Genomic DNA, 286,400 nt, shown 5'->3' with positions numbered 1-286,400 from the left:
AGGCTGGTTTCTTGTCTTGCTGTGGATAGCCATCTCTTGCCCCCCTTGAGTGTGTATCCCAGATAAGTTACCTCAGTCTGGCAGAGCTGAGCTTCCGTCATGGACACACGATACTCTAGGGTCTCCCAAGTTCTGAGCAGCTCCTCGGTGGTAACTTGGCAGGTATCAGGAAATCGTCCACATACTGTGATAGGCTGGAACTATGACGGGTCTGTCGGTACTCACCCGAGTCCTTACGGAGGGCTTCATCAAAGATGGTGGGAGCATTTTCGAACCCCTGGGGAGTAGTCCAAGTCAGCTGCCCCTTGAATCTTCTGGGTCCGTCCATTAGAAGGTGACCAAAGAAGGGCTGACTGACTGGAGCCAGTGATGGGCTGAAGAAGGCATCCTTGAGATCTAACACAGTAGGTACTAAGAAGTGTAAGGGGTAGCACTGTGGGTGAAGGCACCATGGATTATTGACACTGGAGATCTGTATCCTCCTTGACAATTGTTTTCAACATGGTCTTCGGAGTGATTTTTTTTTTTTTGGATTTTTGAGACAGGGTTTCTCTGTAGTTTTTTTTTTTTTTTTTGGTTCCTGTCCTGGAACTAGCTCTTGTAGACCAGGCTGTCCTCAAACTCACAGAGATCCGCCTGCCTCTGCCTCCCGAGTGCTGGGATTAAAGGCGTGCGCCACCACCGCCCGGCTTCGGAGTGATTTTTGGTGGGCGTGAGGGTGCACATGCACACACACATGAAGACCAGAGCACACTTTTGGGGGAGGTTTTTCTCTTTACCCTGTGGGTCCCAGGGAAGGAACTCTGGGTGTGTAGGTCTGGCAGCAAGTACCTTTACCCAGTGAGCCATCTCGCCACCCGATCACCTCAACCATGGGGTTTCCTAAGTTGTGCCTCAACGTTTATGTCCTCTGATAAACATACATTAATAAATATACATTCTCTCCACCCCCCCCCCCCAAGATGAATGATTGTCTTAGTGAATTATGTGTTCAACAAATGGAGTCCATGGAGGGAGGGCACTGTGGAGGTTGGAGGCAGGGGGTGGGGGGATGTTGGAGGTTAGAGGACTTAACACTTCCGTGGAGCCTCCCCTTTAATCCCAGCACTTGGGAGGCAGAGGCGGGCAGATCTCTGAGTTCGAGGCCAGACTAGACTACAAAGGGAGTTCCATCCAGGATAGCCAGGACTTACACAGAGAAACTCTGTCTCAGGAAAATGAAAAACAACAAACACACACCACCTGGGATATTTAGCTATCTAGGAGAGCAAAGGAGGGGGCTCAGTCCACCTGGGCACTAAGGACTGTTTAGCCTGGGAAAAGCTGATACAAAACATTATCTACCTACACAAATTCCAGCAGAAGAAGCCAGGTCAATGTACCCATGTGGTAGAATTTAGCAAACCAGCCAAATACTATGCTGAGCATAGTAAGACATAGGTGACCCCAGGCTCTTTCCAGATGCCGAGAAGATAGGCAAGGAGACACATTCAATATGCTGGTAACTTGGGAGTGCGGCTCAAACCAAGTCTGGTCTTGTTTCCAGTGTGTCCACATTTGGCTCTTCTGTGTCAGGGTCAGCTCAGAAGGAGAGGGGGACTTATGGCAGAGAGTAACCAAAGCCTATACAGTGTTTCTCTGGCTCCCGAGCTTGTAAAAGCCTGGGTTTGTCAGCACCTGTTTGAGTTTCTTTCTCTACACTTGAACCCTCTGACTCACCTCGAGTCTCAGAAGCTGATTTCACTCCCGGGAGCTCTGCAGTTTAAAACAGTCGCCTGGAGGAAATCCTTCCTCCATATTCTCTGAGGTCTGCTGTGGTCAAGGACAGCTTCAATGGTCCCTCTCATGCCCCAGGCTTGCATGGGCATGCTCTCCTCCAGAAGCATGAGTCCTCTGCTTCAGGCAGGCTCCGTGTGCTGCTCTGCGCCTGCTCTGGAGCATCCTTCGAACACTGCTTAGCTGGAGGTCTTTCTTTCTATCAAGGATTCCTTACCCCACACCTAAGCCCTAGGAGGGTCCTCTCAATTCTGCATTTCATAAGATGTACCTTGTCCTAGACGCGACGTCCTGACAGTAAGTGATACCAGTGTATGATTGAGAGGCAGAGGCAGGTGTATCTTAGTAAGCTCGAGGCCAGCCAGCCAAAGCGAGTTCTATGATAGCCAGAATTCTTACACAGAGAAACCCTGTCTTGAAAAACCAAAAAAGAGGAGGAGAAGGAGGAGGAGAAGTTGGGTTTAAGTGTGAAGAGTTCATAAAATAACTTTTTCTCAAAGGGCTTCTGTAAAAGGGCAGTCAATGTAAACAGTGAATAGCCTTAGCAAAGTATGAAAAATAACAAGAACAAATAACATCAAAATCACAAAACCAAAGAAAAATTAAGATAAGCAGCATTCTCTCACTGCAAATTGAACAGCCTGTGGTTGGCCTTGGAGGCACGGTAGGAAGGCAGGCACCAATTGTAACAGTATTTTAAAATGAGTACAACTATCCCTCTTTGGGGCTTTATATGTCATGTTCTCCCCAAGGCTGAGGTATTTCCCTTTGAAAGACCCTACAGACCCCCTCCTCAAAACCCTCAGCTAGCATGCTCCCGGGGTAACATCCTGTTTGCTTTAAAAAAAAAAAATTCTCCGGATCAGCAGCCAGCCTGCTCCCGTAAGAACATCCCATGTGCCTGAGAGAGCAGGAGATAGAGATAGGAAGACTGCAAGGCAAGATGTCAATAAGATAGGATGTCAACAAAGCAGGTTAGCTATAAGATAGGAACAGGATGATTGTTGCCAGGCATCCATGCTGAGAGAGGAAACCATTCGTGCCCCCCCCCCCCCCCCCCCCCCGCTGCATTCCGATAACCACGCTTTTGCTTCTGTAAACTTGCTTTTTGCTCTTCCCTATAAAAAGCCCGCCCTCCAGTTGGCAGGTGCGCAAATCTTCCGAGAGATCTTGCTGCCCACAGGTACCTGTGTCTACTCAATAAACCTCTTGCAATTTGCATCCGTGCGGTCTCGGCCTGTTCCTTGGCGTTGGGGAGGTCTCCTCCCGAAAAGAGGTCCTCGTCGAGGGTCTTTCACCTTCTTGGGAATTCACAGCTTCAAAGGGGTGTATCTTTCTGAGCAGGCCTACATCCTAGGGCAAAGAATGCATGCTTTCAAGTTGTCTGTGGCTTCCTTAGGCTTCCTCAGTTCTCACAAAAGGTGCTGTCAAGAAGGAAAGGGAGTCCTTCAAAAGTGACTCACATCACTAGGAAACCTCAGGTTTCTATGTCCTTTGCTTTTAAGGCAGTGAAAGTCAAATAGTCAGTGCCTAGCCAGGGACTGTCCATGCAACCCTGGGCCTCACATCCTAGGTGCTTTTTTATGAATGCCTTGAAGCTAGTTTAGTTGGTTCTACAGCTACCGGTTTCAACAGAAAATAACAACAAACACTGTGTATGTCTGAGACAGAACATTAAATAACCATAATGTATTTCCATGACTACATCAGTGGAAAATCCAGCCTAACTGAGGAGTGGGAACCAGGACTGTGTCCTGGCCTCTGTGGGCCTAGACCTGGCTCACAGGCAGGAGTGGGGTCACCTTGGGGTCCTCTGCAGGGACAAGGTGAGGTAGAACCTGCATGTAGCAGGCTGAGCAGTCATCCTGAGCCCCCACAAGTTAGGTTACACGCAGACTCCCAGTTTTCCTTCCGAGGAGCTCCTGCAGAGGCCATGATCTCTGACCCTCTGCAGCATTTGGGCTCATGCAGGCGTCTATCCAAGGGATACAAACTTCTTCCATTCAGAAGACAGGACAAGGAGCCAAGGTCAGGAACGGTGACCTCCTGACATAAACTATGTGACCAGAGGGATGTGGAATTCACGTCCAAGTTCGGGCCTCCTAGGTTTTGGGTCCCTGTTGGCCTTGTGCAGCCCCTTGAAGAGCCCAGTTCTGACCTTCACTGGGATTCCCCTGATGTGCTCAGACACACCTGGAACCAATCAGAACCAGCTCGGGGAGATGGATTCACAGAGTGGGAGGAACATAAGGTACTCAGGATTGCAGATAGAATCTGAGGTCCAGATCTACCGCATCTCACCAGGCTAACCATGGCTCATCGCTTTCCTTCCTATGCACAGTAGGGGATATCCAAGAAGCACTGTCTCTGCAATGGCAGTGCTTTGCCTCAGGCCAACAGGTGACCTGAAGCCTGAGCAGCTCAGCCAGTTCTCCTCAACAGGAGCCAAAGCAGGAGACCAGGCTCTGAGAAACTGCCTAGAAGCAGGAACCTTGCCCGGGATCAGGAAACGGTGAGGTTGCCACCTGCAGTGTGGTGGGCTCATTTACAGCAGCCGCTGGACCACCTTACAACGGCTCCATTTGTGCCTGGCTGTAGTAATTTTCATCTCTATTACAAGTTTGGGAGCTACCATTGCATGGGAGGCACAGTTAGGCAAAACATTATGCGGTATAAGACTACTTTCAGAAAAAAAAAGCAGGTTCTATGGCTTGGATCTAGAACGTTCCCTCAACAGTCCCTGAGGTAAAAGTTTGGTTGTGGTCGAGGCAAGACTTTGGAGAAGTGGGATCTTGTGTGACCTTAGGTCAGTGTGGTTACTACCGTCCAAAGGGCGGTACGGGGATTTGAACCCCTTTCTCTTCCTGTCTTTCACCTCCAGACTGTGAGCGGAGTGGTTTTATTCCTGCACAACAGCTGTTCCCCACCATGGCCCAAAGAAACCTTTAAAGGAGTGAGCAAAAGCAAACCTTTCTCTTTTTCAGTTGGTTACCTGAGATGGTTCCTTCTGAGGAAAAGCTAACCGACAGGACCGGTTCCTCCGTGGAAGGCATTCTCTCCCGCTCTGTGCTCTCCTGAAGGCAGTCACTGGGCATAGCACAGTGGGGACTGCACCACGTCCTCCTGGTGGAGGAGCTACCGAAACTATTTGGAATTTTTCTGCACGGAGGATTTGCCTCTTCTCCCCATTTTGTTTATTTTTTTTTCCAGTCATTTGTTTAGATCAGAATGGATTCCAAATGTTAGCACAGTTCGTTTTTTAAAAGAGCAATTTGTGATTCCCTCCTCATGGGTAAAACTGGAAAGGATGCTAAAATAAACATCTTGAACAAAATGACATCAGCCCCATTTCAAAGTTCCTCTCCGGAGTGTGCTAAATCCTGTGTGGCTAGGAACGTGGTATAGGAATTACATCATGCGATCTGAAATGGTTGACTAACTAGACAAAAATTCCCTTGCAAAAACTTCCCAAGGATTTGTTTAATATAATCTAACCTAAACTTCCGTTTCAATAGGGAAGCAGGACTTAAATGCATTCTTTGTTTCTGCTTGCTATTTAAATTACAGCGGATGACAACACCTGCTCTAGACGATAAAAAACAAAGCAAACAGCCGTCTGGGTGCAGGAGGCTGCCTGTGTGGCCCAGACTGACACACTGACTGCACACACAGGCTTCCTGGCCTCACAATCCTACTGCCCCAGAACCAGCTCAGACTAGCAAGAAGCCCCTGGTGGTCAAGGCCATGGCTGCAGGCAACATCTGGTCTTCAGTCACAATTAGAGGCCATGGTCTCAGGGCACAGAGTCCATGCATTTCTGGACTTTTGAAGGTCTCCAACCGCTGCAGAAAGGGAACAGTCACAAACAAACACGAGACCACCCAGCTCCATTTTTAGGCACCACTTGTGATATGGTAGGATTGCTATTCTCACTCCTCTGAAAGCTGCACTGTGCTTTGGACCAGTGTTCTCCCTCACCAAGCCTCCCTTCTTTATCAGTTTTCGGAGGTGAGGTGGTATAGGGTCAAACTCTAGTGATGTCATGGATTAGCTGTTGAGCCCCTGGACCGGTTGCTTGGCCTCTCTAAGCCTTAGAGTGTAAATTGACTAGTTCAAGTGACTCCAAACGCCTTCTTCCATCTGTGAAATTTCACGACCCCATTAAGCACATAAAGGCTCCTAATTCTGCAGTTGGGCACTGGCGCTCTTCTACAGGCCCTGTGGTGTCTGCTGCTGTCTCACACCCCGCCTATGGAGAGAGGACACTCTTCTATCTGCCCTGCGGTGTCGGCTGCTGTCTCACACCCCACCTATGGAGAGAGGACACTCTTCTATCTGCCCTGCGGTGTCGGCTGCTGTCTCACACCCCACCTATGGAGAGAGGACACTTCTACAGGCCCTGTGGTGTCGGCTGCTGTCTCACACCCCACCTATGGAGAGAGGACACTCTTCTATCTGCCCTGCGGTGTTGGCTGCTGTCTCACACCCCACCTATGGAGAGAGGACACTCTTCTACAGGCCCTGTGGTGCCTGCTGCTGTCTCACACCCCACCTATGGAGAGAAGATGCTCTTATATAGGCCCTGTGGTGTTTTTCACAGGTTTTCAGCTATGGTATAAACCCTCAAACCATGCTCCTCTGGTGTCCCATTGGCCCTGCTTTTCCTCAAACTGTCCCTGACACTGCTGCTGACAAGATTGGCAGCTGTTTTCAATTCCAGCCTTTGTTCCCTGCTGCGGCTTCAGGGCAGATCACATCTCTAGGTCTCTCATTATTTTGCTTAAAACCTCTGCAGCTCAAAAATTGTAGCTTTTCCATACAACATGTAACTGCTGCCATTTTAACTGAGAGCCAGGTCAGGTGACCGTGTCCTGCCGTCTTTACTGAGGTATTTCCTGCCAGAAATACTCATCCTCTTATATCTGCATATTTCTTTCAGCATAATGCTTTCCGGGTTCATTCACACCGTAGTATGAATTTTATGTTCTTGTTGTGGCTACTATTATGGGATGAATAACTGAGCCAAGCTACTCTAACCTTTAAACAAAGTTGCTTTGGCCTCAGGCATTAGCTCAGCACAAGGCCTTACTGCCTCGAACAGAACCAGAAAGAGTTCTGTTCATAATCAAGACCAGCTGTAATCTATGTTAGGTCATCCTGACACCACCATAGAGAACTACATTCTTGAATCAGCAGACTCAGACAGAGTGACCCGTGGTGACCCATGCCTGCTTAACACAGATTGCCAGTCTCTAGAAGAGACAATCCACACAGCAAACTCAGAGCTACTGAGATGTCTGTCTCACCATCCAGAGAGGATTATTGCAGGGGTGTCTACATGACAAAACCCAGGAACTAATCAATCTTTCTTTCTTTCTTTCTTTCTTCTCTCTCTCTCTCTCTCTCTCTCTCTTTCCTCTCTCACTTTCTTTTTTGTTTGTTTTTGTTTCTTCAAGACAGCGTTTCCCACTCTGAAGACCACGCTGACCTTGAATTTACGGAGATCCACCTGCCTATGCTCAAATTTAAGGCCTGCACCACCACCTCCCACCACCTTACAACAACTTTCCTTTCCAACTGCAATAAAACAGCTGTCTTTCTCTCCCTGAACCTTGACCTCTTCTCTGGGAACTCCCTCCGCATGCTGGGATGTATGTGGGTGTGCATGCCTTCTGTAGAGCAAGCTAGGGGAATAAGCCGGTCCCCTTGGCTTCTGAGGGGCTGGGAATTTTAAATAATTCTCTACATTCAAGAACGAAGCAGTTGTCATTATCCCCCAATATTATGCATGGGAGGAACTAGTCTGATCTTGGGTGTAGTCACATTGCTAACTCCTAAACTGAGAGCCTGATAAGAAAAGCAGTTGGTGGGTTGGAGAGATGGCCCAGAGATTAGGAGCCCTGGCTGCTCTTCCAGAGGTCCTGAGTTCAATTCCCACCAGCCACATAGTGGTGTACAACCACCACAACCATCTATAATGGGATCCTAAACCCTCCTCTGGCATGCAGGTGCAATGTTCATTAAAAGAGAAAATCATCTTTAAAAAAGACAGTCGGATCAGGGTCTTAGCCGACTGTAAAAGGGAGCTGGGAATTTTCAGTGTGTCAGGTATCAAGTCCCTGTGTTACATTCTCTGTCTGAAATACCTAGAAGGGTTTCTGTTTTCCTGACTGGGCTCTGACCAGTACAACTATAGCTGATCGCAATCCAAATCTTTGGACACTGATGGATTGTACAGAGTGCATATTAACATCACTATTAATCAGGATCTGTTGGTTTATTGCTAGTCACATGACCTGCCACTAATGACTGCATCTGCCCATCTTCATATCTCTCGTTATTTTTCCCCTCGGAGGCAGGGATTGCATCTCCTGCACTTTGTCTCTCAGCCTCCAATACAGTGCTGACCAAACCCCCAATATGTGCTTTAATGACTCTGTGATTAATCACGAGGCCTCTGAGGGTACATCAATTTGATGCGTTCATGTTGGCTGCAGCTCAGTCTGGAGTGCCTCACAGTCCTGACCCTGACTGGGGCAAAATCACATTCTAATGGTGTTCCATCTCCCCCAGCCCCCCAACACACACCCCAGACAGGTTTTTCTGTGTAGCCCTGGTTGTCCTATAACTCACTCTGTAGACTGTGGGGCCCAGCTATGATAAGCTAAGTATGGACAGGTCACCCAAAGGAAGTTCTTTATTTCCAACCATTATCACCTGCCAGAGGTGGTAATATTAAAATTTAATAAGAGGCCTGAGTCTAAATAGTTTACCCCGAGGCAATACCTGGTTATAGGATCCGACCACTGCCCAAGAAGAGACCATCCAAAGGAAATGCCTAACATTGCAACCTGTAGATAGGATCACCTGCCAGCACACATTCACCAAGACAACCCTAGACAAATGTCAGCCAATCAGGGGTCCTGAACCTCAGAAACTCCTCACCCCCACCTTTACTACTATAAAAACCCAATTCTAATTAAGCTCAGGGCTCTTCGGATATTTCAATATGTTGGACATGTGGAGAGATCGAGTTTGCAAACTTGATTAAAATAAAGACTTTTTGCTTTTACATACGGGACTCTTGGTTTCCTTGTTGGCTTTTGCTGGGCATTGTGGATTTGGGCATAACAGGTTGGCTGTGAACTGCCTGCCTCTGCCTCCTGAGTGCTGGGATTAAAGGCGTGTGCCACCACCGCTTGTCTTAAAGTTTGAGAGTTAACACTGGCTGCTAAGTCCCATGGACTGGAGATTGTTATTCTGCTGGCCATGGTGGTTGCCAACCACCTTGCAACATCCTTCTCCTCTCTGGACTTTGCGCCCTCTGCCTTTGGACCCCAAATTTTGAGTTAAGTGTTTCTACAGCCATAGGCTTGCCAGCTGTGGCCCTGGCATCTCCATCTCCCATCCTGGTTCTTTAGTCTCTTCCTCAGGACAATTGCAACTTAACCTACAGGTCACTGTCGCTGTCCTGGCAGGAATTAGTGCATTCTAAAGAGACGCTTGTGTCTCTTGGCTTATCAGACTATAAAACAATGGTCCCTTTCAAACTGGAATTTCCCCAGGAATCTCGTGCTGGGGGGAAGGAAGAGGCTTGAAACTGGTGCCAGTCGGAGGAGGAACTTGTCTTCTAGAGAAAGAGCTCATACAACTTGTCAGGCCACTTTGCAGGAGACAGAGCAGAGACCATGATGGGTAAGGTGCCAGCTTGCCTGCTTATTCACACTGCACTGGCCTTCTGCTTAAACCTAACCTTCATTCAGGCTCCCAAAGGTGGATTTGGGGGTGCCACTGGACCTCTTTGTCCCTCTTCCCAATGCCACATTGAATAAATCTCCTTTTTATGTTTCTCATTAGTATTTGCCAATGTAATTGTCCTATTGCAGACTGGTGGTCAGACCTTGCTTGTCAGGGCTGCTAGAGACCAGGTTCTGACCCTAACAACTGCTGTGACTTCAGCACCTCTGGGAAGCCCTCCATGATCTCCCCAAGGCTTTGATGTGGATTTCCAAGATATGCAGTGTTCAACACACACAAGTGCCTAGCCTGCTTTATGTCCTTTCGTGTTTATTTCTCTGTGTTCCTCCTCAGCTAAACTGTGAGCTCTTTGCTATTAGTGGCTATTTCTTGCTGTGAAATGGCAGCTGCCCTGGGCTCCAAGGATGGTTACTCCCAGATACAAGGAGAAAGACACTTCCACAAGTGACCTATCATAACAAGCTGTATATTTTAAGGTGCTCAGGCACTGGCCAGTCTGCTGTCTCACCCTAGACTGGGATTGAGAGAACACGGTCGGGATAGCTTTTTAAGGTCCTTTTATGGGGGGAAAACCCACAAGGTTAATAAAGCAAACAAACAAACAGCAACAAAACCAAACACAACACAAGTAGCTGCTGGTGTGTTTACAGGGGTGAGATCATGGGCGGTTAGAAAAATTATAATGAAAAAGCAAGAATTTCGGCCAGGTAGTGGTGGCAGTATTGAGGCACACGCCTTTAATTCCAGCACTCGGGAAGCAGAGCAGGTGGATCTCTGTGAGTTCGAGGCCATCCTGGTCTACAAAGTGAGTTCCTGGACAGCCAGTGCTCTTACACAGAGAAACCCCTTCTAAAAAAACAAACAAACAAACAAACACAAAAGAATTCTATAGAATGAACATGCTAGAATATACATCACATAGGTGGGGAGTCATATGTCATGGGGTTGGCAATCATAATTCAGTGTAGATTCAAAAACATATTTTGCAAGACACATCAGGTACTTCTTTTATTTTTTTTTCTTCCGTTTTTTGAGACAGGGTTTCTCTGTGTATCCCTGGCCAGAAAGTTATTCTTAACTAGAACTGGAAACTAATCCTATAGGGTGTGGTAACTTCACAACGTGACCCCTGTTCTGAACTGAAGCCAACATGGTCCCTCAGAAAGTCCCAGACAAAAACAAAAAGGGAGTAACCCGGCTGTCTCCAAGTTTCTGGGGAAGCCTCAGTCCTTTTTGTTGTTGTTTGTTTTTTGCTACCCTGGAACTTACCATGAAGACCAGGCTGGCCTCAAACTCGCAGAGATGTACCTGCCTCTGCCTCCCGCCTCCGAAGTGCTGGGATAAAAGGTGTACGCCACCATGTCTCTCTCAGTTCTATTGTATGCCAGTAAGATCATCCCAAAGACACTGTAGAGGTTTGCTTTACTAAGCTTCCCCTGTGCACATCTTTCTCCAGCTAGCTTCTACTCTATATTTTAAAATCTATAGCAATTTGGCAAACGTGACTTCATATCCTGAATAGTAAATTTTCTGAAATATAAAGTTTGTTTGAATTGATGTGTCATTTGCTTAACAAATCTGAAATTCTGGCGGGAAGAGAGCGGTAACTATGACAGTTTACCAAGGCTGTGAACAGTCAGCATCTTTCAATGCACTATTCCCCATCTTATATTTCCGTTCCCTTTTTGAGCACTAATGCTTTTCCAGCTTTTCCAGTTACAAGTGGCTGCGGACACAATTATATACTTTTTTTTTTTTTTGCAACCTTGAGGCCGAAGCTCATAACTTCTTGCAAGCTAAGATAACACTCTGCCAGGAGAGGAAATCCTTAGCTCGTAAAGATCCCAAAGAGAAAATTATCTCTAATGTAGTAAAGAAAAGTAACAAATACTGAGCTTTTCCAAGTCCTCCCACAGTAATAGCTCCGCTCAGGGACCTGCATTTGGTAACCCTGGGGATAGAACCTACGTTTAAACTATAAACCAAGAGCGTGGTAGGTGCATGTCTTTGTGAAACTAACCAATCTTATTTGACATGTACTTAAATTTAAATCGAACCCGTTTTATTTCTTGTTCCAAGTCTGAAATAAAACTTTCACACGGACTTTTAATCTCATTTATCCGAGATTCTTAGCTATCACTGTGGTCAGAGGCTAAACCTTGGATGCGAGCCTTCAAGACAAAACACGAGCTGGAAGGAAGTAACCCCCACCCCCATCCTCTGGGCTCTTCAACGCAGTGTGTTGGGTCTTGCAAAGATCTCCCGGCAGTAATTGTTTCTTTAGAGCTTCAGTCATTATTAAAAATGCTACCGAAGCACAGTGAGGATGCCCTTGACACACATCCTATTTTCTGGGAAAAGATTGCTACCGGAGTAATTGAGCTGGGAAGCTGAGACAAATTGCTCTCAGCGGGTTCCGCAGTGGTTCAAAGTACCGCAGTTGACTGGAATCATACATGCCACGCGTTTCCCTTCCTCCAGTTTGCAAGATAACTACGGTCCCAGCACGGCATTCACCGATTATCTGCAAGCTAGATTCGAGGCAAACACAGTCGGAACGAATCCGAATCCCAAGCAAAGTTGCACCCATGGCCGACGAAAATCCCTGGAGCCTCCCTGAGGGTCCAGCAACCCCGCAACTACTTGCGCAGCGTGCCCGGCGCCCGCAGCTGGCTGGAGCCCGCGGTGACATCACGAGCCCAGGCAGGCCACGTGACCCAGGCCTCGCCTCCCCCGCCCCCTCGCGTCGCCGCGGTCTTGGAGCTCAGTGTCCCGCCGCAGCCGCCACTCGGAGCTCTCGGGACAGCGCGGAGCCAAGGGCCGGGGCGAGCGGGCCGGGGCGTCGGAGCGTGCGGGGGAAGAGGTCCAGGAGCGGGCGACCGGGCTAGCGGAGCCGGGACCGACGCGGACGACGCTCTCGCAAACTTGCGCGCGCGTCGGAGCGATGAATATGGTCGCGCCTTGGACGCGGTTCTACTCGCACAGCTGCTGCCTGTGCTGCCATGTCCGCACCGGCACCATCCTGCTGGGCGTCTGGTACCTGGTGAGCGCGGCCGGGCGACGAGGGGGCACCCATCCCGCGCGCTGCGCAGCCGGCGCCGCGAAGTCGCTTCCAGATCGGCCTCGGCCTGGGGTGCCGCCCGCGATCATCCGCCTAAAGTTGTATTATTAGAAAGTTAATTCTCGGGGAGAGCCGAGCTGCAGTGGCGGGGGTGTGGGGAGGGGCGCGGGGGCATGGGGAGGGAGCGCGGGGTCCTGGGGGTGCGCGGCGGGCGGGTCCACCCCGGTGCGGCTCTGCCGTGAGTTCGCGCCCCAGCAGAAACGGTTGGGAAGTTCTCGCCCCTCTTGAGTGGGTTTTCCCGCACATACTTGTTTTAAAGCCTTTACACCAGGAAGGCGCCGTCGTGTGACTGCGTCCCAGTCGGCCTGGAGAAGCCATTTTACACCCACTCAGGTTCCTGCCCGTGGACAGGTGATCCCTCTAAGCCGGCACGGCGGGCAAATGCAGTTTTTAAAATGGCTTTTCAGGTTGGCGCTATTAAGGTCTCATTTGTATAGAAAACAAGCGGCGATTCTCGTGGGCAGCCTGATGGATTCTTGCGCTGTGGCGCTACCCTTAACTGATAGTTGGCAGCCCTGGACTGCACCAGCCTTGAGTCGATTACTCTGCATTTGGGGTTTTGTGACATCATTTTTGGGAGTTAGATCCGAGCTCCTTTGCAGTGAATAACGCTGCAAGACGAAGAAGTGCCTTAAAAAGTGATAGTTATGTGGCACATATAACTTTTTTATGAGAATGCATTCTTATCTCCCTCAGCACGAATCGTCTTTTTTCTTTTGGTGGCTCGTATTTAATATTTGATAGCTTAAGAAATATGTAGCATATCGAATTATAAACTGCCTTGTGCCATTTTAAGCAAAGCACTCATTCCCCTCCTGGTGATGCTATTGTGCTATTTATAGTCTCAGATTTCCTTTAGTTGGACTCATTATGGCCACATAATAGAAATTTTTAGCCTTAAAAGCTTTCCAAAGATCGTTGATATGTATGGGTTCTGACTGTGTAGTGTGAATGCAGATTGAACATTAGTGCATTGGCTCAACCCCGAGTTTTCTGAAAGCCAAGGAATTCGCAGAAATTTAAAATCAGATTTTGAGTAAGCAGTCTCAAGCAGTGCTTTTGCGGATGGCCAGGGCAGACAGTCGTCTGCAGATGTCTGGGTCTTCCTTGGAAGAGTTCAAATCTGCAGGCTTGCAAGTGCATCATCGGTGGATGCAATTTGTAAAATCTAGGGCATTGCATTAGGCAAATGTACTACATGATCTCCAGGAGAGATAAATCTACTTGAGCCCTGCAGTTGGCAGTCGTCCAGCCAGGCGGCATTGGTGATAAAAGCCGAGATCTCCTCAGGCTTCCTCTCCCGTAGGAACCTGCCCTTTGTGGGGTATGTGCGCTTGGAAATGAGGCCTTTTGCAAGATAGCGTCCAAGTAGACAGGAAACCAGGGTGAAGTACTCACCATGTTTCTGCAAACATCTTTATTTCACAAGACTATTGAAAATTTCTTCAGTAGTTGAGTTCCTGTATAGCTTTAAATATAATTTGGTTTCCTAAAACCTTGATTTCCATTTTAAAAGGCTGAGGTGGGTGGGGGTGTAAGGCCTAAGGAAAAACCGGCCCTCCCCCTCCTTCCACAACACCCATTTCTCTCGGCGTGAGAAAGGAGAGTTTTCTGGGAAAGACTAAGAGTGGAGGGGTTCAGATGAGAGCCTGCGGTAGACCGTGCCAGATGAAATTATCGTTTTCTGCGTGTTTTCTAATTGCTGTTTCTTATCCTGCTGTTTACTAACTAGGTCCTGCATACTACGTAGTGTGCTCCCTAAGCTAAACTTAAACATTCCTGGTGAAAACGGAGGTTAAGAGCTTTCGGCTTATACACGGTCCTTGGTTTCAGCTCAAGAGCTAGCTGGCCCTCCCCCTGCCCCGTTAAACCTTTAAGAAGTCGTGGTTTTGCCTTGACTATCAAAGGTTTCCAGAAATAAAACTTTGATTCAGCTATTAGGGGTTTTTCTTTGTTTTTTATGAAATGGCCATCCGCGTACAGTGAGATCAGGTTGTTCTTTGTATGGTTCAGTAGCAAATGTATGTTCCTGTCTGACTAAAGAAGGTTTTAAGGTTTTCTTTTCCTCTTTTCTACCTGGTCCCAGCTCAGCCTGTCACCGACGGGGAGCCGGTCACTTTGCACAGATTTTACTGTATGCACTTGTATTCTGTTCCTTTCCCTTAGCGTAACTCGGCACCTCCTCCTGTTGGAATGTATGAATGGTCTATGTTTGTTGCTTCATGATGTTCTACTAACACACCTTATTTGTCTGTTCACTGGATTGAACAGTTTCTAGTTTGGGGGATGCTGTGTGTGTGTATATGAGTATACATTTGTACTATATATATTATTTTTTCTTCAGCTGCTCTGAGCATCCTTAAGCCATAAACCAGGTTTTGTTTTTAGATATGTGTTTGTATTTGCAATGGGTAGATACTATTGACTGGAACCGTTGCTCACTGGGTGAAGTTTGACTTGCCCAGTGCTAGCCAGTTTTCCAAAGAGGTCAGTTCAGGTCCAGTTTGCTCTGTTAACTACAGATGGGTGACGGACTGGTGCTCTGGTAACTACAGATGGGTGACGGACTGGTTGTCTCATAGTTCACCAGGGTTTGGCGCTGTCACTCTCTTAGATTTTAGCATTCTAGGGGTATGCAGTGGTGTGCTAGTATAATTTGCACTTCCCTTGTGAAGGGTTTGACTTTGGTTATGAACCAGTTGCATGTCTTTTTATTGGGCTCTGTCCCATTAATTTGTAGAAACTTTACATACTTGGATACTAGTTCTTTAATATGTACGTGTGATTGTAATCTTCCAGACTGGTTTGCATACTCTTGCATGCTTGGTCTCAACCTCCTCCATCTTTCCTCCCTTCTTCTGTTTACTTACTTACCTACTTAATTATTTTTACTTAGTTATTTTTTTGTTTTTCAAGACAGGGTCTCTCTGTAGCTTTGGAGCCTGTCCTGGAACCAGCTCTGTAGACCAGGAGACTGGCCTCAAACTCAGAGAGATCCACCTGCCTCTGCCTCCCGAGTGCTGGGATTAAAGGTGTGCATCCCCACTGACTGACATCATTTTGATGATCAGAAATCACTCAAAAGTTTAACACTAAGTTCACTTTTCAAAGTTAATACTTCCTGTATCCTCTGAGGTCGAAGGCTATAATGCTTTCTTTCCAGAAGCTGTGATCTTAGCTTTCCTGTGAGGTAGGGGCTGGCATCCATAGCTTACTCAAAAAAGCAGTTTAAAGCTAAGCATGCTCATGCCTGTAATCTCAGCAGTCGGGAGGCTGAACCAAGAGAACCGCCATAAATTTAGAACAGCCTGGGTCTCACGAAAGAAAGAAGTGAACAGTAGTAGAGTGATGCTGTGTGTTCTGGAATGTTCTCTCTCCAACAGGTCCCCCCCCACCTCGTATTCAGGGTTTCAATGTTGTCGGTCTCAGTGTTTGGGGCTGTATCTATAATGAATATATGCAGTCCTCCATCATCCGTTAAATAATACAGTATAGTTATTTATGTCATATTTACATAGTATTGGTTTTAAGTAAGCTAAACACGCGCTCTAAGGAGACATGCAAAGCCGTTTTATGTAAGACGTGAGAGCTGGAGGAGTTTGGTGTCCTCCTGCTGCCCAAGTTTTCCCATACTTGTCTCTTACCACAGATTTAGACTCCCCAGCTCAATGCCTGTATTTTTACTTTACACAATTATGTGTATGAACATCTACCGGCATGTCTGTATGTACCTGCTTCACGTGTATGCAGTTCTCGCGGAGGTCAAAAGAGGGTTACAGGCCCTCTGGCAGATGACAGTGAGCTGACATATGGCTGCTGGGAACTGAATCCCAGTTGTCTGCAAGAGCCATCTGTCCTGTTGTAAGGAGACTGCTTGTTGGTTCCCGGCTGCTCAGCCCTGAAATAATCACATAGAAACTATATTAATTAATTAATCTCTTGGCCCATTAGCTTTAGCTTCCTATTGGCTAACCCTTATATCTTAATTTAGCCCAATTCTAGTCATCTCTGTATCGCCATGAGGCTGTGGCTTACCGGGTAAAGTTTTGGTGTCTGTGTCAGGCGGGGCTATATGGCTTCTCGTTGACTCCACCTTCTTCCTCCCAGCATTCAGTTTAGTCCCGTGTCAGTCTCCCCATCCCTCAGTGTAGGTCGTTTTCGTTCCCAGTACAGTATTTCTGGTAGGGATCCCCATACACCGGGCCCCAGTTAAAATTAGACCAGGCCGGACAGCGCCTTCTCAACAGAGGCCCTCAGCTTTTCTGGTCATAGTGTCTTATCTGTCCCTTGACATGGAATGCCAGATTTCACCTGTGGTGAGCTCCTGGAATGTGAAACCAGCACACCACTACGTCAGTGAATTGGTGAAACTGTCGCCGAGATGAGATGAATTCCGCTGTCCGTGGCGTGCGGTGCGTCCTCCTTCAGAGGAGACTAACGATGGTGGGCCGGTTTCACTTCCACTCTTCGTCAGGGCAGCCTGGTGAATCTAATTTACAAATGACATTACAAATTTCCAGTACTAAAGGAACAGTTCTCCATCCCAGGAGAGTAAGAGATGGGCTCGCCGCTCATATGGTCCTGTGTTAAGGTCTCCTTTGTTTCCCTCGCCCTTTTGTGCGGTCTGTCTTATTTCTACACTTGGTCAAATGGTCAAGAGCCGCCTGTTTCAGCCTCTGTGTCTGGTATAGGTAAAGCTGCTGCTGTCTGGTTCTTCTGCTCCCAGAGGCTAGAGGAACAGGGTAGTGGGACAGGACCACATCCTACCTGACCCGTGTCCTTTCCTGTATCATCTTTGTGTGTGGTTGGGACTTTTCACCACTGTGTTTGTGGGGGACCTCTCACCATCATGTTTGGTCCTGGCCTGTGAAAGATGGAAAATGAAGGCAGGGGAAATTTGGGGGCCATGAGAAGGAAAAGTAAAGCCCTTTACCTTGGATTCCAGTTGAAGCCTCTTGTCCATAGAGAAGCAGGGCTTGACGAGGCCGAACACCTTTCTCTCTTCCTGTCCGTAAACCTGCAGTTTCCTGGGAATGTCGCAGAAACCCACTGTATAAGAAAAGATTGTGGTTGGGCAGTAGTGGAGCACACCTTTAATCTCAGCACTCCAGAGGCAGAGGTCTGCAGATTTCTGTGAGTTCGAGGCCAGCCTGGTCTACAGGGTGAGTTCCAGGACAGCCACGGCAACACAGAGAGACCCTGTCTTGAAAAGGAGCTGGAGTGCTTGCTCCTCGGTGCTGACTGCTATTGGAAATGATTTGAGCTCACTTCTCAGCACCCATGTCGAGCAGTTTACATATTCAGGGAACTCCAGTTCCTGGAATTGGACACCTTCTGGCATCTTCAGGTATCTTTGTACTCAGGTGCACTTACCTAGATGGACACACACACACATCATTAAAGATAATTGCAGGAAATAAGTTGGAGAGAAGTGAGGAAGATCCTCTACTCCAGCCTTTGATCTGCACACATAGTAATAGAAAAGAAAAAAATCATTTTAAGCTTTGAGATAAATATAGCAGGATCCTGATGACAGCTGCCAGGAGGAAGAAAATGGAGAGAAACCTTGCCTTTAAGTTAGGCATGGAGTTCAGAGAAAGTCTGGAGTGTCAGGGGAAGCATGCTAGGCTTTTGGCTAATATCCAGAAAGGAGAAGGGAAAGAAAAAGCACATTGCAGGCTTCAGGTCTGAGTTCAGAGGGCGCCTGCTCCCAGATTCTGGTGCCGAGACAGAGGGTTGCACCAAGGACAAGTGGTTAGCATTAGAGATAGTTTATTAGCAAGAGGGAAAGCAGGCTAGATGTGACCACGGAAGCCTTTAATCCCAGCTCCCTGACTTTGAGGCCAGCCTGGTTGACTTACTAAGTTCCATGCCAACCAGGGGCAACATAGGGAGACTGTCTCAAAATACTTAATACAGGAAAAGCACTGATGGGAATAGGAGTGGGCTGGGGAGGCCAGGGGGAAAGCCCAAAAGCTAAAAGGAAAAACTAGAGAGAGATTCCAGGAATAAGGTAAGGGTTTCCTTACGGGAGCATGGACACCCTACCAGCTGCTGTGCTATCAGCTTCCCGCCAATCAGCAGCTTTCCATAAATTTTCAGGAAGGGATAGAGTCTCATGAACTGTTCCCTTTTCATGATAGGGTGTTGACAGGCCCAGGCTTGTAATAGCTGTCTGGAGAGTGACTGTGGTACTGCCTTTGCAGAGGACCCTAATTCAGTTCCCAACACCAGTGTTGGTGACTAACAATGACCTGTAGCTCTAGACCCAGGAGATCCACCTCCATAGCACCAGGCCCACACACACATTTAATAATAATAATAATAATGTTAAAGGAGTGCAGTTGCCATCTCTCTCCTGGACCATACCTCTCCCATCTTCCTCTGGCTTTTCTGTTCTTTCCTCCTTTGGAGGCTTGAGAGGCGCTACAGAGGACCACAGCTGACGGCCACACTGCTCTTTGGGCTGAAACAGTTGTTTGGAATGTAAGGTGATTGGCACATCGTGTCCATTTGATAAAACAACTTCAGTAGCGTCCGTGTGAGAGTCTATGACCTTCCAGACATGAGCTTCTGATTGACTGGTACAATACCGGATTTAAAGGTCCTTCTGTGGAACAGGCATTGGGTCCAGGCAGGAGGGTGGCTACTCCTGGAACAGACTTGCCTCTTCTGCATGAGGATCCACACCCAAGTAAGACAGCTGGTGATGTTCTATCCCAGGAGCCTTCCTGGCTCCTTCTAGTCCAGGTTCTGTTTGATTTCCCTGTGTCCCATGACCAAGGCAGGTGGCGTTTCTAGTCTTAGCATCCAGTTCTATGAGCAACCGGCAGAGGTGGCCATTTTATGTATTATTTTAGGAACCTCAGGAGCCTCTCTTTCTGGTAGATAACCTGTAGCAGGAAGCCTGTACCTGCCACTGGATTATTCCCTTAATAGCCCGTGGTTTCTGGAAATTGTTTCTTTTGACTCTCGTGTATTCCAGGCTGTTTCAGAGTTGCTCTAAAGTCTGTGATGGCCTTGGTTTCCTAATCTTCCTGCCCCCACGTCCCAAGTGCTGGGATGGCAGGCATGTACCATCTGACTTGAAACTTCTTTTCCTTCCTTCTCTCTTACTTTTTTTAATGACTTATTTTTATTCTATGTGCACTGGTGTCTGTGAGGGTGTCAGTCCCCTGGACCTGAGTTACAGACAGTTGTAAGCTGCCACTTGGGTGTTGGGAGTTGAATCTGGGTCTTTTGGAAGAACAGCCGGTGACTGCTCTTAACCACTGAGCCATCTCTCCAGCCCCACATCTGTCCTCCCCACCCCATCTCACCCCCAGGTAAGATCTGGCTATATTGCCTTAACTTACTTGGAACTGGCTATGTAGATGAGACTTGCCTTGAACTCACAGAAATCTGTTTGCCTTTGCCTCTGCCCCTCAAATTCTGGGATTAAAGGATTGCACCACCACCACTGGCTCTTTGACTCTTCTCTTAATAAACACTGATTCTGCTTAATACTGGCTCACCATGGGATTCTTTTTTCCTGTTAAGTCAAGAATCCCAACTTCACGCAAGGAGTTTATGGAAAAACTCTGGCTACATGGAGATGTGTTCCAGCTCTGCTGTTAGGCTGACCTGCTCTCCACCAGAATTCTCATTTCTTAGTTCCCGAGGATAACCCTGTAGTGTAACGGTTATCTCCAAAACGAGCATTCCATCCAGCCTGCCTGGACGCCCTTTGAAGAGGAGACTAAACAACCGAAAATAGCTTCAGGAACTCCCTGAAACTGACTGGATTCATTAGGCCCCTCCCTCCTTTTGTAGGCAGGAAAGGCAGAGTCCCTCCCCCTCAGAGGAGTTAGCTGAGCAGCAAAGAAAGCTCTGAAACCAGACCTGGGAGAAGCAGAAACCAGCTGAGCTTCCTAGAACAAGTTTGGACCAGTCACTTGGGAAGTACCCTCTCTAGCCTGTTGGGTGCCTGCAGGCTCTGCAATGTTTTCAGGTTTCTTAGCTTCTGTGAGCTGTTCCCCATGTCGGAATGAGCTTTGGTGATACAGCTGTCTTTGAGACGTTTCTGCTCCTAGAAGTAACCCCAATAAAACTCTTGGTTCACCATGTCGGATGAACTTCGGTGGTATCTGTATTTTGGTCTGTTGTGAGCGCCCTATCTGGGGGAATACAACATGTTTCATTACACAACATAACTGACGGGCACCCCAAAGAACCGAATATGACCTGGGAAGGAGTGAGTGCGTGGTGGGGAACAAGGCATGAACCTGAGGCTGTGCAGCCTGAGTGGGAAGCATGGGCGGGGGAGATTCCAGTCCACCTGTTCTTTCCCTATGGTGTGTGTTCGTGTGCCTCTGTGCTAGGAGGAAGTGCATGGTTCACCCAAGGTTGAACCTACTCAGGATTAGGAGTATCTGTGGCAGGGATCCTAGGGTGTCAGTCTTCATCTGTGTGGTGTGGAGTATCATGCCTGATTGATGAGTGGGGTGATGTGAATACAGAGATGCCCTGAAAACAGTGAAAAGCTCAGAGAAAATTTTGCAGTCTTTGAGATCAGAGTCAACTCTCATCAAGCAGCTGTGGAGGTTGCTGGACCGCTGCTGTGCACAGTTAGAAATGTGTTGGATGGGGCTGGAGAGATGGCTCAGTGGTTAAGAGCACTGACTGCTCTTCCAAGAGGACCCGGGTTCAGTTCCCGCACCCATATGGCAGCTCACAACTGTCTGAAGATCCAGTTGTAGGGGATCTGATACCTTCACATCAGTGCACATAAAATGAAGTTAAATTAACCATAAAAAATATTTTTTTAAAAAAGAAATGTCGGGCCGGGCGGTGGTGGCACACGCCTTTAATCCCAGCACTCGGGAAGCAGAGGCAGGCGGATCTCTGGGAGTTCGAGGCCAACCTGGTCTACAAGAGCTACTTCCGGGTCGGCACCAAAGCCACAGAGAAACCCTGTCTCAAAAAACCAAAAATAAAATATAAAAAAGAAATGTGTTGGAGCTGAGATGGTGGCCGCCGCTGTGTGCAGTTAGAAATGCCTCTGAGCTGAGATGGTGGCCAAGCAGGAGCTTGCTTGTGTAGAGGATTAATTGCAACAAGAAAGGGAGATGCAGCTGCCTGGCGTCTTCCGTGTTAGCCTCTGTTTTGACAAGTAAATTAGATAAAAAGGAAGAGAGAGATGGTAACGTGATAAGATATCTCTTGAGTCTAGCCTTTAGTAGAGAAAAGGGAACCCTGTAATCCAGGATTCAGGAGATTTATTGGGAGGGAGGAATCCAGGAGAGCGGCTGCTGCTGCCAGGGTTGAAAAGCTGCAAACTGAACAGGCACCAAGCTTACACTGGGCTTCTTAGGGGTGGAGTTTTTCCAGGGAGAAGATTTCCAGGGTGGGGATTGGTCAGATTTCAGTCCCTTGAGCTCAGGTTGACTAGATTTTTATGCTCAGGGAGTGGTTGGTTGTCTGAGTAGTTGCTCAAGGGAAGATTTGGCTCTGCTTTCAGGACCAAAGTATGTTTCTTCCCCTGACTCTTTTTCTCCTTGCGACTCTAATTTCAGGGAAAGGGCATATCTCTTTCACTGACTCTGATTCTATGGTCAAAGTGTGTTTCTTTGGCACTGGTTTCAGGGTCAGGATTTTTTTTCTTTGGTTCTGGGTTCAAGGCTAAACTATTTCTTTCACTGGTTAGAGTCTTAGAGCCAGGATGTGTTTCTTTCACTGGCTCTGGTTTCAGGGCCAGGGCAGGTTTCTTTGGCTAGCCCTTTTATCCTATAGTAAGTTTCCATCCTTCCTTAAACCAAAGGCTGCATGACCTTAGACGTGAGACAATGAGAGCGAAATCAGCCCCTGATGGACTGGGTTATTACAAAACACTTGGTTTTCTGCTTCTTGGGTTCCCACAGATTGCAGGGGTTGGGAACCATAGAGGAGGGGCCGATGCTATTGAGGGAACTAGGAATAAGAGCTGTGTTTCAACCGCAGTTCTCTGGGCCAGATAGAGCTGTGTTCACAGAGGAGCTAAAGAAAAGGATGACCCATCAGGGCCCTCGAGGCTGGTGTTGACCCTTAGTGGCTTTGCTGAGTCCATCGTTGGGACATGATCTTTATAAATTAGAAAGGCTTTGGCAGAACTAAGTGACTTAGCATGCAAAGGAACTCTTAAGGCAAGAGAGCAACACAGAGGAAATAAAAGATATAGGGGAGGAAGAGGTTTGTCTGGGTTTCAGGAAGAGGGAGCGTTTGCTCAGGAACGGTCTGAAGGCTTCAAAGCCCGAGGGGCAGTTCACAGAAGATACAGCTGATAGAATAATACAGGGGAAGATGATCAAGCCGGTCCAGGAATGGGTCAGTATCCCCCAGACTACATGTCCCTCCAGATGGAGGTCATGTTAGGGGTGAAGATGATTTGCCCAGCCAAGGTGTGTTGTAAGGAGACCACTTGTCTCCCAGCCTCCAGGTAGCTCAGACATGAAATAATCACACAGAAACTATGTTATTTAAATCACTGCTTGGCCCATTAGCTCTAGCTTCTTTTTGGCTAACTCTTATATCTTAATTTAAATTATTTCTAGTAATCTGTGTATCGCCATGAGGCTGTGTTTTACCGGGTAAAGTTCCAGCGGGGCTACATTCTATTCTGCCTCCTTTCTCCCAGCATTGTTTAGTTCTACCCCATCAGGCCAAGCCAGTTTCTTTATTCACCAATGGTATTCAGAGCATACAGAGGGGACTCCCACATCAAGGGTGTACTCAGGGAGAGGCAACAGGGACAGCCACAGCCACAGTGCCAAGCCAGGGCACAGCAGGGGAGAGCAGAGTTATACCCACCCTTGTTGCTGAGTGGGTCTGAGCAGATTAAGCCAGACCCACCGAGCTCATCAGGGGTATAGAAGTGTAGGGAGGCTCTGTGGAAGAACTTCAGGATGTGGAAGTATAATGGCTCAGAGGGAATGCCTGAAGATGACAGAAAACCAGCTCAGTTAGTGCCTCCTGTCCAGGCTTCCACCCAACCTTGATCTGTGTGGAGGAAGCAATGGCTACAAATGACGGAACTTCCGTATATGCAGCATTAGACCATGCTTATGTTATACTTTAGTGCCTCAGTTGTGAGCTTCTGGGATCACCTGACACTTGCTGAGAACAAATGACAGCAGTCCTTCAGAGTGCTCCACCAAGGTCATCTTGTAGCCCCATTATTAGCTATGGGGCAGTGGTTCAGGGTGTTGCCTTGACCTGCTTGCTTTGGAGATGTTTTGTATAATGGCATATACCGCTGAGTGGAAAGCCATTGGAAAGACAACCAGGTACAATGGTGCTTCCTACTGCCTACAACCCTACTGGGGCTGGGTTAATTGAAAGTAAAAAAAATCCAAAGGGTACCCTATATGGGTGGAAAAGGGCATTCCCAGAAGCCATAAGGTTATTGAATGAAAACTCCATGCCGGAAGTGGACTCCCTCCTAGGAGTTGTTGGCTTTATTTGGTCTTCATTCTTGAAATGTGGGGTATCCACCCCAGAGGCTGCTCAGACATGGGTTTAAGCCAATAGAAAGCCCTCATCAGTTGGCCACTGACTATGCTGGGTGTTCAGGATCCCAGGGTATCACTGATCCTTTCTCAGGCTGAGCTTTTAAGTACAAAAACCATGTTCTGGGTTGACCTTTAGCTGAAGCAGAACCACAGAAGCCAAAAAGCAAGGTTAGTACATTTAGAGACTTTCCCAGAACTGGAGAGAACAAAGAGCCTTGTGTTCACAGATCAGCACTGCAAAATCCAGGAAAATTGAACACACAGCTCACCTCTTCAAAGGGATGAGGTGGAAGCTGCCCTTCCTGGACCACCGGAAAGACGTTGCTTCACAACCTGGTGGTCCTTTGTTGTCTGATGGGACAAGCCCTGTCTCATCTCCCAGCATTTATGTTTTTATTTCCTAAGACCTTTCCCCATAAATCTTGAACATTGCTTTTAGACCATAAACCCACTCTGCTTTGTAACAGCGTAGGTGACTTCTCTGTTATCTTAGGGCCAGGCCAATCCTGACACCCACAGGCCTTATGTTTACCTCAGTCAAGCTCCCTAGACCCTAAATCTTGGGCACCATCTCTGAGTAAGAAGCCCGATGTACTTTGTAAGGAATCTCAATGTGAACATGTCTTAATCTTTTGTACTCTTAGGACTGGGTTGTTATCATAATATTTTTTTTCAAAAATTGTGCCGTGAGGGCTGGAGAGATGCCTGCTCTTCCAAAGGTCCTGAGTTCAATTCCCAGCAACCACATGGTGGCTCACAGCCATCTGTAATGAGGTCTGGTGCCCTCTTCTGGCCTGCAGGCATACACACAGAGAGAATATTGTATACATAATAAATAAATAAATAAATAAATAATATTTTTAAAAAAATTGTGCCGTGAGTAAATATGGCTGAAATGAAAAGATCTGAGCCAGACTACAAGTCCTGGTCCAGCACCGGTACCAGTAAAATCGGGCTGAGCCTAGGTTCATTCTGTCTCCTCCTGGATCATTTTTTCCCTGCCTGCTGTAAAGCCCGCATGGAGTCACCGCACAGAACTATGTGTACTAAGATGGGTTCGGCCTTTGTTTTAGTTTTGGCAGGTGGTGCTGTCTTTGTGTTGGGTTTTACAGCCTGAACTGTCAATTTCTTCTTTGCCATGGAGTCACGGGCAGTACAGGCAATACATGTCATTAGAATATCAGCAGGCCCCCCTGGTGGCAGAGCCAGGCTGCAAAGGGCAGTGGGGCGCAGTAGCTGGCTTGGACCCAAATCATGGTTAAAGTAACCACTGTAGCTCCCATGTACCTGGTTTCGTCCTTCATCTCCTGACAGGAAGGGTGAGCACCTGCATCATTAAGCAAAGGGGTAGCTGTAACTCACGCCTGTTCTACGCTCTACGCGGTACGGTATGGTTCACGAGCCGGGCAAGGCGCAGGAGATCGAAACACACACACACACACACACACACACACACACACTCTCCAAGAATGCCCAGACTGCCTCCTTTATTGTGTTCAGGGACAGCTTATATAGTGCTCTGGCCACGCCTCAGCTCTCTGGATCTTTTAGCTGCAGGCCCACCAGAAACCAATTCCCCTGCCATCTGGGTCTTGTGCTCAGAGCCTCTGCAAGCATAGGAAAAACAAGCTGTTTACTCCGGCACAGGAAATTCAGGGTCTGGGGGTCAGCATTCCCCAACAAGTTGATGGTGGTAGGTTTCTCAAGCCAGACTTGAGGATGGACGGGAGTAGGGCCTGGTACTGGGCTACACATTCATTCGACAGCCAGTGGTCAGGTGCTCCTCGGGAGAACCTCAGCTGTGTCATGGGGTGTTCTGAGTATAAGATCTTGATCCAAAACTAAGTTGTTTGCTTTATTCCACTAAATTAGCAGTAGCCATCACAGATCTTAGATGGTGGGCCATTTTGTGGTCACAGGGTCCGATCGTCATAGGGTGTTTTCATGGCCCAGAATTTTGGGTTAAAACCCCTCTTGTGTCAGAGATGTTGATAAAGTCTCAGAAGCCTTTTGTTTAATTTCACTGTAGACTGGGAATTCAGTACCCACCCTTGCTGCTGGTGTGTAGAGGACTTGCTGTTTTCACAAACTCGGCAGCGATATCCAGCTGCACCTAGAATCTCTTGAACCTGTCTCTGAGTCTTTGGAGTTGGGGTCTGTAGGATGGCAGCAATCCCACTCTGGGACAGGCTCCTTTTGCCTTACCTAAGATAGGTAGCCTCTGATGTACAAAGTTGGGCTTTCTTTTTTTTTTTTTAATATTTATTTATTTATTATGGATACACTATTCTGTTTGCATATATGTCTGTAGGCCAGAAGAGGACACCAGACCTCATTACAGATGGTTGTGAGCCACCATGTGGTTGCTGGGAATCGAACTCGGGTCCTTTGGAAGAGCACGCAATGCTCTTAACCACTGAGCCATTCCTCCAGCCCAAAGTTGGGCTTTCTTAATTGGCGTTCTGTAGCCCGAGGTCTGTAACTCTTGCCCAGTCCCTCGGTGTTTTCCCAGAAACCTCTGAGAGAAGGTCAGGAAGTCTGCATTTAGTGTCTCCGCATCCTGGGGCAACCTGGTCCAGCTATGTCGCCCACTGAATCCTCTGCACTGGGCCTGTCCATTTAGAAGCAAAAGAGGGGTCAACTCTCCTCTGTCAACGGGACGTTGAAGAACAGGTCTTTTAGGTCCAAGACAGTGTACACCCATTTCTCTAGCTGAACCAGACTCAGGGGAATCAGTTCCCAGGTTTCTTCAAAGGCAGGAGAGGCGTGTTCCAGGGTAACTGGAAGGGCACCAGGATGCCTGTCTCTTCAAGACAGGCAATATTTACTGCAGTTTCCCCCTTTTGTGTCCAGGGTCACTGGGTGTTGTTTAATCTGGATGGAGGTCGCAGAACTGGTTAGTTGAACAATTGTAGGAGCTTGCTATTGGACCAGTCTTGGGGGAGTTGGTTTGGGAGTTGGCCCGTACCCCTGGAAATCTTTGTTGTCAAGCTGAGAGGTAGTCCAACTGTATTGATCGGAGGCAAGACTTTCAGCCAGGCAGGTTCTCCTGATAGAGGGTAAGACACTGGCATTTTGCTGGGTATCTGTGTTTGTCACTAGAGAAGTGATGGTGATTTTCTGTTTATCCAAAAGATCAGGTCCCAACCAGTTCTCTGATGTTAAACACCCTTTGAACTACCTCCAGCAATCGAGACCTATTTATATTTAAATTAAAAATTAATTTTTTAAATTTTATGTGCATTGATGTTTTGCCTGCATGTATGTCTGTGTGAAAGAGTCAGATCTTGGACTTACAGATAGCTCTTGGCTGCCATGTGGGTGCTAGGAATTGAACCTGGATCTTCTGGAAGAGCTGTCAGTGCTTGTGACTGATGAACCATCTCTCTAGTCCCCTATTTTTAATTTTTTAAAACTTTTATAACTTTTTAAAAAAATATCTGGGACCGACTGGGTGACAGAAAATCTCAGCAATTGTCTATAATTTTTCTAAAACCTAGTGAAAACTGCTTCAAGTCTCCTTGATCAGGGTCACACAGAAAGGAAAATCTGTTTGTTCAGGCTGTGTTGTCTGGCAGCAACCCCCTTGCCCAGTCCAAGTCAGGTTTTTTATTTATTCTTTAGCCTTCTTCAGAGAATGGTATGTTATGGGTCATTGGTTTAAAGGGCGTCATAAATCATAAAGGAGAAAGGAGTGGAACTTTTTTCTTTCCTTTGGTCTCAGCCCAGGGAACGTTTCCCTTTCCCCGGGGTTGCTTAGCACCTGTGCTGAGTGGAGCAGAGCAGGTGAGAGGAACCGTTTTTTTCTCCTCGTGTGCTCTCCACTTAGATGACTGAGGGCCTGGATGAGCGTCCGGCCTCTCCCCATCCCCACACCGGCACCAACCCCACCCCTGAGCAGTAGCCAAGCAACAGAGCAAACGTGAGAGCTAAAAGAATACGGGTCCCCAATTTTATTCTTAAAATGTTAGCGGAGCAGCTGCCAGCCCGGCAGAGACGGTTGTGGGTCCCTGCAAGATCCCCGGGTGGTTTACGAGCAGTGGCTCATCCCGGGCGGGCGGCCCCGCTATGTGGCCAGCGGGCCGCCCAGCAGGTCCTGGGAGAGCCAAGCGGCTGCAGCAGCAGGTGGGCGCCCACTCCGCAGGGAGAGCCTAGCGAGCAAGTGTAAACTACACTCGGTGGCTCGGGCTGGCGGAGCCGCGAGAGCCAAGCCGCTGCAGATTCCCAGCAGCAGGTGGGCGCCCACGCGGCCGGGAGAGCCGAGTGGCGGGTAAACGGCGGGTAAAGGCACATAGACACAGAAAATAGGCGTAAACGTTTATTAAAGGAGTGAGGGAGAGAGAGAGAGAGAGAGAGAGAGAGAGAGAGAGAGAGAGAGAGAGAGAGAGACACGAGAAAAGAGAGACAAAGATACGTGTGCACACCAGAAGAGAACAGGAAGAAGAGTCTTCAGGTGAGGCGAGTGGTCAGAGGTCGCTGGGAGTGGGCGTGGACCAAAGGAACAACACCCAATGGGATGGGGCACAGGTCTTGAGACAGGGGCTTCTCATACCAGAGAAAGCCACTGGCCAATACAGGGAAACAAAACTGACAAAAACACATAGAAAGACATAGTAAAGACTACAGAGGTGGTCACCACACATTCACACACCTGAACAGACAGAAAGATCGAGTGTCGTGCATGGAGCCCAGACACCAGATCAGTAACCATGTCTGACCTCGTCTATGTGTACATGAAGAAGGTGCCTGAACTGGGCAGACCAGGTGACTTTCTAATTTGTTTCCTTTTGGGGTGGAGGTGACAGACCCCTCTGCAGGACAGGCAGCAGTTCATCAAAGGGAACCCTGGGCACCTGGAGCATCTCAGGTTGCACATCCTTTAGTAGTTCTTGGACCATCATCGCACCCCTCCTCAGTCTAAGGGACTCTGAGACCCCTGGTGTCTCAGTGGAACCTCCACCAGAAAAGACTGCTCGAATATGGCTTTAAACCAATAGAAAGTCTTTGTCAGACAGCACTACACTGGGTGTTCAGAATTCCATGTCGTACCCAGCCTTTCTCAGGGTGAGCTTTTAAGTACAAAAACCATGTTCTGGGTTGACATTTAGCCAAGCAGAACTTACAGATGCCAAAAATCTAGGTTAGTGCATTTAGAAACTTTCCAATGGCTATTTGGAGGTTTTGTTTGTCTGTTTGTTTTAGTTTTGGCAGGTGGTGTTGTCTACACGCTTGAGTTTTACAGCCTGAATGGCAGGGACTTCCATGATGGAGTCAGTTGTGCTAAGGTCTGGGGACCTTACATGAAGACTTCCTGGATGTGCACAACTCTAGGGCGATAGTTAACTGCTAAGACACTGAAGCTGTCTGAGGCCTTTTCCACCTCTGCTTTGCTTCAGAGAGGTCATCTGCCAGATTAACAGGTTTCTGATTGGTCTGCCTATGTGTGTTGTAGGAATAGTATGTTGGTACGAAGCTCTTGGGCGTGCAGAAGCTGCCCGCCTGCAGGTCACACTTTGGTTAGCAATGGTTCAGTGGATTCAGTGGACATACTTTTTTTTTATGCAAACCTTCTTCCTTTGGCAGTGTCCAAGCAGTACTAAAATGACTGGTTTGCCCCCACCCCACTGCACAGAGCTTTCCTTATATTCTTGCCTGTGTCGGGAGCTTATTTTTCTTTTGCAGTAGTGGGGATTGAACTCAGGGCCTCCCAAATGCGAGTCAAGCATTCTGACACTGAGCTATGTCCCAGCCTTTCCTCCTTGTTATATTTTGTAGTTAAAAATTTGACTATTAGGGGGCTGGAGAGATGGCTCAGTGGTTAAGAGCATTGCCTGCTCTTCCAAAGGTCCTGAGTTCAATTCCCAGCAACCACATGGTGGCTCACAACCATCTGTAATGAGGTCTGGTGCTCTCTTCTGACCTGCAGACACACACACAGACAGAATATTGTATACTTAATAAATAAATAAATATTTTAAAAATATTTGACTATTAGGAGCCAGGCGTGGTGATGCTTGCCGTCAATCCCAGCACTAAGGAGGCAGAGGCAGGTGGATCTTTGTGAATTCAAGGCCAGCTGGATCTGCAGAGTGAATTTCAGGTCAGGACTACACAGAAAAAATCCTATCTCGGAAAACAAACAAACAAACAAAACAAAACAAAACAAAAAGATTGACTCTTAGGATCTGGGAATGGAGAATGGGGTAGAGTGCTTGCCTGGCCTATCAATTACTTTTTCTTTAGTATGGTAAAGTACTCTGACGGAAACAAAAAAGGAAAACTTGGTTTGGGCTTGAAGGTCAAGGGCTCAGATAATTGTTTGTGGTGGAAGTTAAGGAAGCTATTGAAATTACCCTAATCAGGCTCGTTCCTCACAGGCAGCCCCAGAGGCTAACCTGTAGGTAATCGCAGGTGTGTTTGTCTTCTAGGTGGTGCTAGATCCTGTCAAGATCACAGTCTTTGTTAACATCACACCCCAGTCCTGCCAAAACAAACCTTCCTACTTCCTTAGTTTTCAGTCCTGCAGCAGATCTTCCCAGTGGCAGACAGGCTTGTTCCCTGGGTTCAGATCCTTCAAGCTCTTGTGTGGCCAGCACTTTGCCCACCGAGCTATTTCCCTAGCCTACCAGATTTTGGTTTTGAATGTGCTGAATGTATTGCCAATTAGGAGATTTTAACTGCAGCACAATCTAACCACAGCATTTCCAAATGGGAGAAGGACTCTTAACTAATTGGTTAAGGTTGCCGTTTTCTCTTCTCCGAGCAAGGGGATTTTGCTTAAAGATTTCTCTTGGATCTTAAGCAAACAGCTACAGAATGATAGCATTCTTTTTATGTTAAAGAGCAAATACACAAATGGTTATAGTCTTTAAAGTGTATTATTATCATCCAAGTTTTGCAAAAAAGGCGTTAGGGACTCCCATATGCTGTGGGTACCGCAAACCAAAAGAGCATGCGTATGTGTGTTTGTGTGTTTTGAGACAGGGCCCTCTTATTCTGTGGCTGCCTTGGATTCACTATAGAGCTGAAATTAGTCCTTACCTGCAGAAATCCTTGGGCTTTAGCCTCCCGAGAGTGAGCCATTGTAGCCTACTCATTCTGCACTTTGTTCTCCCTGTTCCACATCCTAGCGCCAGGCTCCTAGTGCTGGTACTTTCATAATTGTGAACCTAGGTCCCCATCGTTCTCAGCCTTGGCTGGATTTGGGGCCAGGCTGCCTCATCCCATTCATAGAACCACATTACATGATGTAAATGTGACTGCTTTCTTCCTTCCAAAGCATCGATCTCGTAAGACTGAGAGAAATAAAAATAAAAAGGTCAGAGCAACCTGCTGCTTCTTGCTTAAGTTGGCCACCCTGCCTAAATGAAAAACACTTCAGGAAAAGCGGAGTCAGTGAGGGCCGTCTGGTGGAGGCTGATAAGAACGGGAATGCTGCTGTCTCAAGGATAGCCATAAACTGGCCAATCAGAAATCTGCTCATATTGTGCCTCATTTACATACCCCAAGGACAGCAAGGAACGGGCCAATCAAAGGAAGACATACTCATACCCATGCTTCATTTGCATAATGACATCATTATTTTTTAATCTCTTGCCCTTTTGTAACCTTGTAACCCGTTTGCAGTTCTCAGTTAGGTCCACGTACGCAAACTAAGTGAAAGTTGGTGGTCCTAGGGGTTGTGGCTATAAAAGTCCCTGCAACCCAAGGAGGGGAGCTCCTTGTCTGGCCCATATTGCGCTTTGGAATAAACCCTTGCTTTTGCATCCAAGTCTTGGATTCCGGTGGTCTCTCTGGGGGTTGAGGGTCTGGCCACAAGACAACCTCACACTTTGTTTTTGCCTTTCCTGGGGGTTCTGGGGGGGGCATCCTTTGCATTTGCCCTAGTACATACCTAGTACTACCTAGTACATACATACGTACATACATACCTATACATGTATACTTACATGTATATGTATACACACATATAGTTGTTCTTTTTTGTTTGTTTTTTTTTTTTTTGGAGAGGGTTTTTCTGTATAGTTCTGGTTGTCCTGGAACTCCCTTTGTAGACCAGGCTGGCCTCAAACTCAGAGATCCACCTGCCACTGCCTCCTGAGTGCTGGGATTAAAGGCATTTGCCAATACACCCAGCTAAGAATTTATTTATTTTTTTTTAAATATATATTTTTATTATGTGTATGGGTGATTTGTGTGTACGATTTCTGGTACCTGCAGAAGGCATCGGATCCCTTGGAACTGGAGTTACAGGTGGTGGTTTCTGGGAAATGAACCTTGGATCCTCTGGAGGAATAGCAGAGCCATCTCTCCAACTGTTGTCCAGAATTTTTCTCATTAATTACGGTCCTGCCACCTCCCACGTTTAAAGATATACACCACCACACCCAGTTGGTCCTGCATTTTTGAGTGTATATAAAGATGTCTCAGCCTAAGAATAACGCCCAGAATCCACCCAAGTCCATTCAAAGAAATTGGTTGGGATTGCTATTGCTGCCTTGGCAGCCTGGCACTAGCTTTGCTCCGAGTGACCGCCAGTGGCCGACTGGCACTTTCCCTAGGAAAGCTTTCTGAGCTTGCTGCCTCACACCAGCAGAACTGGGCGAGGTATGAAAACAGGGTGTGGAGCCTCTGTGTGATCAATAGGCCAAAGATTCTTATTGGAAACCATATGCAGCTTTGTGGATACAGAATGTACATATTGACTGTACCATATATCCAAGCTCATAATCACTTTGATAAAGGAAACCATGACGTCATCTGAAGTGGGTGTGGGGTGGGGGCGTGGTGAGCTAGTGACTGGGCTTATCACTCAGGAAGCTCTGCCTGTAGGGACTTTGAACGCCACCAGCGGCATCTTGAGAACCCAGATGACCTATTGAGGGGTCACAAAAAACTTTACATTCTAGACACTCCCCTGTTGACGTGGGGGTCTGGTAAGCACGTCTGCCACTTCATTCCTTAAGCTGTTTCATAATTTGAGGTGTTCCCCTGCGCCCCCCCCACACACAGTGTTTTTCTGTGTAGTCCTGGCTGTCCTTGAACTCAGAGATCTGCCTGCCTCTGTCTCCCAGGTGCTGGATGGAATTAAAGACGCACTACCACCCAGCTATAACTTCAGTTTTTTTTTTTTTTTTTTTTTTTTGTTTTTTTTTTTTTTTGATTTTTCGAGACAGGGTTTCTCCGTAGCTTTTGGTTCCTGTCCTGGAACTAGCTCTTGTAGACCAGGCTGCCCTCGAACTCACAGAGATCCACCTGCCTCTGCCTCCCGAGTGCTGGGATTAAAGGCGTGCGCCACCACCGCCCGGCTATAACTTCAGTTTTTGACTACAAGATTTTAGGGACAAATTCTTTAGTCTTGTCCAAAAATTTTTTTTTCTTTTTCCGTTTTTATCATGGAGAAGCTGTTGAGTGAGTGAGTGAGAGAGACAAGGTGGGGGCAGAGAAGAGAAGAGGAGAGAAGAAATATATAGGTAGGCATTCCTAGCTAGGTACGGAGATAACCTAGCCTGGGTGGAGCCAGGAGCTCCAGGTCCTCCTGGTATGTGAGTTCAAGGCCAGTTCACCTCCTCCTCCTCCTCCTCCTCCTCCTCCTCCTCCTCTTCTTCTTCCTCTTCCTCTTCTTCCTCCTCCTCCTCCCTCTTCTTCCTCTTCCTCCTACCTTGGAATATGTAATTCTGTTGTCTCTGACTGCTTTTGTTTCTGACACAGTCTGTTGAGGGGAGGATTTTCTCCTATCTAACCCGACTCGTGAATGTGCTCACAGCTGTCTAGCGGGTCAATTTAACTCATCACCAAACTGTCTTTTGAATCGTAGCCCCTGGAGCACAAGCTTCACCTGCACTTATTGTCCAATTCACAGGAATACCAGAGAGTCTCAATACTGTGTTTTTGCTCTCAGAGTTTTTCTTTTGGTTTTTTGAGACAGAGTTTCTCGGTAACAGCCTTAGTGGCTGTCCTGGAACTCACTCTGTAGACCAGGTTGGCCTCAAACTCAAGATCCCCCTGCCTCTGCCTCCTTAGTGCTAGGATTAAAGGTGTGCACCACCACTGCCCAGCTTGGAGTTTCTCTTACCTGTCAGTTCTTCACCAGGTAGTCTGATACTGTCAAGATTTCAAAGCACATTACCGTATGGTATTGGTATGCCAGCACCTTTCTGTGGAGCCTTTGGGCTGCATGCCTCCCTCAGCTGCTGTGGGTTTAATTCACTTTCGAAGAGTCCAAGAATAAGAATATAGAAATGTAGATTCCAGGGCTGGAGAGATGGCTCAGCGGTTAAGAGCATTGCCTGCTCTTCCAAAGGTCCTGAGTTCAATTCCCAGCAACCACATGGTGGCTCACAACCATCTGTAAAGAGGTTTGGCGCCCTCTTCTGGCCTGCAGGCATACACACAGAATATTGTATACATAATAAATAAATAAATATATATATAAAAAAAGAAATGTAGATTCCAGAAATAGGAATGTGGAAATAAAGAAGTACAAAGTTGTGAGCCTAGGAGAATGAGAGCAGGCTGTTGGCAGCTTTCTCAGCAGCTTAAGGATTAAGTTTTAACAGTGGGTTACTCAGCTTCACAACTGGCTGTTCTGTTTACAATACCAAAGCATTCCTCTGCAAACTGGGAGTTAGCCCTAAGATAACACCCCGGCCACCCGTGATCAACAAAGGATATGAGCTGAGTTAAGCTTTAGAGGGTGGGATGTACGTGACGTTTGGGTTTTGTATTGTCCCATACCCTTCCCTGCTATGCCAAACTAGCACTATCAGGGGAAGAGCAGAGCTTTGGTAATCACCATCAAGGAGCACCAGGGAAGCTTAAATACAGACACTAGGTAACCATTTTCCTATGACTATTCCACATATATAGTAAAGTACACAAAATGTAAATAGGTCAACTATCAAAGTAAATGTACATGTTACATTTATCAAAGTGAATACACATGGAATATGGCTTTCTTTTAAAAAAGACTTACTTTATGTGTATGTGTTTTGTCTGCATGTATATAACCCTTGTGTGTGTGTATGTGTGTGTGTGTGAGTGTGTGTGTATGTATGTGTGTGTGAGAGTGTGTGTGTGAGTGTGTGTGTATGTGTGTGAATGTGTGTGAGTGTGTGTATGTGAGTGTGTGTGTATGTGTGTGAGTGTGTGTGTGTGTGTGTATGTATGTATTGCACTGCATGTGTGCAGTATCCACTGCTGTTAGAAGAGGGCTTTGACTCCCCTGGAATGTTACAAGTGATTGTGAGCTGCCTTGTAGGTGCTGTGAACCAAATCCAGGGCCTCTGAAAGAGCAGCTGATGCTCTTTTTTTGTTTGTTTGTTTGTTTGTTTGTTTTGTTTTGTTTTTCGAGACAGGGTTTCTCTGCAGCTTTGGTGCCTGTCCCGGAACTAGCTCTGTAGACCAGGCTGGCCTCGAACTCCCAGAGATCCACCTGTCTCTGCCTCCCGAGTGCTGGGATTAAAGGCGTGTGCCACCACCACCCGGCTCAGCTGATGCTCTTAACTGCTGAGCCATCTCTCTCGTTCCTGGCTGTTTTCTTAATAGGTACCATAGAGGTCAATCTGATTCTATTTATATTTTGTACTCATTAAACTTTTTTAATTCACAGTTGACAACATGATTATAATAAATTCTTCATTACATTCATTTGTTATGTGTATGTATGTGGGCTCAGGGTGCACTGTGTGTGTATGTATGTGCACTCAGGGTGCATGTGTGTGTATGTATGTGGGCTCAGGGTGCATGTGTGTGTATGTATGTGGGCTCAGGGTGCATGTATGTATATGTATGTACGTTTAGGGTGCATGTGTGTGTATGTATGTGGGCTCAGGGTGCACGTGTGTGTATGTATGTGGGCTCAGGGTGCACGTGTGTTTATGTATGTGGGCTCAGGGTGCATGTGTGTGTATGTATGTGGGCTCAGGGTGCACGTGTGTGTATGTATGTGGGCTCAGGGTGCATGTGTGTTTATGTATGTGTGCTCAGGGTGCATGTGTGTGTATGTATGTGGGCTCAGGGTGCATGTGTGTGTATGTATGTGGGCTCAGGGTGCACGTGTGTGTATGTATGTGGGCTCAGGGTGCACATGCGGGGGTCAGAGCACAAGTTCTCTCCTTCCATCCTGTGGGTCTTGGGGGCCAAGCTCAGGTCGTCAAGCTTCATGACAGGTGCCCTTTCGTGCTGAGGTTCCTGGGTGAGGACCTGGCTCCTGAGTGTTGTACAGAGGGAGAGTTCATTGCTTCTGTGCTCTTGTTCAGGTTTCTTTGTGTCACGTCTTTGCTGTAGGTGTCAGGATTGGTTCTTGTTGGACTCAACTTTCTAAAGTTCACACGTTTTGGTTGTCGTCTTTTTAGGCTTGAATGTGTTTTTAAGGTTTCTTATTGAGGTTCTCTTCCCCCCAAGACTAGACAGAGTCTCACTATGTAGCTCTAGCTGACCTGGAGCTCACTGAGAATGTGTAGAGATCAGCCTTCCTCTACCTCCGGAGTGCTGGGGTCAAAGGCTGTGGCATCACCATGCCCTGCTCTGTTGAGGGTCTTGGGCAGTGCAGCTTGTGGTTGCTGGTGTGCTGTCTGAGATATGACATGCGACTTAAGGCTGGAAGAACTTTGGGTGTCTGGAGAGTGTACAAGGGTCTAACACACCACTTCAGTAATCAGACAGATGAAGTTAAGTTTATTTACATGTGGAAATATTCATTAAGAACAAGAAAAACAAAAGTGTGACAGCACAGGAATAATTGGTACCCACCTCACTGAAAGAGACACAGCCCAAATGCAAGGGAGCCAATTAAAAGAGCTAGGATGTCCCTGCTAGGTCGCTCACATTGAGATGAGCTGTGGTTAATCTGCTCCTGGCAAGTTTTAGCACTATTGAGTTCTCTCGTTTGTGCGGATAGTTCACTCTTGGTCAGAATTGGTGATCTAATTAATGGCGTCTGTCTTCTCTTGCAGGAAGTTCTTATCCACTTTTTTGGGGGCTTTAGCTTGTATCCGGCCTCTTCCATCTGACAGTGTTTAATAGTTGCCATGACAAGATGAACCCCCACTCTTTGTGTTAACCCAAGTTCTCATAGATACTCCTGTATTCATTCCCTCCTTGGTGCAAATTCCCGGCCAGCTGTTGAGGTTTTATGTAGTAAAACAGAAAAGACAAGTCAGACAGATTTTCTTAGGAAGATCTCACCCCTCGAAGAGAAGAGGCATGGGATGAGTCACTTGAAGGAGGGCTCCTGGGAAGAACCACGCCTCCCACGAACCTCCTACAGGCTGGTTATCTGCTTACAACCTCAGGGCTGTGGGGAGGCAAGAATGCTGTTAGTCCAGAGCCATCTTTAGCCTCCTTAATAGCTGTTTATTACCTGCCTCTGTAGTGACCCGACATCTCTGACGGTTAGGGAGTCCTTTGGGAAGTACAGACAAACCTCAGGCTCCCACCAACCCAAGGCGAAAGATGTTAGCCCCTGAGGCTTAGAGCTGAGATGTCCCTGTTTTCTCCGTCCACCTACCTGATGTTTCCACCAGGGTTTGTGAAAGTGGCGTCCTTTAGTTTTTGTTGTTGCTCTGTCGTTATAAAACTTAATTTGGAGTCATTCATATTTGGCTCCAGAATAAACTATCTCTTAGGCCTGTGAAGTGAGAGTTGTGTTTTGTTGTTGTTATTGTCAGTCATTTGGATGTGCAAGGAGCTTGCCACCCTATCCTTTTAATATAATTTAATAATTTAATTTATAATTTAAGCCAGCATGGTGCTGCTGCATGGCTTCAATCCCGGCCCTCAGGAGACAGGTGGATCTCCGTGAGTTCCAGCCAGGCCTGCATCATAAGGCCTTGTCTCTCAAAAACATTTAAAAAAATTATTTCTGTCTTTGTGGGTTGTGAGGTGTGTATCTGTGACACGGAAAAGGGTCAGGGGACGACTCAGGAGTCAGTTCTTTTCCTGCCAGCGATCAAATCGGGTCATCAAGTCATGATGCATGTGCGTCTCCACCTGCTGAGCCATCTCATCAACCTCAACCACTGATCCTTGATCTGAATTACTGCCCAAAGTACAGGGACATGGGGAGGAGGCTGCCAAGCTTGGGCGGTGCCTGCGATACAGAGAAGGGTTGGACGCCCTTGTCAAGCAGCAGGGCATTCTAGGGAGAGAGGAGGACACACCAAACCAGCAGAACTCTTGTGAAACCCCGAGGAGAGTCATGGACCAAGAGGGGACGTAGTAATAGGAGCGGTGGGGCTGCGTCCCCAGCACCCCGGCTGCCTGCACAGCTAGCTTTACCCGAAATAATTACACTGACACTGTATTCTTTTAAACACTGCTTGGCCCTTTAGCTCTAGCCCTTACTGGCTAATTCTGATATCCCGATCAACCCATCTCTAATAATCTGTGAGCACCGGTCTTACTGGGAAGATTCTAGCCTACGTCCATCCTGGGTTGGAGCTTCATCGCATGTGCCTCAGAGAGCAGAGCTATCCCCGTCTGCCCAGGAGAGGGGAGCATGGCGTCTCTGCTCCAGAGCACAGAGCTGTCGAGTCTGAGCTCACTTCCTCTTCCTCCCAGCCTTCTGTTCTGTTTACTCCACCCACCTATGTTCTAAGCTATGAGTCCAAGTAGTTTGTTTATTACTTAGCCAATGAAATCAACAGATTGATATATGACACTCCCACATCACTTCCCCTTTTTCTGTTTAAACAAAAAAAGGAAGGCTTTAACCTTAACATAGCAAAATTACATATAACAAAACAGTTATCAAGTAAAAGTTACAATAATCTTTATCATAACTAAGGAAAACTATAACTAACTATTCTTAACTCCATCAAAGACTCCAGAAAGATACAATATTACCTAAGCAAACAAGAAAAAAAAAGCAACTTTCAACTAGAAATGACAGAGACATCTCGCTGCCTGGACAGTCACCCAAAGTTCCTCTGTACCGTTGGGGCATCCATCTTCAGCTTACAGGCCCATAGTTTTCAGCAGACATTTCCACAAAGCAGGAAATTTTAAAGGCAGTCACTATCTGCTTGTCCTGAAGAATGTCTTGCAGACTCTTTCATGAATCAGGAACCCCGAAAGATCATCTCACCTTTAGGCAAGTTCAGTAGTCCTCTCTCTGTGGGTTCTCTGTGTCCAGTTTATGCAATAGTCCAGGCAAGAGCAGTTTCTTGCCCAAATGGCTATCAAACTCCATAAGGATCCTCTTCGATGCCCATCTTCTTCTTGAAGTAGATTGGTGCTGCCAGGAGCAGAGTGTCTCATTGTCATGAAAAACCCTAAATTATTAAAACATTAAATAGTATATTCCGTAGTCTTTGAAAGATATGAAAAATGCCAATCTGAAATATATCTCTATATATCTAGAAAATCTAACTAACATGACTACAAGCTTGACTATTACTTAATTACTATAATGATGATTATCCATTAACCTATATTTCTTAAATATACATTACATTTTTTAATGAACTACACAATCACAATATCTTAATCAATAGCAGAAATATGCATATACATATAACAAAATTGACCGTAAATCTCTATCAATAAAGCAAAATCTATACTAATACAAATTATTCATATCTATATCATATCCCCCTTTAAATGTTAAAGAATGTTTATAAACCATATTTGGGAATATGGGCGCAGTTTTTTCTCCCCAAACTGCTTCCTGCTGAATGGGGGCATCGTTAATTAGGTCTTTCATGGTATAACCTGTGTGCTAGTTTCATCTCAGTTGGCAGTTGAGCGAAGCAATTTTCTGAAGATGTTCACAGCAACACTTCAGGAGGGCATGGTCCATCATACCATATTGGAATAGAAGAAATAACAGGATCTCATCCTCTGTGAAAACAAAATAAGGAAGTCCTTTCCAAAGCATCATGTCCTTAGATCCAAATTTCAAATTCAAGGCATTTTCAAAATATCTATGTTGGATTAGTTCAGCAGCATTTATAAACAAATATCTTTTGGCATCTGTTGCTCCTTCCTCAGCATTCAAACAATTCAAAGAGAGCATAATAGCATACAGTATCAAAATTCTCTATTTTCCATCTTTGTACAGCTTTGTTTTAACCTCTATTTCGTTTATTTTTACTTTTAACTTTTTGCTTTTTGAGACAGGTTCTCTGTATCTTTGACCTAGAATAACTCTGTAGACCAGGCTGTTCTTGAACTCTCATGCTCCGCTCTCCCAGGCATTTGGGATTAAAGGCGTACGCTACTACACCTTGAACTCACAGAGATCTGTTTGTCTCTGCCTTCTAGGCACTGGGATTAAAGGCATGTGCTACCACACCTTGAAGTCACAGAGGTCAATCTCCCTCTGCCTCCCAAGTGTTGGGATTAAAGGTGTGTACTACCACACCCAACTACTCTCTTTCTTCCTTATTTTTGTTTTTTACTTTAAGAATTTTAACTTTTAGTCTGCATATATTTTAACACTGTAAATAATTTAAAATTTTTCTTTGTCTTTGACGCTCTCTTTACTGTATCTCTGTTTTTCTGACCACATGAGTCTTTAATGTACCGAGCAATATCAGTAGGACTAAAGCCGTGGCTTTGCCGGCTGGATCCAGCCCATTCCTTAGCTTTCCAGCCTCATGGCTGAGGTACTGGCTGTAGACATGTTTATAGCCACAACTCTATGGTGTTTCAAGGTCCCTGCCAGCATGCGATCTTCAGCAGCCTGTGCTTGCAAGCTGCACAAACCACCTGCGTAAAAGAGTCAGAGTTTGCCCTGGCAGAACAGCCCAGAAAGCCAGCATTTTTAAACGGCGCAGCTTTTTTCCTGCTATGGCTGAAAACCGAAAAGCATGCATTCAGCTTTTCGTGGCAGGACCTCTTAAGAGCTGCAAGCTTTGCAGCTAAAGCTGAGTCAGGAAGCCTCTCTTAGATGAAAGCGCTTGCTTGCCTCTGGCAAGCAGAGTAGACCCGAGAAATTGCAGCTACCAAGAAAACATGCTTTACTCTTTCCCAAGCTTTCTCAGGCTTTCAGTGGATTCAGTTGTCCACACGTCTGGGCGCCATCTGTAGTAATAAGCAATTTGCATACCCATTTAGGTAAAAGTATCTTTATTTCTTCAAACAGTCTGTTCAAGGTATCCATGTTTGAATCGGATAACAAAATGTCGTCCATGTAATGGTATACTATAGATTTGGGAAATTTCTTGCGTATTATTTGCAATGGTTGGTTCACAAAATATTGGCACAGGGAGGGGCTATTTAACATACCCTGGGGGAGGACGGCCCAGTGGTACCTCCTTGAAGGTTGAGAATTGTTATAAGTAGGCACTGTGAAGGCAAATTTTTCTCTATCTTCTTTTTGCAAAGGTATAGTGAAAAAACAATCCTTTAAATCAATAACTATGAGAGGCCATCCTTTTGGTAATAAAGAGGGCAAAGGAATTCCAGATTGCAGAGGGTCCATAGGTTGAATAACCTTGTTGATGGCCCTGAGATCTGTCACCATTCTCCATTTACCTGATTTTTTTCTTAACCACAAATACAGGAGAATTCCAAGGGCTGGTAGATTCTTCTATATGTCCAGCATCTAATTGTTCTTGTAACAGCTGTTCTAAAGCCTGTAACTTTTCCTCAGCTAAAGGCCATTGCTTTGTCCATATTGGTTTCTCAGTCAACACTTTTAGAGGCAAGGCTGTTGGTATCTCTGAAGGGACAGCAATTGCTTGTTCTTGTACAGCCCGAATGGCCGGTTTTCTCCATTTGTAATATCTTTTAATATTATTCTCAGAAATATAGGCTCTAGAAGTAGCAGGAATGTTAATTTGGGTATTCCATTGTTGTAATAGGTCATGACCCCATAAATTCATTGCAATATTTGCTATATGGCCTTAATTTTCCTATTTGTCCCTCTGGCCCTATTCATTCAACCCATCTCGTGCTCTGCCTTACTCGAGATAGGGTTCCAGTTCCCAGGAGCTTAACATTTACATTCTGAAGAGGCCAATACTGATGCCAAGATTCTGGGGTAGTGATACTTACATCAGCACCTGTGTCCAGCAGGCCAGTAATAAAAATGCCATTTACACACACTCTCAATTTAGGTCTTTGGTCATTTATAGAAGTTTGCCAAAACACACGTAACTTATCTTTCTGATCATTATTGCTTGTAACAGTAGGCATGTGGCTTCCTAATTGTCCTGACAAGGCACGTTCTCTGCAGAAACTGGAAATGACTGAACCATGTTTGCCATGGGGGCTTGTGGGCCCCCTCCTCACGTTTCCCGTCTTTATCAGGTTGCCTTGTCTATCTCTTGTAGACCTGCATTCATTCGTCCAATGTCTGCCTTTTCCACATCTTCTACATAAACCTGAAGGCTGAGTCCTCCTATTTCTGTTATTTCTAGAAGATGCATTATTATTGTTATTATTTCTGAAAGATGCATTATTATTATTATTATTATTTCTGAAAGTCCGTTGTCTACAATTCCTTTTCATTTGGCCCATTTTGCCACAGTTAAAACATTTGGTATTCTGGTGTCTCCTTTTACCATTGGAAATTGCTTCTTCTACCCATGCTTCAGTGCCATAATCAAATGTATCAACATTGAGTGTATGTAAGACCCATTCTTCCAAGGGTGCTGATCTGAGCTTTAAAGGGCCCAAAATCCTTTTGCATTCCACATTTGCATTTTCATAAGCCAAAGACTCAATCATTATACGTCTTGCTTCTGGGTCAGATATCCCTATTTGTACAGCCTTAGTTAATCTTTGTAAAAAGTCACTAAAGGGTTCTCTCTGACCCTGTTTAACTCTGACAAATGATTCCATTCTCTGTCCTGGGTCTTGTACCCTGTCCTAAGCCCTTAAGGCTGCTGTAGTACACATGGAGAGTGTGTTTTCATCCAAATTAGCTTGTTCCTGAGGGTCGGAAAAGAGCCCTTCACCTTGAATTTTATCTAGGGAAATGTCAACTCCCTTCGCTTTTTCCTGCTGTTCTAAGAGTCTAGCCTCTTGCCTGAATAAGCATTTCCATTTCAATTGCGGTCCACTCTCAAGTACCGCAGAGCTCAGCTGGAGCCAGTCCAAGGGGGTTGCTCTGCTTGTCATGCAAGATCTTAGCATCTCTTTAACAAAAGAGGCTTGCATCCCAAAAGTCATGACAACCTGTTTAATTTCCTTGAGGTCGTTCATACGGACAGGCTCCCATGTATCCTCCTTGATGACTTTAGGGTTTTTGGAACCAATCACCTTCTCTGTTGTTATTACTGGAAAGGCAGGTAGAGCTGTAGGTAGAGCTTTGTGGAATTTGTCCCGGAGAGATTTGCCCACAGATGTAGTTAAAATTTGCCTTTCTACCCTTTGCTCTTCTTCATCAGAATTTAGAAATTCCTCAATCTTTTCAATTCTATTCACCATTGCCTTCTGCAATGTCTGAATCTCCTGTCCAGAATTATGTTCCAAAGCCGTCATTGAGGATTCTAATGTATGAAATTTGTCCGTTAGAGATAACATCTCATCTTTGGACATAATTTTTATGGCATAAACAGTGCCTTCTTGTATTGACAATCTTTCCGCCAATCTGTCATAAGCTTTAGACAAAATCTGATTGTCACATTCAGCAGTTTTGATTCTCTCAGTTAATGTTTCATTTCCTACAGAAAGGGACTGAATCTTATGATCCAAATCAGCTGTTCCCTCTTCCATAGTAATGAATTTCTCCTTAATATCAGCCACTAATGTTTCAGTTCCTACAGAAAGGGACTGAAGCTTACGATCCAAATCAACTGTTCCCTCTTCCATAGTAATGAATTTCTCCTTAACATCAGCCTGGAGAACTTCAAACTGATTCTTGAGAAGATTGTTGTCATTCTCAATTGTTTTTAAGCGTTCAATCTCTTCCTTAAGAATCCTGGATTCGTCTCGTAAAGACTTTATCATATTTCTATTATCAAACCATTTAATGCCAATGAAAACTACGAATCCCAGAAGGATCCATAGATGTGGGGTCATAGACACCTCTTGTAAAATCTCCCACATGGTACAATTAAAAAAACTGTTAAATTCTTGAACAGTAACGTGTTCAGACATTTTATTTATAAAAGAAAAATTTTTTACCTGCAATGATCGGTTCCTGCCAGTGGTGGTCTCTATTTTTGGAGCCTGTCCTGGAACTAGCTCTTGTAGACTAGGCTGGCCTCGAACTCACAGAGATCCGCCTGCCTCTGCCTCCCAAGTGCTGGGATTAAAGGCGTGCGCCACCACCACCCAGCCAAGTCACTTTGTATCAGACCAAATCTGCAGCTGTGGCGGCTTTTGTTGCAAAACCGCAGGTACTTGAGTTTCTGCTAATTCAGGCAGTGGGGTTCCGCTGCAAACTTAGCCAAGGCAGGCAGGGATAAATTAATTGCTCTGGAGAGCAGGCAGGGCACAATGGGCCTGTTTGGTCGAGTGTGTCTCGGACTCGGCACTGGGGCCCGAGTCACAAACTAAAAAACAGCACCTGGGAGCGTGCTGTGTTAGTTAGCGGGCTATGCGCTTGAGTTGGGGGCAAAATAGCCCGAAGTTGGACGCCAAGGGGAATGTCAAGATTTTGGGAGGGAAGCTGGAAAGAGGGCAGGCATGGATGGTTAGAAGGGTTAGAAGCCGGGTGGAGCAGCCGGCACCATGGTTACCTGACGTGGCATCATGTGGAGCCGTATCGCCTTCCCAGCCATTGTTCCAGTAGTGACAGGATGCTGCCTCACCCAGGCTTGAAGTCAGGGTTGTTGCTTCTCTTGCCGTCATCCTTGCATCTGGTCACTGACTGTGTCTCTGAGGATTCTGGCTCCACGACACTTGCCTAGCACCCAAGACCACTCCACATCACATGGAGTGACAGTTCCTCAGAGATGTGACACTTAGAAAGTGGCCAAGACCTGATCCATGTCAGCAGAAGCTCAGAGCAGGGTCTCCTGAGTGAGAGGGCTCTGACCGGTCACCCCTTGTCTTGTGGATGAACTGTTTAGAAGGAAGCCCCACATTCCCGTCTTGGCCTTCAGGATTCTCCACCACCTGGCACAGTCCCTGCCTCAGGCCCTCATCCTCGTGTCAGCAATGACTGTGGTATCACTAAGGTAACTGCATCCATCTCCCCAGCCGGCATCTGCCTAGATGCTGCTCAGCCTTCCTCCCCAGCAGCCACATCCTCCTTAACACTGCTTTGGGGACTATGACCCTCACCATGGTTTAGACATATTAACCGAAATAATTAATGTTTGTGCAAACTAAAATGTAAAACTAAATTGGCTAGAGGAAGTGCAAATAAAAAATAATTGTTATCTGGAAAATACTGCTAAGCTATGCAAAAAGACAGATGTTGTAAGGGTACCCCCCCCCCAATCCCCTAACACCGATGTAAACTGTAGGTTTTGTCTTTAAACATACTGTATCCCTGAGCTTTGGCCCCAAGAGGTATTTTGGAGGCTTTAGCCTACTCACAGCCTGGCTTCTTAGCTTTTTGTTTCCATTTATTTATTTAGAGACAGGGTTTCTCTGATAGCCCTGGCTGTCCTGGAACTTGCTCTGTAATCCAGGCTGGCCTTGAACTCACAGAGACTTGTCTTCCTCTGCCTCCTGAGTGCTAGGATCAAAGGCATGCACCACTGCAGCTGTGAGAACCTGCTCCCGCCAAAGGGAGAGCTGGAGAGATGGCTCAGAGATTAGGAGCACTGACTGCTCTCCCCGAAGACCTGAGTTCAATTCCCAGCAGCCACATCTGTAGTGGGAAGTAATGCTCCCTTCTGGCGTGCAGGTGTACATGCAGATAGAGCATCACATATATAATACATAAATAAATCTTTAAAAAAATAGGGTTGGAATGAAGATCAGGTTGCCAAGTCTTGCCTCCTGTGGATTTGATCCCCAGCACTCTAGAGGGGTGGGGGCAGTAAATTCAAGACCAGCCAGGGCTATGTGAGACCCTTTTTCTACCTACCATGCCATTAAGCTCCTGCTTGTCGTATCTGTTTGATCATGTGTGTGTAATTTGTTCAGGAATTGCTTTTCTCATCAGACCGCATCTGACAATGTGGAAAATAGAAGAAGGAAAAAAAAATGAAAGTCGTACAACAAATCCTAAAATAATCTCTTGAGATTGTCGTATTAAACATTTCTGTAGTGTGTTTACCCACCAACTCGAATCTCTTGTGATAGATACGTCCACACAGTGGGATGTGCTTTAGTTAGGGCTAGGAAAAGGCTTTTTCTCTCCATTTTGAGAGGAGTAAACCAGAGCACACTCGTGTTTCCTAACTTGGGTGTGGGGCGTGGGGGATGAGGGAGATGGTGAGCCCAGGGATAATGAAGTCACACATGTTAGCGGAAGACATGAAGCTGTGTTTGGGATCAAGTTCCTGACAAATCCCCTCTACAGCCTGACTTTCTGATTTGAGCAGTGTTTTTAACCTTCGAGCCTCAGCTTTCTCCTCTGTACAACGGGGGTCGCTCTGCACTGCTCTGATTAACTTGAGAGGGTTTGTAGGGATTGAAAGGGTCAGTAGAGGGGTGGGGAGCATCAGTGAAGATCATTTCCACGTACGTAGGTTGGGTTTAAACCCTAGTGATTTTAAAGGCACTGTCCTCAGGGAGAGCCTGGGGCAGGGGGTGTTGTTGGTCTTGTACCATTTCCCTGGGCACGCGTGTGGAGGTGAGAAGTTAATATTTGAGTGTCTTTCCTTGATTGTTCTCCCCCTTCATTTTTTTTTTTTTTGAGATAAGGCCCTTCACTTGATTGGCTAGATTGGCTGGCCAATAAGTTCCAGGGACCTGACCATCCCGTCCTCCACTGCATCCTCCCCCAATTGTACTTATTTGCGTGTGTGTGTGTGTGTGTGTGTGTGTGTGTGTGTAGGTGCACATAACGGTGGTCAAAGTCCAACCTTCAAGATTTGGTTCTTCTTTCATGTGGATTTTGGGGATTGAGCTCATGCTGATATTATGAGGTTTGATGACAAGTGCCTCTCCCCACTGAGCCATTCTGCCCCACCTCCATTGTGCTTTTTAAGTGGATTCTGGAGGTCTCACCCACCGAGCCTCCTCCCAGCTTAGCTGCCTCCAAGTTGGCGGGTGTCCTGCACCTGGGGGCCTTTGCAAGCTTGCTCCGCTGCAGACATGAAGCCCCCCATAGGTAGTGGGTAGTCCGACCCTCTGGCCTGGGTGTCTTACCCCCTTCTTCTTCCCGCAGATCATCAATGCCGTGGTCCTGCTGATCCTGCTGAGCGCTCTGGCAGATCCTGATCAGTATCACTTTTCCAGCTCTGAACTCGGAGGGGAATTTGAGTTCATAGATGATGCCAGTAAGTACATCAGATGACAGCCGGTGATATTTTGGGATTTCTTGGGACAAGGAGTCTGGCTGTCTGTCTTTTCTGTTAAATTACAAATATTGATTCAAGAGCCTATTTGGGCTGCTATTTTAACCTTATTTTCTTTCCATCATTACAAATCAAATCAGCACGTACTTACGTGCTGCCCATGCTCGGGCTTTGTTCCTAATGACTATCAGGGCTTTAGTTTTTCACGTCTTGTGTGAGTATCCTTTTCCTTCATCTCTATGAAAGAGTTTCATGTATTATATACAGCTCAGGTTTGTCTCAAATTCACTACATCCCAAGGATGACCTTGAAGCCCCTGGTCTTCCTGCCTCTGCTCTCAAGTGCTAAGATAAAGCAGTTGCTACTATGCCAACTTGGAATTTATATATTTTAAAAACTATTACTTCCTCACTGACTTTTTGAGGCCGGATTTCATGTGGCTTAGGCTGACCGGGAACTTCATATTTAGCAAAAACTAACCTTGAGGTCCTCCTGACCCTTCTATCTCGTGATGCTGGGGGTATAGATGTGCACAACCACACCCAGCTTTGTCTAGACTTGGGCTTCTTGCAGACGAGGGTAAATAAATAGCGGGGAAGAAGGTGAAAAGAAGATACATCGCTGGATATTCTGATAGCTCCAGGAGTTGCCTTCTTCCGGGAGGTGGTTGTTGCTGGTTAGTTGATAAGCCTTTCCCCAGCAATGGAGTCGGGCGTGAGGCCAGCCCAGGGACACCTGTAGCCCAGACCTTGTCTGCTCAGTCCTGCTGCATCTTGGCTGAGTGACAGGCAGTGCTATGTGTGACTCCAGAGCCGGAGGTTGGGCAAATTGATTTATTAGCAGTTCTATAGAACTTGATGAGTTTAAGAAAGTGTATCTGGAAGGCAAAATAATGTGGGAAGGGAGACTCAAACTGCAAACTACAAGGATTGGAATGAGTGGAGAGTGTTGGAGGTTTTAAAAAATTTGTTTTTATGTGTGTAGTTGTTTTGCTTGCATGTATATCTGTCTACCACAAGTGCCAGGGGGTCAGAGGAGGGCGTCAGATCCCCTGGAGCTCGTGCCGTAGATGGTTGTGAGCTGCCATGTGAGTTCTGGGAATCAAGCCCAGAGCAGCCAGTGGTCCTAACCGCTGAGCCTTTTCTCCAGCCCCCAGGTGTTGTGGATTTTATTTTCAGAGTGAAACAAGTTAAGTGTGCGCTTAAGTAAATGTGTGAACTGGTGTATATGGTAAGGACGATCCCTTCTGCTGTTGTGTGGCTTGTGAGCATAGCCTAGGATTCTGGTCTCAGAGATGATTCTGTATACTGGAGACACCGGGGTTGGGAGAGTGGCTGGGCTTGGTGAGGGGATAATCAAAGATGGCATCTCTTCAACTTGACTAGGTGACTCAGGTGTCTGGCGAAGGGGGATGGACACACCTAGCACGAGCACTAGTTTTGACTTTAGTGTGTATGACAGCAGGGCTGTCTGGATCCCAGTTACGCCGAGGGACCTGTGTGTTCTTTCCGAGCTACTTACCAACCCTGGTTTACTTCAGAGCCTCCTCTGAAACGTAGAGGAGTTGTATCTAACACAGGTAGGGTTGTGAAAGGGCCTAAGATGGCATCTGCAATACTGTAATAAATGCTCAGAAAAATGCGCCCTTGCTGGGAATGTGCACAGACCTGCTGGGATTGAAGCGTGGGAGTTAGTGTAAACTGAGACAGAAATGCAGAGAGGTCTGGATTGAGAGACACCTTTGCCCTGGGTGGGAGAGGTGAGAAGGAGGAAGGAGTCCTGAAACAGAGTTCTGAAGGCGCCAACTCTCAGAGATCAGGAGGAGAAAGAGCCAAAGGCCAATCAAGCCACATCCATCTTCTGCCATCATTGTTTCTTCTCAGCGGTCATCTGTCCAGGGTGCCTGCTTATCTGTCCAGGGTGCCTGGTTTTCTGTCCAGGGTTCCTGTGACCCTAGAGGGCAGGAGGATCAGAAGTTCAGAGCTGCTCTTAGCCACATAAGAAGTTCAAGACAAGCTTTGCTCTGCAGAAGAAACTATCTCAAAAAACAAAACAAAACAAAAAACCCAAGCAAATACATTAATTAATAAGTAGTCAGGGCTTTGACATCTTCAAGGTTGGACCTTGTCAGACACAGATGGAATTTCTTTACATTTCTTTCTTTTCTGTTTTACTTTTTTTTTAAAGGGGGTGATGGGTTTATGTATGAGTCCTGTGTCTGTATGTGCACCTGCATGCCTGATCTCATTATAAGTGGTTGTAAGCCACCATGTGGTTGAATTGAACTCAGGATCCTGGAGGAGCAGCCAGTGCCGAGCCTTCTCACCAGCCCCATCATCTCTCCAGCCCCATCATCTCTCCAGCCCCATCATCTCTCCAGCCTTATCATCTCTCCAGCCCCATCATCTCTCCAGCCTTATCATCTCTCCAGCCCCATCATCTCTCCAGCCCCATCATCTCTCCAGCCCCATCATCTCTCCAGCTCCATCATCTCTCCAGCCCCATCATCTCTCCAGTCCCATCATCTCTCCAGTCCCATCATCTCTCCAGCTCCATCATCTCTCCAGTCCCATCGTCTTTCCAGCCCCATCATCTCTCCAGCCTTATCATCTCTCCAGCCCCATCATCTCACCAGCTCCATCATCACTCCAGCTCCATCATCTCTCCAGCCTTATCATCTCTCCAGCCCCATCATCTCTCCTGCCCATCTCTCCAGCCCCATCATGTCTCCAGCCCCATCATGGTCTAGAGCATTTGTTGCTTTTACAGAAGATCTGGATTTGGTGCTCAATGTACACATGGTAGCTTATAGCTGGCCATGTAACTCCAGTTCCAGTGAATTTGATGCCCTCTACTGGTGTCTGTGGGCCCTGCACACACGATACACATGTATACATGCAGGCAAAACACAGATAAACCTAAAACAAAACTTTTAAGACAGAATCTGCGTGTGTATGCATGTATGTATATGCACACATATATGGGGAGTGGCATGTTATGTGTCCAACAATTGTAAATGGAGAGTTTTCTCTGTCTCACCCGGTCCCACTGGACCAGTTTCTCTCAGCCCACCGGTCCCTGCAGCTGCTTATAAGATAACCACTCAAAGGCTGTGAAAGACTTTAATTCTAGAGGGAATTTGAAGCTGGGCATGGTGTGCAGGCCTGTAATCCCAGCACTTGGGGAGGCCGAGGCAGGAGAGGTGTGACTAGGCCAACTGTGAGTAAATAGTAAGACAGTGTTTCGAAAATACAAGTGAGCTGGGCTCCTGCCCACATATTCTGTAGTTTACATGTGTGGAATAGGACATCAGCAGGTCCAAAGAAATGCAAAATGGATTAGTAGATGCTGAGGGGAGGGGAGTGGGGAATGACTGTTAATAGTTATTAAACCATTAATAACCAATGGTTTTGGAAGGATGGAAGTATTTTGGTCCTCAGGGTCATGTAACTGTATGAATATATTAAAACCTTTTGCTTACACATGTTAATTTTCTAGCAATCCCCTCCTCTGTCTGGGTTGCCCACCATTTGTTCCCAGAACTCCTCCCTCTCTTTCCATCCATAATAGCTAGTTATTGACTTCAGAGCAAAGATAACATCCCGCTAGTCTTCGTAGCTCATCATAAACCAGGTTAAACCCACTAGTACTCAATAAGTAAATGTTGGGTTTAACCATAAAACGAGAAGTTAGCAAGTTACAAAGTCCCTCTTGGGACGAATTTTACATTTCGATGAGACTCTATCAACAATCAGCAAATCCGGAGTATTAAGACTCTTCTGTTTGGACGATGAAATTGGTATCCTGCTGCTTGTTCTCCCCCTGGCCTTTCACCCTCCATGCAGCCCCCGGAGCAGAAAGTAAACCTGGGCCTTTAGTCTTCACCATGAGGTTTGAGGGGTGTGCATTTTGTCCTGAGGATCTTCACACTGTGAGAACTCAAATGAAAACCGTTCTCTGCACCGTGTGATGATTTATACAGTTGGCTTTTGTGTGCAGTGGGGCCAGCAGTGTGGCCAGCAGTTAGAGAGGACCTAGATGCAAATGGAGTCTGATGACACCACACATGGGAACTTGAACCTTGGTAGCAAGCTCTTCTGAGGAGTAAACAGTCCACGAGGGGGCGGGAACGTTCGATGATTCAAACACAGACGTTTCGGGTAGCTTTTCTGTGCCTCTTCTGTCCCCGTGACTGAGTTCAGGAAACTTCTAATCGTGCCTCTCATACCTGTGGTGCGCTGTTCTTGGGATCCTTTTCAAACTCGAACTGCATAACAAAAGCAGGAGTTTAATTTGGGAACCAATTCCATAACAGTGTACTCTGATGTTGGGGTGGGGAGGCTACTGTGCAGAGAGTAGTCCTGGCATTGGCCAGATCTGTTGTTGTGCTAGGGATGGAACCCAGGCGCTCCACTGCTGAGCTGGCCTGGGAGTCCTAGGAGGGACCGCACTTTACAGTAACTCTATAGTTTGAAACTATGAGTCTACCAAAGTTAGTTTTGCAGTGTGCCCTCCCCCATAGGACACTGTTCTTTTTGTTTGTTTTGTTTTTTTCAAGACAGAGTTTCTCTGTAGCTTTGGAGCCTGTCCTGGAGCTAGCTCTGTAGACCAGGCTGGCCTAGAACTCACAGAGATCCTCCTGCCTCTGCCTCCCGAGTGCTGGGATTAAAGGTGTGCACCACCAGGCCAGGCTGAACACACTATTCTTATTAAGATTTCTATAGTGTATATTTTCATTTTCTGAATAAAACTTCTCAGTTTACTTACCTGTATGAATATTTATTTATCATCCTAAAGATCTTTGAAATAGTCAAAGAATATCCTATAATGGGCTGGTTTTCATAAAATTATCTTCTTGGGGCTGGGGAGATGTTGTTAAGAGAGTTGTTAAGAGCACTGGTGGTTCTTCCAGAGGTCCTGGGTTCAATTCCCAGCACCCACATGGCAGCTCACAACTGCCGGTAACTCTGCCTCCAGGGGATCTGACACCCTCACAAAATACCAATGCACATAAATAAAACTAAATAAATAAATATCTTATTATTGCTATTTTGGGATGTGGGGTTTTAAGACAGAGTTTCTCTGTATAACAGCCCTGCCTGTTCTTGAACTCTCTTTGTGACACAGGCTGGCCTCGAACTCTTACAGATCTGCCTGTCCTTGTCTCCCCAGTGCTGGGATTAAAGCATGCGCCACTGTGCCCTACCCAAAATTATTTTTGTTATTAAATATACAGAAAGTTTCCTCTCCCCCCCCCTTACAGTCCAGGGCATTTAATTCATCACGGCAGGGTAGCGAGGTGACAGTGGGCAGCTCAGAAGAAGTGGGGACCGATTGCATGCTCCAGGGGGCCTTTCTCCTATTTTTTGCATTGGGGAGCTCAGGATATGTGGGGGCCTTCCCTGTTATTTAGCATTCCAGAAATCCTGCCATGGACACCACAGAAATGTGCTTGACTAATCCAGGCCCTTCTCGATCCAGTCAAGTTGACAATCAAGATTCGCCACTGTGGCAGAATTAGTCACGGGCCAGTCTTTCAGTGCACACGCTCTCAGAATGTCCTGCGACCCCAAGTCCTTCTTTTATAGTCTGCTCGGTAAGAACGGCATCTGCCTCAGCGGGGAAGAACGAAGCAGTTGAAAACCGTCGAGTGCACAGAGTTCACTGCCCTCAGCATTAGGCTTGGCTGCATCATACGCTAAAGATACGTATGGCTGAAGATCATACGCTGGATAAAGAAGCGTCCAGCTAGTACCTTCAGCATCCTTCCAGATCAGTGTTGTGCAGTAAGAATGTGAGAACCTGTCATCTTCTGGTAGCCATGTTACAAAAAGCAACCAAAGACCAAGATTAACTGTCATTATTGTAATCAGTATAAATGCCATTGGTGAGGTGTCTTTCTCTCTCTGAACTGAGTCTGGAAGTCTGGAGCGTGTGTGCTCATCGCACAAAGCGGCTCACTGTAGGTGCCCAGTGCTCTCGGGCTGCTTCTAGAGGGGGCTTCCTCACCTAGGTGGTGATGGTAGCAAACAGTGTAGTCTTACCTGGAGGGAAACCAGCCATCACCGGAAACAGAATAAGATCAATAGTTCCCATCTGGGTCGGCACAGGGATGGGATCACGGCAGGGGCTCTACCGGCTGGAGTGCTCAGGGAAGCTTCCCAAAGAGGTGGTTTTCCTGGGACCTAAGTCACTGAAAAGGGAATTCTGATCATAGGAAAAATAAAACTGCAGGCGTAAGGCCCTGGTGGTTAACGATGTTTGAACACGGTTAGCTGAGATAGACAGGCCAGGTGATGAAGTCAGACGGGAAGTGGAATCATGAGAATAAACTGGGACATTGGTTTAAAAGAAACAAGTAAGGTATGGAAAAGTTTTATGCGCCTGAGTGTATAAAATACAGATAGATACCTGTGTGATACAGGATGCCCTAGTTAATGGGTGTTTCTGTAGCCAGGGGACTAGAAATCCGCTCTGGTATCTCTGTCCTTTTGCAATGGTTTAGGGAGACCACCTGGGCACTCATTAGCTCTGGTGGTCGAGGCAGCATAAAGCTTTTACCTGTAGTTGGTTTATAAACAAAACAACTCTGAAGAGGAATTCAGTGTCTTCAGTAGCGGGTTTAATTGTGTCTAACCTCCCCCCCCTTTGACCTTTCGCCAGATATGTTGATCGCTATTGCCATCTCTCTGCTCATGATCCTGATATGTGTGATGTCAACGTACGGCGCGTACAAGGTGAGTGGCCGCAGTTCAGGTCCTCCCCCCATCCCGTGCAGGGGTTCTTTGCCTTCCTAATGCTGCAGCAAGGTGCCCGGCCCCTCTTCAGGTCCTTCCCCAGTGTGGGGGTTCTCAGCCTTCCTAATGCTGAGTCCTTTAATACAGTCTCCCATGCTGTGGTGATCCAATAATAACATTTTCACTACAGGTTATAACTGTAATTTTGCTACTGTGATGAATAGTAATATAAATGTCTGTGTTTTCCAGGCTTAGGTGACCCCCTATGAAAGGTTCATTTCACCCCCAAAGGGGTCTTGACCCACAGATTGAGAACTGCTGCGTTAGGGTGATCTGTGGGATTGCCTACTCGCAGTATGCAATTCATAGTTTTCTGTAAGAATCTTCAGAAATCTCTAGTACCTCATGGTACTAGGAAACCTGGTAAACCCGTGTTATCGTGAACACTCACCGTTGTGTCTGAGTGCCCCAGCTTGGCATGCCAGTTGCCGTCATGACCCGACTTGATGACCGCCAGTTCCAGGTCCCTCTGGATTGGACTTAAAGTCTTGTTAGATTCACCGCATTAACATCCGTTTTCTCGTGTTTAGCAACACGCTGCCTGGATCATCCCGTTCTTTTGTTACCAGATCTTCGATTTCGCTCTGAATACCTTGGTTGCGATCACCGTGCTTGTCTATCCAAACTCCATTCAGGAGTACATACGACAGTTGGTAGGTGACCCTCCCCCACTGCCTCGTGTCCTCCTGAGGGGCCTAGCGGAATAAAGGACAGAGCCTTCTCGGGACATACGTCATTATTGGGACATATGTGGTCGTCTCTGAACTCCAGTAAGGAGCAGCCTTCTTCTAGGATGAGAGGCGAAGCTGCGAGATATGATGGGACGTTGGGAACTGGATGGTCAAGTGGAAAGGCCAGCAGACGGGGAGGGAGAGTTGAGAGCAGAGAAGTTTGCCGTCTTATGACAGTCATGCTCCGACCTGTCCCTTCCAGCACAGAAGGCCTCGAGGTTTTCTTCCTTAGAAACACGTCTGCACTGTCGTAATTTTTGTTATGAATCGGGACGGTGCTGTGATGTACGTGCTTTGTGTCTAAGAAGTTCCACGCACAGTTTTGAGATAGCCTCTTGTGACATGGAACCTTCTGAGGAGCTGATTTGTGGTGGGCAGGGGGAGAACTGGCCTCTGCCTGGGGGTTGGCATTAACTCTGGTTATCATCTGCCGGGCTCCTCGGATGGCGCTGGAAATGAGCCAGAACCTGGGCCCAGCAAGCTCACCATGTGTGGGCTGGACTGGGTGGGGATAAGGATGAGGGTGGGCCGACAGCAGCCCTGGCTATTGTGTGTCACGTTCCCTGAGCTGCAGATGCTGCCAGTCCTATAGAGCCCAACCTGCACGGCACAGAGGACATTCGGTGGCATCTTGTTTAGCCCCGCCTTATTCTGCTGCTCTTCATTCTCTTTGGAGCCACCATGTGGTACAGAGACAATATTTCTGGAGCTGAATGGAATGATAATACTGTGGAAAAAGAAAAGAAAAGAAAAAGTCAGGTGGTGGCAGCATACCTTTAATCCCATTAAGGTGGATCGCTGTGAGTTTGAGGCCAGCCTGGTCTTCAGAGCAAGTTCGAGGACAGCCAAGGCTACACAGAAAAACTCTGTCTTGAAAAACAGAGAGAGAGAGAGAGAGAGAGAGAGAGATTGAGATTGAGATTTCACTCTTATTTGTAATGACAAACCAATTAATAAAGTGAAATATTTCAGAAAACCAGGTGAGGTGCCAGGGGTTCAAGGTCATCTTTATCTACGTAGTGATTTTGAGACCAGCCTGGGCGTGACCCTATCTCAACTTCCCATTACCCCTCCAAAAAAAGAAAAAAGGTTCCATACTACTTAATGGTCATTCTGAGCTGGCCATGGTTGCCTATAATCCCAGCACCTAGAAGGTTGAGGGAAAAGGAAAAGTCCACAGTCAGCCTGGGCCACCTAGTGAGAACCTGTCTCCACAAAACCAAAACCCAGATCGCACACATTGTCACCAATGAAAGAGAATATTGACATTTCCCCTGACGGCTACTGCAGATAATTGGAATACAGTGAGTTAGAAAGGCATTTATTTATCTGAGAATGCTGCGGAGTCCTGTAAACCACAGTTAATATACACGCAGATGTCTTTCTGTAGATGTGCGCTTTTGATTTTTTTAACCTAGAAATTCATTGTCATTGTTTACAAAACAAAGAGAATCTGTTTAGAAAGATGTGCCGTTAGCAAAGATGCTTGTTTCACTAGGTTCTCCTCCTTGTTCTGCACACACCCTTTAGAATATTGAACTTGAAGAGCATCAGGAAAACACTACCCATTTGCACCAGGAGTGTACCAAGTACCACACATTGATGGTGGACTCCAGGGTGAACTGGGAGGACCCCTCCTCTGACTTTGGTTCTGTGTCCTGTGGGGAGAGTCCCTGCAGAATGTATGCAGCAGCAGGGAGCCCCCTTCAGATAAGCTGACTGCCTTGTGGCTTTACAAAAGCAACTTTCTCTCTTTCTCTCTCTCTCTCTCTCTCTCTCTCTCTCCCCCTTCCTTCCTTCCTTCCTTCCTTTCTTTCTTTTGTTTTTTGTTTGTTTGTTGTTGTTTTCTGATACAGGGTTTCTCTGTGTAGCCCTGCCTGTTCTGGAACTTAAATAGACCAGTATGGACTCAAAACTCACAGGAATTCTCCTCTCTGCCTCTGTGCAAAAGCCTCTTTTATTGTTACACAAAGACCACCTTTAGCAAACTAATACTGGTATATCAAAACCTCTTATCTAAGAGTTGTTTGAAGGACCCATTCCATTACCTAAGCAGTTCTTAGCCACAGGAGACCTCTTTGTTTGCCAGGTCCATTTTAAGACTAAGTTGTACAAAGATTCGGAAATTCCTTCAGGAAAAGCAACTCAGTAACAGTCCTTGAGTTAAGCAGAAGGTTCCTTTAAAATCTAGGTGCTATCACTGCAGAATTCCTGCCAGGTGCCATGGCTCCCCCTCTCTCTGCAGACTTTTCTTTGCTGGAGTGTCTGAGTTAGGAACACATTGCCTCCCTTGCTCACTGTTTGCTGCTCTCTGGTGGGTAGAGGTGGGAGAGAATTTTGTATCTGCCCTAAATAACAATATCTGCTCTCAAGGGAGCACCTGGGCTGCTGCTGGTGAAACAGACCTTTGAAAGGTGAATGAGATTTGCTAATGAGGCCTCTTTTCCTTTCAGCCTCCCAACTTTCCCTACAGAGACGATATAATGTCCGTGAACCCTACGTGTTTGGTTCTTATTATTCTTCTGTTTATCGGCATTATTTTGGCATTTAAGGTAAGCATGAATAGTCTCCTTATAGACTAAATATTAAATGTATTTCTGAACTTGAAGGAAATAAAATAATTTGTCCATTGCCTCTTGATTTCCTAACATTACAGTTTATTCTGTTTTCTGTGTGATAGAGAAATACTTCAGGCTTATCTCCAGCCCAGGCCGCAGGAGGGCAGGAGGTATTTTCTCAGATGACCTGGCTATGTCAGGCTGACAGCACTCACCAGGATAGTGGCAGTGTGCCCTGGTGTGTGACATGCCACGTGTCCGTCCTGCACATGACAGGCATACAGTTGCGTGAACAACGCTACCCTTCACATTCATGCGTAAAACATGGATGGATATGTTGTTTCCAGCCCTGTGGACATACATGTCCCTGGGGCGGGATTGCTGGGTATACTGTTTGGCATTTCTGTTTTCCTTCTCCGTTTAACCTTTTTTTTTTTTTTTAGTCAAAGAATTTTAAAATTAGGGAGGCATTTTGAAATAATTGAGTTCTAATCCAGTTAAAGATGATTGGAGCAGGAGCACAGAGAACGTCCCTGATCTAACGAACATCTCTTCACGCATCATTTCTGGCACATTGTTCTTGTGGTGTTAACCTTAAGTACCTGCAGATACTTCATTTTGAAAATGGTACAATAAAATGAGATAATCCTGTGGAATAAAAACAGTCAAGTAATATATGCCTATAATAACCAGAAGTCAGGTACCAGGCAGGGGCGGGGCGTGGTGAGGCTAGCCTGGGCTATACAGCAAGTTTGCGGGGGCGGAGGGAGGTGAGGCTAGCCTGGGCTATACAGCAGGTGTACTCACATCTTGTCAAAAAATAAGTCGTACAGTGGTAAGTGGTTTAATAAATCTGACCAGTGTCTGCCAGGGCGCCCCTTGCCAGAAAGCTTCTATACCCGACTTCTGCAAGTTTAAATGCATTAGGTTTAGTAACATTAGCCTGGGTATGCAAGTTAAAACTATGATGTTACTTTGTATTGTTTTAAGCCGTCTGCCCGTTGGGAAATTCAAAACGCAGTGATTATTACTTGCAGGGTTACTTGATAAGCTGCGTCTGGAGCTGCTACCGATATATCAATAGCAGGAATTCCTCTGACGTCCTGGTTTATGTTACCAGCAATGACACCACGGTAGGTGTGATGTCACCACAGGTGAGACCTCCCCCACTGTCTACTGTGTGATGGTACCTAGTGTTCCTAGTGTTTGCGGCTTCTTGTTGAGATGTGTGTGTATGTGTGTGTGTGTATGTTGTTGTGTTTGTCTTTTCAAGTCAGGGTTTCACTGTGTAGCCCTGGCTGACCTGGAACTCACTCTGTAGATCAGGCTTGCCTCAAACTCAACAGAGATCTGGCCTCTGTTTAATCCCCAAGTGCTGGGATTAAAGGCTTGCGCCACCGTACCTGGCTAAGACTTGTTTATCATCTGCTTAGTCTACCACATTGTAGGTTGTTGTCAGTGTAACAGATTCCTAAAGGAAATGACTTAGGAGGAGAGGGGTTCTTCTGGTTATACTTTAGACATTTCCGTCGTGTGATTGAACTTGTTCCACTACCCTGGGCTTGTGGATAGGAAGAACGTCATGGCAGCAGACCCTGTGGTGCTCGAAGCTGCTCAGTCCGGGGCAGCCAAGAAGCAGAGAGTGCTATGGAGGGTCCTCCTAGTGACTGCCTTCCCTCTAAGCAAGCCCTGCTTTCAAAAGTTTCCATCTGCTCCTAGTAGGTTACTGACAGGTTGTGAGTCTTTTCCATCCAAGCCATAAAATAGATAATAATTGGGCCTGGAAAACAGTAACAAAAACCAACCAACCAACCAAAACAACTCTGGTGAGATGGCTCAGCAGTTAGAACACGGGGGCCCAGGTTCCTTTCCCAGCACGACATGCCTCATAGCCCCTCTCTCTGTAGCTCCAGGTCCAGATCTGGCTCCGACTTCTGCACAAGCACCAGTCACGTATACGGTACACAGACATGCACACAGCCAAACACCAGCACACAGAAATATAAAATAAACAACAGAAGATAGTGAAGAACAGAGGCGATTCCACTGCAAACCGCATGTATTTTGATGAATTGTATAAATGATTCCTGTATCTTTAGAAAGGGAGAACACAGGCTTCCCTGGACACAAACACATCACACAGGTCATAGCACTGATGCTCGGGTCAGGCGTGGCCAGCTGGAGCCTCATCAGGATCCTCAGTGTTCCTGCTCCCCAATGTCACAGAGGCTTATGTATTTCCTGCGCCAGATCTGTGGTCTGCCATTTCTCCCAGGAACCGTTTCTCTTCAGTGGGAAATGCTATCTGGAGACCATTATGTGGGTTTTGAGATTCCGTAATTTTAAAGATTTCTTTTTTTGACAAGAACTAGGGACTTTAATTTTGACTTTCTAATTTAAAAACCAAAAGTGCCAATGCCTGCCCCGGAGACCTTCTAGAAGGTTGCAGTGATCCAGTTTTTCGTGGCACACAGGGATGTAAGCTTCTCCATTGCCCGAGTCAGCGCTGGGCATCCACATCGACATAATAATACATCCCGCATGGCTTTCACTTTGTATTAAGTATTGGGCCAGATGGCTCTTCTCCCAGGCGAAATAAATTCGTGTTGACCTTTGTGGGAAGACATTGGGGCTCTCGTTAGAAAGTAAACATACGTTGTCTCCTTTTCTAAGACAGTGTGCATGCTGTGGTCTGCTCAGGGGGAGGACAGAAGAGTTCTGGATAATGGGGATCATTCCCAGGCTTAGCCCTGCCTCCATCTGCAGCGAGACCGTGCGGGGAACACCCAGGGCAGAGGTCCCGAACTCAATGCCTTGAGGTCTGAGTGATTCGTTCAGGCCGTGGGATAAATACCCAGCTCTTCTGTGCGTTAAGCTGTTGCGTCTGCACGGCTTGTTTCCCTTGAGAGTTTAAAATATCCCAAGGTGCCCCTCTGCGTCACTGCAGCTGCCTGGCCCCAGCGCTGCTGGTGCCTTAGGGAGATGCATCCTCCCCTTTAGAGTCCCATGTTGGAGAGGCCATGTGGTGGATACGTTATGTAACAGCACGTTCTTCTGATGCCGTGAAGATGTTCTCCCTGGAGGGAAAAAACACATTAAAATGATGAGTATGTAAATTGTAGAAGAGTTTTTCACATTAAACATTAGCGAATTGAAGTTTTTAGGGACTTAATATGTGTAGCCTTGTTTCAATAATAATCCTACAACTCCGGTCATAGCAGCGTTTTCCCAAGTGTATGGGACCCAGTTCCTGTGGGACGGGGTCCTCTAAATCAGTGAGATTTAATGTTTAAGGTAAAACGATGTCTGAAATTCTGATTCCAGATAAAAACATTATAGCCTTGGGTACGAGAGGAAGGGTTTTGATAATTTAAAGGAGAAATGTAAACTTCTCGGGGTCGGTTATGCTCTGCCAGTGCGGGTGCTGGGTCAGACCGCCTTACGCAAGCTCCTGCTTCAGAAGTAGTTCACTGTGTGAGGCTTTCTCTTGAGTCTGCTTTAAAAATACAGCTAAAAGACGAAGGGCAAACCATCTCCCCGTAGCCACATCCCAACAGAGTCTCTGACACACTGAAGGTCGGTTAAGGTCAACCTTTGCCGCCCCCCCCCCCCAGCTCTGGGAGCTTAGCAGTGAGAGTGACGTCATGGTGGTCCCCAAGTCGAGACTTTCAGTAATTGGGCGTGGTTCCCGCTGGTTTTCCTTTCCTCTCCTCTCCCTCCCCCTCCCTTTCCCCTTTCCCCTTTTCTTTTCCTCTACCTACTTCTAGTCTGGGTTTTCTCAGTATAAGTTAGACATGGTTAGAGGCCGGTTCTTGACCAGGTTTTGTGCATTTTTTCTTAACCATAGAGAGAAGAGAGGAGAGGGCGATCAAATTGGCAACCAGAAAGATCTTTCGTTAGACTTTGAGGCTCATTCATCCCCAAGAACTAAACAGTCAGCAGCCTAAAATGTAAACAAGTCTTTTCTGCAGAAAAGTCATAACTAATGGGCTGGACAAGTTTGCGAGCTTCAGATATGTTTTAGCCAGATTTAAGAACATCTGTTTAAATGACCCAGAGGGCCTGGGAAGTAGCAAGAATCCTGCAGTGTGGGACTGAGGAGTGAAAACTCCTGGGTTTCGAGGTTTAGAACCATGTCCTATGATTTGTTGGTTTGGAACCTGCTGGCCTGTGAAATGATGTAAAAGGGAGGTCTTATTTCCAGGGGCATTTTTAAGGGGGTCTTATCTTAACTAAGTAGTTTGTGTGAACTCTTAGTCCTCGCCCCCACTCCTCACCCTTTTGGTTCTAAAAGGCCAAGACCATTGTGAGAAGTTGTTGTGGACCTGGTATCTGAGCTGAACTAAGGGCTCAGCTGGGAGGTTGGGTGTTGCTGGAGGTCCTCCCACTCCTCCAGCCTATCGACGCTGAGATACCAGCCCATTGGGGCGTGGTCTCTCTCCCTTTAAAAAAGCGGCCACTTCCCTCTCCCCTCTCTCTCTTCACTTCCTGCTCCGCTGGCGACTAGACTCCCTTCCTGGTTGCGCAGAGGGCTGTTGTCTGGGACGGTGATCTGTAAGTTTTTTCCCCTTTAAATAAATATCACCATATTAATCATAATTCCAAACTGGTGTGGCATTGTTTGTGACTTACGCCTACTGTTGGGGGAGGGGCAGATCTGCTCCAGGGAGAGGAACAGGGGTAGGAAGAGAGCCTTGGAGGGAAATGAGAGTTGGTGGTGATGGGAGAAAGTGACAGGATACTTAAAGGCCCTCTCCTGTATGTGACTGCAACTTTAAACCACTTACTGGACAGGTAGGACAATAACTTCAGGGTCATCTGGCCCGGCACCAAGTCTCTGCCACGTGCATATATGTGGTCAGCCGTGAGCTCTTCTCCTGTGTTACCCTCCTTGCTCTGGAGTGGCTTTATCAGACACGGAGGGGTTGCCATCTGCCAGGCACTGAGCCCTCTCTATATGGATTAACTCGGCCTTCCAGCTCTGTGGAAGGACATCCACATTAGTCTGTTTTCTGTTACTAAAATCTTCTTATTTACAAATGTTCAAAGTAATGAGTTTCATTGTGACGTTTCCATACGTCATTATGTTGCAGCTTGGCTTTTAATAACAAAAGCATTCCAGCCTCATCGTATAATAACCTGAGAATGGTTTGGTTGAGTATGGGTGTATCTACAAGGGCAAAATACATTTATTTTCATTAAAATTGTCACAGGCAGTATAATAGCAAAAGAAAGCTTTATGATACTTCAAAGTGCAGTACGGGAAGGAACGTGTGCTGTGGTCACGAAGAAGCAAGGCTGGTAGACACAGGTTAGGCTGTAACAGAAAATAACTACAGAGGGTCTGGGGGTGCTGTTACCGGAGGTATTTCTCCCTTTCCATTAGTGCAAAGCAGGGAACAGATAATGTGGAGACTTGGGGTGCAGGGCAGCTCTCTGTTTCCCACCGAGACTGTGGCTGCAGCTTGAGCCCAGGTGAGGCTGGAGCCCTAGAAGGCTGTAGGGCAGTAGGTGGTGTTGCACATTCTGACTGGGAAGGAAGTGGCTGAGCTGCCTCCCACGGGATTACTGTGGTGTTAGCTCACCGTGTCCGCCTCTTTCCTCAATGTGTAAGCACACAGAACCGCTTTTATTCTCAGTTCAGGTCGCTATGTCATGGTGGAGTTCCAGCCTTTGCATTGTACCTGTGGGAACTGTCAGGACCAATTTTGGTTTGAAGTATGAATTCTGTGTTGTGAATACACTCAACAAAAGGGTTCAGTTTTTCCGTGTAAGGGAAGTAAGATCTGGGGAAGATGGCTCCGTTGGTAAATGACCTGCTGTGTGAGAGTGTTGGCAATAACACTCCTTTGGGGGGCTTTGAGATACAGTCTCATGTATTCTTAGTTGTCTTCAGCTTCCTATGTAGCTGTGCTGAGAGACATGGGAATAAGTGAGAATGAGATTTGGGGATCCTTCCTTGTGGAAACCTGTTAACCTCAGAACTAGTAACATCAGAAAGCATATCACTTTCCAGTCGCTTTGCTTAGTGTCTAGGCTGCCCATGCTCAGTCCCACTGCCCAGCCTCATATCTAAAGTCCCTTCTCTGACAGGTGAGGCTTGTTCTTCAGTCAGCTGCAGAAACTCAAATACTCTGCTTACCTGGTGATTCTATCCAGGAAAAGAAATTAACACAAAACTTGGCGTGGAGCTGTATCAGTTAAGACAGTGCCCCTCAGAGATGCCTGTAGGCCAGGATGATCTGGCCAATCTCTCAACTGACCCTTAGGTAGTTTGGTTGCATCTGGTTGATATTCAGCCTATATTTTAACATTTTGTGATACTTTTTTGAGACTGTTGGAGATCATGTGTAGCTTATACACAATGCCCTGCAACCGCAGAATTACAGATAAACCTCTACTGGCTAAATTCAAATATTATGGTTCAAGCCCAGCCCTAACCCTGGTGCCTAAACATTTTCTAGTTTTACCATTAAATAGCTAGGTACTTGACAACAATGTTTCAGTCTACAACATGCATGTTACATGTATCCCCATAACTGAATTGCTTGGGTGATAATGTAGCCATTTTAGTTATATAAATACTCTGCAGGATGTTCACGTCTGATGGAATTGCCTAATGGTCTGTTTCTTGGCGTATAGCCCCACTGTTGCATGGGGCATGGCTGTAGTTCTTTCCCCTGGCATTTTATCATTTATTACCTGATGAAGTGGATTTTGTTTTCCAGACTTTATTTATTGTTTGTATGGTGTTGTGTTTGTGTGTGCACTTGTGTGCGCATACAGGCGAGAGGTGGCATTGGGTGTCTTCCTCGGCCTATCCACAGACAAGCACTTTACTGGCTGAGCCAGCTGCCCCCAGGGGAGGGTGTATGGAGAGAAAAAGGGTTTTTGCACGTGTGTAGAATTTGTGTTGGACTTCATATAAAGTGCCCCACAGTTGCGTGGCTTGCATGTTCTCACTCGGCCGTTAGCTTCTGATTGCTAGCAGCAAGTTTACATTGAAGTAGGATATGTTCTTGGCCCTTTGTTGGTGGTTCATTGTGAACAGTTAAAAGACCTCATTTAGCTAAGTACCAAGTGATAACAATATCAAGATAATCACATTTTCTTTATGTTATGGCATTCTAGTTGGCAAATTTTGTGTTACTCTTATTAAAGTCATTTCTCTTGATGTCCAAGTACTTCATCCGCCTTGGTTGTAGAAAAGGAGCATCCTCAGTGTTAGCAGACCATCGTAGGAACAGAGTGTTGGTCCTTACCATCCTGCTTTCCCGTCAGTAGCAGGCTCAGCATCTGTTGGGTAGGAGAACTTTCAGAAGTATTCTGATGGTCAGAGATGTCACGTCAAGAATATTTCACAGCCAGCATGGAACAGTGAAATGGTGTCTGTCACCAGCTTCGGTGGAGGGAGAAATTCTCCAGGCCGCTTGACTTCACATGACAAGCAGAAGTCAGCAGAGCGTTTCAGAGAAAAGATTATCAGCGTTGAGATGCTGATTCCCAGTGAAACTTCAGTTCAGGTTTGATGGTGAACATCGAGAATACCAAAGTGTGAGAGTTGTATTTTGACAGAACTTAATTGTGCCTCCCTGGAAAGAAAATGCTGCGTTCAATTTGTGAGCATTTTGGAGAAATTTGGCTTGAACGTTTCCTTTTGTGAGAAGGAAGGAAACAGAGTTGGATGTGCTGGCTTGCTCGCTGCTTTCGTTTCTCCAGCAGCCCCGCGGTGTAAGATTTCTCCGGAGACAGTGAGTGATAGTTACAGGCCAGTGAATTCCTCAGGGAGGCTGTGGAGGAAAATGCTCACCTACCATCATTCTACAGTAATGTCCCTAGTGCCGATCACGGCTTCCACCAGCCATAGGTTACCCTGGTAGATGGAAGCACACCTGTATGCTGGAGGCTCAGGCCACAGCCATATGTACAGAGCCTTGCGTGTCTTCCCAGCTGCATCTCCCCGTCTCCTTTCTCCCTACCCCAAGCGTACACACACCTTTTCATGTTCTCGGTACTGTCTGGTCACTTCCTTCTGCCCTCTGAGAGGCTTTCCTTGATGTCCAGTCTGCACGGGCACCCCTCCATTCTTTAGTTTGCCTGCTCTGCCTCCCAAATCATACGTTCCTCCACATACAGCACGGTGTCTTACTGGGTGTGTGCGGCAGGTGTGAGCGCCTTGAACATGCCAGCACTCGGCCTGCAGGTCTGCTGGCTAGAAGAGTGGCTGGTTCCTTTGTGGGGAGACCTGTAGGTACCTCCTTGCTGGAGAGGAATCGCCTGGACCCAGCATCTCAGGTGCTTCTGTCCTTTGCCTAGTTTGTGAAGTATTTAGGACCCAGGAACAACGTTAACTGGCCCCTGTGGAAACAAAGACCACCAAGCTGACAGAAACAGCTGCTTCTGGGATGTGGTGTTCGGAGCCTGGCTGCGCTGTAGAGCTGCCTGTTAGTCTGGTTGGAGCTAGATCTTGCCAGTTGTCTGTCGCTTGCTTGCCTGTGAGCCATGCCAGTCAAATGCACTGTAGGAAGGAGGCTGTTCTGGGTCTTGTGTGCCCTGCCTCGTATCTCTGAGCAGGAAGGAGGGAAAGCAGCAAGCAGTAGAAGCACCTGGCTGTGTCAGGGATTCCCCTGCACATAACTGCTTCCTATGGCTAGCCTGGAGAAATCTGAGCAGGATGCTCTTACACATCATAGCTTTGCCTTGCTGACAGTCGATAAGCTGTGCCCTGCTCCAGCAGGAAAGCTTGCTGTCCGCTCAGCAGTTAAAGCCACACCATCTGAATCCAGTCCCAGTTCCTCCAGGCCCTCGTCAATGACATCGCTGTGGCTTCTGACTTCTGGCTGCATCAAAACTATCCAGACAACTGTCTAGGTGGGCCAGCTTAACCTCCTCACGGGAAGCTTAAGAGACAGACTAAATGGGGTGAGCCGTTTATACCTCCTGAGTCCCACTGTCAGGTGGGTACCAGGTCCCCCTCTCGGGTGGCGTAATGACTGCAGCCTATGGGAGTTAGAAGTGGAAAAGAGGAAAATGGCGACCTATGTTAAGTTGGAGTGGAAGTGTGGTGTGTGTGAGGTAGGCAGAGTGGGGTGTGACAGGAACTAAGGGTTTTTAGTAGTGGTGTTCCTCCAGGAGCCTACGGGACAAGCACCTTTATGGCTTGTGTGACTGTTTACTACTTAAAGTCTAAATGGATCTAGAATAGAAAGTACACAGTATAATTTTCATGTTATTTCTCTTCCCACGCAGTGAATAACCTTGAGAAGTTCTGGTTTTGTGCTTGGAATGTGAGCACAGAGGTGTTCTCTGTCAGTCAGCACCGACTCCTTAGCTCCAGATTCTACAGGTTCTTACCAAGCATATAGACCTCTGGTCCTCGGGTCTTTGTTTTACAGACGTAAAACCCACGAGGACATAATGTGTTCAAGGAGTGTGAATTCGGTCCTCCCCCATCTCTCGAGGTCACAGCTGTGGGTTCTGCCGTCGACCTAGGGCCTGCCCCGTGTGCACACCCCTGGGAGAACCATTGTCACCCCCTTATTCTTTTGCACTACACCATCTAGCTATGCAAGCACAGGTAGGAAGTGGCAGGAAAAAAACAGAGGCCCCGGAAGTCCCTCCCAGGTGCTGCTCTAAGGATGCAGAGTATCATTAACTGTATCCACTTAGTGAGAAGCTGAATTGAGGGCAGGACGTAGGCAGGGTTTATCTGCGTGCGTGTCCGGGACTGTGTGCCTATACGCCTACTTTCAACACTGACTCTGGGCTCTCCTCTCCAGGTGCTTTTGCCTCCGTATGATGACGCCAATGCTGTGACCGGTACAACCAAGGAGCCACCACCACCTTATGTGTCTGCCTGAGCGGAGCAGAGGATTTGGGAGCAGCAGTTGAGTCTGCAGCTGCCTTCTGTGATGTCACTTCCTCCTGTGATGTCACTTCCCAGATGAGCTCTCTGAGCCTGTCTGTTGTTAAAATACCACATTTTACAATTTAGATGTTAAGTTGAAGCCTCTGTTGTTTGGAACATCTGCTGTAGCTAGAACACCAGAGTAGCTGTAGATTTTGGTGGGGGTATGGTGTAATGTTCTCCCTTAGTCTTTCCCAGAACTGTAGGTGGCCTTCCCAGAGGCCGGTTTGTAGCTGCCTGGCCCCACAGCTGGGCACTCAGTCACATCGTTTTTCTCCATTCCTTCTGACTCTCTTGAAAGTATAAAATAAAAATTAGATAGTACTTAAACCATTCCAATATATAGAACAAACCCTAATACAAATAATATTAATTTCTCTAATTAGGTAGTAAGGAGCTACATATATGATAGAAGAATTTCCCTACGATCCCCAAATTCTATTCTGAATTTGCTGGTCAAGGATTTACCTTGTGCTAAATAAAGGTCGAGAAGTAACACCAAACAGTGAGGGTGGGAACCTGCTGCCCAGGGTGTCTGTTCAGGGCTGGCCTGTTTGGCACCGAAGCACCCACTTCTCCTCAGTGTTTGCCCCAGCAAATCTCTTGCTATATCAAGTAGAAGTGCCCATGAGTGTTTGTCTAGAAGAATGGAAAAGGGTTTTTCATCCTCTCTCCTCGGAAGATACATTCTACTTTGGGTTTCTTTTTAAGTGTGTCTAATCACCTATTAAAATGTCAAGTGGTCTTCAGAAAGATGAGGAGGATCACTCCCTTGAGGATGCTCGAGACTGGATGGGAAAAGATGTTTCTGTCTCTGAAAGCGAGCAGCTGTCCTGCCTGTTCCGTCGCAGAATGTGCTGTACACAGGCTTTGCCATTAAAGTTTGTCTGCATCCAAGAAAACAGCCCTGGCTCTGATGATTGTGCGTAGCCCCTCTCCCCTTCCCTCGGCTACACAGATGCACACAGTTCAACCACTGCACAGATGTGTCTTTAATATTTAAATGCTGGTGAAATTGGATTGGTTGGACTAAGAAGAGCTAGGGGCCAACAACACCCAGCATCCGATGTCACTAGCCTGTCCTTTACACTCTGGGTATCTACCGGTGCTGTGTGATATCTTTGTGTCCATAGTACCCAAAACCCACCCACCCCCTTTTTTTGAGATGGGGTTTGCTTTCTAAAAGCTTGGCCGGGAGCTTGCTGTATAGTCTAGGTAGGTTGACCTCCAACTCAAGATCTTTTTGCCTTTACTTCCCTAAACCTGGGGTTACTGGCACATTACTGGCACACTTGGTCACCAAACACTCTCAATAAGCAAATGCGATATTACTGTGTTTCGAGATGTGGTGTTGGTGTTAATCGTCACCTTGACAGGATCTAGAATCACCCGGGAAATGGGCCTCTAGGCTGTCTTGATTATGTTCATGGACATGGTGAAGACCTGCTTACTGTGGGCGGGACCATTCTTTGGGCAGCGAATCCTGGACCCCATACAAGTGGAGAGATAGAGTTGAGCATCAGCATACATTGCTTTCTTGACTGGACGAACTTTGACCAGTTTCCTTCTGCCTCTCCCGCTGCGATGGGAGTGAACCCTGGACACGTGAGCCAGAATAAACCCTTCCTGGCCTTTCGTTAGAGTTTTATCACTTAAGATACAGGAAATGAACCGGAAAGACGGGAGGCAGGGAATGATGTGTTCTATTCCTGAGAATCAGCCTTATCTCAGGGATTTTTTTTTAAAAAAAATTAGAACTCTGAATGCATCCTGAGAAATTCTGCCCCTTGAAGCTTTGTGTCTTTAAGATTCACACAAGGTTAGACACGACGAACCTTCAGAGTAGAAAGGGCCTATAGCTGGTGGTTAATGATCCCCATGGAGGGTGCATGAGGAAACCACAGCTGTAAGCTTGTTCCCCTTTGCCTAATACTTTCTGCAAATGCCACTAGATCAAATAGAGAGGCATGCTTGCCTTTGGAGTGTGGGGGGGGGGCTGCTGGAAAGGAATATGGACTGATATGTACTGACTGATACCCCATCTTGATATCCAGTAATAGGAAGCGGCCATACCTAGGTGCTTCCTGTCCTGTGATCACTGCCTAGGATCCTTCAGGGTTTTCATCTTCACACTCAAGTCTTTAATTAAGGTCTCGACTTCAAACTCTCCCTCTCAAAGTTCACAAATGGGGCTGTGCTTGTAGCAGCCCCTGCAGGAGGGGATTTTAGGCCATGTGCTAGGCTACAGGGAAGGAGTAATTTTAACCCATTTGCTGAGTGGCAATTGGTCCACTTCAGAAACAGCTCTCATTAGAACCAGCTGCTCAGACTGCTGGGCAGTCAGGGAGAGGCTGAAGCCAATGGGTCCCCTACTCCTGTTTCTCCCTCCTTACACTTCAGCGCACACCCCCCAGTCTGTCCATGCCCATGCCCTTCCCTCGCCAACCGTCTTCAAGAAGACAAACACCAAGCCGGGCGGTGGTGGCGCACGCCTTTAATCCCAGCACTCGGGAGGCAGAGGCAGGCGGATCTCTGTGAGTTCGAGACCAGCCTGGTCTACAAGAGCTAAGAGCTAGTTCCAGGACAGGCTCCAAAACCACAGAGAAACCCTGTCTCGAAAAACCAAAAAAAAAAAAAAAAAAGAAGAAGACAAACACCAATACTCACACCTTTCTTGTCTCCTACTTTTTAAAGAAAAAGCTCTCATCTCCAACATTTGTTTAGTTTTACTTAACCTAAAAACGTCAGCCCAGGTCATTTGTCTCCCCACCCTTAAATAACCACAGTCCTTACTAATGATCTCAGTGGACAGTCTTCAAGGCTGTTGCCATTAAAGTAGCTTTATCCATAGAGAAATACTGCGTTTGAAATAGTCATCATTTGGGGTGGGGGACATTCAGGCCGAGTTTCAGGATAGAGGAAAACAAATGACACTGAAAACATTTTAAAGTGTTAAAGTGTGTGTCTGTCTGTTTGTGTTTGTGTGTTTTCAGCCAGTGTGTTTGTGTGTGTTCAGCCAGTGTGGAAGCTGACTTATACTGCTTTGTCATGCTGCAGGCCCATAAGCAGGCCTAGGTTCTGGAGGGGAGAAGGCAGATGTCTTTGCCAAGGTCCTGAAAGAGCAGCTCTCGCAGAAGAACTGACAGCATAGGCAAAGCCATTTCAGGGCTCCCTGCCTCCAGCCTTAACAACAACCAAAAATAGTGCCTGTGGCTGTGTGAAATGGGGCTTGGCAGCTCCTATACATGTGTTCTAAAAGGAAAGGAAAAAGGAGACATTACAGGGCTATCTCCACACCCATGGAATTCACTTCAAGTGTTCCTGCACAGTGGCCAAGTTCTCTGCTAAATGGCTCATGGTGTATGGAAACCAGCCATATCTACTCCCGTCTCCCAGCAGCCCATGCTTGCCTTCTGCAGACGAGAGCACCGAGATGGGGAGAGAGAAGCTGTCTCCTAGAATATGTTCCATCAAAGTGAAGCTTTGAGCCCTTTAGGCCCATGAGAGGACCCCAATTAGGAAGAGCAGCTGCTGCCTCGGGGTGAAGGGTTTGCCTTACAATAGCACAGTGGACTCGCTTGCTTTATCCTATCCCATACATCCACATGTTTTACAGCAAAGTCATTGGCTGCACAGTTTTTGTCTCAGCACAGGAATCTTTCAGTATAGCAGACCGAGATCGTTAACTGCTCCAAGGCCTGCTTTGGCTCTTTGTTTGGGGGTACATTATCCTTTGGTGCTGTGGCAGGGCAGCACACTTTGGCGTGACAGAACTCTTTCCTCCTTGTGAGGAGAAAGGTGGGCTAGAGTCCCACCATCCATCCCTTCCAAGGGCACACGGTGACCCGAAGACCTCCAGCCAGACTCCAGCTAGAGTTCATTTTCTTCCACGTTTATTTTTTAAAAATCAAATATCTTGGACATCGGGGAACATAGTATATTTGTGGATTTTGTTGCATTTGAAACTTTCTGTTTGCTTTGTTTTCGAGACAAGGTTTCTCTGTGTAGCCTGTATTTGAAAATGTTACTGTATGTGTAGCTGGAGAGATGGCCCAGAGGTTAAGAGCAGCCTGGACTGATCTTTCAAAGGATCTGAGTTCAAATCCTAGTACCCATGTCAGGCAACTTAAAATTGCCTGTGACTCCAGCTCCAGGGGATCCTGCACTTCTGACTTCCTTGTGCATCCAAAATAGTGTGCACCTACTTACACACATGCACACATGTGTACACAACCATAGTTAAAAATTAAATCTTTACAATGCATGGGTAGAGGTCAGAGGACAACTTTTGGGAATTCTTTTGACCATATGGATCTGGGGGTTGGACTTGGGTGATGATGGCAAGGACCTATACCTACTGAGCCATCTTGTTGGCGCTGGAATTTAATGACATTAAGTAGAAAAGCCAATAACTCATTTGCTGGGGCTCACATTTTGGGAGTCTTAGGAAGCACTGATCTGGAGGCATTCGTTCTGTGATGCCCATAACATGCCCAGCATCCCCCATCAAATCACATGATACATTCTGGTTACCGTTGATTTTCTTCTCTGTGATCCTCCAGTTGGGTATGTGTTGCTCATTTTTCTCTCAGTGCCCAGCACACATCTGGCAAATAGAAGGTTCTCAAAAAGTATTTACTAGGATGAAAATAAGCACATGAGAAAAATTAAAGCCAGCTGTAATCCCACTCCCAATAATCACCACAGATCCGTCATTCAGCTAAGCTTGAATCCCACAGAGAAAAGTTCTTACAGAGGAGCCCACTGCAGGGAAATGCTTTCCTATGGGGCATTCTAAGGGAAGGGTCCCTCAGGCAGACCCACCAAAGTCACAGCTGGAGGAATGTTTATGCCGTGTGTGTGTGTGTGTGTGTGTATGTGTGTGTGTTTTGACTTTTAGAAGAGAACCAAAGGTTACAGGGAAAGAACACCAACCCAGTCATTAAAGGATTGTTCTTTGAAGAAAGATCCAAGGACTGCTAAGGTAAGAGCCTAGCTAATGCTCTGCTTAAATTTGAGATCAGAAAAGCAAAAAACCCAGCTCTTACTATTCTTGTGATCATGTCCCTTCAGTGTGACCTTAATCTGTGCATCTCTGAATGGAAACCTTTTTCTCCAGGACTTTCTCCTTTTCCCTGTCTCTATATCATGAAAGCAGTAAGTGATCAAATCTAAACCCTGAGACTTTAGGTGTCCAGGGGGAATTCTGATCAGAATATGGGGCTCAGATACATGTCTACACACCTCCTGGCACTTCAGATTCAAAGTGAGTCTTGTGAGGCTGGGCTAAATAGTGTTTGTCCTTCATGTTTTATGAATACCTTGTAGGATTCCAGAAGGCAAGTGATGGAATTTCTTCCTGTCTTGTCCCTGTGTTCTTGTACAGAAATCTCCACCAGCAGATGATCTGGGGTAGAACGCTTGCCTAGTTCACAGTGCCCTGAGTTCAATACCTAGCTCTGTTTTGGATCACTGATCTTGTAGCCCCAAGCTTTGCCAAGCTGTCGTATTCATCCTAATGGTTCCGTAGTCTGTGCCTTAGCATGACTACGTATTAGGCTCTCTGCAAATGGATCCGGCTTTGTTTTTTTGTTTTGTTTTTTTCGTTCCATCCAGGTGCCTTTTGTTTTATAGAGGAATAGTGAGTGATGGTGGTGAGAGACTTGCTCCCAGTCCTGGAAAGCTTCCCGTCTCCCAGTGTCAAACACCAAGTTGGTCACTGCGTTTTGTGAATTCCCTTTATTAGGTTAACAAAGCTCCTTTCTGTTCCTCATTTGTGGGTGCTTTTCTTGGGGCTTTGTATTTTGTTAGGTATGTTTCTGCTTCTGTGGAGAAGACTGTGTGGGCTTTGTCCTTTAGCTTGTTGGTATGTTAATATATATATATATATATTTTTTTTTTTTGGTTTTTCGAGACAGTTAAACAAGCTTTCTGTCGCTGTGAAGCAGTGTTACTTGGTATCACCTCACTTAGCTTGATCAGGAAGACTGAGCTCTTGCAGAAGGTCTGCTCTCAGAAAAAAACAAAACAAAACAAAAAACAAGGGAACAAACAAATACAAAAACTCAACTGGGGCTGAAGAGAGAGTTCAGCAATTCTGAGCACTGGCTGTTCTTGCAGGAGAATCCTGTTGCGTACACATGGTGGCTTATAATGCCAGTTCCAGGAGACCGAACACACCCTCTTCTGGTCTCCGAAGGTACTGGTCATGCATGTGAGGTGTGTGTGTGTGTGTGTGTGTACATAAATGTAGTCAAAGCATTCATGCACATGAAATAAATCTTTCAAAAAAACCAAAAACCCTTTCGGCTCTCCCAGAATTTGGTTACTGCATCTTCTTCCACTGCTTGGAGACTTCGCTATCAATGAAGTTATTCATTTTATTGCACTGCAACTGTTTTCTCCATCTGGTGATGTACATGGCTCCCGGCGGGCTATCGCATTATTCTTCCCATTAACTGTTTGTAGTGTTTCTTTACTGTTGGACTCTGGTGCTAACCATGTCACAGCTGGCTTTCGTGGACAAAGGAGGATGTGGGAAGCCTTCACATCTGCTATGCTTTTACTCTTTTTTTTTTTTTTTTTTTTTTTTTTTTTAGTTTTTTCGAGACAGGGTTTCTCTGTAGCTTTGGAGCCTGTCCTGGCCCTAGCTCTTGTAGACCAGGCTGGCCTCGAACTCACAGAGATCCACCTGTCTCTGCCTCCCGAGTGCTGGGATTAAAGGCGTGCGCCACCACCGCCCGGCCTATACTTTTACTCTTGACTCTCCTTACTGCGCTCTGCCAGTGCTGCGGGGGGGGGGGGGGGGGGGGGGGGGGGGGGGCTGTCTGATAGGACAGGAGGGTATAGTCACTGCCCAAGAACCTCACAACCTGTTTTAACACCAGGCAGTCAGTGCCGAGACTCAGCAATGTCTTTGAGAGAAGACAGGTATGACCACTTCATGCCAGTTCTTTGTATGTTTTGGATGAAAAGACAGCGATGTGTTTCCAAGGATGCTTCTATACATCACTTGCTTAAAGACTCCTCTGCAGCCTCTTGTCTCATTTTATGGTCAGTTTCCACAAATACAACACACTCTCAACTCCAGGTTAAAGCCAAGAAGCCTCTAAGATGGCATTGGGCAAGTTTTATAAAGAAGTAAAAAGCTTGCCTTCATCCTCAGGACCTGGGTTAATGGAGTTCAGGACTCCATTAACCATCTGAATCCATGGGAGCTGAGAGATGGCTCAGAGCCTAAGATTTCATACTGCTTTGTAGAGGAGCAGCATTTGGTTTCCAGTACCCATGCTTCAGGGAACCAGTGCCCTCTTCTGGTCTCCTGACACTGCACTCATGCACAAACCCACACTCATACACACATATAGACATAAATAAAAATTAAATCTTAAAAAATACAAGCAAACAAAAACAAAACCCCAAACACATTGGAATCCATAGACTGGGGAGATAGTTCAGTTGGCCAAGTGTCTGCCTTGCATCTGTGAGGAACAGAATGAGGTCCTTAACCTACGTCATCAACAAGAGGCCCAGGCATGACATGTGCTTATATTCCCAGCACTGGGGAAGCAGGACACAGTGGATCCCTGGAGCTAGCAGCCTAAGCAGCGAGTTCCGGTCAATGGGAGACCCTGTCTCGGAAACTAAGGCAATCACCTAGGACTGTCCTCCTGCCTCCACAAGCATAACCACACACTAACACCTCCCACCACACACACACACGCCTGTGGGCACACACGCACATAGATACACACATTCACCTGTGAGCACGCACACAAGCACACATGTCCATATACTCTCCTGCATGCACACACACACGCCTGTGAGCACACACGCACATAGATACACACATTCACCTGTGAGTATGCACACAAGCACACATGTCCATATACTCTCTTGCAAGCACACACACACACAAATCTGAATCCTCTGGAATGTTTTGTTTTCTTCAACAAGGTTTTGACTATTACTTTTCCTTGTTCCTCTCATCTTGTCTTTCTAAGGTGGGTGGATGTGTTTATTCAGAAATCTTTCTTGCTGGGTGTGGTGGTGCAGGACTTTAATCCCAGCAGAGAAAGAGGAAGGCAGATACCTGTGAGTTTGAGGCTAGTGAGGTTTACATAGTGAGTTCCAGGCCAGCAATAGGGAGACAGTATCTTAAAAGAAAAAAAAAAGAGGGGTGGGTGGGTGGAGAGATGACTCAGCAATTAAGAACACTGGCTGCTCTTGCACAGAATCTGGGTTTGATTCCCTGAACCCACTTGGTGGCTCACAAACTTCATGATCTTCAAGGGCACTAGTCGTGCCTCCCAGAGGTGCCTCTTTAACATATCAAAGCAGACCTGGCTGCCAGCTTCTCCCTGCAGCTCTCAGTTCCTCCCTTTAAAAGGTGTGGCTCACAGCATACCCCGCCCTTTACCCTGAACTCTCCAGACCAGGGGGTGGGCTGCCCTTTCCCCAGAGGCTCTTCCCTATATAATCCAGACATTTTAGTTAACCCCCCTTCCCTTTTGTACTTTTAGCCTCCTGGCTGCTGTACCTGGTTCCCTTCTCTCTTCTCCCTTCTCCTTCCCCTCTCCCTACTTGGCCCAGTTCAGTCTGATAACTATCTGGCTCTGCTCTCCCACGTACCTATAATAAACTTTCTCCTCCACCATACCTAGGAGCAGTCATGTCCTTTCCTTTTTCTTTTTTTCATTCACTGGCAACACACACACACACACACACACACACATACACACACACACATACACACACACACAAATCTTGAAAGAAAAGTCTACATTTGAGGCCTTTCATAAGTTTGAGGCCTGTGTGAAATGACACACCCCTCCAATCCCAAATAGACCCTGTGCTAAATTTTGCTTTCTCTTTCTGGGATAAAACTCTAATCAAAAGCAACTTCAGGGGGGCTGGAGAGATGGCTCAGAGGTTAAGAGCATTGCCTGCTCTTCCAAAGGTCCTGAGTTCAATTCCCGGCAACCACATGGTGGCTCACAACCATCTGTAATGAGGTCTGGTGCCCTCTTCTGGCCTGCAGGCATGCACACAGACAGAATATTGTATACATAATAAATAAATAAATATTAAAAAAAACATTTATTTATTTATCTCTCCAGCCCCCATAAATAAATGTTTTAAAAAAATTAAAAAAAAAAAAAAGCAACTTCAGGAGGAAAGGGTTTGTTTGTTCTACATACCCTGGGTTCCAGTCCACTGAGGTAAGTCAAGACAGGAACCCAGAGGCAGGAACTGAAGCAGAGACTATGCAGGAATGCTAATGACTGGATTTCTCCATTACTTTCTTCTTTTGTTTATTTATTTTTATTTTTTATTTTTTGAGATAGGGACTCTCTGTGTATTCCTGACTGCCCTAGAACTCACTCTTTGTAGACCAGGCTCACCTTGAACTCAAAGACCCAACTGTCTATGCCCACTCAACTTGCTTTTTAAAATACAACCTAGGCAACACTCATAGTAGGCTGGACTCTCCCATATCAATCATTAATCAAGAAAAATTCCCCTGCAAATTTGCCTGCGGGCCAGTCTGATGGAGGCATTTTCTCAATTCCCTCTTCCCCGACGCTTCTCAAGTTGACAAAACACTAACCAGGGAAGACCCTCTGTGGAGACAGAGCAAGGCCAGTGGACCTGCAGCCTTGCTACCAACGTCTGACCAAATGGTTACCTCATGAACTCTGTTGGCTTCTGCTGCCTTCACTCTGGTTTGGTCATGTGACCTAGAAATTTCATCCCGTGCTTCTTTTAAATGAGGTTTTCTGCACATCTACAGCGGAGCCCCAGGCAGAAAGCAGATCTGGGCCTTTCCTCCAAGAGTCCTTCTCATCAATTTACATTTATTGCCTTGCCCTGTACAAGGCACCAGAGAGGTAAACCGTGCTCTGACTCTGTATTTCACTGAACTTGCGTTTGATTCACTATCTTTATTTATTTATTTATTTATTTATTTTTTTTTTTAAATATTTATTTATTATGTATACAATATTCTGTCCGTGTGTATGCCTGCAGGCCAGAAGAGGGCACCAGATCTCATTACAGATGGTTGTGAGCCACCATGTGGTTGCCGGGAATTGAACTCAGGACCTTTGGAAGAGCAGGCAATGCTCTTAACCACTGAGCCATCTCTCCAGCCCTATCTTTATTTATTTATATTTATTTATTTGCAGACCTGAAGAGCATCCCACCAAGCAGAACCACTCGCCTGACCCCTCTGCCTTGCCCTCAACCCTGCTCCACCCAAGATTTCCTATTCCGAAGAATTCCCACAGAACTCCCTGGAGGGCGGGGAACACCCGTTTTAACCGGCCCAAACCAGATAATGGGGATCATTATTAAGCCAGAGTCTCCTTAAAAATCCGAAGCATTTCCAGATTATAGTTTCCCTGGTAAATGACTGGATCCTACGGGTGTCTTGGACTAGAGATGCGTATTACAAATACGTTTCCATAATTTGTAGCTAGCTCAGCTTTTCCAACCCTTTGGGGGTTTTCACTGGCTCCAACTCAGGAAGAATTTTGTTCTGTGGGATCCAAGACCAAACATTTCCTGGAGATTTTGCTCTATTTTATGACCTCCACCTTCTTCCTCCCAAAGACCAAAGGAAAACATTTCTGATAGATGCAGGCTGCCAGCAGCAGCAGCAGCAGCAGCAGCCGCCGCCCGCCTGTGGGCCTAAGATTCAGGTGAGCCTCTGCTTATTTCTTGGCAGCAAGGCCTGAGTGTGCCGACCCTTTATTTTACGTTTTTGTTATTTTGTGTTTGACTGCCTCACTATGGCACCTCAGCAGGCCTGGAATCACCGTGTAGACTACACTGCCCTCATACGCACCGAGATCCACTTTATCTCCTGGGTGCCGGGGCTGAAGGTGTGCATGCACCCACCACAGCCCGTGGCTGAGATTTTAATTACCCACGCCTGGAGCTTTGGGGAGGAATAGGTCTTGTACAGGACACTTATTTGTGTTCCAAGGACCGCCTCTCATCGAATAGGAGTTGTAGGGGACTTACAAAACACAGGCAGCCAAAAGCATGGACACGTTGAATATATAGTTAGCTCTGATTTTCCCTGATGGTTTGGTAAAACCCGGATGGGGTGTATTGGTTTAGCAGCTGGACGATAGGATTCAGGGTTTTATTGGGAAATATCCCTGCCTACTGTATCCTGTCAGCCCAGATACGGTAGACTGGGGTAATCAGCTCACTTCCCTGCTACTGATCAGGCCTATTTTCTCTGTCCCTCCAAGGAAGGCCGCTGGCTCAGGTAAGGTTCCCCTCACCTAACAAAGTTACAGAAGTCTTGCCCATAATTTCTTTAAGTCTTGCCTGAACTAGACTCTGCCCCTTCAGGGGAGGAACCTTGGCATTCTAATCTCCTTTCCCACCCCAGGGACTGGTCCAAGGCCAGTGGATAGATACTGTTAATGTGAATTGGCACTGGAGGGGCCGCCCCAGACTGCCAAGACAGTTCCTGGCACTCGTCATCTTCAATCCTCACCACTTCTTTCTTCATCGTCGTGGTCGATGGATGCCTCTAGCCAAAAAAATAGTCTCCAGTTCAGGTTATAGTACTCCTGCTATGACTACTGTTACCAGGAATCCCACCCCCACCCCCGACCAACAAGCGCCTAAAGCCTCCAGTTGCTCCTGCCTCTGGAGACCCATCCATCCCACTCCGGCTGGGGACGCACAGGGAGAGTGGGATTGCCAGCAGGCAGGGAGCGCGACCACGGTCAGGGTTGGGGGCTGTCTGCAGGGTGGGGCAGCTCTGGCCGCCGCCTCTCCCCGCCTTCCCCATCCCCAAAGAGGACACCCCTCCTTCCGCCCTCCCGCCCGTCCGCTCCCCACCCTCGCGCGGTACCGCCTCCCCGCGCCGCCCTCGCCCAGAGTCTCTCCGGCAGCCAGCAAGCGCGGGGAGCGCTCTGGGATGGGACTTGCAGGCGGCGGCTCAGGACACGGCGTTGGCGCGGGTTTCTTCGTCGCGTCCCGGGAGCGGTGCTCCAGGAGCGCTGCGGTCGTCAGCGGGGCGAGGCGGCGAACGACCGAGACGGACCCACGCGGCTGCGCCCCTGCCTCGCTTTCCTGGTGCCGGCGGCGGTGGCTGCAGGTGAGCGCGGCGCGCTGCCCCGGGCGCGGACAGACTGAACCACTGACCAACAGACGCACGCACGTGGCGCAGTCGGGGAGCCGCTGTTCATTGGGGAGCGTGGGTGAGGGAGGTGGCACTGCTGGGTCCCCTTCAGCCGGGAGAAGTCCCGCCACGCCGGGCCAGGCGCAGGACGCACGGCGCAGCAGAGGTCTCCGAGTGCCCCGCGGGGGCGCTGTACCCCGCCGCAGGGACACACAGACCCTCACCACACCGACTAGGGAACTGGAGACTTGTTGAGCGGTTTTGTTGTGACAGTTCTAATTACCAGGTAGAAAATAACTCTGTTCCCCCTTGTAGACTGTTATCGCAAGGCCAGGGTCGTTTGGGTTTCCTTTGCGTTCTCTATAATTGCTCCGACTTCCTTGCATTGCAGGAGAGGGATAGGAAGAGGGCATTTTGTGGTAGTTGCTGGAAACCTGGAGAACAGTTTGGGGAGAGGACAGAAAAATATGGAGACAGCCCTTGGTAAGGGAGTAGGTGTCCTGGGAGATGTCCTGGGAGATGCTCAGCTCAGGGACATGCTTCCACTATCCTGAACAAACCCAATTACGAGTCAACAGTGAGAACTGTGGCACTCTCACAACGCATCCGCAGTGTGCACTTCCCATCAGCCTTTGAGGAACGGACAATGAGGCTGGAAAGCCCGAGTGAAGACCAGATGCTTGGGAACCAGTTCGGCCTCGTTCATACTCCAGCTGCCAAGCTTACAGGCTGGAGTGCTTGGAGATAACCATCAACAGTTGGCTTCAGTTTCCTCACCCATCGTGTGGGGATTCTAATGCCTACAGGATTAAATGAGATTCAACAGAAGTCCAGAGAGTAGTTCTACGGTTAGTGAGCTCTGCCGCCCACCTTTCTGGGAAAAGAATAACGTCCCGTGAACAGTGAATTCACGCCCAACCCACCCCCTTTCTAGGGAAATACCTCTTGAGGGATGCACTAAAAAAGCAGGTAGTCTATATTTGTTAATAGGGCTTTGTGCCAAAATCCATTCTAGCACCATTGCCCCTGCCTGCTTTCAAAGGGATAGTTTCACAAAGCCAATCAAGATACCAAGGTGGGTTTGCCCCCGGGAAGTTTTCCTCTACATCTCTGAAGGCTAATTAATGCCCGCAGGTTTTCATCTTCTGTTTTCCTTCTCTTCCTACTTTTATTCCAGTCTATAGGATTCAGCCTCAAGACCCTATACTACCAGCCAACTCTTTTCTATAAGCCAGGGTTCTGCAGGTCCTGGCTCTGGAGTCCAGACCCAGGCAGTCAGGAACCGTTAAGCCTGAGGTTCATTGCTGGAGGTACCATAGCATAATTGAAATCTGAGACACCCTTGACAATTGGCCAGCCCTCATCTCCTACCAGCTAAGACCATCCTTCTCTGACAGCACTTGAAATGTAGAGAGGTCAGGGGATTGGAAATTCAAGGTCATTTTAGTTATATAGTAAGTCCAAAGCTAACCTGAACTACATGAGACCCTTTCTCAAAAAAAAAAAAAAAAAAGAAGGAAAAAAGACAATTGAAATCATGCTTAAGATTTTAGAAAAAGCAAAGAGATAATGCTCTTTGAAAGACAGGGGAGGAATATAAACCACTGGAGAGTCTGGAAAAAAAATGCAGTTTGCCTAGGAGCATAGAGAGATGTGGGGGTGGGGAAGGAGAGAAGGCTTAGTAGTCTCCAGGAAAGCTGGCTGAGTGGGCAGTGGCTAAGGAGATGCTAGGACTCCATGCAGAGGTGAGAGCTGCCAGGGCAACCAGGGCCTCTCTAGGAGTCCCCTGGAATTTGCTTGCTGGTTCTATACCATGCGTAGCCTCCTGTCCTGGGAGTCCCAGTTCTCTGGGGGGAAGCTAAGCAGGACTCCCTTCCCTGTTTAATATGCACAAGACCGTGGGGAGGGCTGATACCCCAGAGAGTGGTGCTTGTAGTGTTGCTAGGAAACAGTGCTGGATGCTCTACCAAGAGTCTGGCCAGCCCTTGGAGCCCGTGAGGTCATCTCTGAATTCGGCAGGACAGTTAAGACAGTTCAGCAGTCACAGTCACCACACCCGGAAGGTGGCTTGGTGGCAGGACTGGGCTAAGCCCTCAGCCCCTGTCAGTGGTGAAATGACAGTGACCTGGACAGATGAGGGGTCTACAACTCAAAGCACTGTTCTTAATATCTGTCCCAGCTCCTCACGCCTGTAAAGACTTTAAAAGTGCTGCGGGCCCTGTGCCTCAGTTTCCTCATCTATAAACCAGGAGTAGGAATGCTGGGAAAACTGACCTAGCTTACACACAAGGAATGCTTCATGCAGTGGCTGGCTCTGAGCAAATGCTTGGTGCTTACCACCACCTTGGCTTTGGTTAGATCACTCCTCCAGCAGGTGAGAGACGGTCCTAGATAATGTCGTAGGTTCTGTAGATCAAATGTAGTTAATGTGAATCTGTCCAGGACTCTAGCTTGCAGAATGAGCTGGTTGAAAGTGACAGTTTCACGAAATAGCTGTGCATTAAAAGCAGTGACTAAGCAGGTTCTAAGAGCCCTGGTGGGGAAGCCACTGTTGGAATACTCATTGCCACTTAGGGTTGTTGTAAGAGCTCCCCATGGCCGCTGAAACAAGCCTCCACACGTGTAACGGCTTTCCACTAATTCATTGTCTGGCGGCCCCAGAGCTCAGAAGCTGAAATGGGTTCCCCAGGGGTTAAATGGAAGCATCAGCAGTGCACATTCTTTCTGTCAGCTCCAGGGAAAATGTGGCCCCTTGTGGTTTCTGACTTCTAGGACTTCCTGCCTCGTTGGCTCTGAGTCTCTCCTTCCATTTTCAAACGCAAGAAGAGCATCTTCCCATCTCTCTGTTCTGTCTCTCACTCAGTCTCTGCATCTCTGTCCTTCCCAGTTAGCCTGTCCCCCTGATACCTCTTTCCCTCTGCCCCTTCCTTCTAATTGCCCTTCTCCCATCACTGTCTCTCAGATTCTTGTGATGACATTGAGCCCATGAGGAAAATGAAGGCTCACTTCATCATCTCAAACATTGGGGCATCAATCCTAAAATCCTAAAATATCAGACAGGTTTTCTGTGAAGCAGGATTTTTGAAGGACTGTCCTACCTTGTGTTGGCAAAACTTGACAGTCACCTTTCTGGCCTTTGCAGTTTTGGTGTGGCTGCAGGTCAGATCTAGGGCTGTGACTATGGGGGATGGACAGGAAGACATAAGCATAGGAGACAAACTGCAGGCAGAGACCCAGACTCAGTGTGGGGAGATGTTACCATGTCTATCACAGTGTGGTGATGGGTTTTCCCAAAATGTGATTGCTTGCAAGAGAAGGAACTGACTTACATGTGAGTCCTCGAAGGGAGTTTTGTCAACTGTATTTTGAGCCAAGTATTGTTCAAGGAAGGCATGTTTGCCAAAATGACCCCAATTGTGGTTGTTTGGGGGTGCTTACAGAAATCAGTTGAGTTTAAAAGTGCCAGGAATTTCCACTTAAAATTCAGTAATTAGTCTTGAGTGTGCAACATCATTATGATAGGAGTTGAATAGTGCTTTATACTGTAAAAGTCATTTAGATAATGTGCGCGCTCGTGTGTGCATGGGAGCATGCGTGTGTGTGTATGTATGTGTGTGCGAGCCTGGAAGCATGCTTGTGTGTGTGTGTGTGTGTGTGTGTGTGCATGGGAGCATGCGTGTGTGTATATGTATGTGTGTGCGAGCCTGGAAGCATGCTTGTGTGTGTGTGTGTGTGTGTACATGGGAGCATGCGTGTGTGTATATGTATGTGTGTGCGAGCCTGGAAGCATGCTTGTGTGTGTGTGTGTGTGTGTGTGTGTACATGGGAGCATGCGTATGTATATATGTATGTGTGTGTGTGAGCCTGGAAGCATGCTCATGTGTGTGTGTGTGTGTGCATGGGAGCATGCGTGTGTGTATATGTATGTGTGTGCGAGCCTGGAAGCATGCTCATGTGTGTGTGTGTGCATGGGAGCATGCGTGTGTGTATATGTATGTGTGTGCGAGCCTGGAAGCATGCTCATGTGTGTGTGTACATGGGAGCATGCGTGTGTGTGTACATATGTGTGTGTGAGCCTGGAAGCATGCTCATGTGTGTGTGTGTGTGCATGGGAGCATGTGTGTGCGTATACATATGTTGTGTGAGCATGGAAGCATGCTCATGTGTGTGTGTGTGTGTGTGTGTGCATGGGAGCATGCTCGCATGTGTATGTGTATATTCATGGGCAACGTAGAAAAAGACATCAGATCCCCTAGATCTGAAATTATGGGAATTGCCAGAATAAGTTTGGGGAACTAAACTTCAGTTTTCTGGAAGAGCAGCGAGTGCTCTTAACTCCTGAGCTATCTCTTGGCCCCTTAAGGATGACTTTATAAGAGCGACAGGATGTGCAGCTAAGTTGTCTATAGTATGGACTCGGAACATACTGAAAATCTGACTGCCTTTATGGTTTATAAATTAGGACTGTTGGCCTGGGATAAGATTTCTAGTGACATATAATATATGGACTCAAAACTGGCTGTGTCCCAAACAGCCCAGAAGGGAAGCTGCTGAGAACCCCAGAAGGCATCTTTAGTGTTAATACGCCATCTGTGTTAGAGTAGCATTCAAAAACATCGTTTTACAAAACAGAGAACTTTGTTTCATAGAATATTTTCTGTCAGCTGGGCGGTGGTGGTGCACACCTTTAAACCCAGCACTCAGGAGGTAGAAGCAGGCAGATCTGAGTTTGAGGCCAACCTGGTCTACAGAGTGAGTTCCAAGCCAACCGGGACTACACTAAAAACAACAACAAAGAATAGTTTACATCAAAAAGCACTATTTTACAATTTAAAATGTTTTCAATATAGATCTATAACAGCTGACACATTATTATAAGAATTTTGATAGTTTATCTTTAGTCTTTAAAAAGGATGTGTCTGGGTTGTAAGACATTGCAAGTGAGCAAAGATGAGCAGACGGAGGGTGAACTGAGACTCACTGGGCCACACTACAGTTTCCAAGACAAGAGTCTTCTTCTTTTTTAAAAATTTTTCTGTCCATTTTTGGTTCGGTTTTCTTAGTTTGTTTTTGGTTTTTCTTTTAAATTTGGTTTTGATTTGGGGGGTTTTCTGGGGCAGAGGGCATAGTCGAGAAGACAGTGAGATAAGGAGGATCAGAATGCAGGATGTGAAATCCACAAAGGTAATCAATAAAAGAATCAATAAAAGTAAAAATAATTTTTAAAAGGAAAGATATTGCATATGAAGGGCTGAAGAGATGGCTCAGTGGTTAAGACAACTTGTTCCTGCAGAAGAGTGTGGTTCCCAGCACCCCTGTGGTGGCTCATAACCACTCATTACTCCAGTTCCAGGGGACCCTACACCCTCTACTGACTTGTTCCTGCAGAAGAGTGTGGTTCCCAGCACCCCTGTGGTGGCTCATAACCACTCGTCACTCCAGTTCCAGGGGACCCTACACCCTCTACTGACTTCTGAGGGCACTATATGAGCATGATGCATATATATACATGGGGGCAAAACATTCACACATAAATACAATAAATAAGTGTATGTTTTAATTTTTTATTTTAAAAGTGTTGCCTGAGATTTCCATCCCATCTGGTCCCGCAGCCATTCAGTCCCAAAGAAATACAATGAGGTCAGCCGGGCTATGGTGGCGCACGCCTTTAATCCCAGCACTCGGGAGGCAGAGGCAGGCGGATCTCTGTGAGTTCAAGACCAGCCTGGTCTACAGAGCTAGTTCCAGGACAGGCTCCAAAGCCACAGAGAAACCCTGTCTCGAAAAACCAAAAAAAAAAAAGAAATACAATGAGGTCTACATTAATCATAAACTGGTTGGCCTATTAGCGCAGGCTTCTTATTAACTCTTACATCTTAAATTAGCTCATAATCCTTGTTATATTAGCCACGTGACTTAGTACCTTTTATCAGTGTGGCAGTTTCATCTTGTTTTCTCTGTGTCTGGGTGATGACTGTAGACTGAGCCTTCTTTCTTCCCAGAATCCTCCTGTTTTGTTTGCCCCACCTATACTTCCTGTCTGGCTACTGGCCAATCAGCATTTTATTAAACCAGGACAAGTGACAAATCTTTACAGGGTATAAGACCATTGTCCCACAGCATAAAAGGAAATTGCAGGTGAGGATCCTGCTATTAGGAAAATGAGAACCTTCTATGAGGGTTGTCTGCATGTCTATATCTGACCAATGTAATAAGGAAAGACATGGACTTGGGCAACTAGTTTGTTTTGACATTTGTTGATCTTTTATTAAATAGTCACTTATCCAACACATTGCTTATCTACCAACCTATCTATAAAATTTGGAAGCCAGCAGGTGGGGGATATAGATGACAGGATATCGTCCAAAATGGTAGCTCATGTCTATGTAGGAAGAGATTCATGGTAGCAAGAAGAATAAATAATAAATAATAAAGTACTGACAGCCGACAAGCCCATCTGTGGTGTTTGGAGGTCAATCCTTGTAAAAACCTGAGGACATTTTACTGCCTGGTGACCCATGAGTCAAACATAGAGAGCTGAATACCATCTTGATTAATAAGAACGTAGGCCTTGGAGGTCAAAGGCACCCATTGCAAAGCAGTCTCAGTACTTCAGACTCCATTGTGAGCTTAGGGTAAATGTGAGGACATCCTTATTGGAGAGATGGCCAGTGGTCAGCGTGGAGGGGTGTGAATCTAGCATTTATTCAGTGAGGCCATCAACAGACCGCAAGCAGGCAAAGGAGCTGCACACAGGGCATTTGGCAGCACCTGGGCTGCAAAAGTGGCTGCAGCCATGGAAGCAGCGAGGAAGCAGAAAGGAAGCAGAGACAGGAAAAGGAATGCAGCCAGGATGCAGAGGGCGGGTGGAAACGGGTTTGCAGTTACTGGTCTTGGTGTGGAGGACTAGGGTGACTTTGGCCTTGGAAGGCTCAAGAGGGAGGTGCTGAGCTGGAGTCTGGACAAGCTGAGTTGGATAGGAGTCACAGACGGTCATGTCAGGTCATAATAAAGCAGGCTCTAAAATTTCTAGTTCCTCTGTGCCACGGGTGCCTTGTGTCCTGGCATACATTTGCTTCCTACCTGCTGGCCAAGCAGGAGATGGCAGTTCTGAAGATAGGAGGAAGGAAGACAGAAGGGGCCTGCCTCTGAGATTCATTCTCGGCTTTGCCTGGCTGTCTGTGAATGCAGAGTTATGTATTGGCGCATGCTGACCCACATCTGTGGGGGACAGAGCTGCTGACCTGATGTTTCTCTGCCTTGCTCTAGCTGCCTGAGAGGTGGCAGGAGTAGAGTCTTCTTGGTTTATACCAGTTAATTAGCTCTGAGTCTTTGGAGGGTCTCCTTCTGTAAACCTTAATGATCCCCCTCCCACAGATCTTACCTACTTTGCAGGATGGTGGTGGGGAACAAATGAGATGGCAATTTGCAAAATGTCGGGCTCCCTGCCTGGCCTGACATAGGCACGAAATCAACACTCCCCTTCCCACTTCTTTTCTTAATTACATTAGAAAATTTTATATATATATATATATATATATATATATGCCTGTATTTTTGTATATGTATATTTGTGTGTCTGTATGTATTTATGTGTGCATGTATTTGTATGTATGTATTAGTGTGTGCATGTATTAGTGTGTTTGTATGTATGTGTGTATGTATGTATTTGTATGTATTTAGGTAGTTGTGTGTGTATGTATGTATGTGTGTATATGCATGTATGTCTGATTGTGTGTGTGTATGTATGTGTGTGTATGTACGCACAGATGTGGGGGTGAGAGGACAACTTGTGGGAGTTGATTCCCTTCTACCACTTGGGTCTTGGGGTTAGAGCTCAGATTGTCAGGTTTGACAGTGAGTGCCTTTACCCACTGAGACATTTTCCCAGGTCCCCACTTCCTTTTTTTATGTGAATGGGGATTAACTTTGCCTGTAGATTTCTTCAGTATAGCAGGATTCTCTGGGTCTTGTTTAGATAGAGACACCACTTTCATGTCTTGCCTCTTATGGGTAATTAAAGCCCAGGGGGTTATAACACACAAGATCAGGAGGCAGATCTCTCAGCCCAAGGCCCCAGCAAGTGCTTGTGGCTCCAGAGAGATCCCTCTTGCCTGGTGAGCCGGAATGGTGAGATCAGAAGAACCTCAGCTCTCGGTGGCCTTTTTCCTCTGCCCCAGCTTCTTAGGAGAGCCACATGAAAGAACTCATTGTTTCATGGACAGGAGAAAAGGGCTAAAACAAAAGTCAAAGCGCTTGTATGATTTCAAAAACATTCTTTCTGTGCTCCCTGATGTCACTGAAGCGGCTCAGAGCGAATGGGCCTCTATTTCCCACACAGCCGTTCTCGTTTGCCCGGAGTTGAAAGGACTGTCCTCAGAAGCCACTTCATTTTCCATTCAGAGATGATGCATCGTCTTCAGAGGCCAACAGCTATAAATGCCAAACCAAGAACCATTGACCTGAGGACAGGAGTCAGCTTTTTGTATAAAAAACTGCATTGTCTGATACTAATAATACCATTATTGTGTATGTATGGAGTATTCTTTCTGTTTTATTAGCACATATTAATTATGGATGCTAATGAGTTCACTAAGACTTTTCATACACATATCCGATATTTTTGGACCACATTTGCCCCCATTGCTCTCTTGTTCCCTTCCTGCTTGTTCCCTTCCTCTTCCTACTAATTCCTCTTCTACTCTCAGGTCTTAAAGTCTTTAATGGGGTTCACACAGACATGGAGGGGAGCCTTGTAAAGTCGGTTCTTCCTGACCAGATCTCCAGGCTTGAGAGCAAGCACTTGTATTTTCTGATCCATCTCACTGGCCTTCATGGTTCTCCCTCTCCCCCTTCTTCTCTCTCTCTCTCTCTCTCTCTCTCTCTCTCTTTCTCTCTCTCTTTCTCTCTCGGCTGTATTGTGGGTTCTAATGGTGCATACAGGAATATGGGCAGCTTACCATGATTGCACCACTAGAAAAAAGTCTCCCCCTCTGCTAGTAACCATAGCTACCTAGAGATCCTCAGTGGGGACAAGGCCTGGAACCTGGTCTCCCCTCCACGGGGGAACATTAACAGGCCCACCAAACCTCGTGCAGGTCTTGTATAGGTAACCACAGCTTCTGACATTTCCCAAATGCCACAGCTGTGCCCTGCCCAGAAGACAGCGTTCCACAACTCCTTCCTTCAGCTCTTTGATGCCATTCCTTTATTTTTTTAATGGCTTTTTAAAGTTTAACTTACAGTACAATTCATTAATTTTAAAGGGTTTGACTTGATAAATTTCAGCAAATGCATCACTCCACCATAACCATGATGTAACCATAACCTCCTAGGTTCCCTTTGGCCCCTCCACAGCTGGTTCCTTCTTCTTTTTTTTTTTTCTTCTTTTAACCTCAATCTTCTAGAACCATTGATCTGCTTCCTGCCATGTAATTTTGCCTTTTGTTGAATTTCATATAATCAGAAGAATTCAGAACATAGTGTTTTTGTGTTTGGTTGCTTTCATTTGGTGTGATTCTGGGACTCATCTAGCAGATCCCTCCTCTGATAACTTAGTGGGAGTCCATTGTACGGATGTCCCATAATTTGTTCCCCATTCATCAGCTGCTAGTGGTTGGACTGTTTCCAGTGTTCAGTTTTTAAAAATGCAGCCTCCATAAGCATCCAAGAAATAGTTATTGTGTGGATGCACGCTCTTGTGTTTGCATATCCAGGATCTGGGCTGACAGACAATACACTGGATTTTCCTGGATTTTTCCAGGGGATGGGAGTTCCCTGAAAGCATGGGTAAATAGAGACAATGGGCCATCTTGTGCTGTGGTATGTTGGTGAGGTGTGACTTTATGAGAAGCTGCCAAATTATGTTCTAAAGGGACACACCTTGCATTTTTACCAACAAAATGAGGTTTCCAACGGGAATGGGGAGGCTCTTCCCTGAGGAAGGCCATTTCTCACTCTCAGCATTTCACAGTTGCTCGTTGGTCTTTGTGGTCTTGTTAGCATGCCCACTGTTGGTGGGGTTCAGGTTTTGTTTAGGAAGCTGTGACATGTCATGGGTGCTGTCTCTAGCAGCACTTTTAGCAGTCGCATGGCGACCTTCTTGTCTTTCTGACTTTTACCATCTTTTCACCCAGTCTTCCACAGTGACTCCTGAGCCTGCTGTGCAAACATACATTATACGTGTGCCGGCTGGGATTGGCCGCCACACAGCTCTTGATCTCTTAGTTGTGGTTTTCTGTAGTGGTCTCTGTTGCAAGACAAGTTTCTTTGGTACAGGGTGCGAACCATACTTATTTGTGAATATAAGAATAAAAATTTAGAGTATAGTTAGGAATTGTGCTGGTTTAGTAAAGTTGTGTTTAAACCATTTTAATCTTAGAGCTACACCAGGCGTGGAGGTACATTCCTTTCTTCCCAGCACTTGAGAGGCAGAGGCAGAAGGATACCTGTGAGTTAGAGGCCAGCTGGAATTATACAGTGAGACCCTGTCTCAAAAAGCAAATTCTAAAAACCATAGATCAACATGTATCTGTATTGCTTTGGCTCAAATGCAGAAGGGTAAGAATCACAACAGAACAGCTGGTGGGATGGCTCAGTGGGTAAAGAGGCTTGCCTGGTAACCTGAATTCACTTCGGATTTTATTTATTTATGGGACAAAATGGATTGAACTGGAGGACGTTCTATTACATGGAGCAAATCAGACACAGAAAGATAAAATAATAGTAAATCACTTATAGATGGTACCACACATTTAGAGTATCATATCAAATCGTGTGATTAATATCAAGAAATTATGAAAGTAAGTAGTAGGAAGGGGGAAGGCTGGAGAGAGGGCTCAGAAATCCAGAGCACTGCAGAGGACCAGGGTTCGGTTCCCTGCACCCCCATGGAGGCTCGCAGCTTGGCTCTGCAAGAAATCTCACTTGCCTCTCTTGTGTTGTGTTACAGCCACACCCCTGCTCCTCTTGAAGATGGAGAAGATGCTGCTGGGATGCTTGCTGATGCTTGGTCAGTTCTTCCTCCTTCCGGCTGGAGCCAGAGATCGCCCGCAAGCCAGATTTCCCTCCAGAGGCCGCCATGTCCGAACACATCCCCAGACGGCGCTGCTGGGTGAGTGGGGGGCGCCCGCGGCAGCAGGCAGCGGTGTGGGTCGGGGAAGGCCCTGGACTAGAGGACCTGGGTTGGGGAGGCTCCTGCCTCTGGGTCCTCTGCTGACTGTGCTGGGCACTGGGGGAATCCCATGGGTGATTGGCACATCTGGACTGGGGATGAAAAATATCCAGGTTTTCAAATTACAACTAAACTTCTTCTACTTTAAACCCTTGGGTCTACAGTGGGATCATGATTTTGCTCCAGTGCACAGGGCAAAAGGTTTTCCGTTGAAAATGTCCCTGCTGAACTCACCTGGACAGGGACATTATGGGGAAAAACTGTATTAAACTTGTCTGGATACGTCTGTCCATATTCCATCGTATGATGTGGTAGGAAGAAGCGTGCATGGCAGAGAAGAAGAGACTTGGGGACTGGAAAATGACAGGTCTCGGTTATTGAGCGAACCTGTTTTCTCCAGAGAGAAAATGCCACAAATCGTCTGGTCTGGCAAGCAGGCTGGCCAATGTAGCGAGAACATAGTTTGACGTGGACCCGAATTCAAGTCCTGCTGGGTGACCTTTCTGATCCTGATTTAAGCCCTGTTGCTGGTTGCTGTTTCCTACCAGGTAGCCTCCCTGAGGTTCAGTTCCCTGGCCTGTAAAATGGACACAGAAGCGTTGGTCTTGGAGCGTTTTCAGGGGAGTAGATGACGTAATTTCTGTAAACGTTGGCATTAGCGCCATTCTGCATGATACGCTCCAAACTCTTTACCTTTATAGCTTGTGCGCAGCTGTTAGACCTGGGCCCTTTGGACAGATGCTGTCTGGGGACCACAAGTTACAGCCAGGACTGAAGAACCTTGTTCTGATAAAGCAGAATCTATACTGAAGTTGACTGAACAGTGACCCTGACTTTAGTCTCCTGAGAGTCCCGGTTCTTAGTGCCATAAACACAAGACTTGTGAATACATTGAAAAAAGCTGGGAAGTGTTTAGCACATTGGCTAAAGGGTTAAAAAAAACAATGTCAGCCGGGCGGTGGTAGCGCACGCCTTTAATCCCAGCACTCGGGAGGCAGAGGCAGGCAGATCTCTGTGAGTTCGAGACCAGCCTGGTCTACAAGAGCTAGTTCCAGGACAGGCTCCAAAGCCACAGAGAAACCCTGTCTCGAAAAACCAAAAAAAAAAAAAAAAATCAACAACAACAAAAAACAATGTCAAGTTATTTATATGATTAGCACTGTGTATGTTTAACTGAACGTTTCTTGATGCTTCCTACATCACTGTCCGTGAATGCATAGTTGAGTTTATTTTATTTTCTTATGATGTTGGGGATGGAACCTAGAGCCTTTCACATAATAGGGGAGCACTACACTGCAGACAAGGCGGAGCTGTGTCTGAAGCCCCACAAGGAGTTTTTGATAAAGGCTGGTTTGGGGATGAGCCATCCCTGAATTAACTGGAAAAGCATAGCCTTCTCTTTTTTTCCTCTTGACTCCAAGTCTGTCTATCTTTCTGTTTCTCATACACACACACACACACACACACACACACACACACACACACACACACTCACTCACCAGTCTATAAATTGGTAACTTTAAAACTTCTGAGGCAAGAGGTACACACCTATTTTGCCAAAGGCGTTGTTCCCCATGTGATGGTTTGAATGAGAAGGGCCCCCTTTGGCTCATACATGTGCACATTCAGTCCCCAGTTGGTGAATTGTTTGAGAAGGGTTAGAAGGATTAGGAGGTAAATCCTTGTTGGAGGGGTTGTATCCTTGTTGGAGCAGGTGGCCTTGTCGGAGGAAGTGTGCCCTTGTTGGAGGAAGTGTGCCCTTGTTGGATGGGGTGTGGCCTTGTTGGAGGAAGTATGCCCTTGTTGGAGGAGGCTTTGAGGTTTCAAAGGCCCACACCATTCCCAGTTAGCTCTCTTTCTCTGCCTCTTGCGGTGGATCACATTAAGCTATTGCTCTAGTGACATCTTGTCTATTGTCATGCTCCCCACCATGATGGTCAGGGACTAATCCTCTGAAACTCTGAGCAAGTCCCCAGTTAGACACTTTATTTTATAAGAGTTGCCTTGGTCCCCGTGTCTCTTCACAGCCATAGAACAGTTACTAAGACACCCCACAACTAGCATCACTCTCTCTTCCTCAGTTTACTGGGGAACGTGTTAGGGACAAAGGGGAGAGGCCCAGACACAACATGCTGTGTGTAGCTGCCTTTCTGCTCCCTGAGCCTGGCACACTGATGTCCCCAGACTTGCAGAAAGGTGGCTTTGCTCACAAAGGAGGGCAGCAAACATGGCAACTCTGGCCAGGGTTCTGGGTGGCAGTCTGCTTTGGATGGCACTTTGAAGGGAACCAGGGTGATGACACAACACTTGTTGGCTGGCCTTAGTCCAATGGTGTGACCGTCTCCTCACAGTAGGGTATCTTGTGTTTTATGGGAGTTTGTTTTTCTTTCTATGTTCAGAACTCTGTCCAGGCCACACTGCAGGCCCGGAACAAGTTACTTTGGCCACATTTGTGGCGTCTCTCAGCATGATGCAGTCCCTGGTTATTTGCTTACAGGAGTTTCTCTGAACTTTGAGTAGAAGCAAAATTGTCTCTTAGGTTATTTTATTTTTTTAGAGATAGGGTCTCAGTCTATAGCAGTCTCTGGTCGGCAACTCTCTATGTAGACCAGGCTGGGCCCAAACTCTAGAGATATGCCTGTGTCTACCTCCTGAATGCTGGAACCGAAGGCATGTGCCACCATGCCCAGCCTACTTAGATTAAGTTTTTGCTTGAAACTTTTAGGTTTATTATTTTTACTATTATTATTTGGTTTTTTGGAGACAGATTCTCTATGCAGACTTGGCTGTTCCTTGAACTCACTCTGTAGACCAGGCTGGCCTCGTATTTTCATAGAGATCCACCTGCTTCTGCCTCCTGAGTGCTGGGATTAAGAGTGTGCCACCATGCCTGGCTGAAAAGAAAAAGTGTAAAAACCCCGTGCATGTGCTTTTTATTTTTTTTTAAAAATTTATTTTTTTATTTATTATGTATACAATATTCTGTCTGTGTGTATGCCTGCAGGCCAGAAGAGGGCACCAGATCTCATTACAGATGGTTGTGAGCCACCATGTGGTTGCTGGGAATTGAACTCAGGACCTTTGGAGGAGCAGGCAATGCTCTTTACCCCTGAGCCATCTCTCCAACCCCCTGCATGTGCTTTTTATATCTGTATTCAAATCAGAGTCACAGTAACAAATGGGGCTGGGGAGATGGTACAGTTGTTAAAGTGCTTGCTGAGCAAGCATGAGGTCATGGGTTCGATCCCCAGAACTTGTGTTTAAAAAAGTATTGTGGGCTAGTAAGTGCAGTAGTGGAGAGGTGGAGACTGGAGAGTCCACGGGCTCAATGGCTAGCCAGTCTAACCTACTCGGTCAGCCTCAGCGAGTCAGAGACTGTCTCAAAGGAAGAAAGTGGATGGAGTCATGAGGAGCAACACCTAACATTGACCTCTGGTCTACACACACATGCACACCCATTCACCTACACATACACAAACATATACACACACATATACCCCCATCATATACAAATATACATAAACAAACTGCACATATATACCCATTCCTCCTGTCAGCGTTTGTAGGCCATCACTCTATCGGACAGACACAGATATAGGGTGGAAGGCTTACAATCAATAAGATCAATAGCCTCCCTGAAGAGTGTGCAGTGAGGTGCTGGAGAACAGGTTATAAGAAGATCAGTAATCTGGAGGAATCAGTGTGCAGCTGTGCAGGCATCTCCAAACTAACCAGTCTGCCGGCTGAGCACGATCTCGCCAGCTTTTTGACCTCAGGAATCTTCCTCACACACTCGGAAATAACTAGCGAATTTCAAAGAGCTTCTTGTGGGCTATAAATATCATGACTCACTGCACTAGGAACTAAAGTGAAGAACTTAAAAATTATTGGTTAACAAAAAAAAAATAATAAATCCATACTATGTTGATATAAGCTATTTTATTAAAATTTATTTTATCAAGCTAGGCAGTGGTGGCCCAGGCCTTTAATACTCCGCACTGGGGAGGCAGAGGCAGGGGGATCTCTGAGTTTGAGGCCAGCCTGGTCTACAGAGCGAGTTCCAGAACAACCAGCGTTACACAGAGAGACCCCGTCTTGGAAAAAAAAATATTTTTATTAATAATAAAAATCAGTGAAACCGGTATTTCTGTCTTAAATTTTGCAAATCTATTTAGTGTCTGCTTTGATATAACATTCCTGGATGCCTGCATTTCAATCTTTCAATCTGTGATGATTTGGGGGGCTGTGGGAAATGCTAAGAACTGAACACTGAGCCCTGGGCATGCCAGGCAACTGCTTTACCTCTGAGCTGTATTTCCAGTCATGGGATGTTTGGGTTGGGCCATACCTAGATCCCTCATAGATACACACGTTGCATGTAGTTGGAGAAATGAGAGGCATCTTGTAGCAGTCTTCTTGTGTGACTCTTCTTCGACAGGGCATGAGACTTGACAGACAGAACTTTCTTGAAATTTGTCGTAGTGTGGAATCTAAAACCACACCAGTTCACGCATGAAAGTCTGCGAGAATGAAAGGTGAACATGTGTGTTATGAACACAGGCCTGACCTCATGCGTCTTCTGAAGGAGTCTCAGGAAACCTTGAGGTTCCCAAACCACTTTCAAGATAGCGGTTTAAGGGAACACTACTTGTGAAGGTCGTGACCATGGAGAGCCCCAGGGTTAAGCAGGCAGCAGAGGGATGACGCTCAGAGGCCTGAAGATGATGGGGGATCTGAAAAGGAAACAAACCCAGAAGAACTGGGAACTAATGATTTAGAACTTCAGGGCCTTCTAGGACAAGTCTGAACAGACAGTAACTGTGGTCCTTTTGACTTTGTGCCTGAGGGGCCTTCTAGATCACCTCAGCCTTTCTGGGTGGGCAAAAGTCAGGGTCTAACTAGTCATCTGACTTGCAGGTGCCATCCAGAGCAATTCTGTAGATCAATAGGAGAACCAATGAGCACTGATTACCCAGGCTGAGTTCCTTCCAGGCCATGACGGTGGTAGGGAGAGTCAGAGCAGCTTTTGTGCTTCTTCCTGTTTTACTTACAGCACACTCCCCCTCGCCAGCTCCTTCCCAGGCCCCTCAAGGCAATGCTGCAAGACACATTGTCCTGCCCACAGATGCTGCCACATCATCCGTGTGCATTTGTTTTCTTTTGTGCATCGCTGTTGTATGGGGGTGGCGGGGGCTGAGGTACCATTTCCAAGGCAACCAATAAGCACAACAGCCTTTGTAGAAACCCTCACTGTTCTTGCTCAAATGCTCACTTATTCTTGATGTCTTCTTCATTCCTGAGAGTGATCTCTTTTTTTGCATTTTTAAATTGTTTTTATTGAGCTATACATTTTCTCTGCTTCCCTCCCTTCCCCCCCTCTCCTTCTACCCTCTCCCATGACTCCCACACTCACAATTTACTCAGAGAGCATGTCTTTTTCTCCTTCCTGTGTAGATCCCTGTATGTCTGTCTTTATTGTCTAGGTTCTCTGGGGTTGTGGACAGTAGACTGGTTTTTCTTTGCTTTCTGTCTAAAACCCACTCATATGAGTGAGTACATATTATATTTGTCTTTCTGGGTCCGGGTTACCTTACTCAATATGTTTTTCCTAGATCCATCCATTTGCCTGCAAATTTCAAGATGTCATTATTGTTTTACCATGGAGTAGTACTCCACTGTGTAAATGTATCACATTTTCTTTATCCATTCTTCAGTCGAGGGGCATTTAAGTTGTTTACAGTTTCTGACTTATTACAAACAATGCTGCTATGAACATAGTTGAGCACATGTCCTTGTGGCACAATTGAGCATCCTTTGGATATATACCCAAAAGTGGTATTTGGTGGGTCTTGAGGAAGGTTGTTTCCTAATTTTATGAGAAATCACCATACTGATTTCCAAAGCAACTGTACCAGTTTGCATTCCCACCAGCAATGGAGGAGTGTTTCCCTTACCCCACATCCTCTCCAGCATAAGTTGTCATCAGTGTTTTTGATCTTGACCATTCTTACAGGTGCAAGATAGAATCTCAGAGTTGTTTTGATTTGCATTTCTCTGATGGCTAAGGATGTTGAACATTTCCTTAAGTGTCTCTCAGCCATTTGATATTCGTCTGTTGAGAGTTCTCTGTTTAGGTCTGCACCCCATTTTTTTATTGGATTATTTGTTCTTTTGAGGTTAAGTTTCTTGAGTTCTTTGTATATTTTGGAGATCAGTCCTCTTCCCGAAGATCTTTTCCCATTCTGTAGGCTGATATTTTGTCTTGTTGACTGTGTCCTTTGCTTTACAGAAGCTTCTCAGTTTCAGGAGGCCCCATTTATTAATTGTTGGTCTCAGTGTCTGTGCTACCGGGGTTATATTTAGGAAGTGGCCTCCTGTGGCAAGGCAGCCTCTGAATGAATGGTCTTTCCGTGTGGGTATTCTGCTGCCGGCTTTCCTTCCTAGTGTTGTCTCTCCCCAGGTGTTGTTGAAGGGTTCATTCCTTTCTAGTTTGCCGGTCTTGCTTGCTTTGTTTTTACAAACTAACCTTGAGCTCTTCTCCTTTCCCGGTATTCGACCTTCCCTGCCACCCCTGTAGAATTCATGTTTGTTTTACAAGGGCGTCTGGTGACAATATGACTGTAGACTCAAGAAGTGAGTGACAGAGACTAAAATGGATGCTGGCTCCTTAATCTGGCCTGGGCATGTGGGAGCAGGACCACTACTCTCCTTCCCACAAGGACAGTGTCAGCGAAAATAGCAGAGGTGTTCCAGGGTACAGGCAGCAGGATTTAGGGACACTTCTTTATAAACGTTATTTTACGACTTAGAATTCAGCTAATGAAGAAAATCTGTGTTAGTCAGGATTCTCTAAATAATATTGCAGTGTTGCTTATAGAATGAGTCTCTCTCTCTCTCTCTCTCTCTCTCTCTTTCTCTCTCTCTCTCTCTCTCTCTCTCTCTCTCTCTGTGTGTGTGTGTGTGTGTGTGTGTAAATAAGGGTATTTATTAGGATGACTTACGGGCTGTGGCTCAGCTAATCCAGCAATGGCTGGCTGTGAAGAGAAAGTCACAGAATTCAGAAGTTGTTCAGTCCACAGTCCAGATGTCTCAGGTGGTCTTAAGTATACACTGGAATCCTGAAGAAGGGGGCTTTAGTGCCAGTGAAGGAATGGATCTGCCAGCAAGGTGAGAGCAAGCAGGCAAAAAGCAAAACTTCCTTCTTTCATGTCTTTTATATGGCTTCCAGCAGCAGGTGTGACATGATAAATGTGTGTCTTCCCAACTAAGACCCTGATTAAAGTTGGGTTTTTTTTCCCAGTTCAAAAGATCTGGATTGGGGCTTGAGAGATAGTTCAGTGGTTAAGGGCACTGGCTGCTCTTCCAGAGGATCTGGGTTAAATTCCCAGCACCCACATGGCAGCTTACAACTGTCTGTAACTCCAGTTCCAGGGAATTAGACAACATTCGCATAGACATACATTCAGGCAAAACACCAAATGCACGTAAAAATAAATCATTAAAAAACGTTGTATTATAAATAAAAACAAGCTGCTCAGTGGTGGTGCATATCTTTAATCCTAGGACAAAGGAGGCAGAGGCAGGCGGATTTCTGTGAGTTCAAGATTGGCACGGTCTACAAAGTGAGTTCACGAATAGCCAGAGCTGTTACACAGAGAAACCTCATCTCAAACAAACAAACAAACAAACAAGCAAGCAAATAAAAACCACCACCACCACCAACAACAACAACAAAAACAAACTAAACTAACAAACAGGAGATCTGGATTAAAGATCTCAAAGATCCTGATCAGAAGTGGATCTTCCTATTTCAAATTAAACAAAAATTCCTCAGAGTGTGCCCACCATTTTTGGATTTTAGTTAATTCCAGATGTAGTAAGTTGACAACCAAGAATAGCCATCACAGAGTCTAAGATGTATGTGTATGTACCTTCTACATCTCTAAGCATTGCTCTTTGGAAATCACAGTGTACTATGAACATTTACCTCATTTGCATACACCTTTAATTGAGTCTGACATTAAAATAGAGGTAGACTTGGTAGCTGAGGAGATGGCTGAGTAAGGGAGTTTGATGTTCAAGCATGAGGACCTAAGTTCGAATCCCCAGCACCTATGTGAACAGTTGTACATGGCCACACTCTTACCTGCAACGCCCGTGTTGTGGGGCAGAGATAGGTGGTTCAGTGGGACTTGCTGGCTAATATCCTAGCTCCAGGTTCAGAGAATCCCTCAAGGGAATAAGGTGGAGAGTGACAGAGCCAGGCAACCAACAGTCTGGCCCTGAGCGTGCCTCACCTTGTAAAATTGCCATGCATTGCATTAGAAGACCAAACCTTCTTATATCATTGGCATGATGGGAGGAAGTGGCAGGCGGGCCTGCAGAATGAAACTGAGAATGCCCTGCTCTGCTGCCAAGGCCGGTTTCACGTAGCTTGATAATTATTGAGATTTTCAACCACTGGCTTCCAATAATGAAGGAGGATATATATGCACAGCCTCAAACAGTGCCCCTGACTGACATTTGTTGGTGCCCCTGGTGAGGGAAGAAAGCGTGTCAACAGCCGTGAGAGTCCTTGACTCTTGAAGAGACTTCATTAAAGCTCCTCATCTTATATCATTTGAGGCTATTTGGGCGGGGTGGGGATGGCTACAATTTTTACTTTCAAGTTTCCCCAAGATTTCTGGTTTTCATTATCTTCATTCTGTTTGGAGTGTCTTTCTTTAGACCCATTGTGCTGGACATTTTTATGTCAACTTGACACAAGATTAAGTCAGCTGAAAGGAGGGAACCTCAATTAAGAAAATGCTTCCATAAGGTCAGGCTGTGGGCAAACCTATAGGACATTTTCTTAATTCGTGGTTGATAAGGAAAAGGGCCCAGCCCATGTGGGTGATACCATCCCTGGATTGGTGCTCCTGGGTTCCATAAGAAAGCAGGTTGAGCAAGTCATGAGGAACAACCAATAAGCAGCAAGCCCTCAATGGCCTCTGTATCCGTTCCTGCTTCCAAGTTTCTGCCCTGTGTGAGTTCCTGTCCTGATTTCCTTCAATGATGAACAGCAATCTATAAGTGTAAACCAAATAAAGCCTTTCCTCCCCAAACTGCTTTTGGTCTTAGTATTTCATCACAGCAATAGAAATCCTAACCCATTATCAGCTAGAGTCAAGCCAAATGCCAGTTCCTACCTCTCCCAACCAGGCAAGATCCCCCTTCAGTAGGCCACAGAAATGGTGGGTTGCCGGCCAAGGTATCCACCCCAAATGTTATATTCTAAGGGAGAGCAGTGGTTCGTAACTCAGGGACACTGGTATTCAGTTCTTTCTGTAATTAATGTTTACCACCAGACTGTGACTCGCTTGGAAAGAGGGCTGAGTATTGTTCATGGATCACGGCACATAGCGGGCGGCTGGTCTGTGAACCCCTGGGACAGACATTGTTTCATTTAAGCTTTCGGGAGGAAACATTGCAAGTTGAGTCTTGTTATGTGCCTCTTAGTATGGGGAAGCAGAGTCTCCGAGAGGTTAAGCAATTTATCACCTTGTCAAAACTTTGCAAACCACACAGAAACCAAGTTCAGCCTTATTAAAGGGCTGTGTGGTTTTGTTGCGCTTGTACTTAGAGCAAAGAAAGATATATGTGGCCTAAGTAGGACATGTTGATTTCAGCCTGGGCTTATTCTTCCATGGGGGTCCCACTCACCTCCAGTCTTGGCGCTGGTCTTGCCCACAAAGCAGAGTATTAATATCTGATGGCTGGCTTTGCCATTGGGATCATTATTTATTTGCTTACTTATTAATTTATTCACTCATTTCTTTAGTGGTGGTGGTGATCAAACCCTTGACTTTATACATGCAAGGTTGATGTCTGTGTAAACACCGAGCCACATCCCTGCTACCATATGATTCCAGTTCAGGTGTTTTTCTTCACTGTCTTATCTATTCTCTCTCTCTCCTAACCTCTCTGTGTGTCTGTCTTAGAGATTTTCCTCTGTCCCTGACCCCCACCATGGTGCTGGGGTGACAGACATGCACACACCACACCCAGCTTTTTCCGTGGATATTGAGAATCATCATCCAGGTCCTCAGGCTTGTATAGCAAGCGCTCTGACTGCTGAGCCACCTCCCAGCCCTGACTCCTGTCTTGATCTGACTACTTCTTGTGTAGGCAAATGGCTTTCTCTCTGAGACTCGGTTTGCTCCTCTCTAGAAGAGGAGGAGGTCAGTGATCCCTCAGGTTTTATCTAGAGAATGTGAGGTCACTAATTCTTTCTTTCCACACCCATCTGTGATGTGCAGAATCCTCTCCTGTCTTTCCCTCTCTCCAGGTAAGAGTCTTCCACGTTCCAGAAGACGAGGGAGAAGTTTGGGGTAGGAAGAGCTGTGGGAGAAGTTTAGGGATAGGGGAGGATGGGCAATAGGACCAAGAGCATCAGAAGCCCCTGGAAGGCTTGTTGGAATAGAGGTTATTCAGCCCCACACCCAGAAAGTCTCCTTTTGCTGGTTTTGCAAGCTTAAACAGCTGATTTCTGAAGATTCTAGTATAAGATCCATTACAGAAGAGCCATCTTTGAGGTGGGGTGGAAATGGGCAAAGGAAGGCCTTGGGAGATGCTGTGGAATGTGAGCCAGGAAGAAGATTCGAGATGAATAACATCTGCAGGAAGAATTGCAGCTGGAGAATTAACTAGCTTCAGGCTGGGCCCACCCCTCTGAAACTTTGAAAATAAGCTGCTAGCATTTTCCTACCCAGGGAGAAGTTGGCAGAGGTACGACCCACGCCTGTGTGGGGAACCAGTCTCTTCCAGTGCCAACACAGAGGGCGGTACGGGGTCTCCACAGAATCTGCTTGGCTGGAGTGTGTCTTTATCATTAGAACTGACCATAAAAAATGAAGGTTGATGTATAGTTTATGAGATTCCTTAAAAATAGAAAAGGCTTTTGAAGTAAATCCTCCCCCAATGCCCAGTGACGGTGCATATTCAGCAGAATCCGTAGAATTGTGTGTGGGCTCAACAGAGGGAATCGTTGCCTCTCTATACAGGAATGCTGTTCGTTACCAAATACATTTTTCATGCCTGATTAATATATAAACCAACCTCTGTTATCATTCATTTTTAATAAACTGTATAAAACAAATTCCTCTCTCCTGTCTTGTGATTGATGCTGGAGAACCCTAGAAAGTGAGTATCTGATTTCCAACAAGCCACAGATGTGAATGCTTTCCTAGCCAACAGATAAGCTGATTTTTCTCTCTGATGCAGCCTCTGTCCCCGTGAAAGTCTTTCCCCATCTCTTTCCTTTCTTAGAGCCTCCTTTCATCTCCTCTCATTTCTCCTTCTCTCGTTGCCTTCCTCAATTCCCAAAAGTTGTATCCCCAGTTTGCCTGCGGGTTTTGCATCTGCAGTATGTGGCTGTGGTGTGGAGGAGGGCAGGGTCCCCTCTGTGGGTGACAAAACCACTGTGTTGCTGCTCTGCTTCTCTCGAGGGCCAATCACAGGCTGATCATGTCTCTGGTCTTCATAACTAATGGTAATAATGACAGGGATGGTAATGCTGGCTGCTGTGGGCTGTTTGTCTCATTTGTGGTTATTTCTCCTTTGCATCCGCCGCCTGCCTGGTGTTGTGCTTGGGTGATTCACACTTTGTTCAGCTCCGTGCTCCTATTCCCATTTTCAGGTGAAGGAGCTGAGCCTTGAGAAGTCGGGTATTTCATTCAAACTCCTAACAACTACCCAGTGGCCAGAGGTGGAATGTGTTTCCTCTGCCCAAATGATCCTTTACCTATGGATATTCCCTTCTCTTCCATCCACCTGAACTGGGCTCATCTTTGAGGTCTCAATGGAAGGATCCCTAATCTGGTCAAGATTTCAAACCAGAACTGCTTTCCCACTGCAGGCTCTCCACCCTCACTGGTACTCTTTGCCTGCAGAGTGAGTCCCTGCTTTGTCAGCTGTGTGGTTCAGCAGTTCAGCAGTGAGCTGGTATACAGCAGGCACTCAGTATATCCCTAGGAGAGAGTAAATGAACTCCCGGGCTAATGAAGGTTTCCAAAGGCCAGGAATACAGCAAACAGCTGAAAGAACTAAATATCTGGAGTTTGGAAACTTGACGTGGGGTGCTCTGTGTGCATGTGTGTGTACAGGTGTGCATATGCATGTGCATGTGTGTGTCTATGTGTGCATGTTTGTGTGTGTGCATGTGTGTATGCATGTGTGCATTGTGTGTGCATGTGCTTGTGTGTGTGTCTATGTGTGCATGCTTGTGTGTGCATGTGTGCATTGTGTGTGCATGTGCTTGTTTGTGTATATCTATGTGTGCATGCTTGTGTGTGTATGTGTGTATGCATGTGTGCATTGTGTGTGCATGTGCTTGTGTGTGTGTGTCTATGTGTGCATGCTTGTGTGTGCATGCATGTGTGTATGGATGTGTGCCTGTGTGTGTGTGCATGTGCTTGTGTGTGTGTGTATGTGTCTGCAAGTGGAGGCCAGAGATCAATGTTTGGTGGCTTTTACAATCACTGCGCACCTCACTTTTTAGAGGCAGGGTCTGTCTTAGTGATAAAATACCACAACCAATAGAAACTTGGAGGAGAAAGGGTTTGTTTTAGCTCACACTTCCACATTACAGTTCATCATCAAAAGTAGTCAGGACAGGAACTAAAAGCACCCCAGGACCACCTGGCCAGGGCTGTCACCACCTACAATAAGCTGGGCCCTCCCACGTTAATCACCAATTAAGAACAGGCTTGCCTACAGCCTGATCTCATTGCGGCGTGGTCTTAATTAAAGTTCCTTCCCGTCAGATGACTCTAGCTTATATCCAGTTGACAAAAAAAAAAAAAAAAAAAAAAAAAAAAAACTACTAGCACAGGGTCTCACGGAGAAAGATTTCATCCAGCACAGGATCTGTCACGGAGACAGAGCTCACCCTGCACAGGGTCACAGAGACAGAGCTCACCCAGCACAGGGTCACAAAGACAGAGTTCACCCAGCACAGTGTCTAATGGAAACAGAGCTCACCCAGCACAGGGTCTAATGGAGACAGAGCTCACCCAGCACAGGGTCTAATGGAGACAGAGATCACCCAGCACAGAGTCACAGAGACAGAGCTCACCCAGCACAGAGTCACAGAGACAGAGCTCACCCAGCACAGGGTCTCTCAGAGACACAGAGCTCACCCAGCACAGGGTCTCCAATTGAGACAGAGCTCACCCATTTGGCTGTGCTGACTGATTGATCACAGTGTTCTCACCCCCACAGCACTGGATTTCCCACGTAAATGTACCCCAACTTGGATTTTACATAGCTGCTGGGTCCCAGATGCAGGTCCTCATGATTGCATAGCAAAAGCTCTTGCCCACCGAGCCCCTCCACAGTCCCGAGTCTCCTGTTGTGTTTTGAGACAGGATTTCACTGTTCAGCCTCTCCAACGCTGAAGTTACAGGGTGTCCCACCATGCTCAGTTCTCGCTGCCTTTTTTTTTGCTTGAGTTCATCGTTGTCCTTCCTTCCTTCCTTCCTTCCTTCCTCCCTCTCTCTCTTCCTCTCTTCCTCCCTTCCTCCCTTCCTTCCTTTTAGCTCTCTCACTCCTTGGTGTAACAAGTGAAGATCACTTGCAGATTTGGCAAGGTGCTTTTAGTATCTTCCTTCAAGTCAACATTGAAAATATTAAAATAATATTTGTTAAAATTTGTTTTATTTTTAATGAAACTTCGGGTTAGAATACAGAGTGGGTTCATTGTGGCGTTGCTGCACACCTGTAATCTGTATCACTGTTTGTTGTTCTTCATCCCAAGGACTCTCCATTCGTGCTGCTCCCCTTCCTCCCCCATCATAGCCCCTCCTGCTCTCATAATGACTCCGGTTCATTATTTTCCCCCTCGTCCCCCTCACCCTCCTTTCCACCTCTTCCTCCTGTCTCCCCTCTTTATTGTCTTATCTTAAACACACTCATGCACACACCACATACATAATCATAAATTTAAATCTAGATTTTTGTGCATATGAGGGAAAATGTGGTATTGGTCTGTTATTTCAATTTTTAAAACTCCATTTCTATCTATTTTCCTTTGGATGTCATAATTCCATTCTTTTCAAAAAGTTTTACTCATTTTTTGAGAACTTTATGCAATGTATTTTGATGATATTCACCCATCCCTCTTTTTAATTCCCTTTAAATCACCCCCACTTCTCACCCTTCCTCTGTGTTCTCCCTTCTTAAGTAAATCCTCTGAGTTCAATTTATGATGCCCGTATACCACAATTTCTTTCATAAAACAATATTTCATATTCTTCCAAAGTGTTTATATAAAGATTATCATCTTTGCTTTTTAAAATCATATCTAAATATTTAATGAGTATTATGGAAAAAAGCAAAAAAATAGCTTGTTTTAGACATTACACAAACAATTGGCCTATAAATATTACTGTGTTCTTGAAACAATAGCATAGAGACTGGAGTGGTGTGTCAGGTTATTGGAGCTTCCAGAGGAGTTCCACAGACTGGGGGTGTAAACAACACAAATATATTGTTCCCTAATTCGGAAGGCTGGAGGGCTCAGTTAAGGTGTTGGTAGTCTGGTTTCTTCTGAGCTTTCTGACCTGGGCTTGTGGATAGTTACCTCCACTCCTGTGTCTTTACATGGTCTCTTTTCATGGACCTTTCTGTATCTAAATTTCTTCCTTTAAAAACATAAACAGTCGGGGCTGAGAGATGGCTCAGAGGTTAAGAGCACTGACTGTTCTTCCAGAGGTCCTGAGTTCAATTCCCAGCAACCACATGGTGGCTCACAACCATCTCTAATAAGATCTGGTGCCCTCTTCTGGCCTGCAGGGATACATGCAGGCAGATGTTGTATACACAATAAATAAATCTTAAAAAAAAATGAACAGTCACATTCATGACCCCATTTTAAGTTAATAACTCTGACTATCTATCATCTATCTATCTATCTATCATCTATCTATCTACCATCTATTTTAAAGAGTCTCACTTTGTAGCACAGGCTGGCTGGAACTCACTGCATAGTCTGGACTGGCTTCATATTTGGGATAGTCCTCTTGCCTCAACTTCCATAGTACTAGGGGTGCAGGTGTGAACCATCACACCCAATTCTTCATAACATTTTTTGGTTTGTTTTCTGAGATAAGATTTCATACAGCCCAGGCTGGCCTCAAACACTATGTCGCTGAGAATGACTCTGAATTTTAATCCTTCCACTTCTATTCCAGTTCTGGAATTATAATTGTGAGTGACCACCCCTAGCTTTTAATAACCTCTTAGATCTTATTTTTGAATATGGTTTCCTTCTGAAGTAGTGGGAGTTAGGATTTCAACATTTAATTTCTTAGAAGTTTCAGTTATCTCCTGGGAAGCCACTGTACTCCCCACTGTCCTGGATTGTGGAAGAAATATATGTCGCCCTTTGACTTCCCTAACTTCAGCAGAGTGGTACCTATCAATGTCCAGTTGCAACTTTGAGTCTTTAAAGCAGGCCCGACCTCCCCTCCAGTTGCCTAGGCAACATCTGGGGCTACAAAAGGGAAGCCAGTATAATTTAACCAAGGGGTGAAACCAATTTGAGTAAGTTTTTTCAAAATCCAGAAATGAGGAACTCAAGTTGAGAAAAGTCTTTTTTTCATATATCCAAGGAGGTAGGGCATGATGAAAGGCACACAGTGTGTGTATTTTGGTTGCTCAGAGTTTCCTGGGGCCGGGGAGGAAGGAGGGAGGAGGGAGAAGGTCTCATAAGTCCTACAGCGAGCAAATAAGTCCAAACTTCAAAGGAGGATCTGGGTGATCAAATGTACCAAGAGTTTAAGTTTGGGAAGGGCTGAGGAAAGCAATACAAATGTTGGCTTTGGATAGTTTGGGCTCAGAGCCAGTAGGGGCCTATGGAAAGACACAATTTGTGTGGGCACTAGGCCATGAGAGGCCATGGGAATCCCTAGTGCATTCTGTTGGTCTATAACCATTGCTCCAGAAATGTTAGCTATCATAGGCTAGAACCATGTGTAAAGGGCCAGAGAACAGTCTTCACTTGATTTCTTTTATTAAAAACTATAGCACACTAGAGCTGAGAAAGAACCAAGACAGACCATTTCATCCAACACACTCATTTCACAGGAAAGGCTAAAAGGTAGAGACAGAAAATGATGCAGTAAAAAGAAAAGTATTATATGGCTAGTGTCCCCTCGCTAGACTTAGGAGGCAAGTCTCTGGATTTTCAGCGTGGCAGCCTCTCCCATACACCACTGCCACAGAACTAGGTGAGAATACTAAAGGTAAATTAGTATTCTAATGGCTACAAATAGCAAATTATCATGATTCTTACTCTGTGTCCAGTGCAATTCTAAGTTCTTAACACACGGTCTCTCCTTCAGTCCACATGACAACTTATTGTCTGCATTATGCAGAAAAGAAAACTGAAGATTATACAGACCCAACAACATCCCCCTGGTGGAGAAGTGTGCTTTGGGGACAGGCCAGGCTAGGAGTCAGGAGGCTGTTCCATTCCAACACAGCAGGACCTGCCCTCTCTGTCGGAAGAATGGAAACATTCAAAGTCCCCCTTTGACTTTGAAATGTACAAGTCCCACATGCTTGATGATTCTGAGCCTTGAAGAAACACCTTGCCAGCTCATTAGCCTGCTATCTTATTTATTAGTCACTCCTGTTAATGATCAGCTACAAGAAAGGCTTTTTGTAAAACAACCTAGAAACCAAAGACACCAGATCTGTGTGGTGTGGATTCCCAGCGTGTTATTCCTGGCTTCCATGGCAACCCTAACATTGGGCGGCGATCTCGATGGAGTCAGCGACAGCAGCTGGAGAAGAGCATTTGCTAAAGCCTTGTGAGCAGCAAGGAAACAAATTGCTTGCCCAATAGTTTTCCTTTTGAGTAATTACTGTCCCAGTGTGTTTAGGCGGTTGAGACTGAAGCCAAGTGAAGTGGGAACGGAGGAAACAAAGCGTTATACCAAAGTGGAGAGAGGACAATTTTCAGACAAGTTAGAGAATGAACACAGAGAGTTAGGGGTCACTGTAGGAAGGTGTAGAAGATGGGTGTGTGGAAGTGTAAGGTGACCAGAAGAAGGTTAGCTTGTTTCCACAAAGCCTGGGGAGGTGGAGTTCCAACAGTACTGAGCATACTCAGTTGTATTATTCGGCCCCGAGGAATTGGAGCCCTCCTCTGGAGTACTGTGCGGATGGACAAGGCGTTAAGGACAAAGGTAACTATCGAGAAAGCGTGAGAGCCAGTTCAGGGAAGCAGAGTGTAATACGTACCAAGTAGAAAGAGATTCAGTATAGGACATTAACTGCTTGCATGGCTGTTAGAGCAAGGGGGCATGGAGTTCACCACAAACACACATCTATGGCCTCTGGATACTACTGCACCATCATTGACCAGGATGCTGGTGAGCTGACCCTGGGACTCCATGTCTGCCGCTGTAGCTCGCTGTCTTCTACAGCCTTGAAGGCTAGCAGAGACAACCTCTGTCTCACATCATCCTCTGTGACAGTGTCTACTAGCGGTTTGGCTCGTTCACATCCAAAACTCTACCTGCAATGGAGTCTGGCGCTAAGCCTGTGCTCATGCTGCCCTAAGATGTCTACTTAACCCCTGGCCTCACCCACTCTATCAGACCATAAAATTATAATGCAATATCACGCTGTTCAGGGGACCCCGCCCCCAGCCCCCAACTCAGTGTGGTGCAGAGGTTCTAGCTGTTCATGCCTTTTGTAAACCTTCCAAATGTTCCTTCTCTGTGAGACATCTTGGTGAGGCTGTTATGTGGTGTCTTCAGAACCTGGAGCAAACAAGGAGTTCCTGTGTTTGTATAATTCAACCAAATGGAAACGAGAAAGTGTCTCTCTTGCTGCTTCCCGAGATGCAGACTTCAGAAATGCATTCCCTGTCATTTAACTCATCTCTACTCCAGGGAAGAGATACCGGGACCCCATGCCACGAGGCTGATATCTGGGGCCTCCCCCTCCTGGCTTCCATCTGCTGAGCTCTGAGAAAGCAGATGAAGCAACTGCTCAAGTCCGTCAGTCTGAATGCCCCCGTGGGTCAACGCCAGCTTGCTTTGGACAGCTGCCTATGCTGTTTCATGCTTTATGGGGAGCAGAGGCCACATGGCTGTTCCCCAGGAAGTGCCTCGCATGCAGTCTCAGATCATGTGTGTGCATGTGTGCGCTGTACTTGAAGATGGTGCTACTTCTCGATTGGAGAAAGCAAGAAAAATGGCCAGAGTGTTTGGTAATAATGCTGTTTTTTTTTTAAAGGCCCGAAACCCGTTGACTACGTTGGGACTTGTTGGTAGTCTTTATCAGTTACAGGAGAGTTTTGCAGCAAGCTGAAAGGCGCATTGGGCATTTCTTAGTGAGGTCTGAGCAAACTGCTTTACCTTGCAAGGAAATTTCAAGTCACTGGAAACTGTTTCTCCAGGGTTAAACGGGGGCAGCCTTTTCTTTGGCTCTTCTGCCCAGAAACTCATCCAGGGTTCTGGAAACTACAGTTGAGCTTCATACGATGCAGCCCTTCAGCTCCTGTAACAGCTACCAGAGGAGACTGGTGTGATGTGGCACCCCCCCCCCCCCCTTTCCTTTTTCTGGCTCCTTGGTGCATATTCCCTGAGGGCCTTAGAGAGCTGTGTTTCTGGAGGAATTTATGACAGTCGATGGGAAGAACTGATATTGGAGCTAGCGTCAGCTGGGATCCCTCAGGGGGCCCCTGCGCTGACTCTACCTTATTGAGCAGATTGCTATGTAAAGACGCCCGCTCATTAGAATCTTTGTAAAATAACGGAGAAAGAAACACGTGTGCTTTGCCAGGACACTCGTGTGTGTGCCTCAAGGTTGGGAAGAATTCCTCCAACGGTGTCGGTCTCAGTACATCTGTCCTTCTGTACACGTCTTTCTGGGTTAACGCGCACACAATCCCGAAGCCGCCACGTCTCTGCCTTTGACCTTCGGTTCTACTTGTAGGTGTTAGGAAGAATGTGCAGGTTGACATTTAGACAGTGTCCTGGGAATTCCTGAGGGATGCCATGGTCCATAGTAAGTTCAATGGTGTCTCTGGCATGTCTGATGGAACACAAAGTCTAGCTACTGTATTTTCCCTCCCTTCTGCCATCCTCTTCTTTTTATCTTAGCCCACTTAGGTGTGGAGAGACGGCCATGAACACCGTCTCTGTCTTGACATACACTGTGACTTATTCTCAGTGGTGGATCCTGAGAGTGTGTGTGCTGTATGTTTGTCACAGGTCCATGAAATACTCCCTGAGTCTTTCAGTCGGATGTCTGATGTCTAGGTACTGTTGTTTGTGATTAGGGTGAGGCTCTCGTGTGAAATACACACTATATATCACTTGAGTGATAGCTCACCTCACCCCGCCTTGCGCTGCAGGTGCCTGTCCACTTTACTCGCATTGGTGAGCCCTGTAGTCTCCTGAGGCTAGGGGCTCTGTCTTAGAATGGCGATCTCCCCACAGCACCTGGCACTCTCTTTTGCCCTGATGGCTTCTGTTCGTCACTCCCTGTGTACACCTCTGAGCTAGGCTCTCATGAAATGAAGAACAACACAGTCCAGCTGTGATGTCAAGGTGCTGTCTAACTTGTTGGGCTTCTGGGCCAGCAAACGTCATGTTTGTGGGAGGACACTGGACAGTAAGTGCCACCACTCCCTCGCCATCGCGACCCAGTAATGGAAGCACCTGTCTTTGCACAGCAGGTGTGAAGTTGGGATATTCGAAAGGCAAATGTCTTGAGTTGTACCTTATCTTCTGGTTCTCCTTCGGGTCTAAGGTGTGAACACATTGGTGTGTTATCTGGTGACTAAGAGGGTGAGGTGCCTTGTCTGTGGGACACTTGTTCTGACGAAAGGAAACTACACAGTAGTTACCCACTGTGGAACAGTGCCCAGAAATGTGAGTGGTGGAGTCAGGCTGATGGGTTTTTAATTCCTTTTTACAGTCTCCCAACAGCCCCATGGACTTGCTATGGAACCTCTCCTTCCTTTGTTACAATGGGCCTACCTTCTTTATTGTCTGGTTCTAACTGAAAACTAAGGCATATCTGTCACACACATGATGCAGCCATGGAACAATATCTGCATGAAGACATGTAGGAACCATCCAGGGTATGGGGTCACCGTGTTTCTAAGGCCACTCCTGGTGGGGAGTGGTTGCTAAGGCTCAGGCATAGAGTACTCTGCTGCCATCCCTTCTTCTAGGCTCTTGGCAGACAGCCTCTCACACCCACGTGTCCCTAGAGACAGAGTTCTCAGGCTTGTGCCCAAGAACCACCTGGAACAAGTGCAGATTCCTCATCCGGAAAGAATCTGACTCATCACGCTTTGGACTCAGCGTTTAAACACGCTTGCCGAGTGTTTCGAACATCATCCAACCACTGTGGCTTCCTGCTATTGCTGTCCCTCACTGTAGCTCCAGATCAGCGTCTCCATCCATCCACGCTCACGGAGGGCTACCCAAACTTCTCTTTTGGCTTCCTTTCCACTCATGTACACAGAGATTCAGAGAAGAGCCTCGGGGGACCCGGCACTCTGCTGAGTCCCAGGATTCATAGAAGAGGATGCATGTGACTACATAGCTTCATGCATGAAACATGGGGGAAAGGGTTCAACATAAGAGGCCCCAGGACTGAGGGCATCTGTAGCAGAGGGATTAGTATACAGAGAAACACAGACAGGCAGCCAGACGTCGTAGGGTAGAAGACTGAGGATAGGGCGTAGTGGGATAGTTGGAGACACTAACGTTCCTATGTTTAGCATCCTGCAAACATCATTGATCTTGGAGGAGCTGGCAAACACCAGTGACCTTGTTGTCAGTGACCTTGGGAAGGTGCATACATCAGTGACCCTGTTGTTGGTGACCTTGGGAAGGTGCATACATCGGTGACCCTGTTGTTGGTGACCTTGGGAAGGTGCATACATCGGTGACCCTGTTGTTGGTGACCTGGGGAAGGTGCATACATCTGTGATCCTGTTGTTGGTGACCTTGGGAAGGAGCATACATCAGTGGCCTTGGGATGGTGCTTACATCGGCGACCCTGTTGTTGGTGACCTTGGGATGGTGCGTACATCAGTGGCCTTGGGATGGTGGCTTTATTAAACAGCTCCCTGAGGCTTAATTGTTCTGGGCACTTCACAGCTACAAAACCAACTGTTGTGACTGAGATGAACGATGTGTCCCAGATACTCATTCATGAGAAGTTCTGATCCAAAAAGAAGATTGAGGTCCCTTGTGCCAGGAGGGTCATTGATGAGATGGATGAGGTTCTAAGGCTAGGAGGAGTCTGATTGGTGTTGATGGGCATCCTATAGCTGACATTTGATCCTAAGGCCCAGGAGCTTGAGCTGTGGATAAAGGCTGTGATGCAGTCAGTGGCTTAGATTTTCCTGCCATTCTGGTCCTGATTTTAACTTGTGACCAGTTGTCAATCCAAAGAATTTTGAACCTTATGTAAAGTATGTAGCACTGACTTCAGTTAAGTTTCATCATGTTAGTTCTGACTCATTATTCTAGAAATACCTCATGATCTTGACTCTGTTACTTCATGTATTCATGATTCTTCCCCAGTCTGTGCCCAGAGAACCACAAGAGCTGTTTCTCCCCCTGAATTTGGAGAAGTATTTGGAAAGTATTACTGAGGAAGAAAGGGTTTGCCAATGAGTCCAAGCGATGTCCTGGACCCATCAGTTGAGAGTGTTGTCCTAGGCACCAGATTCAGGGGTTCGGGCTATCCCCAAAGGTACATCTGGAAGATGTGAATGGAAGTGATGGGTTCAGAGAAAGCCATGACTCACGGGCGTTGTACAGTGTCTAATCTGAGGTAATGTAGCAGCTGGCTCCTGGCTAACAAGGGAGCTGGGGAAACAAGAGTCGATGATAGGTCTTCCAGGCCTGGCCAGGGTCCATGGCACTCTAATAAAGACCTAGATACGTGGGAACTACAGGTCAGGTGACACTGGGGACAAGAGTCAAAGATGAGTCAAATGATTTCCGGAATATCCTTTTAACCCTCTGTAAGGCCTGCACGTCAATCACACCCAAGGGGAACACGGAGACAGAACCACACGTGACCTGTGGCCTGGGTGAGGAGCACGGCAGCATTGCTTGCATGGTGGTCTTCACTCTAGCTCCAACCCCCACTCTCACCTCCTCTGTCTTCCATAGAAAATCTCTGTGAGCTCATCTTTTCTTCTGTTTCTCTATAATGTTCTAGTCACATTTTAAATTGCGGCTGTTATTGTTTCACTGGCCTTAGGTAATTCAGAGCCCCTCTGATAACTCTAGAATTAGAGCGGTTGTAGCCGTTACTTCTCCGTCCTGGTCTCCAATGTTACACTCAGCTCACGGTCACCGTCTCCAGCGTTACTCTTGCCATGATGCGAGGAGCTCAATGGCGCGGCTATCCTGAGCTCAGGTGTTAGCATCTCTTATCTCCTCCCCTGCTTGTAGTAACCGCTCTCTAGGTCTCAGCCCACACCTACACTTCAGCCCAACTACTGTGAGGCCTGATCTGGACTCTCCATCCGTTGATCTCGCCGCCCTTGCTGCTCCTTCACCCTTCACTTCCCCTATTGCCTGCTTTCCCAGGTCTGATGCCAGAGGAAACCACTGACTCACCCTGTCAACCTTTGTCCCCGTCCTGATCCACACAATAACTCTGTTATATCGCGTGGCTGAAAGCGGCTGTAATGAGACGCCCAAACATGTTCTCTGGTCTCACACATCATGATCTCTATCTTCAAGCAGCCTTCAGGCTGTTCGAAGTCCCAGTCCAGTTTCTAATTTGATCCGGGCCCCAGAAACCATTACAGTTTTTCTCCTCTATCGTTAAAATGTTCAGTTCTCTTAGTGCCCACAAACCATCTGCCTGTGGGACTTTTCTGGGAGCTGATAAGAAGACTCAGGTCTCTGAGATCCATTCTCTTGTCCCCAGCTACACTGCCTCCACTCCCCGCAGTCACTGTGAGACCAGTGATCTGTCGTTCCACGTCCCTTTCCCATCCTCAGTCTCTTCTGAGGTCTCACACCTGCTGAACGCTCAGTAAGTCTTGTCAGGTGAATGTAGATGTGAATTACCAGCCGCCAAAAGCCTGGGGCTTCTCGTATTCTGGTAGGCAAGCGTTTGTTTTCATCCTTTTATTAATTAAATAGCACACATGTGCATGCATGTGTATGTGCACACGTACACACACACACACACACACACACACACACACACACACACACCACACTGGACAGATGGCAGGCAAGTGTGGGCCTTGGAGCTCAGGCTGTCATTCCAGGAAGGGAAAGGACTGACCCCAGAGAGCAGGCGCAGTCCTGGTGGACGCTGAGGATTCTGGGAATGGAAAGCGGATAGGATGAGCTGAGTACAGCTTGGTGGTTAGAGTTTGAGTCTGCCGCTCACACCAGTGTAGCCAGACAGAGTCCAGATCCAGCTTCTCTGCTTCCTCGGCAGGAAGGAGATTAGGAGCAGGTTTTGGACTCTCTGGAGACGTGTCTTCATCCGTAAAGTGGAAACAGAAATGACCCAGTTCCTAAGGTGACCAGGGAATAAATAGGGCAGCCCATGGAAAACATTTCAAACAAGGCCGGACAGCTCAGCATGATCCACAACTTACTGTGATGTTTCTCTTAAATCTCACAAGACTGAGGATTGGGCCTGGGAGATGCTCAGTGGGTAAGGTGCTTATCGTGCAAGCCCGAGGACCCGCTGGGATGACAGGACAGGTAGGTCTCAGGGGCTCACTGCCAGGAGGTCTGGCTTCCCTGGTGAGAGAGACCCTGTCTCAAAACAGAGCACAGCATAGACAAACATGAAGGTAGATGGTGCTGAAGAATGAGCCGAGGTTGTCCTCTGGCTCACACACATACAAGCATGTGCACGCACACACATGCATACACACACACATGCACACAATGCATACACATGCACACACGCACAAATGCAGGCGCGCACACACATACATACACACGCACACATGCATGCACAAATGCACGCGCGCCCACGCACACATATGCACAACATGTGCACAAACACATGCACACACGTGCACAAACACACAGACACACACAAACACATGCACATATTCATAAGAGGCAGAGGGTCTAAGAACTCACAGAGATGATAGGGCTATTTGGGCAGAAAGTGACAGAGCGTGGACTTGACCTGAGATCACAGGACTAACTGTTCTTTCCCTGAGAACCTCAGCATCCCCTCCAGATGACATTACTGTACTCTTATAGAGATTCACCTCCAGCCCCATTCCAGGCAGACGGCAGCAAATATTTAGGATGCTGTGATTGACCTTACCAGAGTCAGTCTATGACAAAGCTGCAGCCCAAGGAGAGGAAATAATTGTGAGGTTGCACACTGTCATCCTGCAGGGTAGAAATGTTCTTAAAATTCTCCTTCTGGCTCCCATTCCCCTCTGGAAGGACAAGAGACTGTTTTCTCAATGCCAGGACGTTGAGTCAAGATGACAAGATTGGAAGTGCTGTTGACAGAGTCCAGACCATTGCTTTACGGCGAGAGGGATGACATTTTATTATGTACTCACAAAACCCCATCCAAGTGCGGCTGAGTGTCCTCTCATGAGGGGCCAAGAGGAAGATCACTGTGTGTCTTTCCCGGGGCCGAGGAGAAGGGGTATCCTTCCTCAGCACCAGCAGTTAACACGAGAGGATCACTCAAAAGAGAGTCCATTTCTCTGGAAACTTCTCTCAGCTGGCTGTTGTGGAGAAGCTACAGATTTCCCACAGGAAGTATCTCGGTGTTCTCAAGCATTTGCAAAGCTCTTATTGCAAATTTGCTCAAATTGCATGTTTGCTGTACTGGGGATGTCTTAAGGGGACCTTAAAGGAAAGACACCATTGTTATTCCAGCCTGACTGTAGTGTGAGCATGACAGCCCTTAGAGGGAGGACCATTTCCGTAAACCTCAGTTTCCCCTTCTGTACAGCCAAGACCCCTGGGGTCTTTTGGCTTGTAGTCTGAAAGTCTGTGAACCGAGGAGGCTTCAACCATGGTGACACTGTGATTAACAGCGAAGATGTAGGAACTAAAATTAAGTCACACAAACAGGATACACACCTCTTCTAGAACTTTCTGACTTTGTGTTGTTATTATTTCCTTGCCCTGACTGCCCTGAATTAATTCCTTCCCCTGAAGGCTCCTTTTAACCACCTGAGATTCCACTTGATTCTACAGGTGTTGATGGATTGCTCACTGTATTTCCCACCACGGGGCTTCAGAGCACCACTTTGTGGGACTCGCAAAGAAACGGTGAAATCAGAACTTCCCAGAGTTGATCCATTGCTTGGATTAGCCTTTCCCAGACCAGGATCTCTTGACCAGTGACATCAATATCACCATTCAACTTGTTAGGAAGGCGAGTTTTCAGATGCCTCCCCAAACTCACTGAGTCAGCAGCTCTCAGGATGCGACTTGCTGGCCTCAGCTTTTAAGATATCCTGCAGGGAATTGGGGTGCATGGTCAAGCTTGAGAACCACTGAACTAGCCTTCTAGGGGCACACTGAATCCACAAGGGTAGATTGCTAGAACATGAATTCAGCTCAGAGCTACAGTGAACTCTCTTGGAATCTCTAGCCACAGTTTGGACCATTGTGGGACTTTTGTCAAATGTCCCAAGCACTGTGGAAACTACCCATTTTCTTTGATGGGAACCACTCGAGTTTAGTATACAATTCCACAAGGACCTTTCAGGATTTCCTTCAAATAGTGATGCTCGGTGGGTTGTTGATGCTATGAGTAAGACTCACAGAAAAATCTCAGATTGAGCAAAAACCCTTGCTACCAATGTCTCTGGGAGAAGAGAGCTTTTGGGATTTCTCCTCCCTTTGACTCTCTATGGTGAGGTCTAAGCCCGATTCACCGATCTCCTCAGCAGGTGGAGACCCTGGGACCGTTATCCCATAAATGAGTCCAGACTTACTTAGAACGGGTAAACAAGTATGGCTTCTGGAGGGGGACTGTCCTGAGCCATCCTGACAGCATCTAGCTCCAGCCTAGGGCCACATGCTAGATCATGGGGCCCCTCAAGAAGATGAGGAGCATAGGTGCTTCCTAGGCAGATAGCCTTTGGGGCTCAGGTCATACCTGGTGTTTAGTTCCTTCCCCTCCCTTGGGTGTGTGTTCAGGTACCTATATTTAGTACCAGCTGAGCAACTATAAGCACTAGCCCTGCTCCTGCCCAGCCTTGAGCTCAGTGCAAGGCTAAGGAAGGAGGGGGAGCAGTGGAATCTGCAATGTTTGCATTACAGCGCTCACCTGCTGGCTCCTTGTTCACAGTTGCTCTGAGAGGTGGGTATTTGTGTCCCTTCTGTGTCTTCTCTTTTTCTGAGTTATAAAAGGCTCGCAGACTCTTTAGCACCTCTGTTTGCTCATCTTTGCAATGGGTACAGTTCTAGCAACTCTTCTCCGTGGCTTGTTCTGAGAGTGCAATTCGGTTGCTGTGGAAATCACTCTGAAAAACAGCTTAGACCATCTTGCAGATGTCAGGTTTCTGTTGCTCTTGTTTCTGGGTTCGAAAGGCAGTTTGTGGAGCCTCTGTTTAGGGAAGCTCACCTTATCTGCCCCTGGCTCCCAGTCTCGGGGTTCAGATGTTATATGGGAATGTGTTGTATGTGGCTTCCTGCCAGACTACTGGTGTTGGGGCCACCCCCTCTTCGAAGACTGTTGGACTCAAATGGCTGCAACGAGGAGATGTGTATGCCAGTTCTGCGTGACAAGTCACCACCTGGCGAGTTAGCCTGGACAGGACGACTTCACAGGCCTTCCCACTTCCCGTTTTTATGACTGGCTTCGCTGTCTCGTTTTTTTGGCTTTCTCTCTCATTCTTGCAGCTGTGGTGGTTGGGATTTAGGGCAAGTACTTGGGATCTTTTCTCTAATCCCCTTCAAATCCTGTTTGAGCTGCAAAGTCCGGGAAGGGCATAGAGAAGGGGGGAGGGGAGGATTATCCGGCCTAAAGGCAGTGTATCAATCAGTATATTTCCTTCTGAGCTAAGGAAACAGCTGTAGCTGTGACTTTATAAAGTGGCTGAGGGGGCTGGAGAGATGGCTCAGAGGTTGAGAGCATTGCCTGCTCTTCCAAAGGTCCTGAGTTCGATTCCCAGCAACCACATGGTGGCTCACAACCATCTGTAATGGGGTCTGGTGCCCTCTTCTGGCCTGCAGGCATACACACAAACAGAATATTGTATACATAATAAATAAATATTTAAAAAAAAATAAAGTGGCTGAGGGGATGGCTCCATTGGTGGAAGACATGCTGCGAATGCATGAAAACCCGTTTGGGTTCTCAGCACCCACATACGAAGCTGGGTATGGCTACACATGTCTGCAACCCCAGTGGATCCCTGGAGTTGGCTGGCCAATGGATAAGCAGTCTGTTCTGTTGGTTCAGTGAGACACCTGCTTCAAAGTAAGGTGGAAAGCAATAGAAAAGGGCCTGCCTCTGGCCTCCACGTTCACACACACACACACACACACACACACACACACACACACACTCAAACCCAAACCCAAACCCATGCACACATGTAAAATAAAAATACAGTGGGTTATTTTGACTCAAAGTACAGTGAGTCAAAAAATGACATTTTTGCTGTTAATACGCAAGGAGACATTGAGATAAGGAAGTGTATATGTAGATTGTGCCTTTGGCTCTCTTAAAAAGTTGCCAGAGCCCAGTCACCGAGGCTCTGTGCAAGGACACACTCAATCCTAGTTCCTAGCACAGGTCTACCCTCTGGACACCATAGCTACACCAAGCTTCTCTTCTCCTCATGCTTCACAACGGGGGTTAAGTCTGGACATGTGAGCCTTTGGGGACAAACAGTATCCAAACAGTAATGGATTGTCACTTATGTCTCTCAGAAATTCCAACAGTGGTGTGGGTTATGCACCTGGAATCTCTGGCAGACTTTCCATGCTGAGGATTTAACCCAGGGGCTCGTGCATGCTAGGTGCATGCTCTCCCATCACGCTGCATCCCCTAACCCTGTCATGCTATCTGTGACCCCCCCCCCAATTTCTGAGACTCAGTTGAAAGGTCTTTTAGAGCTGGCTTCAGAACATTCTCACATAATCCAAACCAGTCGTTCCTAGTATCCCCTGTGTTCTAAAGATGCTTATTCTGTTATCCACCATTCCTCCTGGCTAAAGCTTTGCTCATGAGCCCTTGTCCATGTGTTCTTTCAAGCCAGACATTCTATATTCACAAGGGGGGCATCTCATGCCTCATCTGTTTAAAGCCCTTGTATGTCAGTTCTCTCTCTCTCTCTCTCTCTCTCTCTCTCTCTCTAATTCTCTTTGGGGGAAAAAAAAAGATGTGTTTATTTTTTATTTTATGTGTGTTTACTGCATGTATGCCTGTGCATCATGTGCATACACTGGCCCTTGGAGGCCTGAAGAGTGTCTCAGATCCCCTTGGAATTAGAATTACAAACAGTTCTCAGCCAATGTGTGGGTGCTGGGAATTAAACCCAGGTCTTGTACAAGAACAACCAGAATTCTTCATTGCTGAGCCATCTCTCCAGACCTACTGCTGATCTTTCTCTTAGTCTGTTGTTAGAGCTCAGTTTAACATGTCTTACTGCCTCCTTAGCTCCATCTTCCAGAACAGACGGCCAGCCATTTGATACTGGATCCTCTCAAGCATTTCCCAGTCTTTGCAGTGCTGTCAAACTTACGAACTGTGCCACAGATAGTAAAATAATTTTGACTCTGATAAAGGGTTTGACTGAAACTGCATTGTTGACTTTGTAGACTTACCTTGCAAAAAGAAATTCTGTTTGTAACTAAGGGTCATGATCATATAGTATGTACAGATTTGCCTGAGAACTTTCCTGGTAAGAATAAAGCTAAATTTTGGGGGTTCCAAAAGTGACCCTGAGTCCCAGGACTTTCCATAAGAACCAATCTGCATCGGGTCTATTTCTGGCAAGCTTGGCACAAATTTACACACACCTGGGGAGAGAGAAACTCAATTGAGGGATGTGTCTCCATCAGATTGGTCTGTGGGTGTGTCTGTGGGGACTTTTTTACTTTTTTTTTTTTTTTTTTTTTTTTAATGCTGACGTAGTGGGAGGGCCCAGCCAACTTTGGGCAGTTCCCAAGTTGAATAAGAAAAGTAGCTAAGAAAGCCAGGGGATGCAAGCCAATGGGTAGCGTTTCTCCACGGTCTCTGCCTTGGCTTTCCTTGACGTTGACCTATAACCCGTAAGCCAAATATCCCCATGTTACTTTCGTGCCAGCGTTTTATTAGACACAGAAAAGGAAATCCGAACACTTCCCCTCTGATGCTTGCGACCTCTGCTCTTTCCCCAGAGAGCTCCTGTGAGAATAAGCGGGCGGATCTGGTGTTCATCATTGACAGCTCCCGAAGTGTCAACGCCCACGACTACTCAAAGGTCAAGGAGTTCATTCTGGATATCCTCCAGTTCCTGGATATCGGTCCTGATGTCACCCGAGTAGGCCTGCTCCAGTACGGCAGCACAGTCAAGAACGAGTTCTCCCTGAAGACCTTCAAGAGGAAGTCTGAGGTGGAGAGAGCTGTCAGGAGGATGAGGCATCTGTCCACAGGCACCATGACAGGACTGGCCATCCAGTATGCCCTCAACATTGCCTTCTCAGAAGCAGAGGGGGCCCGGCCTTTGCGGGAGAATGTGCCCCGGGTCATGATGATTGTGACTGATGGGAGGCCTCAGGACTCGGTGGCTGAGGTGGCTGCAAAGGCCCGGGACACAGGCATCCTGATCTTTGCCATTGGCGTGGGTCAGGTGGATCTGAACACACTGAAGGCCATCGGGAGTGAACCCCACAAGGACCACGTCTTCTTGGTGGCCAATTTCAGCCAGATCGAATCTTTGACCTCTGTGTTCCAGAACAAGTTGTGCAGTAAGTTCAGTGCCTCTGTGGCTTGTTTTTTCTTTAATGCCTCATTCTGTGCTCCTGGCCATGGGCAACGAGAAATGCATCATTCTTTGATGGGTTACACTTTGGCCAAAGGGACAGATGTTAAGCATATAATTATACAAATACAAAAGTAGCCTCAATTGTTAACAGTGTAATGGAAGAAGAATTCAGGGCATGGTGGGACAGAAGACCCAGGGCCTAATCTAGACCATGGTGTTTATAAAGGCTTACGTAGAGGAAAGGGTGTGTGTGTGTGTGTGTGTGTGTGTGTGTGTGTGTGTGCTTGTCTGTGTAGGTGCATCCACAGGTATGGAAGTTGGAGGACTATTTACAGGAGTTGGTTCTCTCTACCTGATGGGTACCAGGATTTAAATTCAGGCGTGGTGGCAGGTCCCTTTACTTGACAGCCCCAAAGGACATTTAAACTCAAAAGGCAGAATGAGTAAGGCTAGCATGAAGGTTTCCCCACACACGTTGAGCTGACACATTGGCATTCCCGAAACTGAAACTTGTGAGCTGGAGTAGGGATAGGAACAGAAGGCAGAGATCAGAAGAGCATCCCCATGGGTTGTCTGGGAGACCAAGACATCTTTGCTGCACGTTGGTGTGAGCAGTGGGTGATTTGTTAACTGAGCATGATAGTGTGAGCAGTGGATGGTCTGTTAACAGACATGATGGTGTGAGCGGTGGATGATCTGTTAACAGAACATGATGGTGTGAGCAGTGGATGTCCTGTTAACAGAACATGATGGTGTGAGCAGTGGATGGTCTGTTAACAGAACGTGATGGTGTGAGCAGTGGATGGTCTGTTAACAGACATGATGGTGTGAGCGGTGGATGATCTGTTAACAGAACATGATGGTGTGAGCGGTGGATGATCTGTTAACAGAACGTGATGGTGTGAGCGGTGGATGATCTGTTAACAGAACGTGATGGTGTGAGCAGTGGATGATCTGTTAACAGAACGTGATGGTGTGAGCGGTGGATGATCTGTTAACAGAACGTGATGGTGTGAGCAGTGGATGATCTGTTAACAGAACGTGATGGTGTGAGCAGTGGATGGTCTGTTAACAGAACATGATGGTGTGAGCAGTGGATGTCCTGTTAACAGAACATGATGGTGTGAGTGGTGGATGATCTGTTAACAGAACGTGATGGTGTGAGCAGTGGATGTCCTGTTAACAGACATGATGGTGTGAGCAGTGGATGTCCTGTTAACAGACATGATGGTGTGAGCAGTGGATGTCCTGTTAACTGAGCGTTTTGGTGTGAGCAGTGGATGATCTGTTAACAGCATGATGGTGTGAGCAGTGGATGGTCTGTTAACAGAACGTGATAGTGTGAGCAGTGGATGATCTGTTAACAGAACGTGATGGTGTGAGCAGTGGATGTCCTGTTAACAGACATGATGGTGTGAGCAGTGGATGTCCTGTTAACAGACATGATGGTGTGAGCAGTGGATGTCCTGTTAACTGAGCGTTTTGGTGTGAGCAGTGGATGATCTGTTAACAGCATGATGGTGTGAGCAGTGGATGTCCTGTTAACTGAGCGTGATGGTGTGAGCAGTGGATGGTCTGTTAACAGCATCATGATGTGAGCGGTGTGAGTGGTGGGTTTTCCGTTGACTGATAAGAGACAGTGCATAGGAAGGATTGAGTTGTGGGCTTTGAAGACTGAACCTTGGATTGGGACAGACTGCACACCTTTGTGATATGGTACTTAGAGAAAAGGAAACAAGATGTACTTAAAAACATTTTTAAAAATTCTTTTGACACAAAGTCTCCATAAACCAGACTGGTTTCAAACTCTCTGTGTAGGAAAGAATAATCTTAAATTTTTTTTCTCTTGTTTCACCTCACACATGTCAGGATTACAAGTATGTGCCAGCACCATGCCTGGTTTATGTGGGGGCTGAGAATGAAGCCCAGATCTCTGTGCATGCTGGGCAGGGACTCTCCCAACAGAGCTATACTCCCAGCCCCGGGGTGTACTCTTGATGCATCTTTAAAAAAAATAAAATCCCCTTGCAAGAACTAACTTCAAAAGGCAAGGACTCCATTTTCTCTTGACTCCAGAGTCAAATGATTTACTTAAGAAATCAATGCCACAAAGGAAAAATAACCTTTTTTTGAGCAATGTCATTTGGAAACAGTTCAGAAGTGCCATTTCCCTGGCGCCACAGCGAGGCTGCATTATCGCAGTGCACCGTGGCCTGCATCAACTGGAACGCGCTGCAAACATTTTAAAGGTTTTATGACTTTAAATGACTTCAGCAGAATTTACGCTCCCCCTTTCCTGGAAATATTAAAAAAAGAAATTGGTTCTCTAACACTCTTGACAGCTTCTTCATGTGTACTGGACGACTTTAATGGAGGGAGCTTTTTATAAGCATTCTGCATCCATCAGCAGATGGAAAGATGATAAGACAGGAGCTGCGCAATAAAACGACCCCCATGGGACTGAATGTGGGCTTGGGCTCAGAGAGCCTTTCTCTGTGGGCTTTGAGGCAATTCAGCAAGATTAAAAGGCTGTGTGGACACCCTCTGCCCCATCATCTTTGTTTAATCTGGAAGCTTTAAGAAAACGCTGGTATTATCTCATTCCTTTGTGTGGCCTGAGAAATGAACCCCCTGGGACTCCTCACATCCACTTTGCTGGAACGCAGCTGAGCTCCAGGCCCTGTACTGCAGGCTCCGCTGAGCGGCTTCATCAACTATCTTGAAAGGCTGAGGAGGCCCCAGAGCCTCTTTGTCAACCACATGCTAAAGACCACAGTAACTAGCTTTCCTTAAGCACTTCTCCCTCTTGCTTTCTCATTTGATGCTCGTGAAAACCAGGGGGGTGAGTCGGACAGCACCGCCCTCCCTTCTTCCAGGTTAGCAAGTTTGCTGACTTCCAGGTTCCTGCTCGGTTCACTCCTTCACAAGCTGGGAGTTTATAAATCCCGCTCAGGGTTAACCGTTTGCTGAGAACAACCCCCACAGGGATAGCGGCTCTGCTCATGGCCCTCACCTGATGAGGGTAAAACTGGGAAGGGATTCCTATGTAGGACAGGACTGGCTGTGTGATGCTCATCTGGAAGGCGGGGATTTCACAGGCAGGTGGATGTGAGCTCCCAGTCCACATGCACACACTGTTAACAGTCTGACTGTTAACAATCTGAGACACTCGGGATCCACACGTGGGTGACAGGCATCTCTGCTGGACTCAGTCTGGCAGTTAGACAACAGCCATGAGCATCTTCTGAGCTGCAGATGACATCTCCAGGTTCTGGAAGTCTCCTTTGCTCCTGAAACATCAAATGACACCCTGATGATCATAGCTTCTCACATCCTGTTCTGTATTGTTCCATTTAAGCTGTTCTCCCAGATAGGTCTTCTTGTTACGTCTATTTGCAAAAGTGGAAAGTGAGGCCTAGAAAAAATAAGCAATTCTAATAGCAGCTCCAGAAATACAGAACCTAAGTGCTCACTCTCGTTGCATGAGCCCCAGAATTAGTGAGAAAATACTCTCATATCTACACTCCCTTATAGGACAACGGGAGAGGAGACACACAGCATGCACTTCATAGCCCTAGGAAAGCCATCTGGACCAAGACACTTATCCCAAAGAGCACCTGGCTCCGCCTCGGGAATCCTGGAAAACATTTAAAATGAATCAATAAGATTGATCGCTAACATTTATTGTTATCTATGTGTGCATGTGACTAGAAACGGCAAACTCTTGTAATCCGTGCATTCGAGGGTGAGGGGGTAAGGAGACTGGGGGGTGGGGGGTAAGACCTAGGCATGGTCGTCTGGTGCCATGAGTTCCATCCCCACAACTCACACTCACAAAGAAAGCTGGATGCAGCAGTGAGATGAGGGGCAGAGGCTGGAGAACCCACAAGAAGCTCCTGGGCCAGCTAGCCTAGAACACAGTAGCACAGGAGGGACAAGCATGCTGGTGTGTGTGTGTGTGTGTGTGTGTGTGTGTGTGTGTGTGTGTAAGAGAAGAGAGAAAGAACAGAGACACAGAGAGTATGAGTGAGTACTCTCACACACAAGCAAAATAAAAAGATAAGTAATGTTTTTAAAGACACTGGAATAAGGGGCTGGAGAGATGGCTCAGAGGTTAAGAGCATTGCCTGCTCTTCCTAAAGGTCCTGAGTTCAATTCCCAGCAACCACATGATGGCTCACAACCATCTGTAATGGAGTCTGGTGCCGTCTTCTGGCCTGTAGGCATATACACAGACAGAATATTGTATACATAATAAATAAATAAATATTTAAAAAACCCACAAAAGATAAAAACAAATATTTAAAAAAAAAAAGACACTGGAATAAGAGGATCTAGAGTTTGAAGTTAGCCCAGGATATATATAACCAGGCCAACCTGAGCTACAAACAGGAAGCTGTCTCAAAGGTGTGCATGTGCGTGCCTGACTCTGTGTACACGCTTTTTTGAGCTCTTAGCCTACGTAAAACCATTTTATCCACACAACAAACATGAGAAGTAAGTATTTTTATGAAGTCAAAGACCTAACCGCCTTGCCCAGGGTCACTCAGCTCTTGGTGGAGGATGACGGGGAGTCGGGTGTCCTGGCTCCAAAGCTACAGTTAAACAAACCACACTGTGCTGCTCAGACTCAGGGAAGCAGTTCTGTGGGCAGGGCTGTGTAGGGAGGGTGAGCACCGTGCTCCAGGCAAAGAATGATGTTATTTTAAGTCTTGTTTTATTTTTTTAAAAAATACAAAAGCCAGTCCTGGTTCTTTAGCTGATTTCACTGCCCCACTAAGGGGCTATGACTCACAGTTGGGAAGAGGTAATGAAGGGCCAGGCTTGAGGAACGGCAGCTACTGTGTGCGCAGGAGGGAACAGACTATGGGAGGGAGTGCTAATGGTACCTTCCAGCTGGCAACGACAAAAACAAACTCTGCCCAGATGTACCTAGGGCAGGGGTCTCATGCAGTGGTATCGCTCAGGCTCTGAAGCCAGACTGTTCTGAGTAAGAACCAGCGTTGGCTCTGGCTGGCTCTATGGCCTTGAACTTGGGCACAGCAGCAGCTTTAGGCCTGTGGACTAGGACTTCCCACTACAGCCTCAGCGCGGGGGAATCATGAGAGCATATTCTTAGGCCACCCTGAAGCCCACCAAAAAGACTTAGAGACCAGAATCCTGTGAATCAAGGTCCTTTGTACAAACTGACCAAACCCCACATGTCCTGGCATCCATTTCTGCAGCCCAGGCACAGAAAACAGTGACCAACTGTCAAAGCTGAAAACCCCAAGTCTGCCTTCCGCAATTGGGTGACTCAGTGCAATTTGAACAGGGCTTTTAAATAATCTACTGTGTCTGTTTTATCAGCCAGGGCAAGGCTGTCCCTTCCCTAACAACCCCTTCACACTCAGGTACAACTTAAGGCCCTGAGGGTGTTCTGAAGGCACAGCCTTCATCAACAGTCTGGGCAAAGTCTACACCAATTTCACCCCTTGGAGGCCCTGTTGTGAAGGGGAAGGAGGCCTGTGTAGATGCTGATAAATATTACTGAATATATATATACACATTCAATAATTGTTCCTGCTGGAGCAGAACGCTCACCTGATCATTCACACATTTTAAATAAATACTTGTCTCAAGCCCACTGGGTGTGGTGGTACACATTTATAAGCCCAACCCTCAGGAGACTGAGGCAGGAGGATGGTGACTGCTAGGCCAGTCCAAGGTACATAGCAAAACTTTAGATAAGTCAAAATAAACAACCCCATCTCAAAATTTTAGCTGCTTATATTTCCTTTCTTTTCTTTCTTTTCTCTTTCTTCTCTCCTTCAGACAGAACCTCACTATATAGGTTGGGCTTAGTAACACATCTAAGTGAATGCCGGAATTAAAGGCATGACCCACTGTGCCTGGATGGGTCCCAAGTATATATATATATATATATATATATATATATATATATATATATATACATATATTTCCATGGGATATGGCTCAGTTGACAGAGTGCTTTCCTGGCCCTGGGTTATATCTGTAGTACTGCATAAAACCAGGCCTGTTGGTACAGCCTGTAACCCCAGCACTCAACAGACAGAGGCAGGAGATCAGGTCAGCCTTGATTATAATCCAATTCTGGACACCACAAAGTAGATAAATGAACACATACATTTAAAAATCCAAGCCAGGTGGTGGTGGCTCACACCTTTAATCCCAGCATTTGGGAGGCAGAGGCAGGAGGATTTTTGAGTTCAAGGCCAGCCTGGTCTGCAAAGAGAATTCCAGGATAGTTAGGACTACACAGAGAAACCCTGTCTTGAAAATCCCAAATAATTACATAAATAAATAAAAATCTAGTCCTGATACTGATTTAAAACCAGTGATTTGTTCTTTCCCCTGAATAAAAAACTTTGATCAAGTTTAAACCTGACTCTTTCTGAGGAACGGTGCTAATGGGCCCACACAGTTCTACGGCTCCTTGGAGGAGGTGGGTACCACTTCCCCTTTAACAGCACACCCCAGGCCTGTCTTGGAGATGAGAAGGCACAAGGCCCAGATGCACACTGAGGCACTCAGGCCTCGGTCACAGGATTCCACAGATGTACAATTTTTATTCTGTTCAGTAAAAATGTTTTGGATTCTTTTGGTTGAAAGTGACAGACATTCAATTTGAGTTGGGTGTAGGGCTAATCTAAGCTGGGAGCCAATCCTGGAGAATAACAGCATGCCTTCTGGGGAATGTGTTTAAACATGCTTAGCACAGCACTGTAAAAGTGAAAGATTAGAAACCTCCCCATGCTGACCAACAGGTAAATGTCTAAGTAAAATGAGAAATGGCCATGGGGCCAATGCATAAGGCAAGCAGAGTCCGGCTAGAGTCAGTTGGTTTGATTGCAATCACAAAGGGTATGTTGGAGCTCTCATGGGAGATGAAATCTGGGCTAGAGCTGGTTTTCATCGTCCAAGGTGATTTTGCTCTGTGAAGTTACTGAAACACCGAATTAATGAATATGGAATTATTTCTCTTATGCAAAGTACGGGCAGGATTGGTTGCAATGTGCCTCTGGTCACCTGACATTTTTGTCAGCTGGTCAATATATAATCCATTTGGAGACAACAAATTTAATGCTATAGTTGACTCACTAACCTTGAACTCATGGCCAGCAATGGCCCTGACACATTCTTAGTGCAGGATATTTGATCACTCTGTGAACCCTGAGATTGCTTTATTTACTGGAAAACCTCTTTCTAGTTGTGGTGTGACTCAGCTCTAGCACACACCTTTAATCCAAGAGCTTTCTGCTTGAATATTGTAAACAGGATTAAATAAAGTCAACCATCGGTCAAGAGGTGGAGCAAGCAACCAGTTAGCAGGAAGATTATTAAGAAAAAAACCATAAAGCAGGTGTCAGGAGGATGGCTAGAGAGACACACAGGAAGTAGAAGGGAGGGACATTGAGTTTCAAGAGACTTCTGCTGAGACAGTAGGAGGGAGAAGAGGTTTGAGGGTGACAGAGGAGGAAGGACAGCTGGGTGCTTTCATTGCTATCCGACTTTCCTCCCAGCGTTTTGCTCCCGAGTCTTCATTGGTAAAACTGAACGACTGAAACTTTGTTTAAAACAGTGCATTCTAGATTGAAATATTTTAATATATTCATTTCTCCAAAAGGGCATATCATAGCTTTTTTTGTACTTGGTCATTTCAAACAGGAAAATTACCTACAAAACCCACAAAAATGTAAAAAGTTCACTGCTGCCTGGAATATGAGAACCATTTGTTATGAAGCAATGCTACCTTGTCCAGCCCAGCCAAGGCTGTCCAGATCAGGAGACATACAGTTGTCACCTCCCGGCACTCAATGCTGCTCGTGAAAGAGCTGCATTGATCTGGGGTTAAAAGGACCCTTCAGGGGCTGGAGAGATGGCTCAGTGGTTAAGAGCATTGCCTGCTCTTCCAAAGGTCCTGAGTTCAATTCCCAGCAACCACATGGTGGCTCACAACCATCTGTAAAGAGGTCTGGCACCCTCTTCTGGCCTTCAGGCATACAGACAGAATATTGTATACATAATAAATAAATAAATATTTTAAAAAAAAAGGACCCTTCAGTGATAGGCGAATTCACAGATATGGAATCCGTGAATAATGAGGGTCAAGTTATATGGCCTCTCATGTTAATGTCTTTGAAATTAAAGCACATTTTGGGTTCTGTAAAAATACAGTGGTTGAGTCAACACAGATGGAATTTGTGATTAATGTTGACTGAAAACCCAAGTCAATAGCTAGAGATAGAAGTATATATGATGTTCCCAAATATGTAAAATAAAACACTGTGATACTTTGAGAGACAGATGGCCCGGCAGTTAGCAGTACTGACTGCTCTTCCAGAGGACCTTGGTTCAATTCCCAGCTCGCCGTGGCAGTTCCCAACCATCTGTAACCCCAGTTCTAGAGGACTAGATGCCTTCTTCTGGCCTCCTCAGGCATCAGGCACACGTGTGGTACACAGACATGCATGTCTGCAAAACACTCATACGCATAGAATAAAAGACACCCTAAAAAAAAACCACCCTGATACTTTCCCTTTGCTATGAAATGGTTAAATAGGTATTAAGTATTCCCCAGGCACTGAGATCTGTGCTGGCCACTCTAAGTTCAGTTAACCCTCGCAAGACCCTTAGGAGGTTGATGCGATGTTTATCTTCATTTAATATAAAGAGATTAAAATTTTCTCAGGGTCACAAAAAGGTCACCCATTTCTGCCTGTAGTAAAAATAATTGAATTTAGCTTACAGCTTCCCTTATGTGATTTGTATCCTAACAGGGGCTAAAACACAGCCCTTAGCTCAGAACAGTATGTTCTAAATTACACTGTTATAAAAGTCTCATTCCCCTAGCTCATATATTGCTGTCTTAGAGTTTCTATTGTTGTGGTAAAACACCATGACCAAAGGCAGGTTACAACTCTTGGGTCAAGATCCATCACTGAGGGAAGACATGGCAGGAACCTGGAGGCAGAAACAGAAGCAGAGTGCTGTTTACTGGCTTGCTCCTTATGGCTCAGCTGGCCTTCTTTTCCTTCCTTCCTTCCTTCCTTCCTTCCTTCCTTCCTTCCTCCCTCCCTCCCTCCCTCTCTCCCTCCCTTTCTCCCTTCCTTCCTTCCCTCCCTCCCTCCCTCCCTTTCTCCCTCCCTTTCTCCCTTCCTTCCCTCCTTCCCTCCCTCCCTTCCTCCCTCCCTCCCTCCTTCCTTCCTTCCCTCCCTTCCTCCCTCCCTCAGAGATTGGCCCTTCCTTCTTTCCTTTCTTCATTCCCTCCCTCCCTCCCTCCCTCCCTCCCTCCCTCCCTCTCTTCCTCCCTTAGAGATGGGCCCTCAGATCACTCAGCCATAAGAAAATACTCCACAGGCCAATCTGGTGGGGGGCATTTTCTCAGCTGAGGTTCACTCATCCCAAGTGACCCTAGCGTGTGTCACATTAACATAACTAGCCAACACACTTGGCCATAACATTTCTTACTTAGATGCAAAGAGATGTATATTAGAGGTGTGTGTAGCTAAGATGGACTACTCCCTATCTACCAGATAAACACAGGACTGCTCCTCAAAGTTCCCTATATTGTATAAGCTTGAGAAGGCTATTTTCTCATTTGGACATCTTTTGTGTATGAGAACACTTACGTAATGTGTTCTGTTAACACCAATGCCTGTTCATTTTAAATATGCTCAAGTTATACTAGATTGATAAAAGTCATAAATGGAGATGTTAACAAACAACAAGAATTGTATGAGCTCCAGGAAGACTTACATAAGAATCTATGTGTCTGAAGCTTAGGTACTTTAAGAAACTAAATGCAGAAATATTTAAAATTAAAACACAGTTACCTTGACATTATGAAGCATTTAAATGCATTGTTTTTCCAAATTTTCTTTATACTTAATATGGATTTAAAAGTACATTGTTCTAAGATTTTATGATCTTGGGAGATTGTGGGTGCTTTAATACATCTTTATTTAATCGGTAGCTTTCCCTCACCCCCTCCACTTCTGCCTACTCAAGGTTCCATGTTGCATTCTGGAATCAGAATTCTGATGTTTCTGCCTGTCAAATGGTGTTATTCAATTGAAGCTGAGGGCTGAAGAGATGGCTCAGAGGTCAAGAGCACTGGCTGCTCTTCCAGAGGTCCTGAGTTCAATTCCCAGCAACCACATGGTGGCTTACAACCATCTGTAATGAGATCAGATGCCCTCTTCTGGCCTGCAGGCCTACATGCAGGCAGAATACTCTATATATAATAAATAAATAAATCTTTAATAAATAAATTGAATCTGAAATTTCTGTATTTGTAGGTCCAAAATCAAACAGATATCAGTGATTTCATATAGTCCAGCTCTTCCCCTTTCAGCCGGCATGGTCCTTTGTTTATTCATTGCTGGCACATTTATCAGGATGTGTCTTGTCATCCTGAGACAGTGACCCTCCCTGCTGACAGGGACTCCAGTTTGCTTCTCTTGGGTTCAGCCCTCTCCTTCACGGGCTCCCAAGGCACATTTGCTGGATAGAACGAAGCCAAGGGAAGGCGTCTCTGTTCACTTTCTCCGTCTTCTTTTGCAGCGGTCCACATGTGCAGTGTCTTGGAACACAACTGTGCCCACTTCTGCATCAACACACCCGGCTCGTACACCTGCAGGTGCAAGCAAGGGTACATTCTCAACGCGGACCAGAAGACTTGCAGAAGTAAGGCCGCTTGGCGGTGTGTCAGTGTTGCTTGCTCTTTAGCTGGGTGCGTCTTACTCACCCACAGTTCCACCTCCTCGAGGCAAGAAGCAGCTTGTGTATTTTCTGGGAGTTCCCCTCACCCTACCATCACGGTGCCTAAGCCCAGTGCAGAGCAGGCCGCCAGGCAGCGTGTGAAAGGTTGGAACATACTGTCTCAGAATAGTCTTTCACGTCTGTGCTGCCTCTTGGTGGAAGCGGGCCAAGTGTCTTTCCGTCCTGGCTTTATTAGCTGGGCCCTAAGGAGCTGTTTCTGTTTTATCTTCTTCCCAAGGCATGGACTTAAGATGTGATTAACCTCAGCTGGGAGTGATTCTGCACACTCGTTTTAGAGGTGAGCAGAATCTGGCTGCTTCAGTGATAGACATTTTATTGTTCTCCTAATTTAAAAAAAAGGACAGATACAAAAAGAATTTATATTGTTCTTCTCTGGCCTGACTCCCGAAACTAGACAATATAATTTAAGCAAGCAGGAGGTACCCTAGCTCTTCAAGGATAGAATTAACGGTACAATGAGTGTACGCCCTTTATTATTAGAATTATTATTCTCCTTACATTGTATGTGTAGCCAGTGCTTTAACCACAAAGCCTGGACTAGGCACACGAGGCCTGAGAAGATTGGCTGCAAGGAAGCAAACAGCTCCGCTAGGTCTGACGTGTAGTTCATGCAATGCAGAACTGTTATTATACCAATGGCACGCTATCAAGCACTAATGGAAAGCAGTTTGCACAAATGGCTGTAATTAGCGCTGCATTTATAAAGCCAAACCACAGTTTCCACTTTCCTTCTCACTTCTTAGTTTCAGCACTGAGGGGTTGATGGAAGGTCCTCCCTGTCCTCTAATACTAGGGCATATCTGCTGGGCTCTCTGCTCTGGGTCCCCAAAAGCTCGTAGGCTCCTCTGGGGTCCCAGGACTCAGTTGGAGCCGCCACCATGTTTTACTGGAACCTCTGACACTTCCTCGGGTTCTACAGCAAAACCCGGTCACAGCAAATTCTCATGGGTTTAATAAAATCTACTGACCAGCAGAGGAAGGATCATCTAGAATCATCCCACACTGCTCTTGGTCATCTTGTTCTCTTCAGGTGCATCCGGACACCTTGCCCACTCCCTCCCTCCCCTCCCCTGAGGAGCATAAAACATTCTGTGTCTCATGACCTATACTTGTCAGGGATCTGGGAAGCTGCAGTGCCTGGGAGCCCAGGGCTGGCTTAAACATGCCAGATGAGCTCTGACACCAATTGTGGTGGTTTGAAAGAACGTGACCCCCAAAGGGAGTGGCACCATTAGGAGGTGTGGCCTTGCTGGAGGAAGTGCGTCACTGTGGTGGCAGCTTTGAGGTCTCTTGCTCAAGCTTCCCTCAGCGTGACTTTCAGTTGTCTTCCTGTTGCCTGTAAGATGTAGCACTCTCAGCTCCAGCACCGCCTCTGCCTGCATGCTGCCATGCTCCCCTTCATGATGATAGTGGACTGAACCTCCGAATCTGTAAGTGAGCCACCCCAATTAAATGCTTTCTTTATAAGAGTATGCCATGGTCATGGTGTCTCTTCACTGCAATAAAAACCTTAAGTAAGACACCAATAGGTAGGTAGGTAGATGGATGAATGGACAGATGGACGACAGACAGACAGAGCTAAAGAGCTGTCCTTCCTCAGTTCTCCCTTGGTCCATTGTAGGTCCTGATGTCCTTGCCTTCAGCCTTAGGGAAAAAGGAAAGCACTGAAGTCGGCCTTTGCTAGGGCAGCAGCATCTAAGAACTTGAAGCAGGAACTCCCTGGGCTTTACACAGATGCTTAGGAGAAGGAGCAGGGACATCCCAGGTAAAGGAGGGACAGAAGCTTCAGGAGCAATTCAGAAAGCAATTCCCAGAGTCCTCAGAGATTCTGACTTTGCAAGTCCAGGTTTTCTCTTTGTTCTTTTTTTTTTTTTTCAACTTAAGCAGAAATTTATTTAGCAAAGAAAAAGAAATATTCCAAAGAGTATTTCATTGGACTGGGCTTCCCAAAGGCAAGGGGCATCCTAATGAGTTCTTTATTGTGTTCTTAAAGTGTTTTAAAATATTTATGAGATAAGTATCATAGTTATGGGATGACTCCTCCCCCAGACCATGATGGACTGGCTCTCCTTTCATGGTATTTCTTCCCATGATAGCTACAAAAGGGAGGCAAGGCCAAAATCATCATGAAGGTGATGTTATAATGATGTCAGGGTTTTTTTTTATTTATTTTTTGTTTTTCAAGACAGGGGTCTCTGTGTAACAACCCTGACTGCCCTGGAACTCACTCTATAAACCAGTTGTTGGGACTAAAGGTGTGTGCCACCACTGCCTGGCTCTCTTGGTTCTTTTTTTTTACAAAATGATTTATTTTATGTTTGTGTATGGGTGTTTTACCTACATTAAGGTCTGTGCACCATATGCATGCAGTATCTCCGGAGGCCAGAAGAGGGAGTCAGATCCTCTGGAACTGAAGTTCCAGATGGTTGTGAGCTGCCAAGTGGGTTCTGAGAATCAAACGTGGGTCCCCTGCAAGGACAAGTGCTCTGAATGCTGAGCCTTCTCTTCAGCCTCTTCTTCTTCCTCCCCTTCTGGCTCCTCTTCCCAAAAGCTTACTGTTATTTGTAATTATTGGTGTATCTGTGTCATAGAGGCCAAAGGTATTATTCCAATGAGCAGGTGATTGTGAGTTACCTAATATGGGTTCTGGGAAGTGAACACAAGTCTTCTTACCCTCTAAATAATCTCTCCAGCCTCTTCTCTTTTCTGAAACATGGTTTCACTCTGTGAGTGAAGCTAGAACCCTCCATCCTCCTGAGCACTGGAATTACAGGTTTGCATCAATATGTCTGGCTTCAGGTCTAAAGTTTCAGAGAACTTCTGCCCCATTGCTCTTGCCCCTCAAGGTCCCAAAACCTTGGGCAGTGAGGGCCTGGAAAAGTGGGGGAGCTGAAGTGGGACTCGGTGTAACGCCTGCACTATGGAACGGTTCGCGAGCCGAGAAAGGGGCTGGAGATTTAAACGTATACATACAGAGACACGGGGACACGGGTCATCCTTGAAACAAGAATGCCAACTTTATTGTGCTCCAGGGAAGCTTGTATAGGAATCTTTAACTGGTAGCCACGCCCCAGCTCTTGGGATTTTCAGCTGTAAAACCCACCAGAACCCACTCCCCTGCCATCAGGAACTCGTGAGGGTCTCGTGCTCCAAGCAGCTGCAGGCACAGGCAAACAAGTTGCTTACTTCATTCACTCAGTGGGCAGGGGGATTTTGATGATGGCATAGTGGTCAAGCTTGTCTCTCCTGGGTGCGTTCTTTCTTGGAGGGCATTTGGGCTGCCTCCAGAGCCTCGGCGTCTTGGGCCACCAGAAGGTGGGTGACGTGTGACATGTGGATCTTCTTTTTGTGGCTGTGGACATCTTTCAGCACTGCCTTCTTGGTTTTCTTCTTGGCTTCTTCACTTCAGCTTTGGATTTGGGAAGGGCAGGAGCTCCCTCCTTCACTTTCAGTACCACCTTGGTGAAAAGGGTTGCCCCTCTGACTTAAATGTGAAAGAAAAATTTTCCTTCCCCTTTGGGTCATTATTTTATGCGGAAGTGAATGAAAAGGCAACATTTATAAAATCTCATTTGTCAGAAAAATATAAACTTTGTATATGGATTTGCCTTTGTTTCTGTCTCAGGACCCATACCAAAGGCATTATGTTGCTTTTATTCTTGAGAAATGTTCCTGACACAATTTTTCCATGCTGTAGAAGTGACTCTATGTCTATTTATTTATTTATTTATTTATTTATTTATTTATTATATATACAACATTCCTTCCATGTATGTTTACATGCCAGAAGAGGACACCAGATCTCATTACAGATGGTTGTGAGCCACCATGTGGTTGTTGGGAATTGAACTCAGGACCTCTGGAAGAGCAGTCAGTGCTCCTAACCTCTGAGCCACCTCTCCAGCCCCCATCTATGTCTTTATGTTAAAGTATAAAGAAAGATCATTGTCCAGGAAAACAAAAGAAAAACCAGAATGGCATGGGCTTTTGAAACCTCAGCTCAGCTCCCAGTGATACACTTCCTCCAACAATGAATGTGTGAGCTGGGACATAGGATGGAGCAGTTGGAAATTCGAACTGAGTTCCAACTGTGTCCTTGGTGACTGAAGGAGCCGAACATGTGTGTCGAGGGCAAAGTTGCAATTAGTCCTGCATATTAAAATCACAGTTGGCTCTGACATTAATGTATGCTCTGCACTAGAAGGCAGAGAATGGCTCAAGGATGTCATTCACTTCTTTCCCTGTGGGCTCCTTTCTGTGGGCGGGCTCTCTTACTGGGCATTTCGCTTGTATTTGTGAAACTTAAACTAAAATTTAGCTTCCCATATCCCCCCCCCCCTTCCACGCAGTTCCAGTTCACGGTGCATCCCTTATTCCTGCAGAATTAGCTAGGCCACAGCCACTGTTTGTCCCAAGGAGGTCTTTGTGACATGAAGCAGGGTGGGTGGGTGGGTAGGTGGTAGCATTGAGACTGGCAGATTTCCCCACAGAGAAACATGGTTTTGAGAGCAAACTGGAGTCCGGGAGCTAAGCCATACAGGTGCCTAGAGAAGGAAGATGTTTGCTCAAGGGAAAACCCAGGCTGGACATGCTTGTTGGTGGTGATTGACCAGAGAACCCTAGAGGAAGAAGGGTGTGTGTGGAAGGTGAGGAGCAAGGAGTAAGTGCTGGAGCAGTTCACATGTCTGAACATGACACACACACACACACACACACACAGAGGCAGGGGAAGGAACAAGAGTAGAAGAGTGAACATGACAGACAGACAGACACACACACACACACAGGCAGGGGAAGGGACAAGAACAGAAGCATGAACATGACAAACAGACAGACAGACAGACAGACAGACACACAGAGGCAGGGGAAGGGACAAGAACGGAAGCATGAACATGACAGACAGACACACACACACACAGGACGGGCAAGAGAGCAAGGCATCAGCCGCAGAAGTGACCCACCTGTGTATGCTCAGAACACTTGCTGAGAAGGGTAAACCCCTGCAGCCCATCTTCCTAATCCTAGCTGCTGAGCCCTGAGTTTAGAGACCATGCCATGCTGTCTGTGCCTCCGGCTGTCTCCAGGCACAGAGTTGAAACAAGAAATCTGGGGCGAAAAAGTCCTCTGGGAGAACTGAACTGACCAAACACAAAGCAATCCTAGTTTTGAAAGAATTCCACACACGGGGAGACGAGCCTGAACCTTGAGCTACTTCTCTGCATAGCAGTCTCCACAGGCACCAGACTCCAGCTTCCACAAGTGTGGTCCCCCCCTGTCTAGGCTGCTTGTTAAAAATGCAGGCTCCCTGCCCTGCCTAGACCTGGCTAAGTCAGGACCTCCCAGCAGGGCCCACAAGCCACCTGTGAACTCTAATTTCTATTCCATCTTGAAGCCCTTGGACCTAGACATTTTACTCCCATTAGGAAGCTCAGTGTGTGTGTGTGTATTAAGACCCAGAATGATGTAATAACTTTGGAAAGTAAAAAGCACCGCCTTCACACGACGAAATATTATTTCATTGATTACTTCAGTCAGGGTCTTTTTTCCCCTTTGATGTATATGTATGTATATGAATGTATATGTATGTATGTTGCCTATGTCTGTGGGAGTTTTGTGTGCTTGGTGCTTGTGGATGCCAGAAGGGAGCACTAAGTCTCCTGGAACTGGAATCAGAGCTGTTTGTGAGCCACTATGGGGATACTGGGAGTCGAACCCAGGTCCTCTGAAACAGCACTGACTGTTCTTAATCTCTGGGCCATCTCTCTAGCCCCTTGCTGGGGTTTTAGTATTTTGTTTTGGAGACCTCCCCTTATCCTTACTTTCCTAACCCCAAAGAAACACAAAATAGGGCTCTGGGGAGAAAGGCACAGGTCCAGCTGGGGCTTGCCAGAGAGGGCAGCTTTATTTTCTCAGCGACTTTGGGTTCATTTTGTTTCTTTCAGGAGAGAGAAGCACAAGGCTGATGACTCATATTTACTGTTGAGTCTTAAAACCCAAACTGCAGCTGTCAAAATAAGATTAGTGCTTTCAGGAAGGCTGAAAGGAAGGGGATGGTCCCCAAAGTGTGGGCTTGGGTCTGACTTGCCTTTGTAGATCTCTACAAAGGGGTGAGCCTTTGGCCGAGGCAGGCAGAGACCCCCATGTTGCCAGAGAAGTGGAATCCCAACTGGTAGCTCTCTCCCCTCTCTTGCTGTGCTAAACAGTTTCTGACGTCTGCATCTTGGGTTAAATAAAAGGAGGAACTATTAAAAAAAAAAAAAAAACACCAAAACTCTGGAGTGCCTTAGTGAAGGTGTTCATTTGCTTTAACTCCAAAGGAGAAATTAAGCTGTCGTTGGTGTCAGGGGCATGCGCTGTGGCTTGTCTACCTCTCTGAAACGTCTACAAAAGCCCTTTGATTAAGCCCTGGGTGGTGGCCTGAGCCAAGCAGCCACAGCCTCTGCCTCAGGCTCCCCTCCTCGGAGGCACAGACGTGCACATCCCGAGTTCTCCGGGCTGCGACCCAGCACTGAGATCTGGATATGAATGAAGGGAAAATTAAACCCAGGGTGCATGTGACCCTCTGGAAAGACTCCGTGGACGCATTTCAGCACAGCCTTGGGGCTCGCAGCAAGCACGCCCTTACTAATTGATCTCACCTGCCTTTGCAGTGCTCCAGGACGGGTTAGTTTTGCTGACCGAAGCTGGGTGCGCATAGTTGCCCCTGGCAAGGTGGAGCTTGGATTTGGCCAGATCCTTTATTATGTGCTCCACAACGCCAATGTTGCTGTATCTGATCCATTTAGCCAACCGAACTTAGCCAAAGATACTTTTAAAATGTTCGTAAATGTAATAATCTATGTCTGAAGCGTCCCTAAGTGCCCAATAAAATGAAACTGTCTTTATGGAATTGCGACTGGGGCAAATCTTGTTTTCAAGGTCATGCCTGTGTCATGCAGACCTTTCTCTACCCTGACTTGAGACAGGAAATGAGGAGGCTGGCATTTGGTATGCCCACTCTGGGCCCCATGCTTCTCCATCTGTTATTACCTCCTTAAACTCTGTATAGATGGTGCTTTCTACACTCGGTAATTTTACGTCTTCCCGAAAACTGTTTCTTGAAGGGCATTTGCTGAAGTGTCCCAGCTAGGGCCAGGTTTGCTTCCAAAGATGATAGTCACCCCTTGCTTCCCCGAAGAGACTTAACTGCCGTGCTCCCGTGGTGACCCCCGCATGGCTGTTTCCACATCGTCTCTTCGGGTCTCTATACAAAGCCACCTCAGCAAGACCACTGCTTCCATCACGTTGTTTAAAGCAACATTCCTTAAACACTTCTGAGTCCCTTGCGAGACAGTGCTGTTGATCCCTCATCAGTGATGTGCTGGTCGGTGTTTCACAACTGTCTTTCTAGACAGAAAGGCTTCCTTGGTGTAAACACTCCCACCATGGCCATTTCAAGCTGCCGGGATAGCTCCATGGATGCAGAATTGGGAAGAAAGACCCGTTAACTGTTCTGGATGAGCTAACTCCAACACACCAATGAATTCCTTACTAGACTCTCAGCTTGTGATGGTAGGGATCTTTTATTTTCTTGGTCTGTTTGATTCACTATTGTTTTCAATTCAGAAAATTTTCCTGAATGAACAAGTAGACTGATTCTGTCATTCACAAACATGTCAGGTGCCATGCTAAATGACTGAGCTAGAGTCCTGAGTCAAATGAATACTCGTGAGGATGTGTCTGCCCTTGTGTGATGGGCAGGATGGAGTCACGTCGCTGACAAATTAAGCATTAAATTATCATCGTGGTGAAAACGGCAGAGGGAGACTATAAGGAAGGATTTAACTAATGGCAACCGAAGTCCCCTTGGAAAATATACTTTCAGATGTGTCCTAAAGGGTACATAAGAGTCAGGAAGGCAAAAAGCAGGCAAGGAGGAGTGTGAGCATCTGAGGTAAAAAGAAAGGCACGTGCAGAAGTCCTGGGCAAGAGAACGCTTGATTTGTGGGATAAAGAGGACAATATGGTGCAGCAGGAGCAATCGAGCAGCATGGGCTAAGACTGAGCTGGGTAATCATGTGGTACTCTGCCGCACGTCAGTTTGTAGGTCATACTAGAGCAGCAGGAAGCCGATAAGCATGGTAGGCAGAGGAGAAGCAGTGCAGATTGTCTGGGTAGGCTGGCATAGACACCAGAAGGTCAGGGAGCAGATTGCCATGATCCTTGAGCTGATCCTGGCTCCTCTTGGCAGGGGAGATAAGTAACAGTAGCCAAGAGTACCGTCTTAGGGTTTCTATTGCTATGAAGAGACACCATGACCATGACAACTCTTATAAAGGAAAACATTTAATTGGGGCTGGCTTACAGTTCAGAGATTTAGTCTATTATCATCATGGCGGGAAACGTGACTGTGTGCTGGAGGAGATAAGAGGTCAACATCTTGATCCACAAGCACCCGGAGGAGTCTGTTACACTGAGCGTAGCTTGAGTAAAGGAGACCCTAAAGCCTACCCCCACAGTGACACACTTCCTCCAACACGGCCACACCTATTAGTAGCCATTCTCTTTCAAACGTCACAAGTACCAAAGAGTTGATCGGCTCTGAAGGGCACAGAAGGAGGAAACACCCATGACTTCCAAGTTTCTGTGGCATCCTCTGCTAATCTGAAAGGGATATCAAAGGTCAAACTAAGGGTATAATCCACACACCACGGGGATGCCTACACACAGGGACGCCCACACTTTTTAGTGTTGGTCCTGTCCCTCACTGAACTTATAACCCAGGTAATAAGAATAAGATAGAAACACCCAACAAGTCTGTGTTTGTGACATAGATGTGGATTTATTTACCTACCTGACAAGTACTTGTTCAGCAACTCCAATGTGTCAGGGACCATAATGGCTACAAGGCATGTAGCAGACAGCTAGACACAGATTCCCTACCCATCATGACAGTCTTTCTGGTATCTGAAACTAGAGATGGGTGCTTGTATGCCCTTGTCCTCAGGGACAGGAGTGCGTGGTGCTGAGTGTGAGGAGAGGCGTGGAGATGTGGAGACTTTCATTTTCCTCTTTCTCATCTTCCCAGGATCTCATTTCTGTTCGAGGAAAGGGCCTTGGGGAGTTAGGAACATCTTAGTTGCAGGGCGATGGTGGCGCACGCCTTTAATCCCAGCACTCGGGAGGCAGAGGCAGGCGGATCTCTGTGAGTTCGAGACCAGCCTGGTCTACAGAGCTAGTTCCAGGACAGGCTCCAAAGCCACAGAGAAACCCTGTCTCAAAAAAAAAAAAACAAAAACAAAACAAAACAAAAAAAAGGAACATCTTAGTTGAAAGGCAGGGCATTGGATCTTTGTTAGTGTCCCTTCCGTCATGAAGTGCACGCCCAGGGAGAGTACAGGGGCTCTGAGGAATAAGATCGACAGACCAGCTCACGCTCCCATGGGTCAGCAGATGTGCGCCAGCCTCCCAGCACCAGAAGTGAACAGTGATGGCTGCAGGACCCGGAGGAAGAAGGCTTTGAGTAGGCTCCTGGGAGAGATGACGCTCAACAAGTCACAGCCGTAACTGGGGTCACCAGACAGAGGACGCCGGAGGCTGTGCTTGGATAACACCGCCTCTCCCATGCCCCTGAGTTGTTTTTATCATCCTTCAGTGAAGTCCACTCAGACTGTGAGGAAGGGGGTTAAAAAAAAAAAAGTTGTTTTTTAAAAGCATAAGGAATTGTCCAAAAACATCTGCATTTTCTTTTCAAATGGAAGTGACCACTGCCAGGAAAACAAGAAGTCATTTTGTTAGAACCCAGTTTCCATTTTATTCCTTTCTCTTTGTTTAATTAGATTAATCCCCCAGTGGTCTCCCTTGGGTCAGGACAAATCATTCATGGCCATAAATCCCGACATCCTAAAAACAGTATGAAAGAAAAAGCCGCATAGTGCCAACTGGCAAGCTCGCTTTCCTGGGACAATTCTTTGGGAATGAGAGCTATGATCCTTCCTGGTCCTACCACATTCTCATGTGTGGCTGGAGAGGAGACAATGGTGGCTGCCATCACCCTGTGGTTGGGAGCTGTTGCAGAGAGAAAGCTGAGCTGTGGAGTCACAGGTCCTAATAGGAGACTGAGTACCTCCCACGCCAGAGGATCATGGGGACTTTTGTCCATGGGCTCAGTGATTCTCACCTGCTGCGCTCTGGGGACGTTAAAGGATGTTTAGCAAACACTACTGCCAAAATCCTACTGCCCCTGGCATTCAGGTTTAACGGAAGGGGTGTGTCTTGGCATCAGGAGAGAGCATGGGGCTTGCGAGCATGTGTTCATGTGCCAGAAGCCGACCTCGTGTATTCTTCACGGGAACCATTCACCTTGCCTTCCTTTCCTTTTCTCTTCTTTCCTTTTCCTCTTTGCCCCCAACAAAGTCTCACTGAGACCTGGATCTTACCAGTCAGGCTAGGCTGGTGTGAATGGACATTTTCTGTCCTGACCACCCAGTCCCAAATAATCAACTCAGAGACTGAATATGAATTATAAATACTTGGCCGATAGTTCAGGCTTGATACCAGCTAACTCCTACACTTAAATTAACCCATATTTCTATCTACGCTTTACCACGTGGCTCAAGGCTTGTGACCTCGTTTCTTACATGTCCTGATTGCTCAGCATCTGGCTGGCGTCTCTCCTGACTCTGCCTTCCTTCTTCCCATCATTTTCAGTTTGGCTTCCCAGCCTAACTTCCTGCCCAACTACCGGACTGACGGCTTTTTATTAACCAATGAAAGTAATACGTATTTCAGTGCAGAGAAGGATTGTTCCACAGCAGGCTGGCCCACTGGTGAGTCCAAGGATCCACCCATTTCTGTCTCTGTAGTGCTGGAATCACAAACACCACATGCTTCCTGTCTCTGTCTCTGCAGTGCTGGGATTACAAGCCCCTGGACGTTTCACATTGCCTGGCATTGAACTCGGGTCCTCAAGTTTGCCCAGCAGGTGCTCTGCTGCCTGAGCATCTTAGAGCCCCAGCATCAGTGTCTTTAGAAGGGGTCCAGAAAGTTCTAATAGGCAGTTGGATTAAGACCCTTCTGCTTCGATAGACGGGGTCACACAGTAATAACCTGGATTTTGCAGAGTCCCAGCCTGTCCAGAAAGAATTCAGGCCGGCCTCACAGAGATCTACCTGCTTCTGCCCACCCTGTGCTAGGATTTGGCTTCGAAATACAACTTTCAAAAGGTTCTTTTGTGCTGGGCGGTGTAGGCACATGCCTTAAATCCAGCACTCGGGAGACAGAGGCAGGCAGGGAGATCTCTGTGAGTTTGAGGCTGGCGTGGTCTACAAAGTGAGTTCCAGGACAGCCAGAGCTATTACACAGAGAACCCTGTCTTGGGTGGGGCTTTTATAATATGCTAATTTTCTCCTGTTTTTCTGAAAACTCTTCTTAAGAATTTTTAAGCCAGGCAACTGTACGTAAATGAATAAAAGCCCTCATTCCCACCCCTACTTGCTTTTCATGGTTAGCAGGGATTCTAGGGGGACCGGGGGACCTGGGGACCTGGTGACACTTGGGTAGAGTGAGGGGCTGCAGGAATTCCTGCCTCCCTGCAGAAATGGCTTAGAGACAGCTGTTGCCAGTGAGCAGGAAGCTGGTTTCCCCAGCAGCAGTGCAGAGAGCTGGCCACCTGCAGAGGGACTTAGAGTCTAGTAAGGGAGACAGAGACCGCATCACTGCATGAACACATATACCATTAATACGCTACATACCAGGGAGGAAGAGCACAGGAGTGTACTGACAGCCAGCGTGGGAGCCCAAAAGCCCTTCACAGCTCAAGCTCCTCACAGCAAGAGGCAAACGTCCCATCACCCGACAGGCACGCCAAAGCCTGGGACTAAGGGCCACATTGCATAGTTTTCATCGTGCTGGGCTGGAAGTCAGACGAGATTCCCAGAGCTGAGAATATCTGTGACAGATGCTGACAGACACAAAACACAGTTTGGATGGAGTCGCTGGTGTCCCCCTTGAGTGTGGCCCTGTCGTCTGTTGAGGAGAGTTCTGCTCCTTGGGCTACTGGAGGGTTCTCAGCCATCTGGTGTCTGTGATCCCTCCCAGCCTCGTCTGCCACTTGCCAGGGAACTCCCAGAGTCGAATACAATTGCCAACCCTGTCCTCCATATCAGCACGGCCCCTCAGGCTTCATTCTTCTTAGACCTCATCATTTTAATATGTACTAGTATAGATGTAATTTAATTAATTGATTAACTAGCTTGTTTGTTTTGTTTGTTTGTTTGAGAGTTGTTTGAGATAGGCTTTCTCTATGTAACAGAACTGGCTATCCTGAAACTTGCTTTGTAGACCAGGCTGTCCTTGAATTTACAAAGATCCACCTGCCTCTGCCTCCCCATTGCTGGGACTGAAGGCGTGTGCCACCACCGCCTGGCTTTGTTTTTGTTTTAAGGAGAGATGACTCAATGGCAAAGAATATACTGACTGCTCTTCCAGAGCATCTGGGTTTGACTTCCAGCACCCACATGACTGCTTATGACTGTTGTAACCCTGGTTCTAGAGGACCTGATACTTTCTTCTGGTCATGGGCACTACATGCATGGACGTGGTGCACAGACATACGTGCAGACAAACATCCATAAAAATAAAAAGTGAAAAAGTGCTCAATTTATTTAATGGAAATTCTGAGTCAGATCAGTTTTTTTAAAAAATATTTATTTATTATGGATACAATATTCTGTTTGCATATATGCCTGCAGGCTAGAAGAGGACACCAGACCTCATTACAGATGGTTGTGAGCCACCATGTGGTTGCTGGGAATCGAACTCAGCTCCTTTGGAAGAGCCGCAATGCTCTTAACCGCTGAGCCATCTCTCCAGCCCCAGATCAGTTTTTTTTTATCTTTTCACCAACTTAATACGTTTATCCAAAAGCACAATACAAAATTCGAAGACCATGTAGGTGATATTACTTATTTATGTGTGTTCCTGTGTGTGTGCACGCATGTGTGCCTGCACATGTGTGTGATGCTTATGGAGGTCAGAGGACACCTTCCTTGTCATTCTTTGGGCACTGTGCACCTTTTGCTCGAGGGTCCGTCACTAGCCGGTGTCTTCACCAAGGGGACGAGGCCAGCTCACAGGGAGTGCTAGCTGTCCCATCTCTACCTCCTGTCTCACTGCCAGGATGGCACCAAGCTTGGCTTTTTATGTGGGGTTCTGGGGATCAAATGCAGGTCTTTGTGCTGCCAAGACAAGAGCTTCACAGACCGAGCCATCTGCCCAGCCCCTTGGAGGTGACAGCCAACTATAGCTGTTAGAGAAGCTGCTTTTGCCATGAACGATACCAAGTGTAGACTCATGGATGTCCACAGTGCTGAGAATGAGTGACAGTTGAGGGCTTATCCCTAAACAAGGTTTTTACGACACCCCCTCTGAGGCCCAGGGACTATCACAGAACAGGGAGCAGAAAGAATGTAAGAGCCAAAATACAGGGCAAAGGGCTGCAGAATGCTGCAATCACACTCTTACAGCAGCCGTGGCAGCCTGCACAAGACATCCTACCGTCAGGCAGAGTTAATCACAGATCCAGGAGGGACTTATGGGCCCTGCCCTTCCTTCCTGGGCTGTTGCCTTCTGATGGATTCCCGGGGAGGGGCTGTCATTTTCTTTAGTTGTATATCCGTGGTAACATCACCCCTAGGCTCTAATGGATATTTCCAAACTCCAGGTTTCACAGACACCCTGGGTAAACTCAGTGGGGCACCAAATAGAACCCACGGCTATGAGTGTGGAAAGGGGCTGGTTGGAGGGGGAGGAGTGGGAGTAATCAGGAAGCATTGCATGTATGAGATTGTCAGAGGTCAGATTTAATAAAACGTATTTGGCTTTTAGAGACAGGATTTTTCTGTGTAACCGCTCTCACTGTGCTGGAACTCACGCTGTAGACCAGGCTGGTTTTGAACTCACAGAGCTCCACCTGCCTCTGCCTCCCGAGTGCTGGGATTAATAGGATTAAAGGCAGGCACTGCCACTCCCTGGCAATAAAAGGTATTTTAACAAGGAAGAATGATAAGGCTGGAGAGGCGGCTGAGCACTGAGTGTCCCACAGAGGACCTGAGTTCAGTTCCCAGCACCGTGTCAGGTGGCTCCCAATGGCCTACAATACCAGCTCCAGAGGACTGAAACCCACAAGCAGCTGTGCTTGTGAGCACATGCAAACAGACACATGGCTAAAATTAAAATCAACCTTAGTTTAAACAATATAGACTTTTTTTTAAAGTATAAGTGAGAGTCAGGGACTAACAGAGCTTTCTGAATAACTGAATTTTATCACCCTTGATGTAGTGACACTTTTTAACCAAAGGAACTTCCCTTTAATATCTCCAATCCCTTTAATATCTCCAGTCCCTTTAATGCTCCCTGACTTTCTCTGGTTTTAATGGCAGAATTGTGGGTAGAGCTAGTCATTTCACGGCCTCTGAGCAACCTCCTTGCCAGGAAACAGCACCATCATGTCTGCCCATCTGTGCCAAGGAGAGGCTGAGTCAGTGGTGGGTTGAAGGTGCCTTTAACCTTGCCATCCTCTTACACATTCCTACACCCACAGCAGGACACGCATGCCCATACGCGCATTCCCACACTGCATGCCCATGACAAGTTAGCTCAGCACTTTGTGGATACGTGGTGGCTAGTTGACTCAAACAAGGGCATGAAGAGTCTCCTCTCCGCGGTTCCCTGTAACCGTCTTTAGCTCCTCCCATGGCATTGGCTTCGCCATTTTCCTCACCCAGTGTGAGGAATGAATGAGTTGAGTGCATGAAGACCCCTCCTGTAGTCAGATGGGTAGAGGAAAGGCTGGTGGGACCGGGGGATTGAGGTTGTACTTACAACTTGCCATGTGTCTTAGTCAGTGTTCTGATGCTATGAAGCGGTACCATGACCCAGCAACTCTTATAAAGGAAAACACTAATTGGAACTGGCTTAAAATTTAGAAGTTAAGTCCATTGTTGTCATGTTGGGAAGCATGACAACATGGTGCTGGAGAAGGAGCTGAGAGTCCTACATCTTGATTGACAGGCAGCAGGAAGAGAGAGCACTGGGCCTGGCTTGAGCATTTGAAACCCAAAGCCCACCCCAGTGATGTGCTTTCTCCAACAAGGCCACACCTCCTCATAGTGGCACTCCTTATGACCAAGCATCAAATCTGTGGGCCCATGGGGGCCATTTGTACCCAAACCACCACATCCAGCTGAGTGGTGAGTCTGTAGCTCCCTTGGCTGCCTTTTCTGCATGATGTCAAGGGTCAAACAAGACAAAGTCACCTCCTGTATGCTGGTGAAGCTGCATTTGCCCAAAACCTAGGAATGGTACATTATGGGAGCAAGTAGAAGCTCTCGCTCACAACTCAGCTCTCATGAGCCCTCAAAATCATGCTCAAAGTGGTTTTCATGACCACAGGAAAATATAAAATTGATTTTAATTAAAATTATTTCATGAATTTTTAGATAATTCCAACTTTGAAAATGGTTTTATCAGCAGGGCAGTGGGTGGTGCATGCCTTTAATCCAGGCACTCCAGAGGCAGAAGCAGGCAAATTTCTGAGTTCTAGGCCAGCCTGGTCTACAGAGTGAGTTCCAGGAGAGCCAGGACTACACAGAGAAACCTGTCTTCAAAAACAAAAATAAAAACAAAAATAAGGAAAATGTTTTTATATACACTAAAATGGATACAGTGTCAGCAATGGTTGCTCTGGGTGGTAGGACTACAGGTGGAGCTTCCTTTTATGTATTTTGCCCCTCAGTCTTCTACAATAATGTATTAAAATGTGCGATGTTATTTGAGGTTACTGTAGTAAGTGCTATAGAATTGAGTTGCTGTGGGCCAGGAGAACTTCTGCTCCTGAGCTATGTGCTAATGGTTCAACTTTGCCTCAGTCCAGGATCTGTGTGCCTCAGAGGACCACGGCTGTGAGCAGCTATGCGTGAATCTGCCAGGTTCCTTTGTCTGCCAGTGCTACAGCGGCTACACCCTGGCCGAGGATGGGAAGCGATGCACAGGTAGGTGTCTCTCCAGTCACGCGTGCTGAGAAAGGACACAGAAGCACAGGAAGGAGAGCAGCATGCACGAGGCCCAAACGGTCCTTTAGGTTCTAATGAAGCAGTCAGTGCTGTGGTTTAGTTTTTAGGCAGAACTGAACTTTAAAGACTTCGTTTTTGTTTGAGGTCAGTATTTGCTTATTTCAGACCCTTGACATAAGGCATGCTTATGACAGTCTATGTAAATATAATTGCCTGTTACATCACTGCTTGTAAGGGACAGTGCTGTGCAATACGCCCTTTGTACACCATAAAGAATTGCCTCTCGAATTGATTTAGTAGAATGCTGAGTAACTGGTAGCTAGGCAAAAAGTATGGGCTGAATAGCCAAAATGAGAATACTGGGAGAAAGAGGGAAAGAGTCAGGGGGATATCAGCCAGCTGCAGAGTAAGCAGGATGTGTACAAAATGAGGTAACAGCCATGACCCACATGGTGAAGACATATGGGTTAATTCAAATGTAAGAGTTAGGTAGTAACAAGCCTGAACTACCAACCAAGCATTTATAATTAATGTTAAACCTCTGTGTTGGTTATTTGGAAACTGGTGGGTGGGACAGAAACTTCCACCAACAAGCAAGGTGGATTTAGAACGTAGTTTGGGGACCTAACTATATAGCTCAAGTGTTATATATGAAATTTACTTGGTGATGGGCAGGGGTGCTATGCAGTACCTGAAAGACCTGGTAGCCTTATCCCTCATTTTGGACCTGCAGTTCAGAGAAAGGCCCAACTGTCTGTATTGACATCAAGGTCACAGAAAATAAACAGCCTTGAGAGCCAGGGAAGGGCTCTCTATGAAGTGCTCTGAGCTGCAGGCACAGCTCATAGTTGAACGCCCTCCCCATTTGGCATCTCCACACTGATCAGTTGAGAGATGGGGTAGAGTTTTCCTGAGCGCTTGCAGAGCAGACCAGCAAACCCCTAAGATGTATGAAGCCCCTTCCTGATTAGCTGCAATTCCCTTGCCTGGTCTCATTCATCATTAGAGCAAGAAATGGTAGGTAAATGCCAGGTGTTCAATGAGCTGGACGGAAGTGAACAGAGATTTCTGACCAAGTCTTGCTTCTCTGTTCTATATCCCGTTGCTTCCAGAGACCATGTTGTATCCCTTCATGTTCCCCTCCGCATTTTGAATGCGTATTTTCCAGCATGCCCTGGTTATTAGTTAGGGGTATGAAAGACAAAAAAAAAAATGATCACTTGCTATTTACATGGGAGTAATGAGAGTAATGTGACTTTGTTTTCCATACTGGAAGGTTTGAAAACTCCCCTCATCAGAGATCAGCGAATGGAACTGGTTTACTGAGTACTGAGTCCTAAAGCTATTTATGGGGGGTGGGGGGAGGCGGTAATTTGCTGGTGGCGACCGTGACCGAGCGGCAGGATGTTCTGTTGGCCATCATTAAAAAAGAAGCCAACACATAACCACCAGTACTTATTATTTTGTTTGATTATTTTTTATTGTAAAACTGATACTTAAAGGATGAGAAAATCACTGTTAATAATTCATCGCATTTCTACCATACTTCCCCTAGAAGTGTCTACTATAAAACCTTGGTCCATGATGAACAAGAAGTTATACTGTTTATTTTTATCAGCTGGGTTTTTTTTTTTTGCCCCTTTCTGATGTTACATAAGTAGAAACTTTGTGAACTGAAAAATTAAAAAAATAAAAAAGGTAGAGAATGGGGCCTTTGTGAGGAAGGATGGGGATAAGCATCAAGGTGTCGGGAACACAGTTTGATTGACTGAGTGGGGAAAGACACAGCATAAACTAAGAGCTTGTGGGAGTCCCAGGGGATAGACGAGGAGGAGGCCAGTCCATGGGAGGTTGGGAAACTGGAGGGTGGTGGGGAACCCAGTTCTCTCCGTATTATCAAATAATTGCCTAATTGTCCCAGTTTAGTAGAGAATCTTTGTGTCTCTCAGGATTGTGCTGTAAGTTTGGAATTTGACATTTGCTGAGGAGCTGAAAGAATGAGCGAGAACACACTGTGTTTGCCAGAAGTCATGCTGGCCATATTCATCCAAGACGGGTGGTTTCCCCTGCTAATGCTTATAAGTGTATGAGAATGTGCTAGGCTGGAGGGATAGCTCAGCCGTTAAAGGCTAGGCTCACAACCAAAATGCCAAGAATGTCTTGCCTGTATTAGGCGGTCAAGCAGGAGAAACTGTGTATCCTAATGTGACCCCGGTCTTGTCCCTCTGATGATCCTGGCATTACCATCTTCACAGCTATCCTTGACAGCCATTGACTAAGCCTCTGGGGGAAGCAGACCATGAGATGAGCGGGCAGATCTCTGTGACTAGTACCCTCAGTTAGGGAGTCAGAATTTTCAAAAGTCAATTGCTGTTCCATGGGGCTGTGTTGGGAGCCCAGGCAATCATAGAACCCCCGGAGGAAAAAGGTAGAGAAGAAACATCTGAGGGTCTAGCCTAGAAGATCTGCATATAGAAAGAAGAGTATCCATCGGACAGATGAGCAAGCAAGAACCTATGTGATGGGCAGGGATGGTGTGGAGGTAGAAGTGTTTCCAAGAGACAGAGCTTAGTAAAATATCATTAGAAGTTATAGAAGCAGCTGAACAAAGACACCGCTCTTAAAGATGGAGACTCCGGGAGCTATAAGATACCATAAAACAAACAAACAAAAAAGCAAAATCACCTCATCGTGTTTTAAGTAAGATTACAATTTTGTGTTGGGCCACATCTTGACTATCCTGGGCTGGACACACCTGAAACTTCATGACCTTGAACTTCTAAGACTCTGAGAATGATGCCATAGTGGCAGAAAGAGATGAGAATGGATTCAAGGAAAGATAGCCTGGAGTTTTGGACAAAGCAAGGTTGGAATTATGGGACAAGGCAAAGACATGTCAGAGAGAGAGAGCAGAATAGCCCAGTGCAGAAGAGAATGCTTAGAAAGCCAACAATGCAGGCAGGAAGCGACATGTTTTCCCCTTGTTCCTTTTAATGTCCATTTAGGTTTTATGAGTTTAAATGGCTATGTGTCTTTACTTGTTTTGAAGGCATCTGGACCTTCAAGCCTTACATACCAGTCTTCAGTGAAGTACGTCTTTATTTCATGTAATCTCTGAGTGTTTTTTTTTTTTTCCACCCACAATGAGGAGTCATGACAGCTACTACAGAGGATTTGAGAGGAAAAATTACTGAGTAAAGTTCCCAGTGTGCACTAGGCCTTGGTCATGGCTGTGAAAATAGCCATGATAGTGATTGTTTCCTGCCTAGGGATGAACAGTGGAATGAGAAGTGGGTGGAAGACTGAGCCATTACTCTCAGCCACATAGAGAAAGCAGGAAGAACTAAGGGCAAGAAAAACGTCTGTGAATGACTCTCTAAGGCTGTGGAGGGGAGAGAGAGGGAGAAAGTGCATTGGGGAACTGCAGAATATGATGGGGAGCTTGGCCTTTATTGCTTTGCACTAATGTGCTGTTCATCTCCGAGGTCAGCTGAGTTGTTTATCACACATCGGGCAGAGCCTGGATGTGGCAAGGCTCACTTTTGATTCTGTAACCTTAGCCCCCTGTGATCTGCCGAGACAAGGGATGACAGCCAGGAGTTACTGTGTTCTTTCCGTCTGTGGAGGTGCACATAGACTCCAGGCAGAGGCGATGGAAGGGATTTTGGTGGAGTCGGTGAGGAGCTGGAACAGTGGAGGTGTTGCTGACTTGAAGAGGAGCTCCATGATCTGCCCCTAACCTTGGCCTTCCTTTTCACAAATGCAGTTTTGCAACTAAGGAAGTTATGTAACGAATCCAAAATATTTGGTGAAGGATGCCTGAGCGGAGTGGACTAGAACTATCCGGACCTTACACCTCTTTGAGGGTCAGATGACTGGAAATGTGATTCTTCACATTCGACCGCCGAGTTCTGGTCTGGGCTGCCATCCCTAAGTGGCCTGGTAGTGATTCAATGATAGCCTTGATACCGTGAGATTTTATAGACCAGGGTCTTAGGAACCTACAGTCTCTGAATCCGGCCTTTCCCTAGTTCAGACAGGTGTGCACGCAGAGAATAAAGCAGCATGAGAATCAAGGCCGAGGAGAAGCTTGTCTATGAAAGTGGCCTGTGGCTGCTAAGGAATGGAAAATACCATCCAAAAAGGGATATCCTGGGCTACACATGGAGCTGGGTGGGCGTGGTGGCATAAGCTTGTAATCTAAGCACTCAAAAAGCATTGCTACAGTTCCAGGCCAAACCCGTCTACATTCTGAGACTCTGTCTCTGCCATAAAACCCAAAACAAACAACTACACCCCCAAACATCTGCATATATACAATTGTATTTTAATTATTTTTTGTTTAAAGACAGGTGTACATTTAATATCAGTTATATTTAATAATATTTTCAAAATGTTAAATAGACTTATTTGAAAAATATGATATTTAAAATCTTTGTTGTTTAAATAATTCCCATTCTGATTTTTTCAGTTTGGAGTTCTTTAAGTAGGCACAGGATTTGAAAAATTCTGAAAAATAATCTAGAGTCAGAAACCTTGATATTGATGAAAAATATTCCAATCTTTTATATTTATAATAGCATAAATCATTGTAATTTTGATCAGCACATAACCTCAAGATTCTCCAAAGCTGCTGATTTAATTTTTATAGCTTGTATAGTATATTCTTGCTTTTTGACAGGGACTATTAGAATTTAGTCTGCATCAGAATCCCCTAGGGGCTGTTAACCCAGATTCTAGGTTCCCATACCCAGAATTTCTGATTCCACTTGTGCAGGGCAGGATCTGAGGACTGATAAGGTGGGCAAGTTTGCAAACAATTGTTGATGTACGCAGTTCACAGACCACACCTTGACAGCGCACGCCTGATAGACATAACACACGGTCAGTGGAAGAACAAAGGTGTTCGAGAGGACAGGTGTTACAGCACAGCTGCTTGCAAGGATGCATCAGGGTGAGGTGTGTGCAGACAGTCTAGCACGCAGGGGCTCAGACTGCATCAGGGTGAGGTGTGTACAGACAGTCTCGCACGCAGGGGCTCAGACTGCATCAGGGTGAGGTGTGTGCAGACAGTCTAGCACGCAGGGGCTCAGACTGCATCAGGGTGAGGTGTGTACGGACAGTCTCACACGCAGGGGCTCAGACTGCATCAGGGTGAGGTGTGTACAGACAGTCTAGCACGCAGGGGCTCAGACTGCATCAGGGTGAGGTGTGTGCAGACAGTCTAGCACGCAGGGGCTCAGACTGCATCAGGGTGAGGTGTGTGCAGACAGTCTAGCACGCAGGGGCTCAGACTGCATCAGGGTGAGGTGTGTGCAGACAGTCTAGCACGCAGGGGCTCAGACTGCATCAGGGTGAGGTGTGTGCAGACAGTCTAGCACGCAGGGGCTCAGACTGCATCAGGGTGAGGTGTGTGCAGACAGTCTAGCACGCAGGGGCTCAGACTGCATCAGGGTGAGGTGTGTGCAGACAGTCTAGCACGCAGGGGCTCAGACTGCATCAGGGTGAGGTGTGTGCAGACAGTTTAGCACGCAGGGGCTCAGACTGCATCAGGGTGAGGTGTGTACAGTCTCGCACACAGGGGCTCAGACTGCATCAGGGTGAGGTGTGTGCAGACAGTCTAGCACGCAGGGGCTCAGACTGCATCAGGGTGAGGTGTGTGCAGACAGTCTAGCACGCAGGGGCTCAGACTGCATCAGGGTGAGGTGTGTACAGACAGTCTCGCACGCAGGGGCTCAGACTGCATCAGGTTGAGGTGTGTACAGACAGTCTAGCACGCAGGGGCTCAGACTGCATCAGGGTGAGGTGTGTACAGACAGTCTAGCACGCAGGGGCTCAGACTGCATCAGGGTGAGGTGTGTGCAGACAGTCTAGCACGCAGGGGCTCAGACTGCATCAGGGTGAGGTGTGTACAGACAGTCTCGCACGCAGGGGCTCAGACTGCATCAGGTTGAGGTGTGTACAGACAGTCTAGCACGCAGGGGCTCAGACTGCATCAGGGTGAGGTGTGTACAGACAGTCTAGCACGCAGGGGCTCAGACTGCATCAGGGTGAGGTGTGTGCAGACAGTCTAGCACGCAGGGGCTCAGACTGCATCAGGGTGAGGTGTGTACAGACAGTCTAGCACGCAGGGGCTCCGACTGTCTCAGTCACATCAAATCCCAGGGGCCTTAGAGGAGAGGAAAGCAATGGTTTATCAAGAACTGGTTATGAGCTGGGCGTGGTGGTGCACGCTTTTAATCCCAGCATTTGGGAAGCAGAGGCAAGTGAATCTCTGTGAGTTGGGGGCCAGCCTGGTCTTTAAATCAAGCTCCAGGACAGCCAGGGCTATTACACAGATAAGCCTGTCTCAAAAAAACAAAAACAACAACAACAAGAATTGTTTACGTGGTGTTCGGCGTCAGTGGCTGCTTCTGTGCAGTGTTACTTTGCACACTCTTCCATAGCTTCTGAATAGGGGTTGATTTTACCTTATGAGGTGAAAGAGAAGTTCAAGAGTTATTCTTATTGTGCTGGTCTTAGAGCCTCTTGAATGTACGACAAGTGCCCTGTCATTGAGCCATACCCGCAGCTGCTGTTAGGGTTTATCTTATCTCTGTTTCCCCCAGTTCAGTAGGTATAAATGTGCCCTGTGATAGTTTTTATTAGCATTTCTCTGACTTTTAAATGTATCTGTCCATCTTCAGGAATGAAAACCTAATCAAAAAAATCTTGGTTCTTTTTTTTCTGAGGGGGATCTCGGGGTGTTGTTCATTTATTCATGCATTTTGCAGCAGATGACAATTAAACTCTAACTGTATTTGTTATAGGTATCCTGACATTCTACTGTCCCCTTCTCTGCGCTTCTAACCAGATGTGACCGTGTGTTGTTTTCTGCAGCTGTGGACTACTGCGCCTCAGGAAATCATGGGTGTGAACATGAGTGTGTAAATGCTGAAGGTTCCTACCTGTGCCAGTGCCACGAGGGATTTGCTCTCAACCCAGATAAGAAAACATGCACAAGTAAGTTACACACATGCACATGCGTGCGCGCACACACACAGAGTGAAATTGCTGTGGGCACTGGGGACTTAGAACTCTCCCGTGTATGGATCATCACATATTAAGTCATGGGGCTCTGCCCTTGTTCCTCTCTGTCAGGCCTTTCTAAATCACCCTAAGACTGTGGCTTACTTGGTCTCGATGTCTCCAGGCAAAATATTTGAAGGCATCTTTTGTTGGGGACTCCGTGCAGGCATGCTCTCCCAGCATCTGCGAGCATGCTAACTGTCCCACATGCTGCCTCAGCGTGGCTGTGGCTATCATTATAACAGGGCCTGAGGGTTATTTTCTCTGAAGCTTTGTGGCTTGTGGGCTCCAGCTCTGAGTCCACGTAAGGACCAGAGAATCGCTGAACTGAAAGAAATTGAATGTGGTTTCTTGGGGGTGGGGTGGGGATAGGTGAACCTTCGTCTTTTTAGTTCTGTTTGACTTTAGCTATATGCATAAATATTGAAATTGATTTGAACTCCTAAAATTAGAACAGAAATTCTACAAACTAAAGATGAACCCCAGTTTTAAAAACGATGCCAGAAGGATTCTTAAAGGTGCAAGGGTCTTCAGTACAGTGAAAGACCACGGGAGAGATGCATGCTTCAGAAGTCTTAGGGCCCCATGGCATTTTAATGAGGTTCAATAACAATTGAGAGTAAAATAAGAGTCAGACGGTGGCAGTGCACGCCTCTAATCCCAGTACTCGGGAGGCAGAGGCAGGTGGATCTCTGTGAGTTCGAGGCCAGCCTGATCTACAAATGGAGTTTCAGGACAGCCAGAGCCAGATCAATGACAAAATAGGATTTTAGTTTGTAAAAAGTTTGTGTGCCTTCCATCTTTTATAGGTACATCCAGTGTGTGCTTCTGAACATGTTTTCAAAAGCATCCTTCCTTTCAGTAAGTTCCTTAATATCAACAGCTTCAAACCCCAGGGTTGGGGCACGTTACATCCAAAACATGTTCTTGGAGCCCCAAATGAAGGAGGCACAGGCCATGGCTGGATTTTAAAGTGAGCTGTCATTCGCCACACGAATGGGTTTGCCTGGGAAGGAAAGCAGTGCTACAACAGCACCAGAAGGGCATTTAGACCTCCATGCCCAGCACACAGCTCATGCACAGTTCTTAGTCTGAGTAGAAAGGTTGAGTAGGCTGCTCTCCTCCCAGGCTCCCCTCCTCTCTGTACAAAACTTGAGCAGTTCTCAGCAAGACGCTGTCCACCTCTTCCCACCCCACGCCCGAGAAACCACATTCTGAACTATGAACAACAGTCAGGCTGTCGCTGCGGCTGGGAGCTGTGGCTGTTGGGCCCATGAGTCAGCATTCCCATCAAAGAGGGACCCTGTGCTCCTAGGTCAATTGCGGCATCTCTGCCTTTCCCCTGGGTACTCTTGGGGAAAACCTCATGCTGCAGTTTCCTCAACTGCAACAGGAGATGATAATCCACACTCTTGTCTCGAAGACTAAATGAGATCATCTGTAGAAGTGATTGATCAAATTGTCAGGTGCTAATTATGATTTCATGAACGATGGGTGATACTGGCATCTGGGAAGGGGGCTCAGTTGTTAAGGTGATTGCTGTGCCAGCAATGCAGTTTGAATCTCTGGGGGGCACACACTGAGGAGGTGGAAGCAGGAGGCTCCCTGAGGCTCACTGGCCAACCAGTCTAGATGGATGGGTGAACTACACATTCAAAGACCCTGACTCCAAAGAATCAGATGGACAGCAAATGAAGGAGATATATGATGTTGACCTCTGACCTCCAAACACAAGTACGTGCACACATTCATATACACATGTGCACACATGAACACATACACACTAACCCAAAAAATTTCAGTATAAGTGGGCATGTAACATATGTCCTGACTAAGCATAAAAGTACATACAAACTCAAGACTTTTCTGTTGAAAGTTGGTGGGAACCAAGTCCCACCACAGAGAGCAAGCAGCTGAGTCACTGTAACCCAGAGCACATGGTGTGACGCAGGCAGGCTGGACTAGGGCAGGTGTAACCCAGGCCCACATGTGACGCAGGCAGGCAGGACTAGGGCAGGTGGTAGCCGTGTCCTGTGATCAGAGGAGCGGGGGAACATACCTGCCTACTCTCAGAACTTCCTCCCTGGAGGAGTCCTGGCTCTCAATCCCACCCTGTTCTCCAAAACGGCACCATCTCCCACACTGCCTCAGCACGTCCCCTACGACTAGACCCTATTCTAGACCCTAGAGTGGTACAGACAAGGAACTTGGCCGTCAGATCATGAGGTAGAAACTGCCTTGTGGGAGCCTGAGAGAGGTCTGACTGGGAGTCAGGGCAGAACTCTTCCAGCTGGGAGGTCTCACCAGCTAGGCTGGGAGCCAGCAGCTCAGCTATCTTCAGACCGTGTTAGAGGCAAAACCGTGAAGCTGGCCAGTCCAGTGCGTGGGCAGAGAAGAATGCTCGGAAAGCTGTGGGGTCCAGGCCAGCACTAGGGAAAACTGCCCCCTAGAAAGGCCACATTCCCACCATCCTGGGGCGTGTACAGGAGCCAGATGGGAAAGCCGGCCATAGAGAAGAGATGCTCCAAGCTCTCAGAAAAGGGTAAGAGAAGTAAAGAGAAAGCCGGCCTGTGCAGATACAACCCTGGAGTCTCCTGTCTACAGCAGGACAGGAAAGAGCTGAGAGACAGCCAATGGCAAGGACAGAGACATGGGGGCCAGCCAGCCGGGCGGCTACCTTATTAGTACCTTTGATATGTCACAGTCCCAGCCTCCTGTAGCCGCTGCTGTGGTGGAAGAAAAAAAAAATCCAGTTCTTACACACTTCCAAAAGATGAGTAAAATTTAAAAAAAATTAATTTACATTTCAGTCCCTATTTTTAGAAGACTTATTGTCCTTTTTTAGAATATTTGTGTGTATATGGGAGATGGGGGTACTTAATGCCCACGTGAGCACAAGTGCCCGCAGAGCCCACAAGATGGTGTTGGATTCCATGGAGCTGGAATCATAGGGGTTTGTGAACCACTGCGTATAGCTGCTGGGAACCGAACTGGGTCCTCTGCCGAGTCAACTCTCTATTGTAGACCTGAAGTCACATCCAATTGGTAACTGTACACTTATTGTCTGTAGAAGGTACTGTAGCCAAGGCAGTACACCAAGCACAACCAATGTGTGCTTGAGACAAAATGTGCCATGTCCTGTGTAAATGTGCTTATGTTTGCCACCCAGACCCAAATAATCACACAAAAGTTATATTATAGCCGGGTGGTGGTGGTGCACGCCTTTAATCCCAGCACTTGGGAGGCAGAGGCAGGCAGATCTCTGTGAGTTCGAGACCAGCCTGGTCTACAAGAGCTAGTTCCAGGACAGGCTCCAAAACCACAGAGAAACCCTGTCTCGAAAAACCAAAAAAAAAAAAAAGTTATATACAACACTGTTTGGCCAATGACTTAGCTGTATTCCTAGCTAGCTCTTATATCTTAAATTAACCTATTTCTATTCATCTATACATCACCATGAGGCTGTGGCTTACTGATAATGTTCAAGCATCCTTCTCCTTCCGTGGCTGTATGAAGTCTCCTCAACTCTACTATTCTGTTGCTGTAATAAAACACCATGACCAAGGCAACTTTTAAAAGGAAACATTTCATGGGGACCTTGCTCACAGTTTCAGTGGATTCATCCATGATGATCTGTAGTAATAGGGCGGCGGGGCCGCGTCCCCAGCACCCTGGCCGCCTGCACGGCTAGCTTATGCCCGAAATAACAACACACAAACTGTATTCATTTAAACACTGCTTGGCCCATTCTCTTCTAGGCTAATTCTCACATATTAATTTAGCCCATTTCTAATCATCTGTGTATGGCACCCCAAGGTGCGCTTACCAGGAAGATTCTAGCCTATGTCCATCCTGGGTCGGAGCTTCATCCCGGGAGCGGGGCATGGCGTCTCTCTCAGGCATCTGCTCCCAAGAGGAGAGCTGTCGAGACTGACCTCACTTCCTCTTCCTCCCAGCGTTCTGTTCTGTTTACTCCTCCCACCTATCCTCTAACCAATAAAATGGGCCAAGGCAGTTCCTTTATTAGCCAATGACCTTCCTCCATCAATGATCATGGTGGGCAGAGTTGTGGGGGGTGTGAGATGCAGGCAGACATGGTGCCGGAACAATACCTGTTGGCAGCAGAGAAAGGACAAGACTGGACCTGGCATGGGCTTTTGAAACCTCAAAGCCCAGCCCCAATGGCACATCTCCCCCAACCAAGGCCACACCTTCTAGTCCTTCCCAAACAGTTCCACTAACTGGGGATCAAGCATTCAAATATACAAGCCTATAGAGACCATTCCCATTCAAACTACCCCAGGTCTCAAACTCACTTTGTGTGCATGCATAGCATAGGAGGTGGGGTGGGGTGACATGTCTGTGGGGGTGTGTATGTGCTGAGTTGATCTCCTGGAGCTGGAGTGACAGGTTGTTGAGACCCATCCAGCCTGGGTTCTGGAATCTCTGCAAGAGCAGCATGTTATCTTATCCACTGAGCATCTCTCCAGCCCCCCTTTGGATTTTTAATAGTGACATCTTTGGCTATATATAGTATATTCTTAGCCATGTTCACTGATTTTTGTTTTAAATCTCTGGATACCTCCTACACTGTTCTTTTTTCTATATTATTTATTATTTTCCATGGCAACTAGTTTTGTAATTATGAGCACATATATTTATTTCTTATTACAAAAGTAAAATAAGTTTATTGTAGACAACTGATTCTTACAGAAATGAAGTTATATAAAATAAAACCATTATACTCTATGAGCCAGAGACAAGTATCATTAATCACAGTGTGTTTCATTTCCTTCCAGACCTTAAATTTTAAAAATAGTATTACATTTATTTGTTTGGGCCTTTTAAGATTTACTTATATTGTGTAAAGGTGTTCTATCTGCATGCATGCCAGCATGTCAGAAGAGGGCAACAGATCTCATTATAGATGGCTGTGAGCCACCATGTCGTTGCTGGGAGTTGAACTCAGAATCTCTGAAGAGCAGCCAGTGCTCTTTTTTTTTTTTAATGTTTATTTATTTATTATGTGTACAGTATTCTGCTTGCAGCACCAGAAGAGGGCCCCAAATCTCACTACAAATGGTTTGGAGTCCCCATGTGGTTGCTGGGAATTGAACTCAGGACCTTTGGAAGAGCAGTCAGTGCTCTTAACCTCTGAGCCATCCCTCCAGCCCCCACCGTTGAGCCATCTCTCCAGCCTGTGTTTGTTTGTTTGTTTTGGTGTGTGTGTGTGTGTGTGTGTGTGTAGATATGTGTGTGTGCCAAGGTAAATATGTAGAGATCCAAGACAACTTTAAGGTGTCAGTGGATTCCAAGAATGGAGAACTTAGCAGTGTGTGTGTGTTTGTGTGTGTGTGTGTGTGTGTAGATATGTAGAGATCAAAGACAACTTTAAAGTGTCAGTGGATTCCAAGAATGGAGAACTTAGCAGCAAGTATCTTTATTTGTCTAGACATTTGCTGGCTCTAATTTTTTAAAATTTTTATTATGATGTGTGAATGCAGGGCTAAGTGTGCCATGGCATATAGTCACGGGACAACTTTATTAAGTTAGTTTTCTCCTTCCGCCTTTATTTGAAGTCTTAGTTACCATTCTATAGCTGTGAAGAGACACCGTGACCAAGGCAGCCCTTATAGAAGAGAGCATTTAACTGGGGGTTTGCTTACAATTCCAGAGGATTAGTCCATTAGCATCCATTAGCACTTCCCACAGTGGCAGGTGGGAAGCCAAGCTGCTGGAGAAGGAGCTGAGAGCTTTACATCATGATCCTCGGGCAGCAGGCAAGGAGAGAGACAATGGAATGGGCCTGATGTAGGCTTTTGAAACCTCAAAGTCCACAACCCAGTGACACACCTCCCTCCGACAAGGTCACACCTCCTCCAACAAGGTCACACCTTCTCCAACAAGGTCACACCTCCTCCAACAAGGTCACACCTTCTCCAACAAGGTCACACCTCCTCCAACAAGGTCACACCTCCTCCAACAGGTCCACACCTCCTCTAACAAGGTCACACCTTCTCTAGCAAGGTCCTCTGATTTCATCACACCTCCTGATTCCTTCTAGTCCTTCTGAAACAGTTCCACTCCCTAATGACTAAGCATTCAAATATGCGAGCCTCTGGGAGCTGTTCTCTGTCAAATCACCAAACACCGGCTCCAGAGATCAAACTCAGACCATCAGGCTTTTACGTGACCCATCTCAACAGCCTCCCCTTTTAAAGTGTACACGCACGGATATATTTTTATAGTGTTAGAACATATAATAACCATTGAATCTGGGGCATTTTAGCACATCATTTGCATGTTATAAAACATTTTAATGTCTGCATCATATTTTGTATATTACCTGGTATAATTTATTGAACAGGTTTTTGTGATACGTTTTTCACACCCATATGTATAAATCCTTTTTTTTTATGTTCTTAGGAACAAAATGCAAAACAATTTATGGAGTCAAAGATTATTGACATGTCATGCTGGATAGTTTTATGTCAACTTGACATAAGCTAAGGTCCTCTGAGAAATTTCAGTTAGGAAAATGCCTCCAGCTGGTCTATGGTGGCACACACTTTTAATCACAGCACTCAGGAGACAGAGGCAAGTAGATCTCTGCGAGTTCAAGGCCAGCCTGGTTGACGAGTGAGTTCAGGACAGTCAGGAATACACACAGAGAAACTCTGTCTTGAAAAACCAGAAAAAAAGAAAAGAAAATGTCTCCATAAGATGTGGCTGTAAGCAAACCTGTAGGCCATTTTCTTAATTAGTGGTTGATGAGGAAGGGCCCAGTTCATTGTGAGTGGTGCCATTCCTAGGTTGGTGGTCCTGGATTCTCTAAGTAAGCAGGCTGAGCAAGCCATAGGGAGCAAGCCAGAAAGCAACACTCCTCTGTGACTTCTGCATGGGCTTCTGCCTCAGTTGCCTGTCCTGTCTGAGTTCCTTCTTGACTTCCTTTGATGGACGAGGGTCATCTTTCTATCTGTTGATTTCATTGGTTAAGCAATAAAGAAACTGCTTGGCCCTCATAGGTTAAAACATAGGTGGGTGGAGTAAACAGAACAGAATGCTGGGAGAAAGAAGCTGAGTCAGGGAGTCGCCATGATTCTCCCACTCCAGACAGACGCAGGTTAAGATCATTCCTGGTAAGCCAGCTCGTGGGCTACACAGATTATAAGATATGGGCTAGTCCAGGTGCGAGAGTTAGCCGAGAAGAGGCTAGATAGAAATGGGCCAAGCAGTGTTTAAAAGAATACAATTTCCGTGTAATTATTTCGGGGCATAAGCTAAGCTAGCCATGTAGGCGGCCGGGGTGCTGGGGACGCAGCCCCGCCGCTCCTATTACAACATTCCTTCAGTGATGGGCTATGGTTTGGACGTGTAAACCACATAAATCCTTTCTTCCCCAAGTTGCTTTGGTCACAGTGTTTCATTACAGTAGTAGTAAATAAACCAAACCAAGACACATGTTAAGTCTTTTAATGTGTGTGCAAAATTAACTTCCAAAATTTTGTATTAATGTATGATCCACCACATATGTTATGAAGAGATGTGATTTTTGTTTGTTGTTTTGTTTTGAAACAAGGTCTCATCGTATAGCTCAGGCTTGCCTTGAATTGGTAATTTTTGTCTCACCCTCCTGAATGATGGGATTACAGGTGCATACCACTTTACCTGGTGAGAGGTTTTGGTTTGTTTTTTCATAACATACTAATCATCTAGGACAAGTTTCTTCTCGTTGTTGTAATTACCAAGTTTTTATTATTTTTTTATAAAACTGTCTAGTTATACATTCAATTTATCAAAATAAAACCTTGTAGATAAGTAGAAATAAATTAGGAAACAAAGCAAAAAGGCAATTAATAATGACCTAAGCAAGATCTGAACAAGAGCCACCCTATAGATGGGCTGATCTCATGAGGCCCCGCCCATTGACAAACAACCACAGGCAGTCACGGAATGGGAGAGTGGGACAGTAAGTCTACCTCAGGGAGAGCCCAATGGGTAATCTACCAAATGGTCAGTCCTGAAATCACACACGTGCAATGTGAAACAGAGTCAGCAGGGTGTGTGTGTGTGTGTGTGTGTGTGTGTGTGTGTGTGTGTATTAAATAAAAAGTATGCGTATATGTTTTACACACACATATATGTGTGTTAAAGATATACATATACATACGTATATGTTAAAGATCTATACATATTGTTAAAGGAGAAGTATGTATATTGTATCACATATATAACATATATGTTAAACAAATGTATATAAAGAAAAGAGAACTTAAATTTAACAGGGAGGGAAGTGGGAGTGAGAAGGGTTGGAAGGAGGAAAGAAAAAGGAGGATGATATAATTATTTTAATTTTAAAAATTAAAAACAAGAAAATGCTAGCACTCAAGAGGCAGAGGCAGGTGGATTTCTGTGATTTCAAAGGCAGTTTGGTCTACAAGGTGAGTTCCAGAACAGCCAGAGCTACATAGTGAGATCCTGTCTCAAATAAAAAAGAAAGAAAGAAAATTGTTAAATTTCTTACCAGACTAGCTAGGAGAAAAAGGAGGGAGCAGACACAAATCCCCCCAAAATATTAAGAATGTGGAAATCACTATTGGTCCATTGAAAGGAAAAATATTACCACACACAAAATGCCAATAGCTTGTATGATATGGACAAATCCTTTGAACAAAACAAACAACTACAGTTTACTCCAGAAGAAATAGGCAATCTGATTAGTCATGTCTCTTAAATCAGTTTAACTTACAACTTAAATCTATACATCGAGAAATCTTTAGACCTATTTGACTTAACCACTAAGCCTACCAAGAATTTGAGCAATAACTATTGCTAATTCTATACAAGTGACTCCTCAATATAAATGATAAATGTATTTCAGTTCATTCCTAAGTCAGCATTACCCTAATGCTCAAACCAGAATAAGCTGTAAGAAAATTTTACATACAAATGTCTTTGCTTTTAGCAATCAGGTCAACAATATACAAAAAGAGCAATGCATCATAACCTTGTGGGATTTAGCCCAGGAATTCAAGGTTGGCTTTAATACTCAAAACTCAATCAATGCAATGTACAATATTAACATGCTAAAGGAAACCATATAAGCCATTTTATTATTGTAGAAAGGGGCACAAATAGTATATGATACTCAGTTGTGATTAATAAAAATCTTTCTGTGAACTAAAAGTGGAGGTAACTGCATCAGCGATTAAGTGCACTGAAAACGAAGCTAAATATGACCCAGTGCATAAAGCACTGGCTGCTGGGTGTTGGGACCAGAGTTCAGAACTCCAGTACCAACCTAAATGCCATTCTTACCCAACACAATTTTTTCTTTTATATTTTGTTTTTGAGATGAACTTGAATTCACAGAGATCTGCCTGCCTGTGCTTCCCAAGGATTGGGAATAAAGGTGTGCACCACCACACCCAGCCCCCAATGCAGATTGAATTTCAGTGGCTTTTACAAGAAGCAACTGGTATATAAATATTTTGTGAAATAAAAACATCAAGCCTGGTGTGGTGGTGCTCATCTTTAATCCCAGCACTTGGGAGGCAGAGGATCTCTGTGAGTTCAAGGCCAGCTTGGTCTATCTAGAGCATGGGCTCCAGGACAGTCAGAGCTACCCAGAGAAACTCTGTCTCCAAAAACCAAAAAACAAATGCGAAAAGATATTTGAGACGAGGACATAATAAAGACATGGAAATGGCTTTTTGAAGAGGGCTCTTCTGGACCTGAACCTTGAGGCCCATATTTTACACACTTGGGGAAAATGGGGGCCGAGAATCCTTGTTTTCATGGCTAGTCATATTGACTTATTCATGATTCCTAGGACCTTGCTTTCTTTCCAGAGATAGACTACTGTGCCTTGTCTAACCACGGATGTCAGCACGAGTGTGTTAATGCCCAGAAGTCCGCTTTCTGCCGCTGCTTGAAGGGCTTCATGCTGAATCCAGACGGGAAAACCTGCCGAAGTAAGTGCCCATGCACCATGTTCCTTTCCACCAAAACGCTTCTCCTCTTGGCAGACCCTTAGCTCACTATGTTTGCAGTGGACACTGGTGTTCGTTAACGTTCTCTGCTCCTATTTTCCTGTGGCCACTAGAACCTATTGTGGGATGTTTTCCTAGAGACTGAATAGACTGGCTCTGGTCACGAGATTTGTTTAGCAACTCTGTCTGTGCTGAAGCGTCTTCTTGAAATGGGGGTGGGTTAGGGTTTGTGGAATTTTGAGGGAGGAAAAAAGGCACAGAGATGGGACGTTAAAGGAGCTGCTAAGTGTGGGGACATTAAAGTTCTGGATTCTCTGATAGGAAGGAAGAAGGAGAGTAATTCCCTAGGTCATTGCAGCCACACTCAAGGAAAGCAGGGCATCAGCAGGATGGGGTGAGGACTCAGATGCTTGCCACAAGCACTGGTGAGATGTACCATGAACCTCTCTGAAAACACTATGAGCCATGTGTGAAACTGACTCTAAACAGATCACATTCTGTTCATGGCACAGACTAAGTTCTACATGCGTCCTAATAAGTACCAAACTTTGTGTATCCACTGCCAAGCCTGGAGACAAACCCTTGAAACAGCCAAGTGTTAAATAATAGCCTCAATGGAGAGCACTCAGAACATGAAGACAATTAGACCACACACGCCCAGTGGTATGTGTGAGGCCAACTTCAGGGCCTAGCCACTCCCCTGTGTGCTACAGACACCTTTTCTCAGGGATGAATGTTTGGGGGACTGAGTGCACCGTGGGAAATCAGTAACAGGGGATGAGGGTGCTTAGGGAAATAGTTAGATCTGGTTCAGCACAGAGGCATCATGGTAGCATGCTTGGTGTGTTACTAATGGAGAACAAGTGGACAAGTCAGGCATGTAGCCTTGATGGAGCTCTTGCTTGAGATTCTGAATCTCCTGCCAGACCTCAAGGATTTCCTTCACCTTTGCCACCCCTCCACACTCCACCCGAGAGGCACCTGAGGAAGAGAAGGCTCCAAGGACAGGCATTGCCCCAAGATGGGCTGTTTAGTAGACTGTGACTTCTGCCAGGGTCCCTCAAGCTCATCCGTGTTTATCTGATGGTTATCATGATGATGTTTATCTGACAGCTCCGTTTCCTGTGCAGCCAGGGGCCCTGGTTGCTTTTTTAATCCAGGAGAACTAGACCTTTTCATCAGAGCTGGCGTCCTCATCCGCCCATCTCTCAATCTTCCTCCTCGTCATTACATTTTCCGTTGTCTTTGCCGCGAGCCCTGGCCTGGACCTCTGAGGTCGGTCTGTCAGAGCCACCCTGGCTTAAAGCTTGCACTCAGTCTTCCATTATAGCAGGCAGCTGGGAGTGGGAGGGAGCACTCGTGGTCTCTAGAGCATTACATGGCAGAGGGAAGCAAAGTGTCTGGCTTAAAATCTGAGATTTGTAATTAGGAATCTCAGATCTCCCAAGTGTTCTGGGTCCTCCAGACACTGAGCCATTTACATGAAACAGGAGGCTGGTGGCTGTTTTCAAATCTAATTAAAAACAAATGTGTTTCGAGAGTACTCAATATCATCCAATTAAAATGGGGAAAGTAGTTCAGGGCAGCGTCATCCTGAAGGAAAGCCCTTGGCCAGGACTCAGTCTCCCTTGTCACCTCCCCCTGGACAGTGAGTGCTGTCGTCGGTCAAACACTGACCACAAAGGTGGTGATGCAAAGCCTGGAACCCCAGCAGACTCTGAGGCTGAGTCGATGACAGATGTAGTCCAGGGGGTGGACTTGAAGATTCTGGACTCTAGTGCTCAGGTTGGGGCTCATCATAGCTGAAACAGCATCCTTAAAAGTGGCGTGAACTCCCCCGTTGTTCTGAGCTCCGAGTCATGAGGTCCCATCCGAGCACAGCCATTCACACCAGCGATGTCACTTCGGACTGACTCCTTTTACTTCTCTGAACCTGGACTTCCTAAATGAAGAGTTTGGACTCTCCGCTTCAACATTCTTAACCTTTCCAGATTTTTTGGAATTTCTTCTCTGGCCATTCATCTGACATCATAACTTGATATGCAGGATTGGTGGTCATCATTCATGGTTTCAGTACGGACTTCACAGCCAGCTTCCAACTTTATGAACTAACACGTAACAAGGACAGTTATTATCTAACAATTCTGACATCTGACTTTGGCATACCTCTGTTTAAAACCTTTTTTATGTATTGATATATATATTGTATAAATTTACCATATTGCAGTGTACATTTCTACCTCTGATTAAGATACTTATATATTATTTATGTATTGATATATATTTACCATATTGCATTGTATATTTGTACATTGTTTTTATTTGGAGGTCATATTGTCCTCATTCATTGCACAGTTGTTTATTGTCTTAGTCTTTAAGTTAGATAGGTACTGAGAATTATATAGATCAATAGTCGTCTAAGTTTGTCAATTATAATTAGACTAATCAGGTTCTTTAGATACATAGAGATTATATTCAGTATAGATAGTTAATCTTCAACCTCTTCAAAGAGCTGTAAAAAATGGCCTTTAATCTAACTCAGAGTTTCGTGGTAGTGAGACACAATTGCTCCTGGCAACACCGATCTATTCCCGAGAGAATGTTGAGCACCAAAGACACTCCACCTGGAGCCTTTCTTCTTGGCAGAACTGGCCTTTGGGCAAAGAAATGCCCATGCCTCAACCACTGACAGAGATACAGAGTATCCGTACATGGGTAAAACAGGGCTGTCATATCCTGCCAAGACAGGGTAAGATAGTTTTGAAAAGTTTCTTGCCTTTGAAAATGGTCTGTCAGTTATGTTAGGCCGTAGCCAAAATTGGTTGCTTCAACGCTACAAACGTGACCTTGGGTGATTGCCCAGGTAGCTAGTTGTCTCTGTGATTTGTTGCATAACATTATTTCCCTTCTCAGATCTTCAATGGGGTTGATGACTTGGCCAAGTTATTTATTATACAAGACTTAAGCTAGTTAGAATAGGATATTTGTACTTATTGTATATAACTTCGTAGTAGGTTTAGAACTCTCATACTTAAACAAAAGGGGGAGGTGTTGCGGGAGATCCTTCCGCTCCTTCAGCCAATAGCTGCTGAGATACCAGCCCATTGAGGCGTGGTCTCTCTTTCTTTAAAAAAGCAGCAACTGCCCTCACTTGCGCTCTCCTGGCTTCCTGGCTTCCAGCGAGTAGGCTCCCTTCCTGATTGCGCAGAGGGCTGTTTTCGGGGACAGTGATCTGTAAGTTTTTCCCCTCTAAATAAATAACCTCTCTATTGGTCATAATTCCAAACTGGTGTGGGATTGTTTGTGACATACGCCTTCACCGGATGAAGTTGCATCTGTGCCTGGTCCACTTACCCTGTTCCCCAGTTTGTGGCGTGACCAGCAGTGGAGTGTGTAGGAGGAGGCCTCAATAACCTCACTTCGTTTTGATACTTGATTGTATCTTTGGTGTCTAATGTTCCTGGTTCCTCTCTGTTGTGTTGCCAGAGCACAAACCCTGAAGGCAGGGCTATGGCAATGCTCACATTGGCATCTACACTTCTAACTTAGGGCCTGGCCCTTGCCTGGTAAGTGACTGAAGAAAGAAGGATAATTCCTGGCTTGCCTCAGCAAGCAGCACCCACCAGCTGTCTCCATGGGGGCTGTGGGAACCCTGGAGTCCACCCTAATCTCCTCACAGCATCTGAAGGAGGGTGTTCACTTTCTCCCCTCAGGGATCAACTACTGTGCACTAAACAAGCCAGGCTGTGAACACGAGTGTGTCAACACAGAGGAAGGCCACTACTGCCGCTGCCGTCGGGGCTATACCCTGGACTCCAATGGCAAGACCTGCAGCCGTGAGTGTGTCCGGGGTGGGTGCTGATGGGGTGGGGTCCATGCGCAGTCCTTTGGGCTCTTAGCAGCCATACCCTTCTATAGCTTCAGGGTTTCCTGCATTTTATAACCCATCCAGTGGTACCGTTAGTACTACCCGCGTCAAAGGTTGAGCTGTAATAATGAAGAGAATCCATATGGGGGACAGGGAGATTGTTTTTCTTTCAGCTTAGCACTTGCACCTGAATCTACTCATATTTTAACCACTGAGTTCTGCACCCCATAGTCAGCGCCCCACCCCTCAGACCATGGCCTGGCGGGATTTCAGGTCCCACCGGCACTGGCTGGGCTGCTGTTGTGGCCGCCAAATGTAGGTTTTAGCTAAGTCTCTATTCTGTTTACCAATAAAGAAGTCAGATGTTAGGGTGAAAACTTGATAGCTCAGAGAAGCTGAGACGTAACTCACCAACTTTCCCAAGCCAAAAAAAAAAAAAAAACAACCTATAAACAAACAAACAAAAAAACCACAAATCTCACAAATCTCTAAGTCCTTCCCTATGCCTTTGCTCTCTCTATGGCTAATTCTTGTCCACTCCATCCCCCATCCAAGTTTAATTTTATTAACACAGTCTCAGAGTTTCACGTGTGATCAAATATCTTGCAACACCTTGCGAAGTCTAGAAGAGCCCAGAAGAGATGGGGGTCTTCCTCTGTTCAAACTTTCAGAATGCTTAAACCAAGCTATTTCCATCCAGAAGCTCCCAGGGAAATAAAATCCACGCCGTTCTCAGGCGTGATGACACAGCGTTCTGAGCGCTCACATGGCAGGCACAGTTGCGAGCACCTCCAACATCCTAGCTCTCACACGCCTCCCGACAATTTAAATGGCAGAATCAGGATGTGAGCGTGGGTTGGTGGCTCCTGAGATGCTGTAAGTGTTTTTGGGGTGTGTCTACCGATGGATTGTTCCAGAAGCTGCTGGTCCTTCAGCCACACAAGAATGAAAAGGCTTACTTCAGTGGGCCATCATGAAGTCTTCAGTGTCTGTCCAGGTGATGGAGGGTGCCCTTTCTCCGTTCAGTAAATCTGGGAGGCAGCCCAAGGGGCTCTCTATGGGAGCGTCCACCCCAGCTATGTATTTCCAGGTCCCTGTCCAAGGACCAGCTGTGTGGGGTTTGGGTGCCAGAAGGGGCCACACAAGCAGCAAGGCTTTTGTTTACTGTCTGAATCTGGATGTCCTGATCAAGAGAATTTTTAAAAAATCACTTTTTTTCTTTTTCAAATAAAAATAAATTACACAATGATTCTTTCTGAGCACTACTTAGTAATAATAACAACCATTCGTTAAACAGTTGCTGTATGCCAGCCGCTGTTTGGAGGGCTTCAGCTGTATCTAGTTTGCTTCTCTGTTGCTCTGATAAATGCGTGACCAAGAGCAACCTGTGGAGGAAAGGGTTTATTTCCACTTACACCCCCATGTTACAGTTAATGACTGAGGGAAGTCAAGGCAAGAGCTGAGGCGGAGGCCACAGAAGAATGCTGTGTGCTGGCTTGCATCCAGTTCATATTCAGCTCATGATCCTACACCACTCAGGACCACCTTCCCTGGGTGGACATTATTCACGGTGGATTGTGATCAATCAACAATCAAGAACATACCACACATGCCCACGGGCCAATTTGGTGGAGGCAATTCCTCAAATGAGGGTTCCTCTCCCCCAGTGACTCTAGGTTTGTGTCAAGTCCATTGGAGCTGGCTATGACATGGAGCAAGGCTGATTTCCCGGCAAGTCCAGTTGTATGAGGTAGAGTGGACCCTTCCCTGTGGCTGCTGTGGTCACCAGGAAGGCTTTGGCTGACAGTCAGGCATTGGCACCTCAGTCCCTTTATGTTCTCCTGTGTTTGTGACTAATGCAGGGGTGGACCACTGTGCACAGCAAGACCACGGCTGTGAGCAGCTATGTCTGAACACGGAGGAATCCTTTGTCTGCCAGTGCTCGGAAGGCTTCCTCATCAATGATGACCTCAAGACCTGCTCCAGTGAGTCCCCTTCCACCTCTCCACTAGGGAAGGGTTTATCACAAGAGGGAAGTGTACGGACAATGCATGTTCTCCTCTGCCCTCCAGGGAGACTATGGGGAATTCTGCAGGGGACCAGTGCTTTTAATAGCCATAAATGTGAACTGTTACTTAATTTCCATCGCAGCTCAGAGGCCTTGCGGACGGAGGCCCCAGGGATCTCACGTGGCTTTGGTTTTACAGGGGCGGATTACTGCTTGCTGAGTGACCACGGTTGCGAATATTCCTGCGTCAACACAGACAAGTCCTTTGCCTGTCAATGTCCTGAGGATCACGTGCTCCGCAGCGACGGGAAGACCTGTGCAAGTAAGTGTGATCGATCACGTGTGAGATCCTGGGACAGACAGGACTCAGCACAGGCTCTTGTAGGAGCCAGTGGACGGTGACCATTCATACCTGAGTGTGTCCGCTCAGGCTTGACTGGGGCCCTGGTTATATGTGTGCCTGCATCTCAAAGCCAGACTTTCTTTCCCATGCTCCCGGAAATGGTTTATGCGGTCTCCACACCCTGCCTCACCACCATTATGAAACACGCCCTCACTCTTGGCCTGTGGCTGTGGTATGAGTTGTGATTTGGCCATACTTAGATTTATGTTCGAATTTGGTTGCCATTATGACACATCTGAGACGCGAAAGTTTTCCAAGGCAATTATGTCGACAGGAAGGATTAATGCCTTTCTCAGGGACGTGGACTGGTCATAGAGAATGGATTCTTGTAAAGTGGGATCCGTCCCTCGGTCTCCACCTCTTTTGTTCATAATTCCTCATCTTTGGGCTGTTCCCACCGCAAGATGAAGCAGAATAAAGCCCCAACATCTTAAACTTCTGCTCTTCTTTGTCATTCTATCCACGTATTGTGAACAGGACCGCAGAGAACACACACTCTCAGATACACTCCACACCCAGCCAGTCACGCCCGTGACCAACAATACAGAAACTTGACAATTGCCAGCTGGCTGCATGCCAGGCCAGGCTGAGCACTGTGCGAAGCACATGCCGTCACACTCCAGCAACAGATGGACAGATGGACAGATGGAATAACTTCAGCTCAGACTCAGGAAAGTAGGGGCTCTCTCTCTGTGAGACCCCAGTTACTTCTGAGCGGGAGATGTCTGAGAAATCCTTGTCTTCTCTCTCACCTCTCAGCACAAGGCCAGATCAGCAGTGACAATGTCTAGGTAAAAGTCTCCTTGTAGCCGGCTCTAACGCCCATCTCCATTAAAAAAAAAAAAAAAAAAACACAACCAAAACTCCAGGCTCCGTCGTCTCTCCCACTCAAGAAAGCCGTTGTGCTTTCTGCCCTGCGTTCCTATTTCCAGCTGGACTGAGATCAAAGACTAAGAACCGTTTGAGAGAAAGTGTCAAATTGGAAGCAAAGACCATACTTTACTTTCGCTGGCTACTGCCTTTCTGGTTATAGGACCAAATTCCTTGGCCACCGATACAGCTGTAGGTCCGGTACTCATGCTGGGTCCACCTTTTTGTATCTTCATCTGCTCACATGGGCGGATGAGCTGTCTGCACAGATGTGCAGCAATGGCTGGTGCTTCTTGTGAGAAAATATTTTCCCAGTTTGGGATGGATTCTTGGATCTTGGCAAGACCGTGTTCCAGCTTGCTTGTGGATCCCTGCCCAGTGGCTCACACGGTGCTGCTGCAGCCAACTCTAATAGGGCCTGGGCGCTGGGGGTGTGGAAAAGGGTAAGTTAAATACCATCTATACTTGCCTGCCTGCCAGAGTCAGATGGGAGGGGATTATGGATGTAATTCCCCATCGTCTTAGATTCCTCATGCCCCGTCTTTGTTCTCTTCAGTCTGACAATCAAGAGCTGAGAGGGAGATAATTGTAGGACTTCTAAAATCCTCTCACAGAATCTGAAACCCTTGCCGACCCTCCATTCATTCTCTGGCCCCTCTCCTAATCAGAGTTTTGCATTCACCATCTTTAAATGCCGCCTGCTTTCTCATTTAAAGAGTCAACTTTGTGACTAAAGGCGTAGTGTCATCGTCTGTATGAGTGAAAGTCCAGCAACTGGAAGGGAACTTTGTGTCGTCTGGTTGGGTGGTTATGAGGACATGCGAGGTACTCAGATGGGCTGGAACTTAACTCGGATGGACACAGGACAGACATGTATATCCCGCCAGAGCTGTTCCCCTCACTGAAGACTTTCTGTCTGCTCTCCAGTGATTCAGTACAGCTGCTCCATCCCGTAATCATGGCCTAGGTTTCGAGTGTGGTCATAACTAAGAGCAGTTGGGATGAGTGTTCCCCTGCCCCATGCCAGATGACACACAGCCAGATAACATGACTGTACCTTTTCAGTTAAAGCCTGGTGGACAAGGGATGGGGGCCAGCTGGGGTCTGCTAGGCCTTCACCAATAGATGAGGGTTTCCTTGACAACAGGTGATCTGAAGAGCCCTTCACTCGTTCTCGGAGTTGCCTGAAGTGTAGAGAGCCAAAGTCCAAGTTTCTGGGCCCCAGGGACCAAGTAGACACTAGAGTGAAGTCATCTGTCTTGGTCCTCTGTTCCGGCTGTAGTGGGTACTGGAGTGAGGCCGTCCTCTCCTGGTCCTCTGTTCCAGCTGTAGTGGGTACTGGAGTGAAGATGTCCTCTCCTCTCTGTCCTCTGATGCCGGTTCTAGCTGTATAGATTGGGAGTGGGCTGGGGGAGGGAGGAGGTGTCCTCTTCCAGCTGCAGCTTAGGGCTCTCTTTTCCTCACTAGAAGTTTCTTTTAAAAGCAGCTCGTGCAAGATCAACACAGTGCCAGACAAGACTCCATAGGCCCACTGTGCAGGAAGTGCACAGTCTGCTGTCTGCAAGTCCTTCGGAGTCAGAGGTCAGGTGTCATCTGGAGTCAGGGTTCCCAGGGCCCGGCCTTGCAGAGTGATGGGGTAGTGGATGGAATGGGTAGGGAATGAACAGACTAGCTCACTCTCCTTTGTCTCTGACTCCTGATGCAGGCTCCACCTCAGGCTCAGTCACCTTAAGGGCTCCCTACTACCTCCCAGAAAAGATTCCAACAACAATCCTTGATTCTGAAAGCCTTTTTTTCCACCTGTGAAGGCCTTTCCTGGGATGTCCTCATAGCTCCCTGGATGTCAGCTAAAACAGTCCCTGACCAAACACTATCCTCTCTCCCTTGAGGACAGCCTCCCTGCACACAGAAACCCAGCCTGTCACCAGAAGCAGCCTTATGGAAACTTCCGACTCTCTGACCAACGGGTGCCGAGTTCCTCCTCCCACCCCCTGGACACCTGTGCCCAGGCGTGAAAGGGAACAGGTAGAATATAGAGTATGGAGCTGGGCTCCAAAGCCTTCCTGTGTGTCTGATCGCTCACCTTCAACCTGGGAACAGTTATTTCTGTCTTTCAGAGCCCCTGTGTGGCACAGGAACCTATATTCATAGACATGTTTTGAGAACTTAGACTCCATGTCAGTTCTCACTCCTCAGCTTCAGATTCTTTACCAAGAGGTCCAAAGGGAGCTCCGTGTAATTGCTGCCTGGAGACCCATCTCCCAGGGACAGGCCCAGGCACACTCTCCTTGCAGGGCTCAGAGACACCCTACTGTGGAAGCTGGCAAGCTCAGTGGTCTATCCATCGCCCTAGGATAAGCCTAGGAGGACACTGTTTGGATAGAAGCCATACTCTTAAACCTCAGGGATCCAGTTGGCCACACTTCCAGACTAGGTACCACAGGCTGATCTAAAAAGGCCCCTTCAGCCCCAAAGTCCTAACTCTCCATCCTGCCCCCAGTGTTTAAGTCTGCTTAGATACAGACTCTGTATTGTTTCCTAACCACAGAAATGTCTTTCTCATAGTCCTGGAAGCTAGAAGTCTGATGCCAGCATGGAAATGCTCTGGGGAGGGCTTGCCCCCACTGACGACTGTGTCCTCTCATGGAGGGAGAGAGATGAAGACAGGGAACGAATGACTGAGCTCTTTGGTATCTTTTTAAATAAATAAAAACACTAGCCTGGGGCTGGCAAGATAACTCAGTATAGTGCCTGCCATGCGAGCCTGGTGAGCTGCTTGATCCCTAGAATGCACAGAGATAGAGGGGGGAAACTGACTCCAGAGGGAGAACCAGACCTGGGGTTGCTATCTGTCTTTGCTGCTGAAGTCTGAGTACCCTGGACATATCACCCCATAATTCCCGCAACCGCCATACCACATGCAAGACTCACCTGGTATATAACTTAGTTGTGGGAAACGCAGTTCCAGGACCCCAAAACCTGAGCTATACTGTGAAACTTCGAGCCATCCTGGCCGCAGATGGCAGACCCCATTCACAAGGCTTTAGTTAAATGTGTGACCTGCCTCCCCCCATGTGAACAGAAAATAGAAAGACATTTCTTTTCTTCTTAAACTTCTTTTTTTAAAGATTTATTTACTTATTTTATTTATATGACGCTCTATATGCATATACAATTTTATGCCAGAAGAGGACATCAGATCCCACTAGATGGTTGTGAGACACCATGTGGGTGCTGGGAATTGAACTCTGGACCTCTGGAAGGGCAGCCACTCTTAACCACTGAGCCATCTCTCCATCCCCAAGAATGTGTGACTTGGTTTCCATCTGGAGTCATTTCTGGCTTGAAGAACTCATTTGACTTCAAGCTTGCCTGCTCTGCTTTTTCTTGTTTCCCTGAGGGCTGTGAGAGACTTCTGAGTTAGCCCGTGAGAAAAGAACACTCTGTCTAGTAGACTGGATGCTGCTGATGACAAACCTCAGGAACCCCAAGATAGAAACTAAGGCTGCTCCTAAGCAGCAAGCGCATGCTAGTTAGGAGGCTGCTCACTCAAGGACAGGGATGGTCTTGTGATTAGACACTGCCCGCCTGTGCTGTGCTTCATTCTGCTTCTATACATAAGCCAGTTCTGAAATAAACTCTGGGCCACTTGGCTGTTTCGGCATGACCAGACAGACCTCCCGATTCTGTCCTGTCTTCTGTTTCTTTCATCCAGCTTTCCTTTGGTCTTGAGGATCCCCTATCCAGGAACCCCAGCTGACTTTGCAGGAGTGGGTTCCTACACAAGAAGGCATTTATTTGAATGGGGGATGCTTTGTTCTGAGACGTCTAAGCCTTCCACCCCATTCTACGTCAGCACTGATTAATAACTGAGTCTGACTCATCCCCTTCCCTGGGCTGGAGTCTCAATGCTTGCTTAAGAACTTAATCTTGGGGCTGGAGAGATGACTCAAAGGTTAAGAGCGTTGCCTGCTCTTCCAAAGGTCCTGAGTTCAATTCCCAGCAACCACATGGTGGCTCACAACCATCTGTAATGGGGTCTGGTGCCCTCCTCTGGCCTGCAGGCATACACACAGACAGAATGTTGTATACATAATAAATAAATATTTAAAAAAAGGAACTTAATCTTTCACATCTTTGCATATAGTTTGTCAGGTGCTGGTAGCTCCTGGGATTGAACTAATTCAGTGTTTGCCCCATCAGTGGTTAACTTTTCTCTGGAGGAGATATTTAAGATGTGTCACCCAATCTGGGTGGTGACCACCGGCAGAACCGCCATGAGAGCATGGAGTTCAGGGAAAGATGTTTAATCCCATGCTAGAGACTCTGTCAGGGGAGACAGCCACAGGTGCAGCACAAGAGCTTCCCAGACGTGGTCCACAGCCTGTGCAGGTCCACCATCTGGAGAGGCCATGGGGAGGTCAGAACACTGGGTGCCAGAGGAGCCGCAGGAGCAGGTGGGACTGTCACCTGTGGCACAGAGAGGTGACAAACTTTGTGGAGTCTACCTTGAGAAAATCGTTCCTTTGTCTTCCAAGAATCTAGCCAGACTGATTAGCCCCATGGAGCTGGGATGACCAGGAAACACAGCGGGGATAGATCTGTGACCTACCTGGGTCAGTACAGCCAAGACAAGTCACATCTACAGGTTAGGGAGCCTTGAGAGCATCACTTCTTCTTGCTGGCCATCAGTGCCCGCCCCTCTAAGGTGGAGTTGGACCAGCGTTTTTCCAGTGTCCTTTCCAGTCTCCAAATATAGATAGTAGTGGGCACAGGTCATCAGTCTGCAAATGCTTGCTAGCCAAGTACAGTCAAGGTGCACGCAGCTTCCCCAGGCTGGTGGTTACTCTAGTGCAGAGTCAGAGATGGTGGTGGTGGCTGCTTTCCTTTCTTCAGGAGGCTCTGAAGCACATTCCCACCGTGAAGTGTCATCAGCTCTGGGAGAAGCAGAGGCCAAGTTGGTTTCCAAAGTGGAAGCACCAGAGCCTGTGGGCAGGAAGTGAGTTCTGTACACATTGACCATCCACACATGCTTGCTAAGCCAGCTGTGCAGACTCCAAAGTCTGCATCTCAGGTCTGATGTCGAAGTACCCTTCAGATCTCCAGCTCCTGTCATCTTGGTTGACTCTAACGTACTTTGCTTTCTTGGGCTGGATCTGCTCCCTGTTGGCAGCTTTCCTCAGCAGTGACCCACTTCCCCCAACAAGGCCACACCTTCCAATCCTTTTAAATAGTGCCACTCCTTGCTAACTAAGTGTTCAGATCTATGAGCCTATGGGGGCCGTTCTTATTCAAACCACCACAATTACCTCTGGAAGGTCCTCGTTCTTTTCATAGCTGTGTACTGTTCCCTTGCATTTGGCCTGTCCCATTTCTAAACATTTTAGTTGACTCCTGCTTTTCACCCTTACAAACAGTGAAGCAGTCAATGACTTGAAAGTACATTCCTTTACACGGTACAAGGACACCTGCAGAAGGGAGTCCCTAAGTGAAGCTAAAGTGTGAAAGGTGCATTCTGTAGCATTGTGGACACTGCCCAGCACCCTCTGTAGGCAGGTTTGCCCTTTAGTACAGCGGACTTCGGTCTTGGAGCAGTCAGCTGCAGAAGCCTCCTAGGACTGACTGGGAAGATGCCCCGGGGGTGAGCAGAAGAAAAGATAAGCTTGAAAGCTCCATTACCTTAAAGCCCACAATAACAGTTCCAGGAGAACTGAGGAGCTGGGCCCGGAGCTCCTGGCACGGCATATAGCCAAGGCTGAGGGACGTGACCCTGTGGGCACGGGTGCCTTCAGATAAAGAACAGTGCCACCTGACAGGCACAGGCTTGGGACACTGGGGCTCAGTAGGCTATATCTCCATTGAGGAAGCCCCTGTAATCTTCACGAGACGAGCTTGAGCTGTAGCTGGTGGGGCAGGGCTGGGCTGGGGAGTCCCAGAGAGAAGAATGTGCTCAGAGGGTTTGCTCTGCATCGGGGTTGGCAAAAGTGTCCTGAGAGACCTTCTGCTGTTTTATTACCTTGGAAATTGGAGTATTATAAATTCATGGTGAAGGAGGGGAAACGTTGCCCTCTGTGGCAGCCAGCTGTTGGTGCTCTGGATCACTTAGTGGTACTTTTAACAATGTGACGAACTAGTCCAGCCGCAGGGAAATGTTCTGCATGAGTAATGAGTCCAGAGTGTGCCTAGAGGAGAAAGTCACGCTTAGAGCAAACCGGAGTGCCCAACTCTGCTTAGAGTCTCCTCTGCAGTTAAAATTCCAGCTAACATCATTTCCCCATCGTTCAAAGCTTCGGGCAGTGTTCCTGCCCAAAGACATGCAAGGCTCCCCCCATGTCTGAAAGCTTAGCAGATGGCAATGCTGTGTGTCGTTGGGGAAAGTCACAGGCTTCATTACCGAAAAATAACATCTTTCATCTGGTTCTTCCACTGACTAGCAAGTGGTCTTGGCAAGCTGTAATCAGTTTTCCTCAAGCATAGTTTCTCCTGCCAGCTGATGAGGATAACACTTAACTAGCCTGCAGGGTAGTTCTGAGGACTCCCCCTTCTCTGAGAAAGCTGTAATAATGCTTAACAAAAAAAAAATGGTGTGGGTGGATTCTTCCCGAGCATCACTGCTGCCATCACCACTACCACTTTGGAGCATGCACTCCATTGAAATCCTGTTCATTTCTAAAGGGCTGGGTTAGCTTTCAGTTACTGTATGGCTGTCATCAAATGTCACTGCCCTGGTCCTCTGTTTCAAGCTTTGAACTGTCAGCCTTGTTTCCACAGGGGCACAAACCTTCTAGTTCCCAGAAGTCACCCAGCTGTATAAACAGCAATGATGTCCTTCAGTAGCTCAGTCCAGTGACCTCTGGGTCATCTTTGACTCTTCCGTCCTGGCCATGGGTCATCCTTGGCTCTCCAGTCCTGGCCATGTGATGGTGGGCTCTTCATTTCATTGTTGAAAAGAACAGAAGTTGACACAAAGTTACCCTTTTAGATGAACTTCATCAGGAGAGATCACGGGCAGCTGTGATCAGGCCAGGACATGGAAGGGTGGAGAAGCTGATGAGAGAGCCCATCCACTCTGAAGAACAAAGGGCATTCTTAGAGGACACTGGAAATGGCCTGCCCCCATACCATGTGATCTGCCTGGGCCTGGCACCGACAAGAGTAGTTAGCATTCCAGGGTTGCCTGTGGTCTAGGAATCAGGGTGGCCGGGCTTTCTCACAGCTGTAAGAGGGAAGGAGAAAGCTACCAGGGAGTCAGGCTTCAGGGAGGGGTGGCCTGTTTCTGGAAGGGGAAAAAAGGCAGCTAGAAGATCTGTGATCTAACATCAGTTCACTAGCAAATCTCATAGGCTCTACCTTCAAAACATAGCCAGTCTGACCACGTCATCGCCAGTGTTCTGGGCCAGCAGGACCATGACAGTAGGCTGAGTCCGTCCCCTGTATTCCTTCTCTACCCTTACACCATTCTGTACTTCAAAACACAGCCAGACTTGGGGATCCTACTGCTCGAAGCATCCTGTGACTGCCCTTCTCCCTCAGACATGCCTACTTGTATGCCCCTATGCTGCCTACTCCTACCATGTTGGGTTCCTTGCCTCTCCTGCAACGTGATGAGCATGCTCATGCATCTGCAGTGTGCAGCCATTCTTTCTTGCCCATGCACTCGCCTCCTCTCCATCTCCAGGGCTCTGCCCTTATGTGATACTGTGTAGGATGTCAAACCCTGACCCAGCAGCCACTATCTGTCCCCACTGAGAAGGCGTGCTTGTCTGTTGTCTTCCACACCCTCCACACCCTCGTGTACTCCTGACACCCACTGCCAAATGCAAAGTCCCAGGGAAGCAAAGCCATTTTTTTAAACTGGTTATTCTGTCCTTAGTGGCTAGAACAATGCCTGGCCCACAATAAGAACTCACAAATTTGCTGACTATTTAGGTGTGCTGAAGCTTAGCCCTTAGGCTGTAGCAAAAGATCTTGAGTTCAAGGCCAGTTTGAGAAAGGGACGTCCTGTCTCAAAAAAAAAAAAAAAAAAAAAAACCAGCAAAGAACTCTGCTGCTTTTGAATAAATGAAGGACTCGGCTACGTGTTCTGCACGCATTTGTAAATCCACAGAAAAGTTGGCATCAGATGTCTTCTCTCATAGTCATAGATGTTTACATCTCCTTTTGGAAACTGTCTTCTGCTGTTACCTTTTTCCTGTGGAATGGGATGTATGTGCTTTGTATATATTAAGGCAGAGGAAGGCAGATCTCAATCAGTTCAAAGTCAGCCTGGTGTACAGAGTGAGTTCCAGGACAGCCAGGACTGTGTTTCATAGAGAAACCCTGTCTTGGAAAACCAAAAAGGTAAATAAATAAATAGTAATAATAGTAATAATAATAATTTTTGCTCATAGATACTTTCTATCCTGAAATGAACTGTGTGGGAAGAGATGCTGTTTTAACTTAAGACATTCACAGTGTCTTTTATGAATGACTAGGTCACTAATCTATGAATAATTTTCTTCTGTTTTTGTAATTATAATCAGAACTGGACTCGTGTGCTTTGGGAAACCACGGCTGTGAACATTCATGTGTAAGCAGTGAAGACTCATTCACGTGTCAGTGTTTCGAGGGATACATCCTCCGTGACGATGGAAAAACTTGCAGAAGTAAGTTTGCTAGCGCTAGCTCATATGACCGTGCCTGAGATCCACCATGTCAGCTTGGGTGTAAGACAATTATTCTCAGCTGTCGATACCACACAATCAAAGGTCATGTGGTGTCCTGGTGGGATCCTGGGGCAGAAGAGGGTTGCTGTGCAAAACAAAGTAGCTGTATATAAAGGTACGCTTGGTAAATAATAACCCTTCAAGCCAGGTGTGGTTTGTTTTTTTGGTTTTTTGATACAGGGTTTCTCTGTGGTTTTGGAGCCTGTCCTGGAACTAGCTCTTGTAGACCAGGCTGGTCTCAAACTCACAGAGATCCGCCTGCCTCTGCCTCCTGAGTGCTGGGATTAAAGGCGTGTGCCACCACCACCCGGCCAGGTGTGGTATTATATGCTTTGATTGCCATTACTTGGAAGGCAGAGAGATGTAGGTGACATTTGCGGATTCAAGCCCAGTCTGGTCTACATAGTGAGACCCTCTCTCAGTAACAACAATATACTGCAATAGACCAGCTGGTATACCCCTATAAGCCTGACTACTTAGAAGGCTGAAGCAGGAACGTGGCAAATCCACAGACTTCCTGGGCTGTAGGCCATACTGGTCTCACTAAATTTAGTGAGACACTGTCTCAAAATAAAAAAATAAAATAAAAATGGAAGGATAGAGAGACGGCTTAGTGATGAAGAATACTTGCTGCCCTTCCCGAGGACCTGAATTCAGTTGCTCACACCCACTTCAGGCAGTTTACAGGCTCCTGTGACTCCAGCTCCAGGGACTCTGATGCCCTCTCCTGGCTTCTGCAGGCAACTGCACTCATGTGCACAGACCATAAATAAACATTATAAATAAAGGCGCTGGAGGTGTAGCTTAGTGGTCAAGCACCTGCCAGGCACATACAAGGCTCTGGGTTAAGTCCCCGATACCCTAATAATAGCAGTCAAAGAGGAGTGTGCAAATCTGGACAAACGGTTCTCATCTTAGTCCTCTTTCTCTCAGGCTTCTCGAAGCTCTTCCCAAACAGCTGTGAACAGAAGATGAGCACCTGGAATCATTCTTATTTGCAGACAGGAAAGCTAAGATTCCAAGACGTTATGTGATTTTTTTCCCCCCCTAAATCATAGATTACGCCAGGGACAAAGGCAAGAGTAGATTCTAGTGCTGCTTAGCTACACTGGGGCTTTCTCCTACATAACCGTCAGATAGCATCTGCACTTGTTGGCCACATCTGCAGACAGCTGAGACTGAACTGCACCCCAACACGGAAGCTAAGAAAGTCTGAAGATTTAGCCCAACCGAGAGCCACGAAGCTTCATCCCGTTTCACAATTCCTACTCAGGCGGCACTTGAGTCCAGATGTCGTGATGGACGGACCATCCAGGGGCAATGCACGTAGACTTTATGCTGATGTGGTTGTTCTAATCGCTGCACTCTTCTCAGGGAAAGACGTCTGCCAGGCTGTAGACCACGGCTGTGAGCACCTTTGTGTAAGCAGCGGCGAGTCGTACGTCTGCAAGTGTCTGGAAGGGTTCAGGCTGGCTCAGGACGGGAAGCACTGTAGAAGTAAGTAGCTTGGGTGGAGAGTGTGTCTGCCTGTGGGACTCTGGCTGCAGTCCTCACAGCCTCCCTTTGGAGAGTTCTTAACCATCACAAACTCAGACCCCAACTCTGGGTGATCTGCAAGTGTTTCCAGGGGGTCAAGTCAGGAATGTCTCAGCGGTAGTCCTGAGTCGTCAGGCTCTATGCTGTTTTCTCTCAGCTCTTGGCCTTCTGCATGGTGGTTGGATGGACGCACGGGCCTAGTGAAGTGCCTAGCAAATTGGTGGGCAGAACTAGAATCAGTGGTACCAATTGACTATCAGGACCAAAAAGATAATTTCAGTGCTTTTTCTTCTTGGCAGACCATTTATGTAAGATGAAGGTAGGAGGGGGCTGGAGGGGGGCTCTGTGGTTTTTTAGTGTTAGGAGAGACTTCAGAGATGGCTCAGTTGGCAAAGTGCTTGCTGTGGAAGCATGAGGACCTGAGTTCAATCCCCAGGACCTGTGTAAAAGCAAGCGTGGTGGAGCACACCTGCCATCTCAGTGCTGGGAGTGGAGGAGAGAATCCCAGGAGGGGAAGAGGGGAGGGCCCCAGGTGCTTGCAGTCAGTCTAGTTGAATTGGTCAGCTCCAGGATCAGTAAGAGCCCTTGTCTCAAAAAATAAACTGGATAGTGACTGAGGAAGACACTGACCTTTGACCTCCACAAGCATGTACACATGTGCAAGTGTGCATTCTCTCTCTCTCTCTCTCTCTCTCTCTCTCTCTCTCTCATACACACACACACACACACACACACACACACAGAGAGAGAGAGACAGAGACAGAGACAGACAGAGACAGACAGACCCATGTTAGGATTCTCCAGAAAAACAGATTATAGTATTTATGTGCAGGAGGGCTGTGTATGTACATGTTGTGGCTGAAGGAAGAGAGAGGAAAAACCTGACTTTAAGAAATTGACTTACGGGATTGTGAGGGCTAGTGAGGAAGATGCCTGTAAGGGAGGCTGGAATCCAGTAGAACTGATGTTACAGGTGAAGAACGGCTTCCCTTCCTCTGGGAATCTTAGCCTTTTACCCTTGGGCCCTTCAATGGATTGGATGAGACCCACACACACTACAAAGGATAGTCTGCATTACTCAGAATCTACTGATTTAAATGTTAACCTCTTGCATGAGTACTTTTGCAGCAATGTCTAGATCTGTGTTTTACAAAACAGCAGGCACCAAGCCCAGCCAAAGCTTACATAGAATTAATTAGCTATTGCACCACCCAAGAGCAGCCCAATGAGGCTGGGATTGGAATACAGGCATAGACTTTCTCCCATTCTAGAAGGCAGTCCTCTTTAAGGGTTGGGGGTTGATAACAGCTACTTGTTTTTGACACTGCTGTGGTGTCCTTTTTTAGTTAAGTAAGTTCACTTGCCTTTGAGGTTGCTTTGTGGGCAGTTTTCTCCTTTGAGACCATGGGACATTCCAGCTCTCGGCAAAGCTGGGCAGGATAACTCATCAGGCGTTCTTCTCCAGGGGCGTGGCTTGTGTCTAGTGAGAGGATCTGTGATTGACAGAGTGCTGTGGGTGGGGCCTGACTCCCAGCCTCACAGCACTGTCTGGGTTTCTAGCTGCAGACTGCCCTGATTCTTTCACTGAGACCGTCCACGGTCTGCCTGAGTCGTATTTTCCTATTCAGTCAGCATATGTTTTGGTCAATACATTGAGCAGTTGTGTAAAAGGCACTCGAATTTCTGGCTTTGCAAGCTGAGCCCTCAATTAACTCTCACTATTTCCCACTTCCTAGAGGTATCCATAGTTACAGATCCCAATTTCATGTAAGGTTTCTTCTTATTTGTTTGTTTGTTTGTTTTATGTGCATTGGTGATTTGCCATGGGTGTCGGGTCCCAGACAGTTGTGAGCTGCCATGTGGGTGCTGGGAATTGAACTGGGGACCTTTGGAAGAGCAGTCAGTGCTCTTAACCGCTGAGCCATCTCTCCAGCCCAAGGTCTCTTCTTTTAAAGGGTAGATGAAGCCCTGGGGTGTCGTACGATCAGGAGGAAGTGTGCTTCAATTGGGCCACCGTTTGGCTGGACAACCTTGCACAACTCAGTCAGACGCATGGCATTCCCTGTGTATACCTAGCCGTGTGTCCGGGGTGTTGTGGGGATTAAAGGGTCATAACTACTTCAAGGAGTTCAAATTACCTCACCTCTGCGAAGTTCATTAGATAACTGACATGGGTTACTTGGGATCTCTACTACAAAATCGGCAGCAAAAGCCCATCTAGTCATTCAAAATTAAACGACAAATCCAGGGCCAGGAGGAGCAAGCCTTCCAAGAGGAGCTGCCCTTGCTCTTTGCCTGGCATGGACTGCAATGATGGATGCTGTAAAGTAGATGACTTCCTTCATCTCCCCACGTTTTCCCCAGGGAAGGATGTCTGCAAGTCAACCCACCACGGCTGTGAGCACATATGTGTGAACAACGGAGATTTCTATACGTGCCAGTGCTCAGAGGGCTTTGTCCTGGCTGAGGATGGGAAGCACTGCAAGAGTGAGTGACCTGGACCAGCTCTCTGCTCCCATTTGGCTGTGGAGCAATTCTTTCTGGAGCATCTTCAGGCAATAGACCCCTTAGCCCTGCTTCTCCCATAAACATAGAAGTGTACACTCAGAGAAGGCAAGGCCACGCTCAGCAGCAGCAGCCAGGACACCTTTGATGTTAGTGAATCACAATGGCTGTCTCTGTTCCGTAAGCATCTGCTGGAGAACCACATACATGACACCCCAATACCCATGACATCTGCTGGAGAGCACATACACGACACCCCAATACCCGTGACATCTGCTGGAGAGCACATACACGACACCCCAATACCCATGACATCTGCTGGAGAGCACATACATGACACCCCAATACCCATGACATCTGCTGGAGAGCACATACATGACACCCCAATACCCATGACATCTGCTGGAGAGCACATACATGACACCCCAATAGCCGTGACATCTGCTGGAGAGCACATACATGACACCCCAATACCCGTGACATCTGCTGGAGAGCACATACATGACACCCCAATACCCATGACATCTGCTGGAGAGCACATACACGACACCCCAATACCCATGACATCTGCTGGAGAGCACATACACGACACCCCAATACCCGTGACATCTGCTGGAGAGCACATACATGACACCCCAATACCCATGACATCTGCTGGAGAGCCACATACATGCCACCCCAATACCCGTGACATCTGCTGGAGAGCACATACATGACACCCCAATACCCGTGACATCTGCTGGAGAACCACATACACGACACCCCAATACCCATGACATCTGCTGGAGAGCACATACATGACACCCCAATACCCGTGACATCTGCTGGAGAACCACATACATGACACCCCAATACCCATGACATCTGCTGGAGAGCACATACACGATACCCCAATACCCGTGACATCTGCTGGAGAGCACATACATGCTCTCTGATGTCTTTCCTGATTTCCCTTCCATGGCTAAAGAATCAATAGATTGACTAATTAGGACAAGCACTTAATGAAATAAAGAAGCCAACCCCAATGCTCACACTCACACGCACAATCCCATTAGCATATTCTGCTGGCTGGGCACAGAAGTATTTTTGCATATGTATGTCTTTACTTGCTTTATTATTGCGCTTCTCTTTGAAAGATTAGACAGCTGCTTGATATATAAAAGAGAATATTATAATAACATACCGTAGATTGTTTGAAATGAGATCATTCATTTAGGATTGTTACAATTCTCTTATGCAGCCCTACAGAAAGAACAAAGTCTCTCGGCATCCAAATTGCCTATATATTTGCATAAAACATTTTCACTTTTTACTGTCAACCATCAAAGGTGCCCGAAAAGCCTTGGTTTGGGTAAAGAATTCAGTAAATCATACATTTTTAAGCCTTAGTAAGTCAGTAGGGTACTTAAATTGTACTACCTAATGGATACATATCACTCTGTTCTTTTATTCTGCCAGTAATAATGTATTAAGTATTTATTGTGTGCCAAACATTATGGCTACAAAAATAAATGACACATAGTATCTACTGAAGGACAATCTAGACTAGGGGAGAAACACCATTGTTAAATAATTATCCTCCCACATGCATACAGCTTAGGACACAGTGGACTTAAGGAACACGGTGTCAGATATTTTGTTAGTCATTATCATAATCTTGCTGTGTCCACTGCCTTTCACAAAGCAAATACTCAGAAACTTAATTTTGATTGAATAAACTAATGTGTTGGGGTTTTTATTCAGAGAATAGCTGACACAAGCTGGGTTACTGTGGAAGCTTCTTGGAAGAAGTAACGGCTAGGAAAAATTAATCATCTCAACTGGCAGTCAAAATACTATATATCAATTATTGTGTTTATCTGCCTCCTGCAACAAAGCAAAAAGGACTGCCTTGGTATAGCCATCTAGTGGGTAGCAACCCCTTTAGGGGTCAATTGATTCTTTCACGTGGGTTGCCTAAGACCATTGGAAAACACAGATATTTACGTTACAGTTCATAACAGTAGTAAAATTACAGTTATGAAATAGCAACAAAAATAACTTTATGGTTGGAGGTCATCACAACACGAGGAACTGTATTAAAGGGTCTTAGCATTAGCAATGTTGAGAACCACTGCTCTAATTCTTTACCATGCTGTATGCAGTCACTGCAAGGCTTGGCTACCAGTGATCACTGTGTGGTTTCCTTTACAATGTGTGGATACTGTGTAGCTTGTGAGATTCCCTACTCCTCTGTCCTGTGTGTTTGCTGAAGAACAGAGACAGATCTCCGAACTCAGCCATGCCTCCTGCTGAAGCATGCTTCTTTATACTTTTGTATGTAGCTGATCTCTAACATTGTAACCATGCCACCTTTCCTTCTGTCTGTATAGGATGCACTGAAGGCCCAATTGACCTAGTCTTTGTGATTGATGGGTCCAAGAGTCTCGGAGAAGACAATTTTGAGATCGTGAAGCATTTTGTCACTGGGATTATAGATTCCCTGGCAGTTTCCCCCAAAGCGGCTCGGGTGGGGCTGCTGCAGTATTCCACACAGGTCCGCACGGAGTTTACCCTGAGGGACTTCAGCTCAGCCAAGGACATGAAGAAAGCTGTGGTCCACATGAAATACATGGGCAAAGGCTCTATGACTGGACTGGCCCTGAAACACATGTTTGAGAGAAGTTTTACCCAAGTAGAAGGGGCCAGGCCCCTCTCTACCCGGGTGCCCAGAGTAGCCATTGTGTTCACCGATGGACGGGCTCAGGACGATGTCTCCGAGTGGGCCAGCAAAGCCAAGGCCAATGGTAATACGGGGTGGTGTTGTGGTTTATATTACACAAAGTTCTGGTCTTTTAGATTCATAGCTGGCCTTAGGAGTCTGAGTGAGTACAGAAAGTCAGTGTGGCAACTGCCATTAAAAATTCACCTTGACTAGACTGCCATCTAGAGGCTGTAATGCGACCCTGAAGACACTCAGTAAAATGTTCCAGTAATAGGATTTAGTGCGCAGTGTGTGACCTCCAGTGCAAACACCTCAGCCTGTGCTGTTTAACTACATCATGAAGCTAGTCCAGCAGTCTGGTCCCCTACAGAGTCACCTGAAGATTTTTTAATGGATTTCTGGTGGCAACTTTACTGACACACATACACTTTTTTTTTTTTTAGCCCAGGCTGACCTCAAGCACACTATGTAGCACAGGATGGCTTTAAACTCATAGCAGTCCTCCTGCCTCAGCCTTCCTAGTGCTCAGACTACAAACACAAGCTACCAGGTAAATATACTTTTGATCCACTTAGGACACCTCATAGTGCCTTCAGGGCTAAGGAGTTTGGGCTTACAAGCAGACTGCTTCGTAGCCTTGAGTTTTCTCATCTCACCAGAGGAAATGGGCATTATCATGAATTGGCTCCAACATCCATCTTGGCTTTTGACCTCCCAGCAGTCAAGAGCCACACTCTTCTGTCTAAAGACTTCATGACTTCAGAGTGTTTGCTCAAGGTGCCCTAGGAGGATAAGGGAAGGCAGACCACCTCACCCAAGAGTCCTAGACCTAGTGCCTAGATGGGCCAGATGCGTAGATGTTCAACAGACACTCGCCCAACCTGCAAAGACAGGAGTGAAGGAAACTCCATTCCCCATCGGAAAGGCTGACGGTTCCCATCCAGCCCTTATGAAAGAGTCCATTTTACCAACATTCCTTATCTCACTGCTGACTAATTGCTTCCCATTTCTACTCAAGACAGTGCCCCTCACCCCCTAAGAGAGGTGGGCAGAAGGCAACTCCACTGGACCCCCCAAACACTTAAAATCCTTCTTTCCTTTTGAGAAGAACCCTTCCGTGCACTCAGAGGGCTGAGGCAGGGGAACGACCAGTTCCAGCCCAGCCTTAGCTCACTCAGAAGGCTGAGGCAGGGGAACGACCAGTTCCAGCCCAGCCTTAGCTATATGGTAAGAGCCTAGTTTTTAATAAGGTCATGATTTGACCTGCTTAGAATTTTCCCAGAAAACCTCTCATTTTAGTGAGCTGTGAGACAACACTTTCCCTACTATCCGGAAGGCAACATGATAAAGCTGCACATCTGTGACCCGGCCCTCTCCAGAGCTGACCAACAGCATCTATCCTCTTCTAGGTGCATCTGTCCTCTTCTAGGTGCCACATCTCTATCTCCTGTTCATATGTCAGAGATAAAAATGCTGAAAAACATAAAGAGGTGTTGATATTGATGCTTCAAATCACATCACTTAGCATCTCACTGGCTTTGAGCACAGTACAATGTCCAGACTCTGGGAGTGCAACTGTATCTTATCCTAATTCCTGTTGCCTAGGTATCACTGTGTATGCTGTTGGGGTAGGAAAAGCCATTGAGGAAGAGCTACAGGAGATTGCCTCTGAACCCACGGACAAGCATCTCTTCTATGCAGAGGACTTCAGCACAATGGGCGAGATCAGTGAAAAGCTGAAGCAAGGCATCTGTGAAGGTACTGTAGAGTGTAGCTAGGGTGGGCCTTGGCCACAGGGCCTCAGAAAATACCACCCTGCTGGCCAAGACAGGTGACAAGAAAATGCAGGCGAGGGGAAGACAAATATGATAGCTACCATGTCTTCAGCACCAACTCCGTGCCAAATGTCTTAACAAGCCAGTTTTGATCCTCACCAAACCTAGAGAAGGGATCATTTAAGCAAGAAGGCACCATTAAAGAAACCAGAACAGAAGTACTATTTCAGGGTATTTGTGGAAGGGGATATCTAGCCTTATAAGCTCACCTAAAAAATACCTTTCTGAGGAGACTTCTATTTAAAAAAATACGACTATCCTTTAGATTCCAGACATTTTGTGTAGTTTTTCCAGCTCACTTATTAATCCAGTTATGCTTACATAGGTATTCTACCACTTCCCCTTTTATTCACATCCTGGGTTCAGACACACTTAAAATGCAGCCCATGATGTCTTATTTCTCTTCTGGGGTGAAGGGGAGCACAGGGGGAAAGTCTTCCAGATCCCAAAGCAGGGAGCATGTTTTGGCTCTTTCATTCTCAGGGGAATGTCACAGGTAGGGCTGTAGGGATTACACAAGTATCTTTCAGAAACTTGTTCTGCCTCCCTTCCTTGACATGGCACGGGGAGGGGAGCATTCTTTAGATGCAATTTATGTTCTCTTCAGAGAGAGAACTGCTCCACCATGGTCATACATCACAGAATCTTTGGTGTCACCAAATATCACCAAAAGACCTTGTTTCTAGCAGTGTTCTAAAGAGCATGTGTGAAACCGTCACTCCATTTGGCCATCTCTTTCCTCCCAGCTCTAGAAGACTCTGATGGAAGACAGGACTCCCCAGCAGGGGAACCACCAAAGCAGGTCCACCAGCCAACAGGTGAGCTTCCAAAGGCCGTATGATCCGCCCTCACTGAAGCAGAGGCTTCATTTCCGCCTCCCTGCAGATACAAGTTGTAAAGTGACTATAGATTTAAATGCCAGCTAAGGGATTTACTGTCCTTGACGCCATATTTGGCAGCTACCACCTATCCTGACAGCTTATGTCACAGTATATTTCAAAGCAAGGCTCTCTACTGAGGAATACCCAATGCCTTGCACCAGCTGGTGCCTGCTTTAAACCACAGGAGCGTGAAGCAGGTTTGAATTCCGTTTTCTCTCCTTGCAGAATCTGAGCCAATCACCATAAATATCCGAGACCTACTTTCCTGTTCTAATTTTGCAGTGCAGCATAGATATCTGTTTGAAGAAGACAATCTTTCACGATCTACACAAAAGCTTTCCCACTCAACAAAGTCTTCAGGTAATTCCAAGTGAAATATCACTACCAGATAAGTTGCAGCAGCCTTTCAGCTTGCCAACAGACTTAAAGTAGGAAAAAAAGGAGGAAATTAAGTAAATAAGTAAAAGCTAAATTAAAAGAAGCAGTAGTCTTGATTCCCAGTGTGCAGCGAAAGCCCCTTTCCCAGTACCTACTTCCCTGGGTCTGGATGCATGGAAGAGGCTGAGCATTTTCTTCCATTATGGTTTCCTGTGTTCTGACTCAGTACCATTATTGTGTCTGGGAAGCGCATGAAAGACAGAGGTGAACTCTTTCCATCTGCTTTCTCAGGAAGTCCTTTGGAAGAAAGCCAAGATCAATGCAAATGTGAAAACCTTATAATGTTCCAGAACCTTGCAAATGAAGAAGTAAGAAAACTAACCCAGCGCTATATCCTTTTTCAACAGATGCTCTGTATGCAAAGCAAAGCATAGTAGCAAAACTTTACAGATAACTGTGCAGACTTCATCAGCAAAGCCAGCAACGCTGAACCAGGAAAGGCCCTTTCTATAACAGCAGCCTCATCAGTATTGAGAGTGGAAGTCAAGCCAAGCTTAGTGGCCATGGTCAAGCTGTCATCTGCTGGCTAGGATAGAAAGAGCAGAATTAAGGGCATCAGGCAGTATATAAAGCGTAAGTGGGGAGGCACCTAACTCTAGTGGATAAACACTAGGAATGCAGGTCTAGGCAAAGTGTGTTGTAGAATGAAGAGGTTCAGTTTAATCTCTAAACCTTCAACCCTAACCTAACCATACAGAAGCTGCATGTATGTGCAGATTTTGAAGAACAGGGTGTTTCCCTTTTCTTCTTGGCAGCCGAGATCCCTTATATCAGCACTCTTAAGAGATGAAAAATTCTACCAAGGGAACAAAGTGGAGTGACTCATTTAAACAAGAATGCTCTGGGATGACAGTGATGGGTGCTTTTACACATTGAACACATTGCTAGCTGCTCTGAACTTAAAACTACAGTAAGCTTACTAAAGCTGGCTGATACGGATCTCAGGGAGCATCAACTAGTCCACAGAAAAATAGCTCAATTCTGAACTACCCCTGCCAACAACAGGCTTACCAAGAACACGCAATTCTTACTGTAAGGATGGGAAAGAGGGATTGGTCCTCTATGTGGAATAAGTCTTCCTGACAGTAAATGACACAGATAAAACTGGGCTGTCACTCTGTAGTGGGAGCAGATAGGAATTACAGGGCTTAAATACTTAACTAGTTTCTTCCTGTCCCTCTCTACCCCTTACGAAGGCTGTGAAAGAGCATTCAAGGCCACTTGCACCTCAGCTCTTGGTCTGCCACTAATGACCCCATTCCCACACCTCTCTGTTGACTTCCCTTTACCCTGGTAAGGCATCATCCTTTTCTTTATATATTTCCCAAATCAGTTTTGGCTCCCAGAGTAGCACCATGGTAAATTAATAAGCAACATGGGTGTAGTTAGAAAACATTTTTGGAAAATCTTAAAAGAAAACCCAAATTCAAGCTGAAATATCAGGCTTTGATGTTTTAAAAATGAACTCAACATGAATTTTTTAAATATAGTTTTAATGGCATGCTAAATGAATCACTATAAATGTATAAGGGTTTTAAAATATGAGACAGTTTGCTTTTAAGCCCAAAGTCTTTTTAAAATAACTTTTAGTAATCATTTCAAGTTGTACTTGATTGTAAGTTAAAACAGGCATCCAGGTTCCTCTTCCTTAATGAGATTTACTAGAAGAAATGACTCAGAGAATGGAAGCCTTGGAAAACCGCCTACGATACAGATGAAGACTAGAAATGTTGTCGTGTGTTTATACATCATAAAAAGATTTCAAAAAACATGGTGGAGCCTCAAATCTCACACCATAGTCAAATCTCTAAGCTGTAAAGCAAACCACAACCAGTACAGAAGACACTGGACTGCTGTACAAAGAGAAAATGGAGACACTAAGGGGGGAGGGGTCCTTCTGAAGCCTAAAGTGAGTTTACCCTGAGAAAAAATGAGCTGTCTCGTGTTCTGTGATCTGCTGTGGGTACAACTTGCTTCTGCCTCCCTACCTTAGCACTGAAATCTCATTTGACAATTCTGCAGAAAACTGACCCCACAAATTGCTAACGTTTTTGTACTGGAATTTACCCTGATATATATGGATGTATGCATAAAGTCATGGGACCTATGTCCTGCAGTAAGTTGAATTTTTACACATTAAAATTCACCACTCCAGAAAATGTTGAGTAAAATTCCTAGTTTAAATATGAGATGGGGTCTCAAATTTGCTGAGGTTGTAACTCAGGCTGCCTATAACTCTCAATTCTCCTGCTTCATTGCACTGGCAGGTAATACAGGCATGTGGCACCAAGCCCAGTCTCACTCTAACTTTAAATATAAAATATGCACACACGACAAAAAAATCTATTATACCCCCCAAAATAAAACAAATTTAATTTTTTTTCTTTTTTGCTCGTGAGCTTGGTACCACTGTCTAGCGGTGGCTACCAATGCAGAAATACAGGTTCTTACAAGTTGCTAGGGAGTGTACCTGTAATGACAGCAGCTGCCATACCACTTGGTTCAAACCAAATGGCCTTTAACATACACAAGAGAGACCTGCAGAGCAGTCACTAGGCTACAAAAGCGACAAGTTAGAAATAGCCTAAACATCAGAACTGAGTCACTGGGTAGTCCATACCACAGAAATGCTATTCATTTGCAGAAATTCCAAAGTCCCTTCCAAGCCATAGTGAAACCCAAAACTAATTTTTTGTTGTTGTTAAATAGTATTGCATGTATCCCAGGCTGTCCTCAAGCCTCACCTGAGTGCTGGGATTACAGAAACGTGCTGCCACACCTGATTTATGTGGTGCGAATGATTACGCATGTGAGTAAACCACTCTGAGTCACATCCCAGCCCTCAAATCAATTTTAAAAGTCAATGACAATCTGGGAGACAGAGGCAGGTATACCTTCGTGAGTTCAAAGACAGCCTGATCTACATCTGAGATCCTATCAGAAAAAAAAAAATCCTAAGACAAAGTCTAGCATTTCAGTAATTTCTATGAACAGACACAATCAGCCACTCAAGGAGATGTATATGTATGTGCAGACCACCTCAAGACAGCACTTAACAAGTAAGAGCTTCCCATCATTTGTTTTTCCAAAATACGGATACTTTGTTCTCATCAAATGTCCTCCCACAGGAGAGCTGAGTGCAGTGATTCCCTGGGCCTCCATCTTATCTGAAGAATCTTCCCAGGTGTAAATGTTCTAACTCAGAATAAACGTTTTCAAGACAAAGATTGAGAAGCCATGCCCCATACTGCCTGGCCTTTATTGGCTCCCTCTAGTGGCACAACCACACAACACAGGAAGGCTTCATGAGAAACAAAGGCCTACAGCCAAGGCATCATGTTTTACAGCTCAGGGACTGGATGAAATAGTTAAAAGTGTTTGCTGCCGGACCGGGTTCCCAGCTCCCACGTCAGGCAGCTGTGCTCAGTCCGAACTCCAGCTACAAGGGACCCAATGGGCATGCATAAACAGACACATGGGGGTCTTTTTTAAAATTAACTTGTTCTTTTCAATGTGTGGTGCTTGTTTAAAAGTTTATAATAGTTTTAATGAATGTCTAAATTATGTAGTTTAATCCAAGATACTTAGCTTTGTTATTGTCTGCATAAGTGTTGTCAGCATTGGGCTTGCCAGCTGCACTGTCAACTGGTTAAGCATTTTGTATTCCATTTCAAAGCTGATTCTGTAAGCCTGTATTCATCTGTAAAATCAGGTTCACAGCACTGTCTTGCTGGGTTGAGAATTGGGTACATTCACATCTAGCAACTCAAAGCATTATTTGTTGGATGAGACAGGGTTCCCCTTTATAGCTTTGGCTGTCCTGGAACGCCTGCCTCTGCCTCCCAAGAGCTGGGAGTAAAAGCAAATCTATCACCATCCAGCAACACATTTCTCATATACATTTTTTAAAAACAAGACTGGAGATGGTTTGGTGGCTAAGTGCACTTGGTGTTCTTGCAGAAGACCCAGACTCAGTCTTGAGCACCCATGAGTCCCAACCACCTCTAACTGCAGTTCCAGGGAAGCCAGCACCAGCACCTGGCCCCCTTGGGCACTGGGCATGCACATGGAGCACTTAAATGCATGTGGGCAACATTAAACAAGTCTTTCCTAGAGATGGCCCAGCAATCGAGATCCCTTGTTCTCACAGTTGACTCAGATTGTTCTCCAGCACACGTGGCAGCTCACAGCCATCCATTAAGTTGTTCCAGGAGTTGATGCCCTCTACTGGCCTTCAGGAGCACCAGGAATGTGTGCAGCACAAACTGCAAGCCAAGCACTCATACTCATAAATCTAAAAACAATTCTTAGGCACATGTGTAAGTGAATGCCGCATATGCAGGTGCCCAGGTTGTAGGAGAGGGTTGCAAGGCCCCCCTTCGCCAGTGTTTTAAATGCTCGGTATCACCTGTGATGTGTATTTAGCAGTCAGCGCTAAAGTGGGGCTTATTCTGTCTGAGTAGATGAAGACAGAATGAATTCGTCCTCTGAACCAGATGGGAGACAGCGAATTAAGTGGTAAATGTACTAGATATTGGGGGGCAGAGCAGGTCCATCATAGGAAAAAGCACAGCGAAGTTCCAAGATGAACCAGAGAAAATCTTCCCATGAAACATGACTTATCTTCCTTCTACGTTATACAGCTAGCTCCATCCATGACTAGCCTAAAATGTGATTTCTTCATCATATACTGTTGGCTATTGTCCCAATTCCATAATTGCAATCTTTGTTTCTTAAAATATTGTTTGAGCCTATATAACGGCTTGTCTCACAAGGAAGAGAACACCGGAATAGGTTAGACTTTCTTGCTATAGCAAGCTCAAATTGCGTCAGACAGTTTGTTCATCTGCCACAGAGTGTTGCTTGCAATTTTACTCAACATCAACTTTATTATGTATACGTATCTACATGTATGTCTGCAGGCCAGAAGAGGACACCAGACCTCATTACAGATGGTTGTGAGTCACCATGTGGCTACTGGGAATTGAACTCAGGACCTTTGGCAGAGCAGGCAATGCTCTTAACCGCTGAGCCATCTCTCCAGCCGCCTCAACATCAACTTCTTTGGCACTTGTCTCCACCTAACAGAAATCCACTGGGCTAGAATTCCCAGCACTCCCTCACATTAGAGCAACCCAACTCTGATCTGGGTTCTTTCCCAGCAGCCACAGCACAACAGCACTTACCAGCTATCCCACAAACACACCCAAGGTGTGTTTAAACTTTCCTCTTCATTTTTAACCCTTCTTGCAGACACAATGAGTAGACAAAAAATATGTGTAAATTAAAAGCCAAATCTTATACCACATAATCACTACCTACAAAGCCCTAGAAACCATGCATTAAAGAAACATTCTAAATGCCTGTAGCCAAGTCACTAACTGCATACAAACCCCACAAGATAGTACCTCAGAACTTGTGCTTTGGGATTCTCCAGTTTACCATTCATTAAGAATTAAACTGAAACACTCTGAACCATGGAAATAGCTCTAAAAGGCACACCTAACCAATGTGTATAAAAGATCTAATAGCTGATTTTGAGCACACCACCAAGAATTTAGAACACTTAAAATCCAACTCAGCCAGTACCTTAACCTGGAAACATCCTAGTGTGAAATCAGGGGTGAGAGTGGGGGTGCACACCTTTAATTACATACTCAGGAGCAGAGGCAGGCAATCTCAGTGAGTTCCAGGACAGTTCTACAGAGAAAACCTGCCTCAAAAAAATCAAAACAAAAATGTCTGGGGGTGGGGATGGGAACAACTGGGGGCGCAACCAAATAGAAGCAGAAATGAGAGACTGGCTGGTTCCCTGCAGTTATTGCTGCTCCCAAACGGAGACATAATAATGAAGCTAAGATATCCTTAGGTTAACTTCTGAAACCAGTCTCCTCACCTGTCACAGTGGGAGACACGCCAGCTATGTATTATTAAGGCAAGTCCACTCTGACTCTGGACAACACACAGAAAGCATCCTCAGCTCCTATGTCTCACTCTTCAATCACAAAAAAGCTGAGTAGATGGAAGGAGAGCATTGGGGAAGCCTTTCTGATACTCCTAAAGCTTCCTTCAAAAGCTTAGATTACACAGGGCATCCGTACCAGGCTGAAATGTACTTTGTCCAAAATCCCAACTTTGACGTTTTGGAGCTGAATGACAGAATACCCTCCTGGATAACCTGACATTTCATCAGCTGAGGACCCAGGCTCACTCTAGGGTTGTCCGAGACGCCTTTCTACGCAAGCTCTCAAGACCCTTGTACTCTAGACGTTTACCCAGCACTCCTCCCTGTGCTACACAGCTTTGTCAATCACAAGTCTTGCTACACCAATGCCTCTCAAACATATCCAAATACACAATAAATACCGAGCCTAAAATCACAAACCTGTCTTTACAGGGGCTGGGAATAACAGCTCCATGGCTCCAGCACCCACATACAATGGTGGATGTGCAGGGTACCCAGCCTGCATTGCTATCTCTCAGGAGACACACAGGATGCAGAGGAAGCTGCCTAGCTAAATTAGCTGGAACTGCCAAATTCTAGGTTTAAGTGAGAGGTCATGCCTTGGTACTTACAGTTAGGTACAGAAGGTAGTTATGAAACTTGAAACACACCCGCCCACAGAAAGTACCAAAAACACAGCCTTATGATTAGATACATATTAAATGAACACAAGAGTGCATGTATTTCAACACTGGAAATCCAAACTTTGAAACACTTCTGGGCCAGGCGGTGGTGGTGCATGCCTTTAATCCCAACACTTGGGAAGCAGAGGCAGATTCTGTGAGTTCGAGGCCAGCCTGGTCTACAAGAGCTAGTTCCAGGACAGGCTCCAAAGCTATAGAAAAACCCTGTCTCGAAAAACAAAAAACAAACAAAAAAACCCACTTCTGATCCCATATTTTACACAGATAGTGTACTACTTTAGCAAAAGAAAAAACCCCAGCAAACTGGATATTTGGTTTCAATGACTAATCCTACCTTCAAGGTAAGAGAACCAAAAGCTAGGAAGAAAACAATCCAAATGGACAGTTTTTAAAAGGAGCTCTGGTAAAGTTTTATTAAAGGAAAACTTTTTACTTTTCACCAGTCTGTTCTGGCATGCTTCTAATAATGTCAGAATCACCTAAAAAATAAAAAATAATAGTTTTACAATTCATGTAATGGCAACAGGTAATCACAGAACTTCCCTAGAGTGGCTACGTGTTAAGTCAAGGAGACAGATTAGTCCCTATCTGCAGATTATTACAGCAGTTGCTGTCACTCTTGAGACCAATTAAAAATACCTTAGAATCTAATCTCAACCACCCTAGGAAAACACAGAACACACATAACCAATCAGACCGGTCTTGTCACCAGCATTTAGAAAACCAGGCCTAGGTATAGACCTAGGTCTGGGGACACATGCATGGCCTTCCTGTAGCGAATGTCTAGCCTGCCCTGGTTATCACAGAACCAGAACAGCGAGAAGATTCGCAGTGCTCTGCAAGGCACTGACCCTAAGCTCAAAGCACAAGATGGTACTTGCAAGCTCTCGCCCCAAACTGTTTATTCCCAAGCCAAAGAGATTTACTAGAAGCATTGTTGTATAAATATTGTATGATTTAAAAAGCATACCTGGGTCAATGATGGCCAGTGTGCATACTCTGTAGTATTTTCCACACGCTGTGCCCAACTCAATGTTATTGCCACTGTAGTGATGGACACCAGTTTTAGCCAACATGGCATAGTATTCTATTTCAGATTTCCTTTGGGAACAAAAAAGCAAAATAAAATGCCATATCAAGATACTGATAGACTGTTGCCACTAACTGATGAGGCTTTTAACAGTAACTGATCACTTCCAAGTAAAGCTTATAAATACCTAGTTGGTTTGGGTGGTGTTCAATTCCAAGTATGTGCTATTCACGTTTCAAACTACTAATAGGTTTAAGATGTGTAAGGAGGTACTTAAAAACTACGAGTATCCAGGTTAGCAGAAAAGGGTACGACAGACATTCAAAAGTCAATGTGGATAAATAGCTCAGACAAAGCTAGAGGTATTCCTTCCTTACCAAAGCCCCAAGTTCAGTTCCCAGCACTCACAACCCCACCTCCAGGGGGTTTGACACCCTCTTCTGGAGTCCCAGGTCACATGTACCCACTCTTTCCCCTCCCTCCCTCCCTCCTGATTCCCCAGTTCACAGGAATTCACTCTTCTCTCACACACACTATTACAAATAAACTTAAAAAAAAAAAGTTAAACTTAGCAGTGTCCAAAACTTTATGTATTTGTCAAATCAACAACAGGTACTACGTACCATTTTAACTAACAAATTAGAGTGGAGGGTAGGATCACCCACTAGCACCCTGAAGAGAACAGCTTCAGTGCCAGCTCAGTGGGCACAGGCGGTTAGAACGTGAAAGTTCCAGATCATCAATAGTGCCAAAAGGAGCTCATGAGAAATGGAACCTGGGGCTGGAGAGATGGCTCAGTGGTTAAAGAGCACTAGCTCCTCTTCCAGAGGTCCCGAGTTCAATTCCCAGCAACCACATGATGGCTCACAACCATCTGTAATGAGATATGGCGCCCTCTTTTGGCTGGCAAGCATAAATGCAGACAGAATACTGTGTACATAATAAATCTTTAAAAAAAGAAAGAAAGAAAATGGAACCTGAACCCCATCCATCCTATACCCGGGCCTGAGCGTGTATTTAATAATGAATGTCTGCGACTATAAGGGATCAGTTAAAAAATATAGACAAACCAAAAAATCCCTCACACACCTGAAAGGTTTAAAGTAAGGCCAAATACTCCCAATTCTGCCCCTACGGATAGGCGCCCTACATGAAAGACTGAAAAGGGGCGCAAGTGCCACAGAAAATCCAGGGGCTTCTTCTAGTTGGCACGTTTCTCTAACTTACTTACAACACTCAACAGGTTCAAGCTCAGAGTGAACCAAGGGTAAACATATGTTCAGAAAACTGGGCACTGCTGAACGGGTGATCTTATGACACCCTCAGCTCCGTAAAACAGCCACAACTTTTCTGAACTAAGACAGTGCTTCTCTGAACGTGTATCGTTTGTCTTCCTCCTGTCACACACGTTTCAAAGGCGCGCGCTCACACACACACCGAGGTCCAAACACCAGGCAGCAGCCATCCAACCCATTCTTCCCAGCGCTGGTCCCACACGCTCCGGTCCCCTCCATTACCTCAAGGCGGGGCAGTTGTTGGCGAGGATCACCAATTTCGCTTTGCCCTGTCTGATCATCTTCAGAGTCTGTTTGTATCCCAGCACGTACTTCCCACTTTTCATAACAAGCTGGAGCCGAGAGTTGATCGACTCCAGAGACTTTTTCTACAAGGCAAACATCGGAGACTTGAAAACCGGGGGCAGCCATCTCAAAACCAAACCCGGTTCCAGACTTCGGGAACTGGACCCTCTAAGGCACCGTGAGCCTCTCTGCACGCCGGCGGCACGCGGACGACCACGGGGCTCCCATCCACCCGCCCCGGCCCAGGCCCGGCTCTCCACGTGAATCGGCTTCCGGGCCCGGGCGGCCTCACTCACCGTCTTCTTTGCTGCCACCATCTTCCTGCCTTAGGTGCGGGACGGCCCCCAACCTAGCACACAGAGAGGGCAGAAGAGAGGATTAGCATCGGGAGCGCAAAGCGCTAAGCAGCGGGGCTCCCCGCACCGAGCGATCCTCCACCCGGCAGAGCTCACTCACCAAGACCAGCCGCCAAGATGGCCGGGGAGCGAGAAAGGAAGGAGCTCCCACAATGCAAAGCCCTTCTAGGCGAGCCGAGGGACGCTGGGACCGGAAACGGAAGTAGAAGCCGAGCCCAAGCGGAAGAGCCCCGCGTAGGAGCGGACGGCCGCGGTGGGTTGCTATGGGGACCGGGTTAGATCGGTGGCTGGGTGCGCGGTGCAGCACGGCCCGGCCGCGGTGCAGCATGGCCCGGTCGCGGTGCAGCGTAGCCCGGCCGTGGGTGCAGCGTAGCCCGACCGCGGGTGCAGCGTAGCCCGGCCGTGGGTGCAGCGTAGCCCGACCGCGGGTGCAGCGTAGCCCGGCCGCGGATGCAGCATGGCCCGGCCGCGGGTCCAGCATGGCCCGCCGTGGGTGCAGCATGGCCCGGCCGCGGGTCCAGCATGGCCCGCCGTGGGTGCAGCATGGCCCGGTCGCGGGTCCAGCGTGTCCCGGCCGAGGGTACAGCATGGCGCTCTCGGTTTGTCTTCCGATGCTGTGGGCTGAGACCGCGGAGAGCGGGAGTTGCATGGGAACTCCGAGGGCAGCCGAGGCGGCGGCGACCTGGGTCCGGCCGCTGCTGAGTTAGTCTCTGGCTGACGTCGCCCCCGGCGGACTCCGGAAGGACACCCGGACGCAGCTCTCCCCGTGTCTGCCTTTCGCGAGCGTAGGCAGCTCTGGCCTCCCGCCGCAGGCTTCCCCAGACACCTTTGCACAGGGATGGCAATGAATCCAAACTCGGTGAGGTTAAATGCACTTCCCGCCAAGCGGATGGACTGAGTTCGAGACCCACGTGTGGAAGGGGAGAGCCTGCTCCAGCAGTTTGTTCGCTGATCTGCGCTTGGACGCACATTCGTATACAGAAGTTAAGAAAGAGCCATAATAAAACTATTTTTAAAACATTTTCGTTGTGAAACTTGGACCGTCGTATAAATGAAACGTGAGATATTTAGGCCGGTAAACGTGAGGACCTGAATTCTATGCCTAAATCTCCCCCACCCTATCCCCCCAAAATGTCTTGGCGTGTTTGTACATGTAATTTCGTTTCCGGAACACAGACTAATCCCTGAGACTAGCTGGCCAGCTACTGGGAAGCACACCAGAAATTGGTCCATGGCCTCTACCTAGCAAACATAGCACAAAAAAGGAAGATCGGGTTAGTAAATAAGTTGTATGGTATATTACTTTGTCCCGGAGGTTGGGAGAGGGAAGAATACCGCGCGCGCACACACACACTCACAACCCTCCCCTAATAATTTGTTTTTCGAGACAAGTTTTCTCTGTGTAGCAGCTTGGGCTAACCTCCATCTCACAGAGATCCATCCGCCTGCCTCTGCCTGGGATGAAAGGTTTGTTCCACCCTGACATAAAAATAATTTTAAAATTATCCCTGAGCCATGTTGTCTTGGTGGCCTATGCCTTTAATCCCAGGAGAGGCAAGCAATCTCTGTAAATTGATCTTAAATTAAAAAAAAAAAAAGAGGGCTGGAGAGATAGATGGCTCAGAGGTTAAGAGCATTGCCTGCTCTTCCAAAGGTCCTGAGTTCAATTCCCAGCAACCACAATCATCTGTAATGGGGTCTGGTGCCCTCTTCTGGCCTGCAGGCATACACGCGGACAGAATATTGTGTACGAAAGAAAGAGAAAAAAAGAAACTAACCTAACTTACCTAACCATCACATGCACACACCCCCTATGAGATTCTCAAGAGTTTACAGCAAATGTATTGCAAAAATAGGAACAGAACCAGGTATGTAGATTAGATAATTTTACAATTAAAACTTACTCAACTCTTGGGGCCCATTTTGATGTGAATTTGACCAAACAATAGTGTTAGATTACCATACTATTTGCTTTGCCATTTAGGCATAAATTACTTAAGGTTATGCAAATCCAGATAATTGCCTCCTACTATCCTCGTTCTGTAAACATACTAATCTTTAAATGAACTTTAAGTCTAACAAACACTCATCTGAAATTCAATGACATAAGCCTAGATTAGAGTTGTGACATTGCTGGTTAAAATACCAGCCCCCCCCCCTTAAATCCTGTGCTTTTCTTTGCTGACCTTTGGTTTGTGGTTGTCATGCTGTTATGAAATGGAATGTCTGCCTAAGAGCACTTTGCATTACAGTTCTCTTCAGGTATAGTTTGGGAATGTTGATGTCCTTCTTTCCCCATGCTCTGATATTCTTGGTAGGTACTTGGGTCCAATGTACCACATTCAAAACTAAGTCATGCTAAGACACGGTGTAAGGTGTAAGTCTAACTGCTATGTGAAGAAATTGTTACGGTCATCATGTACTCATCCCAAATGAGACCGTGTACCAGGTCCTTTGTATTGCTGGTGAAGGCACCTTCGAGGTGCTTTCAGAAGCACTGAGGTTGTATCTTGATTGGTAGAGTACTTGCTGACCATACACTAAGTCCTGGATTCAATCCCCAGTACCACCTAAAGCTGGGTGTGCTGATGCTTACTGTGTAACCCCAGTGCTTGGGGGGCGGAGGGAGCCAGATCAGAAGCTCTAGGGTTTTTTTTTTTTTTTTTTTGTGGTTTTTCGAGACAGGGTTTCTAGAAGCTCTAGTTTTAAGTCACCTTCAGTTACGTGGCAAGTTCAAAGGCTTGAAACCTTTTCTTAAAAAAAAAAGGTAGGATAGTTAGATAACATAATAGCTGTTCACAAGTGTGAACATACTTTTAACAAACCTTAACTTAGGGTCATAAAAATGTCATAGACCATATTAATCTTTTTTTTATGGAGGATAACACTAGAAAGAAAATGATTAACTTTTCAAAGATTAAGTAAAACCAAATGTGGTCTCCCATGCCTATAATTTTAACAATCAGGAGGTGAAGACAGGAGAGTTAGGAGTTCAAGGCTATCCTTGCGTGCAGAGAAAATTCAAGGTTAGCCTGGGCCACTCAAGACCATGTGTCAAAAATAAATTAGGATTGAAAGTTGAAGTCTGAAATATTAACTGAAATTTGGAGACAGGTACAAATGAAGCCTTGAAAAGCAGAGCGGAAGCAAAACCAGAAGGCTGGACAGTGGCAAGCAGAGTTGGCTGGCAAATAATTTTCATTAGAGGAAAGATCAGGCTGGCCTTGAGCTCACAGAGATCCACCTGCCTCTGCCTCCAGAGTGCTGGGGATGAAAGGCGTGGGCCACCATGCCCATCTCTGGTTTTGGTTGTTTTTTTTTTTTCTTTTTTCCTGTTTAGGACAATTTTACTTTGTATATTTCAGCTCTGCTTGGGCTATTTTATAGCATGCATGGAAAGTTCTTTTTAAATGATAAACTATTTTTTTTATTTAGTATTGTATTTTCAAACTAGTGTCTTCTAAGACATCAGTTAGGTAACAAGGCCCCAGGCTTAATAGGCTCCAAGACCTTAGCACTACTGACTCCATGATGGAAGTACCATCCAGGCTGTAACACTCAGCATGTAGACAGCACCACCTGCCAAACCTCCATGAGTTAAAGGATGGAGCTAGTTCCAGGACGGCCAAGGTTACAACCTACAAACCCTGTCGTCTCAAAAACAAACAAACAAAAAACAAAACAACAAAAACCCTCCACACCAAAGCTATGAAATGTACATGCCTTTGACTTTGGCATCTGGATGTTATCACTCTTGAATTGCTTCTTTGTATCTAGCATTTCAGTGAAATGTTGAGAGAATAACAACAGGTAATTATGAGAGAAGAAAATTAACAAAAGAATCTTCCTTGTTTCTCCTTCACCAAAATTGCTACCCCAAGCTTCTGAAAACAAAACAAGGTTGAAAACCACAGGCACCTACATGCATCGAGCTCCGTGTTTTGTTTTTCCTTTCTTGCTATGAGAATTAGAAGTGGCAGGCTGCATTCCATGTGAGAGCACAAACGGCTCTAGCAAGTTCATCTGCTGGTTGTTGGTTCAGTGCATCGACCCTTGCTGTCCTGAGGTTAAAATGATCATATTCATTAACAATCACTTGATGTTCGCAGTAAGGCATGCCTCGGTGCTTTGTGTGACTCAGCCTTCATATTCTTACCAGCCACCTGCATGTTAACCATGCTGATAAATGTGTTGATAAGAAGGGGGACGATGAAAACTTGGCAAATGATCAATGTGCCCTCGTCCAAGCATTCAGAACACTGGGGGGGGGGGGGGGGAGAAAAGGGCAGCTATTCGCCTACCCACCCTTTCATACCGATAGTAGAGGCAGAAGTACTCCTCCCATAGCCCTTCCTGCTCAGATGAGGGGTGTTTCTGAGTCTGTCTTCACAGACTACATCTCATATCCTTGAATCGAGCCAGCCAGAGTAATGCTCTCCCTCTCTAATTTTCTTTGATCTTGCCATTTTCTATCTAAGGTAGCATAAGGTTTTTATACCCTTTGATACAAAGAACCAAGCAAGAATACTTCCTCCGTGTGCTTGCTATAGTGGACACTTTTGGAAAATAAACTGCTATCTATGAACTTGGTCTTTGGGTTAATTGGTTTTTCTTTCTTTCTTTCCTTCCTTTCTTTCTTTCTTTCTCTCTCTCTTTCTCTCTTTCTCTCTCTTTCGACCAGGCAGGTCTTGAACTCACAGAGATCCATCTGCCTCTGGGATTAAAGGTGTGCACCACCCAGAAAGTTGATATTTCTTAGGGTCATTTTTTATTTTTGGGGGGGGTTCTTTTTTGGGGGCTGGGGGGTTCTCTGTATCTTTGCAGCCTGTCCTGGAACTAGCTCTTGTAGACCAGGCTGGAAAAGTGGCTCAGCACTTAAGCACACTTGCGTAAATTGCTCTTCCAGACATCCCAGGTTAGGTTCCCAGCACCCACGTAGAGGCTCACAACCTCTAACTCCAGTTCCAGAGGATCTGATGCCCTCTTATGGTCTCTATGGGCTCAAGGCACACAGGTAGCACACAGACCACTCAGACGTGTAAAAAATAAAAATTAATGCCTTGGCGTGGTAGTGCACACCTTTAATCTCAGCACTCAGGAATCAGAGGCAGGTGGATCTCTATGAGTTCTAGGCCAGCCTGGTCTACATAGGGAGTTTCAGGACAGCCAGGACTATGTAGGGACCCTGTCTCAAATAAGAAACAAATTAAAATAGTAATCTCTTAATTAATTAAAAGGACAAAGCAATATTATGGGTACCGCTCTAGATCGAAGCAACCAAAAGGAAGCACGGTACCAACGCCATGGGTGTAGCTCTGGATGGATCAAGAGCCCGAGGCTGACTGTGGACGGCAGGTCTAACAGTTCAGAATCCGTTGTTGAACTTCCTTGTGGTAACTATGTTGGAGTTATGTAAGAGGATAAGACTGTCATAGCACATCTAGTCTACCAATCAATAGCCTCTGGCTACAGCCGCCGCCTCCCCTCCCTGGCTATTTAGGACGTTTATTCACACCATCCCTCCCAGTGCTTAGCTCTGTCCCTCATCCCATCTCGTAGTCTTTTCCCATTTACTTCCCCGCACCCTCCGCCTCCTGTCCAGCTGGTTCCTTGGTTTTAGTTGTCCCTACTCTTGCCCGCTGGTCCTCCAGCTGTCTGGCACTCCGCCCTCCCTGCTTCTATCTGCCTGTCTCCTCGCCCCTCCAGGTGCGCACCCAGTACCCAGGGCCCCCGCTGCGCGCGTGCGCCTTGAACTCTTGGGCAGCAAGATCACACAGTTGGGAGAAACTTCAGCGGCTGGGTTTGCAGTGAGCATCGCATCCAAGCCTCGCGACCGATACTCGCGGGAGGCTGGGCCAGGTGACTACCCTTTTGCGCAATGGGCTGCTCCAGCAGCGCCCTCAAGAAGGCTGGCGAAGGCAGCAGGTTCCGCAGCGGAGGTGAGAAAGGGCCCCACACCGGACCCACTCCGGCTCGGGGAACTACGTCTGGGGGATTCTGTGTTCTGCTGCCCCGAGGGTGCAGCCCTGGCTCAACCTCGCCACCAGGGGGCAAGCTCCTTCACTGAGGAGGAGAGCGCTGAGACTGGTGTGCCCATCCGGGTGTGTCTGCTGTAGGACGCTGGGTGCCAAGAGTTGGGAACTGCCTTACCTCTCTGCGCTAAATTACTGAGCTAGCTGCGACATTCTCTTCACCATACAGAAGAGAAATACCCCTTTGAGAATTCTATTTTTCTCTCACGTGGACGGTTCAGCATCACCGGATGATAAAAATGCAGAGACACACACACACACACACACACACACACACACACACACACACACACACTTTCGCTCTCCCCCCCCCCCCCCCCCCAATATACTAAGTTTCTCCAGAGGTTTTTGGAGTTTTTTTGTTTGGTTTGGTTTAGTTTGGTTTTGGTTATTTGAAACAGGGTTTCTCTGTGTAGCTTTGGAGCCTGTCCTGGAACTCACTGTGTAGACTAGGCTGGACTCGAACTCACAGAGATCGGCCTGCCTCTGTCTCCAGAGTGCTGGGATTAAAGACGTGCGCCACCACCACCCGGCTTCCTCCAGAAGTTTTAAAAGGTCACACACACTTTCTTGAGACATGTGTGTGTGTGACGGAAAGTAGTCATCGCTCATTGCTGTAAAGAAATTCTGCCGGCACATTTTAATCATCTGCTTACTGTCCACAGATGCCGGAGTTGCCCCGGTAACTCAGGGAAGCTGAGAATACAGCGTATTCACGGGAGACAAGTTGTCAAGTCCATTCTGGCAGTGATAAACACTGTAGAAAGAACAGATGTATATGAACTCGAGAGTGACTGCATTTCACAGTCAGCCCACTTCCTAAATTATAACTTGCTAGCATTTAGGGGGGTGGCCGATGAGATTTCTGCCTTCTGTAAACAAGCAGAAAGCCAGGAAGTAGACAAAACAGTATGTGCAAATGATTCAAATCCCTTGAATACCGGCAATATAAAGACGTGGAAAGTCTATTCCTAGTGCATGTGCCTCCTGACTCTTTTCCCTAAAGGAGCTCGGAAACGCTCATAGCTCAACAGGCTCCTTCGAGGCCAGTGCACTCAGAAATTGTCTTCATGTTCGTGCCTCATTTTATAAAACCAGATGGATTTTTGCACTTGCTCCATGGTAATTCCTTACTGGTATCCACATGCGAAACATAAGAAACACTGATGCGTTCACGAGATAATATCATCACAGCTTCTCTCATCCACTCTCCGAGGTATCTTGGGTTAAAAAGCAGAGCACTTTGTTAGAGTGGGTGTAGCTCAGTGGAAGAGCCTGTGGGCATGCCCAAGGCCTTGGGCAAAATGCCCAGCACACACACACACACACACACACACACACACACACACCAGATATTTAACTATGTAACTCAAGGACTGGCAAATGTATCTAATCAATAGAATGGGAGCTTTACTTCTCTCGTTCAGAAAACATTTGATCATTGTATTAACAATCCATATGAGTTAAATTCTTGTTTTTTACCCTTGCTTTCTTTTGTTGTAAGTTTTCATGAAAAGAAATATTAAACACTTGCCAGCAAGTTGAAGTGTGTATAAAATTGGTTAACTATCTGGCATAAATTCCTCGAAACATATACTGAATCGACCAACAGGTGCATTGCCTCTGAGCCTCCATGGGACAATGCACTTGTAATTGAATACTATTGTGTTTTCAGCATTTCAACCTTGTGATCTTGGAGGCCTTATAAATAATTCATTCCTCTCTCTACAGCTTAAAATTTCTTTAAATCCTAGATACAACCCAAGCTGGTGTATTGTGCTTTTAGGTAAAGACAGTCCAAGTTTATTAAATACCCGTCACATGCATTCACTAGCCGCATGCTCCTGTGCCTAACAATGTTTAGTCTGTAATAGGCTCTTAGTGAAAAATTAAGTCGAAGAGGAAGCTTCAGTCTGGAGAACCGTCCCAGCTGGCAAAAGTGCAGGATTACAAAGGGAATGGCAGTTAGTCTAGAATGGCAGGAGAGTATGAAAGACTACCAAATTCTCACCTCCTTCTTTCCGTTCTGAACTATTATGGGAAACGTTATGTAATTGCAGTCAGGTTCCATTTGAAAATACTCAAATCAGATCACCAAAGCTGTATTATTTGGGGATGCCTTTTTTTTTTTCTGATACAAGGTCTCTCTGTACAGCCCTAGCTGATCAGAAACTCAAGAAATCTGCCTGTTCTATCACTGTTACCTTGTAGTTGGAGAGCATTACTAAAATTAACATTAGTTTGTAGAGTGTTTTTCTTCCATACAGATATTATATGAATGGGATTTTTTTCTCTTTGGATTGAGTTTTGAATGCTCAGAATGTCTTTGGCATGGACCTAGGTGTTCCATGACCACTTTAGATAAAATACAGGGAATAAGGATGTGTTGCTCAGAACGTGAAGATTTTTGAAGAAGGCGTGTATGGAGAGTATCGCCCTCCCCTTAGCACTGACTCTTTAATCGCCAACATTTTTTAGTTTGGGTGTTTCTGTTGGTGGTGGTGTGCTTTATTTTGTTTTAAGCTCTCATTCTGTCGCTCAGGCTGGCCTTGAGTTCACCGCATAGACCACGGTGCCCTCCATCCTCTGGCTCCCCTCCTGCCTGGGCTGCCTTCCATCCTATGGCTCACCTCCTGCCTGGGCTCCCCTCCATCCTATGGCTCACCTCCTGCCTGGGCTCCCTTCCATCCCATGGCTCACCTCCTGCCTGAGCTCCCCTCCATCCTCTGGCTCATCTCCTGCCTGGGCTCCCCTCCATCCTATGGCTCCCCCCCTGCCTGGGCTCCCCTCCATCCTATGGCTCACCTCCTGCCTGAGCTCCCTTCCATCCCATGGCTCACCTCCTGCCTCAGGTCCCTACATGCTGAATTACAGATGTGCTGTCCCTACACAGGCAGGATTTTGGTTTGTTTGCTTGTATTCAATTGTTTGCTTGTTATATTTTCCCTTGAGTTTTCTTTTTGTTTTTCACTTTTGGTATTTTTTTCTTTTATTGAAAATCGATTTTTTTTCCTCACACATTACATCCTGATTATGGTTCCCCTCCCTTTACTCCTCCCCACCTCACCCCAGTCTGGATTCATCATTTTCATCTGCCGTTAGACAATAAGCAGGACTCTAGGGAATAATAATAAAATAAAATATAATGTAATAAGATTTAAAAAACACACACACAGCAAACAGAAGAAAAAGAACCCGAGAAAAGGCATAAGAAGCAGATATAGATGCAGAGACACACGAGTGTTTGCACACTAAGGGATACCATAAAAACTCTAAGCTGGGGGCTGGAGAGATGGCTCAGAGGTTAAGAGCACTGACTGCTCTTCCAGAGGTCCTGAGTTCAATTCCCAGCAACCACATGGTGGCTCACAACCATCTGTAATGAGATCTGGTGCCCTCTTCTGGTATGTGGGCATACATGGAAGCAGAACGTTGTACACATAATAAATAATTTAAAAAACAAACAAACAAACAAAAAAACTCTAAGCTGGAAGTCATAAAACCTATGCAAAGAATCTGTAAGGTTAAAAAAAAAAGAGAAGAAAAAGCTGGGCGGTGGTGGCGCACGCCTTTAATCCCAGCACTCGGGAGGCAGAGGCAGGTGGATCTCTGTGAGCTCGAGGCCAGCCTGGTCTACAAGAGTTAGTGCCAGGACAGGCTCCAAAGCTACAGAGAAACCCTGTCTCGAAAAACTAAAAAAAAAAAAAAAAAAAAAAAAAAAAAAAAAAGAGAGAGAGAGAGAGAGAGAGAGAGAGAAGAAAAATATAAATAAAAATTTAAGACAAAGTCAAAAAAAAAGGCCTGACAGGACATTATGAGATAAGGAATCTCCAAAGATGCCGTTGAGTTCATTTTCTGTTGGCCATCTACTGCTGGGCAAGTGGCCTACCCCTAAGAGTGGTTTGCTTCTTCAGTAAGTCTCCCTTGGAGAAAACCAAATTTTCATTTGCTAATGGTTATCCATTGGAGATTTCTCCTGGGTTGGGGATGAGGGCTTCTATCCACTTCTTTTGCTCTAGGACCTCATCTGGTGAAAAACCATTCAGGCCATCATTTTTGGTATTGTGAGACAAGATCACACTATACAGGTCAGGCCGGTGATGCCCCTGCCTCAACATCCTGGTTTCTGGGATTCTAAATGTATACCATCACCCTCGGCTAAGAGATATTTTTTAAAAGGCATTGCAAATATTTTTTCCCTGTCTGTTTGTAAAAACATAGTGTGCTCAATGTTCCTTTATCTAGCCCAACACCATGGAGGCATTGTTCTCCCTTCTCTACCTGCAAAATAATCGGTCGTGTGACTTATTTGACCAGTCCCCTACCGAGAGACATCTGATCTGTCTCCAGCCTTTCCTGTTGTGAACAAGCTCTGGTGAATTCCTTTGTGCAGACATCACTTTGATTACGGACAAGCATATCTACAGACCATTCTCAGAAGTGGTGTTGCTGGGTAAAGGAGGTGTACGTTTATACCTTTAATAGAAAACTGTCCAAATGCCTCCATGACAGTAGCATAAGTTGATAGCCTTAACATTAAATCTTTCACAACTGAAAGCATTTAGATGTTTAGATGGCCACCTCAGAACATAAGGAGAGAAGGCAAGGATGAGGGAAAGGGGGCAACTGTTTGATTCCAGCTTCATTTTATGCCCTACTGTAGCGCTCTCAGAGGCCTTAAAGCAATCGTTAGTCCCAATTATAGCTGGAAAATGGAAGCTGTGGAGGGATGAGCAGCTGCCCTTGTGTGGCCCAAAGCTCCTACTTCACCCACAGGCACCAGTTCACTTGCAGTCTGGCCTCAGCCCTGCAGAACCTTGGATCTAACCATATCATGACCTTACCTGTAGGAAAAGTGGAGCCAATAACTATGGAGAGCAAACAGTGAATAGATGGATTGCCAGGCATTCGTGGAGATAAGAGAACTCAGAAAAGCAGAAGAATGGGGATCCAGGCAACAGCAGAAAGAAAATGAAAAGTAGCTCAGGCCACACTAGGCTGGGGGACTGCTGGGCGTGTGGCAATCTCTCTGGCTTGTAGGAAAGAAAAGCAGTAAAACAAACTTGAAGTAAAGCACAACACGAAGCCAAGATTCTGCAAGGCTGGCCCATCCGGGCTCACGCACAGCCTCACAACATCCCAACCCCTGGGAGGCTCACTCAAAGCCTTATCAAGGCTGGAGAGATGGATCAGCAATTAAGAGCGTCAGCTGTTCTTCCAGAGGACCCAGATCAATATGTATTTTAGAGCATCAGCTCCACATGGGTGAGATCTGGTGAGTGTCAGTGTTGATAGGACGGGGTCATGATATTTTTTAATCTAAGTACTAGAATGTGGTATTGACACATGCGTGTAATGAGTGTAAAAGTCTCCCAGGTCCTCAGTGACCGCAGAAGGTTTGGTAATTAATTACCTTCTTTGAACCCTCTCCTTGGGAACTTCCTTAAAGTTATGAGTGTATTTTAGGGGAGTATTGCATTCTTAGGTATGAGTCCAAGGGTGTCCAACCTCTGCCCTCTAAAAATGAAGATGTGAAGAAAGTGCCCCTAGACATTAAGTGTTGCAAAGGTCGGTGAAATTTGCCAGGTGATGCTGGCGTGCGTTACCAGGTGCTGTCCATGTTGTCTCTGTTTCTCAGCCTGCGGAAAGGAATGGCTGACGGTGTGGTAGGGATTCTTCAGTTCTCAGGAAACAGCCAGGCAGGGTGTCAAGGGCCCAACCCCCAGGGAGCAGCTTCCTTCCTTTGTCCTATTCTATGTACATCAAGGGGGTCAGCACTGGTGTGTGCAGCTATGGTTCCTTCATGGCTATCAGTGTATTCTCTGCTACCCTAACCAATGAAGACCAGTGCTACTGTGTCCTCCTGAAGGCATTCTCTTTGATTATTTCTTTCTCTACTACCATTGATAATGGCAATGACTTTTTCCCTTTTTTGTCTATATGCCGATTTTCTTGTCCTTTTATATTTTCCCATTTCTCTGATTTTAAAAAAACACATAGTTTCTCTCAGTTAATTCCTTTTATTTTTCTTGCCCTAGAATAGATGGTATTATTGGAAGCTTTGGTTACTGTGGACTTTGTGTGTATGGAGCACACATATTTGTGTATATGTTCCAACACGATGAGAAACAACACACATTGATTGACAGTGCAGGTTTTGGGGACTGGAGAGGTAGCTCAGAGGTTAAAAGCGTGCACTGCTCTTGCAGAGGGTCTATACTCAGTCCCCAGAACCTTCGTGGGGAGGCTTACACCTGTCAGATGTACGGTCTGACACCTTCCCAGCCTCCTTAGGCTGTGCACTCATGTATGCTAGGCTCACCCCCACCACACACATATTATAGATAGATAATTTCTAAACTAGAGGCTGGAGAGATGGCTCAGCATTTAAGAACGTTGGCTGTTCTTCCAGAGGACTCAAATTCAATTCCCAGAATACATATAGTGGCCCACTAGTGTGATTTCAGTTTCAGGGACCCAGTGGCTTCTGGTCTCTAAAGGCTTTACAATCATGTACACACACACACACACACACACACACACACACACACACTCAAAAATTATAAAAATAAATACTTAAAAATAAACGATGAATATTAAAAAGAATGTGGGTAAGCAGGGCCTATGTAGTGACGCACGCCTTTAATTCTAGTACTTGGAAGGTAGAGACAGGTGGATCTCTGCGTTCAAGGCCAGCCTGAGTTTCAGGCCATCTGGGGCTGCATAGAAAGACCCTGTCTCAAAACAAAACAAAACAAAAAACAAAAACAAAATGTAGGTCCTGCTAGCTGTGGTGGCACATAGTTGTAATTCCAACACAAGGAAGATATAGCAAAAGAATAATAGTCCCTGTTTCAAAAATGAAAAGAAAGAAAGAACATGAGTTTATAGATGGACTCTCTGGGCTCAAATTTATTTATTGATTGTGTTACTTCGAACCAGTCACTCCCACTTCTTTGCCTCATCTGTAAAGTTGGGTTAATAGTGATGCCTGTTTCTTAAAGTTGTTCTGAGGAATCAAAGAGCTAACAGATACAGTGTGTCTGGACAGAGCTTAGCTGCTGCCCATGACAGGGATGGCAAACTGGACTGCCAGTCAGATGCAGCCAACCACTTGTTATCTAAGTAAAGTTTGGGTGGGGCACAGACCCAGACATTCCTTCTGCATTTTCTGCGGCTGCTTTCTCAGGACAGCAAGATGAGAAAGCTTGTACTTAAATCTCTACATTAAGTTTGCCTTTAAATTTCTTTGCATTAGCTGGGTGGTGGTGGTGCACACCTTCAACCCCAGTACTTGGGAGGCAGAGGCTGGCAGATCTCTGTGAGTCTGAGGTCAGCCTGGTCTACAGAAGCAAGCTCCACGTCAGTCAGAGTTGTTACACAGAGAAATCTTGTCTTGAAAAGGAAAAACAAAATAAAAATTATTTCATTTGCTTTGATGGCCAAAAAGAATTTTAATAAAAATTCAGGTAGTTAAAAAACATCGAAGGGCTGGAGAGGTTAAGAGCATTGCCTGCTCTTCCAAAGGTCCTGAGTTCAATTCCCAGCAACCACATGGTGACTCACAACCATCTGCAATGGGGTCTGGTGCCCTCTTCTGGCCTGCAGATATACACACAGACAGAATATTGTATACATAATAAATAAATATTTAAAAAAAAACATTGATTTTTAAATTTCACCTCTAGAGGTATTTTTGGTTAGTTTTAGTTCAATTGCATGAAATATTCTTTTAAGTTCCTCTCTGCTCAAAGTGAGGACCCTATTAATATGTACTGGTAGATAGAATCACACGCTGGGTTTGGAACTGGAGTAACGGTAGCAGGACGATGCATCCACACACTGTGAAGGGCAGTGGGTAAGACTGTCCAGAATAGCTCCCTGATGCTCTTGGCTGTAGACTAGGACTAGGAAGGAAGCAAGGAAAGAACCTGAGGATGCTGGCGCACTCTGTGGAGGCTCACGCTGTTGCACATTAACTCCCCAAGTCGCCTAGTAGTAAATTTCAGGCTGTGACTGTGCTTGTGAGACAAATGGCAGGTGCTGTGATCTGAAGAGGAAGGACTTCTCAACAGAAGAATTAAGGAAAAGGTCTAAGAACCTAGCGCCTCCACAGCAGCCGCACAGAACGCGCCAGGAGCACTCCCGGGAGGCCCTCGGGATGCTCGGGATGCTGCATGGCACAGCACAGGAAGTACTGACCCGGGTATTTTTCTTTGCTGGGTAGAGACTTTTCACTTCCCATCAGGGCAATGAACTGATCGAAAAGCTTACACCATAATGTGGATTTCAGGTATGTTAGCTCTGGTTCCAGTCCTTTCAGTAATGCGGCCTGGCATTTAGGTTCTTTGTGTGCCTATCACCATGGGTGCTTACCACAAAGGTCTGCCGGCTTAGCTGTCACAGCAAATTTGTCAGTTTATAACAGGGTCAGAGATAATGGGCATCAAAGGATTAGGCCCAGAGCAGGGTAGGCATTGATGGAACGGAGCAGACGTATCCTTAAACAGTTCTGGGTGGAATCAGCGCATCTGTCCTCAGCACTTATTATGTAACTATATAGACTGGCAACAGGCTGGCTCCTGTCTGTGGATCAAAGTAAGAGCATCTCACTGCCTGCAAGTTGGGGTGCTACAGGGTGTGTTCCACCTTGTCTGCTTTAGGAGGGGGTTCATGTGAGGAGTCCATGGGGATGCTTGGCTGTGAGGAACTGTAGGAGTACCGAGTTGTAGTTAATGAGGAAGTAGGTATTGTTTGAATTTTCTTACAGAGGATCAGCACTAAGATAGGGGGAGAGTCCTTCCTGTGACCTGCTACAATTCCCGTGTCCAGCCCAGAGCTGCCTCTGACAGCCCACTGTGAGAATGATTCGCTTTTGTAGATCAGCATTGAAAACTCACAGTGTTTGGGGGCCTGTGTATGTAACCCTCTTATGATTGTCAAGTAACAGCTAATAAAAAATAACAACCGCCGGGCGGTGGTGGCGCACGCCTTTAATCCCAGCACTCGGGAGGCAGAGGCAGGCGGATCTCTGTGAGTTCGAGGCCAGCCTGGTCTACAAGAGCTAGTTCCGGGACAGGCACCAAAGCTACAGAGAAACCCTGTCTCGAAAAACCAAAAAAAAAAAAAAAAAAATAACAACCATATATTAAGCTCTCTAGGTTCTTAGGAGATATTTGCCGATTTAATTCAGATGTTGTCTAGATTACTTAACCCTCACCTTCTACTATGGAGTATCAGGTGCTTGTGTTAACCCTTTTTAGCAAATTGACTCTAGTCTTACATAGTTAACTTCTTTTGAAATGTGTTTGCTATTAAAAATTCTGTATAAGCCGGGTGGTGGTGGTGCATGCCTTTAATCCCAAAAGTGGATCTCTGAGTTCAATGCCATCCTGGTCTACAGAACCAGGGCTACACAAGAAACCCTATCTCAAAAATCCAAACAAAAACCAAGACAAAACTCTGTATAAAAACCTGAGCCTGTGTTTTGGGTGTGTTAACACCTAAACCTCTCAGCCTTCTGCTTTGGAAAGGGGACACCTTGGAAAGGCACCCAGCAGACACAGGGAGGTGAACATGGCTTGCTTCGTTTCACCGGCAGTACTGATCGCTATAGTAGCTATTTCATTAGGAAATGTCCCTGGGCAAACGTCTGTGATTAATACAGTAACTCACTTTCGTGTTAACCCTGAAGGCAGTTCCTACCAGGACAGTTGTGGGAGCGAAGGGAGTTGCTTTGGGGCGATGGATTTCCCTGTGGTTCCGGGAAGCCGCTGTCATTGTGCTGCCTTCTTGCTGGTGTTTTGAAAGTTTCATGCGTGATGAACGAGGTGGGGTAGGGAGATGAAGAGAGACCCCTCTCAGTTTGGTCGTATGAGCCCTTAACACAGACAGCCTCTACCTGGCCACTCAGAAAACTGTTGGTGAGTTTTTCTTTTTCATCTCGGCTCCTTCCTGTAAGAGTCACGCTCAGTCTGTAGAGCAAGGTGGAGAGATATACAATCTCTCTGCCTCTGTGTCTGCCTCTGCCCCCCACCCCCTCGCGCGCACATACACACACACCTACACCTACCCGTTTTTTTGCCTTATGTCAAAACTGCCCTTTTCCAGACACAGGCAACAAGCATTTCTGGTCAAGGTCTGGCTGCCTCCCAGACTTTGCCTCTCTATGCACAACCTATGTCTGCCTCTACCGCATGCCTCTGACAAAACCATGCAGGTTTCTCTCTCTCTCTCTCTTTCCCTCCCCAAACCCTCACCTGTATTTTCTGTCTCCAGGATCCACACGATTAACCAGTGGTACCCAAGACTCTCCCTCTTACCACCATTGCACCCAGCTCTATCTCTCCTACTGGGGGTCCTAGAGCACTGAACTAAGACCCTAGCAAGAAGGAGGTTTTTCAAAATCCATTTCTGATCTGCCCACTCCCGTGGTCACAGTTTTTTTTTTCTCATTATTTTATGTTAAAATTAGCAGATTGGGGGAAATGTCTTGCTATGTTGATGATATGTCCTGCACATGTTTACTGTGATGTTTCAGAAAGCTTTGCACCCATGGGAATCGACAATCCTGATTGTGACTGTTTCTGTTTCTCCAAACATTTCCTCATGCCTCTTGGAATTCTCCCCTCCTGTCCCAGGCCCAGGCCTCGAACACTGCTCTGCACTCGATCACTGTTGAGCAAGTTGGGCTAACTTTCTAGTTTATAAAACTATGATCATACAGCTAGGCGGTGGTGGTGCATATCTTTAATTCCAGCACTCGGGAGGCAGAAGCAGGTGGCCCTCTGTGAGTTCAAGGCCAGCCTGGTTTACAGAGTGAGTTCCAGGACAGTCAGGGCTATACAGAGAAACCCTGTCTCAAACAAACAACAAACATGATCGTAGAATATATACTCTTTTGTTTTCATTTATGCAGCCTTGTTGTTTGAAAATTAATGAATTGTCAGGTTGTTGCACTCACATTGCTATTTTTGTTTGTTTGAATGAGTAGGGTCCCAGTGTGTAGCCCTGGCTGGCCTGGAACTCCTTATGGAAAGCAGGCTGGCCTTAAACTTGTGTTCCTCCTGCCACCACCTCCCGGGTGCTGGGATTCCGAGTGTGAGCCCCTCCCCCACCCCCGGGTGCTGGGATCCCGAGTGTGAGCCCCGCCCCCGACCCCCGGGTGCTGGGATCCCGAGTGTGAGCCCCGCCCCCCACCCCCGGGTGCTGGGATCCCGAGTGTGAGCCCCGCCCCCCACCCCTGGGTGCTGGGATCCCGAGTGTGAGCACACACACACACACACACACACACACACACACACACACACACACACCCTGTGCTGGGATCCCGAGTGTGAGCCACTGTGCTAGGCATAGCATTCCACTGTGTGGATATACCTCAATATTCACCTCCTGATGAAAATTAGTTTACAGTTTCTAGTTATCACAAACAGCTGCAGTGGTGAATATTTATGTACGCATCTCTCTATAAACAACTATTTTCTCCTGGTAAAATAAGAGAGAAGCGGCTGTGCTCTATCACTTGTGTGTGTGTGTGTGTGTTAACTTGGATGCTGAGAACCGAACCCAGGGTCTTGGGTACTCTGAATCCAGGCAGTACTTCTGAGCTATCTGCCACTTCCCATACTCAGTCAACTCTTTAATAAGCCCTGGTCACAATTCGTGTTCTTCAAGCGTCACTCTAAGCTCATGGGCGCCACCTACAGACGCCTCCGTGACCTCACTCCAGTCCGGCCTCCAGCTCTCCTGCTCTGAAGCCTCCAGACCTCCTTGGCATTCTTGGGCACTCTCAAGAAGCTGTTCCATATGGTTCGGAGCTTGCCAGATCTCTTTCCTCTGTGTTTAGTGACTGTTGCCGAGTTTCACAGGACTCTCGGATACCTGAGGGCGGAGTCTGTGCTTCTCATGGTTGTTCAAATTTTGCCTTTAAGTATCACTTATGTGTTTGGATTGAAAATTTTCTTTTTGTTAGAAACCATGCTCATTAGAGTGTATGTTGAAGTCAGATTGAAAACATGGCTCTCATTTTGTGTTCTCTGAATTATGAGAGAGTCATGATTTAATGGATTCTTCGTGCACAGTCACTGACCTGAAAGGAGGACAGGGTGGGATGATGGTGGAAGTTAGGTTAGAAAAATGAGCTGCAAGGTCCTGTCCCTCCACAGCAGGAGTTAACTGAAATGCCCCAAGTCAAAATATCCTAAGGTACCTAAAGAAAAACATTCTTCCGGTGGGGCGTGGTGAGCACACTTATAATCCCAGCATTGGGAGGGTGAACCCAGACCCACTGTGATGCTAGGGGTCACTTTCTTCCAGCTCCCCTCCCTTTATGATTGGTTTGTCTTCTCTTTCTTCTCTTCTTCCATCCTTTCCTTCCTTTTAGCTTAGTTGTGATCACCTGTAACACCGAAACCTGACTTTGCGAGCTGTCCGCTCACACAGCAGACCGTGTTCTGACATCCACTGTTTGCTCCCCCTTGTTGGATCAACCCAGTGTGCACGCTGATCTTTTGTTTGCACTTACGGGCTCTGTCTCACGGTCTTCACATCCATATTCTCTCGTGGGGCAGTATCTCACCCAGTGGAATATATTCTTAGACGTTTAAATTGCTTTCCAGCTTCTGCTGTTACAAAGAGTGTTTGGGTGATCCCCTGCATTGCTTTCTAAAGGCTCTCCACCTAGTAGGAGTACAAACATGTTGCCCAGTTGTTTGCTTTAAACTATCCCAAGCACTCTCACTTAGTGTGCTGGGATGCCTCACAGGATCTGAGATGGAGGTGCATCCACTACCGTGTCACATGTCAGCCCTGAGAGCTGTGTCCCCAAGGCTGTGTTCACGTCACATGTCAGCCCTGAGAGCTCTGTCCCCAAGGCTGTGTTCACGTCACATGTCAGCCCTGAGAGCTCTGTCCCCAAGGCTGTGTTCACGTCACATGTCAGCCCTGAGAGCTCTGTCCCCAAGGCTGTGTTCACGTCACATGTCAGCCTGTCTGAGAGCTGTGTCCCCAAGGCTGTGTTCACGTCACATGTCAGCCTTGAAAGAGAGCTCTGTCCCCAAGGCTGTGTTCACGTCACATGTCAGCCCTGAGAGCTCTGTCCCCAAGGCTGTGTTCACGTCACATGTCAGCCCTGAGAGCTGTGTCCCCAAGGCTGTGTTCACGTCACATGTCAGCCCTGAGAGCTCTGTCCCCAAGGCTGTGTTCACGTCACATGTCAGCCCTGAGAGCTCTGTCCCCAAGGCTGTGTTCACGTCACATGTCAGCCTGTCTGAGAGCTGTGTCCCCAAGGCTGTGTTCACGTCACATGTCAGCCTTGAAAGAGAGCTCTGTCCCCAAGGCTGTGTTCACGTCACATGTCAGCCTTGAAAGAGAGCTGTGTCCCCAAGGCTCTGCCCCCAAGGCTGTGCAGATGCAGGAGGAGCTGGAGCAGCTCTAAGTGGACCACGGGCTCCCCAACGCTCCCCGTCCCCCTAACATGACACGAAACTCAGGTTTGGATGTCTCTATACTCAGGGTGCTAGTCTTTACCTGTGGAGTTTCTCTGTTGTACGGTCTTTCCTTTTCAGAGGCCCACTCTGTTGTAAGGAGGCTGCTTATTTCATTCCCAACTGCTCAGCCCCGAAATAACCACACAGAAACTATATTAATTAAGTCACTGCTTGGCCCATTAGCTCTAGCTTCTTCTTTTTTTTTTTTTTTGGTTTTTTGAGACAGGGTTTCTCTGTGGTTTTGGAGCCTGTCCCGGAACTCCCTTTGTAGACCAGGGTGGTCTCGAACTCACAGAGATCCACCTGCCTCTGCCTCCCGAGTGCTGGGATTAAAGGCATGCACCACCACCGCCCGGCCTAGCTCTATCTTATTTGCTAACTCTTACATCTTAATTTAACCCATCTCCGTTAATCTGTGTATCACCACGTGGCTGTGGCTTACCCGCTAAAGTTCCAGTATTTGTCTCTGGCAGGGCTACATGCTTCTCTCTGACTCCACCTCCTTTCTCCCAGCTTAGTTTTCTCCACCTATCTACCCTATCAGGCCAAACCAGTTTCTTTATTAACCCATGGTATTCACAGCACACAGAGGGGAATCCCACATCACCACTCTGAATCTAACAGCCCTATGACCACACAGGGGAAGCCAAAGAGGAGAAAGGGTGAGTAAAAGAGAAGCAAGGTAGTTATGGTAAAATAGAATATGGGACGGAAGCCTTAATGGGATGCTCAGGAGAAAGCTGGTTCAGAGGACACTAATGATTAAGGTGAGGTGTTTAGGTTGACGATATTTGGAGTGAGGGTCGTGGTTTGATTGAACAACTAAATCCACTTGATGTCAATAAACTTTCTCAAGATAGCTAAATAATAACTCTGTTCTCTCTGTTCTACTTATTTTACAACTAAATGCTCAAAAAAAAAAAAAGTACCTTCAAATGAGAATTCATCCACTGGAGAACAAACCAAGTTCTGCGTGGCCCAACCCATGCCGTGCACGCCAGGGAGAGAAGCTGCCTTCTACGGCAGCGCACAAAGGCCTGGCCAGGTCCCGTTAGAGAGGCCCAAGGCTTCCGTGCTGCCTACAGCCAATGGTGTTAAATCCTGCCACCAACCATCCCAGGCAAATGATGAGGCCTCTGGAAAGGATGCCGCAGACCCGTCAGGACCCACAAAGGAGACCGAGCCTCCAGTGCAAGGGGCAGAATCTGATCTACTTCAGCCAGGAGGCAACGATGAAACGTTGGGGGCGGAGGAAGAGAAGAAAGATGTAGAAAGGACAGAGGCCCAGTCTCTGAAAGGAAACACTGAGACTGAACCTCTAGGAACGGAAGCCGGGAGCCAGCCTCTGAGCACACCAGCAGAGAGGGACTCCCCCGGAGCAGTGGAGGACTCTGAGATTCCACAGGCTGCCGGAGGGACGAAACTTCTAGAAACGGTGGCGGAGAGCGCTCTTCCTCTGGAAACGGCTACCGAACTGCCGCCTGAAGAGGCAATGGGAAAGAACGCGCAGCCCCAGACTGTAGAAGCAATTCCCAAGGAGAACACCTCTCCAGAAATGTTGGAAGGAAATCAGTTTGTGGAAAAAGCTGAACAAAAGGAACTTCAAGAGACCTCAAAGGACAGACAGTTTCAGCTTCTGGAAGCAATTCCCAAAGAGAACAACTCTCCCGAAGTAGCAGAAGGGGGTCAGTCTGCAGAAAGCAGTGAGAAGCAGCAACCTCAGGAAGCACCATGCAAAGATGAGCAGCCCCAACTTCTGGAAAGAATTCTCAAAGAGAGTGAAACACCACAAGTGCCTGACGGAAGCCAGCTTGTGCAAACTCCTGTAGTGAATGAGTCACTCTGTGAAACTCCTGATGGGACCAGAGACACCCCGGGATCTCACCCTGAAGCAAGCACTGGAAGCCGGGAGGAGCTGGCAGGAGCTGCAGAGACGGCAACAAACGTGGACGTGGCCAGAGAAATTCCTACCGAGAAAGAGGAGCAACACATTGAAGGTAAAGGGAGGGAAGCCCAGGGCCCGACTGCTTGGACAGGCTCCAAGGGGATGGAGGCCAGCTCTGGAGCCATAGGTGGTCGAGGTTCATGTCACCCAAATACAAAAGACTTCCATATTTGGGAAATGCATTCTCTCAAGGCTCAGTTCAGCTCTCAGCAAATCGTTTCTGTTTTTTTCTTTTTTTGGTTTTTCAAGACAGGGTTTCTCTATGTAACAGTCCTAGCTGTCCTGGAACTAGCTCTTGTAGACCAGGCTGGCCTTGAACTCACAAAGATCCACCTGCCTCTGCCTCTGGAGTGTTGGGATTAAAGGCGTGCGCCATCACTCCCTAGCCCCTAGCAAATCATTTCTAAAGCATAGGCTTTGTCAAAATTTTAAACATTTATTTTATAATTATTATCTCAGCCTGGATGTCCATGTCAATGTTCATACATGTGCAGGCCAGCGGTGGGTAGCAGGGTCTTCCTCAGCTGTTCTCCCTCCCTCCACCTTCTGTTGGAGGCAGATCTCATCTGTAGCTCATTGATTTAGTTAGCTCCAAGTGATGACTCTGGCTCATGAGCTCTACGCATCTGCCTGTCTTCACTGCATTGCAAATGAGCTCTTTTGTACTCAGCTTCTGACTTAGGCACTGAGGATTTGAACTCACGTCTTCACACTTGTGTAGCAGGAATATACATTTTATCCACCGAGCAATGTTTTATCCCCGAACAAAACGTTTCCTAGGGAAATTTTCGTCCTGGCTTTATAAGCAGGTCAAGACCCAGGGATATTCAGTGGCATGACAGTGTGTCCTCAGAGGCTCTGGGGAATGAGGGGAATGCTGGCAGATAGCATGGAAGAAACCTACTGTTGCCGGGCGGTGGTGGCACACGCCTTTAATCCCAGCACTCGGGAGGCAGAGGCAGGCTGATCTCTGTGAGTTCGAGGCCAGCCTGGTCTACAAGAGCTAGTTCCAGGACAGGCACCAAAAACTTCAGAGAAACCCTGACTCAAAAATCCAAAAAAAATAAAAAAAATAATAAAAAAAAAGAAACCTACTGTGTTTTCGGTGGGTCTTAGTCGGGTTACTATGGCTGTGATAAGGCACCATGACCACAAGCAAGTCGGGGAGGAAAGGGTTTTGTTTGGCATTGTCGTCCATCACTGAAGGAATTCAGACTGGAACCTGGTGCAGGAGCTGATGCAGAGGCCATAGAGGGGAGCTGCTTACGGGCTCGCTCCCCATGGCTTGCTCAGTCTAATTTCTTATAGAACCGAGGACCAGCAGCCCAGGGATGGCACCACCCACAACAGGTTGGCCTCTCCCTCATCAATCATGAGTTAAGAAGATGCCTTATGGACGGATCTTATAGGGGCATTTTTCGTTTGAGGCTCCCTCCTCTCAGATGACTCTAGCTTATCTCGAGGGGACATAAAACTAGCCAGGACACACTGCTAAGCAAGCGACTATTAGTGTCTCCTTTCACTGCTTTTTCTAGGTGAGACTGGAGAAAAGATGGAAGCAGAGATGAAACACGAGAAAGGAAGTGAAGAAGCTAAAGTCAAAGAACAAGAAACAGGAGAAGCTGCGGACCTGGGGACCACAGGGGACAGCGACGGAAGGGCTACTGTACACAGCTTGTTATAGAAAAGGGCAGGAAAATTTGAGGCTATGGGAGCAGATGCCACCTTTCTGTGGCTGTACACTGACTGTAGAAACCAGGAAAATAATGTTGTTTTTGATTGTGTTTTGCCATAAGACTGCTAAGCTATACAGTTTTTTTTAGGTACTAGGATAATTATGCATTCAAAGTGACAATAGCTGTTACCAATAAAAACTGTGAGATCATTTCAGAATGTGAAAGTGATTTTCTTCCTTGTGGTCCATTCAGGATAAAATGAGACCCTAAAAGGGAAGTTTGAGATGTAGGGGAGCTAGAAAGAAATTAGTAAAATTTAAGGAACTCATGATAGCAGAGTTACTAGTTATAATAATGATGGGATAAGAGTGAATACCCCCAGGACACAGGATATTTCTGGCTTGTGATAGAAATTAGAGCTGCTGGCGTTCTCCTGCAAGGTTTGGCATTTTTCACAATGAAAGGCTCCACATTTTCCATGTGCCGTGGAAAATGACAGGCACCAGGCATACATGTATCACACACGCGCAACACTCATACAAATAAGAATAAATCTTAAGAACAGATAACTTTATTATAGTCTGTACCTAACGGGGAAGGAAACGGTGAATAAATGCTCTCTACAGTGGCTATCCATTATTTCGCTAGCCTCAAATCTAGGAAATACCCAGGCCAGACCTGGAACACGCTTGACTGCAAGTGTTAACTGTTGGGGAGGACCATCGGATGGAAGTGTGTGGCTGACTCCTGGGATCAACCACAGTCTGTACCTATGGTATTCTTTTCCGTTTGGACTTTATATTGTATAGTAAGAGCTCAATGTGGCAGTCGAAAGCACCCATCTGCTGTGAACAGATGTTTTATTACAAGCCCTGTCTCGAAAAACAAACCAACCAAACAAAAAAAAAAAAACAAACAAACAAAACCAAAAGAAGCACTTTTTAAAGGGAAGTGCCTTCTCCACACTTAAAGGGTTAGAGAATGTCGGATGACTTGGTCCAATAACTGTAGCTGGGTCTACATTTGTGCTTTTAGAGACTCCAAGCACAGGGTGTTTCTAGAAAGACAATTGGGTTCCAGCTCTCACTAGAGATATCTTGGGCCCCGGGTGACCTTTCCAACTGCCACCTCACCCCAGCGGCTCAGTCGGAGGATGACCAAGGAGTTACTTCAACTAGTAATTATTTTATGGATCAGTTTTAAGTTTCCTGAATATCAGAGGTTGTTAATCAATTGAGGTGAAGGAGGTCTAAAAATAAGTTTCTATGTAGGGACTCTCTAGACACACATGGAGTACTTAGGTTGTAAGTGAAGGGAAAGCTTTTACCAAAACTTTTTCTCAGTAACAAATGAACACATATTCATTGAAGAAACTTCAGAAAATATAAACTTCAGAAGATAAATGTTATTCATGATCTAATCAACTAAAAATCATTGCCTTTAACATGTACGTACATGAAGGAATATTTTCCTTTTGTTTTCAAAACTTGTTATAAGAAGTCAAAACACAACTCTGGCTGGAATATTGAGTCTACTGACTGAGCACAGCTCACTAGAGTCTGTTCCTCAACTCCCTAGAGAGAACAGTGAGCGATCACTCAGTGGTACTTGCTGTAACAATAGCTATCTATCAATTAGTGTTTTAGAGGAATCAATTGGGCCTAAGTGGATCTGCTTGGTTGGCAGGGAGTGATAGCTGAACAGTGAACTGAATGGGGTATTTGAAACTATTATTCTTACCTTCTCCCCTGTGGCCCTGGGGACTGAACCTAAGGCCTTCCAAGACAAGCACTCATCTATTGACCTACATCTCCGGGTTAGAATTCTCTTCCTGAGGGTCGCTATTGCCGAGCAAACAGAAGTCAGGAGACTGTAAGTCTTTCTGAGTCATCTTTCTTTTTCTTCACAGGAGCCAACACAGGAGCGTTAATAAGAATACTTGTCTATGACAAATGTTCTTTACCCTTGTGTGATCATGGCATTTCCTGATGACTAAGTAGGAAAAATTATGGCCAAAATTTTTATAGGATTATTTGGCTCAACATTTCCAACTTTGATTAAGCAAATATGTTATTAGAACGAATGAAGTATTTGAAAGCCTCCTCTGGTGTGTTAGTTTGAACTGTTAATACACAGATACAAATTCCTTTTGATCTGTTGTGCCCTTTAGAACAAGGCAGGCTCTATATACTCTGGGAGTATATATGAATATGTCATATATGAACATGACAACAGGCTGGGTGTGGTGACACAGGCCACACCTGTAATTCCAGCACTGGGGAGGCAGGGGCAGGCAGATCTCTGAGTTGGAGGCCACTATGGTCTACAAAGTGAGTTTCAGGCCAGCCAAGGCTACAACAGCAAGAACCTGTTTCAAAAATAACAAAATAAATAAAATAAAAAATAATAGCAAAGAAATATGGGTGACTTGTTTTTAGGTATCTTGTAGTGTGTTTAACTCTTATTTATTTATTTTTCTGAGACAGGGTGTGTAGCCCTGGCTGCCCTGGAACTTGCTTTGTAGACCTTGAACTCCTAGAAATCTGCCTGCCTCTGCCTCTTGAGTGCTGGGATTAAAGGTCTGTGCAACCATGCCTGGCATTAGGCAGTATTTTTTTTCCAAATTAGAAAAAACCCAGGTTTAATGGATACAAATGCTCCTGGATGGCTTCCCAGCCCCCCCAGAGGAGATGGGAAAGGAAGACCAGAAAACCAACTAGGCAGTATTTTTAAATGTATAATTAAAGTGTCAAAAAATAAGAGATCACCACCACACCGGGTAAAATTACACATCTATTTTTATTTCCATTAGAAAAATATTATCTGTGTAAGATTTTGGTCACTTTATTCTCCTGTACTGTTTAACTATTTTGATTTAGTTCCCTATATCTAACATGAGGACTAAATATTTCACATGAACAAATTAATAATTAATTAGCTGTGCTCTTACTATTTGTCATGAACAACAGCTCACCTTCCCCTTTCCTGCTACTCACGTGAGTAGCTGTGCTGAGCCTTCCCTCACTCAGCAATGTGAGTGTGTGTAAGTACAGTTAGAACATCTGCCAGTGTACCTAGTAATCTCCAATTCATTTCTCTGTGCGTGAGGTTGTTTCCTCGACGACCTCAGCTACTTTGGTCACCTTTATACTTCCCAGCATCATTCGTAAAAATTAAGGCGTGAAAGACATTTTAAAAAGATCCAGAGTCAACGTCATCATGGCCACTTATAGTCATGCTGAACTGAACGGCCCCAGGACAGCAACTGCTTCAATTTCAACTCGACTTCCCTGGAAGGAAAACAAGAGTCACTGTCTCCATCATTTGATACAAATTAAGGCTCAATAACACCTTCTAAAAACAGATGCAACTAATGGCAACACAGCTTTTTTGTTTTGTTTTGTTTTTCTTTTTCGAGACCGGGTTTCACTGCAGTTTTGGAACACTGTCTCCATCATTTGATACAAATTAAGGCTCAATAATACCTTCTCAAAACAGATGCAACTAATGGCAACACAGCTTTTTTTTTTTTTTTCTTTTTTTGAGACAGGGTTTCTCTGCGGTTTTGGAGCCTGCCCTGGAACTAGCTCTTGTAGACCAGGCTGACCTCGAACTCACAGAGATCGTCCTGTTTCTGCCTCTGTCTCCAGAGTGCTGGGATTAAAGGTGTGCGCCACCACCGCTCATCTGGCAACACAGCATTTTTTACCTTTCATCTCTTCACAGAAAGCAAAGAATAGAAAAAATCCACTAAGACCCTGCCGCAGGTCAGGCTACCATGCTAGGTACGTTCAGGTGCGTTAGCTCATCTGACACCTGCAGCGGCCCTAGTCGTGAAATGAGGCACTGGCCTCAGAAAGGCTGGTCAAGCTGTCCCAAGTTTCAAAGACCAAACCCATGTCTTTTGCTTCCAAGCTCTACACCCAGGGACCCTTTCCAGAAACTAATTAACAGTAACTAATTAAAACAGCAAAGGATACTGCTAGGTGACACCAGGTCTTTACTAGCAAGTTACAGGAAGTGAGTGGGACCTGTCTTTGTACTGTAGGTGTGCAGCCCGGGCAGGACACACAGGAAAAGAGGCCCTAGTTAGGGGACACCAAAACCATAATGGTGGCCCTGTGTGCCACCGGTTCAGAGAGCATCATTCCAGTGGAAAGTCTAGATTCTTTTTATTCAATGAGAGACCAGGTGAATTTTTTTTTTTAAATGAGGATACATAATAGTACTAATACCCAAATTCTCTGGCCAATACTCTAAAATAAGTAGAAACTAGCAAGAGTGTTAAAACACCCTGCTGGTATGTAGAGCTTCCTCCAGCTAGAGCTAAGGCTGTCCTGAGGTCTCCACTGATTCTACACTGGGTTCCATTTGAAGAAGTCCTTATGGAAGTAGAGGACTGGCAGGAAGTCAGACTGCAGGGTGACACACAGGAGGGGCCCAGCAACCCACCACTCCTCCAGGGGAAGGTTGTACTACAGAACTAAACCCTCAGCACCAATCGTATTCCCTAAGTAATATCACAAAACTGTTGCTCTTAAGGTTTTTCTCATAATTTAAATCTCTGGATTGGGTCATGCCTGTGTGTTGCTTTGTAAGATTTCTTACTTTTTTTTTTCTAGGTACATAGCAGTACATTGCCTTTAGACTTTATGTTTCTGAGAAATGGGAACTATTTTTGGGTGTCCTTTCAGAACGATGGGTTTCGTGTGCCCATGCGCACTGGCCATCTTGCGGCGTACTTACTCTGGGCAAAGCGGCGACCTGGTACGCAGCCCTGGCAGGAAGGTTGCTCTTGAAATCTGAATGCAGAACAACATCAGGTTAGTCTCATCAGAAGCAGCGGGAGTCCGGGAACTGCCTCACGGCCCAGCCGTTTCCCAGACACAAATGACACCTCAGAAAAGCTCAATTTAGACTGTCTGACAAGATATTCTGCCACATGACTTTATGACATCCAGTGCTTTCCTAAATATTTTGTAAAACAATGAGAGACATAATCAGGCATTTTTGTTTTGTAATGATGAGAATGGTTTGGACCTTAAATGATACCCATGGGATAGTTATCCAAGTAGGGAATGGCTCCTTATCTTCAGTGAGGACTCTCCTACGAACTCTGGCCTTCTCTTCTGCAGAGAATAAGGATATTTTCCCCACACCGCACCTTTTTGTCATCTCACCAGGAGACAGGGACCCGCTTCCCCCACCACGACAACGACAGCAGCTGTAGCATCTGCTCGGTGCCAGCATGTGTTCCAAGTGCTTTACAGGGCAATTCATTTAATCATCCCAACAGCCTCCTAAGGCAGAGGAAGACTGTCCCCTCTTTACATACAAAGAGACCAAAGTATGGGAATGTTAAGTAACTCCCTACTGATTCTGAGAGAGCCAGAACAAAGATATTAGCGAGACCTTATCATAGCAATAGCAATAAGGCTATATGTCTAGAAAACATTTTGGGGAAGGTTAGAAAGCCAAAGAAACTAATAAAATTAGGCTTTAGGAAAATAAACTTGCAGGGTTTATATACTTCTATTCCTAGGAACTGCAATAGAAATACATTAGATCTTTTCCATGAGGCCTACTGTATGCTTCCAAGCAGAAGATGGACTGGCTCAGGACAAAATAGCATTTTAACATCTCTGCCACTTTTACTTGACAACGACACCCATTTACATTAGCAGATTTATTTCCCTTGAAAAGTAAGCAGGAAGACGGACAAATTACTCACACATCTTGTAGATCTCATTGACAGTGGCAAAGTCATTTATGTCAGCCAGCAAAACAGTTGTCTTTACCACTAGAAGACAGAGTTTTCATTCGTCAACTCAAAACAAGACTTAGGAAGACAGTGTGTGATTTGTGGCTATCCTGACAAAAGCAGGGAGTGAAGAAGCGGAATGAAACAGTGCTGTCTCCCACACCATTAAACAACAATCTTTAGCAACTAAGACGGGACCCATGTTGTTGGGCATCATATGTCCTTCACAAAGACCAAGGAGATATCAAATGACTCAGTGGCGGAATGCTTGCCCAACATGCATGAGGCCCCGAGTTGGATCCTGGGCACTGCAGATACACAAACAACAACAAAACCCACCAAATGACACTGAACAAAGACCCAGGTGCTCACCATTAGTGAAGTCACAGCCTGCAGCTTTCAGAATCTCACCCAAGTTTGTAAGAGCCTGCGAATCAAGCCAAAAAGATCAGATGCCGATGTTATATAAATCACACACACACACACACACACACACACACACACACTATACTAATATATACAATCATATAATTGATGTCTCCACACAGTCAGTGATGTGTTGGTTTCCTTGAGTGGACTGAATCTTTCTGGAATGTACGGAGAAGGCTGTATTATTCTGTAGGAATACTGGAATGGATGCTACACTTGGGAGGTTAAGGCAGGAAGATGAGGAGTTCAAGGTCACCCATGGCTGCAGAGTGAGTTCAAATCCAGCCTAGGCTACGTGAGACTCTGTCTCAAAACCAAAACAACCCCTCTCCCCCAGACTCAAAATAAACCTCAAATAATCAAACCCTTATTAATGAGTTATGTATATGTTTGACAATGAGGTCTCTGGAAAAACCTTAGTTTTTAAATTCTAGCCTCAACTTACTCTTTTCAATATATTCTTCCTCCCCATTTAGGTGGTAACAATATAATATTTGTTTGTGTGTTTATTTTTTTTAGATTTAGTTTTAATCATTTGTGTGCATGTGTGTCTCTGTGTTCTGTGTGGATCCACACATGTGCGTACAGGAGCTCATAGACCAGAGGTGTCAGATTCCCTGGGAGCTGGAATTACTATGACAACCTGTGTGGGTGCTACAGACCAAACTTGGGTCCTCTGCAAGAGAAACAGGCTGCTTTTCAACCCCGAACCATCTCTCCAGTCCTTTAGTATACAGATAAAGCAAACAATTAAAAATCTATTTTTAAAACCCCACAGACAGGGAAAAGGTCTCTCTCATCCCTTTTCTCTCACTCTCAGACTCAGCCATAATTCCAAGTTTTGTATATGGGGCTAGAGAGATAGCTCAATGGTTAAGATTACTGGTTGCTCTTTCAGAGGACGCAGGTCCAATTCTCAGAACCCACACGACATTTTCCCACTATCTGTGACTCTAATTCCAGTGGTTCTGATGCCCTCTTTTGGCCTATGTAAGCCCTGGGCACACACATGGCACACAGAGAGACATGTAGACAAAACACCCATACACATAAAATAAAACCCAAATTTCTTATAGGGACTGGCACTATGGGAGATGTGGCCTTGTTGGAGTGGGTGTGGTGTTGGAGGAAGTGTGTTCAAGCAATAAAAGCCTAATATAGAAGTTGGCACTAGGAACTGCGTGTCTTAGTTAGGGTTTCTATTGCTGTGAAGAAATACCACAACCATGGCAACTCTTATAAAGGAAAACATTTAATTGGGGCTGGATTACACTCCAGTGCATTTCATTGTTGCAGGTGTGGTGTTTCTGCCTCTAATGTGAGGTGACTCACCTGCTTGGTTTCTTCCACTACCCCTCCTGGCACAAGCTGTCCACTGGAAGGATCCAAGCCCACCTGTCCAGAAATGTAAACAGTCCTGTCCACTAGCACGGCTTGGCTGAGATGAACAAAAGCCGATCATACATGTAAAAGAGATAACATAAAAGCCAATGCTAAAATAGCAATAAATAAGATATAAAATGGACAAGTTGTAAAATACAAAACTGATAAATTTGACTTTTGGTAAATTAAAACTTTGTTTATTGACAGACATACTTAAGAATGTAAAAAAGTCAGAGGGTGGGAGAGAATATTTACAACATATATCTAACGAAGGACTCGTACCCAGAATATATGAAAAGCTTGTAACTAAATAATATTAAGATATACAACCTAATAAAACACAGGCAATTGATTTTGGCAGTTACTCCATAAGATACACAAACAACTAAGGAGTACAGGAAAGAAGCTACACACGTGCATGCACACACACACACACACACACACACGCAAATCTAAGAAGCCACTGACATCACAGCAGGGGCAGAAACACCGCACCTGCAACAATGAAATGCACTGGAGAAATAAAGAGCCCGAGCCTTCACACAGGGGCAATAGGGACACTGGAAAACGACAGGGCCACTTCTTAAACATTCATCATATCCTCAACATGCTACCCAGTGGTGCTACCCTGTGTTAGTCCATCCCTCGGGCAGCTATGTAAATGAGAATGAAAACACATCCAAAAACTTTACATGACTATTTGGGAACAACATTCCAACAGACAAAACAAACCACTGCTGGATTCAGCGGATGACTATACATGGTTTGAATTCAGCAAAGACAAAGTGTTAGGAGCCCTTAAGAAAAGGTGTCGGGTGGAGGAAAGGTTGCTTGTTGTATAGCTGTAGATGCATTCAGAGAGCAAGCCATTCCTCACAGGCTTACTGTGAACTTCTGTATGTATAGTTTTTATTTATTTATTTATTATTATTATTATTATTGGCTTTTCAAGACAGGGTTTCTCTGTGTAACAGTCCTAGCTGTCCTAGCTGTAGGCCAGGCTGGCCTCAAACTCACAGAGATCCACCTGCCTCTGTCTCCCACTGGGATTTAAGGTGTACGCCACCATCGCCCAGCATTTTTTTCATTAATTTTTAAGAGCCACAGCATACTGCATTATAAAGATATATTTTAATCACCTTCTCTTCCATTGTGGTTTCATACACTGAGACAGCCCCACCCTCCACCTCTCTGTTTCCACTAGATCACAGAGGGTCTCCTCATTAAAATAATATTTTTTTTTGAGAAAGGGTTTCTTTGAAGTCTTGGCTGTCCCTGAACTCACAGAGATCCGCCTGACTCTGCCCACCAAGTGCTGGGATTAAAGGAGAGTGCCAACACTGCCCAGCTCAAAATAGTACTTTTGAGAGAGGGCTTCATCCTGGTTGACCTGAAACCCGCTGTGTAATCGAGGCTGGCTTGAATTTATGGTGATCCTCCTGCCTCTGCCTCCTGAGTGCTAGGATTAAAGGTGTGTGCTTCTATGATTGGCTTTAAGAATGTTAAATGTCTATTCCGAGTTTGTCTCCCAGACTGTAAACTTCTGAGGGCAGAGAACCACGCTGCAGATGTATAGGGTGATTCACTGCACACAACACGCATGCTGTGTTTGCTGCTGCTGCTGTGCCCTCTAAGCACGCAGCACCGCCAGTCCTGCTGTCAAAGCCGTGTTCTCTGCAGGACCTTGAAGTGCTGGAGCTCGACCAAGAACGCAGAGAGCCTACGGTTCTTCTCGACTCTTGGCTTTCTTCCACCTCTATCTTCAGACAGATAACTACTGAGCTTGTTAATGTGTGAGTTTTCTCAGGTTGAACAGTACCATTAGTTAACTAGTTAACTATTAACTGACCCTTGTAGAACTAGGCCACCCGCACTAGGCTCTTCACAAAAATATCTTCAGTTCTCCCAACACCTAAAAGAGTTTAAACCCAAATGCATTATAAATAAACAAAAGCTTTATGATAGCAAAAAGAAATCTATTTATTCAGAATAACAAAGCTGAAACTATTTGAGTTATATGAATCACCTCTCAAAGGTTTATTGATTTATTTTGGTTTTTCGAGACAGGGTCTTGGAACTCAGTTTGAAGAACAGGCTGGCCTCAAACTCACATAGACTCGCCTGCCTCTGCCTCCTGAGTGCTGGGATTAAAGGCGTGCACCACCACCGCCCAGTTTAAAGAGGTTTGTTCACAAAAAAAAAAAAAAACAACAACAACAAAATCCAAAAACAAAAAAACAAACCAGTTGGTTATTTGATACTTTTGGGGCCTAAGAATCCTACTCTTCCAGCTGTTAGGTTCTAAAGTTGTCTTGTAATTTTTATTTTTCAGAGATTTTATTTGAGGGCTGGAGAGTTGGTTGAGTTGTTAAGAGTACTAGCTGCTCCTGCAGAGGACCCAGGTTCGATTCCAGGCATCCACAGGGTAGTTCACAAACGTCTCTAGCTCCAGTCCTAAGGGCACTCTCTTCTGGCCCCTTCATGTATGCAGCATATGTACACACACACATACACACACACACACACACAAACAAAACCTTCCTACACATAAAACAATAAACCTTATTTTTACTTATGTGTGTTTGTGTGAGTGTACGCCACATTGTGTGTGGGTGCCCAGAGGCCAGAAGAGGGCATCAGATCCCCTGGAGTTACCTGATGTGGGTACAGGGAAGTAAACTTGGGTGTTGCGCAGAGGCAGGGAACGCTCTTAACTACTGAGTCATCTCTCCTGCTCCCCATTTTTTGAAATACATTTTATTTAGAGTGTGTGTGTGTGTGTGTGTGTTTGTGTGTGTGCACCATGGTGGACACTGGAGGAGGAGTCAGTTTTCTCCCTGTACCGTGTAGCTCCCAGGATGAAAGTCATTGTATGCTTTTCCCTGCTGAACCAACTCACCTGTGCAGATTCCAGACACTTAAAAGCATTTTATTTTACTTCCTGGCTAGAAATACACTAGGCATGATGGTCCAAACCTAGAATTTCTGGGATCACCATGTGTGAGGCTTACCTACACCAAACCAACCCCAAAACCAAGGGTGGTAAAACTCTCAAAAATGTTCCAATTAAGCTCCCAGTCGCAATCTGTGCCGCACTACAACAGTGCTAACAAAATGGAACGGCACACACGGATGTTGCAATCCTTCCAGACTCTGTCCTCGGCATCCTCAAATGTGCTGAGCTGGCTAGCTAATCAGTGACAACAGCCCGTCCATCCCAACGCTGCGGACTGAAAAGATCAGCACATTAGAATTCTCTCTAGAGGACCTAGAATTTCTACAGTGTACACGCTACAAACTTCATGCACAAAAGCCTGTATTTCCAAATGGTCTTCTAGCATTTCTTACTCTCTTTGATCAGAATGCAGGGTGGCAAGTCCAAACACCATGACATTTTGCCACCCCACAACCCTCCAAACTGGCACACTCTTGTTGCATCTCTTCCCTGCACACAGCTTAACAAAGCAGTGACCTCACCAGTTCCAACTCAATTAAAAATATTATACTATGTTTTCTTGTCTCTCTCTTGTATGTATATGTGGTGTGTATGTGTGTGTTGCACTCAGCTTGACAAAAAAGTGATCTGATCAGTTCCAAGTCAATCAGAAATATTTTGCTATGTTTTCTTGTCTCCCTCTATGTATGTTTGGAGCGTGTGTGTGTGTGTGTGTGTGTGTGTGTGTGTGTGTGTGTGTGTATGTGTATACATGTTCTTGAGTTTTGGTGCATACGTGCCTGTGGAGGCCTGATGTTGACATCAGGAGTCTTTTCAACCTCTCTTCACCTTATATATTATACTGAGGCAGGGTCTCTCAGTTGAACCTGGAACTTGTGATTTGACTAGTCAGTCTATCCAATCAGCTGGCTCTGGGGATTCTCTGTCCCTGCCTCCCACCTGCAGTGGTCACAGGAGGGTCACCACACAGGGCTTGTGTGGGTGCTGCATGGGGATCAGACTCTCTGGTCTCTATGTAGAGCAGTTCTAAACAGAAGAAGAAGGCCTACACCCGGGCTACTAGGCTTCAGGACAAATTTGGACTGATCGCTTCCTTATTTAAGCTTAAGAACTAGGGTTACTATCATGTTCATTTAGGAGATAAAGAAGCAACTAAGACAAAGTCTCTCTGCAAGGCTACACAAGTAAAAAGAAGTCAAGTAAGAATTTAAATCCAAAGTCCAACTTTGTTCTCCCTGACAGAATCCAACTCTTCGTTTTGAGACAGGGTTTCTCTGTGTAGCCCTGGCTGTCCTGGACCTCTCTCTGTAGACCACAGAGGCTGGCCTCGAACTCACAGAGATCTGCCTGCCTCTGCCTCCAGAGTGCTGGGATTAAAGGCGTGCGCCACCACCACTTGGCCCAAGTCCAACTTTTCAACGTTTTCCCCAAAAGGTCAGCCACAGACAGTGAATCATATTAAGAGAATTTTTGTTGTTGTTTTTCAATTCTTCTAAGCTGGGGACAAAAAATGAAATTGTTCAGAATCTGCCCTGGAGTTCATTACATTGCTTTCTAATTGTATTACATCACTCAGGGGGTGACCTTGGCAAATTACTCAACTTATTGTACGTCAGCTCTTACATTTAAAAATGGAGCCTGAATATTAATTGTGCACATGGAACATTGTTAGGGCTAAGAAAGCATCAGTAGAAGTAGCAATTGTGGTTCTGACCGTTCTTATTGTATTAAGGATTAAAAAGGCTATTTTCAGAAAACAAGTTTAAGAAACAATCCCTTTAAAAAAATAGCGTGGGGAGTGCACTACACATGTTCAGCAGGCTTTTCCACCCTCAGCCAGGAACACATGGAAAATTGTTCTTATTTATGTGATGTGTGTTGTGCACCATCTGTGTGGATACCCATGAAGGCTAAAACAAGGTGTTGCATCCCCTGGAGCTGGAGTTACAGATGGTTGTGAACAGACCCATGTGGGTGCTGGGAACCAAACTTGGGTCCCTGGAAGATCTCTTAACTGCTGAGACATCTCTCCAGCTCCAGCCAGAAATGCTTTTTTTTTAATAAAAAAGATAATTTATTTTTATTTTATGCGCATTAGTATTTTGCCTGCCTGTATGTCTGTGTGAGGGTGTCAGGTCCTCTGGAACTGAAGTTACAGACAGCTGTGAGCTGCCATGTGGAAATTGAACCTGGGTCATCTGGAAGAATAGTCAATGCTCTTAACTGCTGAGCCTTCTCTCCAGCCCCAGCCAGAAACACTTTTAACAAAAAGAGCAGCCCAAAGCTTTGAGCCAACTGCAGTACGTAAATAGAATTTTGCAACTTAGGGGCTGACCGTAACACTTTTTATTTGAGTTTTTTTAATAGTTACTTTCTGTTGCACTGTTTCCTATTTATCCTGATAAAGTTTCCTTTTAAAATTAATTTAAGTGAAAGTGAGTCATTTCAAAGAAAATGTGTATGAAGTTATAAAACACCCGGCACATAGTTTGGGAGAAAAATAAAGCATTTCAATTGCAAGACTATTTTCCCCCAAACTGTGCATCCTGTATTCTTCTATCACTGTGCCTTCACTTAACTAGTTCCTCTGGTAGGAATGCAAATCCTCAACAATTCAACTTTAAAGAGTCGAACTTCACAACACTGTCATAAACGGGAAGTTCAACCTTTAAAATTTAACCTAAAGACCTTTCACAAGGAGTTTTCCAAATCTTTTTTTCTTTCTCTGCTCCAAATAAGAGAATTGGTTTTCCTCCCTTTCATTTGGTCTCTCACACCGTCAAGTTTCATTTCCAACCCTATATAATAATAATAATAATAATAATAATAATAATAATAATGACTGTTCTTCCACACCTGAATGCTATTTCTTTTGATAGTGTGGTATTCAGGGAGCTAGGGTTTGAGTTCAAACCAAACTGTCACTTAGAGACCTTATGACCTTGAGCTAGTCAGCTAGCTTGACCTTGAGACAACTTGAAGAAGAAAAGGTGCCTGCCACGTAGCATCCACGGATGCTTTCTTGTTGCTATATAGGTGAGGGCCTTTCTCACCGGATCACTTCTTACACACTTTCCTATCAGTTAAGTACTTGGCACCACTACACATCTTCCGCTTTTCAAATGCTGCAGCTACAGAAAGGAAACCTGCAGCTCTGATTGACAGTGAAGAGACACTACATCAGAAACTACTCTTTCAAAAGGAAAATTGGCTCTGGACATAGTTTAGTGAAGATTTAGAAAGAAATTAACGAGGGGAAAGTTTGCAAGAACACATAAGATACGATCCAGGGATCTTTTAAAGCCGAGGCATCTTGAGAAAATAAGGTTTCAAGCTGGTCCCCAGGTTTTAAGAAGTGTGCTGTTCCCCATCTCAGAGCTAAGAACACTGAAACAGACCAGCAGGTTCCAGGTTAGTCTGAGCTGCATCCATAGAGGATCACATGGTGTAGGATACTTTTATGGGGACACATCTTTAACAGGTAAACCCTATAGCGATGGGAAGTAAATAAGAGGTCATGCGGAACGAAAGCTTATTTCAGGAAGGATACAAAGGTTTCGAGAGTAGCAAGCGGTGATGGCTGGACAACTTCTGCGCACTGTGCAAGCCACTGAATTGTACCCATGAAAGGAATGAGAATTCTGACTAGTTTGTTATTTCTCAACAAAGTCGTTACGAACACCAAAACTAGAAGCCACAAAGGCAAAAGCCGAGGGGCTGGGGATGTGTGGGTGGGTGATACCACTTCTAACCAGAGAAAGCGAGTTTAGGCAAGTTTGGCTCCGGAGTCAGGCAGCTCCAGATGGGACCAAAGTCCCTGAAGGGCGAGCTTCTGGGCACACTAAGCCTCCCCTATTCCCTGAGGGGGATCTGGGTGCAATGTCCCCCTTCTGGATTCATTTTCCTCGCGTGTTATAAGGGGTCGGGTCGGTTCTGAGACCTCCAGCGGCCGCAGTTCCAAATGGGTGACCCGTGCACACCCCCGTCCTTGTGCTACCATGGGAATCATTACCTGTAGGCACCGATGGCCGCCGGGGCTTTTGCGGTGCTGATCACTTTTTTGATTATGGACGACATGCTAATCCTCTCACGAAGATCCTCCAGAAGAAGACTCTACAGCAACTCTTCTCACTCCTCTGACCAGACAATTCTAGGCACCAGGGTATTTGCTTCAGGTACCACCCCCGGGTGGGTTCGCAGGGCATGATGGGAATTGTAGTTCGCAGGCGGCTCCGGGACACGTGGAGGAAGCCGCTGTGCTGGCGCCTGCGTCCTCAGCTCGCTTGCTCACTCAGCCGCTGCGGTGGGAGCTTTCTGACCCGCGGAACCCTCAGAGAGTCTGGCAGGTTGGTGTTGAGGAGCTGGTGCCTAGCGGGGTTCGTCAGCTCGTGGGGGCCGCGTGTGGGACCGCACGCCGGCCTGCAGTAGCGGGGTCGGTTCGGGGCATCTTTCTCATGCCGAGGTCCATGCTGCCGGGCCCTCTTCCAGTCCGGAGCCTCTGGCTGCTGCGCTCCCTTGGAGCTTTATGCTCGTCCTTGCCCTGCCAGGCAGAACCCACGCTGGGAATGCGCTTGCGTCCTATTCTGGTTCCCTAAAGAGGCGGGGTGGCTCACTGGGGGGAACCAAGCAGAGGTGTGGTCTGCCTTTCGTCACCCCTGCCTCCTTTCTCTGAAAGATCGCCTCAGGGCTACTGGGGTCCGGTGTCAGGGGCGTCATCTTCCTCTAGCTCAGGACTTCAGCGTTTTCCCACTTCCGACCCCGGTATATGAACTAGATGTACAAATCAGTTACCGATAATATATCATAAAGAAGTTTATTTTAAAGCAATTCTTTAGTGTATTTGGTGTAAATTTACCATTTATTAAAGATTTATTGAATTTATTTATTAAAGATAAAATCCAATTTGCACTTTCTGAGGTAGATGTACCTGTTTATTTTTTCATCCTTCCTTCCTTCTTTCCTTCCTTCCTTCCTTCCTTCTCTTTTTGTGGTGCATGTCACTTAGGAAGCAAAGGCAAGCAGATCTCCGTAGGTATGAGGCTAGTAGCCAAGGTTACACAGAGAGACCCTGTCTCAAATCTACTCCCTCAATAACTTTTTTTTTTCTTTTCCCAGGGGGAGCGGGTTTCAAGACAGGGTTTCTCTGTGTAACAGCCCTAGCTGTCCTGGAACTCTCTCTGTAGGCCAAACTGGCCTCGAACTCACAGAGATCCGCCTGCCTCTGCCTCCCAAGTGCTGGGATTAAAAGCGTGCGCCACCACTGCCTGGCAAACAAAAACGTTTTTAAGGATACTGGTTACCCAGATTGGAAAAGCCCAGCTTCAGTGTAGCTATTAACACACACGGAAACCAAATCCCACACCACTCTGCCCTCTGCATTCGTATCCAGTGCTTACCGAAACCGTGAGAGTGGGTGCTCGCCTCTTGTTTTACAGAGAGAAGCTAAGGCTTAGGGAGACAGTAAGTGGCCAAGCAGGGGCTGGAACACAAACGCTGCCTCTAAATTCCACAAAGGGTTCCGGGTGTCCTTTATCCCACGGTGGAGCGTGCATGCCGTCGTTGGCATGCCATCACTGTGGTGCTGGTCATTATGCCTCTGCTTTTCTTTGTCCGTGGGAGAGTAGAGAAGAATCCAGGGCCTCTGCTCCATGTGTGCAAGGCTGAAGGACAGTGGGGGATCCGGGCCTCTGCTTCATGTGTGTTTCTGTTGAGATGAGTTTTGGGTATGGATATCATTCATGGCTTTTTTGGAATACCTGCTATAGATGACCGTGGTAATGTTTTGGTGTCATCAAATTTTGAGCTATATAAACATTTATTAAATTTATTGTTTTTACCTTTGGTATTTATTAGTGTGGGGGCCTAGGGGTATTTCACAGTGAGCTTGTAGTTGTCAGAGGACAACTTTAAGGAGTAGACTCTCTGTTTGCATTGTGTAGGTCCCGGGGATTGAATGGAGGCCATCAGGTTCATCAGCAAGTCCCTTTACCTGCTGAGCCATCTTGCTGGTCCGCTTTAAAATTAAGTCCTTTTGTTGTGTTTTGAAATAGGGTCTCAGGTAGGCAGGCTGGTCTCGTGCTGTGTGGCTAAGGATAACTCTTGAGCCTCCTGCCTCTGCCTCCCCAATGCTGATGTGAACAACCGTGTCTGGCAATTCATTGTTTTCGAAATAAGAGTTTTCTCTCCTTCTGTTAAGTGTATTGCTTCCTTTCCAGAAATGTCGAACGCAAAAGAAAGAAAACATGCTAAGAAAATGAGGAACCAGCCCACTAATGTGACTTTAGCCTCTGGGTTTAGGGCTGAAAGAGGTGGAAAGCACCATTTTGGAGCGGGGAGACCTTTTCAATCTCAAAAACAAGGTAAGATGCACACAGTGCCCTTTCTACTTTATTTTGAGTTAAATTGCTTTTTGCCAGTTTTGTTTGCTAGCCTTCATCTCAGAGGTAAACAATTTAAATTGATTTAAAGAGAGATACAAAAAACTCTGTTATTAGATCTTGCAAGTCTGTCTTCTTGTTAAAGTTCACCTGTAACCCCATGCTAACGCAGAGCCGTGCCATCATCCCTGGGTGGGTAGAGGCCAGAGGAACTTCGGTTGGCCCAAGTTTCGGTTCCCAGCTGCTCTCCTCTGACGGACAGAGGGTAGAGAAGTACAGAGTAGTGCAAGGACCTCCAGCTCTGCCTGGGGTTTGACTCTCAGCTTTGGGGTCACCCCATGTGAGTCACTTAACAGTTGAATTTCATTCTGTTTTTTTGCAAAATGAAAGCAATAGAATCCACCAGTATGAATTGTTTCTAGACTTTAAAATTACAGCCTGGTAAGATGCTCAGTGGGTCAGTACTCCGTGGGTCAGTACTCCTCAGTGGGTCAGGTGCTCAGTGGGTCAGGTGCTCCATGGGTCAGTACTCAGTGGGAGATGCCCAGGCCACCCACTCCTGACCACCTGGGTGCCATTCCCTGAACCCATGGTGGAAGGAGAGAACTGAGTTTTGAAAGTTGTCCTCTGACCTTAATTCATGTGCCATGTTTGAGTCCATGTGATAATGACACATAAAATTACAATGTGTTTGAGATTAAGTTCTCTGTTCTACTCGTGTGTGTGTGTGTGTGTGTGTGTGAGAGAGAGAGAGAGAGACAGAGAGACATGAAGGGAAACAAAGAGAAAGGGGAGGAAGAAGGGAGGACAGATAATTTTGTTGGAGTGGAGGTTTGCTGTTTACTGAGGGTTCACTTGACTTTTTAAGACATATTGCCATAGTATGATTATGCATATTTTAGAGCTGATATGTTTGATTTAAGTTATACCCCTATATTTCCTAAGAGAAATTAACCAATGTGATAACCGCAGACCCCTGTGAAATGGTAGGGTGGAGGTGTCCACTGGACAGCTGTAGAGAAGGCCAGTTTGGAGAGGTTGTTTAAGGAGCAGGGTGCTTTAGACCTGGTTGGTTGAACGTGAGATTTAAATTCTCTCTCTCTTTTAAAGATTTATTTATTGTATATAGTGTTCTGTCTGCATGAATCTTTGCACATCAGAAAAGGGCACTAGATCTTATTACAGATGGCTGTGAGCCGCCATGAGGTTGCTGGGAATTGAGCTCAGGACCTCTAGAAGAGCACTCAGTGCTCTTAACCTTGGAGCCATCTCTCCAGCCCCTAGATTTAAATTCTTAAGCTCTAGATTTGATCTAAAAATGGATCTTCTGCAACTTTGCTATGTGGTATAGCTTTCCCAAATATTATCTCATTTATAGCTCACAGTGACAAACCTTCTAATGTGTTTAAAGGTTATAGAGGCCTAATTCACATGCCAATGGGATAGCCAGGAACCCTGTGCAGTTCTTCCTGACCTCTCCTGTCTGCAGATGTTTATACCATAGCAATTATAGGGCTTTGATTAATAATTCATGTTATGTTGGAAATCTCAAAGGAGAAAATTTCCTTGTTTCCGTTGACCTGGCGCATCAATGTGATTACTGTTACGCTTGCCAGTATGTCACACTGACACGATCATCGGCTGTATCTGTCATTGTGTCACACTGACGTGAGTACCTGTTGTGCTACCTAACTCCGTTTGTGACTTTGGGCTTGTTCTTGTGAAAGTCACCTTGCTACCCAAGATTCTTCTTAGAAGAAAAGATAGTGGGGCCTGAGAGTATACAAGTGCTTGGTGGGTTAGCCTGGAGACCTGAGTTCAGTCCTTGGAACCTGTGTTCATGCATGAACACGTGCACACACCCACACCAACACACACACACACACACACACACACACACACGAGTATGGGCAAATATTAAAAATTGTATGATGGGGACTGGAGAGATGGCTCAGAGGTTAAGAGCACTAACTGCTCTTCCAAAGGTCCTGAGTTCAATTCCCAGCAACCACATGGTGGCTCACAGCCATCTGTAATGAGATCTGGTGCCCTCTTCTGGCATGCAAGCATACATGGAAGGAATGTTTTATACATAATAAATAAATAAATCTTAAAAAAAAATTGTATGATGGTTGTAGGGTTAACAGGTTAATTCTCTATGGTTATCCTACCTCTCGTAACATACTTCTTTTGTTTTATTTTTAAAAACTTCCTAGAACTTCATTCTGGAACCTCACAGCAGTGGCAGAACAAGATGAGTCCCCACTTGCTCCCTGAGTCTGATGGGAATGAGCAATCTTCCTCCAAAATCATGTTTAAGAAAAAGGGAGGCTGGAAAGCAGGTCCTGAGGGCACATCCCAGGAGATCCCCAAATACATAACCGGTAGGTGTGGGTAAGGAGGTTGAGCTCTTTGTTTCTAGAGCCAGCACGCTGCTGTCTGCTGCCCTGCCTGGCTCTCCCTCTCTGTTCTTACCACTGCTCACCTCTAGCCTGAGCTCCCACCATTACATCCTTAGGCTGGTGTTCTCTCTTCAGATTCTGAGTCCTCTCATCAATCTGTTTGTAAGCTGTTCCCCTAACTTCCTTCTCCCTCTCCCTCTGAAAGTACTGCAGAAGCCGTAGAAGCCGAGATTGAAAGCCTGGCCTCCAGGTTCACATCACCTCCATCCTCACCTCCATCCCCACTGTCACTTCTATATGCACCATCACCTACACTCTGTTCCTTGAACATTACTTAGGTGTGCTTTCTGATATCTCTGTTTTTAGATGAATTTGTTTATTTCACTAGCACCAGTTTACAGAAAGAGATATGTGCAGAAAGAGAAGCTTGACACTGGTTCTGTTTTCAGTAAAAAAAAAAAAAAAAAAAAACCAATAATAAATATTACAGGTTTTGAAAAAGCAGAAAGTGATGACCCCCTTGAAATCAAGCTCTTAATAAAGTTTTCCCCTTTGTTTTTTCCATTTGTGAGCATTGCGATTAAAAACGGTTGTGATTAGAGGTTGGGACACTCGAGTGTGAAAAGCTGGGCATGGTTGACCCCGGGAGCTCTTTGGCCAGTCCAGTCCAACCAGACCAGTGAGATTCCGGTTCAGCTGGAGACCAGAGAGTGACAGGAACACACAGATGTCTTCCTCTGGCCCCTGCACGTATGAATCCGGGTGCATGTAGCCATGTGCGCACAACACAGTGCACAGCTAAAGAGATAGGAAGCACAGGTTGTGATTCTGTGCCATGACTGTAAGTGCTTACAGTCTCTGGTCTTCACAACTCCAAAGTTGGCTAACCTTATTTGCGGACTAGAATATTTAGGAAGATAAAAATTTTTTCTAGCTTGAAAATGGAATTCTTTTAGAAAACTTGGAAAAAGAATCTTCTCCAGGGACTAGAACACAGAAATGACAAGTATTGGCGCTTACTCGACCACTGACTCCAGATCTGCTGTGAGTGACCTTGGCGTTTCCCTTACAGCCTCTACTTTCGCGCAAGCACGCGCTGCTGAAATCAGTGCTATGTTAAAAGCTGTGGCCCAGAAGTCATCGAATTCGCTGGTTTTCCAGACTCTTCCACGGCACATGCGACGAAGAGCCATGAGCCACAATGTCAAACGCCTTCCTAGACGGTTGCAGGAGTTGGCCAAAAAAGAGGTGGGCATCCACTTAGTGTTAACGTTTAGGTTAGTAGTTTCCAGAAGGGTTCACAAGTGTTGGCCTGGAAGAATTTTAAGGAAATCACACCTACTATTAACTTTTTTTTTTTTTACTTTGCTTGAATATTTTTGTTTTGATCATTATCTAGCCCTGTCCACCTTCGCTGGCTACTTTAGCAGGTAGTTTGATATTATAGCTGCTCCTAGTAGTCCTTTAACCCCAAGGCTCAGGAGGCAGAGGCAAGGGGAGCTCTGTGAGTGTGAGACCAGCCTGGTCTATGTAGTGATTTTTCAGGCCAGCCAGGGCTACATAGTGAGACCTTATCCCACTCCCAAGAGTTTAAATTACAGCACTTGGAACCCCTCTGTCCTCCCTCTCTCTCTCTCCTTCCTTCCTTCCTTTTTCTTTTTGAGGCAGGTTCTCACATAGCACAGGCTGGTCTTAAATGTGATCCGTAGCTAATGAGGAACTTAAACCAATCTTCTTGCCTTTACCTCCCTAGTACTGGGGTTTTAATCTTTTTATACAGATCTGACTATGTTTGGGCTTTACTCTAAAATTGGCTAAGCTACCCTTTTTTTTTTTTTTTTTTTAGTTTTTCGAAACAGGGTTTCTCTGTGGCTTTAGAGCCTGTCCTGGAACTAGCTCTGTAGACCAGGCTGGTCTCGAACTCACAGAGATCCGCCTGCCTCTGCCTCCCGAGTGCTGGGATTAAAGGCGTGCACCACCATCGCCCGGCTACCCGTCTTTACTATATGCATCAAGATGTATTTATGAAATGCCTACAGTGTGTTGGTACTGTGCTGGGAGCGGGTTAGAATCCAGCTAGTTAAAATCCTTATCTATAAAGAGTTTGTTTTCAAAGAAGTTTAGCTTAATAATAGAAGAGATTTAAGTGTGAAAACTAACTAGGAATTTTGCACTTATCAATCAAATGTGAGGTTTGTTTCTTAGCAAAATGTAGCATGTTTAAATGAATGAATTGGTGTTTCCATTTCTGTATTTCTTATGTAAAGATTAAAGCAAGAAGCTAGTGTTTGATTAATCTTGCTGTCCGCTAATAGCCACAGGAAGCTTATGCTACTATGTTGAACATTTTTTTACATTTGTTTACTTTGTCCTATGTGTATGAGCGTTTTCCTGCATGTATGTATGTATGTGTATTATGTACATGTCTGGTGCCCAGACAATCAGAAAAGGGCACCAGAAATTACAGATGGTTGTGAGCTATCGTGTGGGTGCTGGGAATTGAACCTGGGTCTTTTGCAAGAACAATGTGCTGTAAACCACTGAGCCATCTCTCCAGCCTTATGTGTTGAAATTTTATAAGTATTGTATCTTCATAAAAGAAGAGGCTTGCCTGGGGCCGGAGAGATGGCTCAGTGGTTAAGAGCACTGCCTGCTCTTCCAAAGGTCCTGAGTTCAATTCCCGGCAACCACATGGTGGCTTACAACCATCTGTAATAAGGTCTGGTGCCCATTTCTGGCCTGCAGACATACACACAGACAGAACACTGTATACATAATACATAAATAAATATTTAAAAAAAAAAAAAAGAGGCTTGCCTATTAGCAAGTGTTAGAACTTTGCTTCCTTTTTCTTGCCTCTGAAATCTTCACTTTCCATTGTCTCCCTCTCTGACCAGTGTGGGTAAGACTCTAAACCAACCAGTTAAGCAAAGTGGCCCATGTATTATAGTTGTTTGAACTCCTAACATTCAGCTGTGGCCTGAGGTGCTTACAAACAGGGTCAGCCTTTCTTCTTTAAACCGTAGGCAGAGAAAGCTGCTCATCAGAAAAAGGAACTTTCAAAAAATAAATGCCACAAAGCCCGAAGATGTCACATAAACCGGACGCTGGAATTTAACCGTAGACAGAAGAAGAACATATGGTTGGAGACTCACATCTGGCATGCCAAACGCTTTCACATGGTGAAGAGGTGGGGCTACTGCCTCGGGGAGAGGCCCACGTCCAAGAGCCACCGGGCCAGCTACCGCGCCATGACGAACCTCTGCCTCCTACAGGTGTGCTTTGCTGCAGTACCGGGAGCCTTCCCAGAACTTGCTTTTGATTGTTCCAAAGAATATCATTGTGATAAGTCTTTTCTGTGAGGACTGGGACACGGCTATGCTGGAGATGAAGCAGCCTTAGTGGGAGAGGTGGACATCTAAGGGATGTGTGCATTTTCTTGTTTTTGAGACGGGGTCTCATATAGTCAATACTGGACTAGGGCCGTCTATATCCAGCCGGTTTTCAGTGCTTTCCATGTGTTCCATCATTCAGTCCTTACAACCACAGCATGAGGTAGGAAGTTTCTGTTTATAGACGAGGTCTGGGTAACTCACCATACAGCTACTGAGCTGGGAGTCTGGTTGTACAAATTTAGGCGAGGTCCATCTGGTCACGGATAACTGAGAGGGCGCTGTTGTTGGCAGGAAGGTTTCTAGGCCAGTGATGGTAGAGATTGCTCGGGATCTGTCTAAAGCACAGCTCTAATTCTGTCTTTTGGTTCTGATTGCTGAGTAAACTGGGCTTGTTTCAAGCTGTTGTGGTTAGGGTTGGTCTGGGTGTCAGTGGTCCCGGCATGAATGCTGCTTCTGCTGAACCATGTAGCGTTGCACAAATAGCCATCTCGGTGCCTTGGTGCCCTCTCCTGCGATGCAGGGAACGGTAGAACCGATTGTGAGGTTGTAGGGAAGGCTGTAGCTGTTGCCACAGTTCTTCAGGGTTCTTCAGTACTCAGCCCCGTCTCTCTTCATCCTAACTACAGTAGCAAGATTGTACTCTCGGTTTCCTTGTGCGTTAGTCAGACTGGCATAGCCAGGACAGCATGGGAGGAAGACAGGAAGTTCATTGCTTATGTCAGAGTTCAGCGGTGTGCTGTACAAGTCAGGGACTGCCCTGACTTCAGCTCACTTTGTGAAATTCTGTCTTGCTCCTTTCCTATGGCTTCTTACCTTGCGTCGATCTGAGGAAAGAACAATACTTTATTTAGAAGCAGCAGTTTTTATAGCCCATTTTGAACTAGCCAATGTGAGTGGGATAAAATAAAATATGCTTGCTAAAATGTAGGACTCTGTATGTTATGAATTAAATGAAGATTCATTTTGACCTTTGACTCAGATTGGCTTCAGAATATCTGCTAATGTATAGTAATAGGCAGGCTGTAGATTTTGAGTTGTGGAAGCGGTTTTGGGTGGTTTAATCTGTGTCTTAGAACAGGTTTTCTTTTTTTTTTTTTTTTTTGGTTTTTCGAGACAGGGTTTCTCTGTGGCTGTGGAGCCTGTCCTGGAACTAGCTCTGTAGACCAGGCTGGTCTCGAACTCACAGAGATCCGCCTGCCTCTGCCTCCCGAGTGCTGGGATTAAAGGCGTGCGCCACCATCGCCCGGCTAGAACAGGTTTTCTTTTTTGCCAATGGTGTTAGATCAGATCCCCTTAGAAGCTGGAGTTATGCAGTTGTGAAGCCACCCAAAGCGGGTACTGGAACTTGAACTTGAGTCCCCTGTAAGAGCAGTACATGCTCTTAACCTCCTGCATCTCTCAGCAAGTTTTCTGATATAGCATTGGCTTCTTAGCTTTTTTTTTTAAGCCTTGTAAACAGATCATAGCATATTTAATTATATTTTTTCTTTGTTCAGGACTTATCGTATTACTGTTGTTTGGAGTTGAAGGGCAAAGAGGAGGAAATACTGAGGGCGCTTTCTCAGATGTGTAGCACAGACACAGGTAATCGCTTCCAAAGCCGGGCACTGTTTTAATCTTCGTGTGTTTATAAATTTGTTGAATGAGTGTCTACTGTAAGCATTTCATAGTTTTAATATGACAATATGTGAAATATTCTTACTCCCAGTGTGTGTGTTAACGTAAGAAAGGTTAAGTTGATATTTAAATCTTTAATAGCATTCTTTTGTGTAAAGTGAGCCATTATTCTGTGGAGTAAACTTAGGTGGAAACAACTTGAAACTCATGAAGTCATTCATTTAACAAATCTTTTTGGATAGCTCTCTGTGTGCCTGGTTCTCTTTTAAGCTTCTTGTGGAGACTAACAGTGGTTAATAGTACGGCTCTCAAGAAACAAGGCTTCTTGTGAGCCCTTGAAGTCAGGGTGTTTTGGTTGCGTTTGTTGCAGGACTGACCTTCGCTGCGGTTCACTGCTTGTCTGGAAAGCGACAAGGGAGTCTTGTGCTTTACCGGGCCAATACGTATCCCAGAGAAACGCTGGGGCCTGTCACGTTTCTCTGGAAGCCTAGGAAGACCCCGGGGGATACGTCTGAGGATAGGCAACTGTGGATCTGGCTTCATCCGACCCTTAAGCTGGTATATCTTTCTGTCGCATTCTGTGTATTTATTATACAATGTGTGGGTATAGACGTGGAGGCCAGAGGACGGCGTGTGTGAATCCGCTCTTCCACCGTGTGGGGACCGGGGATCAAAGTCGTGTCTTCAGAATGGTGGCAGTCCCGCTTACCTGCGGAGCCGTCTCTCCTGCCCACTGTTCCATTCTTAACTACCACCGGAAGACGATCTTTTAGAAATTTCAGTGGTATAAAAGTTTGACTGTCAGTTTGGTATGATACTTTTATTAATGAATCTCCTTCCTTCTATCCTTTCTTCCTTTTTTTTTTGAGACTGACCCTGTGTAGCACTGAGTGTCCTGCATCTGCCATGTAGACCAAACTGGCCTCGGACTTGCAGTAATCTGTCTGCGTCTGTCTCCCAAGTGCTGGGGTTAAAGTCATGTGCCACCATACCTGACTGATACTTCTTTATTTAAAAAAATTCTTTCTATCTAAAACTGTTGAACAAAGAATGGCTATCTTTACCTTGAATATGGTGTATGTATATATATATGTATGTATATAAAATGTAATGATTACCACAATGAATATACCCTTCTCCACCAATTCAATTTGTAACACTGCATTTAACTTAAACACACACACACACACACACACACACACACACACGTTTTTAATTTTTATTTTAAATTTTTATTTATTTATTTTTCCCAAGACAGGGTTTTTCTATAGCTTTGGAGCCTGTCGTGGAACTTGCCCTGTAGCCCAGGATGGCCTCGAATTCACAGAGATCTGCCTGCTTCTGCCTCTTGAGTGCTGGGATTAAAAGCGTGCGCCACCACTGCTTAGCTTAAAAATATTTATTAAGAATGTATTTATTGCCGGGCGGTGGTGGCGCACGCCTTTAATCCCAGCACTCGGGAGGCAGAGGCAGGCGGATCTCTGTGAGTTCGAGACCAGCCTGGTCTACAAGAGCTAGTTCCAGGACAGGCTCCAAAACCACAGAGAAACCCTGTCTCAAAAAAAAAAAAAATGTATTTATTTATTTATTTATTTTTATGTGTGTCGGTGTTTTGCTTGTATGTATATCTGTGCACCATGTATGTGCCTGGTGCCCAGGGAGGCCGGAAGGGGCTGTCTGATTCTCTGAACTGGAATAAGACAGTTGTTAGCCCTTGTGTAGGTGCTGAGATTTAACACTGGGTCCTCCGCAGGAGCAGTCAGTGTGTGTTTAAATTCTGAGGATGTAAAGTACATGTTTAACAACTCCTTAGGCTGTCCTGGAGGAAATGAGAGCAGTGTGCCAGTGCTCAGAACCCGTCAGCTCAGGTGTCTCCGTTCCTGACCCACTCCCGACAGCAGACCGAGAGGAAAGTCAGCCTGAAGGAGCTGATGACAGCATAGGCCAGAAAAGGAAAAGGAAAGACGATGCAGAGAGCGCTCGACGCACCAAGAGAACTCTTGGCGATGGGACTAGAGACCCGTGCCAGCCGCGTTCGTGGGTCTGTCTTCCTACAGGGGTCGTCATCAGGTAGGAGCTGTGTTCACCGTGGAAGGCCTCGCTCCCCCCTTTTCTGGTTTCCCGGTGTAGCCCTGGCTGTCCTGAACTCAGAGATCTGCCTGCCTCCACCTCCTGAGTCATGCTGGCTGCCTTGTCCTGTGGCCTGCCATGTCCGCTGTGACTTGTCCCATTGCCAGTGGTGCAGACATCATAAGTGATGGGAGTTTGTGTTTATTGGCCTTTTCTCAGTGATCTGACGATGGAGATGAACAGGTTCCGGCTGATTGGTCCTCTTTCCCACTGCATCCTGACCTCGGCACTGAGGGCTGCTCCTCTACACACAGTGAGTAAATGTGACTGTCGTGCTGGTCCAGGCAGATCTGTAAACCTAACGTATGATCTGATAGCCCATCGGTTGTTCCTTAAACGTGTATTTCCCAACTTGTTTTTGTTAACAAAATTTTTTTTTTAAAAAAAAAATCTTTCACTTCTAGAAAATTAAATCTCAATGGGTGCCATAATTCAATTGAATTTTTTTTTTTTTTTTTTTCTGAGACAGGGTTTTTCTGTTACAGCTGTAGCTGTCCTGGAACTCAATCTGTAGACTAGGCTGGTCTGGAACTCACAGAGATCTGCCTACTTCTGCCTCCCAAGTGCTGGGATTAAATGTTTACACCATCATATCCGGCTAGCCAAATTGAATTTTAAATTATAGATTATTCTTGCTTTTCTGGTTCTTATAGAAGGTAATCTCCTCTCCATAGATGGGCAATGGAATGCCTCTAAAAAAATCTCTGAAATTGTCTGCTAGTCTTCTTTCTTCTTCCCCCTTTCTTCCTCCTCCTCCTCCTCCTCCTCCTTCTCCTCCTCCTCCTCCTCCTCCTCCTCCTCCTCCTCCTCCTCCTTCTTTTAGTTTAGCTTATGATAGATTTTCTGGGAAGTTAAGTAGTATGTCCACTCAGCACTTCGGATCAGAGGCAGGGAAGATATTCTTTTGTGTTCTCAAGATTGATAACCACCACTCACATGACATCATTGAACACTTAAAAATGTAACTGAATGGCTGAGATACTGAATTTGTACCTCTTTTAATTTTAACTAAAGATGAATTCTCTCTGTGGCTTGTGACTGATGTGTAGACAGTGCTGGCCTTGAGCATGAGGTGTGGTTAGGGGTCTCCTTCTGGGTTCAGATCTCTTTATTTTCCATCCTAGTCAGTTGATTTAGCAGGTGAGCCTCGGATTTGATGTGGGCAAAGACAGTGATCAAGCTGAGGCTCTAAACCACGACAGCAGCCCCTCTCTGTCTCCTTGGCGTTCGTCTCGGCCTCCGCTGCTGTCTCGGCCTGGGGTCCCCGAGTGGATTTAGGACGTTCCCTTGTTATTCCTGCTCAGGATGGACAGTGATCTTTTAACATTTTATTCACTTTTTGTTGTTTCTGTCACATTGCTTTTGGTAGATGGAATCCAGGCCTTTTGCTTGCTAGACAGGCAGTCGCTGTAGCTGTCCCTGAGCTATATTCCAAACCCAGTTAATTCACTGCTTGTTGAGATGATAAATTCCCAAGTAGCTTCTCATGTAATTTAAGGTTAAACTCACTCGATCCCGTACTGTGGCCTGTGTCATCTTAGACTTTTAGTCTCTCCTCACCCTTTGGCCGTGCTGGCTTTTCATGGTCAGAATGTGTCATTTTCATTTCCTTGACTTGTACTTATTTTCTTTCTACCTTTTTAACATTCTGTTGTGCTACTCTTGGTTGGGCTAAAATTCCCTCGTTATTTAAGTTTCAGCTCATCTCATACAGTCTGTGTTCCCTCTCGAACCCTTCCTTGTGCCCTCAGCTTAGCTCCCCCCCCCCACATTGTTCTGTAGCTTCCTGCACTTTTCCTCAGCTTACTAGTATAGTCTGGTTCTTGTGCTTATAACACCTGTGTCTCTCACTGGCCTCTGCGATTCATGATGGTCAGCAGGCCCGGTTCTGCCCAGTTCTGCCCGGTTCTGCCCTCTGTTCTGTCCCCAGGGCTTAGCATAGTGCCTAGCATAGGCTCTTCCATGTGCTAATAAGTTATAGAGTAAAGACGTGAATTCAGGTTTGGTTCTGGAGCCTGTGCTCCACACCACTTAGCTCTGCTGCCTGTGTTCTGTCAGGTGGCCCGTCTTACAAGTTACTGCTGTAGGGTCCAGCACTAATCACTGCTCTTGGTGGCATGTCTGTCATGTATCTCGTACTTAAAACACCATGGAAACCTTGCCAAATCCCAGCCTTGCCTGGGAGTTAGTGAAGCGTGTGTGCATCTTATCTGGTGTTGCTAAGAGTAGCACAGCTCTGGCCTGGTGAGAAGGGAGCATTTTATTGTTAAATTAGAGAGGAGGTGGTGAGAGTGGGGGAGGGCCAGCACCTCCGTAGGAAGCGTGCACAAGGAAGAGTGGCGGTGCTTGATTAAATAGCGTCTTGTAAAGGCTGCGAAGTCTCTAATTAGAGTGTTAGTCTGGTAGTAATTTCTCTCAAGTACACTTGCATCCTCACTGCTCCTGGTGAATGAGTTATTCTCACACCCAGAAACAAAGGGAGCAGGGCCAGCTGTGTTACAACCTTCTTAACAAGGTAGCGATCATTAGGACTGACTCACCACAGTCGTTAGGCCTGGCTGCTGAGGAGGAGTTCTTGTTTTCCAGGGGGAAGAGGATGCAGAGGAGACAGCCCATCACTGGTGGAGCGACACTTGCAAGAGCTCTGATGGCGCTGTCCTTCATCAAAGACAAGAAGCCATCTTTCAGTTGCTGGGAGGTAGAAAGAGGGAGAATCTACTGTGCTGGGGAGGGGTGGGGAGCGGGGCAGAGAGCAGTTGGCCCCAGTGAGTGGTCTTGCTTTCTGTTGCGTTTATTTGCTGTGATGTGACTCGAGAAGCAAGTAAGAAGCTGGAGTCCAAGATTGAGGCATTGTGCTCACGCCTGTGAATTAAGGTTGTTAGTATTCTAAGTCACTGGCATTCTGAAGTTACAAGTGAGCAGCCGAGCAGGAGCTCACCCAATGTCTGTGTATGTGTAGCTGATGAGAAACTTACTGGTCCATGTTGGAAGATAATTTTATGTCCTTTAAATTTTATTTTGCAAGAAACTTTACTTTTTTTTTTTTAAAGATTTATTTATTTATTTATTAAGTATACAGTATTCTCAGTATTCTGTCTACAGGCCAGAAGAGGGCACCAGATCTCATTACAGATGGTTGTGAGCCACCATGTGGTTGCTGGGAATTGAACTCAGGACCTTTGGAAGAGCAGACAGTGCTCTTAACCGCTGAGCTATCTCTCCAGCCCCAAGAAACTTTACTTTTAAAGTGTTAATTTATTTTCTGAGTACATTTGTGAGGGAAAGATGATACGTATTTTAAAGTAATTTCTCCAAGAAAATAGTTTCACTAGGAACATCTGAAAGGTTCAAACTACAAACAAGATTGTATTAATACATATTGTGATTTAAAACACATTTTTTACATTTACTTATTTGTATTTGTGTGTGTGTGTGTGTGTGTGTGTGTGTGTGTGTAACTCAGTCCTCTCCTTTCACCGCGCGGATTAGAGTCAGATCATCAGCCTCCAGCAGGCGCCTTTGCTCACTGAGCCGCACCTGCCCCGTGCGAGCCTTTCTCTATCTAAGCTTCTGTTTAACTCATCCCTTCTGTTTCTGTTCTGTTGAAGGAGTCTCTTCACCAGCGGAAATTCCTGCAGGTACCATTCTGGGATTGACAGTGAGGGATCCGAGAATGAATTTGCCCCCACAGCGGTCCAGAGCTTTGCCGTATCCAGAAAGACACCAAGGTAAGGTGTTGCCATGTTCCCGGTCGAGCTGTCGGGTCCCATGAGGTGTGTGTCCGAGGATGTGGCGTGGAGAGTGTCTTTCAGGGGAGGTGTAAATCACACAGCTAACTGCTCAAGTTTGATGTTTTTCCCAGAGTCCTCAGTTTTCTCTAGTGTGTCTCTCTTTAGTCTCCCAAACGCCTGGAGCTTCAGAATTTAGCTGTGAGGAAGGGATGTGCACCGGCAGCTGGTCTTGTGCTCTTTGGAAGCCTCTGTCTGACCATACAGATGATCCAGGTTCGAATCCTGGCAAGGCCATCCCAGGTGCTGAAGTATCAGACCACATGGTTTTGACAGAGTGGAGGGACCCACGCGAACCACTTGGCTGGGAGGTGGGTTGGGACTGGCTAGAGTTTTAAACTGATTTCGGGATTGGCTGCAGCTGGGATGGTGTCATTTAAACACATTAATTAGGAGAGCCATTGAAACTAGCTTCTGAGTTTGTGAGAACATTTAAGTGTGTCTTAACAACTTCACAGTTTTGTTTCCAGACTCTCTGCCTGTCGTTAGCTAGCTTACTAGGGACCAATAAATGGCCCTGTCAGAGGTCCACATAAAAGGTGACTGAGGATTTGAAGACTCAGGTAAGTTAGTCACCGTGGAGCCTGACTGCCTTGCTGTGGCTGTCTCATTCAGTGGTCTAGTGAAACCGCGTACGTGGGAGGGTCTCCCGAGAATTACGGAGCTGCAGTCACTTTAGAGCCGCGGGTGGACTCTGCATCCCTCTGGCTTCCTCATTATCTATGTTTGGATGGGAAGTTCTAACACCCTTCCTAACAGGTTTAGCACGAATCGGTTAAAGAAGATTAAAGTCTGTTGTGAAACATGATCTGGTTTCTACTGTAAGATTCTCTGTTAGACATTGTCGTGGATTTCATTCCAGCCTGTTTTTGTTTTTAGACAGGATCTCACTGGGTACATCTGGCTGGCCTGGAACTCCCTTTGTAGAGCAGGCTGGCCTTGAACTCACGGAGCTCTGCCTCTGCCTCCTGAGTGCTGTGATCATTAGAACCTGTTTTAAGTACTGTAATTCCTATGAAGATACTTTTATTTGATGTTGAGCTACATAAAGGAGTATACTTTCAGGCTGGGGATGTGGTTCAGTAGAGTACTTGCCTACTATGTGAGTGGCCCTAGTTCAGTCCCTAGTTGTTTTGAGATAAGGACTTGCTATGTAGCTATGCTGGCCTGAACTTGTTATAAAGCCCAGGGTGGCCTTGAACATGTCAGTATTCCTGCCTCAGCATCCTGAATGCTTGGTTTGTGGGCAAGAGTCAGATGCCTGGCAAGGAGTACACTCTTCACATGAATTAGCTGAATTAGTATTATATCTGTATTTTTTTCTCATCTAGCAAGCTGAGTCAAAACAAAGGGTAGAGGTACACTTTTGGGAGGCTGGATCAGTTGAAAGATCAGTCCTTAGAAGACTCAACAGTAGGACAACTTACACGTAATTCCTTGACCTAGCCCAGTCTGCCTATATCTGAAATTGTTCTCTGCCCGTTTTGACTTGAACAGGCAGCAATAGCAAAATCGACTCAAGTGCTTCTAGCTTGAATGAGTTTGCCTGCTTTGGGTAACAAGCTCCTTATTTTCTTGTATTAACTGAAGCTTGGGCAGCTCTTAGAGGAACAGGTTCCTAGGAGCCTGACTATATTCTCAGGCTTTGAAGAGGTTCTCCTGAGTGTTAATTATTAACATGTTTTTATAACACTTTCCAGCTTCATTAACAGAGTGGTTTACTGTGTAAGTGTCTTTGAGGCTGGAGGTGTAGGGTGGTGATAGAGCTTGTGCCTAACATCGCACGGGCCTGGGTTTGAGTCCCGGCACTGGGAAAGTGGGAAGAAACCCTCAAAGCACCTTTGTGCTGTCTGCTCTTCTTCATTCGCTGTCTGTAGCAATTGCTTATGTGCTTCCGTAGATTGTTTGGATTGGCTCTTGCTAGAGAAGAGCTTGCTTTAACGTTGGCCTCGGAGGCAGGAATTATGGGTCAGTGACGGGGCATGTTCTAAGTGTGTGCTTTGTAAGCGTGCACTCTGGCTTCTCACTCACTGGCTAGCAGCAAACAAAACAAAAGGGAAGAAAGAAAATACATTGTGTGTGTAGCTCCTTTAAAAAATTGCTCTTGAAATACTCTTTGGCTGTATGTTCTTGCCACCACCACAGCCATGAAGGAGTCTGGTTGCCTTCAGAATGGCAGGTGGGCAGACATATTTTCCTTTTCTAGTGTTCGTGAGCACTGTTACAGCACAGGGCAGCTGTGGACTCCAGTGTTCGTGAACACTCTCATGGCACAGGGCAACCGTGGACTGCAGTGTTTGTGAACACTCTCATAGCACAGGGCAACCGTGGACTCCAGTGCTTGTGAACACTCTTCATGGCACAGGGCAGCTGTGAGCTCCAGTGCTCGTGAACACTCTCACAGCACAGGGCAGCTGTGGACTCCAGTGCTCGTGAACACTCTCATGGTAAAGGGCAGCTGTGAACTCCAGTGCTCGTGAGCACTCTCATGGTAAAGGGCAGCTGTGAACTCCAGTGCTCGTGAGCACTCTCATGGTAAAGGGCAGCTGTGAACTCCAGTGCTCGTGAACACTCTCATGGTAAAGGGCAGCTGTGAACTCCAGTGCTCGTGAGCACTCTCATGGTAAAGGGCAGCTGTGAACTCCAGTGCTCGTGAGCACTCTCATGGTAAAGGGCAGCTGTGAACTCCAGTGCTCGTGAACACTCTCACAGCACAGGGCAGCTGTGGACTCCAGTGCTTGTGAGCACTCTCACGGCACAGGGCAGCCGTGAACTCCAGTGCTCGTGAACACTCTTCATGGCACAGGGCAGCTGTGAACTCCAGTGCTTGTGAGCACTCTCACAGCACAGGGCGGCCGTGAACTCCAGTGCTCATGAGCACAGTTACAGCACAGGGAGGCCATGGACTCCAGTGCTCGTGAACACTCTCACAGCACAGGGCAGCTGTGGACTCCAGTGCTCGTGAGCACAGTTATAGTATAGGGCAGCGGTGGACTCCAGTGCTCACTCGTGAACACTCTCACGGCACCTTAGGCCTCGCTGCTCAGTCTCCAGGAGAAAGAGCGTTTGTAGACACTAGTGCCGCTCTCTACAGCTTTGTCCTCCCTGAAATCTGTCGTGCCAGTGCCTAGTCACTACCAGCTTATTTTTCCCTGGCTGTAGACCCACACAGGTTTGTGCTTTTGAGTGAGTTCCATGTTGGCATTTTGGAACAATAGCTGTCCCCTCCTCACCAGTTGAGTTTTAATTCTTCAGTCTGACAATATAGATTTGAAGGACTTTTTTCTGCCATGTTTAAGTGACGGTGTGGAAGGGTCCATGACTGAAAACCCTCCTTTCTGATATTCTGAGCGCAGTGTGCCTTCCTTAAGAGACAGGACAGTTCACAAACATTGCTCTCCTTAAAGGAACGGAGAGGTGTGTTTTACAGACAGGAATGACGAGCTCAGTAAAGTTAGTTCTAAGAGAACCGAGGGTAACGGAAAGTGTCTTCTAGAAATTTGATTATCTCAAATTCAAGGGGCAACTTATAATTATTAGTATTATAATTGTGTGTCTGCACAGAAGTAAATATCAAAGAAAAGTGTTTATTAGCCTTTGTTATTTCAAGGGCTAGGAAACCAACTATAAGAATAACTTAGTTTTTGTCTTCTAGTTTGGGACATGCCCGTCACTGCCGTCTGCCAGTGTTCGGACTGACGGAGAGAAAGTGTGGTTTGAAGGCTCTTTCTCTTCCCTCTTAGATAATGAGCAAGTTAGACAGCTGCTTCTGGAGGGCGTGCCCGTGGAGTGTGCCCACAGCTTCATCTGGAGCCGTGATATCTGTAGGAGTGTCACAGAGAGTAAAATCTCGGATCAGGTAACTAACGTGCCAGGATTAGTGGTAAGATCATGGATGACGGGGAGAGTCACTGTCTTAGAGACTACAAAGTGATTTTATGTTTCAGTGTTCCATGTACCTATTTATACATTCTCTCCCCCACTCCACCCCAAGACAGGATTTCTCTGTGTAGCCCTGGCTGACCTGGAACTCACTTTGTAAATTTCCTCCTATGGTGATCTAGAAGATCTAGTAAGATGATCTAGAAGATCTAGTAAAGTTTATAAGGTCTAATAAGTTCTAAATAGATCTTGAAGGTCTAGGAAACTAAAATGTCTAGTAAGATCTAGAAGGTTAAGAAGGTCTAGGAAGGTCTAGAAGGTCTAATAAGGTCTAGAAGGTCTACAAAGTCTAGAAGGTCTAGGAAGGTCTAGAAGATCTAGTAAGATATAGGGGGTCTAGAAGGTCTAGTAAGATCTGGAAGGTCTAGTAAGATCTAGAAGGTTAAGGTCTAGGAAGGTCTAATAAGGTCTAGAAGGTCTACAAAGTCTAGAAGGTCTAGGAAGGTCTGGAAGGTATAATAAGATCTAGAAGGTCTAATAAGGTCTAGAAGGTCTACAAAGTCTAGAAGATCTAGTAAGATATAGGAGGTCTAGGAAGGTCTAGAAGGTCTAGGAAGGTCTAGAAGGACGATCTAGAAGACAGTGACTGTTTCTATTGACTTGTTTTCTTCCCCTTTAGGATTTAAATCGGATGAGAAGTGAATTGCTGGTGCCAGGGTCACAGCTTGTTTTAGGGCCTCAAGAATCCAAGATTCCTATTCTTTTGATCCAACAGCCAGGAAAAGTGACTGGCGAAGACCGGCTGGGCTGGGGAAGTGGCTGGGATGTCCTCCTTCCCAAGGGTTGGGGCATGGCTTTTTGGATTCCATTTGTAAGTTGCCTTTTGATTTCACCCAATAGTTGCACTATTTAAAACACAGTGATTAACGTATTAATTATACAGCTACTCTGTGATATTTCCATATGCGCTTGCTTTATGTGTTGATATCCACCTGTCTACCCTTGTCCCACACCCTAGTCATAAGCAATACTAAGTTTTTGAAGTAGAATGATTTTATTTTTAAATAGTAGTAACAATAGCTGGGTGGTGGTGGTGGTGCACGCCTTTAGTCCCAGCAGAGGCAGGCAGATCTCTGAGTTCAAGGCCAGCCTGGTCTTCCTAACTGTAGCCAACATTTTTATTAAAATCTGTGTTGTGTGTATTTTCCGGTTAGCTTAAGCACGACTCTGCTAGAGATGGTGAGAGGCGTGCCGGCGTCAGACTCATGCAGGTAGTAAATTTTTGGCAATTATGCCTAGTGCAAGGAGCAGTCTGTTAATCATTTAGGAAGGGTTTATTTTATTTTTTTAAGTTGTTCCACTTAATTTCTTTTAATTAAGTATTTTTTTTTTTTTGTCTGTTTTCTTCAGTGCTAGGAGTTGAACTGAAGGTCTTAGCAGGCTAGGAAGCACTCTCTCGTGTAGCTCCATCCCCCAGACCATTAGGCATTATTTCATTCACATAGAAAAGATAAGGTCCTATGTACTGAGGGGCTGTGCACCTTTGGCCTGCCATCCCACTTAGAAAATTAAGCATACAGGTTCACTGGCAGGGCCTCACGTCTGGCACACCAGTCTCCCCGCTCTTGAAGTAACACCATTATGATTTTGGTGTTTGTTTTCCTCAGTGCATGCTCTCATATCTTTATCAAATGTGTGTATCTCTGTAAAGTACATGTTTTTAGGCTCTACGCCTTATTGTGTGTGTGCTTCTGCAACCTGTGTTATTCTCTGGGTACTGAGGATTTTTCCACGTGTATTGAAGTCAATTCATTCATTATTGTGTGGTGTTTGGTTATAGGATTATCCTAGCATGTATTTACCTGTTATCTTTTTGATGGGCTTTTAGCTTATTTCTCATTTTAATATTTTAGGATTAATCCTTGTAGCTTATTTAGACAGTTAAACAATTTCATTTCAAGTCAGTAAACAGACAGGGCCTCTTGTCGTTTCTTTTAGATCTACCGAGGTGCAAGAGTTGGGGGATTGAAAGAGACGACAGTGCATTCTCAGTATCGAAGATCACCTAACATCCCAGGTGACTTCCCAGACTGCCTTGCTGGGGTTCTGTTTGCTGAAGATCAAGCTAAGGATCTTCTAGAAAGCTACAAAAGGTAAGGAAGGGACTCTCTTCTGGTCTGTCTTCAGGAATGAGAAGCGTCTGCTTGAATCACCTAATGGCTCGGGGAGCATCGCAATTGCTTCCTTTTGAGTTCTTTCTCTCTTACCAAGAGGTGGTTGAGAAGCTTTAGCCAGGAGCTTCTCTGTTGGCCTTTGCAGGCCCATCTGGTCCAGCCCTTCTCTCGGTTACTTTCTGACTTGTGTGATGGACAGCTGAACTGAGACAAGCATTTCAGATGCTTGCTAATAGATCTCACCCCACCCCACCCCCACTCTTGTGGAGATTCTGTTTTAAAAGGCTGATTTATAAGCGTTAATGAAACCATGGAGGTGGGTAGATCACTTTATACTGCTACCGTTCTGCCGTCCAAACAGACATGTGCTGTTTTAGTATTTTAGTATTTATCCTTGTAGTCTCTGATCTTTCATTGGAAATGAGTGGATGGGGGCCTCTATTTCTGATATATAGAGAAGTGGACCATAGGTCTCTGTATTCCCGTTAAACTGTAGGCTCCCGGAAGCACAGAAACTCCCTCTCGTGAGTGGTGCCTGTGGATCCAGCCATAGACCGTGTGCAGTCGGCCTTGCTAATGTTTGCTGTTTGATGAACGAGTAGACAGTTGGATGTTGCGGTGACTTTGCTGGGAGCACCAGGAGGGCTAAGTTGGGAATCCCTGCTCATTACCACAGCCACAGAGACAGGCAGGGGTCTGGCCCGTTTGTTGAGTGATAGACAGATGAGTGACTTAGTGGCTGAGTTGTGACTTGATCCTGCACCAGGTCACCAGCAGTCATGGGCTGTGTGTCTGTGTACCTCCTGGACTGTTGTTGAGGGGCCTGTAACTAAGAATACTCAGTTTCACTATTTAGACTTTTTCACACTATTTTGAGACCTGACCTTTTCATTTAATCATATATTGTGTTGGTTTCCATATCAACAAACAATGATCATAAACCAAATGTTGGCAAGCTTCTTTTGTAGAGGGCCAGATGATGGCAGTGTTGGCTTTGTAGACTCCTGGTCTCCATGACAGGGACACAGCCACAGAGGTAAACAAAGGAGCGAGGTGGAGTTCCAACTAGGTCTTATGTATGGTCGCTCACATTTGGATTTCGTAAAATTTTCAGTGTCATGAAGTAGAATCATTTACTTTTTCAGCCATTGAAAATATGAAAATTGTTCTCAGCTCATGGGTCATATAAAAACAGATAACAGGGCAGATTAGGCCCATTTGGCGCAGCTTGCCGGCTGTGGTGCAGGACGGAGCTTGGAGTGGTTCTGAAAGTTTGCAGCGTGGAGGGCCTGTGCTTCATCAGTGACCTTTTAGGTTACCTCTGTTTTCTTGCCCTGTGGTTTGGGAAACTGCACCTATATGCATCTCTGTATTTGTCTAAATCATTCATTCATCCAACACATTTATTTCAAGCCTACTGTTGGATCCAACACCCCTCTAGACACCGTGGCTCTTGTAGACACAGAGTAGACCTAAGTCTGTCCCGGACTTTATGGAGACTCTTTCCTTTCCTTTCCTTTCCTTTCCTTTCCTTTCTTTTTTTCTTTTAGAAATTTTGTTAATTTCTTTACTTTTTAATTTTTTTGATAATTTCATATATTGTGTTTGCTGCCCCCTTGTCCTCTCTTACCTCCCTCCCTATTCCTACTGACTTCTTCCCAGGTCCTCCTGTTTTCCTGTCCTTTCTTGTTTTTTTGACTCATGGAATTTAATTAGGGCTGTCTGTGTGAGTATGGGTATGGACTGTTTACTGGAGCATGGGCAACTTAACAATGGCCACACCACTGAAGAAAATGACTTCTTCTTGGGGAACCACTAGCTGCCAGGAGCTCCTCAGAGGGCCTGGTGAGCCCCTCCCAGATCCCTGCTGGGTTTTGACAAGGCCTGTTTGCAGGCCTTGTATGGATGGTCTCCATGTGTCCATGACTGCTGTGGCTTGGCGTGGCTTAGTATGTGTGGCTCTGCCGTGTCCAGAAGACGGTGTGGCGTAGCATCCATTCCCTCCTTCGGTTCTGTGTCTGTCTGCACCACGGTTCCCTGAGCCGTAGAAGGGGCCATGTAGTTGTGCTGTTTATGGCTGAGCATGCTGTTCTCACTTATTCTAGGTACTTTGGCAAGTTGTAAGACTGTGCACTAATTGCCACCCACTGCAGAAGAAGCTCCTCTGACCGTGGCTGAGAGCAGCAGTAGTCTATAAATATAAACATAAATGTTTAGAAGGTGATTTGACAACAGGTTCAGTTAGCACAGCTGTTCAAACCTGTGGGTCAAGACCCCTACAGGGGCTATCAGATATCCTGGATATCAAATATTTACATTAGGATTTGTAATAGCAGCAAAATTACAGTCGTGAAGTAGCAATGAAGATATTTTTATAATATGTCACTGCAAGATGAGGAACCTTTTTGAAGGGTTGCAGCATTAGGAAGGTTAAGAACCCCTGCTGTAGCAGAACATTGGTAGTTTGAGTCTTCCCAGAGGCCTGTGGTTTACAGCAGAACTTCTCCCTAAATTCTGACCTGGTGTGTCCTTGCCTCCGTCCAAACACACAGTATCAGTTTTCTGTGCATCCTTCCAGGTACCCTGCCCGTACACAAAAGTTTGCAGGACACAGTCTTTCTCTTTACTCACGTTTAGTGCAGTTGTCAGGTCAGAAGTGAGGGAGACGCCGTGTGCATCTCCAGGGATAACACTGCCCAGCCCCAGGGACACCGTGATTGGAGCTCTCAGGGTAAGCACTGCGGTACTGCATTTGGTTTCCAGAGGCCGCATACATTTGTAGATGTGGGATCTGTTTAAAAACCAAAGATCTGGGTGCAGCGGCGCACACCCTGCACAGGGGAAGCAGAGGCATGTGGATCTCTGAGAGTTTGCAGGCAGCCTGGTGGACAATAGTGCATTCTAGGCAGGTCAGGACTACACGCACACATACATGCATGCACACAGCAACAACAAAACAAAAAGACCAGAGAAAACAAGGAGCTTCATGAGCAGGGTTGGTGATCTTTATCATACATTCCTTGGGGAGTCTTGTGTGTGCGTGTTGGCTGCAGATGTGTTATAATAGTCTTGGCTGTTTTAATTCTCCACTGTTCAGTTGTTTAAAATTGATTTCTTTTTTCACCAGACGCCCTCCTGCCAAAAGGCCCAACTATGTTAAGTTTGGCACGTTGGCACCTTTCTGCTGTCCCTGGGAGCAGCTGACGCAGGACTGGGAGTCCAGGGTTCAGGCCCAAGAGGCATCTCCTGTAACCTCAGTACCTGGTGCTCAAGACAACCCAAGACAATTCACAGTGCCCCGTGTCCCTGAAGAGCTCTGCCAGTCTAATGAGGCAGACATACCTGAAAACAACCCCACAAAGCCAGAAGACACAGGCTGTCAAGCAGAGGCAGGGACCAAGATGGTCTTAGAGCACGGTGCCAGTGAGAGCCACGTCGCCGCCGCTAGCCGGCTCTGTGTTCTGCGGTAAGTGCAGGCAGCTGCCACATCCATTGAACTGTTCTCTGTACTGAACGTGCTCCTATGCTGATTGGTGACTTTCTGAGAAAGGGAGCCGGTTCTTTGATGTGTGATAGGCGGCTAGGGAAGCAGTTTTTGATTTAAGACATGGTACTAACCGATGAGATGATTGGAAATATTGTCCTAAACCAGGGACCCCGATGGGTGACAAGCCTCTGTTTTGAGTTAGCCTTTCCAGTTCTTGGGAATTCGTGTGTGCAGCGTCCATGTGCAGGGAGCACTGCATCCATGTTCAGGGAGCACGGTCATGGTGCAGCGTCCATATACAGGGAGCATGGTGATGCTGCAGTGTCCATGTGCAGGGAGCACGAGGATGCTGCAGCGTCCATATACAGCGAACACAGGGTCCATGTGCAGGGAGCACGAGGATGCCGCAGTGTCCATGTGCAAGGAGCATAGTGTTCAGATGCAGTGAGCACAGTGATGCTGCAGCGTTCGTATGTAGGGAGCACGGTGATGCTGCAGCGTCCATATGCAGGGAGCACTGCCCTTGATGCTGCTGTGGACTCAGCTCTGCTTCTCAGCATGCTGTGACGTGCTCCCATTTGAATAGTGCTCCTCTTTCACCTCATTTTATATCCTTCTTTGTCCTTAAACTCTATCTGCTTGCTTTGATTATATCCCTAAGATCTGTCTTATTTTTCTATAAGCCTTATTATTTTTCTGCACCAATTCTAAAATTTTTGTTTTTAAGTTTGGCACAGTTAAATTTTAAGTTTTTCAGAATGGCAGGCACATGAAAAGAGGAATGTTAGTTATAAATAAATATATCATATGCTTTAAATGTTTTTTAATTATAATTTTATATGTCTGTTACTTCATGTAGGAGTAGGAAATTACTGAAGCAACTCTCTGCTTGGTGTGGGCCCAGTTCTGAGGCCAGGCGGGCTCCCTGCAGTGGCCAGCGAGAACTGACCAGAAAGGCCTACTTGTCCATTCTGGATGATTTCCCCAGAGCCCTGGTGTGGGTCAGCCTGTCCCTGCTCAGGAAGGGCAGCCCCGAGCCTCGCGCCATGATCTGTGTCCCGTCCAAAGAGGACCTGCTCCAGCTCAGTCAGAATTCTTGTTACCATGGACCCTTGGAATCCAGACACAGTGATCCATTCAAAAGCCTGATTCTGAAAGAGAAAGAAAAGAAGAAAATGGAGAAGAGGCAGAGCCGAGAGCTCGCTGCCTCTGCGGGCCTGGCAGGGGCGCCCACAGCAGAGCAGGAAGCTCTGATACGGGGGCTTTGGTCTGGCCCCCTCCCGGGACTGACGTCACACTGCTCCAGAATCCTCCTGGGCTTCGTCACACAGGGGGATTTCTCTATGGCCGTGGGCTGTGGAGAAGCCTTAGGGTTTGTTAGTTTGACTGGCTTGCTGGAAATGCTGTCCAGCCAGCCGGCAGCCACAAGGGGCCTGGTGCTGCTGCGACCACCCGCCTCTCTGCAGTATCGGTTTGCAAGAATTGCCATTGAGGTGTGAATTCGGGTCCTGTGAGATCTATGCCTGGCTGGACATGAAGTGCAGCTGTTTTTGTTGACTCCCACGGGAGTCTTGGCTGCTTTTGTCATCTGTTACAGTGTGCAGCTTGGAACAAGAATTAAAATGATACAGTTATGTGGATGGCAGTCTGTTTACCTTATCTTAATAATCTGTTTCCATCTTTTCCTGTACCCAGAATATGTTCAGTTGTTTAATGTGTTAGATGAACACTTTGTATTAAAGTAATGTGACCCACGCCAGACCCCCATGTGCTGCCTCCCATGCTGTTTTTGTTATGAACAAAAGCTGAGAGGTCTCTCTGAAAAAAATTTCAGTCATATGGTATGCAACTATGACCGTTGACAAGTTTGACTCAGGAGTCTAGGGAACTGGGTAATCAAGCTTTTGCACGGATGAGGCCCTGGGTATGAGCCTAGCTCGCATCAGAGAGCTGAGGAGACAGGCAGACACGGTAAGTGCCTGGCTTCTGCCCTTGAGGGCCAGACCGTGTGGGCTGTGTGCAGTTATATCCTGATGAACTGAGTAACTTATTCCATAAAGAAGTCACAGGTTGGTGCCTGTTGTCAGGAGGGCTGGGTGTGTGACAGAGTGTTGGGGGGGGGGGGTCTATGTTGGTTTGTTTTTTTTTTAAACACCATGGGATACACTTTTGGTGAGATTGTCAACGCTGCCTTGGCAGATGCGACGCCAGTCTTTTGCCAGAGAGCATTCTGGCTATTGAGATCCTGGGTACTTAACAGCGGCTGCAGCTTGGGTGGCTGCCACTCTCCTAACATCATCTATGACATCAACAGTGGTACAGTGGTACAGTGCCAGTTAAGAAGCAGCAGGAGAAAATACTTCAATAAAAAAACCACCTGATTAGCCATTGGTTGTAGTGTACACCTTTAATTCCAGCACTCCGGAGGCAGAGGCAGGCGAATCTCTGAGGCCAGCCTGGTCTACAAAGTGAGTTCCAAGACAGCCAGGGCTACAAAAAAACAACAAAATTCAACTGACAAATAACAAAAAAACCATTGTTTTTACAGATGATTTCTGAAGGCCATAAAGGTTTTTCAAGATACGTTCTGTTAAATATAATAAGCAAAAACATTTCTTTTTGTAGTGAGAGGATTTCTGGAAACTTTGATGTTGTCGTGGACATTGGGAGTCTCCAGATAGTAGGTGAGAATGCATAATAGTTTCCAACTTTTTGATTTTTCTTTTAAGGAACATTTTGTAGGATTAGTTAATAATCACACCGGGACACACAACAGCTATCTCAGTAAGGTGGTGGAAACAGCAGACCATCCCTGTGCAAAGTGTTCAGTTGCGGTCTTAAAAGGGGGCCAGAAAGAGCCCTTTGGTGAAGCGTGAATCTAATTAGTCTCAATCAGTAAAAATCCGGAGTCAGCTATTGGGGACAGCTGTGAGAAGCAGAGCGGCAGCCACCGGAGACCTCTACGAGATCTCTGAATGGGTGGCTACCCTGTCTCCACCTCTCCAGTGCTGGGATCGGTGGTGTGAGCCTCCCATGTCCTGGGATCGGTGGTGTGAGCCTCCACTGCCAGGTTCTGTTTCTCTTTTAGGACTGGTTCAATCTAAGGTAGCTCAGGGTGGCCTTGAATTCCTGATCTCCTTGCTGCCTTCTCCCAAGTACTGGGATTAAAGGCGGAGCCACCACTGCGTGGTCTCTAAGGTTAGCTAGTAGCTAGCTTCACCCTCTGATCTCCAGGCAAGCTTTATTTGTCAGAACACAAAATATCACAAAGCACTTTGGTGCTCTTAGTAAGTGCTCTTTCACTGGAGATCTTTGACAGGAGGGGTTGGAAAGAAGACAGGCCTTGCAGTCAAAACTGGAGCCAGGGAGATGGATGGTGTCCCCTCTCACCAGCCTCGTTAGTGCCCGACTCAAATGAGCTGGGAAAAAATTTAGTGTTAAGTGGTGTCTGTAAACAGAAAAATACTACCTGATGTTCGTAGTAGTTACTGGGCCATTTCACGTTTGCTTTCTAGGCTGTTTGTCACTTTGTTGCTTAGTGGTTTCCATGGCAACAAAGTCCGAGTGTGCCTTGTGGCTACCCAGCTGCGTTCTGCACAGCGCTCTGCCTGCTGCCCTTGTTCTCTGGACAGCGGTCGCTCTGCTTTGTGGGTGGTAGGTCAAAGAGCCCAGTGGTGAGAGCACAGGCCAGCCCTTCCGGAGCGCTGGGCCTGGGAAAAATGTTCCCTTTACCAAGTCAATCTGGAAGGAGCTGTGTTCCACTGCAGATTACAGTGCACATTCGAATAGCGGAGACTCTGCAGAGAAGAATTCTCTTCCAGGATCTTCTTCCCACACCCATGTCTATTGTCCAGAGAACACAAGTTTTCTGGAATATTCTTTGAAAAAGTCAAGATCCAACTCCCTCAAGAAAAAGACTTATTAGGATGGCTGTACGCTATAGCAACGGAATTGATTGCTAGAGTCATGCAGCTACGGGACAAGTGGCTATGGCTTCTACTCTCTTATCGAGAGAGCAAGGATGTCAAGGGCCACAATTCAAGCAGTGTCCCAAAGGTTGTAAATTGAACACTCAGATCAGTGTTCTGGGAGATTTTGCATTCCATTTTTTGGGGAAGGTGTGTATCCTATAGTCTTGGCTATCCTGGAACTCTATGTGGATCGACCGGTGTGACCAGTCTGGCCTTGAACTCAGAGGTCCAACTGCTTCTGCCTCCTGAGTCTCGGGATTAAAGGCTTCACTGATCATTTCCAGCTTCTGGGGGATATTCTTTCAAATATTTCATGATGCGATGGTTAGTGTTAATGTCAAGATCTGGTCAGTTTGGAGACAAGCCTGTACGCACTAGGTTAGCTTCCAGATTTGCTTGGGTGAGGGTTACCTAGGTCAGGTTAGCTGAGGTAGGCAAACCTGCCCATGGGGGTGGTACCATAGCCCGCGCTGGGATCCTGGACTGTGTGAGAAGGAAGATCTGAGCCGCAGCACAATCCCCATTCTTCTTCCTGAGTGCGAACGGGTACGATCAGACGCTTCACGCTCTGTTGCCTTGACTTCCCTGAACTGTGGGCTGGATGAAGCCTTTCTCCTGTAGGTTGATTTTGTCAAGGTAATGGCAGCAACAGGAAAAGTAGACTGTGAATGCAAGTCAGCTGTTTTCATCTTAAAGGGAAGACAGTAGCAATAACAAGTATCTTCTGGTGGTTTGAAGTAGAGTCTTCCCATGTAGCCCTGGCTGACCTGGATCTGCCTATGTCGCCCCAGCTAGCCCTAAGTTTTGCAGCGGTTTTCTTGCCTCAGCTGTGAATGGTTGTGTCTGGCAGAATTTGTCTTTTCCCAGGCTTGGCCTCAAACTCTGGCCTCCCAAGCCTTTCGATTTCTTGTACTGCTGAACCTGGCTAACAACACCGTAGTTTTAACCACACTGACTTTCACCACCCAGATGAGAACTTCTGCTAGCTTCCTGTAGCTATCCAGGATAGTAAGATATAGATGAGGGGGAAGGTTTTTTTTTTTTTAATTGTTATTTTGTTTTGTTTTGAGACAAGGTTTCTCTGTAGCTTTGGAGCCTGCCCTGGAATTAATTCTTGTAGACCAGGCTGCCCTAGAACTCACAGAGACTGGCGCCTGCCTCTGCCTCCTGAGTGCTGGGATTAAAGGTACATGCCACCACTGTCCGGCTGAGTGAACATCTTTTAAGAAAAAAAAAAAAAAGTAGGGGCTGGAGAGATGGCTCGGCAGTTAAGAGCACTGACTGCTCTTCCAGAGGACCCAGGTTTGATTCCCAGCACCCACATGACAGCTCACAGTTGTCTGTAACTCCATTTCTAGTGGATCTAACACCCTCACACAGACATATATGAAGGCAAAGCACCAATGCATGTAAAATAAATTAATTAAAAAAAAGTAGGCTTGATAATTAGTTAAACAAAACCTATGCCCACATGGTAGAAAGAATTGACTCCCAAATGTCATCTTTTGACTTCCACACTTGCTTGCACAGGTGGCCAAACTTAAAGTATTTCCAGTCTCTCCTGCACCCTTTCAAAAAGCTGAAGTTTAACCAGACTCTGTCCCAGAGGGCTCCCCTTTCCCCATCTGTGCGTTCATTTACGGACAGTCTCCTAGTTTTGGTCCAGTCTCTTCACGGTCCTCTGGGCCTTGCTCACAGTGTTCTGGACAAACAGGGCTTTCTGCTCCTGCCACGGTCGCTTGAGAGCTTGACCCCCGATGACTCTGCACAGACCAGTTCTGTTTTCAAAGAATTCTCAACCAGCTCCATCCCACCCTTCTGAGCTTGGCTTTCATGGCCTTATCTGCCGCTTTGTTTAAATTATGTTACAGACAGTGGTAGTGCATGCTTGCGATGCCCGCCCTTGGGATCCTGAGGCCAGAGGATGAAGGGTCGAGATTTTCCCAAGCTGCTTAGTGAGATCCTGTCTCAAAACACAAAACCAAAGCCACCCCTCTGCCTACATCATCCCCCGGGCCATGATAATTTTACTTCCTGGTGACATCACACTGTGTAATAACTAATGACTGCATTGTGTACTTGTCTGACTCTTACAAACCAGCCCAGCTCTGTCTAATCCAGCTTTGTTGAATTGAAGCGTTAATTGATCAGTGTTTATTTTAGGGTATTTAAACTTGTAGGCCAGATAAAAGTTGTAATGAACAAATAAGCCACTAGGGGGCAACAAGACCTCATGAGAAAGCATAGGCTGTGGTTAAAAAAATCAATGAAATTACAATTCTCTTGTATAATATCCTGTATGAGGGACATTTGTGAGTTTTAGCTCAATCAGTACTTCACCTTTTAGGGAGTAGATCAATTTGAGAAAAATCCTAATTGACAAGGCTTTGCTGTTTATTTGGTGTGTATTTGTTGTGTGGTGTGTATTTGTTGTGTGGTGTGTATGTGTGTTTGTGTGGTGTGTGTATATATTTGTGTGTATATGCTTGTATGATTGTGTGTGTTTATGTTTGTATTATTGTGTGTATATTTTGTGTGTGTTGTGTGTGTTTGAGTGGTATGGTGTGTGTGCGCGCACGCGCACACGCACGCACGTGTGTCTTGGCTCACATGTGCACATCAGAGGACAATTTCCAGGAGTCAGTTCTCTCTGTGGGATGCAGGGATTGAGCTTGGATTCTAAGGTTTACTCGACAAGAGCTTTTACTGAGCCATCTTGCTAGCCCATGGGCTCTGTGAATTCTGAAAAAGTGTCTAGATAATCACAGAGGGTTTTACGTGAAGTGATAGTCGCTCACCATATCCAGCCTGCCGACCAGCAGAGGAAAGCTTAGGGTGACCGTCATTTCACTCAACACTGCTTCATTTTTATTGAAGTCACTTATTAACCCTGTCTGTTTTCTTTTCTCTAGGGTAAACTAGCCTAATTTCTCTAGCTTTCCTTTACTCTGCTCCCATGACTCACAGAGAACCTTAAATCATCTTTTAGACATGATGCGATTTGCTCTCAGAGCAGCCTCGGGCCGGGGCTGGCAGCGGGGAAGCCCCAGGAGTTTTGAGGCTGTGCATCTCCAGCTCCCCCGCTCAGGGGAGAGTGATCATTTCCTCTGCGTTAAAAGCAAGCCTGGGACTGCCTACCTGGAAGTAGTTTATTCAGGAAGTGACTAAAGCAACAGGAGTGTAGAAACAGAAGAGTGAACCTCGGAGACAGATCTGAAAGCTGTGCACACCCAACCGTGTGTAATGAGTTTACTACCCTTGGGGACACCAGAGGCTGTTTCCCTCCAGGGACACTCTGGGGGACCCAGTGCACCTCCACCTGGTTTGCATGAAGCTCACAAGAGAAACCTTCATTGACCAGCTCCCCTTCCTTATAAGCTTAGGGTTGCCCCAGGGGTGTTCATTTTTTGGCCTCCTGGCATCTGGTTTTCACAGAAGGCTAAAAGGAAGCCCAAGGGCTGGTTTCACCTGTTCCCAAGATATTATTGCTACAGAAAAAGTTGACCAAAAGTGGGCCAGGAAAACATGAGACAGGGCTCTCCAGGTCAGGATGACTATGTCCTGTTGCAACTTTTGCAAAGTTATTCCGGTGTGCACGTGTGTGTGTGTGAGAGAGTGTGTGTCAATGTGTTACTGTGTGTCTGAGTATGTGTTTGTGTGTGTGGGAGTGTGTTTGTGTGTGGGAGTGTGTGTGTGAGAGAGAGTGTGAGTGTGTTTGTGTGTGGGAGTGTGTGTGTATGTGAGTGTGTGTGTCAATGTATGTATGTGAGTGTGTATATGTGTGTATGTGAGAGAGAGTGAGTGTGTGTGTGTGTGTGTGAGGGTGTTCCTGATGTGCATTCTGGGACAAACCTTAGCAGCTGGCACGTACACTCTAAAGTCAATGTTACAAAGATGCAGAGCTGTACCCCTCAGTTGTCCAGCAGATTCTCAGGCCCCTGCTTCCCACATTGCCATTAGGGAGCAAGCCCCAGGACTGCCCCCCGGTCAGGAAGTGATGGACGGAGCTACTCTGCTGGCCTTGGGCTAGCTGTGCGTCCCTCATTCCCACCCAGCTTGCCCCCAGCTTCCGTCCACCTCCTGTGCTTCTCTCCCTACTCAGGGCCAAGAAAGCAGATATTAGAGAACAGTGCGATTGGCGTGCGTTCCTGGACCAGCGGCTTTGGGACAGGAACTCAGAATCTCAGGTGCCCTGAGACCTGGAAGAGACTCAGAATCTGAACAAAATCACTGAACATTCCCATGGGCAGCAATGTTCCGGGCTGCTCACAGATACCAGGTGTCCAAACATTGCTATCATACCACCCAGCTATTACCAGAGCTCTGGGCACTTGCCAGAGGCACACATTTCTGAGCAGCAGCCCCCAGAGAGTCCAGCTGCACCGGGCCTGTGGGTGGCCTGCAGTCCATGGTTACATTAGTTCCCAGGTGATTTTGTGGGCTGGTGTCAGAATCACCAGGCTGGGCTTTCTCCTGAGTGTAGAAAACACTCAGTAGAAAACTTCTGGGCTTCTGACATCTTCACCTTTGACTACTTTAAATGCCACTATTTTACACTCCTGAGTTGTTATCAAGGCAAGTTTTGTTTTTTTTTTTTTACACAGGGGCTGAGGTTCTGAGCCACGGTGCCTTTTCCCACACAGCCCTGACTCCACAGAGAGCTGCTGACTGTTGAAGATTCTGCTCTTTCCCCAGCACCTTGCAGGCTATGCTAAGCCTTGTAGCTCCCGTGGCTCTGACTGGTCAACCTGACTCAGTAAGTTCTGGTGAACTGGGATGGCCTGACCGCTGGGTGCTAGGGGCTTAGGACTCAGCGGCAGGGTCTAGACTCTTTCTGTGTTGTTATTGAGCGACACGGCAGTGTCCGCAGTGTCTGGTCATCACATGCTAGGGTCCTGTTAGCCATCTGCACCACGCCTGCAGAAACCAGCATGGATACTAAAAGCTTTGGTTGCCGGCTCTGGGAGTCTCGACTGAGCATCTGTGGAGGTTTGGGTTCTCATGATGGGGCAAACCTGGTGGGTGAGGCCAGGGGTGTAGATCACTTAAGGAAGAGGGAGACTGGCCTCCAGAGCGCCCTGCCAGGCCCTCCAAACCAGAACAAAGATTGCCTTAGAAGGCAGTCCTGGGATGGAGTCCTCAGGCCTCACCTCCCAAGCTTCCCCCCGGAGTGGGTGCTGTCACTGAAAGGGGGAAGGTAGCAGTGGCTTCTCATCCCCTGGAAGAGCTTGGCTCCTGACAGGACAGTCACACACGCATGGGGAGCCAGCTCTGCAGCAGTCCCAGAGGCAGGTTCTAGGCAAGGGGCCAACCAGTCTTGGGGTCTGGAGTTTGACTTTTCTAGGACCAGCTCCAGTCACAGGCAGCTGCTTGGCTCTGCTCCCCACTTCGCCCTCCACTCCACCCAGAGGCTGGGCAGGAGGTGGCTGTGATCTGAGCCCCCTCCACATTCCCAGGTAGAATCTAGGCACATTTTTGTAAGTCAGATGGTAGTATTCACCAAACTGTAGTGACCATAGAGAGAAGCTGGAATAAGGCCTTGAGCAAGAGACTCCGCACCCAGCAGGAGACCTTGTTCGTGTAGCCCCCCTGGGTGCTTCAGCTTCTCTCACTCTGGATGGGGAAACACAAACACTGGTTCTGTCAGCTTGGTATGTGGAATGGATCTGCAGGGCTCTCTATGACCTCGTTCAGTCACTAGACTGTCAAAAGTGGAACACTGGGCAGTGATAGCCCCCTAGGGCTTTTGGTGCTGTGTTCCGTTTAGTACGCTCTCTGACCACCATTCCTGCTTCCTTTTATAGACGAGGAAACCAACAACAGAAGAAGTTCACTGCCTGGCTGGCTGATAAGGTAAACTCAGGCTGACCCAAGGCACACATCGCGTGAGTCTGTCCCACCCGCCAGTCTTTCTACAGCAGAGACATAGCAGCGGTTCTGTGTCGGGCACCCAGGGCTCAGATGCGCATGTGTGCATGTGCGGGAGTCAGACACGGCCTTGCTCCTAGCTTTGGTGCCCTGCGAAGGCAGCTAAGGAGTTTGGCACTCAGGCTGTCAGTGAAATCTGGTCTCATTCGTCAATCTGCTGTTTTTCTGGAAAGATGGCCCCGGAGTCCTGATAGATTTATTTTCCTTGCTTTTATTCTGCCCAGATATGCCGCGGATATTTATGACCCCGGCACCACCCACACCATCCGTCTTCCTCTTGTTAGGCGTGTGTGTATGAAAGGCCCGTGATTACGTCTCTAGATTGGCCTGCTCCTCTCTAAAACATCAGCCAAAAGCAAGACAATAACATACGGCCACCCCCTACCCTGAGGAGAGGTGGGTAGCTGCAGGGCGTTCTCTTTCTGAACCAGGGCACCCTAGAGCTGCAGCCTCTGCTCATGCCCTGCCCAGTGTGGCTCTTCCAGGGAAAACTCATCAGAGTCCTCTAATCTTGCCCGTAAATCACTGGCCTGGCTCCCAGGCCTTCGTGGACACTGTTGCTCAGTTCCAGCGGGGATTAGGAGTAATCTACCGCTCATTTGATAGAACCCAGTTATTCTTTCCATCTGTGCCCCCCCCCACATACCCCAGGGCAGAGTTCTGGTCTCTCTGTGGACCAGGGGGCCCTCTCCCCACACAGCTAGGGATCATCTGAAGGGTACAGGTTGTGGAATGACAAGATGGGGGAGCTGGGCAGCTGTGTTGATGACTCCCTTGTCTCCCTTGGTCATGAAAGAAGTTGTGTCCTGGAGAGTGTACGGCATGTGTCCAAGTCACGCTGTGACATAGCTCTGTGCGTAAGAGCCGGGGCCAGAACCTGGGTCTCCTGCAGCACTGGGTCCCCCTCAGGACCAGGATTTCGGAAGAACATCCCCCCCACCCCGAGTTAGGATTTCACACCCATAGTGGGAGCAGACTGTTTGCTGTGCTGACTTAGGTCTGTGCCTTTCTGCCTTCCTCTTTGGGTCTTTCCAGCGTTCTCCAAATGGGTCTGCCCTCAAGGGGCAGAACTTTCAAGGGCCTGCTTGGGATGCTGGCAAGATCCAGAAAGATGGGCTTCAAGTCCTGCCATTTCCGGACTGAGGGACCTTGGGGGAGCTCACTGATGCTCTCTGATCCTCAGTGCTCTTCTCAGCACAGTGTAGGGGGCCATTAATGTCCCCTCATCCTCTCACAGCAAGATTGAGATGGAATGGCAGAAACCTGAACGCCTTGTGTTTATATCTGCTGAGTGCTTGCCTGTGCCTGCCGGCGAGTTTAGCTCATTTTATACAGACTACTTATTTTAATCCTCATGGCAGTTCTATAAACTGTATAACCTCCCATTTTGGAAAAAGGGTGCAAAGCTCACCGAAGCAAGGTGATTGTCCAGGGAAACACAGCAACATCTGTCTGTCATCCCGGGCGACACGCTCTTCGGAAGAGGTTTGTCACACCCTGCCATTTTCCCTTTAAATGCGACCTCTTCTTAACAATCTGTTGGCGAATAGAGGCTTAAGACACAAAGGTAAAATAGGTATCCTGAGACGTGATCAGTGAGAGAGGTGGGGTTGAACAAGGCCATTTGGTGAGGGCGTGAAACATGCAGTTCTCAGGTATGGCCGCAGGATGGCAGTGTGGACCAACGGTAACGTTCGCAGAGGCTCAGGCCCTGGGGCAAGAGCCCTAGAAATGAAGAGGCTGCTGGCAGCCCTGGAGGGATGTTGCCTGGTGTCTTTAGGGAAGTGGGCAGGCGTGAGTCTCTTTAGATTCACGGGTTTTGTAGAGCTCCAGCTGCAGACCAGGGCCTACACTCAGGAACCGGGAGGTGCATGATTTGTCGGAAGCTCTGTGTCTATGTGGGGAGGGCCCCAAAGTGAGGAAGAAAGTAGAACACTATGGTAGAGTTATAAAAAGAAATCAAAATTTGAATTTGCTTTACTAAGATCAAAGGAGACTCTTATGTTTTCCCAGAGCCTCACACCTTCCCCAGCTGCTCTCTGAAAGTTATGTGACCCCCTCCCCCCCCAAAGCAAAGGAGACTCAGAGAATTCTGCCTTTAAGAATGTTCTAATGATGGCTAAGATCAAAAACACTGATGACAACTTATGCTGGAGAGGTTGTGGGGTAAAGGGAACACTCCTGCAGTGCTGGTGGGAATGCAAGCTGGTACAGCCCCTTTGGATATCAGTGTGGCAATTTCTCAGAAAATTAGGAAACAAGACCCAGTAATACCATGTTTGGGTATATATCCAAAAGATGCTCAATCATGCCACAAGGACATGTGCTCAACTATGTTCATAGCAGCATTGTTCGTCATAGCCAGAACCTGGAAACAACCTAAATGTCCCTCTCCTGAAGAATGGGTAAGGAAAATGTGGTACATTTACACAATGGAGTACTACACAGCAGAAAAAAATAATGACATCCTGAAATTTGCAGACAAATGGATGGAGCTAGAAAACATTTTGAGTGAGGTAACCCAGACACAGAAAGACAATTATCACATGTACTCATAAGTGGTTTTTAAACATAAAGCAAAGAAAACCAGCCCACAAACCATAATCCCAAAGAGACCTAGACAATAATGAGGACCCTAAGAGAGACATACATGGATCTAAACTACATGGGAAGTAAAAAAAGACAAGATCTCCTGAGTAAATTGAGAGCATGGGGACCTTGGAAGAGGGTTGAAGGGGAGGGGAGTAGAGAAAAATGTTGGGATTAAAGGTGTGTACTACCACACCCAACTACTCTCTTTCTTCCTTTTTTTTTTACTTTAAGAACTTTAACTTTTAGCCTGCATATATTTTTAACATACTGTAAATCATTTAAACGTTTTCTTCAACTTTGAATCTTTCTTTTACTGAATCTCTCTCTCTTTTTTTTTCTGACCACACAAGCCTTTAAATTACTGAGCAATATGGGTAGGTTTAAAGCCATGGCTTTGCCGGCTAGATCCAGCCCATTTCTTAGCTTTCCAGCCTCCTGGCGGAGGTACTGGCTATAGCCATTTTTATTGCCACAACTCTGTGGTGTTTCAAGGTCTTTGCCAGCAAGCAAGCTTCAGCAGCATGTGCTTGCAAACCACACGAACCGCCTGCATGAAAGAGTCAGAGTTTGCCCTGGCAGGACAGCCCAGAAAGCCGGCATTTTAAAACGGCGCAGCTTTTTTTCTGCTACGGCTGAAAACCGAAAAGCATGCATTCAGCTTTTCATCAACACCACCTAAGTGTTTCATGGGAGGACCTCTTAAGAGCTGCAGGGTTTTGCAGCTAAAGCTGAGTCAGGAAGCCTCTCTTAGATGAGAGCACTTGCTTGCCTCTGGCAAGCAGAGCAGACCAGACCAGAGAAATTGCTGCTACCAAGAAGCCATGCTGTACTCTATTCTTTCCCAAGCTTTCTCAGGCTTTACGTGGAGTTCAGTCATCCACTTCTGGGCACCATTCTGTAGTAGGAGCTGCGGGCTGCATTCCTGCCACCCAGCTCCCAGCCACTGGCTAGCTTTACCCGAAATACAACACACAAATTGTATTCTTTTAAACACTGCTTGGCCCATTTCTATTAATGTGTGTAGTGCCACGAGGCAGTAGCTTACCTAGACGGATTCTAGCCTACGTCCATCCTGGGTCGGAGCTTCATCGGGTCTGCCCCAGAGAGGAGAGGAAATGGCATCTCAGCTCACTTCCTCTTCCTTCCAGCATTCTGTTCTGTTTACTCCACCCACCTAAAGTCTGGCCTATCAAATGGGCCAAGGCAGTTTCTTTATTAGCCAATGACCTTCCTCCATCAGCTCAATAAAAATCAAGAAAAAAATTCAGAAGGAACCTGGCAAAATCAAAATTTAAATCAGGTTGACTGAGGTATGGAAACACACGCCTGTAACCCCAGCCCCTGCTAGTCAGAGGCAGAGAGAGGCTTGTGAGTCCAAGGTCAGGCTGTTCTGCATAGTCCCAGCCATGGCTGTATATATAGCCCTGTCTCAGAAAAATTTGAATAGCAATAGAAAGATTTGATTAACTCCTAAAAGAATGTCCTAATGACCAGCACCATCCCTTGTTAAGCATATCCCGTCATCCCCAGCAGCTCCTCTCACCTGGGCCAGGCTTGACTCAGTTCACCTAGAAAGGGGCCGCTCTTCCCCACAATGCTGCTGGTCTGCTCTTTCCTCCCCGTATCCGCATCCCTCCCACTTGCCTCCCTCCTGACTGTAATCCGTCCTGCATTTGCCATGTTATATAGAGTGTGTCGGCTTACACAAGGGACTGAAATGTCCTTGAGGGCAGAGTCCTTTGCTTAGCACTTGTACCTTGTCAGGCATGGGGCACCCCTAGGCACCTGCTCAGTTTAACTGAGTTACTGGGGAGGAAATGGACACATGTCGTCTTTAGCAGTTACTTCCTGATTCAGGCCTAGCAGCGACCCTGCACCCTGACATTATAGACTCTGTTTTATAGACAAGGCGAGGATAGATGCACAGATCCACGACAGACAGACAGACCTGAAGGTCTCAGTGGCTTTAACACACCCGCAGGAGCAGGGCAGCCTTCTCCCATTCAGTACTGTATCACACACCTGCCCGAGGCTGCTCTCTGGTTGGCTCTGGCTGCCATGGCAAAATCCCACAAACTGGTAGGTGGCTTAACAGGCATTTATTTCTCCTCGTTTCTAGAGGCTGAGAAGTTGAAGATCAAGGGGCTAGCAGACTTGGTTTCTGGTGAGAGTCCTCTTCCTACCTTTCATGTACCCCCAAATATAAGCTATATTATGTCCTATTCTGAAGAAAATCAAGAAAGTGCCCTAATGCAGTGTGCACTAGAACATTCTTCTCTCTCTCTCTCTCTCTCTCTCTCTCTCTCTCTCTCTTCTCCTTTTCTCTCCCTCATAGGCTTCCTGTTCTCATGACCTCATCTGAACCTGATTGCCACCCAATGGTCTCAGTTCCCAATGGTATCACGTGGAGTGTATTGGTGTGTGTGTGTTGACAAATGTGTAGTTAATAACAGCTTCCACTTCCATGGCGTGTTTTCAGCCAAGCTGCACAGATCCAGAGTAATTTTACAATTGAGCCACACAAACTAGCCATGTTGGTCAGTGTAAAGGCAGAGGGGACTGAGAAAAGAAGCATGTCCACCAGAGGGTGCTAGCAACACCACCACAACCTCACAGTCTGTGTACACGCATGTGGGTATAAACATCTACCATCATGCTCCAACACGAGGATACATAGTAAACGTCCTACATAGGAACACATACCCTGTACAACATCCTGCGTTTAAAGAGAGACACAGTGAAGTAACCATGCTAGAAAATGGAGAAGCCTGCCCTGCCATGCTTGAGGACTTTCCCTCACACTGTGTAGCAAAGTGTGATGCTTAGGACAGGAAGGTGGGGGGGATGCGGGGGTGGGGGTGGGGGGGAACCACATCGGAGCAGAACACCCGCAGAGCAGCAGGCAAGGCACCGGTGACAAGGTAGGGATGGCAATGTCCTCGTTGTTTCTAAGGGCAAGAGAGTTCTGGAGACGGCGGTTCCCGGGAGGTTCACAGAGTGCGTGAGACATCAACCTAGCAAGGTTTAGGTCTCCTCTTTTCCCAAGGAGCTTGCATTTACTGAGGTCCAGCCCTGAGGCTCCATGTAGATCTTTGCTGCGACTGTTCCACATGGCTCTGGGGAGCTTATGTCATGGTGTTTCATTGTGGAGACTGGAGGTGCCTGGTCTTTGCTGGAATTAAACTATTTGAATCAATTGTAACAATAAATGAGCCTTAATGGAAAAGAATAGGAAAAAGTAAAACCGCATTGGCGTGAAGCCTTCAGATGCTGCACCGTCCCTTCCCTGGGAAGCTTCAGTGAGTATCTGGGACACAAAGGCATCCTTCCTCCAGGGCCTTCGGGACTCTGCTCGGGAGATCATGGGCTCCCTTGGAGCTCTTCCTTCTGCACCAGCAATTTCGCCGGCTTTGATGGACAGCCACATGACAGCGTGTGGAAGGGCACTGAGCCTCCTCTGTCTGTTTCTCTGGTTGCACAGACTCCAGGAAGCACGCTACCTTCCTTGAGGTATGGAGTTACACCTCTTGTGGGAAGCCCTCTTGATCTACCCCAGCTCAATCTTCATATATTCTCCTCTGAGCTGCCAGCAGGCCTTAAATACCCACCCGCCACCTGGAGCCCATAAAGCGTGAGTCTAAAGTCTAGGTGGAGGTCTGAGTCACCACTAGCTCCTGAGAACACTGTTGGTGCAAGTAAGGCCTGTTCAGGAGACGAATGAACGGGCAGGGGGAGCAGGGGAGCAGAGGACATGGCCGCAAAGATCCTGGGGCAGCCCCACCTCAGCTGCCTCATCGCTTAGCCTCTTAGTAGACTTGCCCTTGTGTCTGGGGCGGGGGTGGAAGGAGAAAGCAGGAGGGAGGGCTTTTGTGATGTCAGGGCCAATCAGATGACGCAGGTGAAGAAGATTTAGTTGCTGCCCCACCCAGTGTACCCCATCTTCAGGCAATGATGCAATGCCACAAAAACCGGTCAAGTCACCGGGCTCCAAGCAAGTTCCCAGTGGTCCTCATGGTATTCATGTACCATTTGCAGCCATTTTCCTGATCCAAGAGGGGCCTGGGGGAGGACAGAATATAGTGATGGTGGAGACTAACAAGGCCAGGTCAAAGAGCGTTGCAGCCGACTTGAAGGCACACTTTTAGCTGCAGAGCTGGGGCTACAAGGCATGAGGGTCGGGAGTTCAAGGCTGGTCTGGGATATATAGTATATGACCGATCTGGGCCACATAGTAAGACAAAAACAAATGAATAACCCATATCAAACAAAAGCAAACAACGAAAAGTACCCTGTCCCTTGGTTGGCATCTATGGGGCACGAAGCCAGTGACCATGCATGGGCACACTTCTCCTGTGGCTGTGGAGAAGTCCACATGGACGGGGCAGAGATCAACAGCCAGCAACATTACCAGCCCGCAGCTCCTTTCAACAATCTCCCTGCTCCCATTAGACTTCAAACCTGCAAAGAGAAATGTGTTGTTCTTACACTAATCTAGGCAGAGACCCACTCCACCAGGTAATAAGGATTTCAAGGACAGACACTGTACCTTTTCCATTAATTAATTAAATGAATTAACCATCCATCCATCTATCCACTTGACCATTTGTTTGGCAGGTCCATTATTCACTTACCTGTCCATCATTCATTCATTCATTAGTGTGTGTATAAGCACCACCTGCTAGGCATGGGGTTAAGCTCTTGGCTGTCACAACAGTGATGACCTTCTCTTTCAAGTAGATGGTTGGGAAAACAGACAATAAACAGGAGTATAATATACTGACTTTTTAGTCAGATGCTGTTACGGGAGGTCCTCCCACTCCTCCAGCCTATCGCCGCTGAGATACCAGCCCAATGGGGTGTGGTCTCTCTCCCTTTAAAAAAGCGGCCACTTCCCTCTCCTTTCTCTCTTCACTTCCTGCTCCGCCGGCGACTAGACTCCCTTCCTAGTTGCGCAGAGGGCTGACGGTGATCTGTAAGTTTTTTCCCCTTTAAATAAATACCACCCTATTAATCATAATTCCAAACTGGTGTGGCATTGTTTATGACTTACGCCTTCAAGATGCACTGTGACGAGCGAGGCAAAGTGTGTCAGGAGGTAGCGGCTATCTTAGTATTGAGTCAAGGACTTGCTGACCAGCTGGACACCCGATGGAGGTAAAGGCTGAGTCCTGTGATTGCCAGGAAAGGAACATTCCAGAGCAGCCATTGTGTGGAGGCCCAGATGTGGAAGTGTGCAGAGATGGCAGGAGGCTGTGCCTTAGAGCAGATGAACAGCAGAAATGAGTGACAGGGGACTGGGTTGATGGCCACGCAGCAGGAGGGGAAAATGAAGGTCTTTGCTGATGCACTGAGGAGCTGTGGTAGGGCTTTGAGCGCCGGGGTGATCTTGTTGTGAAGTCCACTCTGCCTGGCTCTCTTTCCTCCAGTGCTTCCCTGGCATACACAGACAGGAATTCAGGTTCTGGTCACTTGTGCTCACAGGAGGCCTCAGCCCTTCCCTTCCCAGGGGACTACAGGAGTATTTCACACCTCCACAGGGCCACTTGGAGTCACCCACTGTGGCACTGCCATTTCCTCACGTGGAGACACTGATGCAGAGCTCCGTGGAACCTCCAGGAAGTCTGTGTCCAAGTACACTCCTATGGGACCCATGGGACCCAGGTCACCCATCTCCCCGACTAAGCACACCCTGAGCTGGCTTCTTCCCATCTATCCGCCAATTCGCCCCCGGAAGCCAGGGCCTTCCAGGCTCACTCACACTGTTCTTTGGCCTAACATGAACTCCACCCATCTTATCAGATACAGAAAGACCTGAATTCTGGTGGGGGCTGTCATCACCAGCAGGACTGAGGTCCCAGCCAGCTGGCCAAGTTTTCTGGACATTCACATTCAGACATTGGTCTAGCTGCTGTCTTTGGTCCCACCCCCTCTCATCTCCTCTGTTCATGCTTCCTGTCCTTGTCATAGGCTTGCTGCCCCTCAACAATCCCAGAGATTCTGCTCTCCTAGGCTCTTTCTGCTTCTGCAGTCTCTGCGAGATCATGCCCACGCCCTTTTGGGATGTTCAATTCAATGCCACTGTCCATAGGTGTGATTTCTGAAAACAGCCAAGGCACCCAACTTCTGACTTCTCAGACACATTAAGAACACTGACTCTGTGCTCATGATTTGCACACTGCATGTATGTGTCTCTGGTGACACGGGGTACCCAAACCTCTTTTCTAAGCTGTCTTCAGGCTGGACTGTCATCCTGCCGCAGTGGTATGGAATCCATTATGTTCTTTATCCTGCAGAACTCAACAGAGATAAATCCTCCAGCACCCCACCCCTCCCCAGGCACTCTGTGACTCAGAAGCCCCACACTGCCGAACAAGAGGCCTTCCCCATTTCCCACCTCCGCCTCCGACCGTTGCTCTCTCCAGCAACGAGGAACCTTTATTGCAGTGATGGTCAGGGTTTGGGATGGTGGTGTTATTAAAAACAGATTTAGCAATGCTCTAAGCAGTTAGCTTGCCTGGCCAGCGATGGTTCATCATAGTCATAAAAGCAGGCAGGATCATTGGGGTCAGCTAATCTCTGCTTTTAGGCATAACCACACCTACGTCATTCCAGAGAGATGGGATTATTTTTTTATTTGTTATTTCTTAAAGACTTTCAGAGGGCTGGAACTCAGAGTTCAGCCTCCTTCAGAAATTACCTCTAGGGTTATAATGTTTCCGTGGCTATGCCCGGTGTGTGTGTCTGTGTGTGTGTGCGTGTATGTGAAGCTCACACTGTAGGGTTTCCATGGTGCCTCTATCTCCCCCAGCTGTAGCCTGCTAACCTTTATAGGTACAGGGTTGAGACAACAGCCTCAGAAGGGTGGTCTAGCAGCAGGGTAGGGGGGCTCCATAGCTCAGGCCTATCTGCCTCACTTTTTGCTCTGTGATCTAAAGTGAGGCCTCATTGGACCTTGGTTTCCTTGGCTGTCGAGGGGAAATAAGAACTAAGATTTTGCAGTCTTGTGAAACTGAGAGGCTGTGTACCATGTGGCTTGTTCATTGTGGGAGCTCTGTCTGTATCAGTGAGCGCTGGGAATAGAGAAAAACGAGAGTAGGAGGCGCCAGGACCATTATGGCTCGAGAGTCTTCTGAGAACGGACTATGTGGTCACTATGGGCATTCATAGACAGACTGAATCACCAGGGTAGCCCTTTAGCACACGGTGTGAGGCTCCTGGGAATCTCAAGGCCACCTTAACCTATGGGGCTTGACATCCTACAGCCATTGCATCCAGGATACTCAGCTACCAGGCTGGTGCTTCCTAGACTCTGGCTGTGGAGGACATGGGCACATGTCCCTGTGTTCTGTGGGATGCGATATATGTTTCCCGACTTGAAGAAAAGCAACTTGTCCCTGGACTGTTGGTTTCCATGGCAGCAGAGGGAAGAAAAACCAAGCAACCAGGAATTACACTTAAGGAAAAAAAATAAGGCAAGATTTGTTGATGGGAAACCTGGTGACTGTTGTAGCTACGTGTACACAGATTTCAGAGATGGCTTACGTGACAAATATTTACAAGTACATTATGCTTTCTTGTGCTTCACAGATATTACATTTTTATAAGTCAAATGTATACGGTGATCCTGGATGAGCTCACACTTCAGTAATGTTTTCAGTGCTGGATTGATTATGATGACCCAAGATCAGTTAACTTTGGTACTATTACTATGGCAACAGCTTTGGTTGATATAATTCAATCTGTATATGCTGTGGTCTTTTGTCTGTCCCACCGACCAGCTAGTCCCTCTTTCTTCCTCTCCTTCCCCCACCCCCACTCTGAGCTACAAGAATATTGAAGCCAGGCCGATTAATTATCCTACAGTAAGTCTGCAAGTGTTTCACAGAGAAACGACCTGGAAAGCGTGAGGAATGCTCCGATATCTCCAGAGCTGCGGCTCTGACACCAGCCAGTCAGGCAGCCATATCGTTAGCACAAAGTCAAAGTTCTTGAAGGACACTAAAAATGGATGCACACCTGACAACAACATTACTTCCAGCCAAGAGCAAGGTCCTGGTTTCTTCTGCTCCGCGGAAGCTGACGGAAGTACGGAAGCTGCGGAGGCCGAGTCTGAGGCCAGCAGAAGTTGGCTCACCAGACCTAAGGAAAGCAGCCGTCTCCGTGGTCACAGCAGGAACGTCACAGCACGGGGAGTCAGCATGAGTCCATGGAGAAGCTGCAGCCAAGCCTACAAGACAGCTCTGCTAAGCAATAGTGTAAACAGCTTTTATCCTGGAAGATGATGCCAATGGGGCTTTCAGAGCTGAAGAAGTCGACGCTTGGTTTCAAAGCTTCAGAGGACGCACTGACTCCCCTGGTGGCGGGTGCAGCTAGTGACCCTGAGTGGAAGGCAACGCTTATTTGCCATTAACAAAAAATGCTGGAGCCCTAAAGAGTACCACTCTGCCCCTCTGCCTGGGCTCTATAAACCCAACAACAAAACTTGGATGACAGCATATCTGTTTACAACCTGGCTCTCGGAATATTTTAAGCCCCACTGTTGAGAACCGCTGCTCAGGGAAAAAGAGTCCTTTTAAAAATGTTACCACTCCTTGGCAGAGTCCCCCATCACCCAGGCGAGCGCTCTGAGGGAGGCATATGAGACAGACATCGCTTTCATGACTCCAATACAGCATCCATTTTGCAGCCCATGGATTGAGGAGGGATTTTGAACTTTCAGGTCTTATTATTTAGAAATTCGTTTCATGAGTCTGGAGCTAGACCTGAGCAAAAGAAAGTGGAAAATATTCAGGAAAGGGTTCTTCATTCTAGATGCCGTTAAGAATGCTTGTGGGCTATACAAGCACAAGAGCCTGGGTTTGAACCCCAGTGTGCACATAAAATCTGGACAAGGTGACACACATTATAACCCCAGCACTGTGGGGGTGGAGACAGGCTGATCCTGGGGCTCACTGGCCAGACAGCCTAGCTGTGATGGTGAACTCCTGTTTACTGAGAGATCTTGTCTCAAAAAGTAATGGGGAGAGCAATAGAGTAAGGCACCTGGTATCCATCTATGACCTACACACACACATGCACAGACAAACATGCATGCACACACATGTACACACACTACACACACCATACAAACCAAAGAAAGTAAGTAAGAAAGAAGAATATTTTTTTGACTCCTGGAAAAAGGTCAAAACATCAATATTATCAGGTGTTTGGAAGCCGTTGATACCAACCCTCAGGGGTGACTTAGAGGGTCCAAAACCACAGAAAAGAGCTATCCGTGCGGTGGGTTAGCAAGAGAGCTTGGACTGGAGTTGGAGAGGTGGTTCAGTGCCAGAGCACTCGTCTAGCACACAGGTCCTGGGTTCAACACATTAAAGTTAAAATTAAAAAAGGACAGATGACTAGAAAGAGCTGAGATTAGAAATGGAGCCTGAAGCTGCTGGTGAATTGCTGTTGTCTTCTCACAAAACCCTGATGGCGGAGGAGTTGCTTCACGTGGACAAGCCAAAGAAGTGCTTCCCAGAGATGGACTCTCCTCCTGGCGAGGGTGATGTGACTACTGTTGAAATGGTAACAGCCTGATACTAGTACCATAATCTTAGAGAAGCAGGCTCAAGAGTTGAGAGGTTGACTCCAAATTTGAAAGGAGCCCTGAGGTACACAAATTGCTACCAAAATGGCATTTCAAACTGCAGAGACATCCCTTGTGGAAGAAAGAGTGTGGACGCAGCATGCTTCGCTGGCATACCTTTCTGCAGTCACCGCCTCCAGCACCTGCCACCCTGATTAGTCAGCAGCATTGACGTGGAGGCAAGATCTTCCATCATCAAAGGCTACAGCACAGTATAGGTTCAGGATGTTGTTAGCATTTTTTAGTAACCAGGTGTTATTAGTATTTTTATTTTTTAATTTATGTGTATGTATGTATGTATGTGAGTGTTTTCCATATTGTGGGGGTGCCCCTAGAGGCTGGAGGAGGGCATCAGAGTCCTTGGGACTGGAGTTACAAGCAGCTATAAGTTGCTTGACATCCATGCTGGGAACTGGAAGAAAGACAAGTGCCCATAACTGCTGAGCCCATAACTGTAACAAAGTACTTTTAAAGTGAACTGTCTTTTACAGGTATCCTATTGCAGATTTAGCATACTAAGGTATAGTGCAAATGCAATTTTTATGTGCTTTGAGAAGTAAAAAAAAAAAAGCAAATATTCTCTTTACTGCACTATCTACATTGTTGCCACCGTCTGGAACTGAACCTGCAACATTGTCAGTGGTTTGCCTGTCCTGAACACCTACCTGCTCCCAGGCACAAAGACATATCCATGATTGTAACAGTCAAGATCATTGGTCTTAAAAGGCTGATCATATGTCAGGCAGGGATAGAGGGAGACAGACAATGGACAATATCCAGGACGAATACACAAATTACACAGCTGGAGGTACTGTCGATGAGTGTGGCTCTCTGCTGACCGGCATGGATTGGAGCGTTGGGGAACGCAGAGTCAGTGGGAAGACTGTAGGATTAGATGTCTAAATGGGGCAGAGTCCAATGACATCAGACGGCTGCCTGAGGCTCTGGTGACATGCGGTCCACTATAATTGCATGTTCAAGGTCACCACTGCTGGTGGCTAGTGGACATTTACAATTGCTCCACACTCCAGCTTCAATGCCATGAATGCGGTGTCAACTGTCTCATGTTGGGAAGAAGGGAAAGTGTGTTTTCAGCTTGCATTGTGGGAGGGAGTAGGGGACTTTTGTCTCCCAGCAAGGGTGTCCTATTGTGGACTCCCAAACACTTGTACCCAGGCCTAACTGCTGAATGCCCAAGGAGACAAAAACCTTCGTCATGGTTAGATAAACCTACTGTGACAACTTAGGGCACTTAAAAACAGACGTTTATCACCTTACGTTTTGGAGCC

General features: G+C 46.4%; 6 protein-coding genes and 2 non-coding genes across 10 annotated transcripts; 4 read left to right on the top strand and 4 right to left on the bottom strand.

The window, feature by feature from the left end:
- The first annotated feature begins 12,289 nt into the window (after nt 1-12,289).
- Laptm4b (lysosomal protein transmembrane 4 beta) lies at nt 12,290-68,390 on the top strand. Of its 2 annotated transcripts, none has more exons than XM_041637600.1 (7): nt 12,290-12,577; nt 47,366-47,477; nt 54,159-54,232; nt 54,823-54,945; nt 57,477-57,575; nt 58,619-58,714; nt 67,361-68,390. In XM_041637600.1, the coding sequence occupies exons 1-7, from the start codon at nt 12,479-12,481 to the stop codon at nt 67,439-67,441; spliced, it is 684 nt and encodes a 227-aa protein (XP_041493534.1). In that variant the 5' UTR covers nt 12,290-12,478; the 3' UTR covers nt 67,442-68,390. The 2 variants fall into 2 exon arrangements, with proteins under 2 accessions (XP_041493534.1, XP_041493533.1); XM_041637599.1 differs by having other exon boundaries at nt 12,340-12,577; nt 54,862-54,945.
- A 10,944-nt stretch (nt 68,391-79,334) lies between these two features.
- Matn2 (matrilin 2) lies at nt 79,335-193,577 on the top strand. Of its 2 annotated transcripts, none has more exons than XM_041637724.1 (19): nt 79,335-79,612; nt 90,588-90,749; nt 120,197-120,766; nt 131,371-131,493; nt 147,498-147,620; nt 154,521-154,643; nt 164,561-164,683; nt 168,415-168,537; nt 170,432-170,554; nt 170,777-170,899; nt 180,373-180,495; nt 181,930-182,052; nt 184,456-184,578; nt 186,969-187,382; nt 188,906-189,058; nt 189,882-189,953; nt 190,299-190,376; nt 190,686-190,784; nt 192,117-193,577. In XM_041637724.1, the coding sequence occupies exons 2-19, from the start codon at nt 90,611-90,613 to the stop codon at nt 192,170-192,172; spliced, it is 2,811 nt and encodes a 936-aa protein (XP_041493658.1). In that variant the 5' UTR covers nt 79,335-79,612; nt 90,588-90,610; the 3' UTR covers nt 192,173-193,577. The 2 variants fall into 2 exon arrangements, with proteins under 2 accessions (XP_041493658.1, XP_041493657.1); XM_041637723.1 differs by having other exon boundaries at nt 190,242-190,376.
- A 1,617-nt stretch (nt 193,578-195,194) lies between these two features.
- Nucleotides 195,195-195,319, bottom strand: LOC121437716. The gene has a single exon (XR_005973000.1). It is a non-coding gene; the product is annotated as a small nucleolar RNA SNORA28 (small nucleolar RNA).
- A 2,168-nt stretch (nt 195,320-197,487) lies between these two features.
- Rpl30 (ribosomal protein L30) lies at nt 197,488-200,264 on the bottom strand. The gene is made up of 5 exons (XM_041637795.1): nt 200,169-200,264; nt 200,009-200,061; nt 199,650-199,795; nt 198,073-198,203; nt 197,488-197,581 (listed from the first exon to the last, which is right to left on the bottom strand). Exons 2-5 carry the CDS (start codon nt 200,027-200,029, stop codon nt 197,532-197,534), a joined length of 348 nt encoding a protein of 115 aa, XP_041493729.1. The 5' UTR covers nt 200,030-200,061; nt 200,169-200,264; the 3' UTR covers nt 197,488-197,531.
- LOC121437715 lies at nt 197,803-197,934 on the bottom strand. The gene has a single exon (XR_005972999.1). It is a non-coding gene; the product is annotated as a small nucleolar RNA SNORA72 (small nucleolar RNA).
- Nucleotides 200,265-205,636: 5,372 nt separating the features above from the next.
- On the top strand, nt 205,637-223,382 carry Erich5 (glutamate rich 5). The gene is made up of 3 exons (XM_041637748.1): nt 205,637-206,007; nt 220,517-221,587; nt 223,071-223,382. Exons 1-3 carry the CDS (start codon nt 205,947-205,949, stop codon nt 223,217-223,219), a joined length of 1,281 nt encoding a protein of 426 aa, XP_041493682.1. The 5' UTR covers nt 205,637-205,946; the 3' UTR covers nt 223,220-223,382.
- Nucleotides 223,383-225,991: 2,609 nt separating this feature from the next.
- On the bottom strand, nt 225,992-237,936 carry Rida (reactive intermediate imine deaminase A homolog). Its single transcript, XM_041637433.1, has 6 exons — nt 237,753-237,936; nt 230,734-230,839; nt 229,345-229,399; nt 228,943-229,011; nt 227,958-228,013; nt 225,992-226,501 (listed from the first exon to the last, which is right to left on the bottom strand). Exons 1-6 carry the CDS (start codon nt 237,815-237,817, stop codon nt 226,445-226,447), a joined length of 408 nt encoding a protein of 135 aa, XP_041493367.1. The 5' UTR covers nt 237,818-237,936; the 3' UTR covers nt 225,992-226,444.
- A 48-nt stretch (nt 237,937-237,984) lies between these two features.
- Nucleotides 237,985-264,739, top strand: Pop1 (POP1 homolog, ribonuclease P/MRP subunit). The gene is made up of 16 exons (XM_041637432.1): nt 237,985-238,086; nt 239,956-240,099; nt 242,334-242,501; nt 243,592-243,767; nt 245,546-245,794; nt 247,411-247,498; nt 247,902-248,089; nt 249,345-249,601; nt 249,821-249,914; nt 252,248-252,359; nt 253,270-253,389; nt 257,193-257,308; nt 258,011-258,202; nt 259,330-259,484; nt 262,633-262,971; nt 263,852-264,739. Exons 2-16 carry the CDS (start codon nt 239,958-239,960, stop codon nt 264,489-264,491), a joined length of 3,036 nt encoding a protein of 1,011 aa, XP_041493366.1. The 5' UTR covers nt 237,985-238,086; nt 239,956-239,957; the 3' UTR covers nt 264,492-264,739.
- Nucleotides 264,740-286,400: the final 21,661 nt, after the last annotated feature.

The sequence above is a fragment of the Microtus oregoni genome, unplaced genomic scaffold (genome assembly GCF_018167655.1).
Source record: "Microtus oregoni isolate MIOR12 unplaced genomic scaffold, Mior012 000053F_ref0000044, whole genome shotgun sequence".
NCBI lineage: Eukaryota > Metazoa > Chordata > Mammalia > Rodentia > Cricetidae > Microtus > Microtus oregoni.
The sequence above is the reverse complement of the archived record's forward strand: the minus strand, read 5'-3'. Positions and strand labels throughout refer to the sequence as shown.

Bases quoted from the DNA above. Each gene is read 5' to 3' on its own strand.
- Rpl30 (XM_041637795.1), bottom strand. From the start codon at position 200,029: ATGGTGGCAGCAAAGAAGACG. The intron at 199,796-200,008 runs GTGAGTGAGGCC...TTTGCCTTGTAG, and splicing joins TGGTGGCAGCAAAGAAGACG to AAAAAGTCTCTGGAGTCGAT. The intron at 197,582-198,072 runs GTATGCTTTTTA...TTTATTTTTTAG, and splicing joins ACTGGCCATCATTGACCCAG to GTGATTCTGACATTATTAGA.
- Rida (XM_041637433.1), bottom strand. From the start codon at position 237,817: ATGTCGTCCATAATCAAAAAAGTGATCAGCACCGCAAAAGCCCCGGCG. The intron at 230,840-237,752 runs GTAATGATTCCC...TGTTCATCTCAG, and splicing joins GCGGCCATCGGTGCCTACAG to CCAAGCCGTGCTAGTGGACA. The intron at 226,502-227,957 runs GTAAGTACGCCG...TTTTCCTTCCAG, and splicing joins AGGTCGCCGCTTTGCCCAGA to GGAAGTCGAGTTGAAATTGA.
- Erich5 (XM_041637748.1), top strand. From the start codon at position 205,947: ATGGGCTGCTCCAGCAGCGCCCTCAAGAAGGCTGGCGAAGGCAGCAGG. The intron at 206,008-220,516 runs GTGAGAAAGGGC...AAAAAAAAAAAG, and splicing joins CAGCAGGTTCCGCAGCGGAG to TACCTTCAAATGAGAATTCA. The intron at 221,588-223,070 runs GTAAAGGGAGGG...TGCTTTTTCTAG, and splicing joins AGAGGAGCAACACATTGAAG to GTGAGACTGGAGAAAAGATG.
- Matn2 (XM_041637723.1), top strand. From the start codon at position 90,611: ATGGAGAAGATGCTGCTGGGATGCTTGCTGATGCTTGGTCAGTTCTTC. The intron at 187,383-188,905 runs GTAATACGGGGT...CCTGTTGCCTAG, and splicing joins CAGCAAAGCCAAGGCCAATG to GTATCACTGTGTATGCTGTT. The intron at 189,059-189,881 runs GTACTGTAGAGT...CTTTCCTCCCAG, and splicing joins GAAGCAAGGCATCTGTGAAG to CTCTAGAAGACTCTGATGGA.
- Pop1 (XM_041637432.1), top strand. From the start codon at position 239,958: ATGTCGAACGCAAAAGAAAGAAAACATGCTAAGAAAATGAGGAACCAG. The intron at 240,100-242,333 runs GTAAGATGCACA...AAAACTTCCTAG, and splicing joins TTTTCAATCTCAAAAACAAG to AACTTCATTCTGGAACCTCA. The intron at 262,972-263,851 runs GTAAGTGCAGGC...TACTTCATGTAG, and splicing joins AGCCGGCTCTGTGTTCTGCG to GAGTAGGAAATTACTGAAGC.
- Laptm4b (XM_041637600.1), top strand. From the start codon at position 12,479: ATGAATATGGTCGCGCCTTGGACGCGGTTCTACTCGCACAGCTGCTGC. The intron at 54,233-54,822 runs GTGAGTGGCCGC...TCTCGTGTTTAG, and splicing joins CAACGTACGGCGCGTACAAG to CAACACGCTGCCTGGATCAT. The intron at 54,946-57,476 runs GTAGGTGACCCT...TTTTCCTTTCAG, and splicing joins AGGAGTACATACGACAGTTG to CCTCCCAACTTTCCCTACAG.